The 268,934-nt window shown below is 42.3% G+C and overlaps 5 protein-coding genes and 1 long non-coding RNA gene across 6 annotated transcripts; 3 read left to right on the plus strand and 3 right to left on the minus strand.

The window, feature by feature from the left end:
- Positions 1–18,475: 18,475 nt before the first annotated feature.
- Positions 18,476–22,307, minus strand: LOC132881933 (uncharacterized). The gene is made up of 3 exons (XR_009654086.1): positions 22,256–22,307; positions 20,380–22,070; positions 18,476–19,723 (listed from the first exon to the last, which is right to left on the minus strand). It is a non-coding gene; the product is annotated as an uncharacterized LOC132881933 (long non-coding RNA).
- Positions 22,308–45,446: 23,139 nt separating this feature from the next.
- Positions 45,447–46,154, minus strand: LOC132869957 (protein TsetseEP-like). The gene has a single exon (XM_060903525.1). It carries the CDS (start codon positions 46,152–46,154, stop codon positions 45,447–45,449), a length of 708 nt encoding a protein of 235 aa, XP_060759508.1.
- A 190-nt stretch (positions 46,155–46,344) lies between these two features.
- furinb (furin (paired basic amino acid cleaving enzyme) b) lies at positions 46,345–137,437 on the plus strand. The gene is made up of 14 exons (XM_060903532.1): positions 46,345–46,485; positions 52,450–52,545; positions 56,972–57,100; positions 57,383–57,459; positions 81,073–81,161; positions 87,700–87,872; positions 97,749–97,961; positions 111,466–111,566; positions 129,879–129,982; positions 130,092–130,209; positions 131,415–131,594; positions 131,817–131,941; positions 132,146–132,274; positions 136,179–137,437. Exons 1-14 carry the CDS (start codon positions 46,345–46,347, stop codon positions 136,853–136,855), a joined length of 2,352 nt encoding a protein of 783 aa, XP_060759515.1. The 3' UTR covers positions 136,856–137,437.
- On the minus strand, positions 132,522–190,465 carry man2a2 (mannosidase, alpha, class 2A, member 2). The gene is made up of 23 exons (XM_060915007.1): positions 190,333–190,465; positions 185,403–186,717; positions 168,499–168,756; positions 167,764–167,908; positions 164,719–164,890; positions 164,508–164,635; positions 164,207–164,380; positions 163,559–163,745; positions 163,253–163,430; positions 162,768–162,970; positions 162,014–162,196; positions 161,744–161,858; positions 161,574–161,644; positions 161,033–161,198; positions 160,312–160,548; positions 155,652–155,774; positions 153,196–153,310; positions 152,976–153,109; positions 150,066–150,207; positions 149,805–149,938; positions 148,821–149,015; positions 145,927–146,037; positions 132,522–145,444 (listed from the first exon to the last, which is right to left on the minus strand). Exons 2-23 carry the CDS (start codon positions 185,532–185,534, stop codon positions 145,292–145,294), a joined length of 3,456 nt encoding a protein of 1,151 aa, XP_060770990.1. The 5' UTR covers positions 185,535–186,717; positions 190,333–190,465; the 3' UTR covers positions 132,522–145,291.
- Positions 190,466–204,338: 13,873 nt separating this feature from the next.
- On the plus strand, positions 204,339–244,952 carry unc45a (unc-45 myosin chaperone A). Its single transcript, XM_060915008.1, has 19 exons — positions 204,339–204,511; positions 204,908–205,109; positions 208,778–208,953; positions 218,181–218,270; positions 218,371–218,538; positions 218,670–218,838; positions 222,637–222,807; positions 222,987–223,158; positions 223,377–223,677; positions 231,134–231,228; positions 231,708–231,849; positions 233,396–233,536; positions 233,636–233,763; positions 233,938–234,004; positions 234,125–234,238; positions 234,684–234,799; positions 234,935–235,052; positions 235,181–235,336; positions 243,514–244,952. Exons 2-19 carry the CDS (start codon positions 204,908–204,910, stop codon positions 243,796–243,798), a joined length of 2,811 nt encoding a protein of 936 aa, XP_060770991.1. The 5' UTR covers positions 204,339–204,511; the 3' UTR covers positions 243,799–244,952.
- Positions 244,953–250,806: 5,854 nt separating this feature from the next.
- gdpgp1 (GDP-D-glucose phosphorylase 1) lies at positions 250,807–254,391 on the plus strand. Its single transcript, XM_060909845.1, has one exon. It carries the CDS (start codon positions 250,986–250,988, stop codon positions 252,075–252,077), a length of 1,092 nt encoding a protein of 363 aa, XP_060765828.1. The 5' UTR covers positions 250,807–250,985; the 3' UTR covers positions 252,078–254,391.
- The last annotated feature ends 14,543 nt before the right edge of the window (positions 254,392–268,934 follow it).

Consider the following 268,934-nt stretch of genomic DNA (forward strand, 5'->3'; position numbering starts at 1 on the left):
GCCCTCGCCACAGACCTGTGACAACTCCACGTCTCTGCTGAATCAGTTGAATGACCTCTTCGCTCGCTTTGAGGCAGACAACAGCACCACGGCACAGAAGACCCCACCACCTCCCGGCGACCAGATGTTGACGCTGTCCCCAGACAGCGTGAGGAGAGCTCTCAGGACGACAAATGCACGAAAAGCCCTGGGTCCCGATAACATTCCTGGTCGTGTCCTGAGAGACTGTGCCGAGGAGCTCACAGATGTCTTTACAGACATCTTCAACATCTCGTTGAGCCAGGCTGTTGTCCCCATGTGCCTCAAAACCACCACCATCATCCCGGTCCCGAAGAAGCCATCTCCCTCCTGCTTCAATGACTACCGCCCTGTCGCACTCACTCCCATCCTCATGAAGTGCTTCGAGTGGCTAGTCATGAGGCATATCAAGTCTGCCCTCCCCCCCACCCTGGATCCTTTCCAGTTTGCATATCAGTCCAACCGTTCGACCGATGACGCCATCTCCACTGCCCTCCACTCAGCCCTCACCCACCTGGAGACAAAAGACTCGTATGTCAGAATGCTGTTCATAGACTTTAGCTCAGCATTCAACACAATCATTCCTCAGCAGCTCATTCACAAACTGGACCAGCTGGGACTCAACACCTCCCTGTGCAACTGGCTGCTGGACTTCCTGACGAGGAGACCACAGACTGTACAGGTCGGCAGCAACTCCTCCAGCACCATCACACTGAACACGGGGGCCCCCCAAGGATGTGTGCTAAGCCCCCTCCTCTTCACTCTGCTGACCCACGACTGCACACCAACATCCAGCTCAAATCTCTTCATTAAGTTTGCGGATGACACGACTGTGGTGGGTCTCATCAACAATGGCGATGAGACAATCTACAGGAGTGAGGTGAGCCGCTTGGCCACATGGTGCAAGGACAATAATCTCCGTCTGAACATGGAGAAGACGAAGGAGATTGTTGTGGACTTCAGGAGAGAGCACACCCAGCATGCTCCACTATCTATCGACGGTGCTGCAGTGGAGAGGGTGAGCAGCACCAAGTTTCTGGGTGTGCACATCTCTGAAGACCTGTCCTGGAGCAATAACACCGCATCACTGGCCAAAAAAGCCCAATAGCGTCTGTACTTCCTCCGCAAACTGAGGAGAGCAAGAGCCCCGGCCCCCATCATGCACACTTTCTACAGAGGCACCATCAAGAACATTCTGACCAGCTGCATCACCGTGTGGTACGGCGCCTGCACCGTGTCCTGCTGCAAGACTCCTGCAGCGCATCGTGAGAGCAGCTGAGAGGATCATTGGTGACTCCCTCCCTTCTCTAATGGATATTTATAACTCCCGCCTCACCCGCAAAGCCATCAGGATTGCAGGTGACCCCACCCACCCATCTCACAGCCTCTTCAGCCTGCTGCCATTGGGGAGGAGACTGCGGAGTCTCCGGGCCAAAACCAGCAGGCTCAAGAACAGTTTCTTTCACCAGGCAGTCAGGAGGCTCAACTCCCTCCCTGTTCTGCTCCTCCTCCCCCCTCTGCCCCCTGCCACAGATTCTGCTCGCACACCCCCCTTCAGCATCTGACATGTCATCCTCACAGTTCCCCCCCCCCCCCCCCCAAACACACACACACATACATACCAGTGGCGGCTGGTGAAAAAAATTCTTGGTGGGGCTGGTATGTGCCAGTAGAGTTCCCTGCCTAGTCCAGTATAAGCATTCAAATGAACAGTCAGAAAATGACAACAATTCCACAATAATAATTTAATTTCATTCTCAAAATCAGCAGTTTCAATGATAAAGTAAATTAACAATTTACAGCTATATTAGGCTCCATTTATGCTTTGGAAAGGAATGGTATCAAATACAATACTCAAGTTCTTGAGAGAAGTTTACAGCAAGGGTATGATTTCAGCTGAATCTATATATCAACAATGTGAACAGTGTGTGTGTGTGTGTGTGTGTGTGTGTGTGTGTGTGAGAGAGAGAGAGAGTGTGTGTGTGTGAGAGAGAGAGAGAGAGAGAGGCAGAGAGAGAGAGAGAGATGCGTTTTCTGTAGCGGGGCGAAATTTCCAGTGCCCCAAAACCATTAAATTCGGCGATGCTGATTGGCCAAATATTTATGATTTTTCCCGAGCAACCATACACGATTGGCTATTTGGCTGCACTTCTGGGGCGCTTTGCCGAGCGCCCAAGAAGAGAAATGATATGAGTCTGTTGGTGGAAATTCACCGTTGAATGAGAGTCAGTTGGTGGAAATGTTGTTTAAATAATTCAGATCGCATGTAGGCACACACTATTAAGTAAAACTGACATTGATAATAAAATTTGTAAAATATATATATATCGATATATTTTATATTTTTTCCCCCTCCACATCTGGGAGGGCGGCGCCCGAGCGCCCCCTATGGGCCAGCCGCCACTGATATATACATCTCATCGTTCATTAACACAGTGAACTCAGGGACCGCACATCTCACTTTACCTTGCTCATTTACACTATTCCGCACTACCTCATCTTAACAGCTGCTAGTTTGTTTATACTGCTTATTTCATGTTTCATGTTTACCTGCTATACCTCAAGTGCCCTTGACTGTTTGGTTATTTGAACCAATTTGTGTGTGTGTGTGTGTGTGTGTGTTTAGTCTACGTCTAGTTCATATCTAGAGTGTTTATACTGTTTATATTGTCTGTTTGAGTGTTTAGTCTGTGTGTAGTTCTTATCTAGTGTTTACACTGTTTATATTGTCTTTGTGTTTAGTCTATGTCTTGTTCTTATCTAGTGTTTATACTGTTTATTTATACTGTTTATATTGTTTGAGTGTTTAGTCTATGTCTAGTTCCTATCTAGAGTGTTTATACTGTTTATATTGTTTTTTCAATTATTCTATTTTTATTTATTGCATTGCCTGTTTGCACCGTGGGTCAGAGAGGACTGATATTTCATCTATGCTGTATGTCGAGCATGTATAGCATATTTGACAATAAAGTTGACTTGACTTGACTTGACTGGACTTACCACATCTTTGAATATAATTTTCATAGCTTTAATAGTAAGAATGTGCTGCCTGTTTTAAAAATGACTTTCTCGACCAGTGGGGATTACACCATGGTGGCCTAAGGGTCTGCTTCAAATGGAAATACACACACACACACACACACACACAATATTCAATTATCACAATTTTTACAATCCATATTATCCACTCCCTGTTCTTTCTTCTTCTTTCTCCTTCTGCCAGAGAGTGCAATTCTGGCAAATGCAATTCATAAGATGAACATTCTGATGGTAGTGTTATTGAATCCATATTCCAAGCGGTAAAATGTCCAGATGCTATTTCTTTTCATTTATATAAGACTGATAAAAAAGAAGACTTGCTCGGAAAAAAAAGTGTTTTCTTCTGGCTCAGCACTGCAAAAGATCAGTCATGCAGTAGTGATTTTTTTAGTCTTTTAGCAAATGAGACAATGAATTATACATTCAGTCAGCAGACCAGAAGCACTAATGTTGTTGTTTTGTACTTAATGGGGAGCTGAACATTATCCATTTCCTGCTCTTTCTTTTCATTCTCACTTTTTTATGTCTCTCTCCTTCTTATATCTGTCTGTTGTCATCAAGCTGGAAGGAAAAGGTATGTAAACCTTTTGTAATTATGTGGCTTCTTAAATGTGATAAGACCTTTATCTATAGCTTAATAATGAAAATTAGCATTTTACCTGTTCATATTTTAATGAACAGGTAAAATGCTAATGGTTCAGAGAAATCAAACAGTTCAAACATTTCAGATCACAGACAATAAAAGAATGGAGCAATGACTTCTTAAAAAGGAGGCAGATTGAGTCAGTAATCTCTCTCTCTAACAATCTCTCTCTCTCTCTCTCTCTCTCTCTCTCTCTCTCTCACACACACACACACACACACACACACACACTGATTCACATAAAAGAGAATGTAAGGTTCTGGATGTACCATAGACAGGATAAAAGCTAGATTATTTTTCTTGGTTAGTTTCTTTGGTGACTTATGTCAATTGCAGTGGGATATACAGTGTGGATGTGTCTCAGCCTTTATAATGTAATAAGGATGTGGTGAGTTTAGAAGCTCGAGGCTACTCTTAGCCTTCCACTGACCTTAAAGTTCACTGAGTCACCTAAACCTGTGACTCTTCAGAATATGCTGTGAAATGGAAAAGTGGCAGTTTGCAGTCCTTGAATACCCAGCACTGCAGATTATAGTCCTCATTTAATACACTTTACTAAGCTAATTGTCAAGGTCTTCATAAGCTGAATTTGGTTTGTTAGATGAAGGAAGACACAAGTCTCTGTAGGACTGTGGACGGCCACATGACTCTAGCTCTGTTTTTTTACTGAAACATTTTCATCGGCTGAAATTCACTCTGCCTTTCCTTGTACATTCTCATCACCTATATACACCAATCGACCATAACATTCAAACCACCTGCCTAATATTGTGAAGGTCCTCCTTGTGCCACCAAAACAGCTGTGACCCATCAAGTCATGGATTCCACAAGACCTCTGAAGGTGTGTTATCTTTCACCAAAACATTAGCAGCAGACACTTTAAGTCTTGTAAGTCATGAGGTGGGGCCTCCATGGATCAGACTGGTTTGTCCAGCACATCCCACAGATGTTCAATTGGATTGAGATCTGGGGAAATCGGAGGCCAAGTCAACACCTTGAACTCTTTGTCATGTTCCTCAAACCATTCTTGAACAATTTTTTGCAGTATGACAGGGCGCATCATCCTGCTGAATGAGTACACTGCCAACAGGGAATACTGTTGCTATGAAGGGTTTTACTTGGTCTGCAATAATAGCCCCTTTTAAACAGAGATTCTGCAATGTTGCCATTAAGAAGACCCCTCATTATGCAGGCACTGGCTGTTTACATTGAACTAAATAAAGCCACTCTAGTGTTTTTACATTGCATGCTGGCATTCTGGAGCCAGAGGTGTGACATGTAACGCAACAGAGCTTCAGTGTCTAGGGTGATGTATAACATATCATGCATCAGAAATACAAATACCCAGAGCATACCAGCTTTCCTTTCAAAACAATAATGGCTTTCAAAACAATAATAGCATGTGAACTGAGTGTTGAGGAACTTTTGCTCGCCATGCACATTTGTACTATTCATCCATCCATCCATTATCTGTAGCCGCTTATCCTGTTCTACAGGGTCGCAGGCAAGCTGTAGCTTATCCCAGCTGACTATGGGCGAGAGGCGGGGTACACCCTGGACAAGTTGCCAGGTTATCGCAAGGCTGACACAGAGACAAACAACCATTCACACTCACATTCAGACCTACAGTCAATTTAGAGCCACCAATTAGCCTAACCTGCATGTCTTTGGACTGTGGGGGAAACCGGAGCACCCAGAGGAAACCCACACTGATGCGGGGAGAACATGCAAACTCCACACAAAAAGGCCCTCGCCGGCCGCTGGGCTCGAACCCAGGACCTTCTTGCTGTGAGTTGACAGTGCTAACCACTACACCACCGTGCTGCCCAATTTGTACTATTACATACATTATATCATACATTATGCACATTTATAAGTTAAGTTTCTGTTGAACATGTTTGTATGATCAGAAATGTGTTGGAAGAGAAATTGGGAAGTGGGAAGAAATTTGAAGAAGAAAAGAACGTGGACCTTCAATGCCATCGATGGAGACATTTGAATTCGCACTGGTCTCAGAGAGAAGAATGTAATTGTCAAAAACATCACACCCGTTTTGCCGTGCCGGTCTGATTTTGGGACTGATTTAGAAAGTTTCCCTCAGTCAAAGCTAGATCGAACCAAAAAGCAAATAAACAGAGAGATCACGTGACGCGCTGATGGAGCTGCACGCGTGTTGAAGGAGCTCCTGACATCAGGCCCTATTTTCAGTATTTATCCGGCTTATATCCGAATACACCACTTAATTTTCGTCTGTTAACGTTTCTAAATGTCAGTGGCGCGCAAGCAGTTGACTTTAACTCCGTCTTCCACCTCTCAAAAGAGGAAAGCAAAGCCAGCGGACGGTCGGGCTAAGCCAGCAAGTGCTAGCATTGGTATGGAGGACGCTATGGAAAGACTGGAGTGTATTCTGAAATCCGAAATGGCTACGATGAGAAGTGAACTATCGACACATATGGCGACTATGTGCTCGAAAATCGACACGCTGTCTGGTGAGCAAAGAGACCAGAAAAAAATTCTGCACAGTCATAATAAGCGTATAGATACTGTTGAGCAACAACTTGTTGAGCTGCAAGACCATAGCCGACTCAACAATCTTCGTTTAATTGGTCTACCCGAAGGCTTGGAAAAAGACGATCCAGTGGGCTTTCTCAAGGGGTCGTTGCCAGTCTGGTTTCCTTCTTTGAAGGACAAAAACATTGAAATTGAAAGAGCCCATCACATTTATTCAAATCCTCCTAAACGCAACTCGCAGATTAAGAGACCTGAGAGACCCCGAGTGTTCATCTTCAAACTTCTCCGCTACACTGATCGAGACATGATTCTCCGAGCAGCTAGGGACCAAGGGACCATTCAGATGGACGATGGTGAGACGACCCTCAGTATTTTCCCTGACTACTCGCCCGCTACTGCGAAGCAACGGTCTGCATTCACCACAGTGAAGAGGGAGCTTAAGAGAAAGGGGTGCCAAATTTTCCTCCAGTATCCGGCAACTCTCAAGGTGACTTTAAAAGGAGGGGAAACAAAATTTTTCCAAACACCAGAGGAGGCCAGTGCTTTTTGCGACTCACTGGCAGAATTCCAACCCATTGTTGAGAGCGACACGGAATGATGCGAGTTTGTCTTATATGGGACACTGTAAGTTACATGCACGCATCTGTGTGTATATCGACATACTACCCTGGCTTACAGTCAAAATGATTGACTCATTGGTTATGGCGATGTTGTAGGATGTAACACACCAACAGATCCTAATTATATCTGGGACAGAATGTTTTTTTTTTCTCGTCCTCTTTTCTTTATCACTTCCTCCAGTAAAATAGGAGAATAGGCGAATTTTGTTTACATTCTTATGAACCCTCATTTAATTCTACTATGCACAATATATGCTTAAGACTTTGCTATTAAGCTATTTAGTTTTTGGTTTTCATTATAAGGGCTTGTGTCAGCACCTAGCATGCGATCCATTACTGATGTCACGGATTTATGTAAGGGAACATGGCAGACGTGGGCTTGTTCTATACCCAGTCTGCGTTGGGTTGAGGGACCCTGTTAAATATGGGGTTATGTTCTTTGACCCAGGGGTGGGAGGGGGGTGGGATAGTGGTGAGCATCATGAAGGAAATTTACATGGTTTGTCTTTATTTTTTGCTTCATTGTAAGTATTTGACAGTTATGACTAACCTAAATATTTTGAGTTGGAATGTGAATGGTTTGAATGGACCTCATAAACGTGCATGTTGTCTAGAACTGTTAAAAAGGAGAAAGATAGATTTAGCTTTGATTCAGGAAACCCATCTCAGAAAAGAAGATGTTCATAGATGTAACAATAAATTTTACAAAGTAATTTCTGCTTCTAGTGCCACTGATAAAACTAAAGGTGTTATGATACTACTACGAAGGAATTTAGGTATCGATATTATTGAGCATGACAATGATACTGATGGCAGAGTGACTCATGTTAAGGCTTTGGTGGGAAACAGGAAGTTGGCCTTTCTATCTGTTTACGCTCCTTCCACATACGATCCTGTATTCTTCTCAAAGCTCACAAACTATCTTCTCAATATGGCGGGCTATGAGATTGTGATGGGGGCAGATATGAATGCGGTCATGTCTCATGATGAGGACAGGTCAGGAGAAAGTGAAACTCATTTACAAGCAGCATGCACTGATAAACTCAGAAGCTGTATTTCTGCACTGTCTCTGGTAGATTCATGGCGTTTTCTTAATGCCACTGCCAAGGCATATATATTCTATTCTTCAAGGCACAAATCGTATTCCAGGATCGACTTCATATTTGTGTCCTGTTCTCTTTCCTCATCCTGTCTTTGCGCAGATATTTGCCCCATGTCTCTATCTGACCATGATAGCAATGTCATCAACCTCAAATTAGTCAATCAACCTCTACGTGCTTCACGATGGCGGTTTAATTCGACGCTACTTCATGATGAAAACTTTTGTAAGTCTTTTAAAAATGGGCTATTGGAGTTTATTAGCATTAATCAAGGGACAGTGGCGGATCCCCGCATACTCTGGGATGCAGTCAAGGGCTTCATCCGTAGTTTCTCTATTTCCTTTGCGTCACATCTTAAAAAATCCAGAATGAAGAGAATAGCTGATCTAGAATCTCAGCTTATAATACTAGAGGCAGCAAATCAGGCTTCATTCTCCGACCAAACAGCCACTAAAATTAAAATATTAAAAACTGAATTAAACCAATTACTTAAAGTGAAAGCAGAGTTTCTTATTCAAAGGACCAGACAAAATTACTACTTTAACGGGAGCAGGCCAAGCCATCTTCTAGCCCTGCAATTGTGTAATAATGAAAAGTTTGCAAATATACCTGCGATACGGCTGTCTTCTGGTGAGCTTACTACTGACCCACAAAATATCAATGACACTTTCCAATCTTTCTATTCTACTCTATATACTTCTGAATCTACATGTGACAATGCAACTCTGTCTTCTTTTCTTTCTTCCCTTAATTTACCTACTCTATCTACCGAGGAGTCAGAGTCCTTAGGTCAACCAATTACTCTTCAAGAACTGAAAGAATCACTGAAATGTATGAAAAAAGGTAAATCGCCAGGACTGGATGGCATTCCAACAGAATTATATTCAACCTTCTGGACAGAGCTTGGTCCTCTATTATTAGACATGATAAATCATTCAATTAAACATGGATCTTTCAGACAGGACATTAACACATCTATTATATCTCTGCTGTTGAAAAAAGATAAGGACCCAACCTCTTGTGCTAATTATTGCCCAATCTCTCTGATTGGAGCAGATATTAAACTCTATGCCAAAGTATTGTCACGACGCTTGGAGTCGGTGATTACCAAGTTGGTTCATGAAAATCAGACCGGTTTTATTAGATCACGTTCAGCATCTGACAACATCCGCCGTCTTTTACACATCATTTATTCTGCTGATCAATCAGTTAGTCCTTTTGCAGTGTTCTCTCTAGATGCAATGACCGTTTGGAATTTAATTATTTATGTTCTGTTCTTGAGCATATGGGCTTAGGCCCTGACTTCATTAACATGATCAAAGTACTATATTGTAATCCTAAAGCATCTGTGTTAACTGGACAACTATGCTCACGTTCTTTTTCTTTGGGAAGGGGTACGCGTCAGGGCTGCCCACTTTCACCATTGTTATTTGCTTTGTCATTAGAACCTCTAGCTCAGGCTGTCCGTCAATCAGAGCAAATTCTACCGATTAATGTAAGAAATACATCTCATCACATCTCTTTGTATGCTGATGATATTATTTTGTTTGTAAATGACCCTGTTTTGTCAGTGCCTCATATTCTGTCATTGTTTAATCATTTCAGTGATCTTTCAGGTTATAAGATGAATTGGGACAAATCTTGTTTTCTTCCCTTAAATTTTGACCCTGTCTCCTTGCTTCTTCCTAGCACCGCACCTACCGTAACATCATTTAAATATTTAGGGATAGACATATACCCCTCATTGCATGATATTGCAAGCAAAAACTTCAAAAAAATTCTTTCTGAAGTCAGTACAGATTTATCAAACTGGTCATGTTTGCCCAAGTCATTATATGCACGAATTTCTGGAGTTAAAATGAACGTTTTGCCACGGGTTAATTTTTATAGTGCAATGATACCCTTACCACCCCCTGCACACTTTTGGGACCACCTCAACTCCATTCTAAGGAAATATATCTGGAATGGGAAACGTGCTAGGATTAGGCTGTCCACTATGCAACGCTCTAGGCAGGATGGAGGTTTATCTTTTCCTGACTTTAAAGTTTATGCCCAAGCATTTGTGTTGCACCCCATATCAGTCTGGTTTAATTCAAATAAAAATGTGGCATGGAGAGCTATTGAAGAGTCAATGGTCACCCCCTATAATTTAAGAGATTTGGTTTTTTGCAGTGTTCCTACTCGGCAATGCGCCCTTCGTTTTGGTCCAATCATTACCCATTTGTTATCCACTTGGAAGGCTGTAGAAAGACAAACAGGCTCTATATCAAAATGGCATCATCACTTTCCACTTTTTAATAATAATGGGTTTCTATCTGGGAGTACCCCATTTAGATCTTCTCAATGGGCAGAGTGCAACATCACAATTCTTGGAGACCTGTATGATGACAAAGGCTTGAGAACGTTTCAGGACCTGAAGTTGAAATACAATATACCGGCCTCTACTTTCTACTTATACTTACGCATCAGATCAGCTCTTAATGCTCTTGGTGTTCCTCTTGACACAAAATTACCAGTGCATAGTATTCGCAATGTTATATATTTCAATGATTTCATCCCTTCTTCTGCTTCATCTATTTACTCCTTTCTGATGAAGAAGCTATAAAAGCCTCTTGGAGTTGTAGCAGTTTGGTCAAAAGATTTAGAATGTGACCTGAAAGATACCTTTTCTGATCAGACATGGGAGACAATCATTATGTCATCTAAGAATCATAATCATCAAATGATTCATTGGAAACTAGCACACAGAGTATATTTAACACCACTTAAGCGATTTCATATGCGTCTCACTACCTCACCTAATTGTACTTTGTGTTCAGATGGAAAAACTGGAACGTTTTTACATTTCTTTTGGGAATGCTCAGCACCGGTACCTTTCTGGCAATGGCTATCTGTTGATATTTCAACTCTGATAGACACAGATATTGTTATAACTCCAAGTCTATTTTTTCTAAGTGATTATTCCAACCTCTCACTGACGCTTTTCCAGAGCAGCCTACTTTTGGCTGCTTTTACCGCAGCCAAAAAACTGTTAGTCAGCCGATGGAACCCCCCACATGTTATGTGTAGACGTCTATGGGCTCTAAGTTTACTTGATATTATATCTATGGAACTCTCAACAGCCCGTATACATGGTGCCAGATCGCAAACTCTAAGGAGGTGGAACCGTGCTTTTGATGAGGTCAAAACCTTTATTGCTGATACTCTTGTCTAAGGTGCTGTGTACAGTTGTTCTGTAACTTTTTTTTCTTTCTCTTTTTTTTTAATTTATTTACTTTTTTGCTGGAAAATGTTTCGTTTCTATACACTTGTATACCAATGTACTATAAATGTTTATATAACGTAAGATTACAGATGCTCACCACTGGGTTGGGGTGTGTGTGTGTGTGAAGTGTTATACCTTTGTATTTGTGTTGATTATGAATATGTGCATCATTATAAAATAAAAAACAATTGGTCACAAAAAAAGCAAATAAACAGTTTCAGCTCCGTTTATACAGATGTTGATTCCGCCTCTGTTATTACCAATCATTCCAGCTCAGAGGCAAAAAAACACAAGCCCCATATTCCACATTCAGACGTTTAATACAGAACAGTGAGATAGAATAAAGGTGTAAGATTTCTGCCTTGAACGGGCTGTGTCAAAGGGGCTTCTGTGTCTTCAGGAATTTAAGACCATAAACCTGATTTGTCTTTCTTGGAGCAACGACACGAATTCAATCTGTCTCACTGTAGCTACTAATTCTCTGTGCATTTTGTGACTGATTTAGAAACTTTCCCACAGTCAAAGCCAGATCGAACCGAAAAGCAAATAAACAGTTTCAGCTCCGCTTGATTGCCTCAGCTGCTGGGGCTGTTGCACAGTCATGCATGCTGGTTTCACCATCAGATTCTGAGTTCTGACTATGTTTGCCTGCAGCCTAATAACATTAAACATTCATTTGACAGCTCAGTGAGAGAAAAAATCTTTAATGTAAACAACAAAATCATGTAGTGATTACAACAGTGTAAATCTCATGAGGCTAATACAAATTATTTTTTGTGTCTAACTGAATAATGCGTGTAATTATCTGTTAAATAGAACAATACTTGCCATTTAAACTTGCCACATACTTTCATAAAAACAGTATTGTAAGAATGCAAAGTTTATGCTACAAAACTGAAGAAAATGAAAATTGTGTTTTGATGGGATTAGCATCTACTGAATATTTCCAAGCAGAATGTTGCAGAATACAAATTCTTTCACTTGTCTTCTATCCAATTATGACATTTGGAGGACATTTTGCTAACACTGAGGACTTGATAAACCTATCAGTGAGATTATAATTCCAGCTACCCTGCTGAACTAATTTAAGCTACATGTAACACTGCCAGGAAATGCACTTGTGGGACCAGAGGTGTGGTCGCATGCTGTTTGTGAAGTTCAGCAAAAGGAGTGAGTAATTCCAGGAATGAGCGTGCACCTGTGGGATAATTAACGTGGTTCTTTTTGCTTGGGGAGTGTGTGTGTGTGTTACAAGAAGAGACAGAAAGGAGCAAGCACATGAAATAAGTTGAGCTGTAAAGATGTGTGCATGTGCATTTGTTTTTGTGATTTCCTGATCAAGGCACTGAAAAGCACCCTGGTACACAGGGAGTGAAAATAAATATATTTCAAGTCACGCTCTCCAAAGCCCATGCCCTTCAGACACGCATTCACATCGAAGGGCAGTTTAGAATCACTAATCTTACTGCAGACATGCTTTTTGGGAGTGGGAGAAACTGGAGAACCCAGAGGAACTCTATTTAGATATGGAGAGAACCTGCAAAACTCCACGCAAACAGTAACCTGAGCTCAGGATTAAAAAATAAGGACCATGGACCTGTGAGGTGTCAAGGTTACTCGTACAATTGTGCCTGCCATGAGATTTTCAGTTTTACAAAAATCTTTGCATGTAAATACAGTTTTAAATTACACTACAATATTGCACTATGGGAAACAGAGATGTGCGTTTTTGGTTCCAAGCGGTTATGTGGCATCAGAAAGAGAGAGAAGTGATGTGTCAATCTCTTGGAGAAGTAGCAGCAGGGGTTCGGAAGTAATGTGTCTCATGTTACAAGCAGTTGCACTTACATCCAACAGAAAGAAAAAGAGAGACAGACTAAAGCTGTTATGTAGGCAGTCAGAGAAAAGATGAGGCAGGGAGAGGGACAGAAAATAAGAAAGAACCTAGTAACAAGGGGACTAAAGGAAGTATGAAGGAAATAGCAGGGGGTGGGGATGAAAAAGACTGTACCGCTATCTTATGACCTTCCATTTGTGCTCATCTTTGACAGGTGTGTATGGACACATAGGTGGGTGAGTGTAGGGTGTAGGATTCTGTGTCTGTGTCTGATAAGGGGTGTGTGTGTGTGTGTGTGTGTGTGTGTGTGTGTGTGAGAGAGAGAGAGAGAGAGAGAGCATGTGTGACCTTGTACTAAAGGCACAAAGAAGAGACAGGATGAGTAATGACAAAAGTATGAGTAATGCCATTTCTCTCCCTCTCTCTCTCTCTCTCACTCACACACACTTTCTGTAATTTTCTAAAAATTTGCCACAGAAGCCTATCTTCACTTCTGTAAACCCAGAGTCCAGCAGAATTTGGTGATTTTCCTGCTGGACTCTGGCCCTCCATTCTGACTGGAATTATGCATTCCTATTTTGCAAACAAAGACATTCATTTGTACATGAAACACCATTTGCATCAATACAAAAATGCTACTTTGCCATATAAGTTTCATGTATGTTCATGCTATGATATGATATGTCCATATGTGAAATTTGGAAAAGCCCACACAGCAAAAACATGTAAATTACACAGTTTGTGATATGCATAACAGAATTAATTTTTATGCTCGACAAACATGAATTACACAACAACATGGGTTTTGAACAATTTTTCTTTTAAATTGCATAATTATATTTTTACTGCTGAAAATTTTTTTTTTCTGCAAACAGGCTATAGACAACCAAATTTGCAAACGATTTTAGAGGCATTTTCCATTTATTGCACATATTGAACACATGGTAATTATATTACAAAATGTTCATGAGGTTCATGTAGCTTCCATATCAGATGCTCTAGAAGACTTTTCAAAATCAAATTTCCCAGTGATTACAAAATACTACTATTGACCTACAAAGCACTGAATGGTCTCATGCCACAGTACCTGAGTAAACTTCTGGTCCTTTATGACTACTTAGATCAAAAGGTGCAGGCTACGTTAGGGGACAGAGCCTTTTCTTACAAAGCCCCACAATTATGGAACAGCCTTCCAAGTAATGTTCAGGACTCAGACAGTCTCAGTGTTTAAGTCTAGGCTGAAAACATATCCATTTAGTCAAGTCTTTTGTTAATAGCTTTTTATTAGGGAAAGGAGAAGATCTGGAAGGTCCTTAGGCATAGAGTGTTTTGGTAAACTGGGATGTATGGATGCTGTGCCCCCCACTCTCACATGTCCATTTGGGTTTGTTGACAGTGGAATGGCTGGCTGCTTTATGTCCCAGGGCTCCCTCATGTCTGTGTTACCTTCTGGCTCTCCCTTTTAGTTATGCTGTCATAGTTAGTCCTGCTGGTGTCCCTGCTTGCAATCAGCGCACAATGTATACCATTACAGTGGTGCTTGAAAGTTTGTGAACCCTTTAGAATTTTCTATATTTCTGCATAAATATGACCTAAAACATCATCAGATTTTCACACAAGTCCTAAAAGTAGATAAAGAGAACCTAGTTAAACAAATGAGACAAAAATATTATACTTGCTCATTTATTTATTGAGGAAAATGATCCAATATTACATATCTGTGAGTGGCAAAAGTATTTGAACCTCTAGGATTAGCAGTTAATTTGAAGGTGAAATTAGAGTCAGGTGTTTTCAATCAATGGGATGACAATCAGGTGTGAGTGGGCACCCTGTTTTATTTAAAGAACAGGGATCTATTAAAGTCTGATCTTCACAACACATGTTTGTGGAAGTGTATCATGGCACGAACAAAGGAGATTTCTGAGGGCCTCATAAAAAGCATTGTTGATGCTCATCAGGCTGGAAAAGGTTACAAAACCATCTCTAAAGAGTTTGGACTCCACCAATCCACAGTCAGACAGATTGTGTACAAATGGAGGAAATTCAAGACCATTGTTACCCTCCCCAGGAGTGGTCGACCAACAAAGATCACTCCAAGAGCAAGGCGTGTAATAGTCGGTGAGGTCACAAAGGACCCCAGGGTAACTTCTAAGCAACTGAAGGCCTCTCTCACATTGGCTAATTTTAAAGGAATAGAAAATGCAAAATAAATACATGCATGGCTTGGTATCTTGTAATATTGAGAGCCCATAAGAAAAGTTTCAGGCATGACCATTTATAAGAAAGGTGTGAGCGTTTTTGTATCGCTGCTCTAATGCCACCAGTAGGCTGCCATGTTGCCTGTTGGAAGGGCGATGCATGATGTCATTTGGGCACAAGGCTGAGTGTATACTTTAGTACTTAAGGGGCAAAGCGAAAGGTCTACTAAGGTGACAATGTCGATTTTTTTCACTATACATCTGAAATAGTGTATTAATGAGCTGCAACCCTGACTTATGGGCAAATCTGTACTCTTTACCTGTAAAACGAGGCTGAAACTATGTGTTATACTGCTCATTAGCATGCTCTTGACTCATTCATGAAAAACTTCCTCATCAGAATGTCCCTAGGCTAGTCTACCGTAATTACCATAGTAGACAGTCCAACCCCCGCGGCAACGCAGAAAGACGGTAAACAAACACTGTTTTCCATACAGGATTCATGTGAACATTACAGGAAGATGCACTTGTACGGAAAAAGGCAGAAATATTGCCAGAAACACCCGAGCTGCCCGGTATGGTATGGATTTATTTGGTAAAATTCATACATGTAAAAGATACAGTATAAATAGCACTGAGGACAACACAAAGTATAAAATACACTCATTTCCAATGTGGTCCTCTTGATTACAGCAGGAAACAATAAAATATAAGAGACAATAATAAATTGACAAAATTGTATCAACAATGATGAAAGTCATAAACAAAAAATATATGCTAACTGTAATTATCACAGAGTACAACTAGATTACAGAAATGGCACCAAAATGATTAAAAATTAGTTATATACATATCATAAAACTGGGTTTGGAATTTCCTCCATAAAAACTGTTTCACCTGTTTTCTTAAAATTATCACGTTTGACTCGATTGCAGTGATCGAGGTCAGCTATTCCACAAACAAATTCCTGTATACCTAAAAGAACTCCGAATGGTTTCCTGAAAGTGTGATGTCACTTACAATACATGGCCATATTCGACAAAATGGACCATAGCGCCAGTGGCATTTCTTCACTGATTTCCTCGAGTATTTTGAACAATGACACGAATAACGATGGTGATCATGAAAAACAAGCATATCAATTAGTTACACACAAGTGAACAATATTTATAGAGTTGTTTTAGTTAGTCATTACCGAGGCTTTTCTGACAACACTGAATCAAAGCAAGACACCCATCATAGAACAAACATCAAGCCGCTTAGCTGCATCAGCAATTATTACATTTATGCCCAGAGGAACTCAAAATAACATATCTCACTTAATAAAAAGTTAGGGAAGGCATAAAAAGTATTTTCTTACCCTTTGAACTTCTCTTTTGCAGACTACTGACCATGTTGTTTCATTTGTCTTGTCCGCTTTTTGGCCAAAGATTGTGGGAACTGCATCTGGATTCAGTGCTGGCTTGTACAGTATTCCTAATGCCGGTGCATCCAAGTTGTTTGAGTGAAACAATTTTCTTCAAAATGTTCCGAGCACACGAGCTGTGTGAAGCAGTGTTTGTTTACTCTCTTTCTGCGTTGCTGCAGGGATTGGACACTCTACTATGATAATTACAGTAGGCTAGCCTGGTGACGTCTTGACGAGGAAGGTTTTCATGAATGAGTAGAGAGCATGCTAAGTGTGCTAACAAGTGCTTATGCTGCCAGGAACGTGTAAAAACTCAAGCACTTGTCTCTTCAACAGATTTAGGTAAGTCAGGTTGTATGCAGAAGTCAGGTTGTATGCAGATCTGTTTGTAGGTTGTCTAGCAAGGTTACAGTCCGCAGAACAAGGCTGTCATGGCAGCACTACTTATACTGGGAATATAAATATGAAAAGTTACCTCCCTGCATTCAGCCACATAGAAATACATCAGCTGTTCACTATTCCCTTGCTGTTTATCAGTGACATCAGTATTATCTTTCCCCCTCCACTTTTTTATTAGAGAAATGGAATTTCTTTTTTTTTTCATATAAAATTTTAATGAAATAATCTCCAGCCAGGGGCAGCTTCAAGTCTTACTCGCTATGCAGAGCTTCTGTCTCTTGTGCTCAAATTATGTCAGAGCACTGCCGGAAACAATTGGGGGAATTTTTCTGATTGGTTAAAATATTTGCAATGGCGGCCTCCATGAAATCGTCCATTTTGCATAGAACCTTGACTTTTGGAGATGGATATCTTAGGTGTGTAAGCTCCTTATTTTCAATTATTCACATGAATCGTTAGTTTATATCATAATCTATCTTCATAACTGTATTTTTAAAATGGGTTTTCTTTTCTTTTAAATGTTCATAAGTCCACCATCAGGAGAACACTGAACAACAATGGTGTGCATGGCAGGGTTGCAAGGAGAAAGCCACTGCTCTCCAAAAAGAACATTGCTGCTCGTCTGCAGTTTGCTAAAGATCATGTGGACAAGCCAGAAGGCTATTGGAAAAATGCTTTGTGGATGGATGAAACCAAAATAGAACTTTTTGGCTTAAATGAGAAGTGTTATGTTTGGAGAAAGGAAAACACTGCATTCCAGCATAAGAACCTTATCCCATCTGTGAAACATGGTGGTGGTAGCATCATGGTTTGGGCCTGTTTTGCTGCATCTGGGCCAGGATGGCTTGCCATCATTGATGGAACAATGAATTCTGAATTATACCAGCGAATTCTAAAGGAAAATGTCAGGACATCTGTCCATGAACTGAATCTCAAGAGAAGGTGGGTCATGCAGCAAGACAGTGACCCTAAGCACACAAGTCGTTCTACCAAAGAATGGTTAAAGAAGAATAAAGTTAATGTTTTGGAATGGCCAAGTCAAAGTCCTGACCTTAATCCAATCAAAATGTTGTGGAAGGACCTGAAGCGAGTAGTTCATGTGAGGAAACCCACCAACATCCCAGAGCTGAAGCTGTTCTGTATGGAGGAACGGGCTAAAATTCTTCCAAGTTGGTGTGCAGGACTGATCAACAGTTACCAGAAACATTTAGTTGCAGTTGTTGCTGCACAAGGGGGTCACACCAGATACTGAAAGCAAATGTTCACATACTTTTGCCACTCACAGATATGTAATATTGGATCATTTTCCTCAATCAATAAATGCGCAAGTATAATCTTTTTGTCTCGTTTGTTTAACTGGGTTTAATATTGGATCATTTTCCTCAATAAATAAATGAGCAAGTGTAATATTTTTGTCTCATTTGTTTAACTGGGTTCTCTTTATCTACTTTTAGGACTTGTGTGAAAATCTGATGATGTTCTTGGTCATATTTATGCAGAAATATAGAAAATTCTAAAGGGTTCACAAACTTTCAAGCGCCACTGTAGGTGTACATTAACCATTAGGTAACAACAGGCATACCTAACAATCTGTGATCTCTCTCTCTCTCTCTCTCTCTCCCTCTGTCTGTCTCTCTCTGTTGAGTTACACATCAATCCTGAGATACCAGTGATGCTGCCTTCTCTTGCTGTTTGGACCTACCTGATCCATCCTAATGCCCTACTTCTGGCTGGACTCTCATCACATTGCTCCTGTGGAGGACAGCCCCATATGGACATTCGAAAGATACACTTAGAAGATGGATCTGGACACTTACAGTTTTGCTATGATGGTTTAGGACTACAGTTGCCATGATAACTTGAGGACTGCCATAGTCATGAACAATTTTGCACTTAAGTCTCCATTAATGAACAGTTGATAACTTCAACAAAATAGACTTCATGCTAAAATTATAATGAATTTCCTGGTTACATGATAATACTTTGTGACTATATCAGACACAGTTATAGAAGCAAGTTATTTATAATCACGCTATCTGTTATCACCCAAATGAGGATGGGTTCCCTTTTGAGTCTGGTTCCTCTCAAGGTTTCTTCCTCGTGTCATCTGAGGGAGTTTTTCCTTGCCACCGTAGCCTCAGGCTTGCTCATGAGGGATAAATAAATGTATTAGAGATAAAATTAGTTCATATGTTTAGTCTCTATGTTTCTGTAAAGCTACTTTGTGACAATGTCTGTTGTTAAAAGCGCTACACAAATAAACTGACTTGGCTTCTGAAACTATAGTAAGCCACATTGTTTCCACACTGATGCACACGAGCACAGTTTTAACAGCCTCAGCCTTCACATTACACAAAAACAATGATCTATGGTAATTGGCTTCAATGTTAGTAAGGCAGCTTCGTTACATGTAGGTACAGGTGAGAAGAAAAAATAGATGGATAGCTGTATGACAGTAGTATTTTTTGCAAATTCTGCATCATACATCACACCATGACTTTGGTGGAAAGTCTGCATATACATGAACACACACACACAGAGGTAAAATAAGAGTTGTGCTATGTAAGCAGATTTGTTATAGGCCTACATATACACAAACACACACAGAGCCATCCATCTTCTGCTAAGGCGTTTGTCAGAGTTAGGTTATTCCTGATGTAGACTGCAGGGTCGTCCGGTGAGGAGCTGCAAATGTAAATGAGATGTTTGGTTTTAATCATCCGTTTTTCTCCATTTAGCCTGAATATTGCACTCCATATCCTTCTTGCTCTTTCTCATACCAAAACCTGTGTGTGTGTGTGTGTGTGTGTGTTTATAAAGCACATATGTACACCATTACCGCACGGACCAAAGATAAAAATGAATTAGCTGCTTCATTACTCGTAGCAACAACAGCAGGACATGCACCTTCTGTTCCTTAGTGACTCTTTGTGACTGTGTGTTTCTGTGTGTGTCTCATTTGTGCCACACAACCTGCAAACAGATGCCGCTTATTATGTTTTAGTAACTAAAGATTGTGTGTGTGTGTGTGTGTGTGTGTGTGTGTGTGTGTGTGTGTGTGTGTGTGGGTGTGTGTGTTCCAGTGAATACAGTGAGTGTGTCCATATCTCAGCAAATCACACAGCAGATGAGAGAGAGAGAGAGAAATAGTCCTGCTTCTGGGCACAGGTGTTAAAGTTAATGAGGGTTTTTTTCCCTCAGGTGTGTTTTAGATCATCTTACCATCTTGTGGAATGAAGGATACAGAGTCTCTGGATCTAATATTGTGTGTGTGTGTGTGTGTGTGTGTGTGTGTGTGTGTGTGTGTGTGTGTGTGTGTGTGTGTGTGTGTGTGTGTTTACAGGTGTTTGGGGACTATTATCACTTTCAGCACAGGGGTGTTGTGAAGAGGTCTCTGTTTAGCCACCATGGAGTTCATGTCCGTTTGCTCAGCGAACCACAGGTACACATACACACACAGAAGAGAAAAAAGAGATAAAGAAAAGGGGATTAATGGCTGTGGAGGACAGATGCAGCTTAAAAGTGGTGGATGAGAACAGGCAGGGAGATTGCACACATTCAGAATTCAAGGGAGTTTCCAGAAAGTAAGTGTGTGTGCATGTGTGTGTGTGCGTGTGTGTGTGTGTGTGTGTGTATACGCGCATGCCTACTCTGGAGATAAGCTATCAGTGCTTACAGGCAGGAAAAGGGCTGCATATTTGCCCCTCAGTGCCTGGACACCCATAGATCTCTGAGACGACACCTTGTCAATCTGCCTCTCTGAAGGCACCTTTATTGGTTTCTAATCACTGATAGCGCCTCTGCTCCCCTTAAAAAGCCTAAAGCTCTAACACTCTCTACATCTGACTTCAATCATTATAAACCCTTGTGGTCAACATACCACATTCATTAAAGTTGTCATAAAGAGAACATAATAAGCAAAACCATTTATCCATGTATCATCATTGTATCCACCCCCTATAAAATTGTGAAATGTGCCCCTGCTGCTGCATATTTCTCTTACAGAAAAAGTGTTTCTACAAGCTGTTTGTTTATGCTTTTCAAATTGTTGTAGCATGAACCAAACTCCCCACCTACCGATATAAACACTCCTGCTCACAGCAACTTAAAATTATATATTTTTCTCATCCCAGCGTAGGCGAATACTCAGCAGAAAGTACATAAGTGCTGTAATTTGATCTCAAATGACTCTAAATATTGTACAGTGTTTGCTCCCTTGACAAAATATTAGCAATATTTGGGCAATACCTCATTTGTCGTTTCAGCTTTGCTGCCACCACACATATGCTTAATGAATTCTCATGAGCCAAATAAAGTACAGTAAGTGAAGATTGCCCAACTTGAATAATGTCCAATGTTTGGCCAGTTTGGATAAAAATACACGTTACCATGTGTGTGTGTATGTTTGGATAAACACACACACACATACACACACACAAAGTGTTAATCCATATAATTCATTTGATATTCAGATTTTGTGCCAACCAACTGAAACAGCAAGATAGAATATCCAGCTGTGACCATGGTATTAGTTTGTTTCTGCAAATTTTGTTGAGCTCTCCATCACTACCACAATATCCATCAATAAAAAAAGAACTTATTATGATGCAAAATTTGCTCTGCCAATATGACCCATCCATCCCAAGGAGAACAGAGAACACTCCAGTGGCAGATTTAGGGATGGGTGACATGGGCAGCCACCCAGGTCAGCATCATGTTGAGGGTGGCACAGGGCGCCTGCACAAAAAAAAAAATCAGAACAGTGCCATGTGCTCAAGCAGGTTTCTATTACTCATTTAAGTGTCATGTCAGTGATATCATATCACCGTGTGGGTCAATTATCTTGTCAGAATAGCGCCCTGATTCTAGTTTGTGAGCTGGGCAGGTTTCTTCCTGGTCTCATATTCAGAAGTACGAGATAGGGAGGGCAGGCGGGGGTAGGTTGACTCTCCCCACCAGAAGCCTTATGGTGATGATACACGGGGCAACTTTTTGGGCAATGTTGCCGAGCAAAGTTGCTGGCAACGGGCAACTAGGTGAGACACAGGGCAACTTTTCAGGGCAACAACAGTTAGCAATGGCAGTTTACAGTTAGCTAAAAAAAAAAAAAATCGATGTCTTAATTTTTGCTGTGACCATTTAATCAAGCTGTCTGTTGTTTTTTAGAGCTTTGGTGAGGTAAATTCCTCCATATAGAATATTAAAATAACAACTTACTGGCGTAAAAACAGATGAGGAGTCTCTTCACTCCACTGACGCTGCAGCCGCCATATTTGTTTGAAATTTCTGATCCGAACCTCACCGGAGGTCACATGACTCGATACTCGCGTTCTGATTGGCTTATCTCAAAAAGTTGCCAGAGATTATCAAAACCATTCAGAAAGAAGCAATGTTGCCCAATCTCAATAGAAAAGAGTCAAAACGCAATTGCCCAGCAACATTGCTCGGCAACATTGCCCAAAAAGTTGCCCCGTGTATCATCACCATTAGATGAAAGAGGAGGAATCTATTACCTCTAACTTTGTACAGTACTAATACAATTAGTAAAATCAGAGGAGGAATCTGCAAAAGATAAAGGTATGCAGCTATATCATCTCTTTATGAGTATAGTATTATGCATGTAATGAAATACGCTACTAGAACACTTACATTTGATATCCTGTGTTGCTTGCTATGCTATTACACATAAGGTTAAAATATTCTGTTTTCTGGCCAACTCACTTACATAACACTAGATACAATTTCACACAGTTCCATTATAATAATGTGTGTAGCCTGCAACAAAATTGTGGGAGCCATTTGGTCTCATGTTTTAATTGTTTTTAATTGGTCCACTAGGTGTCACTCTACCCTAATTGGGTTCACACAATATAGACGGGAACTTTCATGCAGGTGCCAGGTGTTGCTTGATGGAGGGGGAGTGCACACAGTTTTTTGACCACTTCACTGTGTGGTTGTAGGTCACGTTGTGTTATATTGTGTAGTTGTCAAATTAATATCGTTTGTTTATGGATGTATGGACATTCAATGGATTGCTGTGGATGTATGGACATTTTATGGATTATTGAAACATTGTGGTAAGAAATAAATGTCATAACCATGAACAAATTTTACTAATTTTATTTCATTAAACGCATGTAACAAGTGGCTATAAAGTGCGGCAAGTAGGTGCCAAGTCCAGCAACCTCTCAGGGGTTTAAGTGTGGACTTAGCCTCTACATTAAAGTAAAAAAAAAAACTGTGCTTCAAGTTACCGACACTGAAGAAGTTTAATCGCATGCAGCAGTATCAACCATGTTTGAATGGAAGTTGATGGAATATTTAAACGTAGGGTTTTTGTTAGCCAAGTCTGACTACAGCTAGGCCTAGGACATCGTATGCAGTAGCCGACTGTTCTGACCGTGTTTGAATGGAAGCTCATGGAACATCCAAACTTCAGGCTTGTGCTCACCGAGTCTGACTACAACTAGACCAAAGATGGCGCCTGCAGTGCTACTTCGTGTTTTCTTGGATTAAAAGCCACCTGCAAGCACAACCAAGGACAACATTGCTCTTTGAAAGCCAACAGGAATTATTTCATAGCACCCAACGCGCGGTGTGTAGCACTACTAAAATGAATGGCCATTCAGGTTTTGTGTGTATACACACCGCGGGGCTAAAAAGCCAATGTATTGGTGACAGTCAGGGTGGATAATTTTGCTATTTTGTTGCGAATTTGTTATGAACATTCGAGCTGAGCTATGGAGACACATGAAACTGTAAAAAGGCCTGCTGAGCCGTCAGCTGATTCAAACAGTGTTGCAAATGGCGTTGATACACAAAAGGACAAAGAAAAACATGCTGTTAAATTAACTGGAAAACTTGAACGATTGCAGAAGGATATGAAGGCTAAGTTAAATAAGGCAAGCAATTTAAAATTAAAGATGCAAGAGCTTATACAAAAGGGAGATAAATGACTGGTTCAATGTGCTTTTAATGATCTTGTCAAATTATGTGATGAAGCAAAGGGTGTTCATGATTTTGTGATGGGTATGTTACCTGAGGTTGAACAAGAGAAACATGATATGTGGTTCAAAGCCACAATGTTGAACAATAATGAATTTATCTCTAAGGTGCAATCGTGGGTATCAGATGCTGAACAAAATGCAATTAATGGTGCTGATGACCATAATATCGATGATGGTATTAACCCAGAGGACAGTATTTCAAATGTAGCCAGTAAACATTCAAGCAGGAAGACTACTTGCAGTGGGAGATCAAGCACTACTTCCTCTGCAAGAATTAAAGCAGAGGCAGACAAGGCGGCGCTGCTTGCCCATGTAGCAACTTTAAGGGAAAAGCATGCATTGGAGGAACAAGAGCAGCAGATAAGGAGAAAAAAGGAACAGCAGGAACTGGAAAACATGTTTGATGAGTCTGCAGCTAAACTTGTAGTGTTAGAGGCCTCTGTTTTGGCCCTTTTCCACTACCCTTTTTCAGCTCACTTCAGCTCGCTTCAGCTCACTTCAGCCCGACACGGCTCGCGTTTCGACTATCTAAGAACAGCACGACTCAGCTCGCTTCAGCCCTGCTCAGCCCCCAAAACTCGCACGGTTTTGGAGTGGGGCTGAAGCGAGCCAAACCGAGCTGAGTGAGGCTAGGGGCGTGAGCAGACACTCCCCTGTGCACTGATTGGTGAGAAGGAGTGGGTAACGCTTCATATTAAGGTCCTTGTAATAAGCGTTAATAATCAATAGTTAGTAGCTAATAAGGCCCTTATAAGATATGAAGGTCCTTGTAATAAGCGTTAATAATCAATAGTCCTCACACGCCCACGCACGCCCCGCGAGCATGCTGGGATCTGTAAACACCGTAAACCCGGAAGAAGGAGAATTACGAGAATTATGAAGCCTTATGCGCCTCGCCTCATCTATACGCTCTTGCCAGTATCTGTTGGTGTTGTCGGCGACAACAAGCCACAGCACCAAGACCAGCAACACTAACGACTCCATGTCCTCCATGTTTATTGTTTACTCTCCGGGTCGTGAGACTACCGCTTAAAAGGTCACTGATGTCACTGTTTGCGCCGCCTAACGACATCACCTGATGTCCACCCACTTTCGCTAACTCCACCCAATGTGTCCACCCACTTCCAGCCAGCACGGTTCAGCGCGGTTGTAGTCGAAATGCAACTCCAACAGCCCCACTCAGCTCGACTCAGCACGGCACGGCTCAGCCCAACTCAGCCGCGTTGGTAGTGGAAAAGCGGCAATAGTTGGTCAAAGGCGTCTAATGCAATGAATTCTTATTTAGAAAGAGAAATGAGAAAATTGGCATTTATAAATAAATTAGACCCAATGGCAAAGGAGTTCAGTCCTGTACCTCAGAGCAAACCCCAGCAGTCCCAGGAGTTGTCAGTGCAAGCCAGTAACCCATTATCAACTGGAATGCTGCCTCAGGGAGCTAGCCAACACCTTGTAACTAAACCAAAGGAGAGGACTAATTCAAATAGACAGAGCTACGGTGCATTGGAACAGGAAACATTGACACTGACTCTGGAATTTTCCCAGCCTAACACTCGATCAGTCGATCAAAGGCAATTTGAAGACCTTTTCACAGTAATGCATAGACAAAATGAAATAACATCAGCCCTCGTCCAACAACAATGCTTATCATCATTGCCAGCAAGAGAGATCTCTTTGTTTGATGGAGATCCTCTCCAGTATATCTCCTTCATGAGATCTTTCAAACAAGGGGTGGAGGAAAAGGCCAGTCAGGGTGACTGCCTATACTATCTTGAACAGTTCACCAGAGGTCAGCCAAGGGAGTTGGTCCGTAGCTGTTTACGAATGATGCCTGAGTTTGGCTGTGCCAAAACAAAGCAGCTACTGCAGGAACATTTTGGCAGTAAGTACAAGATAGCTGTGGCCTACATAGAAAGAGCCTTGTCCTGGCCTGTGATAAAGACCAAGGATGTCAATGCCCTGCAGGCTTACTCTCTCTTTCTGCGTGGCTGTTGTAACATGATGGGGGAGCTATAGTACATGCAAGAGTTCTACATGCCAAGGAATATGAGGGCAATCATGTCTAAACTGCCATTCAAGCTCAGAGAGCGGTGGAGAACCATTGCATTTGACATACTGGAAACAATTGAACATAGAGCCCTGTTTAAAGACCTGGTGAAGTTAATTGAAAGAGATGTTAGAATACTATTAGATCCTTTGTACGGCGACATAAGTGACTTAACATCTGGAATGACTAGATCAACGACTACCAATAGGCCAAAGTCATATTTAGGAAATAGAATCAAAGGAAACAGCTTTGCTACAACAATTGCACCCATGGAATCAGCGGACAATGCCAGTGAATGGAGGAATGTGTCATTAGAACATGACTCTGTAGCGATGCCAGCTTGTGTCTATTGCACTCAAGATCATTCACTGGAGTAGTGTCAACAGTTTAAACTGATGAAACACAGAGACAAAATGAGTTTTCTAAAGGCGAAAGAACTTTGCTTTAGCTACTTATGTGCTGGGCACAGGAGTCGGAACTGTGAGAGACGTTCAACCTCTAGGACCTGTGGGTAAAAGCATCCCACTGTACTTCACATCGACAGGAGAGATACAGCCAATGCATCTACAGAACTGGTTAAGGAGTCAGGGGTCCAAGTGCTAATAGCATCTCCAAAAACTTGTGGTCATACAGGGGCCAGAAGGGATCGCTGTTTGCTTCCTATCCTGCCAGTCCAAGTCAAGTCCATTAAGGGAGACCAAGTAATTCAAACATGCTTTCTTAGATCCTGGAAGCTCAGCCATATTTTGCTCAGAGCAGCTTATGCGAAGGCTCAGCCTTGCTAGGAGACAAACTCATTTTCTCTTGCAAACCATGGGGCAGGAAAAGGTGGTTCCAGTATACTCAGTCTCAGGCTTGGAGGTGTCCGGAATTGATGACAACCTCTTCTATAAGCTTCCAGAAACCCTCACACAGAAGAAAATGCCTGTAAGTGCCGACAACATATTGACCAAAGAATATTTGGCAAAGTGGCCATACTTAGCAAAGATTAAAATCCCTAGCATAAAGGCTAACATGGACCTGTTGATTGGAAGCAATGCACCCAAGATGTTGGAGCTTTGGGAGGTTGCCAACAGCTGTGGGAATGGCCCATATGCTATGAGAACAGTGCAAGGGTGGGTCATTAATGGTCCTTTGCATGGAAACAACAGCACCTTTGGAGCAGACTGTATGTCAGCCATGGTTAATAGGATTTCTGTGTGCAAGTTGGAAGAAATGTTGAATAATCAGTATAATCACAATTTCAATGAGAGAGATACAGAAGAGAAAGGGTTATCAAGAGAAGACAATAAGTTCATGGAAGTTATGGAGAGGTCTGCAACACTTGAACTTGAACACTACTGCCTAAAATTGACTTTTAGGAAAGATGAATTGTCTCTACTGAACAACTTCTCCATGGCAAAGTGGAGGCTTCTTGGCTTGAAAAGGAAGTTCCTGAAAAATGAGCACTTCTTTAAGGAGTGCAATACATACATCAATGAAATGATTGCTAAAGGATATGCAGAGGAAGTACTTAACCAGCAGCTGAGTGGTGGCAATGGCAATGTGTGGTATAGCCCACACCACGGGGTATATCTTCCCAGGAAGAAAAGTCTGCGAGTTGTGTTTCACTGTAAAATATAATAAGTTGACTTTACTTAAAAAAAATCTGCAAAGTCGTTGCCTCAAAAAAAGTCATTTATGTTGATTTAGATAAATTAGATTGGGTTAACTTATTTTTTGTGAGTTTGCAGTACTCAAATTAACTTAGATTAGTTTGATTACATTAACTTATTTATTTTGAGTTTGCAGTACTCACATAAACTTATATTAATTTGATTACATTAACTTATTTATTGTGAGTTTGCAGTACTCATCTTATATAATTTTGATTACATTAACTTATTTATTTTAAGTTTACAGTACTCAAATCAATGGAATTCATGAATATTAAGTTAAATTTATGAAAAAAGATATCTGAAAGCCATTGATTTGAGTACTGTAAACTTAAAATAAATAAGTTAATGTAATCAAAATTATATAAAATGAGTACTGCAAACTCACAATAAATAAGTTAATGTAATCAAATTAATATAAGTTTATGTGAGTACTGCAAACTCAAAATAAATAAGTTAATGTAATCAAACTAATCTAAGTTAATTTGAGTACTGCAAACTCACAAAAAATAAGTTAACCCAATCTAATTTATCTAAATCAACATAAATGACTTTTTTTGAGGCAACGACTTTGCATATATTTTTTAAGTAAAGTCAACTTATTATATTTTACAGTGTTGACTGTGCTGCAACATTTAAGGAAACATCACTGAACCGAGAGCTCTTGAAAGGTCCTAACCTCAACATTACTCTGCTAGGAGTTCTCTTGAGATTTAGGCAGGAACTGGTGGCAGTCATGGGTGACATACAAGCAATGTTTCATCAAGTCAAGGTCCCAGAAGAGGACAGAGACTTCCTGCGGTTTCTGTGGTGGCCAGAGGGAGATCTGACCAAGGGTGTGGCTGAGTTCCGTATGACTGTCCATCTGTTCGGTGCCATGTCATCTCCGAGTTGTGCCATCTACGCTTTGATAGAAACAGCTGATGATAATTAGGCTGATTTTCCAGTAGAGGTGATCTAAACAGTCGAGGAAAACTTTTATGTGGATGACTGTCTGAAGAGTATTGCATCTGAGGAGGAAGCTGTCCTGATGGTCAAGCATTTGACTGACCTCTGTCAGAGAGGAGGGTTTACTCTGACAAAATGGATCAGCAACAATTGCACCGTATTGCAAACTTTGCCTGAGAAACATAGAGCAAAAGATCTGAAGGAATTCAATCTAGACAGGGATAAGCTTCCTGTTGGGAGAGCCCTTGGCTTGCAGTGGTGTGCTGAGACCAATTCATTCAACTTCAAGCTGGAAGTCCATCAGACATCTTGCACTAGACATAGAATGTTGTCAGTGTCAAGTTCAGTGTATGATCCACTTGGCTTTCTCGCACCTGTTCTTCTGCTCGCTAAGATCATGCTCCAGGAGCTTTGCAGAAGAAATTTTGGATGGGATGAGACTGTACCTCCAGACGTCTTGCATCATTGGACAAGGTGGCTAGGGGAACTGGATATGCTGTCTGGGTTCAAGATTGAAAGGTGCATTAAACCTAAAGGTTTTGTAAACATCATACATGCCCAACTTCATCACTTTTCTGATGCTAGTGAGTCAGGTTATGGGGCAGTTACTTATCTCCGGATGCAAAACAACAGGAATGACATTTACATGGCATTCCTTATGGGCAAGGCCAGAGTTACACCTCCAAAGGCTGTTACCATTCCTCATTTAGAGTTTATTGCTGCTGTTCTTGCTGTTAGCATTGACTTGATGCTGAAGGCAGAGGTGTGGATTTTGTTGCAAGAATCAGTTTTTTGGATGGATAGCATATCTGTGCTTAAATATATAAAGAATGAGGACAAGCGCTTCCATACCTTTGTGACAAACAGGGTCTCACTTATAAGAGGAGCAATTAAAACTCCACAATGGCAGTATGTCACTTCCCAGGAAAATCCAGCAGATGATGCTTCCAGAGGAGTGATGGTTGGTGATTTTATTGATAACAACAGATAGACTGATGATCCAAAGTTTCTGTGTAAGTTAGAAGAAGACTGGCCAGCCAACATGGTGGATACTGAGATCGGAGCAGATGACCTGGAGGTCAAGAAGGAGGCTGCTGTGAATGCAGTCAATGTGAAAGACTCCCCTAACAGTACTAACCGTCTTATTGCCTACTTCTCAGACTGGAGGAGACTGAAGGTAGCGGTAGCTTGGTTCCTTAACTGTGAAGATTCTCAATCATCCAGGTCATAGTAAACTGTGGGTGGTAAAAGAGAGCAACTGGACTTGCTTGAAGATTCTTGAAGACGTTTCACCTCTCATCCGAAAGGCTTCTTCAGTTCTGTCTGACTGGTAGGGAGTATCAGGTATTTATCCTCTCATGGATGAAAAGCTTATCTAAGGTGTCATTTGCCCCTTTTCCACCAAAGCAGTTCCAGGGCTGGTTCGGGGCCAGTGCTTAGTTTGGAACCGGGTTTTCTGTTTCCACTGACAAAGAACTGGCTCTGGGGCCAGAAAAACCGGTTCCAGGCTAGCATCAACTCTCTACTGGGCCAGAGGAAAGAACCGCTTACGTCAGCGGGGGGGGCGGAGTTGTTAAGACCGACAACAATAACAAGACCGCGAAAGATCGCCATTTTTAAGCGACGAGAAGCAGCAGCTGTACAAACGCGAAGTCATCCATTATTATTATTATTGTTGCTGCTGCTTCTTCCGCGTTGTTTTTGCTTCGATATTCGCGCCAAGGTTTATGCAAACGTAGCGACGTAACTGACGTATACAGCGACGTAATGACGTATACAACAACGTAATGACGTATACAATGACGTAACTGACGTATACAGCGACGTAATGACGTGTCTTCTCTTAGCACCGCGAGCGATGGAAAAGCAAGCTGGTTCTCAGCTGGCTCGCAAGTTAAACGAGTTGTGAACCAGCACCAGCACTGGCTCCGAACCAGCCCTGGAACTGATTTGGTGGAAAAGGGGTAATTGAGTCATCCTGTTGGTGTGGGTCACTGGGGGCTGGTTGTGAACGGCCTCGAGAGTCGTTAGGATAATCAATGGATTGCCCGTTAGGGTGATCAATGGAATGCTGATTCTCTCTGTCCTCCTGTGAGTCACTGAAAACAGCTGGGTTTTGGTGTGCATTCAGTTGTCTGGGAAGTGTGCCAAGGACTGCATTGTAGGTGGCTGATAAATGATGTCTTAAGGCCAATTTATGCTGACAACCCAGTCCTCGCAGATAGCGTCGCAGACAGTGTCTGCGTAGCCCCCCCACCTTCGCAGACGCTCTGCGCACACCTCCCAAAATTTGTGACCACCACAGAAGCCTCACAGACAGCGTTGCAGACAAGAGGGCTCTGATTGGTCCACTCTACATCCGCTGTACACACACTTCCGCTTCCCTACTTTCCCGGTTTGGTTTGTTTTCACGACCGCCATTTTTAAAAACACGAGCGAAGATGGAGCAGCATGAAGAGCGGTTGATCGAGGAAGTGAGGAAGTACGTACATCTATACGACTCCAGTTCTAGTCATTATAAGTAACCGGAGGATAAACACTCCACTAACCATACCCACCAACTACTCCTAGCGATTTCGTGACTTCGCACCCCCTTGCATTGTGGCGGTGAATAACATCGCGCACGCCTATTACTCCCCGCTCAACGATAAATTACAACTGTCTGCGAAAAGCTATCTGCGAAAGCCTTGTCGCAAGAGCATGCAGAGGCCTTTAGACCCCCACCTCTGTTCAGTGATGGCCGTTCCAGGTTGACAAAAATGGTTTCTTTAACTCCTCGCTCATACCAACGATCCTCTCTGGCTAAAATGCGTACGTTGCAATTCTGAAATGAGTGTCCTTTGTTGTTAAGATGAAGGTAGACAGCAGAGTCCTGGCCTGAGGAACTGGCTCTCCTGTGTTGAGCCATGCGCCTGTGAAGCGGTTGTTTTGTTTCCCCAGTATATGAGTCTGTGCATTCCTCACTGCACTGAATTGCATACACTATGTTGTCCTGTTTGTGTCTGGGTATTCTGTCCTTAGGGTGGACCAGTTTCTGCTTCAAGGTGTTACTGGGTCTGAAATGTACCAGAATGTTGTGTTTGTAGAAGATCCTCCTGAGTTTCTCAGATAGACCAGAAATGTAGGGAATGACAATGTTCTTGCATTTGTTCCTGTTATCCTCCTTGTCCATTCTGTTCCTTTTTCTGCTCTTGAGGAAAGACCAGTTGGGATACCTGCAGTTCTGAAGTGCTTTCTTGATGTGATTCTGCTCCTTCTCTTTTCCCTCTATCATTGTAGGGATGTTCTGAGCCCTGTATTGCAAGGTCCTAATGACCCCCAATTTGTGTTCCAGTGGGTGGTGAGAGTCAAAGAGTAGGTACTGGTCTGTGTGTGGGGGTTTCCGGTAGACCTCGATGCTCAGGCTTCTGTCTTGTCTAATGTGTACATCACAATCCAAGAAGGCTAGATTATTCCCACTGACGTCCTCCCGAGTGAAGTTGATGTTAATATCCACTGCATTGATGTGCTTAGAGAAGGCTTCCACCTCATGGGTTTTGATTTTAACCCAGGTGTCATCCACATATCTGAACCAGTGGCTGGGAGCAACTCCTGAAAAAGTAGTCAAAGCTTTATGTTCTACTTCCTCCATGTAAAGATTGGCCACAATAGGGGATACCGGTGAGCCCATGGCGCATCCATGCTTCTGTCTGTAGAAACTTTCATTAAACTGGAAATAAGTGGTAGTCAGGCAGAGGTCAAGCAGGGTGCAAATCTGGTCCGTGGTGAGGTTCGTTCTATCCAATAAGGTGCTGTCTCGAAGGAGTCGTTTTCTAACAGATTCAACTGCTTCTGTGGTGGGAATGCAGGTGAACAGAGAAGTGACATCGTAGGAAACCATGGTTTCATCTGAGTCTAGTTTGAGGTCTGCAACTTTAGTAGCAAAATCTTGGGAGTTTTTGACATGATGTGGCGTATTCCCAATGAGAGGAGCCAGGATGGTGGCTAGGTGTTTGTTGTAAGTAACAGAGTTTATACTGCTGATGATAGGTCTGAGTGGAGCTCCTTCCTTGTGAATCTTGGGGAGTCCGTATATGAGAGGAATGGCTTCCCCAGGGTACAATCTGTAGTACAGAGATCGGTTGATGGCTTGGTCCTTTTCTGGTTGTTGCAGGCAGCTAACAACTTTCTTTTTGTAACAACTTGTGGGGTCCCACCTCAAGGTTTCATAGGTGGTAGTGTTGCTGAGGAGACTGGTCATCCTGGAGTGGTAGTCTGCTGTGTTTAGCAACACTGTGCATCTCCCTTTGTCAGCAGGAAGGATGGTGATGTTCCGGTCTCTTTGAAGCAATGTAAGAGCCCTCCTTTCTTGGATGGTGAGGTTGGAGGAGAAAGCCCTCCTTTCTTGGATGGTGGGGTCTAAGACATCATTTGTCTTGTGATATTTATCACTTATGTCTGTGAAGATTCTCAACATTAGAGGGAAAAGAGAAGGAGCAGAATCATATCAAGAAAGCACTTCAGAATTGTGGTTATCCCAACTGGGCTTTCCTAAAGAGCATAAAAAGGAACATAACTGACAAGGATGATAACAGGATCAAACGCAAGAACATTGTCATTCCCTACATTTCTGGTCTATCTGAGAAACTCAGGAGGATCTTCTACAAACACAACATTCCGGTACATTTCAGACCCAGTAACACCCTGAAGCAGAAACTGGTCCACCCTAAGGACAGAATACCCAGACACAAACAGGACAACGTAGTGTATGCAATTCAGTGCAGTGATGATTGCACGGATTCATATATTGGGGAGACGAAACAACCGCTATACAGGCGCTTGGCCCAACACAGGAGAGCCAGCTCCTCAGGCCAGGACTCGGCTGTCTACATTCATCTTAACAACAAAGGACACTCATTTCAGAATTGCAACGTACGCATTTTAGCCAGAGAGGATCGTTGGTATGAGCGAGGAGTTAAAGAAGCCATTTTTGTCAACCTGGAACGGCCATCACTGAACAGAGGTGGGGGTCTAAGACATCATTTGTCAAACATCTACAAGGCGGTTTTGGACACTCTTCCCAGACGGCTGGGTGTACGCCAGGACCCAGCTGTTTTTGGTGACTCACAGGAGGACAGAGAGAGTCAGATTGCCATTAATCACCCTAACGGGCAATCCTTTGATCACCCTAATGACTCACCGTTCACACCCAGCCTCCAGTGACCCACACCAACATGATGCCTCAATGACACCTTAGATGAGCTGGTCATCAGAATTCTGATTCTGATTCTGATCCAGGAGAAGATAAATATCTGATACTCCCTATTAGTCAGACAGAACTGAGGAAGCCTTTTGGATGAGAGGTGAAACGTTTTCAAGAATATTCAAGCAAGTCCAGTTGCCCATTTCTACCACCCACAATTTATCACTTATCTTCTACAAACACAACATTCCGGTACATTTTAGACCCAGTAACACCCTGAAGCAGAAACTGGTCCACCCTAAGGACAGAATACCCAGACACAAACAGGACAAAGTAGTGTATGCAATTCAGTGCAGTGAGGAATGCACAGACTCGTATATTGGGGAAAGAAAACAACCGCTTCACAGGTGCATGGCTCAACATAGGAGAGCCAGTTCCTCAGGCCAGGACTCTGCTGTCTACCTTCATCTTAACAACAAAGGACACTAATTTCAGAATTGCAACGTACGCATTTTAGCCAGAGAGGATCGTTGGTATGAGCGAGGAGTTAAAGAAACCATTTTTGTCAACTTGGAATGGCCATCACTGAACAGAGGTGGGGGTCTAAGACATCATTTATCAGCCACCTACGATGCAGTCCTTGGCACACTTCCCAGACAACTGAATGCACACCAAAACCCAGCTGTTTTCAGTGACTCACAGGAGGACAGAGAGAATCAGCATTCCATTGATCATCCTAACGACTCTCGAGGCCATTCACAACCAGCCCCCAGTGACCCACACCAACAGGATGACTCAATGACACCTTAGATGAGCTTTTCATCCATGAGAGGATAAATACCTGATACTCCCTACCAGTCAGACAGAACTGAAGAAGCCTTTCGGATGAGAGGTGAAACGTCTTCAAGAATCTTCAAGCAAGTCCAGTTGCTCTCTTTTACCACCCACAGTTTACTTGGTTCCTTAAGTTGAAAAGGATATTTTTGAAAAACATTTACAGATGGAGGGCATCTGATGCCTCTAATGTCAACAAGCAGAGTGTTATTGTGCCAGAAAGAGAAGCTCTGTTGGCTGAAGATCTATGGGAGGCTGAACTTGCCATAATTCAGTATTGTCAGCAGCAAAGATTCAGTGAAGAGATTGCGATTTTGTCAACTGAGAACGGTGCTGTGAGCAGACGGAGCATTTTTCTACAAGTTGGCTCCATGTTTGGATAATGGGCTCCTGAGAGTTGGAGGGTGCTTTGCCAGAGGAAACAAACATCCACTGATTTTATCCAAAGATCAACATGTCGCTATGCTGATTCTGAAACACATTCACCAACAGCTTGGCCACAGTGGCTGTAACCACACATTGTCAACACTGAGGAGAAGGTACTGGATAACAGGTGCCAATTCAGCTGTGAGGAAAACCATAGCTGAATACTGTTTCTGTAGAAGACATAATAGTAAGACAATGGAGCAGAAAATGACAGATTTGCCAAAGTAAAGGGTTTTTCCTGACCATCCACCATTTACCAATGTGGGAGTTGACTATGTTGGACTGATAGAGGTGAGAAAGGGTTGAGGTACGGTCAAGCATCATGGCGTGATATTCACCTGTTTGTCCAGTAGAGCGGTCCACCTAGAAGTAGCCAACTCATTGGACACAGATGCGTGCATTAATGTGTGACGACAACTCATCTGCAGAAGGGGACAGGCTGCTCATATTCAGTTCGATAATGGGATCAACTTTATAGGAACAAAGAGGGAGCTTAGGGAGGCGCTCTCATCTCTGAACCAGGCATAGATTGAATGAGTGTTACATCAAAGGGGAATCAAGTGGAGCTTCAGTCCTCCAGCAGGGTCACATTATGGTGGTGTTTGGGAGCATGTAATTTGCATGGTGAGGAGGCTCCTCAGTGCAGTGCTTTGACAGCAAAGACTGGACGACAATGGATTTCATACCGTCATGTGTGGCTGAGGCCATTTTAAATGATCAACCAATCATCAAACTGTCTGATGACCCAAATGACCTTGAACCCCTTACTCCTAAGCATATCCTGCTAATGAAAGGAAAACCAACTTTACCACCAGGACTGTTTGAGCCACATGACTTGTACGTCAGACGGAGGTGGAGACAAGTCCAGTACATCTCTGACCTCTTGTGGAAAAGATGAATACGTGAATACCTACCTTTATTGCAGGAGTGGCAGAAATGGAATCAAAAGTGGAACAATCTTAAACCTGGAGATATTGTAATCATCATGAACCCTACTGCCCCCCATGGCTCCTGGCCACTCAGAAGTCTTGGAGGCTTTTCATGATAAAAAGGGGCTTGTGCAATCAGTTCGTCTGCAGACAAAGGCAAGTATCATTGAAAGGCCTGTGACCAAGCTTTGCTTGCTGCATGAGCCATAGGTTAGCTTCTTACCTGAGATCATCACTTAAAGCACCCTGTTAATGTTTTGAACATGTGGAGTATCTGCATATGTGTGGTAAACTCTGCCCACTATGATCATTTCTTTATGGCTCCTTCATTTTTAGGTATTGGAATTATGTCTGTTAGCCATAATTAGGGGCCGGTGTGTGGGAGCCATTTGGTCTCATGTTTTAATTGCTTTTAATTGGTCCACTAGGTATCACTCTACCCTAATTGGGTTCACACAATATAGATGGGAAATTTCATGCAGGTGCCAGGTGTTGCTTGATGGAGGGGGAGTACACATAGTTTTTTGACCGCTTCACTGTGTCGCTGTAGGTCACGTTGTGTTACATTGTGTAGTTGTCAAATTAATATAACTTGTTTGTAGACGTATGGACATTCAATGGATTACTGTGGATGTATGGACATTTTAGGGATTATTGAAACATTGTGATAAGAAATAAACGTCATAACCGTGAACAAATTTTATGAATTTTATTTCATTAAACACATGTAACAAGGGCAGCACGGTAGTGTAGTGGTTAGTGCTGTCGCCTCACAGCAAGAAGGTCCTGGTTCGAGCCCCGTGGCCAGAGGGCCTTTCTGTATGGAGTTTGTATGTTCTCCCTGTGTCCACGTGGGTTTCCTCCGGGTGCTCCAGTTTCCCCCACAGTCCAAAGACATGCAGGTTAGGTTAACTGGTGACTCTAAATTGACCGTAGATGTGAATGTGAATGGTTGTCTGTGTCTATGTGTCAGCCCTGTGATGACCTGGCGACTTGTCCAGGGTGTACCCCGCCTTTTGCCCATAGTCAGCTGGTATAGGCTCCAGCTTGCCTGCGACCCTGTAGAACAGGATAAGGCGCCTAGAGATAATGAGATGAGACATGTAACAAGTGGCTATAAAGCGCGTCAATTAGGTGCCAAGTCCAGCAGCCCCTCAGGGGCTTTAAGTGTAGACTTAGCCTCTACAAAAATGATTATGACCTAACTTGCACATTATTGATTATTAATTTCATTGAGAGGACATCATAAAGGTATTCTTTGATTGTACTGACCTAGTCAATACTGTAACGCTAATTTAAAAGACATCTTATTATGCTGATATACATTCACCGGCCACTTTATTAGGTACACCCATACACCTGCTCTTTTATGCAGTTATCTAATCAGCCCTTGTCAGCAGCACAATACATAAAATCATGCAGATACAAATCAAGCACTTTAGTTAATGTTCACTTCAAACATCAGAATGGGAAAAAATGTGATTTCTGTGACTTTCACTGTGGCATGGGTGTTGGTGCCAGATGGACTGGTTTGAGTATTTCAGAAACTACTGGTCTCCTGGGGTTTTCATACACAACAGTCTGTCGAGTTTACACAGAATGGTGCAAAAAACATTGAGTGAGCGACAGTTCTATGAGTGGAAACATCTTGTCGATAAGAGAGGTCAGAGGAAAATGGTCAGATTGGTTCGAGCTGCTAGGAAGGATATAGTAACTCATAGAAACTCTTTACAACCATGGTGAGCAGAAAGGCATCTCAGCATGCAACAGCAGAAGACCACATTGGGTTCCACTCCTGCCAGCCAAGAACAGGAATCTTAGAATCAAGAACAAGTTCCTATTAAAGTGGCTGGTGAGTGTATTGTATCTTTTGTGATATATTGATTTTTGCCTAGAACTAGCCAAGGAGGTTATAGTTCCTTTGGTTCCTATGGTCTTTTGAACATTTGGTTCCTATTCTGAAAGTTTGGTAAATTGTGCATAATAACATTTATATTTAATTGTGCAACAAATGTATTTAGGGTGTTAGGCTCATATTCAGGCTACTGTTAGGAATCCTGAATCGTATTCAGGAACTGCCACTGTACTGAGGTCTAAGTGAAATATCTGTGATATGCAAGGATAAAGCACCACAGCTCCCTTCTCCTCCTATCTAAGGGTGTACTCATATTAGGAACGATTGCTTTGTCTCACTCCCGAGAGAGATTTCCCCCTGCTCCTCACTCCCCCTGCTGGTCTGTGCTCAAACTGCACTTTATGTGCTGGTCCTGAGGGTGCTTACATCATCACGATGCAGCTTTACTCGTTGACTACAATTTGCATTCATTAATTGAGAACCAGACCCGTTATTCACCAAATATTCTCCAATCAATTGAAAAATGCACACTATAGCATTCAAGTTCTGTGCGTTTCGCGATCACACTGCACAAGCTCAACGGAACCACACCCAAGCGCACCTATTCCAAGCAGTCCAAGCGAATTGCAACCGAGCGCGGAATGCAGCGATCACAGAAGTCAAATGAATCGGACTTTGGGGGTCAAATGTGCTCGGGTGCAGTAAGAATCGCTTAGTGTGAGTACATCCTGAAAGGTCCTGTTGAAAACAGTTAATTTGAGTGGCTGTTCCTTTAAATGATAATAAGCTGCTGCTCATCTCACCCCCTCTTCCGCTGGCCAATCAGGTAGTACTTTCCTCATGAATATTCATTCGCAATAGCATTTTTCACGCCATGAGTGGAGATACTCAGATGAGGGGCAGCATAATTCTAATGAGCTCCTTGTAATATAGAAAGGAGAGTCAAATCTGAATGACTTGTTGAAGCACATGTTTTCTGAAATTGGCAGCCCAAAATGAAACTGACTGGATTGCTTAATTTCAGAGCTTGTGGATTGGTTAATACTCCAAACACCCAAAGGTATGTACACAAGCGCTGAAAAAGTGAGTTTTTCATATCACTTTTAAGGTCTCATCTCATCTCATTATCTGTAGCCGCTTGTCTTGTAGTTCAAATTTCTTTCAGATATGGAAACACACACAAATGGACATGATTCCAGCAGGCAGCAGGGTTTTACTAATTAGAGACATTTTTTTAATGAATTCCTGGAATAAGTCATCCACAGCCAATATCTCATACTCCCCCCCCCCCCCCAAGTCCAAGTATGCATGGTGAGTAGGAGTATGTCTGTCATCTCAAGAAATGTACAGCACCAGCGAGCAGAATTTATTTTCCATAGAAAGTTGAAATGAGGTTAAACCCTATGCTTTCTGCTGAGGAAAGTGGATAGAAGTCATTGCAGCTAAAAATATATCAAAGCAAGCACGATCTGACCTTGTTCCACATCTGCTAATATTTGGGATAAATGTGTCTAGTGGATATATATATATATATATATATATATATATATATATATATATATATATATATATATATATATATGAAAAAGAGGGAAAAGACTGAGAATGTGTGTGTGTGTGTGTGTGTGTGTGTGTGTGTGTGTGTGCGCATTCCATACAGACATTTTCATATTCATACTTTGATACAGATGGAAGTTGTCATGGTAGGCAAGTCATGACAGCAGTGGCACTGTTTGCTTCCACTGTTTGATAGTAAGATTTCAATTTTATTATCTCAGGATGTACCTAACTTAAATATCTGAATATCTGTAAGAGTAAGGTTAATTGTTAGCAGAAATGAAAACTGACAAACATCTTTAATGTGCCATTGTCAAGTATTATCAATTCAACTTTCCTCTTGTTGGTGGAGTCGTGTGTTCTTATGTGGTTCACAGAGGCAATAAAGAGAAATAATGATGATAAATATTAAATGCACAGCTCCGTTTTAGCCTGTAGTCCTCTTGTTGCAGTGCACACTCTGGCATTATTTAAAATTTTGTTGGTGAAAATTCTAACCTCCAGAGAACTTAGGAGGAAATATCTCACTGGATTGATTAACTTTCCAAGATCACTGACAACATACTGTATATCAAACTGTCATTACAGATGTTTGCATATAATATTTACTAAACCAGTGAATGAAAAAGAAATAAAAGCTCAATGTGAAAGCAGCAGCCTGTGTAAATTTTAAAATGTTGCTGAGTAGATTTCATGTGCAGTGTCACCTCCAGTGTAATACTGGTCTAACTGGCAAATACAAGAAGAAGAAGAAGCAGCAGCCTTGATTTGTCACATGCACACTTAAGCAGAGTGAAATTCATCATCTGCATTTAACCCATCTGAAGCAGTGAACCGACACACACACACCCAGAGCAGTGGGAAGCCACACTACAGTGCCTGGGGAGCAGTTAGGGGTTAGTTACCTTGCTCAAGGGCACTTCAGCCCAAGGCCGCCCCGTGTTAACCTCACCACATGTCTTTGAACTGTGGGGGAAACTGGAGCAAACCCATGCAGACACGGGGAGAACATGCAGACTCCACACAGAAAGGCCCCCCTGTCGGCCACTGGGCTCAAACCCAGAACCTTCTTGCTGTGAGGCGACAGTGCTAACCACTACACCACTGTGCCATGTATGTGATCTGTGTCCATTGTGTATTGAGAATTTAAAAATGAGATTTACTAAACATTACTGTAAGTGTATTATTATTATAACTGTATTATTATCCATTACCCTGGAAATGTATCATCTCCTGTTATTATCTATTACCATGGGAGAAAACAAAGTGCTTTCAACACAAAAGAGACAGATGATCGTTGACCAGAACAGATCCAGTAATGGATATAAAAATACTTAAGCCCTTAAAAATGCAAAAGGTTTCCTATGTCAGAAACCATAGCAAGGAACTGGACCTGATGGCATGTCATCCCACAGTGAGGACGATGGTGAAGGAGGTAAAAAAGAGCCCAATGATTGCAGTTTTTGAATTTTACAATCATTGCATTTCAAAATCAGCTGTTAACAATGTATGTTGTGGTAAGACTTAAAACAAACTTTTTGGTCATGCACACCATTGGTGTATATTTGAAGACTTGAGGCTGTTTTTGTGATTATGGTTCAGTAGGTTTTGTGAAGGCTTATGGCATTTTGAAGTACTATGATATTTAATTCCCAAGACTGGTTGCCTCTTCCAGGGGGTTCAGACTTGGTCATAGGTAGAACCTTCAACAAAAGGATAAGCAAAATATGCTTCCAAATGTTTAAAGAAACACAAAATCAGTATTTTACAACGATATCATGCGACCATATCAGTTTACCAAATTGAAGCTGACTGAAAACCTGTGGTGCGATGAGAAGTCTACATGAGTAAACCAAAGCATATAAGCTTTAAATGTTCCGCATTGAGGAGCAGACCAATATCCCTCCAAAAGTTTCCTCTACCTTGTTAGACATAGCAGGAAGAGTGTGCCAATAATTTTGAAAATGTTTCAAAAAGTTTGAAAAACCTGATGTTTTGTAGAAAAAAAGGAATACTTAAAACATTTTGTTTGAAAACTAATTTTAAAATATCAGTGTTTTTCTTTTGATGTGTGATGTATGCGCAATTGAAATGTAAATGTGATATTGGAACACATGTATAACATCTCATCTCATCATCTCTAGCCGCTTTATCCTGTTCTACAGGGTCACAGGCAAGCTGGAGCCTATCCCAGCTGACTACGGGCGAAAGGCGGGGTACACCCTGGGCAAGTCACCAGGTCATCACAGGGCTGACACATAGACACAGACAACCATTCACACTCACTTTCACACCTACGGTCAATTTAGAGTCACCAGTTAACCTAACCTGCATGTCTTTGGACTGTGGGGGAAACCGGAGCACCCGGAGGAAACCCACGCGGACACGGGGAGAACATGCAAACTCCGCACAGAAAGGCCCTTGCCGGCCACGGGGCTCGAACCCGGACCTTCTTGCTGTGAGGTGACAGCGCTAACCACTACACCACCGTGCCGCCCCATGTATAACATATGAAAATCAAACATGTGCTTGTGTTATGCACTATTTTCAACTGTAATCTGAATATAAATGGTTTTGGCTCTTTAATTATGATTCCAACAGCAAAGAATGATGAACTGTGAACAGGGTTAAACATAATCACTGTTTATATTAACCTATGTTGAAAGATATCCATAACAGTATCTTTGTCATATTAACACGCATTCAAATTCACAGATAAACTCTTCCTTTTCATCAGCCTCCAGATGTGTTGTAGACCACTGACCTACAAATTTCCACTGATCTTTGCAGAACCATTTGTTTGTTAGAACTTGAGTAATCACACACAAAAACACAGCCATTAATGTCAGGAGGATTTTATGGATGTGTATGCCCACTAAGACCACAAATTTATTTCTTTCTTTCTTTCTTTCTTTCTTTCTTTCTTTCTTTCTTTCTGTACATTATTTACTTTCTTTAAACACACACACACACATCAATTATCACTTTTGTAAGATGAAGACACTGGCAGCTCAGTGTACCCTACCATTTCTATAGTTATAGTTGGTGTGCTACCACCTCTGACTAATAAATTGCTACCTCAAAGTCAACATTATACACCATGTAATTATGCATCTAAAGCACATGTAATTATGACCGCATTGTCTCTGTCCAATCTGTCCTTTAATATTTGGGCTTACAAGAAATCACATTTTCTGAGATTTATGTGCAGTTCTCTGTACAGTGCATTACATAAGTATTCACCCTCTTGAACTTCTCATCATTTTATAGTGTTACTTCATGTAACTGAAGCAGACTTCATTTGTATTATGCTTTATATAATTAATCTACACAAAAGCCCATAATATTAGCAATTAAAAATCAATATAATTTACTATATACAGTGGGGCAAAAAAGTATTTAGTCAGTCACCAATTGTGCAAGTTCTCTCACTTAAAAAGATGAGAGAGGCCTATAATTTTCATCATAGGTATACCTCAACTATGAGAGACAAAATGAGGAAAAAAAATCCAGAAAATCACATTGTCTGATTTTTAAAGAATGTATTTGCAAATTATGGTGGAAAATAAGTATTTGGTCAATAACGAAAGTTCATCTCAATACTTTGTTATATACCCTTTGTTGGCAATGACAGAGGTCAAACGTTTTCTGTAAGTCTTCACAAGGTTTTCACACACTGTTGCTGGTGTTTTGGCCCATTCCTCCATACAGATCTCCTCTAGAGCAGTGATGTTTTGGGGCTGTCGCTGGGCAACACGGACTTTCAACTCCCTCCAAAGATTTTCTATGGGGTTGAGATCTGGAGACTGGCTAGGCTACTCCAGGACCTTGAAATGCTTCTTATGAAGCCACTCCTTCATTGCCCGGGGATCACTGTCATGCTGAAAGACCCAGCCACGTTTCATCTTCAATGCCTTTGCTGATGGAAGGAGGTTTTCACTCAAAATCTCACGATACATGGCCCCATTCATTCTTTCCTTTACACGGATCAGTCATCCTGGTCCCTTTACAGAAAAACAGCCCCAAAGCATGATGTTTCCACCCCCATGCTTCACAGTAGGTATGGTGTTCTTTGGATGCAGCTCAGCATTCTTTCTCCTCCAAACATGACAAGTTGAGTTTTTACCAAAAAATTCTATTTTGGTTTCATCTGACCATATGACATTCTCCCTATCCTCTTCTGGATCATCCAAATGCTCTCTAGCAAACTTCAGACGGGCCTGGACATGTACTGGCTTAAGCAGGGGGACACGTCTGGCACTGCAGGATTTGAGTCCCTGGCGGCATAGTGTGTTACTGATGATAGCCTTTGATACTTTGGTCCCAGCTCTCTGCAGGTCATTCACTAGGTCCCCCCGTGTGGTTCTGGGATTTTTGCTCACCGTTCTTGTGATTATTTTGACCCCACGGGGTGAGATCTTGTGTGGCGCCCCAGATCGAGGGAGATTATCAGTGGTCTTGTATGTCTTCCATTTTCTAATAATTGCTCCCACAGTTGATTTCTTCACACCAAACTGCTTACCTATTGCAGATTCAGTCTTCCCAGCCTGGTGCAGGTCTACAATTTTGTTTCTGGTGTCCTTTGACAGCTCTTTGGTCTTGGCCATAGTGGAGTTTGGAGTGTGACTGTTTGAGGTTGTGGACAGGTGTCTTTTATACTGATAACGAGTTCAAACAGGTGCCATTAATACAGGTAACAAGTGGATGACAGAGGAGCCTCTTAAAGAAGAAGTTACAGGTCTGTGAGAGCCAGAAATCTTGCTTGTTTGTAGGTGACCAAATACTTATTTTACCAAGGAATTTACCAATTAATTCATTAAAAATCCTACAATGTGATTTCCTGGATTCTTTCCCCCCATTCTGTCTCTCATAGTTGAAGTGTACCTATGATAAAAATTACAGGCCTCTCTCATCTTTTTAAGTGGGAGAACTTGCACAATTGGTGGCTGACTAAATACTTTTTTGCCCCACTGTAGTTCAATATCAATATTGGCTCAATGTAGTCTGGAAAATTAGTTACAAAAAATGTGCAAATTGTGATCACATATGTATTCATCCTAGTAGCTATGAAATCCTGCTATGTTCTGGTACAACTAGTTGCCATCAAACATCACCAGGCAGCACAGTGATGTAGTGATTAACACTGTCGCCTCCCAACAAGGTTCTGGGTTTGAGCCTAGTGGCCGATGGGAGTGGAGTCTTTCTGTGTGGAGTTTGTATGTTCTCCCCATGTCTGTGTGGGTTTCTTCTGGGTGCTTCGGTTACCCCCACAGTCCAAAGACATGCGGTTAAGTTAACATGGGGAAGCCATGGTCTGAAAGTTGGCCTGAAGTGCACCAATTGCTCCACGGGCACTGTAGCATACAGTGGTGTTTGAAAGTTTGTGAACCCTTTAGAATTTTATTTATTTATGCATAAATATGACCTAAAACATCATCAGATTTTCACACAAGTACTAAAATTAGAGAAAGAGAACCCAGTTAAACAAATGAGACAAAAATATTATACTTGGTCATTTATTTATTGAGGAAAATGATCCAATATTACATATTTGTGAGCGGCAAAAGTATGTGAACCTTTGCTTTCAGTGTCTGGTGTGACCCCCTTGTGCAGCAATAACTGCAACTAAACGTTTCTGGTAACTGTTGATCAGTCCTGCACACCGGCTTGGAGGAATTTTAGCCCATTCCTCCATACAGAACAGCTTCAACTCTGGGATGTTGGTGGGTTTCCTCACATGAACTGCTTGCTTCAGGTCCTTCCACAACATTTCAATTAGATTAAGGTCAGGACTTTGACTTGGCCATTCCAAAACATTAACTTTATTCTTCTTTAACCATTCTTTGGTAGAACGACTTGTGTGCTTAGGGTCATTGTCTTGCTGCATGACCCACCTTCTCTTGAGATTTAGTTCATGGACAGATGTCCTGTGTCAGATGTGCGAGAGAGGCGGATGTATGTACAGAAGTGTTTAATTGAACAAAGTGCTGGAGCTCACTCGGCGCGCGCGCAGCCCAAGGCACACCTTTTGGTGCACGCACCACAGTGTGCAGGACTGACAGAACCCCCTCCCAAAGAGCTCTTTCTGGGAGCGAAAATCCATCATACAGGGCCCTGGTGGGAGTTCGGGCTCAGGCTCTGGACACAACTTGGATTCTTGGCTAGGAGTAGGCTTGATCACGAGACATGACATGGACTCTGGACTGGACTCGAGCTCTGAAGGCGACTCTGGACTGGATTTGGGCTCGAGCTCTGGAGACAGCTCTGGACTGGGCTCGGGCTCTGGAGACGACGCTGGACTGGGCTCGAGCTCTGTAGAGGGCTCGGGACTGGGCTCGGGCTCTGTAGAGGGCTCGGGACTGGGCTCGGGCTCTGTAGAGGACTCTGGACTGAGCTCGGGCTCTGTAGATGGCTCTGGACTGGGCTTGGGCTCTGTAGACGGCTCTGGACTGGGCTTGGGCTCTGTAGACGAATCTGGACTGGACTCGAGCTCTGTAGACGACTTGGGCTCTGGACTGGACTCGGGTACAAACTCTGTAGATGACGATGACTCTGGACTAGGCTCAGGCTCGAGCTCTGACTCCGGCACTGGCTCTGGAGTGGACTCTGACACTGGCTCCGGCACTGCCTCTGGAGTAGACTCTAACGCAGGCTCAGATGCTGGCTCCACCTCTGGCATGGGAGCAGATGCTGGCACTGACTCTGGCTCCACCTCTGGAGCAGACACTAGCACTGACTCTGGCTCTGCCTCTGGAGCAGATGCTGGCTCCGCCTCTGACACGGGAGCAGGAGCAGGAACAGGTGCTGGCTCTGGCTGAGAAACCAGCTCAAAAGAGACAGCCTCCTCTGCTATCTCTAGTTCAGCCACTATGGAGAACTCTGGAGTGATGGCCTCCTCATCTGAGTCGGTCACTGGAGTGGTTGCCTTTAGGAGTAATACCCTCCTCGACTGCGTCGACCACAGGAGGCAGCTCGGGAGTGCCGCCCCTCCTCAGCTGGGTCAGCCTCTGGCATGATTGCCCCTCCCCAAAAATTTTCATGGGGTTCCTTCCTAAGGATTCGAAAATAAACTTTAGCATGGCAAAGAAAGTCTTAGAGTTACGAAAGCACAGGTGTTCAAACCGAATCAGATAGTCCACCCATCTGCATGCTTATCCAGCAATGAATGTCAGTACAAAGCTTACCCAGATGGGTTCAGGTGGCTTGGGCTCTTGGAGGTTCTCGTAGAAGAGATCACACTACAGCTTGAATCCCATAGGGTGATATATCCCGTAATAGACTGCCGGGGGACTCCAGTCAGTCTTCAGATGAAAATACGAGGTGAGTGGCAGGGACAGAGGAACCTGGAAGTGGCGTGGGATCGCATAGTGAAACACGTCCGCTACATCCATTTTGGCAAAGTATTCTGTCAGATGCACGAGAGAGGCGGATGTATGTGCAGAAGTGTTTTATTGAACAAAGTGCAATCTATACAAAAAGTGCATGAAACACACAAAAGCAAACAGTCCAAATCGGCAGGCAAGGTCATAAATGAGAAAACAGGCAAAGGGTCGATCGAGGTGCAAACAGAATGTCGGAGGCAAAAACGAGGACAAGAACTAGAATTGGGAACAGGAGTCAAGAAACCAGGTAAACCACAAAGACGGGAAACAAGGCTTGGTAATGCACACTGAACATGGTGTAATACTTCGCATCGTCCTTGCATCAGCGCAATCCCAAACTTAGTTCATTAATTGAGAACAGGTGCACCTTGTTCATGGCGCGCAGGACTGACATCCTGAGATTTTCCTTTAAAATTTGCTGGTATAATTCAGAATTCATTGTTCCATCACTGGTGGCAAGCGGTTCTGGCCCAGATGCAGCAAAATAGGCCCAAACCGTGATACTACCACCACCATGTTTCACAGATGGGATAAGGTTCTTATGCTGGAATGCAGCGTTTTTTCTTTATCCAAACATAATGCTTCTCATTTAAACCAAAAAGTTCTATTTTGGTCTCATCCGTCCACAAAACATTTTTCCAATAGCCTTCTGGCTTGTCCATGTGACCTTTAGCAAATTGCAGATGAGCAGCAATGTTCTTTTTGGAGAGCAGTGGCTTTCTCCTTGCAACCCTGCCATGCACACCATTGTTGTTCAGTGTTCTCCTGATGGTGGACTCATGAACATTAACATTAGCCAATGTGAGAGAGGCTTTCAGTTGCTGCGAAGTTACTCTGGGGTCCTTTGTGACTTCACCGACTATTACACATCTTGTTCTTGGAGTGATCTTTGTTGGTCGACCACTCCTGGGGAGGGTAACAATGGTCTTGAATTTCCTCCAATCTGTCTGACTGTGGATTGGTGGAGTCCAAACTCTTTAGAGATGGTTTTGTAACCTTTTCCAGCCTGATGAGCATCAACAACGCTTTTTCTGAGGTCCTCAGAAATCTCCTTTGTTTGTGCCATGATACACTTCCACAAACATATGTTGTGAAGATCAGACTTTGATAGATCCCTGTTCTTTAAATAAAACAGGGTGCCCACTCACACCTGATTGTCATCCCATTGATTGAAAACACCTGACTCCAATTTCACTTTCAAATTAACTGCTAATCCTAGAGGTTCACATACTTTTGCCACTCACAGATATGTAACATTTGGATAATTTTCCTCAATAAATAAACGACCAAGTATAATATTTTTTGTCTCATTTATTTAACTGGGTTCTCTTTATCTACTTTTAGGACTTGTCTGAAAATCTGATGATTTTTTAGGTCATATTTATGCAGAAATATAGAAAATTCTAAAGGGTTAACAAACTTTCAAGTGCCACTGTTGTTGCCCACTGCTCTGTGTATGTCTATGTGCTCATTGCTCACTTGTGTGTGCATGTGCATGTGTGAATGCTCACTGCTTCAGATGATTTAAATGCAGAGGAGGAATTTCACTGTGTTTAAGTATGTGCTTGAGTGTATGTGTGATAAATAAAGGCTTCTTCTTGTCATTATTTATCAAGTGTCACATGATCTCAATTTAAATACACTTGTTTCTGGAAGGCCCCAGAGTTTGTTACATACCAACAGAGAACACCAAAAATTATTGTGAAGACCAAGGAATTGTAAAAAAAAAAGTTTAAAAAATCTGGGAAGAGTTCTAGAAAAGTATCATTCAGGATTTGGTTATTAAAAAAAAATCTTCCAGAGTACCAACACATCAAATGCATTATCAAACATTTTAAGAACATGGCACAACTATGGAGCACTTGCATGTGACGTCACAGCTGATCCAGATTGTGACAGACGCCATCTTGTCGGTCAAACGCCATATTTCCGCCTTCTACTTCTACTTCTGCTTCTACTTCTGCTATTACTTCTACCTTTTCTTCTGGAAAACCCTACTATATACAGTTCTACTACAACGGCTGTGGCTACAAGCTCTCCCTACCTATGCGCGTTTTTTATGTTTTTTGTGTGTATTTTTGCATGTTGTTCGTCTGTACCGGACTTCAATATCCACTACAACTGTATGGACTTATTGGACATGGGTTTCCAGCAGAAAATGACGGTTTGTAGTGATTTCCATCGCATACACAACATTCCGGACGAGATAGCAAGACCAGCGGAGTCTCCGTGGATTGTTATCGGAAGCAAAGCGAAGGAGGTGGCGCCGGGAGCGGAAGCAAAAGCGAGGCTGCAGGCAGAGCCGGCCTGTTGACTAAGCTCAGAAAACAGCCACTCAAACCTTCACTGCTAAGCCTCTACCTCTCCAACGCCAGATCCATGGTAAACAAAACAGATGATTTGGAATTACAGCTGGAATTACCTTATTCTATTCTATAATCGGCTGGTCAGTGCTATACTCAATACTTAAGTGACTTACCCGTCCAATGAGGATTCTTGTTTACAAGATGCCACATCTGAGTCGCTGACAAATCCTGAATTTCTGTAGAGATAACTGTCCAGAGATTTATAAGCATGCAGTGCTTCACCACTGAACAGCGAGGCAAAGTTAATGAGGTAATTATACTGTACACGTCTGGGTATTCCGCTGGCAGTTCAAAATCCGGTCGTGAAAACTCCATCCAGTAAGCCATAAGGGTCACTAATCTGTAGATTGTTTATTTTAGACATATATCTAGTTATCTGTTCATTAGAAAAATGAGCCATGTAGTCCATCGGTTGAAATTGATCCATTCTGTACACGAGTGCACCAGTATTCAGCGGTGTTTTTTACCGACAAGATGGCAGCTGTGTACTTTCCGGTCACGTGACTGCAAGATCTCTATAGAATAGGCTGTCCACCAAAACTCAGTGACTAAATGAGGATGACATTAGTCAGAGAAGCAACCAAGAGGACATGTGTATCTCTTAAGGAGCTTGAGAGCTCCACAATTTAGATGGGAGAAGCTGTTCACAGGACAGTCATAGCCTGGCTTTAGGGAAGTGCAGCAAAAACAAAACCATTATTGAAAAAAGGCATATGAAATCCTGTGTTGGAGACTCATATGGAAAAATGTTTGTGAAGCATGTTAATGATAACATCATGTTGTGGGGATGATTTTTATGAGCAGGGCCTGGTAGACGAGTCAAGTTTGAGGAGAACATGGATGGAGCCAAATACAGCCAAAAAAAACTGTTAGTCTGGAAGATGAGACTGGGGCACCTTCAAACAGGACAATGACCCTAATCATACTGCCAAAGCTATTCTGGAGTGTTTGAAACCTGCATGGATTAAAATTCAGTCAAAATCTAGTGACCTCAATCTGATTGAGAATCTACTGCAAGAAGAGAAAACTGCTTTCCACCAACATTCTTTATAGAATCTGACAAAACGCAAACTTGTCAAGTGATTCTACTAAATATCGACCCATTTAATTAAGCTTTGTCACAATAAAAATGTTCATTTTGCACATTCTAACATAAGACATATTGTGTAAATAAAAAAATCTCAATTAAGTCTATCCAAGTATTTTTTTAATAATGCTATAAAAATATGGAAAAAGCAGAGAAAGGGTGAGAAATGTGTGGAGAAGAGTGAAACATGGAAAGCCAAGACTTAAAACAAGATGCAAAGTCGCAGAGAAAAGGCCAAGAAAGATAAAGCACCTTGCAAAAGGGAAAGTGCTAAGACTTCATGTCTCTTTGCTCTTTGTGCTCAAACAGAAGCTCGGATTAAAGAGCAGCAGGACTGGGAAATGTGTCCTGCTGGAGATATTTGTGGTTCTTCATGTTTGTTGTGTGTTTGTAGATGTAGGAGGGCCTGTGTGTACTTTTAAAGACATCGTTTCTGATATTTTAAAATCTCTGGTTAACACTAATTGTCTCTGTACTACCCACAAGACTCTCAGGGTGTTTTCATACCTGCACATTTTAGTTCATTTTAATTGGACTCTGGTTCATTTATCCCCCTTGGTGCATTTCTTTTGGACAGTAATCACACTCACACACAGTAACCACACTCGGGTGCAGACCAAAACAACCGCAATGAGTCTCTTTAAACAAGGTGGTCTCAGTCCAGACCCAAATGAAGTCTGAAGCAGTTTATTTGTGGTGGGAATGTGATCCGTTCTTGATCAGATCCAACTACCAGGTGTACTCTACAAGTTTGAGCTATACAGCTCCTGTACCCAGGTGTGCTTTGCATTCTGGGATGAAGCAGAGGACACGAACTGTAACAGCTTGTGTAGTAGTAATAGCAGCTAGCTGGAGAATGAATTTGTTGATGGTTAGCATGTTGCTGTACATGTAGCAACATGTAGCATGTTGTTGGGAGGCACAGTGGTGTAGTGGTTAACACTGTCGCCTCACAGCAAGAAGGTTCTGGGTTTGAGCCCAGCGGCTGATAGGGCCTTTCTGTGTGGAGTTTGCATGTTCTCCCCGTGTCTGCATGGGTTTCCTCCGGGTGCTCTGGTTTCCCCCACAATTCAAAGACATGCAGTTAGGTTAACATGGGGCAGCCATGGCCTGAGGTTGGGCTGAAGTGCCCTTGAGCAAGGCACCTAACCCCCAGTTGCTCCCTGGGCACTGTAGCATAGCTGCCCACTGCCTCTGGCTACGGTATGTGTGTGTGCTCATTGCTCACGTGTGTGTGTGTGTTCACTGCTTCATATGGATTAAATGTAGAGGATGAATTTCATTGTGCTTGCGTGTGCATGTGACAAATAAAGGCTTCTTCTCTTCTTCTTCTTCTTCTTCTTCTTCTACATGCTCAGTATAAGCTCCCTTGTTCTGTTTAGCCATCTGAATGCAGTAAGTCTCTTTGCAAAATATGAAGCAATGTAGTATTTTCAAGACTTTTCTTCAAAGTGTATTCAGCATTCTGCTGGTATAGTTTTACCTGGTATATTGCCCAGATATTTATCACGGTTATGAGCCAACTCTGTTGTTTCTCCATGTTAAATTGCATCACAATGTTTCACTCACAGAAATATGCGTTAGACCAGAACACCGGGCCTTTTTCCTGTATTTACTTTCTTGCTCCCAACCCAGACACATCTGTCCAATAAACGGAGTGGAAGTTCTCACATGCTTTCGGATTTTTCTCTTTGTGAAAAGTACCTGAACCAAGATGAAAACACTCCGAGTTCACAATCTCATCAACTGATTCCAGAGCAAATGAACTAGAGACGTGAAAACACCCTCATTTATTGGAAAGTTCCCAGAGCAGGACCATGATAAAGAATGGGTCAAACTAGTCTCTCTGTCACACACACACACACACACACACAGGGGCTGTCAGATTAAATCAAGTGTGTCAAATGAGTCTAAAACTCTACTGCAGAAAGAGGACATTTAAAATTCTGATTTAATGGTCTGGAGAAAATTACATGCTTGAGATGTAAATGCAGATGTAAAGGATAATGTAGGTTTCAAAGCACTGCAGGTGTATAGTGTGTGAACTTTTCAGTGTGTTGGTTTCTTAGTGTTTGAACCAGCAGGTGTTTGAATCTTTTGGTGTGTGTGTGTGTGTGTGTGTCTTTCATCTCTTTTTAGGTGGTTTGGGCAGAACAGCAGGTTGCCAAGCGGAGGAGAAAGAGGGATATTTACAGCGAGCCTACAGACCCAAAGTTCCCCCAGCAGTGGTACTTGGTAAGTACATCCAGCTTTACTCAGGAGTCTGTTCTTCAGCCATATGCAATCAATCAGTGCTAATGAATCCTGTTTGTTAAATTGTTGTCACGCAAATGAACAAGACTGCCAATGGCTTTTGTTTTAGAATTTTCAATTAACATACAGTGGTTTGTCTGCATTTTAATTGAATTTGTCAATGGAACGCCACCATCTGTATTAATCTCTTTTTGCATTTAAACAAGCGCCTACAATTATAGTTTGATCGGTACAATGCAGTCATATTCACTCCTGAAAATATAATGAATGAATAGAGCAATAGAGATTGTCGAACAATTTTAGCACTGTACTTAAAAAAAATCATAATTGAAAGATGCTAATCATTAATTAGTATTTAGTCAATTAACAGGAAAAAAGAGTGATGGGCAGGCAAATGTACAGAGAGAAATAGGGAAAATTAAATAACTGGATACAGTTTCTCAATGAGAAGTACAATTTAGGGGCGGCACGGTGGTGTAGTGGTTAGCACTGTCGCCTCACAGCAAGAAGATCCTGGGTTCGAGCCCAGCGGCCGGTGAGGGCTCCACAAACTGTGTGGAGTTTGCATGTTCTCCCTGTGTCTGTGTGGGTTTCCTCTGGGTGTTCCGGTTTCCCCCACAGTCCAAAGACATGCAGGTTAGGCTAACTGGTGACTCTAAATTGACAGTAGGTGTGAATGGTTGTTTGTCTCTATGTGTCAGCCCTGTGATAACCTGGCGACTTGTCCAGGGTGTACCCTGCCTCTCACCCATAGTGAGCTGGGATAGGCTCCAGCTTGCCTGCGACCCTGTAGGATAGGATAAGCGGCTACAGATAATCATACATGTCAACCTATACGGAATGTCCGTATTTTATACAGATTTGATTCAATAAACGTAGTATACAGGCGTACAAATAAAGTTATACGGATTCTTTAAAAAAACTTCAATATTTATTTAGAGCTATAATCAATTCCCACGATGATAAAAGAGCGCATAACATTTACAAACGTACTGTACACCACAGAAAGCACAAACGGCCAATAAAGAGTCTTATGAAATCGCACGTTATCTTGTGGTAGCGAGACTTCGTTCCACTTTTGATCATGCGCACACCACATTGCGAGAATCCCGCCAGCCGTGAAGTAACATTTTGTTTGAAATGCGTATTTCCACCTGAGCGACTTTCACTAGCAACTGAAAAGATTCTGAATGGGCACTCCGGCAAGATCAACACAGACACTTGCTGTGACATGCAGCCTCGTGAGGTATTGGTGCAGACTGCTAAAAAAAGCTGTCATGGAGTACAATTCAGAACATTAGAGTGACACTTTGTGTTTTTGTCAAACATTGGAGCTTTGTATTCATTCTGAAGGTTTATTGTTATTAATATTGAATAAAAAGTAACTTGGATACATCATTGTTAATTATCATTCAAATTTTAGGTAAATTATTTTAATTTGCATCTTATACGGATTTTATAAGGGAAATACGGATTTTGGAGGTTGGTTATACAGGTTTGATTGACCAAAGGTTGACATGTATGGATAATGGATGGATGTATGGAAGTACAATTTATTCAAATATTTCAGTTGTTTCAACCCAAATCAATTTGCATTCAAAAACATATGCAGAGCTACTTTCAAAGATCCTGTGTGGTGATAATGGAATGAGTGCTTTTGTAGGTGATTTATTTCCAGAGAGGAGAGCAGTCTTTTTCAGTTATGGAAGTTGGCTTCTTTACAGTGATTGTTTTTTTCAATAAAAGTGGCCAGTTAACTAAAATCGTGTCAGCAGTTGCCTCTCTATTGTATATGCAACCAGTTCTCTATCATTTTAATAAGAGTGGATTCAGCAGTGCTGTTACAGTGGTGCTTGAAAGTTTGTGAACCCTTTAGAATTTTCTATATTTCTGCATAAATATGACCTAAAACATCACCAGATTTTCAGACAAGTCCTAAAAGTAGATAAAGAGAACCCAGTTAAATAAATGAGACAAAAATATTATGCTTGGTCATTTATTTATTGAGGAAAATTATCCAATATTCCAGATCTGTGAGTGGCAAAAGTATGTGAACCTCTAGGATTAGCAGTTAATTTGAAGGTGAAATTAGAGTCAAGTGTTTTCAATCAATGGGATGACAATCAGGTGTGAGTGGGCACCCTGTTTTATTTAAAGAACAGGGATCGATCAAAGTCTGATCTTCACAACACATGTTTGTGGAAGTGTGTCATGGTACGAACAAAGGAGATTTCTGAGGACCTCAGAAAAAGCATTGTTGATGCTCATGAGGCTGGAAAAGGTTACAAAACCATCTCTAAAGAGTTTGGATTCCACCAATCCACAGTCAGACAGATTGTGTACAAATGGAGGAAATTCAAGACCATTGTTACCCTCCCCAGGAGTGGTCGACCAACAAAGATCACTACAAGAGCAAGGCGTGTAATAGTCAACAAGGTCACAAAGGACCCTAGGGTAACTTCTAAGCAACTGAAGGCCTCTCTCACATTGGCTAATGTTAATGTTCATGAGTCCACCATCAGGAGAACACTGAATAACAATGGTGTGCATGGCAGGGTTGCAAGGAGAAAGCCACTGCTCTCCAAAAAGAACATTGCTGCTCGGCTGCAGTTTGCTAAAGATCACGTGGGCAAGCCAGAAGGCTATTGGAAAAATGTTTTGTGGACAGATGAGACCAAAATAGAACTTTTTGGTTTAAATGAGAAGTGTTATGTTTGGAGAAAAGAAAACACTGCGTTCCAGTATAAGAACCTTATCCCATTTGTGAATGAGTGGAGTCCAACCAGGTTTGCCCACTCTGACTTGTTTTGGCTAAAATTAGTTCAAACACGCCCCATGGTGGTCATGTGATATTGTTGCTCACTTGCTTCAGCAATCTCCGGAATTGTAAAATGCAGGACGCATTTTATCTTGGCAAAATATTCACACATTGGATACACGGTGTGTGCAGCAGCGAAACTACTTAATTTCAATTCAAATCAACTTCACATAATCGCAAAAAATCTCTAAACTCCAACAGCAATAGAAATAGAACATTTTTGCCCACAATTCAACTCTGCAGTCAGAACCTTCAATGAAAAAAGGACAAAGAAAGAAAGAGAGAGAAGCAAATAGAAGTTTATGGTCTCCTATCAGGTTTGCTATATATTTGCATGTGTGTGTTTGGCTGAATCAGTATACTGTTTCCCCAGTTGATGATGTACATATGCCTTCCTGCACCAGTGTAGCTGTTCCTGCTGACAGCTGCTATGTGGGGAAATGGGCTGCAGAAACTCAGTGTGTGTCTCTGGCACTTTAGAAATTTATATTTCTGTTGTTATTTGTCACTTTCTGTACTGCATTTCAACCTAGTATTGCTAGTGTGTGTGTGTGTGTGTGTGTGTGTGTGTGTGTGTGTGTGTGTGTGTGTGTATTTAAGGAAGGTTATGGCAGTTTGAGACATTAAAAATGTATTAAGAATCATGACACGATACATTGACAAGAGATATTTTAATCACAAAAAATAAAAGGTCTTTCAAGCATTTTAAATGCAATTATGCATGAACAATTTCAGACTCCAGTATTAGATTGGGCAGCCATGGCCTGAAGGTTAGAGAAGCAGCCTTGGGCCCAAAGAATTGCCGGTTTACTTCCCGGAACCGGCAGGAAAAACATGAGGGGAATTGAGTGAATGAACAGCACTTTCCCCTTCCTCTGTATCATGGCTGAAGTAAGGCACCTAACCCCCCAACTGCTCCCCAGGTGCTGTAGCATAGCTGCCCAATGCTCTGTGTGTGTGTGTGTGTGTGTGTGTGTGTGTGTGTGTGTGTGTGTGTGTGTGTGTGTGTGTGTGCGCGTGCTCGTTGCTCACTTGTGTGGGCATGCGTGTGTTCACTGCTTCAGATGGGTTAAATGCAGAGGAGGAATTTTGCTGTGCTTGAATGTACATGTGACAAAAATAAAGGCTTCTTCTTCTAGATGGGATTATATTCTTATTTCAGTTATATTTAGTTGCAGTGTGATCTTGTTTGAAAACAAGTAGTGTAATAATAAATTTTTTGTCTGCCAAATAATGAATAGCTGTGCAATATTGTGACAGAATACAAGAGAGCATGTTGTAGAAAATTGCACCCAAGCTATTGAAAAAAAGAATCACTTAACCAACATCACAATAGGTAGTATCTTTTAATTTAATGCAAACTACTGAATTTACTGCTCATACTTTATGTTCATTAACTAGACTCATTTCTGTCACTCGTTTTATTTAATTTTCCATCTGGACTTGCATCTGTTTGAGATGTATTTCCAGTGTGCTACCCCAAAGAGAAGCAATATTATAGTTTAATCTTTCATGTTGAGTAAACTGAGTACCCAGTCTTTATTATCACCAGTCTGAGATGTATTCTGAAGTCTAGCTTTATTTTCGCAGTACAACCCCAGTCGGCAAGACCTACAGGTAAAAGAAGCCTGGGCTCAGGGCTTCACAGGCAGAGGAGTCGTCATTACCATCCTGGATGATGGCATTGAGAAAGATCACCCAGACCTAGTACAGAATTATGTGAGTATTTTCCTCACATCTCAGAAGTCTCAAAGTCAGTATTGTCCCTTCAAAGTTTAGTGAACACATGTAAATGGTAGAAAATATAAAATAAAAATATTTTACAGGCCTTATGCCATAAAGGGAACTGTTTCTCCAGAAAGATACTGCATTTCTGTCTTTTTTAGCCAGCCTTTCTTTCAATTCCTAAGTTTTGGGGTTATATCTGTGAAATGACAGAATGGCAGTCTTATAATGAGAACTACAGCACTCCTATTCACTGGATTGTACTTTTCTCCTCAGGATCCAGATGCAAGTTACGATGTAAATGACAGAGATTCTGACCCACAGCCCAGATACACACAACTGAATGACAACAGGTATGGCTCACTTTATTTTTCTCTTCCTTTCCTGAGCAGTTGGAGTATATTTGTGAGGGTTGCAAAGCCAAACATATTGCACACAATATGATGCCATACACTATCCCCTGACTTTCTTGTACTCTTCTTGTATTCTTGTGTTCTTGTAAAGAGTAAATCAATCAGTTTCTGTTTGGCATGTGAAACGACAAAAACCTAGATGTTTTTTTTTTTCACTATGTGCTTTTTTATAGTCTGTGAAACACATAAAGCACCTCCATCCATATGCTGCCATCAAGCTTTCATGAAAAATTCAGAAGGAAATCTTCCAACCCTGATTCAGAGACATGCTGTTACCTCCCCTAAGGAGAGAATGTCCTTTTCTCTGTTTGACTCACCTTCCGACTTTCTCATCATTTTCTCCAACTGTTTCTCTCATTCACTCCTTTCTCCATGCTGTGAGAGTCAGTAACCTCTCTCTCTCTCTCTCTCTCTCTCTCTCTCATACTGTATTATCGCCCCCTCCTTCTCCAACATCCTGCTTGACCTGCTGAGATACTTGCAAATTTTCCACATACCTTTTATGCACTTATGTTTCAAAACAGTTTCTGCTGAGCTATAAAGATCTTATCTATTCTAACGTCAAATATTCTAGCTATTTCCTTATGGATATTACTGGATTCATTGCTTTCACATTTCCCCTTGACTGTTTTTTTCTCATCTTCCTTTTCTCTCTCTAACATATCCTTTCTCCATGTCTTTCAGCAAATCCATTGGTTAAATTAGAGGTGCTAAAGAATTTTAGTTGTTTACACTATCACATTGTTTATATTTCTCATTATCATAGAAAGTATAAATTAAAAATCACTAGTTAAACTGTGATAAAATGCTGGTGGACCCTAAGAAACACTCCTCTCCCAATGTTCAGCTCAGCTATAAGTTTGTGTCAGGCCCAGACCCTGACAGAAATGTTGGGGGATTTTCCTCAAGTTACAGGCTTTCTGCCAAAGCTGTTTTTCAGGCATTGCCTCACGCTTTTTATTCTTGATTTAAATTCAACACTGGACTGAAGTAGAAAAGAAGCCAAGCAAGCCAATAATGAGTTTGTTATAAATAAATAAATAAATAAATAAATAAGTTTTTAAAAACACTCCCATGATTTCTTGGGTCTCCAGCCCACCTGTTATGCCTGGTTTCTATGTGTGCATGTGTCTGTATAAGAGAGAGAAAATGACAGAGAGACAAAGAGTGAATTTTGTATGTTTGCTTTTCATATGATTGCTCTGTTTTCACCAGATGGACAGTAGAATAGTGAAAGGTGGTTTAAAGCTCCCTATGTCAGGAAGACACATTCTTTTCACTCAGTGATGCAAGAGGAGAAACACAGAGGGGAATAAACAAGTCTCTGCAATGCCTATGTCTGTATCACAGCTCACCCGCTTTGAAAAAGCTTTCAGGAAACAATGCACCACTCACACATGTGAGCTGTCAAGATGATTATACTCTAGTGAATCGATTCAAGCCATGAAATGAGAGGAAAAATTGTGTTTCTGTCAATACCAGTGAAGTTGCACAGCTCTTCAACATAGTTGCATCGCCAAAACAGAGAACAAATGAAAGAGTGCTATTACTTCCCACTGAGCCACCACTCCACTCCCACTGTGACAAATGTGCTCCCCTTTAAATAAGAATAAAGAATAAATGAATATATATATATATATATATATATATATATATATATATATATATATAAAGTGTGTGTGTGTGTGTGTGTGTGTAAGGAGCTTATATATTAAAGACAGTAGAGCCACCTGTTCTGTGACAATCAGCTCATTTTCTCACACATCTGTATCCGTCTACTGTTCATCTGTCCTTTTCTCTCAATCCCTCCACCTCCCAAAGAGAAGTTAATATTATGTCTGGTCCTGCCTGCATTTTCTCTATCTTGTTTCTTTGTCCATGATGCAAGGTGAATACCAAAGCCCTAAGAAATGAGAGTGTTTTAGAGATAGACTGTGTCTCTATATCTGCATTCATCAGTCATATAACTTCCTAGTTCTGTATCAAGACAGCCTTAAGATTTCTTCACTGGAGTCTGTCTATTAGGCAAGCCATCCCCACTTTGGATTGTATCAGTGTTGTATAGATCAATGTGTACTCTTCATTAGTCAATCCCTCAGGGCAGGCCAGGCAAAAGGACAGGGTTTTTTTTACAGGTCCCATTCAGAAGTTCATTTAAAAACAAAACAAAACACTTCATTAAACTGAAGAGTTGTATCACTCCACTTATACTCTGCATCACGTGAAACAAACCCATTCTTCCAGTCTGCCATGACAGTTGCCATAGGCAGCACTGAAGTGAATCGGGGAAAGTTGCCTCTTCATCCAGAAGCCCTTGTACTCAGAAAAGGGAAGTATGAATTAGGAATTAAACCTTGACCATTTTTGTAGTGGAAGGTGTTCTCAATTTTGGAAAACACTAACCATGAGTAACCATCTGCCATAGCTGAAGGCTTGGAGGCAGGATTTTTTTCCCCCTCTTTCTTTCCCTCTTTGTCTCACTGACACTTTCACTTTCCTTCATGTACTGTAGAGTACGTGGGATTTTAAAGCTTGAGGGTTGAGTTTACTTGGCTAGAAAATGCACTAATCCCTTTAGTCAACACATAATCCAGTTCTATTGAATAGCTGAGCAAAGATACCATGCTGTTCTAAACACATGGCAGACTGTAACATTCACATTCATACCAAGTACGGTATCTTTTGACAGTAGATCAGTCTTTTATGGAATAAATTTATGCAGTTATTTATCTATAGAAAACTTGGATGCACACAAAATGAAACACGAAGAATAAACCTTTGTGCTGTTGCTGATGTGTATTACCATTGATTTGTTACTATTCCTTTTTGTTGTCTGACTCAAGGACAGTCTTACATGGCCACTCCAGGCAGGCATCTCTCATCGTTATTGTTCAGATACATTTTTACACCTGAAATTGATGTAGGATAAAGAAAGAGAGGGATGATTGATTTGGTCTAGCTTTACTATTCTTCCAGTATGGCCTTAAGGTACTGACTTTAACAGATGAACATCACATCTTTCATGATCCTTGTTCCACTTTTTGTCCATGACTGATTGTGTTTATTGTTAATAAGTGTCAGTGAGGCATGTCATTTCACTGCCCGCTAGTACTATTTGACACCTCATAGAACAAAGCTGCAAGCTGAATGCGTAGGAGACTTGCTAGCTTTATCTGTTATGTGATAGGAGGATATGTCAGGGGTACTGCAATTCTGCATTTATCAGCTGCAGTGTGTGAAATGATACAAAGGATACTTGAAAGTGGCAGTGAGCTGCCAGAGCAGTAGATTTAGTTATGGCAACAAAAAAAACCTGAAAGCATCACCAGAGTCCTAACTTCATGGTGATTAAATAGCGTTAGTGAGTAAGCCCTCGCCATCTATCATGCTTAAAATGAAAGCAGTGAAGCTGTTAGAAATTGACATAACACAGAGCTTGCTGTCCATACCCAGGAGTAAACGATGGTTTGATAACTTTGATGTTTGAAATGCTTCCGGTGGGCTGGCCTTGATATGTTCTCTTCTTTCAAGTAGAGAGGTTTTTTTTGTGTGTTATTGTCTGGAACATGGTACAATATTTCAGCCGTTAGTATTGCTGCTTGCAGAAAAAAAGCATAAACCCTTGAGCAAAAAGCAGTTTATTTTGTGCCTTAGTTGTTAGATTTGAATCCTCAGGGGTGACATCAGTCACTTGCAGCAATACAGAATTGTGAGAAATAAAGTCATTGCTCACTGGCTGAAACATAATAAATGTTTGTTTATTTTCTGTAGGCTTTCCAGTGTGTGTCTCCAGATACAGTGCCCACCAGAATTATTAGTACCCGATTAAGAGTATAACCTGATATGGTCTTCTGCTGTTGTAGTTCATCCACCTCAAGGTTTGATGTATTGGGTTTGCACCACACATGGTGTTTCCCTTGATGGATAAAAATTTTAATTTTAGTCTCATCTTCCATGTGGGGCGGCACGGTGGTGTAGTGGTTAGCGCTGTCGCCTCACAGCAAGAAGGTCCGGGTTCGAGCCCCGTGGCCGGCAAGGGCCTTTCTGTGCGGAGTTTGCATGTTCTCCCCGTGTCCGTGTGGGTTTCCTCCGGGTGCTCCGTTTTCCCCCCACAGTCCAAAGACATGCAGGTTAGGTTAACTGGTGACTCTAAATTGACCGTGAATGTGAGTGTGAATGGTTGTCTGTGTCTATGTGTCAGCCCTGTGATGACCTGGCAACTTGTCCAGGGTGTACCCCGCCTTTCGCCCGTAGTCAGCTGGGATAGGCTCCAGCTTGCCTGCGACCCTGTAGAACAGGATAAAGCGGCTAGAGATAATGAGATGAGATCTTCCATGTGTTTGGGGAGTCTGCCACATGGTGTTGGGCAAACTTCAAATATGTTTTCTTTTTTTTTCTTTAAACAATGGCTTTTTTCTGGCCATTCTTCCATAAAGTTCCACTCTGTGGAATGTACGGCTTAAAGTTGCGCTATGGATGGATACTCCCATCACCGCTGTGGATCTTTGCAGCTCCTTCTTTGTTATCTTTGGTGTCTTTGTTGCATCTCTGATTAATGCCCTCCTTGCCCAGTCTGTGAGTTTTGGTGGGTGGCCTTCTCTTGTCCGGCTTGTAGTGGTACCTTATTCTTTTCATTTTGATATAATGGATTTAATGGTGGTGATACAGTGGTGTAGTGGTTAGTACTGTCGCCTCACAGCAAGAAGGTTCTGGGATCGAATCCAGTGGCTAACGGGGGCTTTTCTGTGTGGAGTTTGCATGTTTTCCCCATGTTTCCTCTGGGTGCTCTGGTTTCCCCCACAATCCAAGGACTTGCACGTTAGGCTAATTGGTGGCTCTAAATCGACTGTAGGTGTGAATGTGAGTGTGAATGGTTGTTTGTCTCGATGTGTTGGTCTTGTGATGACCTGGAGACTTGTCCAGGGTGTACTCTGCCTCTCGCCCATAGTCAGCTGGGATAGGCTCCAGCTTGCCCACGACCCTACGCAGGAAAAGTGGTTATGGATAATGAATGGATGGATTTAATGGTGCTCCATGGGATATTCAAAGTTTGAGATTTTTTTTATAACTCAACCCTGATCTGTACTTCTCCACAACTTTGTCTCTGACCTGTTTGGAGTGCTTCTTGGTTTACATGTTGCTTGCTTAGTAGTGTTGCAGAGTTAGTGTCCTTCCAGAACAGGTTGATTTATACAGACATCATGTGACAGATCATGTGACACTTTGATTGCACACAGGTGGATCAACTAATTATGTGACTTATGAGGTGAATTGGTTGGACCAGCTCTTACTTAGGGGTTTCATATGAAAGGGGGTGAATACCTATGCACACTCCAGATGTCTATTTTTCATCTTAATTATTGTTTGTGTCACAATAAAAAACAATTTGCATCTTTTAAAGTGATCGGCATGTCGTGTAACTCAAACAGTGCTACCCCCCCCCAAAATCCCATAGGTGCTAAAGAAGGCAACTGGACTTGCTTGAAATTCTTGATGACGTTTCACCTCTCATCCAAAAGGCTTCTTCAGTTCTGTCTGACTAGTGGGGAGGTCCAGGTATTTAGCACCTATAGTTTACGATGATCTGGATGACTGAGAACCTTCACAGACATACCCCCAAAAATCCATTTTCATTCCAGCTTGTAGTGCAACAAAATGGGACAAACACTAAGGGAGATGAATACTTTTGCAAGACACTGTACATGGCTTGTTTCATATGTCCTTCACAAACAAAAATCTGACCCATTCCAGCCTTGCTGAAGAGTGTCATCGATCTTCCACCAAATTTCATAATGGGTGCAAGACACTGTGGCTTGTAGGCCTTTCCAGGTCTCCATCTAACTATCAGATGACCTATATTGGCTCTTTGTGTCTTGACAGATGGTCTTAACAGCTTTGGTGATGCGTGAGTAGGTCTCTTTGTAATACACCTTTGCTCATGGCTGATTCTGCCAATGTTTGATCTGCAGAGGCGGCCACACAAGCAGCATGGAAAGTTAACATCCCCAGGTGCTGTATAGGCACTCTGCTTTCTACAATGGTGCTTCTCTTCCCAGTCTGAGCGCAGGCGTTCTTCCTGCAGAGTAGTTCCTGTCTTCAACGCACTTTGCCATGCAGACCGGACTGCCATGATACATTCCCAGGAGGAGTGGTCAATTCCAAAATGCTTCATGGTGTCCTTGCACACATCTTTGAAGCGTAGCTTGGGCCTTCTGTGAGAACGTTGTGCATTTGTAAGCTCACCAAACAGGAGTTGCTTTGAAATTTGGAATTTCCATCTTCTTCACATGTCCAAGCCATCTCAGTCTTCTCTTGCTCATGATGGAGGTTATGGTCATTTGGTCTGCCATCTTGAGGACCCTTAAGTTTGGTACCTTGTCCTGCCAGCTGATGCCTAGAATTTTATGGAGGCAGTGAAAAGTTGAAATGAGTTGAGTTTTCTCTCCTGCCACTTGTAGATAGCCAATGTCTCAGAGGCATAGAGTAGTGTGCTGAGTACACAGGCTTTGTAGATGCACATGCATGTCTTGGTGGTCAAGTACTTGTACATTTTGAGGACATGATATAATCCTGATCTGCTGACAGCTCATTTTATCAGCCTGCCAAAAGTTGTGGCAGCTTTTCCGATTCTGCAGCTGAGTTCTTCATCGAGGGAGACAACAGATGTCACTGTTCATCCCAGGTAGCAGAATTTCAGGAAGATTTCAAGTGGTCTTCCATCAAGTCTAAGTGCATCAGTGCTGGAGGGTATTCCTTGGGTTAGAACAACCATCTTCTTGACACTGACAACCAGAGAAAATGCTTTACACGTCTTGTTCAGACTACCTATAATCTCTTGCAAGGTGGTCTGACTGTAGGTAACAAGTGCCGCATCATCAGCAAAAAAGCAGTTACCTTAGTGTTGCTTGCTTCACTTTGGTCTTTGCCTTGAGTCTTGCCAGATTGAATAGTGAACCATGTGCTCTCCAATGAAGAAGAATGTCTCCAGGTGAGTCCTTGAAGGCAGTTTCAAGCAATACTGCAATAGTATATATTAAAAAGTGTCGGAGCAAGAACACACCCTTGCTTAACGCCACTTCTTATTGGAAAGCTGTTAGATATGGATCCATCAAATTGAACAGTGGCTTGCATCATCATGGAAGGATGCTATGAGACTCAGTAACAGGAGGACAGCCAATCATTTTGAGGACATGATATAATCCTGATCTGCTGACAGTGTTATAGGCTTTTGTTAAGTCCACAAAAAGCAATGAATAGAGGTTTCTGTTGCTCACAGCACTTCTCTTGCAGTTGGTGAGGCAAGAAAATCATATCTATGGTAGACCTGTTGGAGTGGAACCTGCACTGACTTTCTAGGAGCACTCTCTCTGCCAGCCTTTGTAGTCACTGCAGGATGACGCAAGTGAATACCTTGCCTGTAGTGTTGAGGAGTGATATACCTCTGTAATGACTTATTGTTTGTAGATGCGCTAAATGATTATTCCTTGATACAGCTGAACTGCAATCCTATGCGTGGCAAAAGTATTCTCGACCTAGTTATCATGAGCGCTCCTGAACACATCATTGTGAATGATGTATTGTCCGTAGAACAATCGGGGCTCTTCACAGATCATTGCACAGTTCTCTTGGAATACAATACCTTTTTAAAGGCACCTGCTAAAGTTTATAGATCTGTTTTTGACTACGATAAGGCCGATTTTGAAGGTCTTCATGCAGCATTGTTAGCAATTAATCTTTCTTCATATATAAACAATGATGATATAAATTCTGACTGGAAGCAGTGGAAAGACACTTTCCTTGCTGCTGTGTCTGATTTCATTCCGTCTAAGATGCTTAAGGGTCATAATCCTGTGCCATGGATCAATGGAACTATTCTGAACTTGATCAGAAAGAAGAATTCTGTTAGGCAAAAGCTGAAGAAGTCACCTACAAATTACCTCAAGGAGAAGTTCAAGGTACTACGACCTGAGATAAAGCGCATGCTCCGAGAGCATCGCAAACAGTTTTTTGCCTCTCTCGAGTCAAACAGTATTGCTAATCCTAAGCGTCTTTGGTCTATCTTGAAGCACAGCTCCAAATCTCATACTCTCCCGAATTTTGTTTCTGCACCAGCTGGATCAAATACAATCAATGACCTCGGTCTACAACAGTCATCCAGACCAACAGCTGAGGACCCGCGAGGAATTGCTAACCTGTTTAACTCGTATTTTGCATCTGTCTTTACTAATGAGGACCAGTCAGATGACTATCCAGTTCCACCAGGACCTTCCATTATGTCTGAGTTAAGTCTTACAACCAGCGAAGTGCAGTTAATATTAAAGAGTCTCGATGTTACCAAAGCTACAGGGCCAGATGGCATTCCAGCTAGGCTGCTTAGGGAAACAGCCACTGAGATTGCGCCATCTCTCTGTAAACTGTTTAATAAGTCTCTGGGATATGGAACCATTCCACAGGAATGGAAGGAGGCTAATTGTGGTTCCAGTGTTCAAGAGAGGTGAGGCTGAGCAGGTTGAAAACTATCGCCCAATATCCTTGCTGTCATTGGTTTCTAAAGTGTTGGAGAGATGTGTGCTTAACAGCTTAAGGACCATCTGCACGAGATCATCAAGTCATGCCAACATGGGTTTATAAAGGGTAAATCTTGCACTTCTAACCTTTTAGAAGTGCTTGACTATATTGGTTCAATGCTGGATAATGGGAGGCAGATTGATGTTGATGTATGGATATGTCGAAGGCGTTTGATAAGGTCTGTCATTGCCATTTGCTACTCAAGCTACGCCAGTTCGGGTTTGGTGGAAGTCTTTTTCAGTGGTTTCAATCTTACCTGTCCGACCGTTGTCAGCATGTTACTGTGCTTGGTGCCATGTCAGATCCTCTTCAAGTCTCTTCCGGAGTGCCTCAGGGTTCTATTCTAGGCCCGGCTCTGTTTCTGATTTACGTAAATGATCTTCCAGATGCAGTTACAACAAGCCATGTAGCCATGTTTGCCGACGACATGAAGCTTTACCGGGAAATCAAAGGTCTTGCGGATGTCGATGCTCTCCAATTAGATCTGGATCGCCTAGGCGCATGGTCGAACGAATCTGGCCTCATGTTCAATGAGAGCAAGTGCAAGCATCAAACTATCACCAGGAAGATCAAGCCCATCAAGTCATCATACTATGTTAAGAACAATCCCTTAGAGACAGTGACCACCGAGAGGGATCTGGGGGTAACTGTGTCAAGTAACATCACATGGAACCAGCAAGTTTTAGAGCAGACCTCTCGTGCTAATAGGCTGTTGGGCTATATTAAGAGAAATACAAGATTTATTCAGTCAATTCATATTAGGAAGATTGTATACCTTACATTAGTTAGACCTCTCTTTGGTTATGCTACCCAAATCTGGGCACCACAATTTGGTAGATCTTATCATTAGAATAGAAACCACTCAAAGGCGTGCAACTAAATATATTCTTAAGTTACCATTTAAATGTACAGAGACATATAGTGATAGGTTAAAAGTGTTACATCTTATTCCCATTACCTATTGGCATGAGTATTTAGATATGTTTGTTTGTTTGTTTGTTTGTTTGTTTGTTTGTTTGTTTTTAAGATGACACATGGTCTTACAAATGTATCTTCCTTTGTTCTGCCTGCTTTTCGGTTTACTAGACCTACAAGGTCCTCAAATAGTAATATAATAAAGTATAATGCTCGGAAATGTAAAACATCTACTTATCAAAAATCATTTGTAGTCAGGGCTACTAGAATTTGGAACACTCTTGCTGAGGAACTCAACTTGAATATGGACAATCTTAGCTCTTTTAAATGCGTAATGCTTAATTATTATTTTTGTGCTTTAAATAACTATGATTGTGACAATCCTCGCACCTTTAAATCGATATGCCTTAAATGTAACCTAGCGTGTAGCCTTGCATGCCCTGTATCATGCTGCCAGTAATTTGAATATTATATGTTTTTTTTTTTTTAATATTATGGGTCCACAGTAGTTGGCTTTGTCGTGGCTCAGGTGGATAAGGCGCCATTCCATAAATCCAGGGACCTGGGTTTGATTCCGACACGAGGTCATTTCCCAATCCCTCTCCTGCTCATTTCCTGTCTCTACACTGTCCTATCTAATAAAAGTGAAAAAAGCCCCTCCCCCCAAAAAAAAATTTAAGGTACTACTAGCACTGATTTTGCCGTCCAAACTTGTCTGACTGCAAGAGGATAGTAATGACCACCGCAGTGGTTTTTATAGTCAAGTTTATTTTTATAGTGCTTTTAACGATAGACATTGTCGCAAAGCAGCTTTACAGAATTTTAGTGACTTTAAACATGAGCTAATTTTATCCCTATCCTGTCGCTAATCTATCCCCAAGGAGCAAGCTTGTGGTGATGGTGGCAAGGAAAAACTCCCTCAGACGACATGAGGAAGAAACCTCGAGAGGAACCAGACTCAAAAGGGAACCCATCCTCATTTGGGTGATAACAGATAGTGTGATTATAACATTTTAACAGTTTTAACATGAAGTCTGTTTTGTTGACGTTACAAACTGTTCACTGATGGAAACTTAAGTGCAAAACTGTTCATGAAAACTGCAGTCCTAAAGTTAGCAAGTCAACTGTAGTCCTCAGCTATAAACGCATTATTGTTAGTGTCCAGAGCGTCTTCCAAGTGCGACTTTCAACTGTCCATATGGGTCCATCCTCCACAGGAGCGATGTGAGACTCCAGCCATACATCGGGCATCAGGATGGGTCAGACAGGTCCGAGGAGCAGAAGAGGTCAGCATCTCAATCTCAGGATTGACATGTAACTCAGAGGGACAGACAGAGTTGGGGGGAGAGAAAGAGAGAGAGAGAGAGAGAGAGAGAGAGAAAATACAGGTTGTTAGGTATGCCCAGTGTAACCTGATGAGTAAGAACAGTATACATTTTGTGCTGAGTGCAAGCAGGGACTCTGACAAAACTAACTATGACAGCATAACTTAAGGGGGAGAGCCAGAAGGTAACACAGGCATGAGGGAGCCCCGGGACATAAAGCAGCCAGCCACTACACCGTCAACAAACTCGAGTGAGCAAGTGAGTGGGGGCTGACAGCATCCATACATCCCAGTTTACCAAAACACTATGCCTGAGGACCCTCTAGATCTACTCCTTTACCTAATAAAATTAGCAAAAGGCTTGACTAAACAGATATGTTTTCAGCCTAGACTTAAACGCTGAGACTGTGTCTGAGTCCCGAACACTACTTGGAAGGCTGTTCCATAACTGTGGGGCTTTGTAAGAAAAGGCTCTGCCCCCTGATGTAGCCTTCACTATATGAGGTACCAGCAGATAGCCTGCACCTTTTAATCTAAGTAGGCACGGTGGGTCAATAAGGACCAGAAGTCCGCTCAGGTACTGTGGCACAAGGTCATTCAATGCGTTAAAGGTCAATAGTAGTATTTTATAAACAATACAAAATTTAATTGGGAGCCAATGCAGTGTGGATAAGACAGGGGTGATGTGGTCATATTTTCTAGTTCTAGTAAGGATTCTTGCTGCTGCATTTTGAACTAACTGGAGCTTGTTCATGCACTTATTGGAACATCCAGACAGTAAGGCATTACAATACTCCAACCTAGAGGTAACAAAAGCATGAACTAGTTTTTCTGCGTCATGTAGTGACCATTACATTTCTTATCTTAGCAATATTTCTGAGATGAAAGAAAGCTATCTGGGTAATATTATCGATATGAGTTTCAAATGAAAGACTGGGGTCAACAATCATCCCGAGGTCTTTTACGGCTGTACATGAAGAAACAGAAAGGCCATCCAGAGTTACTGTGTAATCAGAAACCTTACTTCTAGCTGCATGTGGTCCTAGTACAAGTACTTCAGTCTTGTCAGAGTTATACTTTTTCAAGATTTGGTTCAGGTGATCACCTAATCAGTACCTCATTAAGTAAAATGAGGTGTGCATGTGTTGGAATTCCAGCACTGACACTGGAATGAAATGGCTGCCATACACAGAGATGCTGACTTAAGAAAAAAATTGAAGTGGTCTCTTAATTTTTTCCAGAGAGGTGATTATTCATTGATAGTTACTGGATCAGCCAGCGAAAATGGTGCAAAATATAATGTGCTTTTCAATGCCGTTTCTACGCATTCTGTAAACAGAGCATCTAGTACAAAAATCCCGTGGCGCCACACACACACACACAAAAAAAAAAAAAATCCTGGAAGGATATTGGTGAGCCATCAACTTCACAGAAGAAATGTGGTTGGAAAAAAATCTTGACAGACTTCATTTAAAAGCTTGGTGAAGTTGAATCGTAAAAAATCAACAGTGGAACTCATGGCTATGTTTCATAGTGAATGTAAAAACATTTCTACTCGTACATGCTCAATGTGACAAGAACTCACAGGATTGGGACTAAACACCTGTGTGCCCATAAGAAAATCACTTGTTAATGAGGCTAATCAGAAGAAAAGACTTCAATTTGCTAGGGAGCATCAAGATTGTACTCTGGAGCAATGGAATAAGGTCATGTGTCCATCCATCCATCCATCCATCCATCCATCCATCCATCCATCCATCCATCCATCCATCCATCCATTTTCTACTGCTTATCTGGATCCAGGTTGCAGGGGTAGCAGCCTAAGCAGAGCAGCCCAGACTTCCCTCTCCCCGGCCCCCTCCACCAGCTCTTCCGGGGGAATACCGAGGCATTCCCAGGCCAGCCAAGAGATGTAATCTCTCCAGTGTGTCCTGGGTCTGCCCCAGGGTCTCCTCCTGGTGGGGCATGCCCAGAGAACCTCCCTTGGGAGGCATCCAGGGGACATCCTAACAAGGTGCCCAAACCACCTCAACTGACTGCTTTCAATGTGGAAGAACAGCGGTTCTACTCCTAGTCTCTCCTGAATGACCAAGTTTCTCACCCTGTCTCTAAGGGAGAGCCCAGCCACCCTGCAGAGAAAACTCATTTCTACTGCTTGTATCCACGATCTCATTCTTTCAGTCACTACCCACAGCTCATGACCATAGGTGAGAGTGGAAACGTAGATGGACCAGTAAATTGAGAGCTTTGCTCTCTCTTTACCACAACAGACCGGTTTAGCATCTGCATCACTGCTAACGCTGCCCCGATCCGTCTGTCCAACTCCTGCTCCCCCTTACCCTCACTCGTGAACAAAACCCCGAGATACTTAAACTCCTCCAATTTAGGTAGCAACTCCCCCCTGACCTGAAGTAGGCACTCCACCCATTTCTGGCTGAGCGCCATGGCCAAGGACTTGGAGGTGTTGATCCTCATCCCAGCCACTCTGCACTTGGCTGCAAACCATCCCAGCACATGCTGTAAGTCACAGATTGATGAAGCCAACAGGACCACATCATCTGCAAAAAGCAGAGATGTGATCCTGATGCCACCAAACCAGACACCCTCCACCCCTTGGCTGCACCTATAAATTCTGTCCATAAAAGTTATGAACAGAACCGGTGACAAAGGGCAGCCCTGGTGGAGTCCCACATGCACCGGGAACGAATCTGACTTACTGCCAGCAATGCGAACCAAACTCCTGCTCTGGTCATACAGGGTCCGAATGGTCCACAGTAGTGGGCCCTGAACCCCATACTCACGAAGCACCCCCCACAGGGCACCATGAGGAACATGGTCGTAAGCCTTCTCCAGGTCCACAAAACACATGTAGACCTGTTGGGCAAACTCCCATGCACCCTCCAGTACCCTTGCAAGGGTGAAGAGCTGGTCCAGTGTTCCACGACCAGGACAAAAACCGCATTGTTCCTTCTGAATCCGAGGTTCGACTATCAACCGGACTCTCCTCTCCAGCACCCCAGCATAGGCTTTCCCAGGGAGGCTGAGAAGTGTGATCCACCTATAGTTGGAACACACTCTCCGGTCCCCCTTTTTAAAAAGGGGGACTACCACCCCAGTCTGCCAATCCAGAGGCACTGTCCCCAACCTACACGCAATGTTGAAGAGGCATGTCAGCCAAGACAACCCAACAACATCCAGTGCCTTCAGGAACTTAGGATGAATCTCGTCCATCCCCAGAGCCCAGCCACCGAGAAGCTTTTTAACCACCTCAGCAACCTCAGCCCCTGTGATGGGCGAGTCCTCCCAAGCACCCTCAGACTCTGCATCCTCCTCAGACAACATGAAGGTGGGATTGAGAAGATCCTCGAAGTATCCCTTCTACCGCTGGACAATGTCCCCAGTTGAGGTCAATAGCACTCCATCTCTACTGTAAACAGTAGGGACAGAGCACTGCTTCCCCCTCCTGAGCCACCGGACAGTTTGCCAGAATCTCTTCGAGGCCGACCGAAAATCACTTTCCATGACCTCACCAAACTCCTCCCACATGCAAGTTTTTGCTTCAGGGACCACCAGAGCCACGTTCTGCTTGGCCCATCGGTATCTGTCAGCTGCCTCTGGAGACCAGCAGGCTAATCAAGCCCAATAGGACTCCTTCTTCAGCTTGATGGCTCCCCTCACCACAGGTGTCCACCACCAGGTTCAGGGATTTCTGCCACGATAGGCACCAACAACCTTGCAGCCACAGCTCTGCATGGCCGCCTCAGCAATGGTCCACTCGGACTCAATGTCCCCATCCTCCCCCGGTATGCAGTTGAAGTTCTGCCAGAGGTGGCAGTTGAAGATCCGATGGACAGGAACCTCCGCCAGACATTCCCAGCATACCTTCACTACATGTTTGGGCCTACCAGGTCTGTCCAGCCTCCTCCCCCATCATCTGATCCAGCTTGCCACCAGGTAGTGATCAGTTGACAGCTCTGCTCCTCTCTTCACCCAAGTGTCCAAGACATACAGTCGTAGATCAGATGAAATGGCTACAAAGTCAATCATCAATCTACGGCCTAGGGTGTCCTCATGCCACATGCACTTATGGACACCCTTATGCTCGAATATGGTGTTCATTATGGCCAAACCATGCATGGCACAGAAGTCCAACAACAGAACACTGCTCAGGTTCAGATTGGGCAGGCCGTTCCTCCCAATCACACCCCTCCAGGTCTCACAGTCATTGCCCACATGAGCGTTGAAGTCCCCCAGTAAAACAATGGAGTCCCCTCGTGGTGCACTGTCTAGCACCCCACTCAAGGACTCCAAGAAGGCCGGGTACTCTGAACTACCATTTGGTGCATAAGCGCAAATGACATTCAGAGACATCTGTGAAGATTCTCAGTCATCCAGGTCATAGTAAACTGTGGGTGGTAAAAGAGAGCAACTGGACTTGCTTGAAGAGTCTTGAAGATGTTTCACCTCTCATCCAAAAGGCTTCTTCAGTTCTGTCTGACTAATAGGGAGTATCAGGTATTTATCCTCTCATAGATGAAAAGTAATCCTAAGGTGTTGTTAAGTCATCCTGTTGGTGTGGGTCACTGGGGGCTGGGTGTGAACAGCCTAGAGAGTCATTGGGGTGATCAAAGGATCATTGGTTCTCTCTGTCCTCCTGTGAGTCACTAAAAACAGCTGGGTTTTGGTGAGCATTCAGTTGTCTGGGAAGTGTGCCAAGGACTGCATTGTAGGTGGCTGATAAATGATGTCTTAGACCACCACCTCTGTTCAGTGATGGCTGTTCCAGGTTGACAAAAATGGCTTCTTTAAAGGTCCCATGGCATGGTGGTTTGTTGATGCTTTAAACGGACTCGTGGAGGCTTCCGGATGTTATATCCGCAGCCTTTCTCAAAATGAACCCTCGGCACGTAAATATAGCCTCCTGGGAGAAAGCCCCATTTCAGCGCTTTTCCCAGTGCGTCGTTTTGCTAATGAGAAGCAGGAGGCGGGGAAGGGTAGAGGGTGGGGGCGGGCCATGGGGGGAGGGGCTTGACCAAGCTGCGGCCATGCTAGCTGTGTGTGAACAGTAGCAATGGCAATACTGATACTGATCTACATACTGACAGAAAATTATGGACACAAAAATAAATATGAGAAATACATAACATAAGAAGAAATGACCACTAATCAGGTTCCTTCACAAGTCTAAATAAGGGAGTGGGAAAATGTGTGTACAACACTAGTAGTATAGTATAGTAGTATAGTGTTTGCGTGCACACACATACTCGCTGCTATCAGCGCCTGTAGCCACGCTGCTAAGACAAAACCCCGTTCTCCCTCGGACTCCTTTCGTAAACTCAATGTGACACAGAGAACAGAGAGTGAGAGTGTTCGGAGTGGTAGTTTACGAACGTATAATACCCTAGACTTGAACACGCACTCCATAACCAAAGAGGATAGAAGCAGCAACTACAGCAACATATCGCTTATCCAACAGAAGACATGCATTGCGGAGCAATAGTCAAACATAAGCTCATAAGTTACAGTCAATTTCCAGACTAAACTCAGTTTAACAGAGCATGCTGCATGCTCTTTAGTTTTGTAGCGCAGATTACCTGGCTAACTCCAGGAAGCGGTTAGCTGCACAGCTAATGTAGCCATTGCTAGGCTAACGCACCGATTTTAAAACATGGCAAAACGACCAGTTATACACTTACTTGTTCGGTGTTTGTTGCTGATGCGGCAGGGATGCTTGGTACGGACCCAGGCTTCAGTGACAGTTGATGTGCAAAACCTGCCCTGTACTGTCCCACGTTGTGGAAACATTCCTCAGGAAAATGCTTCCGACAAACATACACCGTCTTAGGTAGACTCGACAGTGTATTATTGAAGTAAATAAAATTAAGCCACTGCGTCTTCAGGGGCTCTCCCGTCGGCAGTAAAAACAGACTCTTTTCTGTGTTGTTACATCCATGTACAGCGCAATTTCCATGTTTCGCTCACTTAGGTGATGCCATGTTGTTGTGTCCTCTATGGTCTCCTCACTACAACTGGGCGGGCAATCCATACAGTGGGTGGGAATCCAGAGGGGGGGCGTGGGGATCATCTCCCTTGCTGACATAGTAAAGGGAAGAGCTTATCAATGCGCCGTTTTGACGCGCCATTCTCAAATGTTGGGCATAGTTTGGTTTACACATTATGAAATTTCTAGCCACTGGGGTGACTTAAGAAGGTCAGAGGAACTCATTTTAACGTTAAAACACCTCAGAAAGTGAAAATTTCATGCCATGGGACCTTTAACTCCTCGCTCATACCAACGATCCTCTCTGGCTAGAATGTGTACGTTGCAATCCTGAAATGAGTGTCCTTTGTTGTTAAGATGAAGACAGACAGCAAAGTCCTGGCCTGAGGAACTAGCTCTCCTGTGTTGAACCATGCGCCTGTGAAGTGGTTGTTTTGTTGCCCCAATATATGAGTCCGTGCATCCCTCACTGCACTGAATTGCATACACTACGTTGTCTTGTTTGTGTCTGGGTATACTGTCCTTAGGGTGGACCAGTTTCTACTTCAGGGTGTTACTGGGTCTGAAATGTACCGGAATGTCGTGTTTGTAGAAGATCTTCCTGAGTTTCTCAGATAGACCAGAAATGTAGGGAATGACAATGTTCTTGTGTTTGTTCCTGTTATCCTCCTTGTCCGTTATGTTCCTTTTTCGGCTCTTGAAGAAGGCCCAGTTGGGATTCCCGCAGTTCTGAAGTGCTTTCTTGATGTGATTCTGCTCCTTCTCTTTTCCCTCTACCGTTGTAAGAATGTTCTGAGCCCTGTGTTGCAAGGTCCTAATGACCCCCAATTTGTGTTCCAGTGGGTGGTGTGAGTCGAAGAGTAGGTACTGGTCTGTGTGGGGGGGTTCCGGTAGACCTCGATGCTCAGGCATCTGTCTTGTCTAATGTGTACATCACAATCCAAGAAGGCTAGATTATTCCCACTGACGTCCTCCCGAGTGAAACTGATGTTGATATCCAATGCCTTGATGTGCTTAAAGAAGGCTTACATTTTAAACAATATCTCAATGAACACAAACAATTTCCAGAATGTTGACAAGACAAAGTTTAATAAAACATCTGTTTAACTTATAACATGAAAGTAAGGTTAATAATATAAACTTAGATTACACATTTTTCAATTTTACTCAAATTAGAGTGGTGCAAAAATGAGTACACCCCACAACAAAAACTACTACGGTACATCTATTACTTCATATGGCCTCCATGATTTTTAATGACAGCACCAAGTCTTCTAGGCATGGAATGAACAAGTTGGCAACATTTTGCAACATCAATCTTTTTCCATTCTTCAACAATGACCTCTTTTAGTGACTGGATGCTGGATGGAGAGTGATGCTCAACTTGTCTCTTCAGAATTCCCCAAAGAAAATAATTTCTTTACACCACAAAGGTGAAGGCTACAAGATCAGCAAAGCTTTACTTACTGTATCAGTCAGAATACTGTAGCAAAAGTGGTACAAAAATTTAAGAAAGATGGAACTTCAACCATCTCACAGAGACTTCCAGGTCATCCACGGAAGTTAACACCTCGACAGGAACGCCTTTTGATGAGAAGGGTTGAAGAAAATCGGTATGCAAGTTCACTGCAGTTATGTAAAGAAATAGAAAGCCAAACTGGGGTGACTATTTCCTGTGACACAATATGGTGTACACTGCAGAGGAATGGCATGCATGGATGCCGTCCACGAAAGAAGCCTCTCCTAAAGCCCAGGCACAAAAAAGCCCGCCTAGAGTTTTCTAGGGCCCATGCTGACAAAGATGAAGACTACTGGGACTCTATACTCTGGAGTGATGAGACCGAGATAAATGTTTTTGGAACTGATGGCTTCAAAACTGTATGGCGTCGCAAAGGTGAGGAATACAAAGAAAAATGCATGGTGCCTACAGTGAAACATGGTAGTGGCAGTGTCCTTATGTGGGGCTGCATGAGTGCTGCTGGTGTCGGGGAGCTGCATTTCATTGATGGCATCATGAATTCACAGACGTATTGCTCTATACTGGAAGAGAAGATGCTACCATCACTCCATGCCCTTGGTCATCGTGCACTTTTCCAACATGACTAAACACACATCTAAGGCCACTGTTGGATTTCTGAAGAAGAACAGGGTGAAAGTGATTCAGTGGCCAAGTATGTCTCCTGATCTGAACCCAATCGAACACCTATGGAGAATTCTGAAGAGACAAGTTGAGCATCACTCTCCATCCAGCATCCAGTCACTAAAAGAGGTCATTGTTGAAGAATGGAAAAAGATTGATGTTGCAAAATGTCACCAACTTGTTCATTCCATGCCTAGAAGACTTGGTGCTGTCATTAAAAATCATGGAGGCCATACGAAGTACTAGATGTAGTAGTTTTTGTTGTGGGGTGTACTCATTTTTGCACCACCTTAATTTGAGTAAAATTAAAAAATGTGTAATCTAAGTTTATATTATTAACCTTACTTTCACGTTATAAGTTAAACAGATGTTATATTAAACTTTGTCTTGTCAACATTTTGGAAATTGTTTGTGTTCAATGAGATATTGTTTAAAGTGTTACTTTTCAAAGGGGGTGTACCCATTTACGCTGAGCACTGTATATCTAGTCGGTACCACTCAACCTCACGCACAAGCTCAGGCACCTTTCCCACCAGAGAGGTGACAAGTCCCAAAAGCCAATTTATCAGCCGGGAATCAGTATACCAGGGCCTCCGCCTTTGGCTGCTACCCAATCCACAGTGCACCAGACCCTTATGGCACCTCCTGTGGGTGGTGGGTCCACAGGAGAGTGGTTCTGTGTTGCTTATTCAGGCTGGGCCCAGCTGGGCCCCACAGACATAGGCCCAGCCACCAGGTGCTCACCGACGAGCCCCTCCCCCAGGCCTGGCTCCAGGGTGGGGACCCGGTATCCCTGGTCTGGGCGAGGGCACTCGGATACCTGCTTTTCCTCTCATAAGGGTCATTCTGAACCACTATTTGTCTGACCTCTCATCTAGGACCTGTTTGCCTTGGGAGACACTACCAGGGAAAAATGCCCCCGACAACATAGCTCCTAGAATCCTTGAGGCACTCAAACCCTTCCACCACATTAAGGTGGTGATTCAAGGAGGGGGTCATGTGTCCAGATTTACCCTATTCCAGAGCAATGGCTGAGTCAGGGTAAGAAGGGAATTGCATGAAGTGATGCACCATCATGCATACTGGCTAATGTACAAGCCTCTGGAGGCAGTGTTATGATCTGGGGTTGCCTCAATTGGTCAGGTCTAGGCTCAGCAACATTATGTGGCAATAAAATGAAGTCAACTGACTACCTGAATGTACTGAATGACCAGGTTATCAAATCAGTCGATTTTTTTTCTTCCCTGATAGCACAGACATAAAATTAGGGCTCAACTTGTGAAAGAGTGGATCAGGAAGAATGAGGAATCATTTTTACACATGAATTGGCCACCAGAGACCCCTGAAATTAACCTCACTGAAAGTCTTTGGGATGTGCTGGAGAAGACTTTACAGAGTGGTTCGATTCTCCAGTCGTCAAGACAAGTTCACAGTGAAAAATTAATGCCACTCTGGGTGGAAATAAATGTTGTGACATTGCATAAGGTTGTCGAAACAATGCCATGGTGAATGCACATCGTAATTAATGAAAGCTAAAGGTGGTCCATTCTTTTTTGGTCAGGTAGTGTATATTTCATAAATAAGTATTTTCTATCCAGTTAAAAAACAATAACTAAAAACTGTTTAGAAGCTTTGCAGAAAAAAACCCTTCCGAAGAGCATCTCACAAAATGTAACACTTTCACGTTACCAAGCATCATTAGAACTAAAGCTGGCATCATATGGTGTGATCAGATGAGACCAGAATCAAACGGTCATACACCCCATCAGCAAAAGAGGCAAAAGGGTACCGCTTATAAGGAATGCACCTGATTCCCCACTGTAAAATATGAAGGAAGATCAGTGATGCTTTTGGGTTGCAAAAACCTAACGATATAAAGGAGCTTAAAATTATCTGCATGGAGCAATCCCTCCACAACATAACAGGAAGAGACTCAATACTGCTAATTTCTCCAGGGCAGGCATCAGAACATATTAATTGTAAGGGTGGCAACAATTTTGAAACCATTGTTTTTGTAGAAAAAGAAATGTACTACTTGTTTCTTGTGTTTGAAGAACATGTTTAAATTGAACAAATATTCCCCTGTGTCTCTGTAGGTTTGAAGTCAATATATCACTCATTGTGTGTGTGTGTGTGTGTGTGTGTGTGTGTGTGTGTGTGTGTGTGTGTGTATACTGTGTATATATATAAACTTTTGTTCATTGTCATGAAGAGTGCCAATAATTTTGGATGGCACTGTAAAAAGCCTTTGATGAAATCTTATTTTTCTGAATGTGATGGACAGACCTCACAATAGATGAAGGCCTATGCTATAAAAGATGGGTGATATGAGCTGACATGAGCATAGCATTTCTTATTCATGAGCCGTTTTACAGCATTGGCCATTTGTCATGATAACTGTCATCTATTACACCATGAAAGACCCACAGCTTTGTTTCATGAGGCCTGACAATTTTCTTCAGCAATGAAAGATTTGATACAACATTATCCTAGAACAGTATTGCTAAGATATATGTACTTTTGTGTGAGAACTTGCCCTAATAAAAACCAGTGTCAGTGATGAAAGTGCTAGTATCATTCATAGCTTCAGAGAAATGGATCCATAAAATGTGAATTTAGTGGAATAAATATTTGAATTGAAGTTCCACGTTGTCATTAATTAAGTAAATGCAGCATGTAGCAGCTTTTAAGTTTGCTGCTAATATACATTCATTGATTAAAATTGATTGAGCCATAGATACAAAAGCTCATTTCTTTGGAAGGAGACCTTGGTTTTTTTTTTATGATTAAACTGAAATATTGAAACTCTTCACATGGATTATTTCCTTGGTTCCTTTTTCTTTATTTAAATTAACTTATCTAAGTCACCTTGTCAAATCATTCACTGTTGCTTGATTTTGGAAGGAAAAGCCCTTTCCTTATTTGTGACATGTTCAGTCTGTGGCTGCATTCCAGTAGTCTTTTTTGCTTTCGAAGGTTCTGAAGTGAGGGCGGCACGGTGGTGTAGTGGTTAGCGCTGTCGCCTCACAGCAAGAAGGTCCGAGTTCGAGCCCCGTGGCCTACTAGGGCCTTTCTGTGCGGAGTTTGCATGTTCTCCCTGTGTCTGTGTGGGTTTCCTCCGGGTGCTCCGGTTTTCCCCACAGTCCAAAGACATGCAGGTTAGGTTAACTGGTGACTCTAAACTGACCGTAGGTGTGAATGTGAGTGTGAATGGTTGTCTGTGTCTATGTGTCAGCCCTGTGATGACCTGGCAACTTGTCCAGGGTGTACCCCGCCTTTCGCCCGTAGTCAGCTGGGATAGGCTCCAGCTTGCCTGCGACCCTGTAGAACAGGATAAAGCGGCTAGAGATAATGAGATGAGATGAGATGAGATGAGATGAGATGAGATGAGATGAGATGAGGTTCTGAAGTGAGTGAAATGACCAGGAAGTATCTCAGTGGCAGCCGAGCTGTTTGAATTCTCTAAATCCTAAGGAAAGGTGCTTCAGTGCTCCCTTTTCAATCTCCTTGAGCACAGGGTACACTGAACCATCCTTTACAAAAGGAAAGGAGATAATGCCATCCCACAGTTCCTTGTGGCAGCAACATTTAAAATGGCACACCATTCACAAACAAATAATTATATAAATAATGAAATATTAAATAATTATTCATACAGTAATTGAAACTCATGTCAAAAACCATTCTCAATGTGACAATCATTTGTTTCAGTTTTGTGACTGGTAGTCTATAGGCTTTTTTTAATTTCAGTTCCAAGTTTGGTAATGAAGTAATATTTTTCATTGTGTTGTCCACATCTATCTAACCCTCATGAAACAACACAGTAAGAACGCACGGCGCAAAGATGGAATGTTTTATCTCCTATTCTGTTTTTTGATACTTTCATGCCAATATTAGAGGACCTTCTTCTCATTTCTGTGAAACTGAAAGATCATTTGGATGTGCTAGAGAAAGATACATTCCATGTGTGTGCATGCACATGTGTGGGCAAGTGTGATAGCACACAGAATGAAATCTTTGTGGAAGTGGGGTGGGAAGCAGCTGGTTTGGGCAATCTCATGGAACCCACACTTGCAGAAAAACCTTTTATTTTCAGCTCAGCGTTTCTTTTGCAGCATGAGAGCTCTCCAGCCAGACCCAGTTGCTACATTAACAACAACACCCACCCACCCCCCTTGTGCTTTGACCCCGAATTCATAACAATATGTGAAGAAAAAGAATTTCACTGTATTGTTATGTATATGTGACAAATAAAGGCTTCTTCTGCTTCTTCTTCCTCTTCTTCTTCTTCTTAAGCTGTATTGCTATGGGAACAGGGACAAAAAAGCTGTCAAGCACGGTCATGTTTTATGGGGCTTGCAGTCTGACTCAAGCAATCAGATGCTAATGCTGTTTTATTCGATTATGTTTTTTGGCATTTAGTATTTATATTATGGATTGGAATTTGAGTTTAAATTTAATTGAATGTGAACTGAATTTGAATTAGATTGTATTGGGTGTAGATGAAAAACTGTTGGTTCACAAGGTGATGCCACCAAAGATGGATGAATACCTAAGAAGCCTCTCTCTTTCTTTCTCCTTCTCTCACACTTACTCTCACTTTAGACATGGGACTCGCTGTGCTGGAGAGGTGGCTGCTGCAGCGAATAATGGTATCTGTGGAGTAGGTGTGGCCTACAATTCCAAAATTGGAGGTGAGTGATGTGATTTGGGAGTTGAAATGGAAGATTTAAGTTGAATAATGATCTAATCTAATCTACTGTAGGTGCCTGACTGCTTTTATGTCAACTGCTAATCCTCAAATCTGACACAGCAGATCATAGTTATTGATTTCCTTTCTGTGTGTTTGTTCTAGATGATCTATCTCAATTACCCAGAGATACCTATACCATCTCAAATCTGAAATATCATAGTGGTTTATCAATATCATGCGTGGATATGTAGTTTTGTATTCCAGGCATAGACAACACAGGCAGCTGCTAGTCCTGAATTATCTGCCTTTCATTTTAATGGCATCATTTTGGACGTTTATAAATGTGTCTTTAAACACTGACTTAGATGCATTTTAGCAGAGAAGGCAATGCTTGTGTGGCCAGGTATCTGCATATATAAGGGGAGAGAGTAGATGCTGCTATATTAGTCTATCACAGTGCATTTGTGTTTAAAAAATGCGTGACTGGGGAGCTGAGTGCATTAGTGCCTCAACCTTGGTGACACCAGAGCGATACAAAAGCCGATTTCCATTCACTCTCACTTCTCTTCATTACTGTGATTTTGTCTGAAAAGTTACTGCCCGCATACTTATTTCAGCTGAGGGGAAAATCTCTGTGTGATCCTGACAGACATCTATTCATCAGTTCTTTCTTCCCTTCTATCTTTTGTTCTCTCTCTCTCTCTCTCTCTCTCTCTCTCCAATCTCTTCTTCTGACCTTGTTATCCTAGAATTACCTCCATTCTTTCATTGATTCACTCTTTGTGTGTGTGTGTGTGTGTGTGTGTGTGTGTGTGTGTGTGTGTGTGTGTGTGTGTGTGTGCTTTGACTTCATTTTCTCAGCAATTTTAAGCATTGCCAGTTCCCTCTATTGTGTCCTTCCCTTTGACACAGCAGCTACCAACAGGGGAGGGTGAGGGCTAGCACAAGGTTCCTCCAAGTCACATAAAGCCAACCACTGCATCTTTTCAAACTGTTATGTTCCTGCAGTGTCAGAGGGGAGCTGAACAGTCAGAGGAGAAAGCATGAACGTTCCTCTTCTGTATACATTAGCTCACATACACCTACAAATGGCTCATGTCGACAAGGGAGACCGTACATTTACATGTACTCATTAGGCAGATGCTTTTATGCAAAGTGATTTAAAATTAAGTTGAGCAGATGGAGGTTAAAGGTCTTGCTCAAGGGCCCAACAGTGGCAGTGCGGCAGTGCCGTGATTTTTAACTTTGATCAGTGGACTGAAACCTTAATCACTGAGCCACCAGTGCCTCAGAGCAAGAGCCATCATACCCACCCACAGAGCAGGGCAGAAATGTACTTCATTTCTATGTTTTATTCAGCATTTTCTAAAATAAAAAAGGGTGTTGCTATAACTGAAGATAATTGTAGTAAAGTGTTAATCAAATACAGCTGTGGTCAGAACTTTAAATACACTCATCACAGACATGAATGCCATGGCAATATTGGGCCTTCAGTGGCTTCTTTGAACTGTTCTTTTGGAATGGTCTTCAAACAAAGTGACTTCAACCAAATCAAAAATATATGAACTGTGCTTAAAAGTCAGGTCCATACCAGGAAGCCAAGAATTTAATTGAACTCTACTCATTCTTCCAAGAGAAGTGGTCAAATATCCAACCAGAATTCTGCCAGAAGCTTGTCGATGGTTACCAAAAGCATCTGGTCAAGGTGAAACTTGCTGAGGGACATGTCACCGAATTTTCAGTCCACTGTATGTATATTTTTGACCCCGTATGTATAATTTTGACACACTCTTGATTTCAGAAAACCCAAAATAAATTAAAACTTCTGCACCAAATTATATATATATATATATATATATATATATATATATATATATATATATATATATATATATATATATATATGAGTGATTCCACGCTTACGGGTACTGAAATGGGGACATGAACTTATTTTTAAAAATTCACCTAAAACCATTTCTTTTTTTACCATCAGGTCACAAAACATGTAATCTTTAATGAATGATATGTTAAAAGATAACTTTAATTTTCTGAGATATAATAACATATTTATATGCCAAAGTCAGAACATAAAAGAAGTGTTGTGGACATATATATTCTCAATTTTAACAATGTAGAATTACTTTTTGAAACATAGGAAGGTGATGTTTTAGCAAATATAATTAATAAACGTGCAGTAGAATAAACATACACATTCTTTCAATAAGATTAACATGGTATATAGCTAGATTGTAATTAATTTGTAACAGACGCGAGATGGACAATCGTAACAGAAGTAATGTAACAGACATCATTTTGGAACTCATAGGCTTGACTTTGGCATATAAATATGTTTTTATTACATCTCAGAAAATTAAAGTTATCTTTTAACATATCATTCATTAAAGATTACATGTTTTGTGACCTGATGGTAAAAAAAGAAACGGTTTTAGGTGAATAAGTTCATGTTCCCATTTCAGTACCCATAAGCGTGGAATCACTCATATATATATATCCCGATTCCAAAAAAGTTGGGACAAAGTACAAATTGTAAATAAAAACGGAATGCAATGATGTGGAAGTTTCAAAATTCCATATTTTATTCAGAATAGAACATAGATGACATATCAAATGTTTAAACTGAGAAAATGTATCATTTAAAGAGAAAAATTAGGTGATTTTAAATTTCATGACAACAGCACCTCAAAAAAGTTGGGACAAGGCCATGTTTACCACTGTGAGACATCCCCTTTTCTCTTTACAACAGTCTGTAAACGTCTGGGGACTGAGGAGACAAGTTGCTCAAGTTTAGGGATAGGAATGTTAACCCATTCTTGTCTAATGTAGGATTCTAGTTGCTCAACTATCTTAGGTCTTTTTTGTCATATCTTCCGTTTTATGATGCGCCAAATGTTTTCTATGGGTGAAAGATCTGGACTGCAGGCTGGCCAGTTCAGTACCCGGACCCTTCTTCTACGCAGCCATGATGCTGTAATTGATGCAGTATGTGGTTTGGCATTGTCATGTTGGAAAATGCAAGGTCTTCCCTGAAAGAGACGTCGTTTGAATGGGAGCATATGTTGCTCTAGAGCCTGGATATACCTTTCAGCATTGATGGTGTCTTTCCAGATGTGTAAGCTGCCCATGCCACACACACTAATGCAACCCCATATCATCAGAGATGCAGGCTTCTGAACTGAGCGCTGATAACAACTTGGGTCGTCCTTCTCCTCTTTAGTCCGAATGACACGGCATCCCTGATTTCCATAAAGAACTTCAAATTTTGATTCGTCTGACCACAGAACAGTTTTCCACTTTGCCACAGTCCATTTTAAATTAGCCTTGGCCCAGAGAAGACGCCTGCGCTTCTGGATCATGTTTAGATCACGGGCGATTGCTCTAAGACAACGAGGGAGGCTCAGCCTCCTCTAAAAATGCCCTTATAACTTTAATGTGTGCGTGAGTTTCTCCCCCTCGTGACAGCGTGATGCAGCGCAGCCTCAGTGGACTTCAATGGCATTTGGGAGCTATGCGCTTTTCAATCTCAAAATGCAAGATGATTATTGGACAAATACTGCAAAAATGCCCGCCTACGGAGTCTCATGGACTCCCAGCCTCAGTGGACTTCAATGGCATTTGGGAGCTATGCGCTTTTCAATCTCAAAATGCAAGACGGTTATTGGACAAATACTGCGAAAACGCCCGCCTACGGACTCCGAGCCTCACATGGGAGGGACATGGCAGTTTCCGCAAGGAGACTGGTGATTGGTGAAAGCGGCCGGATATTTTCTTTGATTGACAGCTCGTTTCAACTATAGACAGGCAGCGGTGAATTTCAGTTCAGTCCCATGAGGATTCGCAAGTGCTGTGGTGTATTGTAAGAGATCAGCTTACATTTCGATTTCATTCATTACATACAGTTTCTACCAGCTTTTTTAGTTTGTATATATTTTCATTGTAAATAAAGTGTTATCATTGTAAATATAGTGTTGTCAAGTTTGCTATCTTAGTTCCAGAAATTTCGTTTATTTGAGTGACTGAACTTGAGGGGGCTAGTCAGCTAGCAAGAAAGCTGCGCACGGATGCCAAGCATTACTGATTTAATTTTGGCAAAGCCATTTGCCAGTCTTCCTTTCGAGGAAAAAATTAAAATTAAAGAGACCAACGCCTCAAATTGACTTGGTGAAAAAGGTAGGGAATAATACTTGTTCCTTTCAGCTCTCATGGTACGAGAAAGTGAATTGGCTAACAGCAAGTGACCCACATCAACAACAGTAAATAGGCTACTTTAGTAATATGTCATGGATGGACCAAAAATATAGAATCTATTTAAAATGTTTATGTTGAGTATATTATATTGGAATATATATTTTTCTGGATATGAATTAAACACAGCTACAATTTGGAAAACATTTTTAAACAAAAACACAGCCAAGAACATTTCACACTACAGACCTGGATTAAAAGTGGAGGGTTATCAAAATTGTCAATAAAACATTTCTCAGTCAAAATAAGTAAAATATAGGGAAAGTGTCATTGAATGAAATGTGTGGCACCCAGCTCTACTGCTGAGGTTCCTGACAAAGAGCTGCTTTCAATAATGATCAATTTTTAAACAACATGCCACAATTTTAAAATATAAAATGTTAAAATATACCCGCCACACACACCACCATCATGTATATTGGACAGTAGATGGGCCAAAAGAACCTGTTATTTCACAGTTTGTGATGCTGCCAACAATCAGCCAGATCAGAGGCAAGAGTATGGGCAAAATTGATGTTTTTTCTTTTAAAATCTGGAAATATCGTAACCGACCAGCCTCCCGTTTGAAAGACTACCAGCCGCCACTGGTTTAGATACGGCTTCTTCTTTGAACTATAGAGTTTTAGCTGGCAACGGCGGATGGCACAGTGAATTGTGTTCACAGATAATGTTCTCTGGAAATATTCCTGAGCCCATTTTGTGATTTCCAATACAGAAGCATGCCTGTATGTGATGCAGTGCCGTCTAAGGGCCCGAAGATCACGGGCACCCAGTATGGTTTTCCGGCCTTGACCCTTACGCACAGAGATTCTTCCAGATTCTCTGAATCTTTTGATGATATTATGTACTGTAGATGATGATATGTTCAAACTCTTTGCAATTTTACACTGTCGAACTCCTTTCTGATATTGCTCCACTATTTGTCGGCGCAGAATTAGGGGGATTGGTGATCCTCTTCCCTTCTTTACTTCTGAGAGCCGCTGCCACTCCAAGATGCTCTTTTTATACCCAGTCATGTTAATGACCTATTGCCAATTGACCTAATGAGTTGCAATTTGGTCCTCCAGCTGTTCCTTTTTTGTACCTTTAACTTTTCCAGCCTCTTAATGTCCGTGTCCCAACTTTTTTGAGATGTGTTGCTGTCATGAAATTTCAAATGAGCCAATATTTGGCATGAAATTTCAAAATGTCTCACTTTCGACATTTGATATGTTGTCTCTGTTCTATTGTGAATACAATATCAGTTTTTGAGATTTGTAAATTATTGCATTCCGTTTTTATTTAAAATTTGTACTTTGTCCCAACTTTTTTGGAATCGGGGTTGTGTATATCTCATCTCATTATCTCTAGCCGCTTCATCCTGTTCTACAGGGTCGCAAGCAAGCTGGAGCCTATCCCAGCTGACTACAGGCGAAAGGTACACCCTGGACAAGTCGCCAGGTCATCACAGGGCTGACACATAGACACAGACAACCATTCACACTCACATTCACACCTACGGTCAATTTAGAGTCACCAGTTAACCTAACCTGCATGTCTTTGGACTGTGGGGGAAACCGGAGCACCCGGAGGAAACCCACGCGGACATGGGGAGAACATGCAAACTCCGCACAGAAAGGCCCTCGTCGGCCACGGGGCTCGAACCCGGACCTTCTTGCTGTGAGGCGACAGTGCTAACCACTACACCACCGTGCCGCCCTGGGTTGTGTGTACATACAGTATATACAGTATATAGATAGAGAGATAGATGTGTGTTTGAAAGAGAGAAAGATAATATTACACAGTCATGCAAAAATATGAAGTTTATCTTCAAGTGGTGAATATAAATTTCATATCTTCGTGTGACCATATAATGTTCTTTATATTATGTAGACATATCCACAAGAAATAAGCAAGTTAATCAAAAGAATTTTAATTTTGACCTGATTTGCCATTTTGACAACGTGCATGAGGTCAGCGGGACAACACTGGAAGTGACGTCATTGGAGTGAAATATTTATTGTGACACTATAGCTTGTGTCACAATAAAACAACGATTTTCACCTTTAAAGTGGTAGGCATGTTGTGTAAATCAAATGATGCTAATCCCCCAAAAACCAATTTTAATTCCAGCTTGTAATGCGACAGAACAGGACAAACACAAAGGGGGCTGAATACTTTTGCAAGACACTATATATATAAAAAATGTGTGTGTGTGTGTGTGTGTGTGTGTGTGTGTGTGTGTGTGTGTGTGTGTGTGTGCTGTTTAGTAATTGTGAGCTCTTCTTTCTTGGCAGGTGTGCGCATGTTGGATGGTGAGGTGACAGATGTGGTGGAGGCTCAGTCTCTAAGCATCAACAACCAACACATCCATATTTACAGTGCCAGCTGGGGCCCAGAGGATGATGGAAAGACTGTGGATGGCCCTGCCAAGCTGGCTCGGGAGGCTTTTCTACAAGGAGTCACTGAGGTCAGTCTGTAGAATTGCAAGTCAAGCTGCTTGAGTTACATTCAAATCATACAGAATTCTCCTTGCCTCTGCTGCCTCACATTTTAGTGGTCTGTCATGATCTGAGTGAGTGTGGTGACACTCAGCTGTTACAACTCAGTTAAATGTTTTGATGCAGCTCAGGACAACAGCATTCAAAGAGAAGCCCATTATCACAGAGTTCAGCAGGTCTGTCATGTATAGACAGATTTCCCAGATCTCTGATGATGGAAAATGTGCTTTGTAAATATTTCTGTTCATTGTGGGAGGGAGGTTGTTTGTTATCAAAGAGCAAGCACAGCTTCACTCGTCACATTGCTGCAGTTAATTCACATTTCTGTAAACAGCACAGTACTCTGTTGAAATAGACCCCTTCGCAGTAAACGTCATTCATACGTAAGCGGAAATTGCGCATGCAGCCTGGACCCAAAAAAGACTCAGAAATGCCTAGTTGTTGTGTTTTCGGGTGTCAGAATCGTAGCAGTGATGGGGTTAAAATGCTCAGAATTCCAGCAGGATCTCACCCATTCCAAAAAAATCGCCGACGTCTATGGCTACAAGCCATCAAACGTGTAGACTGGGATGAAAGCACCATCAAAAATGCGCGGGTTTGCAGCGCCCACTTCATCACAGGTAAGATCAGGCTATTTATTAAATCTTTCTTTTTTATTCTTTCTAGTCTTCGTTTATTGATGTAGCAAAATACTTTGGTAACGTTTGTCTGATTAGCTGGGTCATAGTTACACAATGTAATGAATATTGTTAGCATGTTAACTTAGCTTTGCATGCAATTTTGTTTGTAGGAGAGGTCTCGCTTGACTCAAGCAGTCCAGATTTTGTGCCATCATTATTTGTGTATGCCAAAAATTACAATTTTAAAGCAAGGATGGAAAGGTAAAATTGTGTGCCCTCACTCTAAATGCCAACTTACATTGACTGCTCTAACCTAGCTCCCACCCCGTTCAGTTTCATTTCTGGTCTCTGCCTCTTGCTTTTTACGCAGCTCTGATTTCTCTTAGCTGCACTCTTTACACTATCATTCCTTTCATGCCATTACCTCCTGCAAATTGCTGTTTAGTGTTGGTATTTGCTGTTGTAGCTAAAGCCACATTGCCATCACATGACTGGCATAATTTGATTAAAACAAAATGAATATGAATGTCCCATTGTTAATCAAGTTGTACATGCCCGCACATAACATAATCATATGCGTCTAAAGACTTGTAGGCACAAAGTTTTTCGTGGGTGTACACTGAAGTCTTGTCAATAAGGTATGAGTATATATCTGGCCATTGTATACCAGGGAACTTACTAACATCGTCCGTCCACTCTTTTATTAAATACGGATCCGGTAGGCGATGTCCACTTGTTAGAGTTAACTTATTTATGTAGCATTCTCGATCTTGTAACGACAATTGTTTGGCATAATCTGACAGCTCATAATGCCGGTCTATGGGCAGCGCCATTGTTTCTGGGTCCAGGCTGCGCGCGCATCCTGGCAACGGTCGGTTTGTTTACAAACATGCGAAGGGGTCTATAGGTGCCCATGGCTCAATTTTTCATTTATTTCCTTTTTTCTTGTTTTAAAGGAATAGTTCAGTTCAAAATTAAATGACTAAGTTGAAGTTGTTCAACCAAGATGTGACCTCTATACTTTTTCACTGGAGCTATAATGCTAATGTGGTCAACAATAAGGGAACTATCTTCATGCACACTACATGATGAGTGACATGACTTCAACTCCCATTGTAAGTGGCAATTTGATAGTCAGAATGGTTGTGTGAAGTAGGAGTTGATCAGTGAGCCTCAACCAGAATATATTTGAAAATGACAGTTATATAATTTAGTTTATGGCTCAAGAAACATTGAAAAATTGGTTAAATGTTTTTTGCCAAACTCTCATGAAGAGGGTGCTGAAACAATGTACTGTACTGCAGGCAAAGCACCCCCCCCCCCCCCAAATATACAGTGGTGCTTGAAAGTTTGTGAACCCTTTAGAATTTTCTATATTTCTGCATAAATATGACCAAGAACATCATCAGATTTTCACACAAGTCCTAAAAGTAGATAAAGAGAACCCAGTTAAACAAATGAGATAAAAATATTATACTCGGTCATTTATTTATTGAGGAAAATCATCCAATATTACATATCTGTGAGTGGTCAAAGTATGTGAACCTTTGCTTTCAGTATCTGGTGTGACCCCCTTGTGCAGCAATAACTGCAACTAAACGTTTCTGGTAACTGTTGATCAGTCCTGCACACTGGCTTGGAGGAATTTTAGCCCATTCCTCCGTACAAAACAGCTTCAACTCTGGGATGTTGGTGGGTTTCCTCACATGAACTGCTCGCTTCAGGTCCTTCCACAACATTTCATTTGGATTAAGATCAGGACTTTGACTTGGCCATTCAAAAACATTAACTTTATTCTTCTTTAACCATTCTTTGGTAGAACGACTTGTATGCTTAGGGTCATTGTCTTGCTGCATGACCCACCTTCTCTTGAGATTCAGTTCATGGACAGATGTTCTGACATTTGCCTTTAGAATTCACTGGTATAATTCAGAATTCATTGTTCCATCAATGATGGCAAGCCGTCCTGGCCCAGATGCAGCAAAATAGGCCCAAAACCATGATAATACCACCACCATGTTTCACAAATGGGATAAGGTTCTTATACTGGAATGCAGTGTTTTCCTTTCTCCAAACATAACACTTCTCATTTAAACCAAAAAGTTATATTTTGGATTCATCTGTCCACAAAACATTTTTCCAATAGCCTTCTGGCTTGTCCACATGATCTGCAGATGAGCAGAAAATGTTCTTTTTGGAGAGCAGTGGCTTTCTCCTTGCAACCCTGCCATGCACACCATTGTTGTTCAGTGTTCTCCTGATGGTGGACTCATGAACATTAACATTAGTCAATGCGAGATAGGCCTTCAGTTGCTTAGAAGTTACCCTGGGGTCCTTTGTGACCTCATCGACTATTACATGCCTTGCTCTTGGAGTGATCTTTGTTGGTCGACCACTCCTGGGGAGTATAACAATGGTCTTGAATTTCCTCCATTTGTACACAATCTGTCTGACTGTGGATTGATGGAGGCCAAACTCTTTAGAGATAGTTTTATAACGTTTTCCAGCCTCATGAGCATCAACAATGGTTTTTCTGAGGTCCTCAGAAATCTCCTTTGTTCGTGCCATGATACACTTCCACAAACATATGTTGTGAAGATCAGACTTTGATAGATCCCTGTCCTTTAAATTAAGCAGGGTGCCCACTCACATCTGATTGGGCACCCTGGAAAAGGAAAAGGGGGGGAAGAAGTGGGGTTAGGGTAAGTGTGTGTGTGTGAGGGGGAAGCAGGAAAGATATTGCACTTTATATTGCACATTATATTGCAAATTGTCCGGTATTGCTTATTGTTAGGCTAGGCTACTGCTCCTTCCTGTCCTCATGGATTAAAGTTTTCCATCGCTACGACGGATTTCCGTCAACTGGGAGCGCTAAAGGTCAGTAATGAGATTGATGCAGATCCGAGGGAAAAAAAATGGCGTGGGGGGTAGGCCCATAGGTCTGACACTGATGTGATTTAGAACTTCACCAAGCTGCTGTGATTGCCTATTGTTGAACCCTTTCTTGTGCTGTGTTTGAGTATATGTAAAGGAATAAGTTGTTGCGCTAGATAGGCCTAAATAAATAAATAAATGAATACAGCCTCCGCTACTGTCTAGTCCCGGGGAGGCTCGGCGTAGGCCACTGATGAAACTATTTGGCTGGCCTACTACTAGGCCACTAGGTTACTTGTCTACTACTAATACTAGGCCTTTTGTAGTAGTAGTAATAATGATACTTGCCTACTGAAAGGTGATCAGGTGAAAAAGTTGAAGCCGCAGCAAGACCTTTGCTATTAAGCCTTTTGTCGGTTAAACAGGCTTCGGCAGACAATGTTCTGGAAAGGCTGTGTTTTTCTTTGGTTTGTTTAGCCTACGATTTAATCTTTAAACATTATGGTTTCAGCAGTTCGCTTAAACATTGGAGGCTGCAGAGTCGGGCTGCAAGATTTCCCGACACTTGTTTGAGATGCCAAACTTCATAGTAAGGAGAAAATAATTCCACAGTATTTAGTGCCTCGTCAGTCTCAAAAATTAATAGTGAAGAACCAATGCGAATTAAGTCCCAAAAAAACATCTCGTAGGCCTATATTTTACATTTTCAAAAAAGTCCGGAATTGGAAGTCGGTCAGTGGAGTGTAATGAAGTGTCTCATTCACTAAGCACAAAAGGTCGGAAAACAGTGGAGAAAACAGCGATTGCTTAAATTGGCTACTAATGTTTTGCATTAGTAATTTAATGTATGTGACAAATTCATTGATTAAATAGATAAAGAAGCGAATACTCCGAAGCTCAAAATTCAGGAAAGTGGCTCCGGTGTCGCAAGTGCACAAGAACAGTTATTTGAAAGTTAACCTAATGAATTTGTGCGTGCGCGTGCGATTTCATGAAGAACCGGGACAATTGGCATTCGGTGAAAGATTCACACCTATGACTCATTATATTCGCGCGCGCCCTCTCGCCCACTGTTGCTTCGTTTTCCCGATTTACACGAGTGTCTGAAGATGGAGTTTTCAGAAATCTCCACTCTGCCCCGAGTTTGCAAAAGTAGCTGTTTTCAGTGACTGAAACCTCCATATAGGTGTGAATGAGAGGTGCAACCGAATAAATAAATGTGTCTTTTTTATCCGGCTACATGTAGGCTATCACTGCGCAAAGCTTCTAATGTTGAAATGGTAGTAATATTTGTTAAAATAATAGGCTAATTTCCACATTAATTGGTAAAATGGCACAAGGGATGTGATGGGGGGATGACTGTTTTATAAGGGGGATGATTTGAGATTTTTATTTCAGAAGGGGGATGCCTCCCCCCACATCCCCCCCTCAACTCGAGTACTGCGTATAAGGCCACCTGACATAGGCCCTTCGATTTCCATCACTAGAGCGCGTCAAATTACTTTCGGTTTTGCCAGCATGGACACGCTTCTTTTAAATGAAGGCACAGATGTGTCAGACATCGACAAAACGGTAAAGAATAAGTGGAGATGGGCTTGGCTAAATGAAATGGGCGATAATGGCAAGCCATTTATGCCGCTTTTCCACTACCAACGCGGCTGAGTTGGGCTGAGCCGTGCCGTGCTGAGTTGGGCTGAGTCGAGCTGAGTGGGGCTGTTGGAGTTGCATTTCGACTACAACCGCGCTGAACCGTGGTGGCTGGAAGTGGGTGGACACGTTGAGTGGAGTTAGCTGGCTGGAAGTGGGTGGACGTCACGTGATGTCGTTAGGTGGCGCAAACAGTGACATCAGTGACCTTTTAAGCGGTAATCTCACGACCCGGATAGTAAACAATAAACATGGAGGACATGGAGTCGTTAGTGTTGCTGTGGCTTGTTGTCACCGATAACGCCAACAGATACTGGCAAGAGCGTATAGATGAGGTGAGGTGCATAAGGCTTCAGAAATTCTCGTAATTCGTAATTCTTCTTCTTCCGGGTTTACGGTGTTTACAGATCCCAGCATGCTCGCGGGGCATGTGTGGGCATGTGAGGACACTCCTCCTCACCAATCAGTGCACAGGGAAGTGTCTCCTCACGCCCCTAGCCCCACTCAGCTCGGTTTGTCTCGCTTCAGCCCCACTCCAAAACCGTGCGAGTTTTGGGTGCTAAGTAGGGCTGAAGCGAGCTGAGGCGTGCTGTTCTGAGGTAGTCGAAACGCGAGCCGTGTCGGGCTGAAGTGAGCTGAAGCGAGCTGAAGTGAGCTGAAAAAGGGTAGTGGAAAAGGGCCATTTGTTCATGGTGCAAAAAGATGAAAATGGCAGGTGTGTGCTTTTGTGTAGTTTGCCATAAAAAAAAGTCTATGGAAGCAATGGCAAAAAACTAGATGCCTTTGGCTTCACTGCTAAGAAGCAGAAAAAGTGAACTTTCACTTTACTTTTCTTGTTTCCTGGTTTTATGTCAACAGATTTTCTTATTTTTCTTTCTGTTCCACTCTTTTGAAAGCATGGTTCAAGTTCGACTGCACTTGCACTTTTCTCTTAACCACTGTTGTGCATTACTAAAGTATTGTTGAAATAAATTTGCACTTTGCGCTGAAAACTTGATGTTTCATCATTTATAGCCAGTAATAACAATGGTAAAGTCTTGCCTTAGCTTTAGTCATTGTTAAAATTATGTAAATGTACTATAAGTAGGGGCCGAGGGGGTAATGGACAACACGGCGTTTAAAATTTGACGCATCGCTGACGTGGTAGGGGCCAACGACATGGAGCTTTTTTTTCAGTCAGATTATTTTTTTTTTTGCTTTAATCCATGTGTCCTCTGTCCTCCTGTTACCCCTCCTCCCCCCCAGAGAGGAGTTGTACAGTCTGATGGCGTGAGGGACAAAGGAATTTTTGAGTCTGTTCATCCTGCACTTGGGAAGGAGCATTCTGTCACTGAACGGCTCCTCTGGTTGCTGATGACGGTGTGCAGAGGGTGACTGGCATCGTCCATGATGTTCAATAGTTTGTCCATAGACCTCTTCTCTGCCACCGTCACCAGAGAGTCCAGCTTCATGCCGACCACAGAGCCGGCCTGCCTGATCAGTTTGTCCAGCCTGGATGTGTCCTTCTTGGATGTGCTGCCCCCCAGTACACCACGGTGTAAAACAGGACACTGGTGACCACAGACTGATAGAACATCCACAGGAGTTTCCTGCAGATGTTAAAGGACCGCAGCCTCCTAAGGAAGTATAGCCTGCTCTGTCCCTTCCTGTATAAGTGATTGGTGTTGCAAGTCCAGTCCAGCTTGCTGTCCAGCCACAGCCCGAGGTACTTGTAGGAATCCACAGCCTCCACCTCGACTCCCTCGATCAGAACTGGTCGTGACCTTGGTCTGGACCTCCCAAAGTCAATGACCAGCTCCTTGGTCTTCGAGGTGTTGAGCTGCAGATGGTTCCTGTTGCACCACACAGCAAAGTCCCTCACCAGGCTCCTATACTCCTCCTGTCTGTCATCACTGATACACCCAACGATGGCTGTGTCATCGGCAAACTTCTGAATGTGACACAGCTTCGAGTTGTAGCAGAAGTCCACGGTGTACAGGGTGAAGAGAAGAGGGGCCAGCACTGTGCCTTGTGGTGCTCCAGTGCTGCTAATTACAGTGTCAGACGTGATGTCCTTCAGCCTGACGTACTGCGGCCTGTCAGTGAGGTAGCTGGAGATCCAGGTGACCAGGCAGGGGTCCACTCACATCCTGTTCAGTTTGTCCTGAAGCAGTAGGGGCTGGATGGTGTTGAAGGCACTCGAGAAGTCCAAGAAGAGGATCCTCACTGTGCCATTTCCCTTATCCAGATGCGAGTGGGCTCGGTGTAGCAGGTAGAGGATGGCTTCTTCCACACCAACACCTGCCCGGTACACAAACTGCAGACAGTCCTGGGCATGTTGTACCTGGGGTCTGAGGAGGCTGAGGAAGAGCCGCTCCAACGTCTTCATCAGATGTGAAGTGAGTGCCACCGGTTGGAAGTCGTTCAGCTCGCTGGGCCAATTCTTTTTGGGAACTGGAATGATACATGATGTCTTCCAGAGGGTTGGCACTCTCCCCAGCTGCAGGCTGAGGTTGAAGATGCATTGGAGTGGTTCACCCAGTTCAGCAGCACAGGTCTTCAGTAGTCATGGACACACCTTGTCCGGGCCTGCTGCTTTCCTGGGGTGAAGCTTCCTCAGTTGACCTCTGACCTGGTCTGCAGTAATGCATAGAGGAGTCCGTGTTGAGGTGGGGGAGGAGGGGGCTGCTGTGATGACTGGGGGGAGGTGTGTTGAGGGAAGAAGGAGAGATGGCTGCAGTGAGGGAGAGGGTGGGGGGGACGTGGGCTGGTTGAACCGATTGAAGAAGTCATTCAACTCGTTCGCCTTCTCCACTGTCCCCTCAACGACTCTGGTCTTTGTATTGTGGCCTGTGATGGTTTTCACACCTTCTCAGACCTCCCTCATGCTGTTCTCCTTCAGCTTCTGCTCCTCCTTTCTCCTGTAGCTGTCCTTAGCTTCCCTCATGCAGCGTTTCACCTCCTGCTGTGCTGCTTTCATCGCCTCCCTATCCCTGCTCCTGAAGGCGGCCTTCTTCCTGTTGAGGACAGCTTCGACTTCCTGTATTACCCATGGCTTGTTTTTAGGGTAACACCGTACAGTCTTAGTGGGGGAGACCACGTCTGCACAGAAGTTGTAATCTGTCAGACAGTGTGTCAGCCCCTCTATGTCCTCACAGTGTGGGCTAAGCAGCACATCCCAGTCCGTGATGTCATAGCAGTCTCTGAGGGCATCTTCCATTTCAGGGGACTGCACCTCCTGATGGAGCTAGTTGTTACAGGCTGCCTTTGAACCAGGGGGGTGTACTTCGGCTGTAGAAGAACCAGGTTGTGGTCAGACTTCCCTAGTGGGGGGAGGGGTGTGACTCTGTATGCATCCCTCACATTAGCATACAGCAAGTCAATTGTCCTGTTGTTCCTTGTTGGATAATCCACAGCCTGGTAAAAAGCAGCCAAAGTAGAGTCCAAAGTAGCATGATTCAAGTCCCCAGAAATGATGATAAATGCCTCAGGGTGCTGTGTCTGCAGCCTTGCTGTGACAGAGTGAATCCTCTCACATGCAGCGGCTGCGTCTGCCCTCGGAGGGATGTAAACACAGATGGTGATCACGTGACTGAACTCCCTCGGCAGATAATATGGCCGCAGGCTAACGGCTAGCAGCTCCAAGTCTGGGCAACATAAGACTGTCTTTATGGAGATATGTCCCGGGTTACACCAGCGGTTGTTAACATAAATGATGAATCCCCCACCTTTGCTTTTCCCGCATGTGTTAGTGTCTCTGTCGGCTCTCACAGCAGTGAATCCCCGCAGGTCCGCGTTAGCATCCGTTACAAGGTGTGTTAGCCATGTCTCCGTAAAGATAAATAAGCTGCTCTCCCAATAAATTCGCTGGTTGTTCAGAGCAGAAAGTTCGTTGACTTTATTCGGCAGCGAGTTCACATTCCCCATGATAACGGAGGGAATGGATGGTTTGTAGTGCCGCTGGTTGTCCGCTAGCCTAGCCTTTAGCTTAGCTCCAGCTTTGCAGCCCCTGGGTTTCCTCCTCAGCTCCGCCGGGATGAGGTGTCCTATCCCGGCTCGTCCCATTGTTTTCAGGGCCAGCAGCTCCTCTCTCGAACAAGTGAGAAAACTGGCTCCTGGTTGCATGTTAAAGTTAAATATATAATATGTAATATTGGATCATTTTCCTCAATAAATAAATGACCAAGTATAATATTTTTGTCTCATTTGTTTAATTGGGTTCTCTTTATCTACTTTTACGTAGGACTTGTGTGAAAATCTGATGATGTTCTAGGTCATGAAATGTTAATGCTATTATAGTGTGGAGAACATTTTGCTAACATAGTTTGAGTCCTCTTTGAGGGAAGCATCACAGCAAGTTATTCTCACTGATCACCTTTATGAAACCTATGATGAAACATTTCTATCCTGATGGGAATGGTCTCTTCCAGGTGACAACGCCCCCACCCACAGGGCATGAGGGCTCAGTGAATGCTTTCATGAGTATCATGTATCAAAACACCAATTTCCCTTCAGTACAGTTAAAGAGACTTGTAGAACCTGTGACAAGCAGTTTTGGTGGCTTGTGGTGGCCCAACATCTTATTAAGACGGTTGTTTGTTTGTTTGTTTGTTTGTTTGTTTGTTTGTTTGTTACACATCTATATGTGGAGAATGGAGGATTTATGTGCATATGTATTTAATCCATTATGGTATGCAAAGTAAAACAAGTATCTGTGCCATATAGGGTAGAGGCGGTCTGGGTTCTATTTTCGTGTGGGCGTCAGGTAACGGTGGCCGGGAGAAGGACAGCTGTAACTGTGATGGCTACACCAACAGCATCTATACACTGTCCATTAGCAGCACAACTCAGTATGGCAATGTGCCGTGGTACAGTGAGGCCTGCTCCTCCACACTCGCTACCACCTACAGCAGTGGCAACGTCAACGAGAAACAAATTGTGAGTATTGCACACACTCATGCTACATTTTGGCTGAAACTGAGATTCAACCCACACTTGGCTAAAAACCAAAGACTAAAATCTAAATGTCACATTTTATTATCATTATCAATTTGCTTTTATCTAATGTCATCCATACTAACAAGGATTACAACCATAAGCAAAGCAAAAATTTTCAGTCCTTTAATCAAGTTTATGCGTCTTATTTTATTTTATCTTTGTTAAGATTGCGCTGCGTGCTGTTCAGATGCGTTACCAGGAGATCTCCGAGGACAAGAAGAGAGCGAACCACATGAGTTAAATCGATCTGGTTTATTCTCTGCGTGTCCTGACACATAGCTGCGTCAGGGCGTATATATACACACTTCTGCATAGGGAGTATCAGCAGTAGAAAGTTATGGAATGTGTTTTGCACACTCAGTATCAAGGTCACACAGGAGTTATGCACAGTTCAATAACCGAGAGAACATACTCTTTTGCTTTTCTCTGTACCTTCTAGTTTCACTGAAACCACATTCCTGGTTCCTCCTGTTCTAGGGGGTGTATGGTCTGCTCTTTCATGTATAATAAAACAACTCCTTATATGGTGAGTTGACCAGGATATGAAATAGGAACAGAACATACGAAAGTACAAAATGTACAGAGCAGCACGTATTATCTCTGGCCTAAAGTTAACCCTAAACTGCTACACTACACGACAGTCACCCTTGGGCCGCGCATTTACAAGAGTAGGTTTAGGAGTATTCAGGATTATATTCTTACAATCCCCTCTTTAATACTCTGACGCAAGCCCAGAGTATTATTCACACCCCAGTCTTGGCCGACAACCTTACCTCTGGGTCTGTATTGTCTGTCAGGAAAACCTTAATTTGAGTATACGAGGGCCACAGGCTGAGCCATGTCATATTAACCTTAGAGTAGTTAGACGGGGCTATTCGGACCGGAAAAGGATCGCTGCTGTCATGGGGTAACAAAGAACACACATAACAAGGTATACTCATATTCATTGATGTTTTTACAGTGAAGTTTATATATTTCCAAAACTCGTTATCCCTTGGGTCCCGGTGTATTGCTTGTGCGGGTAACCCTGCCCCAAGCGTTGAGATCAGCACGATGATGAAGAAAGTCATACTGGTCACTGACTTTGTTCTCTAATGCTCACAGGGTGCAGACGGCGAAAAATATCACAGGCTCCCGTGCTTTTCAGACTCTTCAGCCCAGAACTTTGCAAGACTCACCAACCATCCCCTCTTTGTAGATCAGCCGAAACTGGATTGCTCCAGATGCTGGAAGGGGATCCCTGAAAAGGCCGTCAGCTATTGTCACAGCAACTTTCTGAAACACAAAAGTCTGTTAAGCATCAACAATATAGATTTCTATTACATTGGAGCCTTCTTTATTCTGCTGGCATGGATCCACTGTGGAAAAAGGTCCGTTAGTACAGCCGTGCGAGTTACAGCGAGTACATCGGTGGGCCCACTGTAGGGTGACTCCTCCATGGGAGCGTTTAGTTTAGCGAATCTCTTTACTAAAACTCTGTCCCCTACCTCAAAGGGGTGAGTGTGTGCCTCTGGAATGGGAGGCTTTTTGGAATTTACTCTCGCCCAATACTCATCCAGCACCCGCATGAGACCCACCGCGTACTCGCTGAGATGTACTTCAAGATCACCCGTTCCTATAACCTGCATGCCTCTACGCCAAGGGACAGGAAAGGGGCGTCCCATGACGAGCTCGTACGGAGATAAATTGTCGAGAGCGACCTGAGCAGTCATGCGCATATCAGCGAGGACCAACGGTAAAACTTGGACCCAATTTTTCGTGCCTGCGTCTTGCATAGCCTTACGCAACTTACCCTTAATTGTTCTATTCGCGCGCTCCACAATGCCAGAGGACTGTGGATGGTATGGGATATGAAAACGCCAATTGATCTTGAGGTCTTTACATAGCTCCTGCGTTACCTTAGAGGTGAACGGCGTTCCCTTATCAGAGTCAATTCCTACCGGAAGACCGTAACGTGGGATAATTTCCTGTGTAAGTTTGTTCACTGCTGTTCGGGCGTTCTCTTTGCTGCACGGGAAAGCCTCAATCCACCGTGAAAATTTGTCAATCATGACCAAAAGGTATTTGAACGGGCCCTGCTTTGGCATGTGAGTGAAGTCGATCTGCCATTCTTGGAAAGGCGTGTCGGGTATGGGAAGGTGCTGATGTACCGCGCCTGGTTTAGATAGATTATTCTGGGCGCACGTTAAACACTTGTCCAGAATGTTGTGTGCGTCTGTGTGCAAATTATTGATGCAGAATGTTCTGTTCATATCCTCCACTACCCCTCTTCGGCCGCGATGAGTGGGACCATGGAACTCGCGGACGAGAAAGGGAGTACAGTGACGAGGTAAACAAAGACGGCCCTGTGCGTCAAGCAAAACGCCACTCTTCTCTGTCGCGCCCTGGGCGTCCCAGAACTGTGTATCTGCCACAGAGGCCGAGGCCTGGATAGAAATGAGATCTATGTCAGGTAAGACAGCGCTAACCATGCGATCAGTAGAAACTAAAGCGCAATTAAAGCCTGGAGGCAGGACACCGGATGCGGCTGCAGCTTTAGCGACTCGATCAGCGAATGAATTGCCCTTTACTTCAAATGAGTCCCCTCTTGTGTGCGCGCGTGTCTTAACAATGGCCAACGTGCACGGAAGGAGACAGGCGGTGATTAAATCAGTAACAAGTGAAGAATGAGAAATGGGCTTACCGTCGGCTGTCGTAAACCCCCGAGACGCCCAAATGCGGCCGAAGTCGTGCGCCACGCCGAAAGCGTAGCGTGAGTCGGTGTAAATAGTAACGTCTGTGTCTTGAGCCAAAATACATGCGCGAGTCAAAGCATAGAGCTCCGCAGCCTGAGCAGAAGAAAAAGGCAAAGAATGAGCTTCAACAATTTCATCAGGGAGGCGACAGACAGAGTAACCACACAGGAACACACCATCCGCAGGGCGGGAACAGGAACCATCTACAAAAAGAGAATCGTCTGTGGAAAGAGGGGTGGTGTGTAAGTCTGGGCGGATGCTAGTTTCAAAAACGATATTAGAAAGACAGTCATGTGAGTCAAACGCAACATCGTCATCCTGTGAGTTAAGAAGACGCTGAAGAGCGTGGGCGACAGAATCAAACGACGAGGAGGGCTTAACAGTGAGATGCTCTGTGGCCAAAAGAATAAACTCATAGCCAGAGCGACGCTGAGCAGACAAATGCTGAGTGCTAAGATTCCGCAGAATGTACACGACGTCATGTGAAGTGTGTAAAATGAGCGGATGCGACAAAACAAGTTTTTCAGCGTCCGTGACCATGAGAGCACACGCAGCAACAGCCCTAAGACAGCCAGGAAGCCCTTGTGCCACAGCGTCAAGAGTTTTAGACAGAAACGCGCAAGGTCGCATGCCCCCCCCGTGCTCCTGAGCCAGCACCCCAGAGGCGGTCCCCTTCTGTTTGCACACATACAGGTGAAACGGCAAACGATAGTTCGGCAGCCCGAGAGCAGGGGCGGAGCACAAAGCTTGCTTCAGAGCCTTTAAGGCCGTTAGCATGTCCTCAGTCCAGACCAGGGGCTGAGTCAAAGGATCTGAGTGACTTATAGCTGAACGCAAACACTTGTCATAGATTGAACAGTCAGGGATCCATTGACGACAGTAATTGATGAGGCCCAGAAATGCCATGAGAGCGTGCTTGGTTGCAGGTACCTGAGTGTCCATAATGACTTGAACGCGTTCCGGGCTAAGCCTCCTGGAACCCTGGGAGAGGTCATGTCCCAAGTAGCGAACAGTTGTGAGGCAAAACTGCAACTTCGTGCGGGAGACCTTGAAACCCTTCTGCGCCAGGAGTGTGAGGAGAGACAATGTGGCGGCAGCACAAGCGTCTTGATCCTCCGCCGTTACCAGAAGATCATCCGCGTACTGGAGCACCGTGGAGTCCCGGGGAAGACAGAGATCAGCCAGCGCGTCCCGCAATACGGCAGTGAAGACCGCCGGTGAGTCAATGAAACCCTGTGGCAACCGCGTCCACGTGTATTGTCTTCCCCTGTGTGTGAAAGCAAACAGGGGCTGAGTCTCATGGCCCACAGGAACACTGAAAAAGGCAGAGCACAAATCAATCACAGAGAAATAAGCATGGTCACACGGAATAGAAGACATAAGAGAAGGAACGTCAGGGACCACTGGAGCCACGGGAACGATGAGTTCATTTATTTTACGTAGATCTTGAGTGAGGCGCCATGTGCCATCCGGTTTTGGGACCGGGTTCACTGGGGTGTTATACGGGCTGACACAAGGAACCACGACACCTTGCTGCAAAAGAGATTGTAGAACATTGTCAATACCATCGAGCTTACTAGGAGACAGAGGGTATTGTTTAACATAAACAGGTGTAGAGTGTTTAATAACAGCTTCATACGGAGAGCAGCTCACAGAGCCCACATCGTCCTTATGATCCGCCCACAGGGTGTTAGGAAGAGCAGAGAGAACAGGGGAAAGAGCTTGGGACGTACAAGCAGCGTTCAGAATGTTATGTGGCAGCACAGAACTGGATAGAGCAAAAACATCAGGCGGAGCACCGTCCGGGGTATCAACAATCATGTGTGAGCCGCTAAAGGAGATCGAGAGTCCGAGAAGACTCATGAGGTCGCGACCTAAAAGATTAAAAGGGCACTCTGGCATAAAAATGAAAGAGTGTGAAAAACGCAATGAAGGGTCCAGAGTGCAGATGACAGGTAAGGGTGGTGTACAACTAGAGTCAAAAGGAACCCCTTCTATCCCCACAGAGCTAACAAACCGTGTAGATAAAGGACCCTCATAATCCCTCCCTACTGAGGACATAGTGGCCCCAGTATCAAGTATAAACGGATACTCCCTTCCTGCCAAACACAGAGGCACAAGAGGGAGCTCCGCGTTACGAGGAGAGCTAAAAGAGAGATTTAACATGGCAACGGCTGTGGATTCCGTACCCTGGGGGCAGCCCTATAGCGGGGCGTGATAGCGCTGGTCCTGTCCGTTATTCTGCCGATAGCCCTTAGGTCCGGGATTCTGGCCTTGCAACACATCCCCTAATTCTCCCGTCCTACTCTGCTCATCCCTCCGCCGCGCATAGCATTCCCTCATCCAGTGGCCCTCCTTTCCACAATAGTGGCACCTGCCTGTTTTCTTCCGGTTCCCACCCGGCCATGTGCGAGGCCCGGTGCGTGTTTTGTCATTATTATGACGATACGACCCGGGGCCCTGTGGGGCCACAGATAAACATGCTTTATTAGTCTTACAATCTAACAACCCATCACTTTCCATTGTCCTCAACCGTTCACCCGCTTGGCGAAGGACCAAATGAGTCCTATCGCTCAAGTGATGTTTCAAAACGTTCTGAACCTCAGGGCGGCAGTTAGATAAAAAGGTGGACAGGAACATTGGATTGGGTTGAGTCATGTCCAATTCTAACCCACCCAGGTGCTGCCAAACTTCACCAAAACGTTTCCAAAAGGCCGACGTCACTTCTGACTTTTCCTGTTTACAGTTAGTAACCTGCGACAGATCACGGTTCGCTTGTTTCATAGCCAGTAAATACCTAGTTAACTGCTCACGCAGGAGCTGCAAAGCATTCGGTGTGTCCCTCCAAAAAAATGTCGACACGGTGCGCTGACGCGGACGGCCACCTTCCTGAGCCGGAGCTATTTCTTCCTTTATATTCATAGCGACGTCATTTCTAGGTTGCAACACATCGACTATTTCGAGCAAACGCTCCTCATCATATAATCTGTGTCAACTGATGAGGTGTTCAAGTGTGCGAGCTGTACAAGGTGTTTTGGAGTTTGTGTGAGCTGATCTGAACAGAGCTGCCAGACATACACATACAGAGGGCTTCCAAACCCATACTGCACACTACACATTTCACTTACTTCAATAGTTAGTCCATCTGGAGTGGATGTGAGATTTACTTCTAATTTGCACATTAAATCATGTGCTAACAAATTTACTGGACATGTATATGAGATGAGGAATGAGTGGGACGTAACTATTCCTCCCTCGCTTTACATGGGAGGTTAACTGAGAAAGTTTTGGTTTTAGAATAGCCTTTAAAACAGGTCTCGGGGTGTAAACACCCTTTGATTTATCCCATACCTTCTTCATGTCAAACCATTTATCATACCCTGCGCGCATATAAGGGCGGTCCCAATCCGGATCGCCTAAGCTTTCATAAATCATACGGTGCGCTGAAGCAAGAAAGCCTGGATTAAACGTCCCATCACGGGGATACGATGGAATCTGAGGATTTGCCTCCGTCCACCCAGCCAAATTGTCCAGCCACGGCGTAACGTAATAGCCTAAACCACACTTATTCATCCATTCCGCCGGGGTGTCTGTGACCTCAGGTTTAGGATACGAGCCCCCCATCGTACATTAAAGCAAACGGATCTGAACAGAAACAAACAGCAGATATTTATCTAAATTTCTATAGCACGCTCTTCCTGGACTCGAACCAGGGAAAACAAAGCCCTCCTTAGGGCACTACACAAATTTCTATAGCGCGCTCTTCCTGGACTCGAACCAGGGAAAACAAAGCCCTCCTTAGGGCACTACGGAACTACTTCCAACCAGGTAGTCAATCAAACATGTCTTACCTGATTGAGAGTATCACGTCGGGGTCACCAAATTGTTAAGATTGCGCTGCGTGCTGTTCAGATGCGTTACCAGGAGATCTCCGAGGACAAGAAGAGAGCGAACCACATGAGTTAAATCGATCTGGTTTATTCTCTGCGTGTCCTGACACATAGCTGCGTCAGGGCGTATATATACACACTTCTGCATAGGGAGTATCAGCAGTAGAAAGTTATGGAATGTGTTTTGCACACTCAGTATCAAGGTCACACAGGAGTTATGCACAGTTCAATAACCGAGAGAACATACTCTTTTGCTTTTCTCTGTACCTTCTAGTTTCACTGAAACCACATTCCTGGTTCCTCCTGTTCTAGGGGGTGTATGGTCTGCTCTTTCATGTATAATAAAACAACTCCTTATATGGTGAGTTGACCAGGATATGAAATAGGAACAGAACATACGAAAGTACAAAATGTACAGAGCAGCACGTATTATCTCTGGCCTAAAGTTAACCCTAAACTGCTACACTACACGACAGTCACCCTTGGGCCGCGCATTTACAAGAGTAGGTTTAGGAGTATTCAGGATTATATTCTTACAATCTTAAACATAAAAATAGTACTATTTGTAGACTTAAACATTCAGATTAAATAAAATTAGAAAATGCTTATGACTTTTTATTTTATTGCAAAAATATAACTAGATATAACAGCAATATGTCTTACTGGATCAGTCTTATTAGGCACTTAACATATTTTAGAGTGCCATTAGAATCTGTGAATGGATAATTAACTCCTGAAATGCAAAGAATGTTATACAAGGAACAACTGTTTATATTTTTATTATTTAATTACCAGTAATGTGTAAACTATAGTTTATACTAAATATGTTTCTTTATTTAATTAGCAATAGTGTATATGCTTACACTTTTCAACCATAGTAATAGGGACACCTGTACACCAGCATATTTATGATGTTGCAGCGGCTCAATGCATAAAATCCTATAGGTGAGGAGCTTCCATTAATGTGCATATCAAACATCAAAATGGGTTAAAAATGTGATCTCAGCGCCTTTGACCATAGCATGGTTGTTGGTGCCAAATAGGATCTCAGAAGATTTTTACATGCAACAGTATCTAGAATTTACACAAAATCACATGAAAAAAAAAATCAGTGAGCATCAGTTTTGCCAGCAGAAATGCTTTGCTGAATAGAGATAAGAGCAGAATGGCCAGACTGCTTCATGCCAACAGGAGGGCTACAGTAATCCATCAAACCTTGAGGTGGATGGGCTACAACAGCAGAAGATCACATCAGGTTCCATTCTTGTCTGTCAAGTTCAGGAATCTGAGAATACAGTAGGCACAAAATCACCCAAAACTGGATAGCTGAAGATGGGAAAAAGACCAGAGGAGTGATTGAGTTACTACAGGGTTTCTGTCAGGTTTAACCAATCTGTCCATGCTCAACTGACGTCTCTCATCAACAAAGCATTTCCGCCCTCAGAACTGATGCTTTAAAAATATAAAAATCCTGTAAGATCCTGTCTGGCACCAACAACCATGTCACATTCAGTGTCAGTGAGATCACATTTTCTCCCATTCTGATGTCTCATGTGAACATTAACTCTTGAGCCACATGGTTGTCTGATTGGATAATTAAGCAGGTGGACCAATGTTCCTATTAAAGTGGCATGGTGTGTGTGTGTTTATAAATGTCAATTCATATAGATACCCTATATTATATAAAATTATATCCATCCATAGCTGCTTATCCTGTCCTACAGGGTCGCAGGCAAGCTGGAGCCTATCCCAGCTGACTATGGGCAAGAGGCAGGGTACACCCTGGACAAGTCACCAGCTCATTGCAGGGCTAACACATAGACACAGACAACCATTCACACCTATGGTCAATTTAGAGCCACCAATTAGCCTAAGCTGCATGCCTTTGGAGGAAACCAGAGCAAACCCACGTGGGCAGCATGCAAACTCCACACAGAAAGGCCCCACGTTGGCCGCTGGGCTTGAACCCAGGACCTTCTTGCTGTGAGGCGACAGTGCTAACCACTACACCACCGTGCCGCCCTTATAAAATGATATATGAATCCCTATTTTAATGATTTTTATATTATTAAATACTTTCCAATACCAGCCCAACACACATATTCATAGTTCTAGTATCAGCTGACCTTTAGAAAATCTGTTTAATAGCCTGCACACAGCAGGCCAACTTAATCTCATACATATAAATGAGTACAGACAGCTTTCATTCTTGTAAACAGTGCTCTGTTTCTGTTAAGCATGTCTCTCCACAGCATTGTGTCCATTGAATACTTGTGCATCTCATCACATTGCTGCCATCGCACTAATTTGTTCTCTCAGACACACATGTTTCTATTAAAACAGCAAATTTGATTACAGGTAAATTGCACTTGAAGAATTTAACCATTGATTCTTTAGCCTATTATATGTCTGTATATGCAGAGTGTGTAGACCAACACGTACGTGTGCAAACACACGCCTGCATGCTCATTAACACCTGTTCTCAAAGAGGATCTGTGCATGTCTGGAAAAGGAACGGATGCTAGCTTTCTTGCACATTTACCATGGGTGTTTCATTGTTCTACATAAGGAGTAAGGATAGCACCTATTACACCTTGTGGTGAAAAATAATTTTGGACAAGGCGAGAGAAATTATTCCTGGATCTGCATTCTTGCATGCTTTCGCAAGCTGTATAGTGAAATATCTTATGGCCTTCCCACTGGTCAGGTGCTCAAAAACATTCAGATTTTAACTAGGAAAACTATGTATTTGCCTTCTATGCCAAAAAATTAACAGAGAAGATATGTTAACGGACAAATGAGAATTAATGTACGAAGAGAGATTAGGGTAGTGAATGATATTCAATGTATCACTGTATCTAATAGTGTTAATGACAAGAAATAGGGCCAAGATCTGCACACAAGATCTGTGTGCAATACAAGCATATACAGTGGGGCAAAAAAGTATTTAGTCAGCCACCAATTGTGCAAGTTCTCCCACTTAAAAAGATGAGAGAGGCCTGTAATTTTCATCATAGGTACACTTCAACTATGAGAGACAGAATGGGGGGAAAGAATCCAGGAAATCACACTGTAGGATTTTTAATGAATTAATTGGTAAATTCCTTGGTAAAATAAGTATTTGGTCACCTACAAACAAGCAAGATTTCTGGCTCTCACAGACCTGTAACTTCTTCTTTAAGAGGCTCCTCTGTCCTCCACTTGTTACCTGTATTAATGGCACCTGTTTGAACTCGTTATCAGTATAAAAGACACCTGTCCACAACCTCAAACAGTCACACTCCAAACTCCACTATGGCCAAGACCAAAGAGCTGTCAAAGGACACCAGAAACAAAATTGTAGACCTGTACCAGGCTGGGATGACTGAATCTGCAATAGGTAAGCAGCTTGGTGTGAAGAAATCAACTGTGGGAGCAATTATTAGAAAATGGAAGACATACAAGACCACTGATAATCTCCCTCGATCTGGGGCTCCACGCAAGATCTCACCCCGTGGGGTCAAAATAATCACAAGAACGGTGAGCAAAAATCCCAGAACCACATGGGGGGACCTAGTGAATGACCTGCAGAGAGCTGGGACCAAAGTATCAAAGGCTACCATCAGTAACACACTACGCCGCCAGGGACTCAAATCTTGCAGTGCCAGACGTGTCCCCCTGCTTAAGCCAGTACATGTCCAGGCCCGTCTGAAGTTTGCTAGAGAGCATTTGGATGATCCAGAAGAGGATTGGGAGAATGTCATATGGTCAGATGAAACCAAAATAGAACTTTTTGGTAAAAACTCAACTTGTCGTGTTTGGAGGAGAAAGAATGCTGAGTTGCATCCAAAGAACACCATACCTACTGTGAAGCATGGGGGTGGAAACATCATGCTTTGGGGCTGTTTTTCTGCAAAGGGACTAGGACGACTGATCCGTGTAAAGGAAAGAATGAATGGGGCCATGTATCGTGAGATTTTGAGTGAAAACTTCCTTCCATCAGCAAGGGCATTGAAGATGAAATGTGGCTGGGTCTTTCAGCATGACAATGATCCCAAACACACCGCCCGGGCAATGAAGGAGTGGCTTCGTAAGAAGCATTTCAAGGTCCTGGAGTGGCCTAGCCAGTCTCCAGATCTCAACCCCATAGAAAATCTTTGGAGGGAGTTGAAAGTCCGTGTTGCCCAACGACAGCCCCAAAACATCACTGCTCTAGAGGAGATCTGTATGGAGGAATGGGCCAAAATACCAGCAACAGTGTGTGAAAACCTTGTGAAGACTTGCAGAAAACGTTTGACCTCTGTCATTGCCAACAAAGGGTATATAACAAAGTATTGAGATGAACTTTTGTTATTGACCAAATACTTATTTTCCACCATAATTTGCAAATAAATTCTTTAAAAATCAGACAGACAATGTGATTTTCTGGATTTTTTTTCTCATTTTGTCTCTCTTAGTTGAGGTATACCTATGATGAAAATTACAGGCCTCTCTCATCTTTTTAAGTGGGAGAACTTGCACAATTGGTGACTGACTAAATACTTTTTTGCCCCACTGTATGTTATATACTGTATATTTGGTAGGGTGCTCTTTTTTCTTCCAGAAATGTCTGGTGTTGTCAGTCACACCACACCGACTTACAACTAATTTAGACACAGCCTTTAAAGTTAATTGAATCCTTTAAGCCTAAGCTGAAAGCACATTACATTTGTGGATAGTCTTTTCAGTTTCAACAATGTAGTCTAATAAGCCATTTAAACCTTTCATGCTACTTGTTGAGGTGCTCACCATATTCTTTTGCCTGATGGACAATCGCCTAATTCTCTATGATTTGTCAGTAATTATATGTGCCAGTGAGAGTGATTGTAGATTCTGGAGATGAGCATTTATCTCCCTCTCTCTCTCATATTCTCTCTTTTCGCCTCATTTGTTACCAGCACAGTAGAAGCAGCCAGCTGCAAACAGCTCATTTGAAATTGTGGAATGTGTCCCTATGTGCACGCTTTTGACATTGATAGCATTTTGCTCTTTCCCTTGGCCCTTCCATTTTGTTAAGGTGTCAGGGGTAATTCCGATTCTGGCTGATAGGTTTAGAGGGGATGGAGTTCTATAAACACTATTTATTTAGTGGTGTGTGTGTGTGTGTGTGTGTGTGTGTGTGTGTGTGTGTGAGTGAGTGAGCAAGTGCCCATGCATGGCTGTGTATGTGTACAAGCAAAGAGTAAGTACTACACATTTATTTGGTAGACCCACCCAGTGTTTTTACTTATCTGCCTTTTTATAATGTATACCTACCATATAAGTGCATTTTGTAGGTACATAATAATTAACTATAGCCCATCTGTTGCTACTGTATGCATAATTTGTCTGCCTTATCCATCAATGGAAGGGAACCACCAAAGGAGCAATAGGGTCATTCTCAGTGCAGAGTGACAGTGACACTGTAGTGGCTTTGTTAGTTTGTGTGGTGCTAATAAAAGTATGTCAATTGCAGCAACAGTACTGGAATTTTTAAACACTGTATATGTTAGACACATCTACTTTGTCACTGCATATTTTAGGTGTACAGTTATAAACTGTAGCTTATCTTTTTCCATGCTCCATGCGTGTCGGAGTCTAACCATTCCTGTGTCAGTACCACACACTGTCTTCTCACTACTATGCTTGCTGTACTGAGAGTGATCCACCACACATGTAATATTTTGTCAGTGGTTGTAAGATTATTAGGGAGCTATTACTGTAATTATTCAAGGCAAGTGTTAGTGACAGCTGATTAGATGTGAGGGCTAATATCTAATCTATCTATCAACATGACCAACATATGAATGCATTATGTCACACACACATTTAAAGGCAGATAGGCAGCTCTATTTGTGATTTCCATTTTTTTCTTTAAGTCTTTAAACGTGAAAAAAGCACTCAACTTTTTGTTTCCATCTGTCTTTTTGCATAATTTGTACTTTCTTTGTAGTGTGTGCTTAATCTATCTACTTGTAGTTTCTCCTTCAAAAGGCATTTTGTTGAAAAAGGATAGTGCACCTTCTCAGTTATTGCTGATGACATATTGTGCACATCAAATTGATTCAGGATTAAAATAGAGCCAATGATATCAAATTAGTGGGGGGGATCACTCCATGTAGTCACTGGACACAACTGTCACTGATAGGCTGCATGATTCTACAGTCTGGGCTACAAAGAAATTAGCACTGTTTTTTTTTGTTTGTTTGTTTGCTTTTACCATTTTATATATTTTTGTTTTTCTTATGATGATTGGTGGTGCTGTTGCTCTTGATTGCACAAAAGCCCAAAATAATCTGTCTTAATGGCATTTGTGAACCGCAAATAATCTGACATGGAAGCCAACCATGAAATTATATTGATTTCTGAAATACAGGGGACTTAGATTTGTTATTCAGTTTATAGCCACTCCTGATAGGTGTACTTGATAAACTGGTAATTGAGTGTATATGTGTAGCTCTCTTACTGTATATGAATCCTGATGGTAGTATTGCCTGGGGCTTGACCATGTTCTGTCCTAGACTGTAAGAGAATGCCAGTACTGACCCAGGTCTCAGAGGCCCTAATTAAACTCATATCCAGTCAGCCATGATGATGATGGTGCCATCTTATTAATCTTCGGGACAGCCGGAAGTCCCAGGAGCAGTGAACGAATGAGCGATAGAGGTTGCTCCGGACGCCAGCTTTGTCAAATATGTCGACGAGCTGAGGTGTCGCCTACGGCTATAATTCTATCAATTTTTCATTTTTGTATGTTTTCAGTGACTTTCATAATATCTAATTTCTCACTGTGTGTGTGTGTGTGTGTGTGTGTGTGTGTAGGTGACAACAGATCTGAGGAAAAAGTGTACCGACTCACATACTGGCACATCTGCATCAGCCCCTCTGGCTGCAGGCATTATTGCTCTCACCTTGGAAGCTAAGTGAGTGACAAAACCTGCCAACACACGCACGCTCACACCCACACACCTACTTCGGGGACACACATTGGCTGATAAGTGTCCCATATCTACAACAAACACCCTATCACCTGAGTCCAACTCTTAACCAACCTGCATTATGCATTACCTCACATGCCTCAGTTTTAACACTCACTTTTAAAACTCAGTTTCAACAACACCCCACCCCCCCAAAAAAAAATTATATATATATACACTGTATATATATACGTCATCATTTAATACTGTCAGTGACAGTCATCACTTGTCTACAATACGGTCTGTCACCCATAGACCCGGTCTGTCTATCTCTCTTTCACTATTTTGTAATTGAACCACACATGTTTATTCAATTCATTTTGGTATTCTTTGATTACTCTCCCAAACAGAATAGACGTTTCAGATATACACAGTGCCCTCCATAAAAAAAAATAGGAAAAAAATAGTAAAAATTATTTACTTTAAATGCAATAATTAGATTTTTTTCACTCAAACAATAGGAGAGAATATTTGTCTTTGTACTAAGTCATTCTCATTAGAACAGCTTTTTTTAAGTGCAAGTGTTTTCTCTCAAAAACATGGTATCAAAGCCAAAAATAGACCGGTGTCTGCTTCATTAAAGCACTTATCAAACTTTGTACTGCATCATGCTCCCTCCAAACCTCTATCAGGGCCTGACTGGATCCACTATATCTCAAGGTACGTGAAAGACATGCATCATGACTCTTCTTTGTCCTGACATACTGTACTAACTTCCCCAACATGGTTTTTAGCCTCATTGTACTCTTAGTCCCTCAGCTAGCATGAGGATTTTTTTTTTTGATGGAGCTTGCAAAGCATTTCTGTAAGTTATAAAGGCATCGTTTACTTGTAGTTCCCAGGAAATGTGATATACATATTCTCTAGGGTGTAAATATAAGGAAATGCATATACAAAATCCTTTTGTCATCTATTCCCATAGAAAGACTTTAATGCAAAAGAGACAGATGGTTATTGACCTGCACATATTGGATATAAAAATAAATGAGCCCTTAAATTTCCCTTAAGCAAGAACAAAAAGGATACTAACAAAAGTTTCACAAAAATGAGCTCAAAGATCATAGTTTCAGAAATGTACAGTTACTTGATTCTTGTGGTTGTCAAGATTCAAAAACACCAATTTTATAACAAGGTGGTTGGAAGCATTGCAAGGAAGATTCGATTCGATTCAGCTTTGTCAGTGAACAAGTGCAAGTACTTAAACAACAAAATGCAGTTGGTATCGAACCAGAAGTGCAAGTTAGTGTAAAAATGCAATGCACATAAAAGTTAACAGGCCAATTGTAGTATGAATATGTAATTAGCATATTAGGATAAATAAACATATGTGGCAGCACAGTGGTGCAGTGGTTAGCACTGTTGCCTCACAGCAAGAAAGTTCTGGATTCAAAGCTCATGGCCAAGGTGGGGGCTTTCTATGTGGAGTTTTCATGTTTTCCCATGTCTGCGTGGGTATCCTCTGGGTGCTTTGGTCTCCTCCCACAGTTCAAAGACATGCAGATTAGGTAAAAATACCCAGCCAGTGGGGTTGTACAAGCCAGTGTATATTTAGGATATAGAAGGATAGATTGGGGAGGGTTGCAATGGAAGGGCATCCAGTGTGTTAAAAAAAAAAAACACACACCAATTTAGATATGTGGATATGAACAATCTGATGTGGTGACCCCTAATGGGAGCATCCAGAAGAAGAAGAAATAAATATATGCACAGATAGATAATTAAGAGTTATTCCACGAATCGTACATGAGCCGATAAACAACGAAGCTTGTAGTGCCAAGTTGGCTATAAGCCATGTACAATGAAATTGAGTGGAATAACTGTTTTATTATATCCACATTAACTAGATTTTGAGAAACATATAATTTTTATTTTTATTTTTTTGCAAATTCAATAAATAAAAACTTTGTTGGCTCTTTCAATCTTAAGTGGTTACAAATGCCATATGCCAGGTTTGTGGTTGTGTAGCATGATTGAGAATAAATAGAAATAAAAACCAAATATATTTTTGTGGTCAATGTATGTCTGTTAGATAGCTTTGATAAAATAAGCAAGGTATTTTGTTGGAATTCAGTGTCTTCAAATAATGTACTGTTTTGGAGACCCGTTTTGTGACAAAACTGGTGCTCGTATTTCAATCCACTGTCAAAGATAAAATAAAAATTTTACTCTAGTGTACTGATAGAAAGGCTTCAACTTGAAGTTAAACACAGAAAAATATTTTCATTGTAATTCTTCCCAAATCCATATGAGCGCCAATCAAAAATCGCGTCATGCGCATAACATCATCTGTCCATCTAAGTTATGACCGTTCAGATCATGTTTAAAAGGCTATTTTTAAAATTAAATAAAAGCCAGGCATATGTGTGTTAAATAGATATAAATCTGACTGCTATCAGTTTTTTTGGCAAAAAACTCTGATAAATGTCTTTTATTTGGATTTACCGGTAAATGTACGGCCGTACCCCCCCACACCCCGCCCAACTCTTATGCGCGAAGCAGGTGCCCACTAATTCCTACCATAACTAGGTCATGGGGATCTCCAGACACACTCATGTGATGTCACTGTGCGAGATATCCAATGGGGCAAGGTAGGTGAAAGTCGTTGTCTGTCCAACAAAATTACGACCATGTTATATGTGTTACACACCAGTGAATCCTGTAGTGTCAATTCATAAATATTTTATGAATAAAGTTCTTTTTTATTTCTCAGGTTAAATAACAACGTTACAAAATACAATTTTGTATGTTATCACTACTCTGGCTCCAATAGTTTTTCCTGGGTAAAATCGACATGAAATGTTATTAAAACGGTTGGAGCCAACTTATGCATTTTAATTTTTTTTTCTGCATGATATTTGAAATTATTTTCTTTCTCTATTATGAAGAGTTCCTATATTATTATTATTATTATTTCCCTATGAGAAATCATGACTATGACTATTTTTGTAAATCTTTTGGCTCAAAAATTAGTGTCCAGGTTACACATGTGACGCCAGATTTTCACGGTTTTCAATGTGGTCTCCTGCACAGCACAGTGGGAGAGTTATCTCCCCCTTATGATGTATACACCAGGGTACTATAACTATTAATTATAACCAATATTTAAAGCTCTCCTTGCAGTTTGCTTTTGAAAAGTATGTTCATTTATACAGTACACTCAATACTTGGTTGGGGCTCCTTTACCACAAATTGTGGTGTGGCATGAAGGCAATCAGCCTGTGGCACTGCCACAGTGTTATTGAATCCAAGGTTGCTTTGATAGCGGCCTTCAGCTCATCTATATTTTTAAGTTGGGTGTTTGGGTCATCTTCCTCTTGACAATACCCATTTCCATGGGGTTCAGTTCAGGCAAGTTGGCTGGCCAATCAAGCACAATAATATCATGGTCAGTAAACTATTTGGTAGTAGTTTTGGCACTGTGGGCAAGTGCTAAGTCCTGCTGGAAAAGGAAATCTGCATCTCCATAAAGCTTGTCAGCAGATGGCAGCATGAAGTGCTGTAAAATCTCTTAGTAGATGGCTGCATTGACTTTGGACTTGATAAAACACAGTGGACCAATACCAGCAGATGACATGGCACCCCAAATCATCACAGACCACGGAAACTTCACACTGGACTTCAAACACCTTGGATTCTGTGCCTCACCATTCTTCCTCCAGACTCTAGAACTTTGATTTCCAAATGATATGCATAATCTACTTTCATCTGAAAAGAGAACTTTGGACCACTGAGCAACAGTCCAGTTCTTTCTCTCCTTATCCCAGGTAAGATACTTCTGATATTGTTTCTGGTTCAGGAGTGGCTTGCAGTCTTCCCCATGATTGTGGTTGCATGTACTGAACTAGACCGAGAGGTACATGGTATTTATACTGTTTTACTCAAACTCGAAATGAAATACTCTAATATTTTGAGATTTCTTTTTTACTGTTTGTGCTGTAGGCCATAATTATCACGTTTGTGCCTCAGTGCCCTTCGTCGACTTTGTTCCTGAGGGCACTGAGGAACAAAGTCGACGAACTACACGCTGCCACACAACACCTGTTTGAATACAGGGAAAGTTATATTTTATGTTTCAGCGAAACGTGGCTGAATAACACGGTAAATGATGATAGTATTTCCCTTCCAGGGTTTGGGACACCGCTAAGACTCGACAGAGACCAGCGAGCCACTGGGAAATCGATTGGTGGTGGTCTCTGTATGTATATTAACACACAGTGGTGTAAACACTATGTCATCAGACACATTGTCAGTTCCCCAAACTTAGAACTTCTCTCCATTTCCCTTCGACCCACGTACTTGCCACGGGAGTTTGGGCAGCTCTTTGTGTGCTTGGTTTATATCCCCCCCAGTGCAAATTACAAAGCAGCTGCAGAGGTTATACATCAACACGTACAAGATCTGGAGACAGCCTTCCCAGATACACCCAAGTTAATTCTGGGCGATTTTAATGGCTGCTCCATGTCAACTGCATTGCCCTATTATCAGCAATATGTTAAATGCACCACGCACGGTTCAAAAACCATTGATCTGTGTTATGGCAACATAAGAAATGCCGACCAAGCCATCAATAAGCCACCAGTAGGTGGGTCAGATCATAATACTGTCTACTTACTGCCCTCATACTGCCAGAGACTTAAAAAAGAGAAGCCCAAAGTAAGATCAGTGCCTGTATGGGACCCTGACAGTTTGACAGCTCTGCAAGGCTGTTTTGACTGTACGGACTGGGAGGTCTTTGACTGTGAGGACTTGGACAATCACGTTGAGACAGTTACAGCCTACATCAACTTCTGCATGGATAGTCTGATCCCTACGAAAAAAATAAAAATGTTTGCCAACTCAAAACCATGGATCACAAGTGATATTAAGAAACTGTTGGTGGAAAAAGAGCGGGCGTTTAAAGCAAATGATCGGCGCAGGGGGAAGTTGATTCAAAGGGAGATACAGGCGGAAATTAATCATAGCAAGGGAATATATAAATCAAACGTGGAACAACTGTTGATGAATAACGACTCACGGATGGCATGGAGAGGAATTAAAACTATGACTGGACAAAGTAATCAGCTAAAAATTCCTGAGCACTCAGTCGAAGAGGCAAATGCCTTGAATAAACATTTCACTAGGTGAGAGAGCGGTCTGCGGCCTTTTCCAAACTGGCCGGACAACATAACAGAAAGCGCATCAATCAGTGTTTGTAGCAGGGAAGTCGAGTGGGTGTTCTCGCAAGTCAAACCCCGTAAAGCGGCTGGCCCTGACAAGCTGCTAAGTATGGTTCTCAGGACATGTCATGAACAACTTAGCCATGTTTTCTGTGACTTGTTCCAAAAGTCATTGGACACACACATGGTACCTAAAATTTGGAAAACAGCTGAAATTCTGCTTCTGCCGAAAAAAACGAAAGCATCCATTTTAAATGATTTTAGGCCTGTAGCTCTTACCTCCGTAGCAATGAAGTGTTTGGAGCAGATCGTTTTGACCCACTTAAAAAAACAAACAAACAGTAACTCAAATGGACACACTTCAGTTTGCATATAGACAGAAAAGGGGTGTGGAAGATGCAATTACTACCATGTTAAATGGAATACACAAGCACTTGGAATTACCTTCATCATATGTACGCATCCTGTTTGCTGATTTTTCATCAGCTTTTAACACTATTCAGTCACACACCCTTATTGAGAAGTTGAGAACAATGGGAGTTAACCATTCACTTTTGAAATGGATTTTTGACTTTTTAACTGACAGAGTCCAATATGTTAAGGCAGGTAATGGTCAGTCATCTGTCATTAGTATAAATAGGGGCGTCCCCCAGGGGAGTGTCCCATCACCCCTATTATATATGCTGTACACAAATGACTGTGTGAGCCACACCCCTGAATGTTCTCTTTTAAGTTTGTTGATGATACACCCATAATGGGTTTCTTAACAGGTGATGAGACTGGCTACAAACAGGAAATAGACCAGTTCTATAAATGGTGTAATGAAAATTCCTTGATTTGAAATATTTTGAAAACCAAAGAAATGGTTATCAATTTTAGGAAAAGGCCCCCTCTTAAAGGGCTGATGACATGAACATGACTCTATGCAATTTCTTAAATAAACTATACAACACGGCAAACATGTTAGATTTCAGTTATAATTACGTGAAAAGAAGCTGTTGTTACGCGAATATCCAACTTTTAATTGCACAGCGCAAGAAAACTGGGTCCGTGGCTCGCGGCCATGTTGTGACGTCAGCGGAAGAACACGCTGCGGTTCACTGGCTGTTCTACTCTGGTTCTACTCAATGGAAATGGCGCATGAAAACGCCGGTGAACTCTCTAGTGCTAGCTCTTCCTCTTCTGGGAGTCTAGAATTGTGTTGATCTCTTCCGAATAGAATCTATGATAGCCTACCCTCTTTACCCTTTGCCTCTCGTTGCTAGGCGGCAGTTACATGAAAGCTGCAAGCTTTCACAAGCAAATACATGACTGATATCACGCCGACTTTATGATTACATTTATGATTATCATGTAGAATCTATAGCTCTACGTACCTTTATCTTATGTCGTTTCACAACACGTTCTGACAGGAGGACTGTCTTTGGATCCGGCATAGCTACGAGTAGACCCCCTCTGGAATACTGGCAGTGTTGCCAGATTGGGAGGTTTCCCGCCCAGTTGGGCGGTTTCAAGTGCATTTTGGTGTGTTTTGAACATATTTTGGGCTGGAAAACGTCAGCAGAAACTGACATTTTCCAGCCCAAAATATGTTCAAAACCCACCAAAATGCACTTGAAACCGCCCAACTGGGCAGGAAACCTCCCAATCTGGCAACACTGTGTAGGCACTGCTGATGGTAGCAGCACACGTTTGTGCTGAACTGAACACCCAAGAGATTCTTTTAAGCTGGGAAGGGTGTCAAAACAATCCAAATCGAAGTGTTCAGAGCACAGGACGGATGTTGGTGAGGGCTCCCACTTGTCACGAGTGCGCCTGACTTGCTTCACCCACTTCGCATGCAGCTCGGGATCTCTGGGAAACTTGAATAAACTTACCCCATCCTTGTGGGTTTTGGAGCAAAAGCCGGCAACACAACACGAAGGCATAATAACTAATATATATATATATATATATATATATATATATATATATATATATATATATATATAATACTAATAATGATAAACTGAACACCTGTCGCATCAACAACAATCTGGTAAGTCAGGAGAAAGGTTCTTTCGCTGACGTCATATAGTTCCTCCTCCTTCTTCGTCTCCTGGGTGCTGCAGCCCTGTCAAATTTGCCCAAATAGCCGCGTTTTTTATCATAACTTGTAAAATAGGCGCCTTCGTGAATTAATATATGGATCATCGGGAATTACTTTTTATGTTATAAAACATCGCCAAAGATGTCAAAAACGTGTCATCAGCACTTTAAACCAGTTTCTGTACATGGGAGTGATATTGACATAGTGGAAGAGTATAAGTACTTAGGTACTATTATAGACAATAAGCTCACATGGAGGGCAAATACTCTTGCAAGATATACAAAGGCACAACAAAGACTTTATTTTTTAAGGAAACTGCGTAGCTTTAAGGCTGATACAGTGATTTTGAGATTGTTTTATTTAACTTTTATACAGAGTGTTGTGACCTTTGTAATTCAGTGTTGGGGGGGGTTATCTGTTCAAAACAGGAATATGCTGGATAAGATTACAAAACTTGGTAGGAAAATAACTGGATCAGAAGTGAAAAGTATCATGCAGATTTCTGATGAATACACCATTAATTTGGCCTTGAAGATACTGGATGATCCATCCCACCCCCTCTTCCCTGAGTACTCCCCTCAGGACTCCGTTATAGAATGCCACATGTAAAAGCAAACAGAGCTATAACATCTTTTGTGCCAAGGAGCATTCAGCTGCTAAACAGGCTGAATTCAGGCAGGTTGACACCATTCTAAAGTATGCACCTTTTATTTTGTAAAGCTCTGTGAAGTGTGGGTGGAGCACAGAGGACGGCAGGACAAAGCTTCAGGTACTAATAGGCTTTTTATTGCCAGATTTTTCAATATAACAGCCTAGTTTTTATTCTGTAGAGAAACACACACACACACGCTGTGTTCTTGTCCCGGGATGAGCTCTCCTCTGCTCTCCCTCTGCCTCCTTAAATAGGGTGCGGTTACTGGGAAGACACACAAAACACAGGTTAATTACCGTCAGGTGTAGTGATTCTGCCACTCACCTTCCCTGGCTCCGCCCTCCTGTCACAGACCGGCGCTTGACCACGCCCCCGCTGCCACATACCCCCACCGCCCGACTCAGGCCGGGCGCCCGTCTGGCCCGCAGCCGACTCCCCCCCCCCCCCCCCCCCTTGACGGGAGAGGAAGTCCGCCACGACCATCTGCGCCCCCAGCCTGTGGATCACCTTGAAATTGAAGGGTTGGAGTGCCAGATACCAACGGGTGATCCGCACGTTGGCATCTTTCATGCGGTGGAGCCACTGGAGGGGCGCGTGGTCCGAACAGAGGGTGAAAGGGCGCCCCAGCAGGTAGTAACGGAGGGCGAGGACCGCCCACTTGATCACCAGGCATTCCTTCTCAATAGTGCTGTAGCGCCCCTCACGCACCGACAGCTTCCTACTAATGTACAGGATGGGGCGGTCCTCCCCCTCCACCTCCTGGGACAACACCGCCCCCAGCCCTCTGTCCGACGTGTCGGTCTGCAACACAAAAGGGAGAGGGAAGTCAGGGGAGTGTAAAAGTGGCCCCCCACACAGTGCAGCCTTTACCTCAGAGAAAGCCCGCTGGCACTGCTCCGTCCACTGGACCGGATCTGGCGCCCCCTTTTTAGTGAGGTCAGTCAGCGGGCTGGTGACGTCCGAATAATTAGGTATAAACCTACGATAGTAGCCAGCCAGCCCCAGGAACTGTCTCACCCCCTTTTTGGTCTTGGGCCTCGGGCAGGCTGCAATCGCTGCTGTCTTATTAATTTGGGGACGCACCTGCCCGTTGCCCAAGTGGAAGCCCAGATACCGTACTTCCACCCACCCAATCGCACACTTCTTCGGGTTGGCAGTGAGACCCGCCCACCTCAGCGACCTAAGGACGGCCCTCAGGTGTTGCAGGTGCCGCTGCCAGTCGTTACTATAAATGATAATGTCATCCAGATATGCGGCCGCATAGGTGGCGTGAGGCCGGAGGACCCTGTCCATCAGCCGCTGAAATGTAGCGGGCGCCCCAAACAGCCCAAACGGAAATGTGACGAATTGGTGCAAGCCGAACGGTGTGGAAAAGGCCGTTTTCTCCCGGGATAATGGAGTCAAGGGGATCTGCCAATATCTCTTCGTCAAATCCAGTGTCGAGTAAAAGCGAGCCGTGCCTAGTCGATCGAGCAGCTCGTCAATATGAGGCATTGGGTACGCGTCGAATTTAGACACCACGTTGACTTTTCTGTAGTCCACACAGAACCAGACCGACCCGTCGGCCTTGGGTACCAAGACCACCGGGCTGCTCCAGTCACTGTGGGACTCCTCGATGATGCCCATTTCGAGCATGGTCTGAAGTTCTTCCCGAACCACCTTTTTTTGTGTTCGGGTAGCCTGTAAGGGCGGCTACGCACTACCACCCCCGGGGGTGTCTCTATGTGGTGTTCTATGAGGTTAGTGCGACCGGGCAGGGGCGAGAACACATCCGAAAACTCGGCCTGCAACTGGGCGACCTCCGTGAGTTGGGTCGGGGAGAGGTGGTCTCCACAGGGAACCAGAGAGGTACGTGATGCCAATGTCCCTTTTTGAACCTCCGGCCCCAGCTCCGCCTTCTCCGGAACTACCGACACCAACGCCACGGGGACCTCCTCGTTCCAGAGTTTAAGCAGATTGAGGTGGTAGATCTGTAGCGCCCCCTCCCTGTCCGTTCGCCTTACCTCATAGTCGACGTCCCCGACTCGCCGTGTGACCTCAAAGGGTCCTTGCCACTTGGCGATCAATTTGGAGCTCGACGTGGGCAACAGTACGAGTACCTTATCTCCCGGAGTGAACTCTCTAAGGCGCGTGCCCTTGTTGTACAGGCGGGCTTGCCGTTCCTGGGCCTGCCGCAAATTCTCCTGAGTTAGGTGGGTGAGCATGTGGAGTTTTGCGCGCAGGTCCATAACGTACTGAATTTCGTTTTTACTCTGTGAAGGTCCCTCCTCCCAATTTTCCCGCAGCACATCTAAAATGCTTATGCCCATATAACAATTCAAACGGGGAGAACCCCGTGGAGGCTTGGGGGACCTCTCGCACTGCAAATAACAAGGGTTCGAGCCATTTATCCCAGTTACGTGCGTCCTCACTTATGAATTTTTTAATTATATTCTTGAGGGTGCGATTGAACCGTTCAACTAAACCGTCCGTTTGTGGGTGATAAACGCTGGTGCGGATCGGCTTAATACCCAATAGCCCATACAGTTCGCTCAGTGTTCGTGACATAAACGAGGTGCCTTGGTCAGTCAGAATCTCTTTCGGGATTCCAACCCGGGAGATGACGTGGAAGAGGGCCTCCGCAATACTGCGTGCTGAGATATTGCGAAGAGGCACCGCTTCCGGGTATCGCATTGCATAGTCCACCAGAACCAATATAAAGCGGTACCCTCGTGTTGACCGATCTAATGGCCCGACGAGATCCATCCCAATTCTTTCGAACGGGGTCTCGATTAATGGTAGGGGGCGCAAAGGGGCTTTTGGAATGGCCGCTGGATTTACTAACTGGCATTCACGGCACGCCGTACACCACTTACGGACATCGCCGCGAATCCCCGGCCAATAGAATCGGGCCATTATCCGGGCTAGTGTCTTATCCTGCCCTAGGTGTCCAGCCATGGGATTAAAGTGAGCTGCCTGAAATGCCAATTCCCGGCGGCTCTTTGGAATTAACAGCTGTGTGACTCGCTCTTTCGTCTGAGTGTCCTGCGTCACTCGGTATAATCTATCCTTCATAATAGAAAAATAGGGGAAGGACGGGGTGGCGTTCGGCTGGAGCGTTTGACCATCGATTAATCTCACTTGGTCAAACGCATGTCGCAGAGTCTCGTCTCGCGATTGTTCTAATGGGAAATCCGCGAGGGATTCCCCAACAGAAAGAGGAGGAGCCGGCGGCTCCTCACTCTGTCGCGGAGATGACGTAGACGGCTCTGCGACAGCAGCTCCAGCCAAAGCGACACCGAGACCTCCCCCTGTCAAATGGCAGGACCCACTCTTTACTAGGCGCGTCATTAAACCCCGAAATCCCGGCCAATCAGTCCCCAAAATTAAAGAGTGGGTAAGGCGAGGATTAACCGCCGCCTTCACTATAGATTTTTCCCCTCTGAAAAATATGTGGACCGACACCAAAGGGTAGCTGTGAACATCCCCGTGCACACACAACACCTTCACCCCCTGTGCTCCCCCCAATGCCTCGTCTTGCACCAGGCTTTGGCGGATCGAGGTCTGATTGCAACCAGAATCCACCAACACCTGATATGTAGCCCCTTGTACACTCACCGGTATGCGATACGCTCCGGCCCGATCGAGGGCAGCTTCTGGCGCGTCGGGGATCCCACCACCGCGCCCACCTCCATTGCTGCGCACTGTTGCTGCAGGTGGCCCGGTTCCCCGCAGCACCAGCAAACCGGCCTGGGCTTTCCCTCTGCACCGGTGCTCTGGGGCTCACTCACCTGAGGGGGGGGAGAGACAGACACAGAAGGGAGAAACGGGAGGGCACCACGGGTGCGGCGGGCCGGCTGGGGTGGAGCCGGCCCCCACCTCCATGGTGGGGGAATGGGGCGAGGACGGGACACAGAAGGGAGGGGAGAAAGAGAGAGAGAAGAGGAGAGAAGACATCGTCGGTTGTCCTGCCGCCGGAACAGCCGCCAAATGATCCTCCGCCAGTCCTACTGCCTGATCCAGCGACGCCGGGCAGTGGCACTGGACCCACTCCGCGGTTCCGGCTGGTAAGCGGGCGATGAACTGCTCCAGCACCACCTGATCGATGATTCCCTCGGCGTCGCGATCGTCGGCCCTCAGCCACCGCCAGCAGGCGTCCCGGAGCTGCTGGCCGAACGCGAACGGCCGGCCGACTTCCTCCAACCACAGCGCGCGGAAGCGCTGGCGCTGTTGTTCTGGTGTGCGCCCCATGCGCTGGAGGACGGCCCGACGAAGGTCCGCGTAGGCCAGCCGGCGGTCGGCGGGGAGCTGTAGCGCGGCCAGCTGTGCCTCTCCCGTCAGGAGGGGGAGGAGGCGCGCCATGCGCTGCTCCATCGGCCACCCCGAGGCTTCGGCGACCTGCTCGAACAGTGTGAGAAACGCCTCGGGGTCGTCCTGCGGGCCCATCTTGGTCACGGTGAGGGGAGACGGGCCCGCGGCCGGAGTGCTGGTGGACCCCGCCGACGCGAGGAGATGCCGGAACGCCTCGCGATCTTCCTGCTGGGCCAGCACCAGGGCTTCGAAGCGCCGCTCTTGCTCCTTTCGGAGCGTGACGAGTGCCTGGTGCTGGCTTTGCTGAGCTGTGGCGAGGGCGTGGACCAGGTCCGCGAATGGGGAGGATTCCATGGGGCTGCGAGGTTGGTGCTCCACCTTGTCCCGGGTTTCGGCACCACTGTAAAGCTCTCTGAAGTGTGGGTGGAGCACAGAGGACGGCAGGACAAAGCTTCAGGTACTAATAGGCTTTTTATTGCCAGACTTTTCAATATAACAGCCTAGTTTTTATTCTGTAGAGAAACACACACACACACACACACATGCTGTGTTCTTGTCCCGGGATGAGCTCTCCTCTGCTCTCCCTCTGCCTCCTTAAATAGGGCACGGTTACTGGGAAGACACACAAAACACAGGTTAATTACCGTCAGGTGTAGTGATTCTGCCACTCACCTTCCCTGGCTCCGCCCTCCTGTCACAGACCGGCGCTTGACCATGCCCCCGCTGCCACATATTTATATATATATATTTTTTAGATTTGTTTGTTATTCTATGTACAACCCCGATTCCAAAAAAGTTGGGACAGAGTACAAATTGGAAATAAAAACGGAATGCAATAATTTACAAATCTCAAAAACTGATATTGTATTCACAATAGAACATAGACAACATATCAAATGTCGAAAGTGAGACATTTTGAAATTTCATGCCAAATATTGGGTCATTTGAAATTTCATGACAGCAACACATCTCAAAAAAGTTGGGACAGGGGCAATAAGAGGCTGGAAAAGTTAAAGGTACAAAAAAGGAACAGCTGGAGGACCGAATTGCAACTCATTAGGTCAATTGGCAATAGGTCATGAACATGACTGGGTATAAAAAAGAGCATCTTGGAGTGGCAGCGGCTCTCAGAAGTAAAGATGGGAAGAGGATCACCAATCCCCCTAATTCTGCGCCGAAAAATAGTGGAGCAATATCAGAAAGGAGTTCGACAGTGTAAAATTGCAAAGAGTTTGAACATATCATCATCTACAGTGCATAATATCATCAAAAGATTCAGAGAATCTGGAAGAATCTCTGTGCGTAAGGGTCAAGGCCGGAAAACCATACTGGGTGCCCGTGATCTTCGGGCCCTTAGACGGCACTGCATCACATACAGGCATGCTTCTGTATTGGAAATCACAAAATGGGCTCAGGAATATTTCCAGAGAACATTATCTGTGAACACAATTCACCGTGCCATCCGCCGTTGCCAGCTAAAACTCTATAGTTCAAAGAAGAAGCCGTATCTAAACATGATCCAGAAGCGCAGACGTCTTCTCTGGGCCAAGGCTCATTTAAAATGGACTGTGGAAAACTGTTCTGTGGTCAGACGAATCAAAATTTGAAGTTCTTTATGGAAATCAGGGACGCCGTGTCATTCGGACTAAAGAGGAGAAGGACGACCCAAGTTGTTATCAGCGCTCAGTTCAGAAGCCTGCATCTCTGATGGTATGGGGTTGCATTAGTGCGTGTGGCATGGGCAGCTTACACATCTGGAAAGACACCATCAATGCTGAAAGGTATATCCAGGTTCTAGAGCAACATATGCTACCATCCAGACGACGTCTCTTTCAGGGAAGACCTTGCGTTTTCCAACATGGCAATGCCAAACCACATACTGCATCAATTACAGCATCATGGCTGCGTAGAAGAAGGGTCCGGGTACTGAACTGGCCAGCCTGCAGTCCAGATCTTTCACCCATAGAAAACATTTGGCGCATCATAAAACGGAAGATACGACAAACAAGACCTAAGACAGTTGAGCAACTAGAATCCTACCTTAGACAAGAATGGGTTAACATTCCTATCCCTAAACTTGAGCAACTTGTCTCCTCAGTCCCCAGACGTTTACAGACTGTTGTAAAGAGAAAAGGGGATGTCTCACAGTGGTAAACATGGCCTTGTCCCAACTTTTTTGAGATGCGTTGTTGTCATGAAATTTAAAATCACCTAATTTTTCTCTTTAAATGATATATTTCCTCAGTTTAAACATTTGAAATGTCATCTATGTTCTATTCTGAATAAAATATGGAATTTTGAACCTTCCACATCATTGCATTCCATTTTTATTTACAATTTGTACTTTGTCCCAACTTTTTTGGAATCGGGGTTGTGTATATATATATATATATATATATATATATATATATACTGTACATACAAACACATACATGTGCAGATACAATGCAATGTACATATGCAAATACAGTACAACATATATTGGAAGTCCAGGAGCCAGGTACATGTGGAGAGACTAAAACCAAGGTCACAGAGTTTAGTAACCTTAGTTCTGGTGAGACACCAAGCTTTGCCATGCAACCACAACACCATCATGGTCCATCTCAGAAACACTTCCTGAGAGCATTTCACAAAATGCAGAACCTGTACCTAGAATTACAATTGACATCATATTCTGTAATAATCTGAACTCACAATTGAACTTTTTGGTCATATCCACCATCAGCATGTTTGCTGACAAAATGGGACTGCATATAAGGAAAAGCACCTGATACCCCACTCTTAAATATGGAGGTTAGTTATGCTTTGGGGCTGAAATGTGGCTCATGGTTAGGGGCTCTTTTGAAGATTGATGACATCATGTGTTCTGCTAAGTACCAGGATATTTCAGCCCAAAACCTGGTTATCTCTTCCAGGACATTCAGAATTGATGATAACATGATGAGCTGAATATACTTCCAGATCAACACATACTGTAAGTGGTTAAAAGAATACAAAATCAGTGTTTTACAATGATCACTCTCTAGATTTGAACCCTCCTGAAAAACTGTGGTCTAAATTGAAGAGGGAAGTCCTCATGTATTGGGTGTCACAGAATTTTAATTCTAAGGGATCATTTTGAAACTAGTATCCTGTGGGAAAAAAAATGTTTTCATGGAGGGTGCCAGTTTATGAGATGTTTTACAAAAAACAAGTTTTCTTTCACTTTGTACCTTATAATTAATGTATATTGTCGATTACTTCCAATTGATACATCCTTGAATCAAATTAATAAATGATTTAAAGCACCAGATATTATTCCATAAAATATTATATTTAGCATTAGTTAATTAGCTAGTCAGTATGCCAGTTATTTGATTAATTCATTGTTGAAACAAGAGAACATGATTATGATTCAAATATAATCAGCAGCCCTAACACAAATGTACATTCAATACCTGTAATTCACTTTTACAAATCTGATGTGTCCTCCATGAAATGTGATGGAGAGTGGATCACAGAAGAATGGAGTTGTTTGCCAGTTTTAGCTGAGTAAGGAATCTTAGAAGAGCTCAGTGGCATCCTCATAATACTAGTCATCATCCTCAATCATGAGCCTTCACAGAGTCATGCAATAGTCTTCCTTTCCACACTGAAGTTCGCCAATAAGACCGTGAATTATTACTGATCAGCAAATAGTTTTTTTTGTTGTTGTTCCCCAATGAAGGAGATGTGGGTGTGTCCACAGAAGCACAGCATCATTTAAGGGCTGGAGATCACTGACAGGCCTGTTCCATTCAGACAATGTGAAACAATGGAGCATTGTGTAGAAAGCAGAATGGAGCTTTTCTGTTTCAGTCCCTGCCTTTTGGGGCAGTAAACCCCTCAGATGCATGCTTTAATTATATTTGCCCGAGGTGCCTTGCATTCTCTCTCTCTCTCCTTATGGCACTTTTTCTCCCTATTAAATCTCCGGGTGGTGTTTATGATGTTGTTTTGTTGAAGGTGACTTCAGAGCCTATTTCTGTGTGGAGAGGTTGAGGCTGTTTATTTTCTCTGAGAGTCACCTGTATGCTGCATTGCCCAGTCTTTTCTTTGCACTGTCCTAATTATAAATTACATATATGGCAAATTCAATGGCAAGGTAATTTACCAAGGCAGTTAATAAGTGACACAAAAAGATTAACTTGACTTTCATTTTAGATTTATGAACACCAAAGCATATAAGATAAGAAGACCTTTTCTTGTCTCACAATGGGGAAATTTCCTGTTTGCAGCAGCACAGTGGATAACAGCAGAAGAGGACATATCAAGCCACACACGTAAAAACTATATATATTATACCTAAGATAAATACTAAATTAGAGGAATTATGAAGTAGATGAAACACACTTATTGCACATATCAGGTGGTTGTAACTGCAAAAGATAAAACAGAAAAAAGAACAGAAAACAATGCAACAATGATTGACAGACATACAGATGTGAGTCTGCTGTGAGCAGTGCTGGTTGTACAGTCTAACAGCTGCAGGAAGGAATGATCTGTGGTAACGCTCCTTCACACACTTAGGGTGGAGCAACCTCCCACTCACTACGTTTACATGCACATAGAGAGAATCGAATTTCTGCCGTTGCTCGACTGAAATCGAAGTTCAAAATGCCATGTATACACCTTAATTCGGCTGAAATTGAACCGAACTTGATTTCTCGGAATCGAGCTACACGACCTAGTTTATGCGATTTCTGCCGAGCTACTTTGTGCATGTATACCCTATCGAGCTACTTCCGGAAGTGACGAGTGACGAGACCACAAGCGGGAAACACAACAGCCTCGGTCGGGATGACAACGAATCATGACAACGGCATGAATCTTTTCTTTTTGTGGCATTGTTTGCACTGTTAAAATTTAGCTCACTTACTGTATCACCAAATACATCTGTACAGCTGTTGCATAGCTGTGAATTGTGTACATAAACAAGTCATTGTATTTGTGTGTGTATATGTCCAACATCTGAAGAATGTCAATAAAAACAAAACAATTGAACTTTTTGTGTGTTTATTCAGACATAAGTTAAATTGTAAGCAAAAAAATATATTTTTTTTGTAAGCAAAAAATGGACTTTAGAAAAATATTATTGTGCAAAATAAGTTGTCTTACAAAACAGTGGTCTGCGCCGGACAGTTTGTAGCCATACAGTCTGTTAGAGCAAGCCTAACAGCTTGAACACGGAACTGCTAGTGTTGCCAGATTGGGGGTTTTAAGTGCATTTTAGCGGATTTGAACATGTTTTGGGCTGGAAAACGTCAGCAGTATCTGGCAACACTATAGCTCTTCTTCATGACGACAACCGGAAGTGTATCAACACGATGGGGCGTGTAGCGCCCCGTGTGGCTCGGGTGCACAATGCACCTTGCACAATAGCCCGATTTCACTTGTGCATGTAGGATTGGATTTCTCTGGCACCCCTGCTGGGACCCTTTGCTCGATTACCAACAGCAGCTCGATTTGGACGTGCATGTAAATGCACTGAAGGAGCTCTGCAGTCCAGTAAGTCCTGTAGGGCTGGGAGTCGTTCTGACATTCTGTTTTCATATTAAAGTATTAGAGTAAATAAATTTCACTTTTTTTTAACCTACTCGGACACTTAGGGTGAATTACATTTTTTGTGGAAAATTCTTAAGCAACATTTAATGTTAGCAGCACTGTTGGATGTTTATGTGCCTCTGTGAGGCTGCTCTTGCTTACACAGCCATGTGTTGTGCCATGCAGTGTAACAGCTATTCAAATTAACAAATGCATACAATGAGCCAAGCACATTCTTCAGAGGCAAAATCTTCAAACAAGTAGGTGTTACATTGCTCTTTGGAGATTTTGCCACAATAAATTAATGTAGCTCCCTTTTTGGGAGTAATCATTTGTTAATTTTGATTTAAGTTTGAAATATAGAGTTGCATCTATCAGGGCTTAGGTGATTAACAGTTTGACATATTTAGTATAAAAGTGAATTGTTAATTAGTACATTATTCTGCTGTATTACAATAATTTGTGACTTTTCTGCCTTCCTCCTTCCTTCTCTCTTTGTCTTAATACAGTATGAATTTGACCTGGAGGGACATGCAGCACCTGGTGATTAGAGCAGCACATCCCGCCCACCTCATCACAAATGACTGGAGAACCAATGGTGTGGGCCGCTTAGGTAATAAACAGATGTTGCCATCCAGTTGGGAACTAGAAAGAGTTGCATGGCTCAAATGAACTTGGCTGAATTCACCTCTCTCTCTCTCTCTCTCTCATTTTTCTGGCAGTGAGCCACTCATATGGCTATGGTCTGCTAGACGCAAGTGCCATGGTGGCATTGGCCCAGAACTGGACCAGCGTGGGGCCACAACATAAGTGTGTTATCGACATGCTTTCTGAACCCAGGTACAAAAGGTCAAAGAAATGCACACACATGGCAAGCTGCCTTAGACACCTGTGTCTGTGATTCCAGAAATGCAGAAAATTACAACTTTGTAATGTCTCATCTCATTATCTCTAGCCGCTTTATCCTGTTCTACAGGGTCGCAGGCAAGCTGGAGCCTATCTCAGCTGACTACGGGCGAAAGTACACCCTGGACAAGTCGCCAGGTTTTCACAGGGCACTTTGTAATGTATTTTTTAAAATCATACCTCCAAAATTGTCCACAACAGATGACTACATTCATTACAGCTGACAGATGGGTGGACATTTCAGGATTATTATTATTATCCATCCATCCATTATCTGTAGCCGCTTATCCTGTCCTACAGGGTCGCAGGCAAGCTGGAGCCTATTTCAGCTGACTATAAGCGAGAGGCAGGGTACACCCTGGACAAGTCGCCAGGTCATCGCAGGGCTGACACAGAGACACAGACAACCATTCACACTCTCATTCACACCTACGGTCAATTTAGAGCCACCAATTAGCCTAACCTGCATGTCTTTGGACTGTGGGGGAAACCGGAGCACCCGGAGGAAACCCACGGGGACACGGGGAGAACATGCAAACTCCACACAGAAAGGCCCTCGTCGGCTGCTGGGCTCGAACCCAGGACCTTCTTGCTGTGAGGCAATAGTGTTAACCACTACACCACCGTGCCGCCCATTATTATTTATTATTATTATTTAAACTATTTGTATTTGAATCCTACCTGATATTGTCTAGACATTATGTTAACATCATGCAGAAACTTCAGCTCTTTACCACACTATTACAAAGATTGTTTTAGGTGGGGATAAAGTTTAAAAGAAATTGTGCTTTGGATTGTGCCCTTCTATTTTTGAGAGGTAGACATTCTCAAAAGCTGATATCACAGTGATTTAAAAAAAAAAAGAAAGATTGCACATAGTGAATAAAAAGGTCTGACTTTTTTTCAGCATTTTTGTTAGTATATTTTTGGAATCAAGTCAATAAAAGGCCTTCCTGTTTGAAGAGCTCAGTCTACTACACAAATTTTAGTGACAGTACAGCTAAAAGAGGATGGGCAGAATTGGATTTCATTATTATTAAACCCTTTTTTCTCTTGAGTGATTTGGTTTATTGAATATGCCTATGCCATATCTTGTAGAATGTACTGACTCATGCAGATATCATGCTGCTGTGTTGTAGGGATGTGAAGAACCATCTGGTGTTCAGTAAAAGTGTGGATGCCTGTTTAGGCCAACCTGATTTTGTGAGCTCACTGGAGCATGTGCAGGCCAGACTCACACTATCATATACACACAGAGGAAACCTGGCCATCCATCTCTTCAGCCCTCTGGGGACCCGCTCCACACTGCTTGCTCCCAGGTAGACCCACACATACCATACACAATAACTTAGAATTAAACAAGGCCACACACATTTCAACTGTTTATGCATTTCATCAGGTCTCTGATTACTCTTGCTTGATTACTCTCCCAGGTAGAATAGTGTAATAAATGTTGGATCACATTAGTACAAGATTGTTTGCATACTTCTCCCTCTCTCTCTCTCTCTCTCTCTCTCTCTCTGTGTGTGTGTGTGTCTCAGGCCCCAGGACAACTCACCAGAGGGTTTCAATGACTGGGCGTTCATGACCACACATGCATGGGATGAGAACCCACAAGGAGAGTGGACACTGGAAATAGAGAATGTGGCTGGGCTTAATGATTATGGTAAAATTCTGAATTTCAAATTACCGTTATTTTAAAGATTGAAATGTCATGTCAGAAATAATAACTTATTAAGTCATGGTCAGGATTTGGCCAGACCTCTTCTGTTATCATTTCTTCCATTTGGGCTAAAACTATTACTTTTATTTTCTGTCATTCAAACATATACATAGTCTATAATTCCCTTTCTCTCTGTTACACACTCAGGTGTTCTTTCACAGTTCACACTAATCCTATATGGAACAGGCTCCAGTACTGTGGACCTGTCTGCTTCAGAGTTTAGTCGGCCTTCCAACAACAGCTGTAAAACTTTTGATGTCCAGCAGATCTGCATTGGTGAGAACAAGCTTATACACACACCCACAAAAATGGTGAGAAATTAGATATTGTAAGTCACTGCAACATCCAGAAATGGAAAGTAACAGAAGAACAGCCACAGGTGACAGCCTGAGTCACTGACATATCTGACAGAGCTGGCATCTTTCCCTCACACAAAATATGCTGTTACTTAAAAGTTACCACAATTTTCACGAGTATTCATTACATCACAGGAATTGCAATTGTGCCAATTATCACTACTATGTCAAGTCAAATCAGTTTTATTTGTAAAACGCTTAACAATAGACATTGTCACAAAGCAGCTTTACAGAAATATATACGTTCCGGATATACATTTTAAACATATGAATTTATAATTTTATCCCAAATGAGCAAGCCTGAGGCAGTGGTGGCAAGGAAAAACTCCCTGAGACGACATGAGGAAGAAATCTTGAGAGGAACCAGACTCAAAAAGGAACCCATCCTTATTTGGGTGATAACAGATAGCTGGATTATAAATAAATAGCTTCTATAACTGTGTCCTATATGGTCAAAAAGTACAAATGTGTAATTCATTATAGTTTTTACATGAAGTCTTTTTGTTGAAGTTACAGCTGTTACTGATAAAGAATTGAGTACAAAACTGTTCATGCTAACTGCAGTCCTAAAGTTGTCATGGCAATTGTAGTCCTAAGCCATCATAGCAAAACTGTTTGTTTGTATTAATTGTCCAAAGCCATTTTGGAAGTGTATTTTTAGGCTGCCTATTTGGAGCCATCCTCCACAGGAGCAAAGTGATCCAACTAGAAGTAGGGCATCAGGATGGATGAGGCAGGTCTGAAGAGCAGGAGAGGTCAGCATCACAAGCAGGGACTCCAGCAAGACTAAGTATGACAGCATAACTAAATGGGAGAGCCAGAAGGTAACAGACATGAGGACGCCCTGGGACATAAATTGGCCAGCCACTCCACAGTCAACAAACCTGAGTGAACGTGTCAGAGTGGGAGGGTGACAGCATCCAAACATGCCAATTTACCAAAACACCTCTCTGCCCAAGAACCCTCCAGATCTGCTCCTTTACATAATACAAATCTATTAACAAAAAGCTTCACTAAACAAATGTTTTCAGCCTAGACTTAAACACTGAGACTGTGTCTGAGTCCCGAACATGAATTGGAAGGCTGTTCCATAACTGTAGGCTTTGTAAGAGAAGGCTCTACCCCCTATAGAACTGTAGCCTTCACTATTTGAGGTACCAACAAACAGCCTGCACCTTTAGCCTGCACTAAGTAGGCATGGCAAGTCATAAAAGACTAGAAGTTCACTCAGGTACTGTGGTGTAAGACATTCAGTACTTTATAGGTCAATAGTAGTATTTTATAATCAATGTGAAATTTGATTGGGAACCAATGCAGTGTGAATAAGCTAGGGGTGATGTGGTCATATCTTCTGATTCTCGTAAGGGCTCTCACTGCTGCATTCTGGACGAACTGAAGCTTTTTTTTTAATGCGCCTACTAGAACATCCAGACAGTAAGTAAGGCATTACAATAAACCAAGCTAGAGGTAACAAAAACATGAACTAGTTTTTCTGCATTGTATAGTGACATTATATTTCTTAGCAATATTTCTGAGATGAAACAAGGCTGTCCTAGTAATATTATCTACATGAGCTTCAAATGAGAGTGGTGTCAATAATCACCCCAAGGTCTTTTACTGCTGCACATGATAAAAAAGAAAGGCCATCCAGAGTTACTACATAATCAGTAAACTTACTTCTAACTGCATGTGGTCCTAGTACAAGTACTTCTGTCTTGTCAGAATTAAGAAGTAAATTAAGAAGCATCCAGTGTCTGATGTTCTTTACACATTCCTCAATTTTATTAAGCTGGTGTCTCTCATCAGGCTTTGCTGAAACATCATGCATACAAATAACATTACTTAGAGGTAGCAAATATAAAGAAAAAAGCAGTGGGCCTAAAACAGAACCTTGTGCAACACCTAACTTTATCTTAGTATGAATAGAGAAGTCAACATTTACATCTACAAACTGATAATGATCAGTTAAATAAGACCTGGGCCAGGAGAAGGCTATTCCTTTGACTCCAACAACATTTTCTAATCGATCAAGGAGAACAGTATGATCATTGGTGTCAAAAGCTGCACTAAGGTCAAGCAACACAAGCAAGGAGACACAACCCTGATCAGAGGCCAATAGTAGGTCATTTACGACTTTAACCAGTGCTGTCTCTGTGCTATGATTGAACCTAAATCCTGACTGATACATTTCATGAATGTGATTCCTATGAGCATAACTGGCATAAGAAACCAAAAATTTTTGTGTTCTTTGAGAATTCTGTTATCAGCTCCTTCAGATAAGGTTTCTGTGTGTGTTTTGATAAGAACTGTGGAATTGGTGTGGTCAAAAATATAGGCCAAGCGTTTACTATGACAAATTACAATCACATATCACAGGCTCATGACTTCCTTTTAATTTAGGCATTATCTCAATGTGTAGCAGTAAAAGTGCATATTTTTGTTTCTATCTTGCCACACCCACATACACCACTTCCTCAGCCATGTCTTGATAAGTCTCTCTTTTGAATATTCATTTGTCTTTATCAGTAATGGAAAACACTATAGAGAGAGCCAATGCCAGGAGGAACTGAATTGCTGATAAAGCACATTTTTATCAGGAGGAAAATAACTTGTGAAAGGTTGGTTCTTTTCTGGTTTTGATGAGGAGGTCCTTTGTAACTACCTTCTCCTGAGACAAATAATTACAGTAATACTGATGTATCTTTAACTTTCCATCTGTAATGTTAATGAATGTACAAGTTTGACTCTCAGTATTGATATTACGCTCTGTAGTCAATATTACTGCAGTTACAAATACAGCAGTTAGATATGTATAGTTGCACAATAACTATAGTGCATTATATATGCCTTCTCTGTGAGTGCCTGTTAAATGTGGTTCTTATTTTGTCTTAACTGTTTCATTTCTTTTGAAGTAATTTAAGTGTGTAAGTGCCCTTATGGAGGTACATTTTACTCATTACAAGGAGCAATGACAATCCTAATGGCTACTCTCACTAACAAGCGTGAATGTATTGTGATCATTTGATCATTTTGTAGTTTGAATCATGCAACACCATAGTATTTTGCTCCTTAAGCTGTCCTCCTGTGAAATATAGGGGAAAATATTGTGGGAAGTTATAAGAGCTTATTTATACCAAAATATAAAATTCAGTTTAGTTTTAGTGTGCATTTCTTACAATTGCTACAATTACAATCGAATATAATCCAAATAATTGAGGATTAAGGGCCTTTTGTTCAAGGGTCCAACGGTGGCAATCATGGAATTCAAACTTGCAACCTCCTGCTTCCAAAGGAGTTCAATTCAAAATCTTCTACAAATGCACCTAATTTACTAGTTTCAAAGTCAATAGTTGTAATTTCATTTAATTTTAGGATATTGTTTTTTAAATGTATTTACATTTTTTCTATACTTTTAGTTGTACATTTTGTTAGCTATGATAACTACAGGGTGTCCTATAATTCCAGAATCATAAGATCATTCTACCATCACAGAACTTGATCAATATAGCCAAAATTTTCACCGTACGCAAATTCAGACATAATATCCAGTCAGTAAACGCATGATTAATGATGGCAGGAATGGAGTTACATGCCACAATAATGCACTGACCCAAATGTTCAACATTCCTAATTTTCTCTGTGTATACCTGCTCTTTCAAATTGACTTCAAATTCCTAAGTTCTTGTTTTTCCTTGCTCAGATACATCATGGTCTGTAAAAACAAAAATATACATTATCCCTATGGTGCTGGACTCATGGGACTCCTTTATAATTAGGGTGCATATAGTTGGTGTGATAAACATTCTTCATTTTCTGGTTTGCAGAGTGTAGTACTGGTTTGTGGCTCTTTCTGCAAGGCTGTGTGAAGTCCTGTCCTCCGGGTTTTACGCCTGGCCTGCAGCTCCTTAACCTCTCTCTAGAGAACTGGGTGGAGCAGTCCTCGGTGCAAGCGTGCCTGGTCTGCCATCCTGCATGTCTGACGTGCTCTGGGCCTGGTGAGGATGAGTGCCAGTCCTGTCCACTCTACAGCCACCTCGTGGGCACATCATGTCTGCATCAGAACCAGGTGCAACACAAATCTCCCATCAGCCCAGTGCTCCACAGTGAGGGAGTGGAGGAGGCAGACTCAGAGATGCCCAAAGTGGAAACATCCTCACATTTGCCTGTACTTATGGCTGTGCTGAGCTGTGCCTTCATTCTAGCTACATTCGCCGCTGTTTTTGTGCTACTCCAGCTGTATGCAGGTGCAGCCAGTGCCCCCTTCTGTAGGAGAACCAAACTGCAGGTGACAGACTCAAGTGGCAGAGGTGTGCGGGTTGGATTTGGGTTTGGTTTTGGCTTGGGTCGGGATTTGACTAACAGCAGGGTGTTGTACCGAGGGATTCCCACTGTGTGGGGGGACGAGGACACTGCAGGTGGGGTGAACTCAGAATCAGAGAACGAAGAACTGGACTGTCACAGTGAAAAGACAGCTTTTATACACACGCAAAGTGGTCTCTAGTGCGCCCGCTGTCCCATGTCTTGCGTTTCACATGCCTCAGCCTTCCTCTTGCAGGGCAAGTGAGCTGATCCACTTCTTTTCTCTCCATCTCACTCACCTGCATTGAAGTCAGGCTACCGGACTAGAATTGAGAAACAAGTCTGCCACACTTTAGGCTCTGCTATGTTCAGGACTCTTCCAAGACAGCATGTGCGTGTGCGCGCACACAGCTATGTATGGGTGTTCAGGAGGGAGGTAGGGAGATACAGAGCTGTGGCATGAGTCATTCTTGTGATTGGATTTTGAATTCACAGTGGTGGTTTGAGTTGTAAGATTTAAACTGCAAATTAAGATCAGTGTTTGTGAGTATGAATGCTAATGTTTCATTTAGAGCTGAAAAGGGCTAAATTTACTCCGGTTGGCCTATCATCAGCAGCCTAGACTGAATTTATGCAAAATAATGTTTTGATTAACCACTGTATAAAGCCCATACATACAGTGCCCTCCATGATTATTGACACCCCTTGTAAAGATTAGTAAAATGAGTTAGAAAAAAATCCAGCCTTTTTAATTGAAATAAATTTATTCAGAAAAAACAAATCCCTCGTCAAGAAGTAATTATTTTCAACAAAAACATGTGCCGCTACTATTGGTACCCCTGGAAATTATAGTGAACACAATGGAACTGAAGCATGTTTTCCATTTAAATTGTACATTTTTGAGTTGACCAGGGTGTGTAGGAACTTTCAAGCTGTAATCCATGATTTTCTGATCAGCTGGAGAACAACTATGAGGTGTGACAGGCTAAATTCCCTTCGTCATCCATCATCATGGGAAAGATAAGAAAGAACACAAACCAAATGAGGGAGAAGTGTGTTGACCTTCATAAGTCAGGGAATGCTTATTGAGGGGTGCAGGGCACTACTTGCCTGAAAATGCCCATTTCTAGTACTAGGGCAATCATAAAAAAAAGTGGACACCAACTGGAACTGTTACAAACTTGCCTGGGAAAGGACCCAAGTTTATTTTGCCCACACACACAGTGAGGAGGCGAGTAAAAGAGACAAACAAAATTCCCCAAGGATCACTGTTCGTGAATTACAAGAAAAAGTAAAACCTTGGGGTCTCCAAAACCGCCATCAGACACCACCTCTATGCCAACAGATTATTTGGAACTTATACCAAAAAAAGCCATATCTGTCAGTTTACCACAAACGTAAGCACCTGAAGCTTGCGAAATGCTACTACAACTCTGACTGGAATCATGTTCTATGGTCTGATGTAATGAAAATGGAGCTTTTTGGTAATAAACACTCAAGGTGAGTTTGGTGTAAAAAGAAGGATGGCTATAATGAAAATAACCCGATCCTAACTGTTAAATATGGTGACGGTCCTATGATGTTTTGGGGCTGTTTCTCCTCTGCAGGCCCTGGAAACATTGTTAGTGTACATGGCATCATTGACTCCATGAAATACCAGGACATTTTAAATCAAAATCTGGCTGTTTCTGCCAGGAAACTAAAACTGGGTCATAACTGGATCTTCCAGCAGGACAATGATCTGAAGTCCAAATCAACACAAAAATGGTTTGCTGACCATGGAATCAAGCTTCTGCCATGGCCATCTCAGTCCCCTGACCTGAACCCCATTGAAAATCTGTGAGGTGAGCTGAAGAGGAGAGCGCACAAGAGAGGGACGAGGACCCTGCATGATCTGGAGAGATTGTGTAAAGAGGAATGGTCTCAGATATCCTGCTGTGTATCTCCAACCTTATGAAATGTTACAGGAAAAGACTGAGTGCAGTTTTACTGGAAAAGGGAGGTTTTACAAAAGTATTAAATACAGGGTGCCAATAATAGTGGCACATGTTTTTGTTGAAACTTATTTCTTGATGAGGGAATATTTGTTTTTCTCTGAATAAATTTATTTCAATTAAAAGGTTTGGTTTTTCTCTCTTTTTTTCCCTCTCAGTGTGAGGTAAAGCTATTTCACCAAAAGTTGGATATTTTTGAACCCTTTTTCATAACCTTTACAGCGGGTGTCAGTAATCGTGGAGGACACTGTACATAGTTTTATCATCAATGCATCATATGCTAAAAGTTGCTAATTGGTCTCTCTCACTTTGTCAGTTTGTTATATTCCTATATTTGTGATTGTTATTGCTTAATGAGATCAATATATTTCACACCAAAATATTTCAGAAGATTGCTTGGATCATTCTGAAAACAGTGGAGGTAGACAATAGTGGCATTTGAGAACAACAGACTCGCAGTCTGAGTAAGCCTTTAAGCAATCTGCAAGAAACTCAATTCACAAGGAGAGCCAAATATTGTTGTAATACTAGCCATGCAGTCGCCTGTCGGCTGAAAGCCTTTAGTTTATGGAATAAAAGCAGGCTGAACATTCAAATTCAGCATCCATGTGACTGCTGCAAGTACTCTTCATATTATAATGAAGCTGGTTGAATATGGCTTTAGTTTGGATAAGCCTGTGGAAATTATTACAAAAGAGGAAAGCCTGGATGCGTTTGTAGTTCAATCCGTTATTTGGGCTTCAAAAACGCAAACCAATCACAGTGAAATAGAAACCTAATGATTATCAAAAACAATAGATTGCATATACAGTGAAACACCATGGGGAAAAAAGGTATAGCTCAGTTTTCACATAGTTTCACAAATATCACTTACATTCACTGTCTGAGGAATAAATTCTAGCTATGTGCAGTTTAAGGTATCTATACAGGGATAGACCGAATAAAATTATAGTGTTATCATCCATGAAATGCACATTTTTTATCTTGTAGATCAAGGCTGGCCAGGTCCACTCCTGGGGTCTAGCACAGTTTCCTACTCATAGGCACCTGGTTTATTTAAAATTCAGAAAATAATTGCCAAAAGTATAGAAATGTGAGCGCAGGGAGATCAAACTGTGCTGGACTCCAGACTGCACTGGAGCTCTGCTGGTCTAGATCAGCATTTCACAACTGCTGAGGACCCAACCCCTGGCTATTTCAAGCTGAATAATCTGGGTAAAACACACCCAGCATGACTCCTTGGCTAACTATTAGGCCAGTTATGAGTTGGGTCAAGTGTGTTCATTGTTAGTTAATCTGAACACTGTGCAGGGCAAGGTTGCCCAAAACCAGATTTGAGAAACTCTGATCTAGATCAACCCCTGAGCAAGAGATGCGTTATGTATAAATTGGCTTGGAACGTCTGGGAGTTGAAATAACCTTGTATAATGAGTTCTCTTTTCTCATGTGGTAGGCAGAGTAATTTTCTTCACCCCAAAGGAAATTTTATTGATTTTGAGGTTTGATGCACTAAAAGCTGTCAGAACCAGTGTGGTAAACGACTCAAGAGAGCATTTGGCATGTTTCACAGATGATCAATGTAAGCCCTGTGATTGGCTCTCTTTGTGTTCCAAGCTTTGGATTTTTTTTAATAGTGTAGTTGTAGTAAACACTACAAACCCCTATGGTGGAAATGCCACTAATGTACAGCACTAATAAGTTCTTTGTTTCAGAAATAATAGGTATGATGAGCAATGGGTTCCATCCTTCGATCATGTGTTCATAATTTAAAAGATGTCAATCTTAAGGTCACTCTGGTTTTGAAATTCATTATAAAAAAGGTTAATGCTTATTTATTCAAAAGGTTCAGCTCACTGATAGCGCTTCTAAATAGTGGTCAATATACACTTACTAACTGGGAACATATGTACACCTGGTCAACCATCCAATTATTTAATCATGTAGCAGCAGTGTAATGCACGGACCAAGACAGGGTTGTTGGTGCACCATAGGCTGGGCTGAGTATATACACACTGAGTGCAAGTGTGGACGTCATTTTTCTTTACTTAGTTGAGTGGTTCTTGACATAATATGGATTATTAGAGTTGTGGAATAGGGCCATTTATTTTTATTATTTACCATTTGATCGCAACCACATTAAGAAAGCAATTGCACTAATTAACTTTTGACGAGGCACCGGTTAATTCAAAAGCATTCCAAGTGATGACCTCATGAAGCTGGTTAAGATAATGTCAATAGTATGCAAAGCATCATCAAGGTAAATGCTGGATACTTTGAAAAATCTAAAATATGATTTATTAAACACTTTTTGTTTACCACATAATTTCACGTTATTTCATAGCTTTGATGTCTTCAGTATTGTTCTACACTGTAGAAAATAGTGGAAATACAGAAAAACCTATGAAGGAGTAGGTGTGTACAAACTTTTGACTGGTACTATATGCATGTGCCAGTCGCTTACCTAATGTACAGTTCTACATTTAGTGTACTTTTAGCAATAAATTTGGGCTTTCAGAATGATGTATTTGCTGGACTTAAGGCTGTGTAGGGCAGAACAGAAAATGACGGTGGAAAGGTTGCATATTTATACTAGGAAATATAAAACATGCAGATAAATTGCTAATCCTCATCTGAAAGTCACCACCCACTTTACATTTATAACCCACTGTTATTCATTCGCTGTGTGGAGAATACACTAGGAGAGCAGTAAGAGCTTTAGGAGTCAAGTCTTCGATTGATCAGTGACTGATGAGAGAATTTCCATGCTCCCTAAAGCACAGCAAGATGTAGTTTATGGAAATAGTCCACAGAAAATGATCTCTAAAATTAACTCCGCTAGGAGACAGGTCCAACTCTAATTCACACCGAGAGCAACTGCATGCCTGGCATTATAACTAGGATACAACGTGTGGGCTTTTGGGGCATGGAAGGGCCGATTCCCTTGACTTCCCTTGTGCTAGAATGTTCACTGTTCATCACTAATGTTTATGCTAAAAATACATTCACCTGTTCCTCTGCCCAGCTCTTTCCTCTCAAGCCTGAAGCACTAGCTGATTATTAAAGGTATCACTACAGCTGAAGTTGCCACTTTTGTCATATTTAAACCCAATCTTAGTAACGACACTCGATTATTTCTGCCAGATGTTTCCTCCAGCCTCAAATTAATCTCATTAGTCTGGTGGAGGAACACTTGCAAGCAGTGCTGTGAAACCTCAAACTCCGAGCTCAGTGTGCGGTTCAGTAACCCAGTAAAATGCTGACTGAATGTCATTTAAGGGAAAGGTGTGAATTCTGGAGTTAAATAAAGCACACAAGAAGTAGGCTAGTCAAATTTAACCAAACTGCAAATGCAGCCTGTGGAGAGTGCAGTCAAACAAATGTTTAGTGTGAATGCATTAGAAGTTAACACCATTTTGAACGTTCCATCCTATTGCTAATAAATACACTTACAACCTACCTTCCTAGCATGCTATCTTCAGAAGTGCTGTTTGAAAGTGTGTTACATGTAAGTAAAGGGTAGGAAATCTATATTGATCGTCAGTCAGGCCAAACTGAAGCTCAGTGTCCATTTATGTACCGTTAACTAAAATAAGCAGATTATTTTAGTCATTGGGCAAACCGTGTGGACCTGCTTCAAGATAAACCATTTATTATTTAGAGCTCCAACAGGCCCACTTTGTGCTTTCTTTGTAGAAAGCAAGCGCAAACAAAAGCATCGATGCTGACATGCCCTAAAATGGTTACACCTACGCCCATCTGACCTCCCTTGAAGCGCACACATTCAAATTTTGGGCTTAGTCAGCAACATTTACTCTTCCTGACTGACTCATTCTTCCATACAAAACCTACATTTATGAATCTCTCTCTATTCAATCCTGCCTCCACTTCTCATTTCTCCTTCATGACCCTGCCATTTACCCAAACTGCACAGCTGTCTTACTTCATGAAACAAAACCCTGAAACGAAATTTCAATTCTCTGTTGTTTCTCTTCCTTGTACTGGTAGGCAGATTGATCAGTAATGGAGAGGGCTCTCTCTAAAGTCTTCTGCACGCCAGGGCAGCTTCAGAATCAGTTTGCTTCACCTAAACGATGACCTTCATTGGATGAAAAGCCTTGATTTCACTTCATATTCTCAGACAGGCAATTTTCCACTTGTATATCTGTATGTGATACAAGGGGGGGGGGACGACAGTTTTGTCTTCCATGGACCTGGCGTCTTGGCAGGGATCAAAGGTCTCTCCATTCCTCTACAGAAACAGAAGTGTCCACATCAGACAGAAACTGTTTTTCCAGCACTTGGGACTCTTCAGTGAATGAGCTCCAATCCCCATTGTACACCATGTAGTTTCTTACTGCCCCCCTGCCTGTGCAGTTAGGATTGACACCCAGGGACACTTGTGTACATAAACTCGCACAGACATGCCTATAGCGATGTTTTGACTTCCATAAGAGTAATGTTTTCTCACGGATTTATTCTGTATTCAGTTTGCTTGCGTATATGGCACAAAGTAATGGTCAGTCAGAATGACATTACATAAATGCCATGGCTGATGTTTATTAAATATCAACTTTAGCTACTTTGCATTTTCTCTTTTGCATTTCTTCATTTCACATTAACATCCTTCAGGAAGAAACAGACACAAAAAGGAGAAACAAAATATTTGTCTCAAGACAAAAAAAAAAAAAAAACAGCTCGTTTACATCATACTACACAAATGAGTAGTAATTAGACGCAATTGTCCAAAGTAAGAATGTATTGTGTAGGGTAAGTAGGCAAGGAGGTACAGTGGTGCAGCATGGCAAGAGTTGTAAATGCAAATTATGTACGTTATGGTGTAATGTCAATGTCTCAGAAAGTTTATCGAATATAGAATAGAGCTAAAGCTCTCCAGGAATTAAATATCACCAGCCTCTTCGTACTTCTGTTCTTTTAGACTAGCTGACCAAGTCAGAAGCCATAATATTTCTTTATAGTGTAGATAAAGGCAACAGTGATAACTCTCGCTCAGAGGTTTCATGACTGCTACTAACCTCTTCTCCACCTGCATCGTACTTTTCAGAGCAATCATTTCTCACAGTAAATCATAGGTGCGAGTCTCTACGAGATTGAGCCATTTCAGGGAACATGGTAGGGAGAAGATGAGTAGGAACAAAAACAGCAAACAGCTTCGGCTTTTACAGACACTTTCCTCCTGGCAGTTGTGATACATTCACACCATGTGATACAGTTAGAGTCAAGTGGATGACTGTATCAGGACAAGAGAGACATGAGGAACAAAGACCACTGGAGTTGAACTTTACAATACATTAGTGTGCCCAGACTTCTCCTCAGCACAGTGCAATTACTGTGAACATCTCCACTCTTCAAAATCACACAGCCATATGGGTTGAAGGCCTTAGGCTAAACTTAGATCATTTAAAATACTGATCTAAAATCAGTCATGAACATCACTAGTTCGCTCCTGTACATGCATGATGGTAAACAGTGCCATAATTTCTCAATGTCACCTTGTTACCTAATCACTGCACCACACACAATCAATCATCTCAGTCACCACAGTAATATATTGCACATCTCAAATGTTCATCTGTAAAATATAAGAGGTATCGTATACTGCATATTTTATAGTACACCACACCATCCTCAGCAGACATCAACACATTGTGCCCAGGGGGGAAATAAATGGTATGTAACACAGCAAGGTAATTTGGAGAGAGCAGCATTTTCAGGAACAAACAAAAAAAGCCCTCAAAAAAAGAAAAAAAATTGGACAAAGTTGTTGTCATCACTCGCTACACTCATGATAAACTTGGAAGAGGGAGAACCCAAAACAGGCCACTGACTAACAGATGAGGGAGAGCAAGCTTTTGTGTAAAGCTGCCAGAGCGAGCAGGCAAGTGAGCAGACATTTCACAGAAACATGCGGCTACAGCAGGCAGCACAGTCAACTGAATTACAAAACATGGGTCAGCAACAAAGTTTCAAGCACAGCTTCTGCAGAATGGAAATTTAAAAAAAATAAGAAAAAGGAAAGGCAAGGGGAAAAAAAAAAAAAAGCAAAGCATTACGCCTAGAGAAGCTTCACATATTGCACTCAGTCCCACTAGTTCATGAAGAGCCAAAGACAATTACGTACAATAGGCTACACTGCCCAAGAAGTTCCACAAGATGGACAAAAAGGGGAAAAGAAGAAGAAAAAAGATGTCAGTGGTTCCAGCCAGGACAACAAAAAGAAATGCACAAGAATTTCCAATGATGATCAAGTGCATCCATATCTAATAAAATCCATACAATCACTAGTCATTCTGTTGATTCAAATTTAAGCAAACTTGGGGGGGGGGGGGGATGTAATTCAAAACATCATTTGTCCAGTCGCTCAGTCCTGGGACAGTAACAGGAATCATAACTGGTGCTGGAATCTCCCTTTATAAAAGTATTTTAGAGGGACATCAACATCCATGTTGGTATATCATATCATGTGTTCATAATCCTCATCCCCCTTTGTGTGTGTGTGTGTGTGTGTGAGTGAGAGAGCATGAGTGAGACAGAGAGAGAGAGAGAGAGAGAGCACGCGCGCACACACGGCATGTGCTGTCTCTCTGCACTGGCTGCTGTGTGCAGGTGGCACTGTGTCACAAAGTCTAATGCAGTTTGAGCTTAAAGGCAGAAAGCTCCATGGGCTCCAGGCTGATAACAGAGGTGTTGGAGAGTGGAGGCTCTGAGTACATCAGTGTCAGTGACATAGGCTGCAATAACTGCAGGTCCAGACCGTGGAACAGCCCCGAAACGGCCAGCTAGAGACACCAAAGCACAGAACACTTATCAGACACAAACAGGCACAGAAGATGAAGAATCCAAGAAATAACTCATGTTGGTATTGAGGGGGGGAGAGCATTCTTAAAGTTTACTGAAAATGGAAAAGCAGGCTTTGAGACAAGTGTATACATTAAAAAGCTCCAGCATTTTTAAACCCAATGTCAAGCTATCCTTTCTCCAACACGTGTGATTACCACAGACAGTAACAGACAGTTCTCTGTACTGACGTATGAATGGATAAGCATTTACTTGAAACTCACATATAATGGAAGTCTAAGGCCAGTTCTTTTAAGCCTAATCTCTCCCTCTCTTTCACTCTCTCACACACACACTACAGATTTGGCTGTAAAACCTTGTAACAGTCTTTCTAAATCATAAAATGTTTCCTAGCATAAAGTGTCTTCTCCTCACATTTCTCTTGCACTTTTGAACCAGCTGTGTTTTTCCTGTTGGGACTAACCTTGCCCTGTGTGGTGGTGCAGTTGAATGCAGGATTTTGGAGCTCGAGGCCACAGTCTAGACCCAGTCGATGCAGCAGGAGAGCCGTGTGTGCAGAGGGATAGTTAACATCCTAGAAAAACACCCATAAAATTGCTAACAGACACAAACATCCACAAAATGATATTAAGCTGTGAACTGCCTTATATCATCTAAACAAAATTTGTGACCATTTCAAATGGGAAAATCACAGTTGTTTCATGGATTGAAACAGCTACAGAGCCTAATCTAGGAATTTGAAAATAGGGGACAGATCCCTCACTAGTTGTAGAAACAGGGGACAGAAAATATTAACATGGGTAAAAATATCCCTCATTTGTTCCAGTTAGTGGGGACAGAAAAATAAGTAATACATTGGTAGATATTTTCAAGAGTACATCTATAAACAGAACAGTTTTATTAATCTTTACTTTTAGAATATCATTAACATAATACTAAATTGAACTTTCAACAAGAAAAATTAAACAAATTACTAAAAAAAAAAAACCCTAGCAATCATGTAGAATGTATAAGATTACCAGGACTACAAAAATGCAGAAAAATAGGCTTTACTTATCCAAATGCACCTGTTGGTTCAAAAGTTAAAGTGCAGAGAACCTCACAGCACAACATGAAGTCACCTTAAAATATAATATAATATAAATGCCTCAGCTTTCATGTAAGAAAAAAAAAAAACTATTAATACTAGTACTGTGTGCAGGCAGTCTCTCCTGAAGACTAAATTAAACAATAATTATAAACTAATAAAATAAATGGCTCAGGCTTCAGAAGAAAAAAAAAACAATTTGAACAGAGTCTCACAGTATGATGCTGAAGCTGCCTAAACAATGGAAAATAAAATACCATTTTGGCAAAAATGTTGGCATCCATTAATTTTTAAGTAAAAAAAAAATAAAGTGCACACAGTGCTTCACTGTAAAACATAACACACTTTCAGTAACAGAATTTAAGCCTATTCATACAATGTTGCCAGATACTGCTGACGTTTTCCAGCCTAAATATGTTCAAAACCCACCAAAATGCACTTAAAACCGCCCAATCTGGCAACACTGCGCACATGCTGCTTCTCTTGAACGTATACACGGAAGTAAGGCGGAAGGTAGTTTGTCGACGTCGCCCCAAGACGACGCCAACGATTGGTCAAATTTGCGGGAAAGTTGCGGTGATTGGACAGAATTGCAACACCGCCCTGAATTCAGGGGGATTGGTTGAATTTGCGTTGAAGTTGCAAATCGCGAAATCCTGGAGGCTCTGAATGTTATGTTTGGATGAGACACAACGATATGCCATGTGCTTTTGGGTATTTTTAAAACACTTTACACGATTGGTTGAGATACACTGTCTTCCGGTTCAGTGACCAATGATATAATAGTTCACAAAACTGTTTTACCCGCTAAATAAACCATTCGGAATACTTCGGTCCTTTCCGATAGGTGTGTAAACAACGCTGTATTTACCGCAGTGCTTGCTAGCGGTTGCTGACAAATTGATACGCACAAGATTCAGTAAAACGCGACTACACGCTCTACTTATAAATGCGCGACAAAATGAATAGATACGCGATATCACTCTCGCGCCCAAAAAGTGGATGTGCGACAGACAGATAAAAAACACGTATTATCGCGTATTACGCGCCCTAGATTAGGCTCTGAGCTAGTTATTCAGTAAATGCACAATTTACCTGGTTCTATGGGTGCTGAAATTAATCGTTTCTACGATGTATCGTGATGCAGACCTGGACAATTCTGCATTGATGGCCCATAACTAATTAAAGCCTAAAGACATTGCTTGTTGATTCCGGCCACGGCTTGACACTAAAATTCTACAGTTCAAAATAACTTCCAGGTAGTAGTAATGCCTCATCTGACTGACGTCATTCGTTGCATATGCGCTAGTGCAAAATGGAGGGAGGACAAAAGCAAGAGCGAGTGATTAAAAATGCACCTAGTATTTTAAAAGCAGACATCTGGGCACATTTCGGGTTTTACAAACATATCGGGAAGCACAAACTGGACAAGACATACGCCGTGTGTAAAGCCTGTCACACAAGAATCAAATACGTAGGGAATACCACTAATTTGAGAAACCACGTTTGCCATTTTCACCCTGAGATGCTAATGCCTGCCAAGGAAATAGCGGACCCAGCTCAGCCAAGAACTGATGAGACGCCGTCAACTTTGCCGCCCCACTACGAGAAAGGGAAGCGAATAACCCAATCTGTGGCAGCTTTCATAGCTAAGTATCTCCAGCCTTATTCTGTCATGGAAAACCCTGGGTTTCGCCACCTGTTGAAGACGCTGGAGCTGCGATATAAGCTCCCGTCACGCAGCCACTTGAAAGAAAAGGTTATACCTGCACTCTACCATGAAACCACAGCCCAGGTAATGGGGTCAATGAGCCAAGCTAGTCGAGTAGCAATAACATGTGAGTCTTGGATTTTGGTCACAACAGAGACTTATGTAACAGTAACAGCACATTACGTTAGCGAGGACTGGCAGAGTCTGTCGCATGTGCTGCAAACGAGAAGTACAGTGCACTATATAAACTAAAGTTTGATGCCATTTTAGTATTTACTGTTGTAAATACTCTTGTCTGCTGTGTTCAGACTGATAAACGAGTTTCGTTTGTGACGTTTGCTACATTCAAGAAGTGTCCTTTCTGACAGCAGATAAAAATAAAATAAAATAAGGGAGTTCATATATATATTTGAGTGCTTGTATTCATTGATGAAAACATAGCCATGTGCAGTAATATAGAAAATTGAGGATGCAACACATCGTGATATTGAATTGAATTGTTGACAGGACAATCATAACCGAATGAAATCGTGAGACCAGTGAAGATTCACACCCCTACCTGGCTCTGAATGCTCCTGAGGTTGAGCAGATGAAAATCGCAGGGCAGTGCTGTGGCCAGTGGGGAAAAGGTGCGGAGAGGGGGAATGCCACGTTTCTTTGGAATGACCGGCAGTGCCAGCACTTCATGGTTCAAGATGGCAGAGGTCATGTGACTCAGCAAAGAGGGGAAGCTGACTGGTCCACTGTCAACAGCCTGTAAAAACATGCAGATTACAGTAACCTTACAGCATGCAAAGTATAAGCTCTTTAAAAACTACAGCCAACTAGATCATACCACAGAAACACAGACAATTATAACATTACTAATGTTTGTCTCAGTAGTAGAAAAAGTCTCAATTGTAGCAGTATACTTGCTTTCTGCCACAGTTTATATACAGAAAAACAATAATATAGGAGATTGGAAGTAGCCACAATAATAAAATCACACACAGAACAGAAAGCAGCTAAGGTAATGGACAGGAAAGAAGTGCAACCTATTCACCTAAAGCTATAAACATCACAGCCCCTCTACTGCTTTGGTAACATTACCTCGTTCACGCTGTCTCCTAAAACATGAGCGATGATTTTACTTATCATGTGGCTGACTTTGGCATAAAAGCCCATAGGCTGCATGAAATAAGAAGGAAGTGATTGAGAAAGAAAATGAGAGGAGAGTGATCAGGAGAAAACGATGAGAATGACACAAAATGAGAGCCACTTGCAGCATAAAGAGACACATAAAATACCAGGTACAAGTGAACCACAGAGTCACAAACACGACCATTTACATTTAAATTTCCAGCTCAAACCCACCAGGCGAAACAGCCATCAGATCAGCGTGTGACCGTTTCAGTGGAAACACTCAAGTGCAAAGAATTCAATAAATGAAGCACTAATTTCACCTAAGCATACCCGTCAGCCTGCCTCAGAACAAATGTCCTCACGACAGCTACAGGAACATGAAGAGAGTGCCACCTAATGGCTGAGAACTCATTTCACTCACCCTGCTGTTGCTGGATCTCCTCTCTAACAGGAGCCGGAAGCGGTTAGCTGTCCTCTTGTTATCCTTCAGACCTTGTCCCAGACCCCTGTTATCGTCCTGCATCAGTCTACGGTCCAGAATCACCTCCAGCTGACCTGTGAGGGAAGTGCAAGAGGGACAATGTGAAATCTAGTAGTGAGACATTCAAATTAACACCATTATCCTATACACAGTACAATCTACCGTAAACAAACTCTACATTGAGAAAGCCAGCATACTGACCGCTGGCAAGGCTGCTGACTCCCAGGCCCTGGGCCGTGTACAGGGTCAGGCGGTACTGGCTGTCCTGGATGTAGGCCATGGTGGGCATAGGGTAGAAGTTAGCCTGCAGTGGTATCTTCTGGAAGTACCTGCGTGGCTGGATCTAAGAGGGAACACCCACAAAATTCCATGTCATGGAAGTAGGAATGTATGTAGTTTGAAGACAAATTCATGATGATCTGATGAAATAAAAATCAGGGCTTTGAACCAGAATTTTTTTCCAATTGGTTCGTTCCGAACAGAAACGGAATTTTAACGTTTCCGGTTTTGGGTTCCACCATTAAATAGACGTTCCCGAACCGGTTAGAACAAAAAAATTTCGTTCCCGGAACGGTTAATTACGTTCCCTGTCAGCTGTTTAACAAATGGCTATAAAATTATGTCTCTGTCTCATCCAGCTTAAGCCAAATGTAGGCTAATTTTATTACAACCTTCATTAAATAAGACAAGAAATAATTCAAAACAATTATTATTTCAAATGTTGGCGATTTGGATTCTCAGTATGTCTTCCCATCTACACAAACAGAAAAAGTGCCAAAAATGAAAGATAATTCGTTTAGTGTGTTACCAAAGGCTAGTCAGGCCCTATGCATTGATAGGCTAACAGAGGTTAACGTCATTTAATGTTCGCGAGCCTCTCATTAACGTGGACAAATATATTGATATCGTGTTTGAAATTGACGTTTTTGAATAACGACATACTGCAATATTTACCTCTTATTTAAGATGTGGAGACGTGATAGTAGTCCACCCTCCCGCTCTCTACATTCAGTCAGCGAACATCACACAGGAAGTGAACCCCAGCGGGTCATAGAAACTTGCGCAGGAGAAGAATGACTTTATTTGTAGGCTACGGAAACTTTGAGGAACGAAATAAAAACCGATATTAACCGGTTACCATTATTTTTAAAAAGCGTTTCTGTTCCGGAACATAAAAAATAATAAAGTTTCTGGTTTCGTTTCTGTTCCATGTGAAATAGAAAAAGTTCCTGGTTTTCGTTTTCGTTCCTTGAACCGGATCAAAGCCCTGATAAAAATTGAATCATTATTATCAGGCCACGTAATCGCTCAGGGTTTTTCCTAGCTGTAACGTGTTGTTCAGAAAGTAAAGGGCACAATAATGGGAACATGCATGACTGCACTGTAGGCAAAAGTAAGACAGCTCTAATGCTGCAAAAGCAGATCTAAAACGGGAAAGCTTCCAAAAATTGAAGAAAAGAGAAGGAAAAAAAGTGGTAAAATGTTCATACAAGTTTATTTAGAAAAAAAAGGCCATTTGTTATTACCTTTTTCATTTAAAAAAAAGGAATAATATTCTACTTAATAGGCAATTATATTTTACTCCAACCTTTACAAGTGTGGGTAAATAATTACTGTTGGCTATTAATAAAATGATTTATTTTTTAATTTAACAAAAGGAATGTTCAAGTTGATAAAGAATAGAAAAATAAATGTTGCATTTTTATAATAAAATTTTATTTAATATTTTTTTCCAAAAATGTCATGGGAAAAATCAAAATGTGAACCAAATATCATGAATCGAATCGAGAATTGGGTGAATTGTTACATGCCCAGGGCGGCACGGTGGTGTAGTGGTTAGCGCTGTCGCCTCACAGCAAGAAGGTCCGGGTTCGAGCCCCGTGGCCGGCGAGGGCCTTTCTGTGCGGAGTTTGCATGTTCTCCCCATGTCTGCGTGGGTTTCCTCCGGGTGCTCCGGTTTCCCCCACAGTCCAAAGACATGCAGGTTAGGTTAACTGGTGACTCTAAATTGACCGTAGGTGTGAATGCGAGTGTGAATGGTTGTCTGTGTCTATGTGTCAGCCCTGTGATGACCTGGCGACTTGTCCAGGGTGTACCCCGCCTTTCGCCCGTAGTCAGCTGGGATAGGCTCCAGCTTGCCTACGACCCTGTAGAACAGGATAAAGCGGCTAGAGATAATGAGATGAGAATGAATGTTACATGCCCACATGTCCACTAGCCCTCTTTCACAGACAAGGAGCCCCGTTTAATCTCCAAGTCTTCTACGCATCTGCACCATAAAATGATCACTTCTTGGCTGCTTCTTTTCTAGATGGTCATGCTGATACTGGATTTGAATCAGGAACCAGTCATATCATGGCCATGGAAATAGGATCACTGTTGCCATAACAATAACTCTGGGAGCTTAAGTTATGTGCATGCATGACAATCATAAAATTAAAGTATTGCAATACCAAATCTGTGGACATCAGAGGAGAAAAGGACACATTTATAAAAACTATTGATGGTTGTAATGGTGTGTTCCCTGTGAATATTAAAAAAAATTAAAAATAATTAAAAAATAAATAAATTCTATTAGGAATGTCCGATTATTAATTTGCTATAGAAGCTCAGCCCATAAATCAGTCAAAATGTGGGACAGTTGTTAAAAAGGTTCGTTAGTTCCCTGAACCAGGTCCAACCACTGTGTGGAAAACAAGCCATTGTTAAATCATGGGCTAAAAACGTTTAATAAATTGACCAGTCAGTGAAAAATCTCCTGGGGTTTAAAAACCGCTTATAAGAGTACAATCAGATTGGCTTTTTAATTAAACAAATTTATATGTGTAGGCTTAATACCTTGTTGTTCACTATAAAGTCTACTTATGGAATAATTTCAACTTACAAGGGAGGACAATAAAACTAAACATACTTTATGCTAAAAGGAGGTTTAATTAATGTACGGAATGTGATTAGCCAAAGTTTGCCCAAAATTTATTGGCAAGGTGGAAGGCAGCATTACTTCTATTATTTCAGGGACAGTGAATTTCTTTTGCAGAAGTTGAAGACAATCAGGGGGTAGATGTCTAGTGAACACAGGAGCAACTGAATGCACTTTGAATGAATGCTAACCTGGAAACCATTGAGGTCTGTGTAGAACGTGTCCTCACTCTGGATGTCCGTGACCAAACGCATGGCCAGCTCTTTATTATTCTGGTCCCTGATGTCCACCAAGGTGGTGATGTCCAGAGACAGACCATCTATACCTGAGGGGTGCAAGAGACATGTAAAAAGACATTGAAAAATGCTGGTATGTGCATGCATGTAGGATGAACATTGTGTGTGTGGTTACCTGGTATATTATGTATGCGGACCATTTGCTGGAAGTGCTGGTAGTAAGCAACCACCTCAGAAAAGAGAGGACCCTCTACAACACGTACGGTTGGAGGCTCTTTCGGCACGTATGGCTGAGAGATAGAACAAAATTTTCATACATCATGCAATAAATTGTTTGCCACTTGTGCTTTTGAGTCTACCATTTGAAAGGTCAGAATTTGCATAACTTAAAAAAAAAAATTAAAATACAGAGAGATTACTCAAAAGCAGGAAACACCAGTGCAGACAAATTTAAAGCCAAAAATACCACATTCTCTATTCATTCCTGCATTGAGACTGTCAATGATCTCACACACACAAGCGCACAATCAAATGTCAGCTAGCTATATATGGTGACATAACCACCATACAGTGGTGCTTGAAAGTTTGTGAACCCTTTAGAAATTTATATATTTCTGCATAAATATGACCTAAAACATCATCAGATTTTCACACAAGTCCTAAAAGTAGATAAAGAGAACCCAGTTAAACAAATGAGACAAAAATATTATACTTGGTCATTTATTTACTGAGGAAAATGATCCAATATTACATATCTGTGAGTGGCAAAAGTATGTGAACCTTTGCTTTGAGTATCTGGTGTGACCCCCTTGTGCAGCAATAACTGCAACTAAACGTTTCCAGTAACTGTTGATCAGTCCTGCACACCGGCTTGGAGGAATTTTAGCCCATTCCTCCACACAGAACAGCTTCAACTCTGGGATGTTGGTGGGTTTCCTCACATGAACTGCTCGCTTCAGGTCCTTCCACAACATTTCCATTGGATTAAGGTCAGGACTTTGACTTGGCCATTCCAAAACATTAACTTTATTCTTCTTTAACCATTCTTTGGTAGAATGACTTGTGTGCTTAGGGTCGTTGTCTTGCTGCATGACCCACCTTCTCTTGAGATTCAGTTCATGGACAGATGTCCTGACATTTTCCTTTAGAATTCGCTGGTATAATTTAGAATTCATTGTTCCATCAATGATGGCAAGCCATCCTGGTCCAGATACAGCAAAACAGGCCCAAACCATGATACTACCACCACCATGTCTCACAGACAGGATAAGGTACTTATGCTGGAATGCAGTGTTTTCCTTTCTCCAAACATAATGCTTCTCATTTAAACCAAAAAATTCTGTTTTGGTCTCATCCATCCACAAAACATTTTTCCAATAGCCTTCTGGCTTGTCCATGTGATCTTTAGCAAACTGCAGACGAGCAGAAATGTTCTTTTTGGAGAGCAGTGGCTTTCTCCTTGCAACCCTACCATGCACACTATTGTTGTTCAGTGTTCTCCTGATGGTGGACTCATGAACATTAACATTAGCCAATGTGAGAGAGGCCTTCAGTTGCTTAGAAGTTACCCTGGGGTCCTTTGTGACCTCACTGACTATTACACGCCTTGCTCTTGGAGTGATCTTTGTTGGTCGACCACTCCTGGGGAGGGTAACAATGGTCTTGAATTTCCTCCATTTGTACACAATCTGTCTGACTGGGGATTAGTGGAGTCCAAACTCTTTAGAGATGGTTTTGTAACCTTTTCCAGCCTGATGAGCATCAACAACGCTTTTTCTGAGGTCCTCAGAAATCTCCTTTGTTCGTGCCATGATACACTTCCACAAACGTGTTGTGAAGATCAGACTTTGATAGATCCCTGTTCTTTAAATAAAACAGGGTGCCCACTCACACCTGATTGTCATCCCATTGATTGAAAACACCTGACTCTAATTTCACCTTTAAATGAACTGCTAATCTTAGAGGTTCACATACTTTTGCTGCTCACAAATATGTAATATTGGATCATTTTCCTCAATAAATAAATGACCAAGTGTAATATTTTTGTCTCATTTGTTTAACTGGGTTCTCTTGATCTACTTTTTGGACTTGTGTGAAAATCTGATGTTGTTTTAGGTCATATTTATGCAGAAATATAGAAAATTCTAAAGGGTTCACAAACTTTCAAGCACCACTGTATACCCTCATTTTCACAGTTTCTGCCCAAAGTTCTCCAAAATTAGCAACCTATTTGTAGCGGTTTCCTTGAACTGAATTAGATAGCTTTGAAAGTGAAAGTATCTATATTTCTTATTCATTGAAAGGATTATACAGCTTGGGAAACTCCGCCACTGACAGAATGAGGCATGTCTGTTTTCTTTCAGCAAAAACTGCACATTAATTAACCAGCACACATCTAAATTGAGGACTTTGCAACTTTGAGGTGGGAGGCAAAGTTCTCATGGTCCAGAATGCTTGCTGCTGAACCTGTGCTTCTTTGCTTGCCTGTCTCTTAAATTTAAAAAAACAAAAAAAACAAACAAACAAACAAAAAAAAACAGTAGACAAGCAATCGTCACCTCTAATGTAAACAGTCCTTTATTCTAGCCTCCTAAGCTCTGTAATAAATCAATTCTTAGTAAGACTGATTACCATGGCAATGCCATCCGGTAAGAAGAGGTATGCTCCGCTCTTGTCCTTGGAAGCCCGTGTTCCGTAGACGAGGAACTGGATTTGTACCCTCACCTCCCGAGGGTCATCTTTACGCCGGATACTCTGATATACACAGAGCAAAGACCAGACACAAACAAGAGGAGGGGGGGAGGGGGGGAATCATATTTCATCAATAATTTCATTTTGCCTACAATCCCATATTTTCACAGCTTATTGATTTTATTCAGTTGCTGTGAAGCAGGAACACACGCAGTACTAGTAATCTGAAGCGATTACTTAGATACCCTTAGGCTACGTTCACACTGCAGGCTGAAGTGACTCAAATCCGATCTTTTCGCCCATATGTGACCTGTATCCGATCTTTTATTGACAATATGAACGACACAGATCCGATTTTTTCAAATCCGACCCAGGCCGTTTGGATATGTGGTCCTAATTCCGATTCCTATCCGCTCTTTTCATATGCGACTTCAGTCTGAACCGCCAGGTCGCATTCATCCGACTTACACGTCATCAACAAGCCACAAACGTCACTATTCTGCGCTGAAGTAGGCGGCGGGTCTCTCAAAAAAAGTTACAACAACATGGCGCATATGACATCAATGCGAGGGACGCTTCGGGCTGTGAAGGTTCTGAATCTTCTCAATGGAAGGACGCAGAGGTTAGGGAGCTGATTTCCATTTGGGGGGATGCAGCTATTCAAGCTAGATTGGATGGGTCATACCGCAACCGGGCGGTTTTACTTCCGTAAACACTGGCCATGCTCACTGCGTGTGACGTCGTCGTATCCTGCAATGCGCATGCGGAACACTTTTAGGTCGCTTTTCGTTCATACTGAGGATCACATACAAGTCGCATATATTTGTTAATGTGAACGACCTCACAAAAAAAATCGGAATTGAGCCTTAAGCCTTGCAGTGTGAACGTAGCGTTAGAGACACAGATGTCTGAAAGCAGAAGCTGAAGTATAAATGTGTTTCATAAAATAGGACAACTAGGTTACCAACACACTCACATGACCCAGTAATACTTATGATCTTACAAAACAAAGACAAACCAAAGATAAAACTTGCGTTATAGTGGCAGAAAGGCCTTAAATCACCAAAGCAGAGAAGTGAAATGCAAAAAACACACAACCATCCTGTGTATGTACGTTGTAGTAATCCATTACCAAAACTGAGTAACTCGACAAACAAGGACATTGTCACTGGTGCAAAGTACTACTGCTGTATAGATTCCCTGACTGTAGTCAAGCACAAACACGTGGCCTGAATATTTCTAGATAAGACAGGTTACCACATCCTTTTTCAAACATGGAAGTTGTCCTGCTTTTAACAGTCGAGTTGTAATTTAAATGCTTGCAGGCTAGAAAGATGCATGCAAAAATAGACCCCAAATGTGAATTTTCCACTCACTACAAATGAGCGAGTTTTAAAGCCAGAGCTATGCGAGACATGGCGTCTAAAAAGAGAAATCATACCAGTTCAGGGCTCATATTCACAAAGAATCTTAAAGTATTTAACTCTTGACAAATATTAATATTAAGCCAATCCATTTATCATCAAAGAGTAATTTTCAAAGTAGTTTAATACGAAAACAGGTCCGTATTAAACCTTGGAAAAGGTGGTCAAAGAGGACTCCTAAATAACCAAGACTGAATCCCAAATAATCCTAAACAGCTGCTGCCAGAAATTTACCACAGCAGTCAAGTTCATATCTTTGATAATCTTAATGATGACATGAGCTTTTTAAAAAAAAATAAAATAAAAAAAGTATTACATTTACTAAAGGAGTACTTCAAAAGACAGTTTAAAGGACCGTCAGAATACCTATTGCACAAGTAATGCAGTAAAGCTCAAAAGCTACATCTAGATCAAAACACTCCACTACTTAATCACGAGAAGTGCAGCAAAGAACTGCAAACTTTATCCCCAAGCCATATTTTACATTAAATAATATTTGCCTTCTCCATACTACAAGTGACAAATCAGCAGGAATATATCATAGCTACTAATGATCTAATGATACCATTTTTCAGAACTGAATGTCAACAGCTCTTGCAATTTTATATTATATATGGACATGTGTGTTTTGCTGGAAAATACACCACTTGTATTTTTTTTTTTTTTTTTTTTTTAATGCGAGCTACATCCGAGACATGGAGAACCAAAACTGTGACAAATCTCTGTCACTTGTGAGGAAATCAATGAATTATTTTGATAAATGTGGGTACTTTGTTTGTGAATATGTCTATATTCACAAAATACTGGGAGGAAGGGGCTTGAGGGGGAATCTGGATGTTCTCAGGATGGGGCTTGCCGCTCCGTGTTATTTATTATTATTAATTGTTATTTTGGTTGTTATTTGTACTATCATCATCATCATCAATTAGTATACTGATGTTATTTTAGTGGTTATTTTTATTAGTAGTAGTAGTAGTAGTATTGATGTGGGCGGCATGGTGGTGTAGTGGTTAGCGCTGTCGCCTCACAGCAAGAAGGTCCGGGTTCAAGCCCCGTGGCCGGCGAGGACCTTTCTGTGCGGAGTTTGCATGTTCTCCCCGTGTCCGCGTGAGTTTCCTCCGGGTGCTCCGGTTTCCCCCACAGTCCAAAGACATGCAGGTTAGGTTAACTGGTGACTCTAAATTGACTGTAGGTGTGAATGTGAGTGTGAATGGTTGTCTGTGTCTATGTGTCAGCCCTGTGATGACCTGGCGACTTGTCCAGGGTGTACCCCGCCTTTCGCCCGTAGTCAGCTGGGATAGGCTCCAGCTTGCCTGAGACCCTGTAGAACAGGATAAAGCGGCTACAGATAATGAGATGAGATTTACTGATGTGTTGTTTTGTTGTTATTTTTATTAGTAGTATCATACGGATATTCACATGAAATAATAATTGGTATCATACAAGATCATCGGGAAATAGAGTGTGGGGGTAGGAGTTAATACGTTTTTACTTCTTCCTACTCCTTTTCGAACATGTTTAAGTTCATTTTAATTATTATTATTAGTCAATTAGTTGAAATAAAGATTTCAATTTCTATATAATAAAAAGAATATCACACTTTAGCTTGAAGGCATGAAGTTTATCTTCTCCAGTTGAAAAACTTGCATTTTCCCATACGCAGGGGTGATAGCGTTCCGGCGCCGCACCGGATTTCCGGCGTACCGCGGCGCCGGAAAAAAAAAAAAAAAAAATCTAGTTCGCCCATTATCCTGTGTCATTCTGAGATGCGCAGATAGACAGTAAAGGGAATTCGGAATTCCCTTTACTGTCTATCTGCGCATCTCAGAATGACACAGGATAATGGGCGAACTAGATTTTTTTTTTTCCGGCGCCGCGGTACGCCGGAAATCCGGCGCGGCGCCGGAATGCTATCACCCCTGCATACGAAATTCATGCTGATCCCGCTGACTGGATGCACGTTGTCAAAATGGCAAACCAGGTCGAAATTAATTTTTTTTTTATTAAATTGCACATTTTTGTGGATGTGTCCATACAATTTAAAAAAATATATGGTCACGCGAAGATATGAAGTTTATCTTTTCATGTTGAAAATATTTTCAACATGAAAAGATAAACTTCATATCTTCACGCAACCATGCAATATCCTCTCTCTCATATTACATATAAAATGTTTGTTTGGTTTTTTAAATGAGGTGAACTCATGAAATGAAGTACGTTGTATATTATCATACTAATACATACATACTGTAACTCGATACTCTAAAATGTACAATAAAATACAAATCCTGTCATTAATATACACGTGTTGCCTATGCTGACCATTTGCCAAAAATGTTTTGGTTTTTTTTTTTTTACATGAAAATGTTTAGATGTCCGTTTTCATGTATGAAATCAGCCATTTAATTTTCCATTTCATTTGTCTATCACAGTGACATTTTATATGGCTGTGCGTTTGGATTTCCTTCATTAGTTTACCTTGCAGACTGCTACAGCACTAGCTAATCACTGTCAATGTCCCTTGATGAAGCATGCCATTATCTGCAGCAAAAGGGTCAAAGCTGACCTTCTTTTTCAGTTAAGAAAACCCTCAGTAAAAAAATAAATAAATAAAATTTTAAATTCCTTTGAAACTTTTAAACAGTGTTAAAATAGGAGTGTGTATGGCCCCAGAATTATTTGTCGTTTCCCCCCCAAAACTGAAAAGATCCGACTACTTCTGGTACTTGTATACACTTCCTGGCAACTTTAATAGGAACACATGTCCACATGCTCACTCATAAAATTATCCAAATCAGCCAATGACGTGGCAGCAGCCAAATGCATAAACTCATACAGACACAGGTCAAGAGCTTCAGTTAATGTTCACATCAAATATCAGAATGGGGGAAAATGTGATGTGAGCTCAGTAAGCGTGACACCAACTTCCACGTAGTTGGTGACGTATGGCTGGTCCAGTAGGGGTACAGGTGTTCCAATTAAAGTGGACAGCAAGTTTACATTCTCAAGGAAAAACTTGTATCCTAAGCATTTAAATTTATAGCAGTCTGCAATATAACCTAAGCACTCCAAGTTAAGATCTGGCATTAAACTAAGGTCTATAGCATCATTTTTATACCAGTGTTAACACTGTACTAGACATTTATGACTCTAGCCTCACTGGATTGCTGGCTCACCTCCAACAGGCCTGTGGTGCCAGAGAAGCCCAACGTGAGCAACTGTGTCTGTATGTAGAAGGGCTGAGAGTCAGCTGCCTGAGAGCGTACAGGAAGGGGATCCAAACTATGCACGCTCTGACTCCGCCCTGGAACCCTCAGCAGTGTATCAGAGCGCAAGGTCATGGGGGAGTCAACTGAGTCATACAGATGAAATACAGCCAATCCCAGCGCAGGGAGGCGGGCCATGAAGGAAGCCTAGAAACAACAGGAACACAGAACAGCAGAAGACAATCAGACAAGTCTGAATATCTCGAGTCACACATGCTCACGTAAATCGTTCAAGTTGAGGAGTTTCTGTTAAATACATTTATTTAAAAGTTTTTGCAATTATTTAAATATATGATTTTTAAATTGTTTAAAATATAATCATTAAAACAATTAAACAGCAGCCAGAGGTAAAGTTGGTTTTAGTTCATTTCGAAAAGCAGCACAAAGTAAGACTCATACTACTACTTTAACTGAAGTTGCAATAATCCCAATCTCGTTTTTACTGCCTTTTTTTTTTTTAATCAGTAACAACTGTATCTGCCACCAGGCTTGCTCTGACTGAATGCATCTGTCTAAATTCAACTGCCTTTCAGGGATAATGCCTGCATTCTCAGTAATAGGGTACTGAGTAAAGTGTTCCTCAGCAATAGGGTCATTTATTTTATAGACATTCACACAGACACACACACACCTGGTATACTTCTCCATCCATTTGCACAGCTGAGCTCCACTGTGCACTGAGCTGCACTGGTAGGGTCTGGCCATCCTCTGTGAGCACTCTGACCCGTGCAGAGTTCACCAGTACGGTGACTACACACAGACGCTCTTGTTCCAAAGGGTTAAACAGCACCAGGTACCTAAACAAGAGAGATAATAAAAGGTTATCGGCTGGTGAATAAGTGCACAAGTTCAGGAAATGAGTGTGTTTGCAGTACTTCATGAGGTCCTTTCAGTTAAAGCTGGCTATTTATTAATCTGTCAATGGGAAAAGTAGTGCAGACTGCTTTTGCTTTGCACTGGCTCACTGAACTCCACAATGCTGTACTGACTAAAATGGAATACCAGAAAAGCATTTATTTATTTTTTATTTTTTAAACCAAACTATTTGATAATTTTTCCATCAGTGAAATATGCAAAAAAAAAAAAAAAAAACATGCACACATGCACACAGAACAAGCACTCATGTCTTTGCTAGCACACACGATACCATCAATACTATCAGGTTGGCATACCTGGGAGAAGAGGAGTCCAATTCAATAAGAGTGCGCTGGGGTAAAGAGTCCTGTGTGGCACGCCTGTCATCCTACACTCACAAACACCCCAGACATCAAGAGGAGATTTCATTTTAAAAGGACTGCTGCTGAATTGTTTACATAAAAAGCATTACACCTGCTCTCTTTACCGTTTCCAGGAAGGGTTCAGTCTGGTAGAAGCGATACACATCTTTATTTTTCATGATGAGGAAGTGCGCTGCATTAATGATCACTCTTTTCAAGCCAATAAGTGAGCGCAATAACCTGCATGAACAGAGCCCAACAAAGACAAAAATAGAAAACCGGCAACATTTTGGCTATATGGTCATTAACACCACTTGTATTTATTCACTCTTTTTGGCAAGCACTGTCCTATTTTTAGTGTGATGTAATTTTTTTATAGTCTCACTGATTCTGACCTGGTACCATAGTCAATGACTACAGCCTCCTTCGCAGTGCCGGTGATGGCATCATGATGCTGGAAGAGACCAACGTTGCGCCTGGCGTCCGTCAAAAGGGAGTAGTCCGAGATGGGGTAGCGTCCTTCCATACCTGCATGGCGTGCATGTGCAACAGCCAAACTGTAGAGAATCTCTGCTCCCCTGAAACATACAAGACAATTCAATAACCTGCTACACCTGTTGTCTGCTAATCTGGCTTGGTAATCCTCGTTACTAAATGTTGCTACAGCAATTTTGTGCCTTCAGCAGGGACCAGCATTTATTGCCTACGTTAAATGAAAAAAATCCTAGCAAACATTGTGGTGCTCATGGTACTGTGAAACACCAGCTCTAGCCTTGGCTTAGGAAGCTATAGCCAGCCTAAGCAAAAGCAGTGGGCCAAAACCACTACAATCCATCATTAACAATACCCAATAACAGCTTTAAAAGACGTGATAATTATGGGCAAAGGTTCACAACGCATTATGCCAGACAAGTAGGCAGGAGAATAAATAACAAATGCTTTAGGCCACCTGGCAATACAAATTCCTTCCTGCCAAATATGAAAGCTTTGGCCAAAGCAGTAATTAAATCACTAATTTCAATAACCATTAGTTGATTCTTGCCGTTATGTGCAGATTTGGCAGCATCTAGACAAAGAGTTGGGGGTGGGCACACACTCCATACACAGGGTGCAAAAAAAGGTTTTTTTTTTTTTAAATTGTGGACTAACCTAAGGTGGGACTCAAGTACACGGTCTAGGTTTTTGTAGAATGGTCTAGAGGTGTAGTAGCCAGTCCAGTAATGATCCTCTCGGTCAGCATAAGCAAAGAAATCTCCACTCAGTACAGGGTAACCAGGTGGTTTCATTCCCTGGCCCACCCCAGTAGCCTTATATACAGCATTGAAGTAGTCCGTCAGTGTGCCAAACTGGGCCTTAATACAGAAAATTACACTGTTAACAAATTCGACGGTTTTGTCAACAACCTTCAAATTCAGTGTTCATCATCCAAAAGTAGGGAGGGAGGGGGAGAGAGAGGAAAAATGGAGGGGTGAAAAAAAAACACCACAACTAACCAAGTCTACACTCAGTCATTTCCATTTCATATCAAAAACATACAATCTGTTTCAGGCAAGTATACACTCATGTACTATATAGCTGGATCAGCATTCTGTTAAAAGCTTGTTATAGTAGTATACCAGAGTACTATACTTTACCTGAACATGCAATTCTGGGTGAGAGTTCATGTAATCGAAAAGCTTCTGGTAATTGGTATACTGTTGGTCCCACTCTTGGGCTTTATCATAGCGGAAATCGTCTCCCAACGGTATCAGCAGAACTTTGCTACGGAAAAGCTTAGACTTCTTGCGATACTGGTCCAAAAGGGCTTGAACCCTGACATACAAAAGGAAACAAGTGTGCTCTTTCAGCTGACAGCAATGAGGACCGAGAGTAATATAAAATGGACCATGATTTAATTAAATACACTAAACTGCGCTTCAGAGACCATGGTAGGATATTACCTCTCGGCTACATTAGCCTCAGAGATAGCCCGTGGAGGCACCTTCCAGGGGCAGTTGATTCTGCTGCCTGGCAGCCTCTTAAAGTCAAACTGGCAACAGATCTTTGGGTCAGGCCCACATGTGTGAGGCACATCATAGCTGTAGAAGGGCATCATGTGACAGAACAGGTCTGTGCCTGACTCAGGATCTGTTACAGAAAACAACAAGAAGCTTTTCCACATTTTCAGTACAGCAAGAGTGTCAGATTTCTCAGTGAAAAACTCTACAAGAAACTCTTTGGGTCCTGACCTTCTTGCATGGATTACCGAGTGAAATGGACTGGACTGTTAATCATTAACAATAATCCTGTATTTGCATGCGACTAATAAATCAAGGTCATGAAACCAGAATGAGCACCCTTTGCATTCTTATCTTGAGTTGAAGTAATCTAAAATTTCCAAGTGTCCACTTGTACTCTTTTCATAAAAAACAAAAACAAACCCAAGCCCCATCCATCTCAGCTATAGGAGTCCGTTATAGTGTTCTATGTTCTACGACCAGCGTTAGAAGGATTAGATTTTTTTTTTAAAGTTCTGATTGATTAATTACTGGGGGTTCACAAACATTAGTCTAAAGATAAATTCTACAATATGGTTTTAATCCTCTCACCCCAAGCCTGTCTCCACATGAACTCCAGGTTCTGTGTGGAGGCAAAATGCTTCTTAATGGAGTAGTGGACTCTCTGAATGAGCATGCTGGTTATGTTGGCTTTCTTCAGTAAGTAAGGCATGGTGGCACTGTGCCCAAAAGGGTCAATAGCCCACCCTGAGTGAGGAATCACACCTGAACACACACACACACACACACACACACACACACACACACACACACACACAAAAACACAGGACAGAAACACCATGAAAGATAGAATAAAAATCATCAGCTATTGTACGTTATTCTATGAGCATACCCAAGTTTTTTTCCAGCCACTGATGCCCTTCAATAAGCTGGTCGATCATGGCAAAGTAGTGACTATTGGCTTCATCGGTCATTACCCATCCTCCTGTCACAATCTCCAGCTGCCCTCCCAGGATCAATCTGGCAAAGAAATTTTAAAACAAATTAGAATAGCAGGTGAGGGTAGGGAAAAAAACCCACTCCATTTATATGGAGTCACTTACTTGCGCATTGCCTCCCGTTTTTGAGTGTCTACACTCTCCCACCACTTAACAAAGAAGGACATCTCGGACCAAATAAACTTCCTGCGTGGGTCCTCTGGAAGCTTGACCACCATGTTGTTAAGAATATGTTGCGTCTGGTCATTATAATATTTGTCAAATGTTTTGATCCAACCTGCCAGTGCAAAAGGGACAGTAGTGATCATCAGTGTAGTTCAATGTCTTCAACCCATAGGGTACTTGCTCTTGAACATTTTCATACTACTTGAAGCAACAACAAGAGTGCTCTGAGAGCACAATATCCCCCACTGGCAACTCTGCCATAACTCTGGTAAAATGCAACTGAACTGAATGAAACTGCAATATGCGTATTACCGACATATAACAAAGAATCCTGCCAAGTTTTGTGAAATTCCTCCAAAAACTATGAAAGGAGTTGATTTCAAAAAGGTGAGTACCCTTCCCGGGACGGACGGATGGACAGACATCGCCACGGCATAATACCCCTTCGGGTCTTTTGGCCAGCGGGGGATAAACACAGGACAGTCGATTTCTAAGAGCAGTGTTTGACTAGCCTGGGCCCGCCCATCCTAAGCGTGACGCAACACGAGGGCCTGTTGCGAGCTTAGTCTGGCCAGACTAAGCTATCTATAGCTCTTCCAAGCTCCCGAAAAATCGGGAGCCAATCAACTTTGAGCATCTCCAACGACCCTGGGTAGAGGCGTGTTCAAGGCAGTGACGTAGTAGAACTGCGACCGGAAGCCATAGATTGTTTACAGAATCTATGCCGGAAGCGCTTCATTCACTAGAAACATTACGAACATGGAGCAAGTTCTCATTGAAAACGGAGCAAAGAGCAGCCCTGGAGGTATTTATTGAAAGGAAGGACGTTTTCGCCTTGCTCCCGACCGGCTTCGGTAAGAGTTTAATCTACCAGTTAGCCCCGTCGCGTCACATACGTCAGAGGAAAGAGTGATGTGATTGGTTTAAGCTTCGTCACAGCCTTTTCTGGCTTCGACCAGTAGCAAACTGAGGCATTTCAGGGAGGCAGGTCAACCACGCACTTTGGGAAACGGTTGGGCTTAATATCTTTGCCAGACCAAATGCTCGCAGAGCTTTGAATTCGCGTTAGCCAGACTAGTGTTTGACCACCTTGTTGGACATTGCTCTAAGTAAGTAACGAAGTACACAAATGAGCACTCAGCAGCCAGCTGCACCAGTTGAACACTAGTTTGACTGTAATTAAGGGTGTCAATTTGGTTCAAAACCCTAGGTGGAGAGTAATTTGTTTAAAGCTAGTGCGGTGTAGAATTTCTGATGCACCACAGACAACAATGGTACACTATATGGTCAAAAGTTTATGGACACCTGACCAATCACACCTGTATGTGCTTATTGAAAATCCCATTCTTCCCTTAGTAGTTATAACTTCCATTCTTCTCGGAAGGTTTTTCACTAGATTTTTGGCTATGGGGATGTTTTTCCATTTGGCCACAAGAGCATTAGTGAGGCCAGGCACTGATGTCAGGCAAGGAGACCTGGCATGCAGTTAATGTGCCAGTTTATCCCAAAGGTGTTCAGTAGGGTTGAGGTCAAGGCGCTCTGCAGGCTACTCAAGTTTTTTCCACACCAACCTTGGTAAACCATGTAGTTCTGGACCTCACGCTCATGGTCATGCTGGAACAGGTCTGGGCCCCTTAGTTCCAGAGAGGGGAAATCTTAATGCTTCAGCATACAAAGACATTCTAGAGAACTCTGTGCTTCCAAATTTGTTGCAACAATTCATGGAAGGACAACAGACAGTTAGGATGGTCAGGTATCCATTTACTGATGCATATACCGGATGAAGCAACATATGCTGCCATTCAGATGACATCTTTTTCAGGGACATCCCTGTTTATTCCAGCAAGACAATGCCAAGCCACATTCTACATATATTACAACAGCGTGGCTTCATAGTAAAAGCATGTGGGTGCTAAACTGGCCTGCCTGCCTCCCACTGAAAATGTGTGGCACATTACGAAGTGCAAAATACGACAGTGGAGACCCCAAACTGCTGAGCAACTGAAGTTCACATTCAAAACTTCAACAGTCAGTGTCTTCAGTTCCCAAACTCTTACTGAGTGTTCAAAGCAAAGATGATGCAACACAGTGGTAAACATGCCCGTACCGCAGCTTTTTTGGAACGTGTTACAGGCATCAAAAACAAAGCTTCAATTTAAAACATGAAACATCTTGTCCTTGTATTGCATTCAGCTGAATATAGATCAAAAATAATTTGCAAATCATTACATTGTTTTTAATTGACGTTTTACACAGCGTACCAACTTTTTTGGAGTCAGGGTTGTCCAATTCCAAAGGTGAACACGGTCAGCTATATTTAAAAAGGTTTAAACCTCAGTGTCAGCACAAACAACAAAAAATACCAGGCCGTTTGTGCGACACAAACCATTGCAGCTTTGCTCATTCAAATTGCATCAACAAAGCATTCAGCGAGCAGACAAAAAATATTTAATAAAGAGAACTAAATGGACAAAATTTCAATACAGAAATCAATGCAACCCCTCCAGAAGTGTTAACTTGTAGGTTGGAAAGATTAAAATGAGTATTGAAATTTTTTAATAAGCTACAAGAGGATTTGCATTCCAGGCTTCTAGAAGAAGTGATATTCTGAATTCATTCCACAATAACCAGAGGACAAAAAGAGCAACTCATTATGTGCCCGGTGTAGATACAGTATTCCTCACAGCTTACAATTCTACTCCAACTTGCACAATGCCACTGTGTGCCCTACTTTACCTACAGCACACCTGTATGGTGAATAGGCTGCAGAGTGTCTGATTTACACAAAGGGAGAAGAAATAAAGCAAAAAGTTTGCTTAACAGCAGACACTGAAAAGAGAATTAACGAAAGGCATTGATTCATGGTTGCAATTTATCATTAATTTACGTATCAGGACAATAGCACTAAAGTTTTTCATTAAATATGTATCTAACTTAAAAAAGGCTTTCCTACTGATTAAATAATTTTTTTTTTTTTAAACCAACCTGGATCATTGTGAGAGTGGGGCACCACAAACACTTGCAGGGGTTCATTGTCCCACTCAGTGGGGTCATACGTGATATCAAAGCCCTGCTTCCACACACCTCCGTCCACATTATCAAAGCTCAGAAGAGAGTACACATCCAGCATCTACACACACACACACAAAGAGAGAGACATATTACAAAAACTAAAGCTTTAATATTAAACATTTTCTCCCTGCGTCGTGTCTTAGGGGATGACACGTTCCGTCAGGCATATCATTTTAATAGCTGAAGAGATTCACTCATATTTCCTCAACCTTGCTATGCTACATGTTGCACAAACCCTCTGCTTGCTGTTGTTGGGTGTTCATGATCTTGAACTGGTTAAAGCAAATAAACGGCTTCCTTTTCATGATGTCCTTGCCAATATTTACTGAACACAAGGCAATACAGGTTTTGCCACACAGCAGCTATTGAAATGAATTACATGTAGTGTGCCAAAGTTGCAAGTTGACACGTAGCCCTAATTCAAAACATCTCTTAATATTAAAAGTCATAGGACATAATGTTAAGATGTGCAATTAAAATGCCTCTTAGTGCAGTTCCAATTCATACCCATGTTTACTCAGGTTAAAAATGCATGACATGCATGGTGCATCAGAAGCTGCTAAAGTAATTTCCACAGTTGTTGTTGAAGAGAAGCCTCTCTCAGCACACAGGCACTGAGCTTACTGAGTCCCACTTTAGTGCACTTGCCTGCAGATCACTTTGGCCATGGCGGCCCTGTGCAAACTGGCAGTCCTGGGGTTTTATGGTGAAGAAGGTAGGCCTGCTATCAAAAGGCAGCACCCAGGAGCCATTAGCATTGCGAAATGGAAGTTGTCCACTGGGTGAGATGGCACCTGTGTCTGTAAGCTCCAGCACAGAGTCTTTAATGTGGCTGATGATCTGGTGGTTCTCCTCCAGAAGCTGCTCCAGCTGCTCAATGCGGTTCTGCAACACCGAAATCTGGCTCTAAAATTGAACCAAAAAACATTTTTTTTAATGTCTAACCTATCATCACAGTACACAAACGCATTTTCTAGAGGAAAAAGATGGGGTCAAAAGTTCTGGCAAGTCAACTACATCACAATACCTAGGGACGTACTGCTCTTGTTTAGAGCTGATAATAATCTCAGATTTCTAAATACATCACTTGATGCTGAACACTAATCTACAGACATCACAGCTAAACAGCAAACATGTTTGAGAAACTATTAGGGGTGTTTAGTTCATGATCAAATTTCATTCGTCATCACTTCCTGCATCACATTTAGATGTCAGCACAAAGCATTTAATAGAACACATTAGTAGTAGTGATATGACAAAGATATCCCAATCCTCAAGGGATTCTCTGCAAATACACAACATGGATCACAATATACAGATTTCTCACAAACAGCCACCGTGATTTATAAAAATAATGAATACATTTTCTTTCTATTTTAAAAATATGCAGTATTTCTATTTATAAAGAAATTGATTTTACAAATTTAGAGTACAAAATCTCAGCCCTGTGATAAATTGGAGACCTGCCCAGGATGTTTCCCACCTCTTGCCCAAAGTTAGCTAGGATTGTCTCCAGCTTCCCCCGCAACCCTGACGGAGAAGTAGTATAGATAATGGATGGAAGTACAAAATTATAACATCAAATCAGTCATGCTGCCAGAAATTTAAAAAAAAAAACCTATTGTGAAATTTTTCACAATATGCCATTATATCATCGAGCCCTAATTGGTAGGCTGTATAAAGTAAACTTAATAAAGTGTGTTTGTTATTTTATGTATTGTGTCTATTGTACATAATGCGTTTGTAGATTAGTGTTCAGGCACATGTACGTAAAGTCAGATACGACAGAGAAAGGCATTGTTATATTAGCTGTCTACCACAGTATACTTAAGTTGAACTTAAAAGTTAAATATTTAGCTTTAATTTTAAGCTGAATTTAATGTAATCCAAGTCAGGTGAACAGCGTAGGAATTATAGAACTTTGTATAGAATGTCCCGTTTTTAAGGGATCAAAATTAATTGGACAAACTAACCATTACAGTAAATTGTCATTTTTAATACTTGGTTGCAAATCTTTTGGAAACGATGACTGCCTGAAGGTCACAGACATCAGACACTGGGTTTCTTCCTCGGTGATACTCTACCAGGCTTTCACCCTGGTGAAAAATAAATGTGCTAAGTGTACTAAAATTTAGCATACTTTTGTGTACTTGAAGCCATACTAATCATCAATATACTTCAAGTGTGTTCATGATTAGTTAACTTGAGGCATGCTATTTTGGAACAACTAATTTTGTACTAAATATATTTTAATTGTAATTAAATTGTAGAAAAGTGCAACTTGAAGTGCATTTAGTGTACTTTTATGTGCTAAATTACACAACTTTCACTTAAAGTATATTTTAGTATAATATATTTCTATAAAGTGTAATATAGTATAATTATTTTAAAGTGTGTTAAAAGTGTTAGCGTGAAAGCATGATGTTAGTATACTTTTTATTAGGGGTGTAACGGTATACAAAAATCACGGTTCGGTACGTACCTCGGTTTTGAGGTCACGGTTCGGTTCATTTTCGGTACAGTATGGGAACAAAATGCAAAACCATTTTCTTCCTCAGCACGTTGTTTATTAAACCACAAAATTGTCAATATATAAAAAGAAACAGTAAATAAATTCAAAGTGCTGCTTGGTACCAGTAAATTAAATGAAATATTCTCAAATGATTAACCAAATGTTTGAAATTAAAAATAATGAATTCCTTTTAAACAGTAAACAAAAGTTTTCAACATGTAAAGTGCAGCACTCAGTTCCAGTATTCCAGTAAGCAATTTTACTCCATCTACTCAACAACTGAATACGGTCTTAGATCCGATGCTATAAAGACGCCAATGGATGCTGTTATGGCTTTAGCCCGATCTGAATTGCCAGGGAGAGGGTGCTTGAATGCAGAAGTCAGCTGCGTTTGCACTACGGTGTTTTTTTTCCTTGTCGCGGTAATCTTAACACTTGGGTGGTGCCGTTTCAGGTGAGTTAGCATGTTTGACGTGTTGCCCGAAAAATAGCCAACCCCAGTAAAACAGTGTCGACATACCGCCTTCGTTTTGTCCACTTGTCTTTCTCCGTTGAAGTATTTCACTGGGAAACCGAAGTGTTCCCAAACGGGAGATTTTAACGACAGGGGAGGATCTTCTAGCTCCGGTTGGTCGCTAGCAGTAGCCATAATGTCAAATCAGATACACCATTCTCTGATAAAACACAAGCCGGCACCTCGCTAAAATTTTTTGAAGAGTGGTTGGGAAAGGCTCGTCTGATTGGTTCGCCGTGCGAAGTGACCTCCACATGGTCACAAGAGCACGAATCACGAACGAGTTTCTTTATAAATATTAAAGAGTCTTCCCTTTACTACTCCAATCACGTACAGGTATCCTCATGAATATTAAAGAGCCAGATGTAGTGGCAGCATATAAAAACCACATATAAACTGACTGTACTCGTTCGGTACAGCACTGTACCGTACCGAAGGTCTGTTTTCCAACGGTCCGGTACGAATACATGTACCGTTACGGGCCTACTTTTTATATATTTACAAAAAGTACAATTTGTGCAAGTACATTTTCAATATACTATTGAAAATATGAATATACTTTAAATACAATAAAGTACATTTATTTTTCACCAGGGCAGGTCACTGTGAAGTATTGTCCAGCGAGTTTTGAAAATTCATCCTGCTGCTTTTGTCAACAGGCACATAATCAATAAATACAAGGGAACAAGTTTCATTGGCAGCACTACTTGCCCACACAAGATGAGGCAGTATGCTTTGGATCATGAGCAGTTCCTTCCCTTCTCCATATTCTCCTCTTCCTATGCAAGTTGATCTCTGCCTAATCAGTCCATGGAATGTTGTTCCAGAACTGAACAGGCTTTTTTTTTTGGCAAACTATAATCTGGTCTTCCTGCTTTTGAGGCTTACCAGTGGTATACAGTTTACTACAAACACTCAGGAGAAGGGTTCTCTTGATTTTGACACACATCTGGCTACCTCCTGGAGACTGTTCTTGATCTGGTAGTTTGTTGTTAAGGGTCCCCCACTCACCAGAGAAAGAATTCTTGTCATGCATCAGTGTCCCCTCATGGTCTTTCAGGCATTTTGGTGTTTGAGCATGTCCCAAATCGCTGTTTGGCTACATACAAATGTTTTTGCTCCCTCTCATGGATTTGTTTTTCATTTTTCAGCCTAATGATGGCTTGATTCACTGACAGGACAGACTTCATATTGAGGGTTAATGGCAATAGATTCTAAATGACCAAGTCTTGCATTCCTACACCTTTTTATCTGACCTTTCATTTTGTAGCAGGTGTATGAAGGACTCCTTGGCAAGTGACGTAAAAGCAAAATAGAGACCTGGATGTTGGCGGATATACAAATGCAGGGTCAAGCGACATTCCATACAAAACAGTCACACGTGCAGGATTCTCTTTGGTTTTCCACTGCTTTAAGCGTTCTTTTAGCTTTGCCATGTCTTTGTGCTGTATATGGTTGTGGTCGCTACAGTACTTATAACCGTGGCACATTCCGATTTTTTAGAATTCTGCCCGTGATTTGGAAAGAGGGCAAGGAAACTAAGGAGACAGTACAGAGAGGAGATGAGGGGATCAGGACACTCTGTCCAATGACCATTTCGTCCAATAGTCAAGACATTCCGTCCAAAGCCTTTTTCATACGCACCATTTTATATTTCAGGTATTCTGGTTTTCGGGAACAAAAGCCTCGCAAGAGTGCTGCTCTGTGCCTAAAGATTTAACATGATTCAGCTGGCTTTAAAAATTAATAACTCAGCCAGAGGAGCTCGCAGCAAAGTCAAATTTTACAGGCACCTCCCTTTAAGCCTCTCCCTTTGAAAGAGCATGGTCTCGGGTCGGTAGGACCACACCTTGGCCTGAGATTCGCAAATGAAAGCCTCGTGAGAGCACTGCTCGGCACCTAAAGATTTAATATGATCTATGGCACTCATTTGCTTTACAAAAACGTTTTTTGCTTCGGTCAAATTCCATTGAGAATTCCTCCTTTTTTCGGACAAATAAATACCTGAAATATAAAATAACTGATAGTCCGTATGAAAAAGGCTTTGGACGAAATGACCTGTATTCATACTCAATGATCGGTAGAAGCGTCTTGTCTTCAGAAAAGCCTGACTTTTTTTTGTAAATAACATGGGTCAAAACCACACACATCCATCTTCACTCGATCGTTCAAATCATGGTAATACTGAGAAAATTCAGCATTGTTTACAGACACGCTTTCAACGGCTGCCATCCTAGTTGCTTTGTATATCCACCATCATGGCGGACGCTCATGATGTAGCACATTTTTATCATGTGGTTGCAAGTCATCTATAGCACAAGCCTGGCCATGAAACAGCTGTGGAGCCAATTATGCAACGGACTTTTGTGCCCCCCCCTTTTTTTTTTTTTTTTACCTTTTCATAAAACTAAATATCCTGTTGTAGACAGCTCAAACAATAACTTTGTCAAATATTGATGGACCTGACTGTACATGCAGATGTACGTGCATATGAATAAAAATACATTTCCTCTCTGACTGCCTCAGAAGCATTTTGCTTGCACAGCTGGCAAAACACATTTGTCCAAAACATCCCATTTCTCTGGAAACATTGCACAACCTAAAACTTTGTGCTTAACTTTACTAGCATATACATCTCCATATACTATATATCCAGTGAAGTACACTGCAGTTACTCTCCAGAATCACACATTTTATGCTATTGTTATACATTAAATTGTACATTTACATGGACAAGTTTCTTTTTCTTCCATGTATTATTTTCTGTTTTGCAAAAAAAATTGTAATTGTTTGCCAATGAACGGGAGCATAATATTTCTTCATTTCTTTCCTCCCCCCCTTACTTTTTTTTTATTTAAATGTTTCATTTTTAAATCTTTTTTTAAATCATTTCTTATCTCCTTCGCTCAAGGACTCCCTAAAACAGTCCATAAAAAGAAGACAGTCATCTATATCCCCCATCCTATATACCAAGTTTCAAGATATTATTTGTCACATTTTTCAAGTTCTGCTGCAGGAAACTCACCCTACCTCTTTACACTGACCTCAGCAGCCCATGGCATAAACCCACCGGACCTTTGGTCCAGGTGAGCTAAAAATTAAAATTTCTCACATTTATTTGGATCAAAATATACATTACTTAACACATATGCCAACTTTCAAGACCATACCACTCAGTTTTCAAGTTCTGCTCTGGAAACAAAACCTACTCCTAAGACTAACCTGAGAGACTAAGTCTGAAACTTTTTCCATGGAAACATGAAAAATTAAAATTTCTCAGTATGAAAAGGCACATCTACATCACCTTGTTAACATGTATACCAAGTTTCAAATCATGAATAGTTTTGGCTATATGCTCCGGAAACAAACATTGCTCTTAGAGACCAAGTCAAAATAAATATATATATATATATATTTTTTTTTTTTATTTTATTTTATTTTTTTTTAAATGTAAAAATTAGAATTTTTTTTTTTTTCAAAAATCTAAAATAGCAAAAGGCACCATTTCACATGTTGCTTGATATGTATACAAAGTTTCATGAAGATATCTTGAGTGGTTTTAAAAATACGGCCTGGAAACAAAAACGCGACCAGACGGACGGAACCCATTTCTATATCCCCCACCAAATTTCGTTTGGGCGGGGTGCAAAAATCCTTATTGTCCTGCGAAGAGGGTTTTTTTTTTTAAGACAACTTATTAATTTGGATTTGACTGAATAATTGGTCTTCATTTCAAATTTGCTTATGGGCAGCTTCTACAAGGCAACTGATCCCACCATTAAGAAAGTTCAGGTTTATTCCATCTCTACTCAGCTTCAAACAAAAACCTTAGCTCAGGTTGTGCTGTGAAAGAAAGCAGCGTTCAAGTAACATGTAAATTTTCATGCTCATGCCTCTGAATGTTATACTTACCCTTCACCAGTGTTCTGAGTTAATGCAAATCATGAAAAGTTATGACAGAACACTTAAAATGCATGTCCTGTTTTACATGCAAAATGAGTGTCCTGCCACTCCTTACACATCAGAAGTTTAATTTAACTGAGATGAGGACAACCATGTGAACGAATTAGCCGTTTTAATTGTTACATTTACATGAACAAAATATAAAATACAGTGGTGCTTGAAAGTTTGTGAACCCTTTAGAATTTTCTATATTTTTGCATAAATATGACCCAAAACGTCATCGGATTTTCACACAAGTCCTAAAAGTAGATAAAGAGAACCCAGTTAAACAAATGAGACAAAAATATTATACTTGGTCATTTAATTATTGAGGAAACTGATCCAATATTACATATCTGTGAGTGGCAAAAGTATGTGACCCTCGAGGATTAGCAGTTAATTTGAAGGTGAAATTAGAGTCAGGTGTTTTCAATCAATGGGATGACAATCAGGTGTGAGTGGGCACCCTGTTTTATTTAAAGAACAGGGATCTATCAAAGTCTGATCTTCACAACACATGTTTGTGGAAGTGTATCATGGCACAAACAAAGGAGATTTCTGAGGACCTCAGAAAAAATGTTGTTAATGCTCATCAGGCTGGAAAAGGTTACAAAACCATCTCTAAAGAGTTTGGACTCCACCAATCCACAGTCAGACAAATTGTGTACAAATGGAGGAAGTTCAAGACCATTGTTACCCTCCCCAGGAGTGGTCGACCAACAAAGATCACTCCAAGAGCAAGGCGTGTAATAGTCGGCGAGGTCACAAAGGACCCCAGGGTAACTTCTAAGCAACTGAAGGCCTCTCTCACATTGGCTAATGTTAATGTTCATGAGTCCACCATCAGGAGAACGCTGAACAACAATGGTGTGCATGGCAGGGTTGCAAGGAGAAAGCCACTGCTCTCCAAAAAGAACATTGCTGCTCGTCTGCACTTTGCTAAAGATCACGTGGACAAGCCAGAAGACTATTGGAAAGATGTTTTGTGGACGGATGAGATCAAAATAGATCTTTTTGGTTTAAATGAGAAGCATTATGTTTGGAGGAAGGAAAACACTGCATTCCAGCATAAGACCCTTATCCCATCTGTGAAACATGGTGGTGGTAGGATCATGGTTTTGGGCCTGTTTTGCTGCATCTGGGCCAGGATGGCTTGTCATCATAGAACAATGAATTCTGAATTGTACCAGATACAGAAAGCAAAGGCTCACATACTTTTGCCACTCACAGATGTAAGGGGGGCTGCCATACCATAGCAACCAATTCCCTGCTTCACTTTATGAACCATCTTCTCCCTTCCACTGTACAGCATTGAACACAAAAATCCCTGTACTCGATGCCATGTTCTATCTCCACCCATTCTTCTGACTCCCTGTAATGGTATTGGATACAGAGATGATACCAGATGCCAAATACAGTAACGTCACGGCTGTGCTTTAAACCCATGGCGGAATCGAAATTCCTTCTCTCTGGCGGTTGATCCCACGCGTGAAAGGGACGTCGTTGCATCTGTGCTACAGGAGAACAAAGGACAAAGAATGAGCTATTGATACCGGACCTTTAGCCAAAGTTCAACGTATTTGATCTTTGCATAGTTGCAATAATAACTGAACCGGTTAGTTACTGCAGCCTACGCAGTATTTTTAAAGAGAATAGGCGACCGGATTCCTTTTCCCTTTCGCAACGTCAATGAACTACAAACAAGATTCCTTCCAGATCATCGGATGACTGACAGGACACCAAAGATCTTCAGCCAACAAGCTATAAAAGCAAAAGGAACAGAACGGTTTTCTCCCTGGATCTACGCTCCGGCTGTCTTCAGATAACAGACGGCGCACTTTCAGTCGCCAAGCAAGAGTAATCTCAAGTAAGGTTGGCATCTGGGCAATTGTTAGTCTTAGTTGTGGCTAGTTAATGTGAAGAGTGTTATTTGAATTCATTCATGGTTTAAATGTACGCATTTTGATTCACATGAAAGTCGGTCTTAGACCGCTTGTTGTTTGATTTGCTTTGTCTACTATCTGCATTTAATTAGATTGTGCATGTGTTCTCTCTCTCTCTTTTTAACTCCCTCTGTCGCACTACATCCCTCAACATTGGGATTTCAGGAGTAGCTAAGGGCTGAGTAGAAGTTTGGGGTTTAAGGCCTAGCACAAAGGCTTGCGTATTACATTCACATATCACACCCATTTCGCTAGCACGCACATAGCCTCGTTCCTCACTCCCCTCCTCCTTGTCATGCGCCTGCGCACACCCTCTGTCCCTAGCTCCTCATCTCCTTAGTGCGCAGCTGCGCACACCTACACTCACACGTGATTTCCCTCTCACATTTTAACATTCACTCGCCCCTACACTGAACACTTGCATATAGCCTATTACATCTGATCACCATTAGTGCCTTAGTTATCATCATATTCACTGCTGATTTCTTACTCTGTTTACTACTGGTTATTATTCTACTTACTACTGCTCTATACACTACTGATTATTACTTGTATACATTGCATCACCGTTTATATTGAATTATTCCTTGGCTGCTATTGTTACTATATCTGATCAGTATTAGTTTGCTAATTTGTGTCAGCTATTTCAATAAATGGTATCTTTGGAATAAACTGTGTCCTGTCAATTGCGACAACATTCACTGAGTGCCAACCTCTGCCAAACAAGTACTCTAATTGCCTTCGCCCATTTGGTTGTTATACGAAACATTATAGATCTAGAGTAAACGTATTACATTAGAGCTACAATACTCACTAAAACTATAGCAATATCAAGTTATTCCATTGATTTTAATAGTTTAGCTATAAACTATTAGACACTTGAATTAATGAATTTATGAGACTGATCCCTTTTTACATGAGACTGATTTGATAAGCCTATTGCACCTACACATATGTAATATTGGATCATTTTCCTCAATAAATAAATGACCAAGTATAATATTTTTGTCTCATTTGTTTAACTGGGTTCTCTTTTGGCCCTTTTCCACTACCCTTCTTCAGCTCACTTCAGCCCGACAAGGCTCGCATTTGGACTACCTCAGAGCAGCACGACTCAGCTCGCTTCAGCCCTACTCAGCACCCAAAACTCGCACGGTTTTGGAGTAGGGCTGAAGCGAGCCAAACCGAGCCGAGTGGGGCTAGGGGCGTGAGGAGACACTCCCCTGTGCACTGATTGGTGAGGAGGAGTGTCCTCATACGCCCACACACGCCCCGCGAGCACGCTGGGATCTGTAAACACCGTAAACCTGGAAGAAGAAGAATTACGAGAATTTCTGAAGCCTTATGTGCCTCGCCTCATCTATACGCTCTTGCCAGTATCTGTTGGCATTGTCGGTGACAACAAGCCACAGCACCAAGACCAGCAACACTAACGACTCCATGTCCTCCATGTTTATTGTTTACTATCCGGGTCGTGAGACTACCGCTTAAAAGGTCACTGATGTCACTGTTTGCGCCGCCTAACGACATCACGTGACGTCCACCCACTTTCGCTAACTCCACCCAATGTGTTCACCCACTTCCAGCCAGCACGGTTCAGCGCGGCTGTAGTCGAAATGCAACCCCAACAGCCCCACTCAGCTCGACTCAGCCCAACTCAGCACGGCACGGCTCAGCCCGACTCAGCCGCGTTGGTAGTGGAAAAGCAGCATTTATCTACTTTTAGGACTTGTGTGAAAGTCTGATGTTTTAGGTCATATTTATGCAGAAGTATAGAAAATTCTAAAGGGTTCACAAACTTTCAAGCACCACTGTATGTCTACTTGATAAATTGACAAAATATCTACAACATAGCTCTAGACACTAAATTTGGCTCTGTCAAACATTTTGTATTGCAAATTGATGCATGGTTTTAATCATTTAACCAGGTGTGCCTGAGGTTTTGGATGATAGGTTAATAGTGTACCTCATTATCAACCACAATAAGGTACTTATGGCCTGAACTTCACAGGGATTTAGTGAGAAGAGGAAAAACGCAAATATTTAGACGGACGTGACATGCCTGCTCTACACAGTAAGGTCTCGGACCTTGTTTGCATGCATGTGAAATGTTCAAACGCTGGAAAAGAAAGAAAACATTGCACACTGGGAAAACAGATTTCACATACAAAGGTCACGGTCAGTAGTTTACACACATGAACATCATGGCAATATTGAGCTTTCAATTTTTTTTTTGAACTGTTCTTTTTCTGTGGTATGATGACATAGAACATGCATCTCTGATAGGAAAAAATAAGCAGAAACTTGGTGCAGGGCAATTCCATGTAAATGTCAACCTCACCATGCAAAAATAAAGCAACATGTAATACATCAAAACCACTCCCAGAGATATCACCTAGGCCTGTATTTTACAGATGTGAATAAGTTGAACCAATTTGTCACAAGAATTGTTCCCTTCACCTTAATATGTCAGTCTTTCTTTCTTATAATGTAAAACCCAAGCTAAAATCAACTTTGATCATGTACAATTCTATATTATTGCCACAAGCCACAGAAATGTACGCCAAAATCCACAAAACAGCAAAACAATAGCCATCCTAAATATTATTTAAGAACTTTGATAGTTTTAGCTGATATTTAGAGAGTTTTTCAAAGGGTTATGGTGGTTAAATTGCTGATTTTCTAAACATATGCCATGTCTATTTCAGACGCATCACATCCATAACGGAATTTCGTCACATCCATAACGCTGACTTTTCCTTCCGAAACTCTGCATGAAATACAAAATATTTTAAACAAAGATTTTTTAATATTCACCTTGGACCCCTCTATCAAATGGATATCTCCATTTCGACATTAGGTTTACAATTTCACAGAGTTTGATAAAAATGTACAGTCACCCAAGAAAAGTGATACTTTTTCTGTCACATCCATAACGCATCTTTTATTGGCATTTTCTGGCATGCCCTAGATGTACTATGGGAATTGTTCTTGCTCTATCACTTCTCCAGTATGGTACAGCCTCAAAATATGCAACACCTGTTTAAATACTGGGAGACAATAAAACATGCACTGGGTCATTTGTTGCCATTTTGAGTTCAAGTGTCACGTCCATAACGCTGGAATTGCTCTGCAGTTTGAATTTATTTTGGGTTTTCTGAAAATCAACACAGGGTCACACACATTAGGTAGGTAGGTAGGTCACCCAATATTTGGTTAAATGTCCCTAGTAAAATTTCATCTTGACCAGATGTTTTTGGTAGCCATCAACAAGCTTCTGGCTGAATTCTGGACATTTGAGAAAGTTGGATATTTGACCACTCTTCTTGGCAGAATTATTAGAGTGCAATTAAATGTGCATTTCCTGGCACAGTCCCACACATTTACGACAGGGTTGAGGTCAGGACTTATTTTAAGCTTAATGCAACCCTTTATCCATTCCACAGCCAGTATTGATGTGTGTTGGGGGTCATTGTCCTGTTGGAACTCCCAATTGTACCCAAGTTTCTGATTCTGAGGTAGTCCTCCTCTTTCATAACCCCATCCACTCTGCGCAATGCACCTGTTTCACAGGCAGCAAAAACAGCCCCAGTGAATGATGCTACCACCACCATGCTTAACAGTTAGTACAGTGTTCCTCTGTACCTTGAGTTATTGTGGCCAAACAACTCAATCTTTGTCTCATCTGACCATAAAACATTCTACCAGAAGGCTTTTTCTTTGTCCCTGTAGTCAGTTACAAACTTTACTCAAGATTGAAGGTGGTGATTTTGGAGCAAGGGCTTCTTTCTTGGACGGCAGCCTCTCAGTCTACGTCAATGCAAAACTCACTTGACTGTAGACAGTGTTCTGGCAGGTTACAGTTCATGGCAGGCTCATGCTTTAGTGGTTCCAGGGCTGTTCATGACCATCTGAACCAATTTCCTCTCTGCTGAGGTAAAAAGACTCAAACTGTCACCAACAAAGCAGCTACACCTCCCAACAACTTGTACTTACAAACAACTGATGATCATGGAACCTGCAGTCATTTGAAATGGCTACAAGAGACATTCCTGAGTTTTATAAAATTTATGATCCTCTTTCTCAGATCTGCACTGGAGCAATTCCAGCGTTATGGACGTGACACTTGAACTCAAAATGGCAACAAATGACCCAGTGCATGTTTTATTGTCTCCCAGTATTTAAACAGGTGTTGCATATTTTGAGGCTGTACCATACTGGAGAAGTGATAGAGCAAGAACAATTCCCATAGTACATCTAGGGCATGCCAGAAAATGCCAATAAAAGATGCGTTATGGATGTGACAGAAAAAGTATCACTTTTCTTGGGTGACTGTACATTTTTATCAAACTCTGTGAAATTGTAAACCTAATGTCGAAATGGAGATATCCATTTGATAGAGGGGTCCAAGGTGAATATTAAAAAATCTTTGTTTAAAATATTTTGTATTTCATGCAGAGTTTCGGAAGGAAAAAAAGTCAGCGTTATGGATGTGATGAAATTCCGTTATGGATGTGACGCGTCTGAAATAGACATGGCATATGTTTAGAAAATCAGCAATTTAACCACCATAACCCTTTGAAAAACTCTCTAAATATCAGCTAAAACTATCAAAGTTCTTAAATAATATTTAGGATGGCTATTGTTTTGCTGTTTTGTGGATTTTAGCGTACATTTCTGTGGCTTGTGGCAATAATATAGAATTGTACATGATCAAAGTTGATTTTAGCTTGGGTTTTACATTATAAGAAAGAAAGACTGACAGTGACATATTAGGTTGGTTACAAATTGGTTCAACTTATTCACATCTGTAAAATACAGGCCTAGGTGATATCTCTGGGAGTGGTTTTGATGTATTACATGTTGCTTTATTTTTGCATGGTGAGGTTGACATTTACATGGAATTGCCCACTGGGTTCCTTGGACTTTGCCCATTGTACTGTGTGCTGGTCAAGCTAATGAGTGTTGTCAAACAAACATGCTGGCGCAGATTCGTAACAGGAAGTTAAGGGCCGTGGCAAGTGAAGACATTTTGGAACTTTCAGCACCACTGAATTAATTTTTTGCCACTGTATGAATAATTGTGACCCTGTGTTCATTTCAGAAAACCTAAAATAAAAATACATGCACACATACAAAAGTGGCTGGTCAAGGTGAAACTTGCCAAACGACATTTTACCAACCATCAGGTGTGCTGTATGTATATTTTTTACTGAAAGTTTAATTTTGACCCTGTGATGATTTCAGAAAACTCAAAATAAATTCAGGTTTTCGCCAAAGTGGCTTCTTCGAGGAAGAAGGCCCCCCACACACACTTAAAGTTGTACAAACCCCATTTCCAGAAAAGTTGTCATATTTTCCAAAACACAATAAAGTTTTTCAATAGTTTTACTGACCAACTTAATTTTATAAATATAAAAACGAAGTTGGTCAGTAAAACTCCTGAAAAGCTTTTCTTTGTACTTTTGCCAGTTAAATAAAAGTTTGCATGAATTATCAAAATCAGATTTTTGTTTTTATTGCATTTTGGAAAATATCCCTTTTCTAGAAATGAGGTTTGCATGTTGTACAATCATTCTGCCACAGAAAAAGAACAGTTCAAAGAACCACTGAAAGTCTAATATTCCCATGACATTCTTGTCCATGTATTTTTCGTACTGTGCAAAAGTCTTAAGCACCCTATTTTTTTTAATACAAACTTCATAGATTTCTTTCTGTTTTACGACTTCTACTAGAGATGAAAGTGAAGCAAAGAAAAAAACCCTGAATTTTTGAAAGTCAAACTAAGATGGGGGGGGCAACGTCCCCCGCAAATATTTTAATAACATAACACGCAAAACCCTGCATTCTAGTGCATTTTAGTACTTGTTTTCACTAAAACAAGTTATAACTTTTAAGTCTTTTTCTTTCATGTACATTAATGATTAACATGTCAAAAATATCAAATTTAATTCCCCTAGTTAATGAGTAATTTTCAGGAGTGCATTTAGAAAATGCGGTGATTTTCCTGGCTACACAGTTAATTACTTTGAAAAAAAATTAGTCAGTTGAAGGTAAACTCAGCAAAATCCCAAAACAGTACTGTTAAAAAGTAAAGGTCAAGTCAAGTTTATTTGTATAGCGCTTTTAACAATAAACATTGTCGCAAAGCAGCTTTACAGAATTTGAATGACTTAAAACATGAGCTAACTTTGTCCCTAATCTATCCCCAATGAGCAAGCCTGTGGCGACGGTGGCAAGGAAAAACTCCCTCAGATGACATGAGGAAGAAACCTCGAGAGGAACCGGACTCAAAAGGGAACCCATCCTCATCTGGGCAACAACAGACAACATGACTATAACATTAACAGTTTTAACATGAAGTCAGTTTCGTTGATGTTATAAACTCTTCATTGATGGAAACTTGAGTGCAAAACTGTTCATGAAAACTGCAATCCTAAAGTTAGCAAGTCAACTGTAGTCCTCAGCCATAAAGGTCTGTTAGCTGCTTTGCGACAATGTTTATTGTTAAAAGCGCTATACAAATAAACTTGATTTGAGCTTGATTTGATGTTAGAGTTTCTAAAGCTTTCAGGTTTCAATGCTGGGGACATTGATAAACGAGGCTCAATCTTTTAGTAGAGTTGTGCGTTTGCAGAAGCTAAAGTGAACTAAAAATTTCCAATTCATATTTATGCGAGTTGAAGCCAATTGTTTACATTAGTTCGTATTGTCTGTAAATTTAAACACACCAATGAATACCAAATTTCTCATATAAATCAGGGGCGTAGCTAGGATTTTTCAGGGGGGGGGGGTCACACACTGACTGGCAGCCTGAGTACATTATGTAACAAAAAATAAATTACCATTGCTAGTTTTAGGCAGCTTAGAAACCAGCTCTTCCATTATTGCTGTTTCTTCCACGTTTTCTTGATGTTGCGTTCTAGAAACGGCACTAAAACTTAGCTTCGAAACCACAAAATGCAACTTTGATGGAAAAAATATATATATATAATAAATTGCTTACCTCTCTTCACGTCGAAAGAAGGAGGAAAGTTTTGCTTGTTTTGACATGGCGAATTATTAACACGAGGAAATGCTTGTAATTTGCAACTAAAAAGACTGCAGCTACACTGACAGCTTGAACACACTTTCTAGTGCGATTATGTTGCGCTTGCGCAGAACGGTGTCAGTCCTGCGCGCCTTAGCACGTGCATCTGAAGGCACGCCTTGGGCGCGCGTGCCTAAAGAGCTCTGGCACGCGCGCCGTTAACAAAGAACACCTGTCTTTAATCAACGAACTATGTTTGCGCTATTTAAGGACTGCGCCCATGCAAGGACGATGTGAAGTATTACGCCGCGTCTAGGAACGTGAAAAATCCGAAAAATAAATTTCTCCATTCGGAAAACCGGAGATTTTCAAGAGTTTTGTCAAATATCCAGATTTCCGGGTAAATACGGAAGACTTTCATCCCTGTTCTACATTATCGAGTCAGTACAAAAAAATTTTTTAGAGGTCCAAACGTTTGTTTCCCAGCACAAAATTAAATGTTACAGAAAAAAAAAAGCAGCATATTATATCTGTATCTGAGCAGCATATTACACAAGAAAGCACTTTTCAGATCAAAAAAAGAAAAAACATAATGAAGGCTGCTGGGTTTTGCTGAAAAATTAAGACGCAAGTGTGACAGTCAAAGTGTCCAGAAGAACCGTGGCTGCTTCTGCAAGATGTTCAGTAAAACCTACAGCTCATTTCCTTATAAAACTGCACTCACTGTGCCTGAGACTACTACTTTTTTTTAAAAGCAAAGCGTCATCTCACAAAATATATTGACTCATTTATTACAGCTCACTGCGGTTTATAGGTTCCCTTTTTTTATGTTGAAACATTTCATTATTTTTAAGCCATTTTTGGTCAACAGCATGTGTCTAAAGCCTAGGTCACAACCGGACGTACGATTTTTTGGCCGTGCGATTTTTGGCGTTTCCCAAATCGCTGCGTTTTTTTTGTTCATGGAGAAAGACCCGCGTTGGCCGCAAGTTTGTCTTGCAACCTGAAAAAAACGTAAGCGCCCGTAGAGTTTGTTTGACATGACAAAGAACCTCTGCGGCCGGTCTGCGGCCAGTCTACGGCTCGAAAATCAGCACGTCACACGCGCGCCCTCCGTGCGTTTTTTGCACGGCGACCGGCCGTAGGAGCACATACGGCCGGTTGTGACCGAGGCTTAAGACTTCTGCACGGTACTGTACACCTCCAACAGAAACTGTCTGTATCAGACAGGTTTGTCTGCACTTGTGAAATGACTGATAGTTCCAGATCACAACAACTGACACACGTTACAGGTTGCACAACTCAAAACCATTTTACAACTGTTAACAAGAGCTCTTCAGTAGCCTTCAGATGACACCAGCACCATGCTGCTGCAATCTGCAGTGTATGAAAAAGAGCCCACAAAACCAACATTTTAGCCTACTTTGGTGCTCGGTTTACTGTTCGTTTTGGGCGAATTTTATAAATTTCTCTTTTTTTTTAGCATATGGTGAACCTGTAATACATTTTGTTTATTTTGTCAAACCGATTTTTATCTATTTAGTTTCATACAGATAAAAATGCATTGTTTTGCACCTCTCTCTCACACACACACACACACACCATTCTTACCCTTGGGAAGTTTCCCCCATTCTGTCTCCTGGCTGGGTCATGCTGGACACGATCCAACATCAGATAGAGAGAGAAGACAGCCACACAGAAGATGGCCCCACCGCAAACAGTCACCTGCTTTTTCAATTTCATCCTGTCCTTTTAGCCAAAACAGTGCTGCAGTAAGGGTAGATGTATAGATTTTTTTTTAACCTATTCACAACTTAGATATGGGGGGGGGGGGGGGGGGGGGGTCCTTTAACATGCAGGGTGCTCCAGAAGGTCAGGCTTTGTCAGCAAGACTTCATGTCTGTTCCTCAGCATATCCATAGAGCTCAAGTCTCAAGAGCAGGGGTCAGGAGGGTGGTCAGCAACAATGGCCAAGCGCTAAGTCAAATACAAACGAACTACTGCCAAGGCCGTGGCCCTCGTCCTTGATCATTCAAACCCACAGGAACTGGGAGGGGAGGAGGGAACGAACAGCACAAAGCCCAAACAGTGGCAGCCCAAACAGGGAGACTAGTGTTGCTGCACAGTGTGTACACGTATGCATGTGCAATCCTTTTGACTCAAAGGGCTAAGATCAATCCTTCATACTCTCAAGATTGCTTATCTCTCAGTGGGCTGTGGAGACAAAGTAATCACAGTGAATAGAGGTTTCCACAAAGCAGTTCAGAGAGGACAGTTGAGTGGGGGGAGGCTTAGCTCATCACGTTCCTCCTTTCTTTAGCTTTTTTTTTTTTTAACCCAGCGGAAGGGGAATGGTGACTGTGATGAATATAGTCATGCTTCCAAGGCCACAGAATAGGGAAAGAAATGCTAAACGCACCCCTACACTAAAGACGATGATAAGCAATGACTGACTCTTTTCACGCACAGTGGAAGTGGAGGGAGGAGACAGACCCTGTCTTATACACAAAAGAGAAGTCAAAATCAATGAAAGCAGAGTGGTCTGGATTTGGCAGCTCAGTCAAACAGGTGTTCCTCTTTCCTTCACTTATAAATCTAATATGATTTTAATCTTCTTGGCTCAGACTTGGGCACTCACTTAGCCATCCCCAGGAGGGATTTGAGATTATTCCAGCATTCAAACTGGCTTGGCTAAAAGCTAAACAAGCTTCTGTCTCGCATCAAAAATATCACTCTGGCCAGGTATGTAAAACTTAAGAGGCAAGACAGATCAAGTTCTGCAGCATCTACAATTATAAATCTAAATTGCTGTCGGCCTGACTTAAATCAGTCTCTTTGGGCACATTAATTCAGAGTTCTTTCCTCCATGATCGGCACGGTCACGCTCCAGCTCCGACATCAGGAACCCTCATAGCAGGGGAAACACCTGTGAAAACAAAAGCTGCATGTGTCAAGTGAGTTTCCTGTAGCTTTCCTGTCTAATACATTATGTAGTTACCTAAAGAGGTTTAGGAACACAATTAGCTCATAAAATATTGTAAAAGGTGGTTCAAGAGTGGGTAATATAAGCATATTGTTTGACAGTATCGTTTACATTAACATCTGCTCCTACAGCTTTGACCAACTTATTTCTCATATTAACAAGAGGCTGAGTGGAACTTTATCTCGTTATATACACACACACTTATGCATTAGCACCATTGTTGTTCTTTTAGGGCATGTTCACACTTCGTCTCTTTCAGCCCTCAAAGCGATTAGTCAGCATTTTTTTTTGGCTCATATGTGAAGACTCCAAACTAACTTACACCCCTCTGAAATTAAATGAGCCGGGACCGCCTCAGGAGGCAATCTCTGATCAGTTCACTTCAAGTCCGCTTTGCAATGTGAACACAAAGCGCTCCAGGTTCACTTAGGATTTTGCGGTTATAGTTTAGCCCTCGAGGTTTTCCATTGACAGATCGCATGCTATTACGCCGGGACGTTAAAAAAAAACATAGTATGAACAGAAAGGGCGGCACGGTGGTGTAGTGGTTAGCACTGTCACCTCACAGCAAGAAGGTCCTGGGTTCGAGCCCAGCGACTGGCGAGGGCCTTTCTGTGTGGAGTTTGCATGTTCTCCCCGTGTCCGCGTGGGTTTCCTCCAGTTTCCCCCACAGTCTAAAGACATGCAGGTTAGGCTAATTGGTGGCTCTAAATTGACCGTAGGCGTGAATGTGAGCGTGAATGGTTGTCTGTGTCTATGTGTCAGCCCTGTGATGACCTGGCGACTTGTCCAGGGTGTACCCCGCCTTTCACCCGTAGTCAGCTGGGATAGGCTCCAGCTTGCCCTGTAGGACAGGATAAGCGGCTACAGATAACGGATGGATGAACAGAAAGGACCGAGACCCCATTGGAGCTGAACTGGACTAGAAAGAGAACCAAGCCCTCTTTCACATGAACTCACAATGTGAGCACAAAAAGAGCAGTCTCCCTTTTCTGTCAGTCCCCTCAAAGAGGACCAAGTTTGATTCATTTAAAAATGTGTGAAAAATACCCTTATTCTACGTTGCTCAAACCCCGACTCTCAAACTCATTCATTCATCTTCCATAAGCGCTTTATCTCATCAGGGTTGCAGTGGCTCTGGAGCCTATCATAGAAACACTGGGTGCAAAGCAGTCGAATGTACTTTGCATTGGATGGCAGCCCACTGCACGCATACACACACACACGTGCAATTTAGGAGTTGCCAAACCATTTACTTGACATGGTTCTGGAGAAAGAAATCAGAAAAACATGCAAAATTCCACAGCATCTTTCTTAAAACTAATCATCTCATTATCTCTAGCCACTTTATCCTGTTCTACAGGGTCGCAGGCAAGCTGGAGCCTATCCCAGCTGACTACGGGCGAGAGGCGGGGTACACCCTGGACAAGTCGCCAGGTCATCACAGGGCTGACACATAGGCCCTGTCCACACGGCAATGGATTCAGGTGAATCCGATAAAATTGTTTATCGTTTCGGCCTGGCGTCCACACGGCACCGGTGTTTTAGGTGCCCCAAAACGAAATCTTTTGAGAACGAGTTCCAGAGTGGAAAGATCTGGCAACGGCGCCGTTGCGAAGTCATCTGGATGAGTAGAACGGATTTGTTTACGATGACATCACAACCACATGTGCTTCACGCCGGGTAGAAGTGTAACAAACTCGATGCGAGTTGTCAACAAATCCTATAACTTGGTTCATGAAACGCGCTTACAAAATATTTTCACTGTGAATATTTATTGTGTAATGGTGCAAAGTGAGAGAGAGAGAGAGAGAGAGAGAGAGAGAGAGAGAGAAAATAGTCCTTAGGGCAGAGTCAATCCCGCCAGCAAAAATAGGGAAGAAAAGGAGCGATCTCACCTCTTCAGATGTTGGTTTAAGTCCTACAATACATTCCTCAAAAAGGGCGTAGAAGAACAAATTAATCCATCAATGTGTAGCATTCAATTTATTCCAGACCATTAAAGACGCCGCCTTCCGCGTAGAATCATACGTCATCCTCGCCACCGTATTGGATAGGTCAAAGCGGAGAATAAAGATGCCTCATTCATGTGCTGCGTTTAACTGTACCAACAGGTTTGCCGTTCAAACGAGATCACATGGGATTACCTTTCACAGGTGAGACTGGAAAAATACTTTTCATTGTATTTGGTCATTATAATGTAATTTTACAAACAGATTTTTCTGACTTTGTGGCTAATATGAAGTCTCGCGCATAATAGTTTATGCGCATGCGTCCTTACTTCTATTGTTCTGGTGTCTCCGAAGGGACCGTCTTACAGCGCCCCTAGAGGTGTAGCATGTGTATTGCATCGTTTTCAGCAAGCGTTGCGTTGCCATATGTAATTTACCTGATATTTTACTGATCCGTTGCCCATGTGGACGCGATATTTTTTTTAATAACATCTTGTTGCCGTTATCGTGTGGATGTAGCCATAGATACAGACAACCATTTACACTCACACCTACGGTCAATTTAGAGTCACCAGTTAACCTAACCTGCATGTCTTTGGACTGTGGGGGAAACCGGAGCACCCGGAGGAAACCCACGCGGACACGGGGAGAACATGCAAACTCCGCACAGAAAGGCCCTCACCGGCCACAGGGCTCGAACCAGGACCTTCTTGCTGTGAGGCGACAGCGCTAACCACTACACCACCGTGCTGCCTAAAACTAATCATTATTATTAAAAAGGTATATAAAATCACACACCATGAGAACATGCTTAAGTTTTGTGAAATGATATTTATACCACAATCACACACCATTAATAACAGCATTGTATGCGTATTTACTTTGATCCTGACTAACAGATGCAGAGAGTACAGTTATACACTTTTCTGTACTGTGTTTATCATAGCTTTAACACTTCATTATGCAGTCCTCACCCATTTTCCATACAGTATTATGAACGCAATTGAATAATGAAATATTAAAAAGGCACCTCAAAAATGTAGGAGTTCAATAAGTCAGTAACTAGTAATACAACTACATTTCATACTTTTTTAAAAAGAAAAAAAAATGCTCAAGATCCTGAATATAGTTTAGTTTACGCTGATCTTAAACGTGAGGGAAATAACGGAGACAAAACAGCTACAGAGCCTGACTTTGGTCGGTGTTTACTCCCGAAATATAACCAAGTGACGGTCCTGTTTCCTGATTTACACAAGAGAACGAAGGTTTAACTGTTATCGAGGTTGATTCAAAAATAAATTTATTTTTAAAAAATTAAAAAGAACAGATAACGATATAATAATAATAAAGTATATACTAAAACGATGTGAGGAAGTACAGCCAAAACATCTCTGTTAATTCAAAATATCCCTTCTTAACATACTACAGCCGACTTTCCGATATCGGCTCATCATCATCGATATATCGAATAAGCGTCAGGTAGATTCCTCTTACTCCAGGACACCGTCGCCTGCTAGCTGGCTAATGAACACAGCTTCAACGACTCGGACTTCCTTCCTATTTCACACTACTCGAGCTTTTTGTAATCCAGCACAGCTATCGTTACCTGGTGTTAGCTATGATGAGACGTTATCGTCATGGCCACACGTTTTCACACATCCATACACCGATAAATACCGGAACCAGGTGTTTAACAGTCTGTGTAATCCAAGTAAAACCAACTCTCAACCGTAAACCCTTCATCTGGTGGTGTTATACACTGCGCATGCGCAAGAGCGTCATCACACGAGTTTCGAAAGGAATTCTGGGATGACGAGGCGCCTTGGGATTGGTCAGAATCAGCGGTTGAGTGTCTAAGCGGGCGCCATGTGTCTTCGATAAACCGAAACTGCTGAACCATCATTTTCACATCACTTTATGTAGTGAACTTACTGAATATGTAGTACATGAAATATACTATAAAGTACTGATGGAGATGTACGGAAGCCGAGAGAGGCCCTTCATATAATCTTTTTTTATTCACCTTGTTATCCCGAGATAACGACATAATTAATTCAGGATCTCGAGAAAACAACACAACTAATTCGAGATCTCGAGAAAACAAAACCGTTATTTCGAGATCTCGAGAAAACAAAACAATTATTTCATGATCTCAGCTGGATCACTGTATCTCCGTCGGTAGAGACGAAGCCGGGCCAGTCTTCTGCGGAGGTGCCGCGGACTAATTTTGAAATTATCCCTTATTAAAAGACTTAATGCAATCTCTCCCTGTGTCAACCCCTGATCAAAATATTGCCTTATTAGGTGATCGATTATTCCAGACATTCTAATGACCAAGTTGCGTCTATACAGAATGAGAAATAGCCCCAAAGTCAGCATATCACAAGTCTCTTGGCGCACCTGAATGAACCATTTCTCAGCTGTTTACTCGAGATCATGAAATAATTGTTTTGTTTTCTCGAGATCACGGAATAATTGTTTTGTTTTCTCGAGATCTCGAAATAATTGTTTTGTTTTCTCGAGATCTCAAATTAGTCGTGTTGTTTTCTCGAGATCCTGAATTAATTAATTATGTCGTTATCTCGGAATAACGGTTTTGTTTTCTCGAGATCTCGAATTAGTTGTGTTGTTTTCTCGAGATCCTGAATTAATTATGTCGTTATCTCGGGATAACAAGGTGAATTAAAAAAAGGATTATATGAAGGGCCTCTCTCTGCTTCCATACTCTCGGCTTCCGTAGGAGATGTTTGTTTGGCATGCTTGCTTCTTGTTTTGGCTAGTTTCAGTGAAATTCTTGAAACTTCTCTTGACTCACACATCTGCTCTGTTTGTCATAAGGCTATCCTGGATTGAATTCTAACAATGAATTCTGAATTATACCAGCAAATTCTAAAGGAAAATATCAGGACATCTGTCCATGAACTGAATCTCAAGAGAAGGTGGGTCATGCAGCAAGGCAACGACCCTAAGCACACAAGTTGTTCTACCAAAGTCTGATCTTCACAACACATGTTTGTGGAAGTGTATCATGTCATGAACAAAGGAGATTTCTGAGCACCTCAGAAAAAGCGTTGTTGATGCTCATCAGACTGGAAACCATCTCTAAAGAGTTTGGACTCCACCAATCCACAGTCAGATAGATTGTGTACAAATGGAGGAAATTCAAGACCATTGTTACCCTCCCCAGGAGTGGTCGACCAACAAAGATCACTCCAAGAGCAAGGCGTGTAATAGTCGGCAAGGTCACAAAGGACCCCAGGGTAACTTCTAAGCAACTGAAGGCCTCTCTCACATTGGCTAATGTTAATGTTCATGAGTCCACCATCAGGAGAACGCTGAACAACAATGGTGTGCATGGCAGGGTTGCAAGGAGAAAGCCACTGCTCTTCAAAAAGAACATTGCTGCTCGTCTGCACTTTGCTAAAGATCACGTGGACAAGCCAGAAGGCTATTGGAAAAATGTTTTGTGGACGGATGAGACCAAAACAGAACTTTTTGGTTTAAATGAGAAGCGTTATGTTTGCAGAAAGGAAAACACTGCATTCCAGCTTAAGAACCTTATCCCATCTGTGAAACATGGTGGTGGTAGTATCATGGTTTGGGCCTCTTTTGCTGTATCTGGGCCAGCACAGCTTGCCATCATTGATGGAAACAATGAATTCTGAATTATACAAGCGAATTCTAAAGGAAAATGTCAGGACATCTGTCCATGAACTGAATCTCAAGAGAAGGTGGGTCATGCAGCAAGACAATGGAATGTTATGGAACAGTTATGGAACAGCCTTCCAAGTAATGTTCGGGAATCAGACACAGTCTCCGCATTGAAGTCTAGGCTGAAAACATATCTGTTTAGTCAAGCCTTTTGTTAATGGTGTTTATGAGGTAAAGGTGTAGATATGGAGGGGACTCAGACATAGAGTGTTTTGGTAAACTGGGATGTATGGATGCTGTCAGTCCCCCACTCGCTTGCTCACTCGAGTTTGTTGACGGTGTCGTGGCTGGCTGCTTTATGTCCCAGGGCTCCCTCATGCCTATGTTACCTTCTGGCTCTCCCCTTTTAGTTATGCTGTCATAGTTAGCTTTGCCGGAGCCCCTGCTTGTACTCAGTGCAATATGTAAACCATTCCTACTTATTCAGGTGACACTGGGCATACCTAACAACCTGTGTCCCCCCCCCCAATCTGTCCCTCTGAGTTACATGTTACACTCATACCCCTTTTCCACCAAATCAGTTCCAGGGCTGGTTCGGAGCCAGTGCTGGTGCTGGTTCACAACTCGTTCAACTTGCAAGCCAGCTGAGAACCAGCTTGCTTTTCCATAGCTCGCGGTGCTAAGAGAAGACACGTCATTACGTCACTGTATACGCATACATGTCAACTTTTGGTCAATCAAACCTGTATAACCTCCAAAATCCGTACTTCCCTTATAAAATCCGTATAAGATGCAAATTAAAATAATTTACCTAAAATTTGAATGATAATTAACAATGATATATCCCAGTTACTTTTTATTCAATATTAATAACAATAAACCTTCAGAATGAATACAAAGCTCCAATGTTTGACAAAAAAACAAAGTGTTATCAGCATAGATACGAAGGAAATACTTCGTTGTTTGGAGACAGGTTTCACCGAGCGGCTATTATGCGCGAGACTTCATATTAGCCACAAAGTCAGAAAAATATGTTCGTAAAATTACGTTATAATGACCAAATACAATGAAAAGTATTTTTCCAGTCTCACCTATGAAAGGTAATCCCATGTGATCTCGTTTGGATGGTAAACCTGTTGGTACAGTTAAACGCAGCACATGAATGAGGCATCTTTACTCTCGGGCGAGGATGACGTATGATTCAATGCAGAAGCCGGCGTCTATGACTTCACGGTTGGCGGGATTCTCGCAATGTGGTGTGCGCATGATCAAAAGTGGAACGAAGTCTCGCTACCACAAGATAACGCGCGATTTCATAAGACTCTTTACTGGCTGTCTGTGGTGTATAGTACGTTTGTAAATGTTATGCGTTCTTTTATCATCGTGGGAATTGATTATAGCTCTAAATAAATATTGAAGGTTTTTTTTAAAGAATCCGTATAACTTTATTTATACGCCCGTATACTACGTTTATTGAATCAAATCCGTATGAAATATGGACATTCCGTATAGGTTGACATGTATGTATACGTCAGTTACGTCGTTGTATACGTCATTACGTCACTGTATACGTCAGTTACGTCGCTACATTTGCATAAACCTTGGTGCAAATATCGAAGCAAAAACAACGCGGAAGAAGCAGCAACAACAACAACAATAATAATAATGGATGACTTCGCGTTTGTACAGCTGCTGCTTCTCGTCGCTTAAAAATGGCGACCTTTCGCGGTCTTGTTATTGTTGTTGGTCTTAACAACTCCGCCCCCCCGCTGACGTAAGCAGTTCTTTCCTCTGGCCCAGCAGAGAGTTGGTGCTAGCCTGGAACCGGTTTTTCTGGCCCCAGAACCAGTTCTTTGTCAGTGGAAACAGAAAACCCGGTTCCAAACTAAGCACTGGCCTCGAACCAGCCCTTGAACTGCTTTGGTGGAAAAGGGGCATCAGACATCCTGGTGCCCTGTGTCTGGTTGGAGTCTCATCGCATCGCTCCTGTGGAGGATGGCCCCATATGGACAGTTGAAAGTCACACTTGGAAGACACTCTGGACACTTACAGTAATGCTTTTATGGCTGAGGACTACAGTTGACTTGCTAACTTTAGGACTGCAGTTGTCATGAACAGTTTTGCACTCAAGTTGCCATCAGTGAAGAGTTTATAACATCAACAAAACTGACTTCATGTTAAAACTGTTAACGTTATAGTCATGTTGTCTGTTGTTACCCAAATGAGGATGGGTTCCCTTTTGAGTCTGGTTCCTCTCGAGGTTTCTTCCTCATGTCGTCTGAGGGAGTTTTTCCTTGCCACCGTCACCACAGGCTTGCTCATTGGGGATAGATTAGGGATAAAATTAGCTCATGTTTTAAGTTGTTCAAATTCTGTAAAGCTGCTTTATGACAATGTTTATTGTTAAAAGCGCTATACAAATAAACTTGACTTGACTTGACAATGACCCTAAGCACACAAGTCGTTCTACCAAAGAATGGTTAAAGAAGAATAAAGTTAATGTTTTGGAATGGCCAAGTCAAAGTCCTGACCTTAATCCAATTGAAATGTTGTGGAAGGACCTGAAGCGAGCAGTTCATGTGAGGAAACCCACCAACATCCCAGAGTTGAAGCTGTTCTGTACGGAGAAACGGGCTAAAGTTCCTCCAAGCTGGTGTGCAGGACTGATCAACAGTTACCGGAAATGTTTAGTTGCAGTTATTGCTGCAGAGATCACACCAGATACTGAAAGCAAAGGTTCGCATACTTTTGCCACTCACAGATATGTAATATTGGATCATTTTCCTCAATAAATAAATGACCAAGTATAATATTTTTGTCTCATTTGTTTAACTGGGTTCTCTTTATCTACTTTTAGGACTTGTGTGAAAATCTGATGATGTTTTATTTATGGAAAAATATAGAAAATTCTCAAGGGTTCACAAACTTTCAAGCACCACTGTACACACACTCTTGAATGGTACATATACTCATGTTTGTCTTTCAGTAAACTGAGAAACATCTCTGAACAGTTGCGTTTGAGTCAGTGACTGTCTCTCCTCCATTGATCCATGAAGGAATTGGTGCCTCTCTCTGAGGCACCAGAGCTCTACAGTCCTAAATCATGCTAAGTTAACTCAACTTTTTCAGTCCAGACAAATCAAAACCTATCATGTACCTAAGTGAAGTAAAGATAATGCCTCAAAACTCAGCCAACTCAAATAACAGTAGATGTGTCCAGCAAGAAACAAAGATGTTCTTCTTTTAAGTGTATCTAGTAATAAAAAGGTAAATGTTTTTAACTGATATTTAGTACTGAAATTAAGTAGGTCATGATAGTTGTTCTTCTTCTAAACTGATGAATTTAATGAGTTGTTTTAAAGTGAAATGGAAATAAAATGCACAGCAGCTCATTTGTAGAATCATTGCCTGAATGAGAGAAGAGACCTATTAGATTTTTTAACAAGTGCTTTGATGGTCTAAATAAAGACATAAGGAATAAAATCTTTTTTAAAAATTCCCTTGGAAGTTAATTCAATAAATTTCAATGAGACTCAAAGTATAAATATACCAAAACAATATCAAAATAGTAACAAAGTACAGTTATTCATGTATTTTCCACCAACATGCACAAGTTTTCTTGTACAATGAAATTAACCAGGGTTAAGGGCAGTCTCAAAAGGTCTTGTGGTCATTTTTAACATAACCCTAAACTGAAACTGTACAGACTTATGTGTGATATTTGTAAAACATTGTGCAACACTGCAACAAAATAACATTTTCACTGATTCACTGACTGGTCAGGGTTGGTAGTGGAGTCTATCCTGGGAACACTGGGAGCAAGACTGGGGAAGTCACCCAAAATTGGACGCCAGTCTGTCATAGGACACCGTGCACCCATTCATTCACACCCAAGGTTAGTTTTGCCCTAGTTCAACACGTAAACACCAACTTCCAACACGCACACTCTCAAACAGGCTGGAAAACAAGACATAACGTGACAAACAAGAAAAAAGAACTTTGCCTATGGAAAACAGATTTAAGATCTGTAGCAGGGATTTTTGCATAGACTGTAGTAAACCATGTCTGAGAAGGAAATACAGAGCACAAGAAGTTTTAGCCAATGGAAAGTAGTTACACTGACCTTGGAGGAAAAAAACAAACAAACTCAGGTTAACAGAATGACCAGAGATAAAAGAAAATATAGTGGGAATATTGTTAATGGAGGCAAATTGCAATCCATCCCAAATAAATTAAATTTCTAAAATGAAAACATAGATAGATAGATAGATAGATAGATAGATAGATAGATAGATAGATAGATAGATAGATAGATAGAAACTGAATTACATTATTATTATTATTATTATTATTATTATTATTATTATTGCATCCAGTAATTTACATTTCAATCAATGCTAAAACCTTTTGCTGTTCGCATAAAGCAAAGGTGTTTCAGCTCAGCTCTTATGCACTCCTGCTAGTTTAAACCCTGCCCCTGGCTATGTAAAAGCAGTAAAATGTGTTGCATGAGGAAAAGCATCTTTTGACTGCATTTTCGTTCTAACTTGCTGCAGATTCTTGCAAACCTTGTAACTAGTAATGCATTGATTTTAGTCCACTGGCTTTTTCTTATTGTTTAATCCTAATCCATTCCTCGAAAAATGTACAATCATCACAAAAATAAAAGACTATACCTCTGTGTTAAAGATTTAACAACACATTCATGATTTGTACCTTTATACTAGTTTAGTGTATGCTCATAATATATTTCCGAATATTGATCAACTCAGCAAACTAAATTATCAAATTGTTGAATTATGGAGAAACAAAGTTTATGCTTTAGATTTATTTTAGGTTTACCTCTCTGCTGCTGCAGATAGAGTCGATGTAAGCACATATCTAAATATGCTGGATGGAGGAATATTCTATTACAGAGGCTCTCGTTTTCTTATTTGGGGACATAACTTGCTTTTGCACCGAAGTAAAAAGGAATTAATAACATCTGTCTTACAGACCCAGTTCTGTGTTGCAAGTGGGTCAGAATGATACACGGAGAATATTTTTTATGTTGATTCAGCCAAGCAAGGACACATTTTTTTGCCTGGGCTTGTTTCAGCTAAGGAGTCTGATAGCATCAGCCCAGTGACGCAAACATGCTACCTAGTCCATGTTCAATACTGCACAACAATTACCAGCTTAGAAATGGGACTCCAGATCTCTCAGACATTGCAGAAGCATCACTTTAAATAGTGATAAATAATTGTCCCATATATAAAAAAGAAAACTTAAAGGACAACTTTATCTTTGACTGTTACAAAACACTGACACTGGAGACTCCTTTAAAATGTGAAATTATGTAATGTCTCTACACATTTTTTTTTTTTTAATTTACAAGTACAGGTATAAATTGCTACTATAGAAACAATAACATATTGCAAATTGGAATAATAACACACACACACACACACACACACACACACACACTATATATATATATATATATATATATATAATATATATATATATATATATGAATGAGATAATATGGGTAAATCATACATTTTCTGAATCCTTAGAGTCATGCCAGTATTGCAGTGTTTGCATTTTGTATCTCTGATGCTCCCTGATGCCACAGGATTAAAAGAAAAAAGATGATTTAGGGCGGCACGGTGGTGTAGTGGTTAGCGCTGTCGCCTCACAGCAAGAAGGTCCAGGTTCGAGCCCCGTGGCCGGCGAGGGCCTTTCTGTGTAGAGTTTGCATGTTCTCCCCGTGTCCGCGTGGGTTTCCTCCGGGTGCTCCGGTTTCCCCCACAGTCCAAAGTCATGCAGGTTAGGTTAACTGGTGACTCTAAATTGACCGTAGGTGTGAATGTGAGTGTGAATGGTTGTCTGTGTCTATGTGTCAGCTCTGTGATGACCTGGCGACTTGTCCAGGGTGTACCCCACCTTTCGCCCGTAGTCAGCTGGGATAGGCTTCAGCTTGCCTGCGACGCTGTAGAACAGGATAAAGCAACTAGAGATAATGAGATGAGATGAGAGAAGATGATTTAGGCGAAAATGGCAGGAAAATGTGTGTTATTAAAAGTTTGAAGAGCTCCAGGGTTGGCTGTACTTATCCAAAGTGTTTACAAAAAGACTTGAATGAAAGCTCAGATTGTCCCCTTTAAAATGCTACCAAACATAAAATAAAATATTTAAATATGTCTTTAACAAAGGCCAATAGCAAGATATGCACCTGTGTCAAAAACGTGTTTTTTCAACGGGGGAGTGTAACTTTAACAGCTGATAACACTAATTTAGCTGTGACTCCAGAAGGGTTATCATACAAAAATGTTAACGACAGACATGTATCTTTTCAAAAAGTATAAGCAACCTTTGCCACCTTGAGTGGTACTGACATCTTGTCTGGCCCATGGACTAAAATTAGAGTCAGGTGTTTTCAATCAATGGGATGACAATCAGGTGTGAGTGGGCACCCTGTTTTATTTAAAGAACAGGGATCGATCAAAGTCTGATCTTCGCAACACATGTTTGTGGAAGTGTATCATGGCACAAACAAAGGAGATTTCTGAGGACCTCAGAAAAAGCGCTGCTGATGCTCATCAGGCTGGAAAAGGTTACAAAACCATCTCTAAAGAGTTTGGACTCCACCAATCTACAGTCAGACAGATTGTGTACAAATGGAGGAAATTCAAGACCATTGTTACCCTCCCCAGGAGTGGTCGACCAACAAAGATCACTCCAAGAGCAAGGCGTGTAATAGTCGGCGAGGTCACAAAGGACCCCAGGGTAACTTCTCAGCAACTGAAGGCCTCTCTCACATTGGCTAATGTTAATGTTCATGAGTCCACCATCAGGAGAACACTGAACAACAATGGTGTGCATGGCAGGGTTGCAAGGAGAAAGCCACTGCTCTCCAAAAAGAACATTGCTGCTCATCTGCAGTTTGCTAAAGATCACGTGGACAAGCCAGAAGGCTATTGGAAAAATGTTTTGTGGACGGATGAGACCAAAATAGAACTTTTTGGTTTAAATGAGAAGTGTTACATTTGGAGAAAGGAAAACACTGCATTCCAGCATAAGAACCTTATCCCATCTGTGAAACATGGTAGTGGTAGTATCATGGTTTGGGCCTGTTTTGCTGCATCTGGGCCAGGACAGCTTGCCATCATTGATGGAACAATGAATTCTGAATTATACCAGCGAATTCTAAAGGAAAATATCAGGACATCTGTCCATGAACTGAATCTCAAGAAAAGATGGGTCATGCAGCAAGACAACGACCCTAAGCACACAAGTCGTTCTACCAAAGAATGGTTAAAGAAGAATAAAGTTAATGTTTTGGAATGGCCAAGTCAAAGTCCTGACCTTAATCCAATCCAAATGTTGTGGAAGGACCTGAAGTGAGCAGTTCATGTGAGGAAACCCACCAACATCCCAGAGTTGAAGCTGTTCTGTACGGAGGAATGGGCTAAAATTCCTCCAAGCCGGTGTGTAGGACTGATCAACAGTTACCGGAAACCTTTAGTTGCAGTTATTGCTGCACAAGGGGGTCACACCAGATACTGAAAGCAAAGGTTCACATACTTTTGCCACTCACAGATATGTAATATTGGATCATTTTCCTCAATAAATAAATGACCAACTATAATATTTTTGTCTCATTTGTTTAACTGGGTTCTCTTTATCTACTTTTAGGACTTGTGTGAAAATCTGATGATGTTTTAGGTCATATTTATGCAGAAATATAGAAAATTCTAAAGGGTTCACAAACATTCAAGCACCACTGTATATATTTTCTTCTTCTTTTGGCTGCTCCCGATTAGGGGTCGCCACAGCGGATCTTTCGTCTTCATTGCTCCCTGGCTTCCACATCCTTCTCTACCACACCTGCCACTTTCATGTCCTCTCTCACCACATCCATGTATCTCCTCTTTGGCCTTCCTCGTTTTCATTTGCCTGGCAGCTCCATCCTCAACATTCTTCTTCCCACATACTCTGCATTTCTTCTCAGGATGTGCCCATACCATCTCAGTCTCATCTCTCTTAGCTTAATTCCCAAGCTCTCTACATGTGCTGTCCCTCTGATGTGCTCATTCCTTATCCTGTTCAACCTTGTCACTCCCATCGCAAACCTTAACATCCTCAACTCCACCACCTCCAACTTTGCCTCCTGTCTCTTCGTTAAGGGTACGGTCTCCAATCCATACATCACAGCTGGTCTCACTACTGTCTTATACATCTTACCTTTCACTTTTGCTGGGACTTTCCTATCACAAATGACTCCCGAAATCCTTCTCCAACTGCTCCACCCTGCCTGCACTCTCTTTCTCACCATTTTTCTGCACAGTTGACCCCAGGTACTTGAATTCACCAACTTTCTTTACGTCTGCTCCTTGTATCTTCACTACACTCTCATCCCCATTCTCATTGATGCACATGTATTCTGTTTGGCTCCTGCTCACCTTCATTCCTCTTCATTCCAATGCATCCCTCCATCTCTCCAAACCCAACTCAACCTCCTTTCTACTTTCACCACATATCACAATATCATCCACAAACATCATGTTCCATGGTGACTCTTGCCTCACTTCGTCCGTCAAGCTATCCATCACTATGGCAAACAAAAAAGGACTCAAAGCAGATCCTTGATGGAGTCCCACCTTCACTTTGAACCATTCAGTCATTCCAACTGCACACCTCACTGCTGTTTCACTGTTCTCATACATGTCTTGCACCACTCTGATATACTTCTCATTCACTCCACTCTTTCTCATACAATACCATAACTCATCTCTCGGCACTCTATCGTATGCCTTCTCCAGGTCTACAAACACACAATGTAGCTTTCTCTGGCCTTCTCTGTACTTCTCCATTAACATTCTTAAAACAAAAATTGCATCCGACGTGCTCTTCCTTGGCATAAACCCGTACTGCTGTTCACAGATTGCTACCTCTCTTCTCAATCTCGCCTCCAATACCTTTTCCCATAGCTTCATGGTGTGGCTCATCAATTTTATTCCTCTGTAATTACTGCAGCTCTGTACATCTCCCTTATTCTTGTATATTGGGACTAGCACACTCTTTCTCCATTCATTTGGCATTTTCTCATTCTCTAGGATCTTATTAAACAATCTCATTAGGAAATCCACAGCCATCTCACCCAAACATCTCCAAGCCTCAATCGGGATACCATCTGGTCCGACTGCTTTCCCAGTCTTCATTCTTTTCATGGCTGCCCTCACCTCATCCTTACTAACCAACTCTGCTTCCTGATTTGCTGTCTCCAATGAATCTGACCTTTTCTCTCTTGGATTCTCCTCATTTAAAAAATCCTCAAAGTACTCTTTCCAGCTTCTTAATACACTCTCTTTGTTTGTCAGCACATTTCCATTTACATCTTTCATCACTCTTACCTGCTGTACATCCCTCACTTCCCTGTTTCTCTGCCTAGCTAGTCTGTACAGGTCTTTCTCTCCTTCTTTTGTCTCCAGTTTTTCGTACAACTCCTGGTATGCATCTGCTTTCGCCTTCGCTACCGCTCTTTTTGCCTTCTGTCTCGTCTCTCTGTATAACTGCCTGCTTTCCTTGTCTCTCTGATCATCCCAGTTCTTCTTTGCTAGCCTCTTCTCTTTTATAATTTCCTGCACTTCTTTGTTCCACCACCATGTCTCCTTGTCTTCCTTCCTCCTTCCCGATGACCACCCTAGCACCTTCCTTGCTGCCTCTCTTACTAGTGCAGCAGTAGTATTCCAATCTTCTGGCAGACTTCCATGACCACTCAATGCTTGTCTCATTTCTTCCCTAAACTCCTTCTGATGTTCAACCTCTTTTAGTTTCCACCACTTAATCTTCGGCTCCACTATGTCACACTTCCTCTTTTTCACTTTCAGGTTCTTCCTGCACACGACCACTTGATGTTGTCTAGCTACACTCTCCCCTGCCATCACTGTACAGTCTCCAATCTCCTTCAGGTTGCCCCTTCTGCAGAGTATGTAGTCCACCTGTGTAGATCTTCCTCCACTCTTAAACATCACCCTGTGTTGCTCTTTCTTCTCGAAGTATGTTTTGACTATTGTTAAATTCATCCTCTTTGAAAAATCAACCACCATTTGCCCTTCCACATTTCTCTCTCTTACACCATATCTGCCCATCACATCCTCATCTCCTCTGTTTCCCTTGCCAACATGTCCGTTGAAATCTGCTCCTATCAGCACACGCTCCTCCCTCAGTATACTTTCTACCACTTCATCCATCTTTTCCCAGAAAGACTCTTTCTCTTCATTCTCACATCCAACCTGTGGGGCGTACACACACACACACACACAACATTGATTACCACTCCTTGAATCTCCAACTTCATTCCTATCACTCTATCTGACACCCTCTTCACATCAATCACACTGTTGACCAACTCTCCCCTCAAAACAATACCAACACCATTTCTCTCTCCATCAACTCCATAATAAAACAACTTGCATCCATCTCCAATGTTCTTGGCCTTGCTTCCTTTCCACCCTGTCTCCTGCACACACAAAATGTCCAACTTCCTTCTTTCCATCATACCTGCTAACTCTCTCGCTCTGCCAGTCAATGTTCCCACATTCAGTGTTCCTACCCTCAATTCTAAGCTCCTTCTCTTCCATCTTTCACGCTCTCTCCTAACATGCTTCCCCCCTCTCTTTCTCCTTCTCTGTTTTGGCGCAACAGTAACACACTTTCCACCGGCACCCTGTTGACCAACAGTACCAGAGGTGGTTGTTGTTAACCCGGACCCCGACCAATCCGGTATGGTATTTCTCTTTTCATTCCGCATGTTAGATTTGGCAGTTTTACGCCGGATGCCACTGACAATTAATCAATACATGCTGATGAATTAAAATAGAGAAATCTTCAGTTCATAAATTTCAATTATTCTTTCACTGTTAATGTTTCTTAATATGCACTTATTGAACATTTCTATTAGTTGTAATACTGTAAGGACGTCTCTAAAATCTAACTTTTCTTTATTAAATATTTTGTTGGTTTATTATTTCATAATAAGTGTACCCATACGAAAAAGAACAGTAAAGAACTTATAAGAATTTACCACTGTCTTAGTAGTAAATCCTTATAAATATAAGGATAAATCCTTATAAGGATTTATAAATAAATATATATGCCATGTATGATTTACTCCTGAAAGTGGCCCATTTTGCATTTTCCTCATACAAATTTTTTATGAAAATCTAGTATGAAGTGAACATTGTGCATGGTTTTTACAGATAATGTGTATGATGAATTACACCGTCTTTGTATGCTTCATGTAATGTTTGTAGTTTTAAATTATATTTTACAATTTAAAATGTATATGCCTTTTATATGTAAATCCACATATGTTTGTGTTGGATTTACATATAAAAGGCATGTACATTTTAAACTGTAAAATATAAATGGGCCACTTTCAGGAGTAAATCATACATGGCATATATATTTATTTATAAATCCTTATAAGGATTTATCCTTATATTTATAAGGATTTACTACTAAGGCAGTGGTAAATTCTTATAAGTTCTTTACTGTTCTTTTTCGTATGGGTATGTTGTACTCCTCTGTGTGTGTGCAAATAAAACTGACACTTTCATTTCCATTTCAAGAGGACCGTGTATAAATCCCAGCATTTATTAAAACACAGCACTTGTTTCTACAAATGCCGTACATAACAGTGCAGAGTTCCTCCAAACTGCCTGTGTGCACTCCGCCTTTTATGGTAATATTATACAGGAAAAAGAGGGCGGGTCTGAATCAAACGTCATCAACATGCACCCTCAGAAAGAATCCAGGAAGTCAAAATTTCCCACCCGTATTCATACAATCCCGCCTTCTACAGGCCTATTGGCGAATGTCATCCAATGTCTGTACAATGATTGGTTAGTAGTTCACTTATTCATTACTTGTAGCCAATACTGGCGCAAAATAGAAGTGTTTGTAGCAATGCGGGTATGGAAAACAGAAAGCATCACTGAATGCTCCAGAAGACCAACAGTATAAAGAATAGTTGTGTTAAATGATAATAAGATAAATTAGTGATTATTTAGAGGGTAAAACTGGGCTTACGGTGGTAGACTGCTGAATGTAAGACCGTCTAAAGCAGTACACAAACGCAGAGAAAGGTAAGGTGAATTAATACATTATAGACAGATTGATAAGGACCGAGGTTACATGCGCCGTTATTTGCAGTGATTCTGTATAAACTGGTGATGAGTGCTTATTGCATTATATGACATTATTATCACATTTCATAGTGTGTAATGCAAAAAAAAAGAAGACACAACCAGCCTTAAGTACACTCTCAGAAAAAGGCTGCAGAACTGTATTGTTCTTATTTGAGTTTTAAAGGTATAACATTACATTTCATAGAGAAAGATAAGCAAGAAGAAAAGGTACTTTGCTGAGAATGTAGGTAGACTATTATACTTGTACACTTACAGTACAAGTACCTACCCCAGCTTTATACATTATTAGCTACTTCATCAGTGAATGTTGTGCCCTGTTTTCCCCTTTTATAGATGAGTCAAGACTCCTTAGCCCTGAAAGAAGAGGGAAACAACTTGTTTAAAAGTGGTGATGTCCAGGGAGCTCTGAGCTGCTACACCAAAGCTCTGAAGCTGAGTGAGAGTGAATCTGAGAGCGCTGTGCTGTACCGAAACCGATGTGCCTGCTACCTCAAACTAAATGACTTCAACAAGGCCAAGGTGGATGCCAGTAAAGGTACACTAGTCTAGGCAAAAAGATATGGAGCCCCACAAGTGACATCCCTTATTAATAAAAATAATGCCTGGCCACAGCTTGTTAAAGGGTACCCGTAGTGAAAAATAAATATAGGCTAGAAATATTACACATTTTGCACAAATGCATTTTGACTACCCTGTATTGTCGCACTGTGTCACATAAAGCAGTGCTTTAAAATTCTTTTGTGTTCCCACTCACTTAAGTTCCACTCAAGGCTGCAGCCATATTGCCATTTTATGGCTAGAGTCAGAGGTCAGTCAGTGCGTTTACATGCACATAGAGAAAATCGAATTTCTGCTGTTGCTCGACTGAAATCGAAGTTCTAAATGCCATGGAAACACCTTAGCTAGGCTGAAATTGAACCGAACTTGATTTCTCGTAATCGAGCTACACGACCTAGATTATGCGATTTTTGCCAAGCTACTTAGTGCATGTAAACCCTATCGAGCTACGTAGTCGAGCTACTTACTTCAGCACTGCCCCTTCCGGGAGTGACGAGACCACAAGCGGGAAACACAACAGCCTCGGTCGGCATGACAACAGTAGTAGCGAGCAGCAGAAGAGGTCAGGAGGAACAAACGAAGAAGAGAAAATGGCGAGCAGAAACGTGCACTTCTGGAGCAATGAGGAGACAGAGTTCATGCTCATTCAGCTTAAGGACTTGAATATATTAAAATTCATGGACGGGAGAAAAACTTGCAATGGAGAACACGGAACTGATAACTTTGTTTACACTCTTGAATAGCTCTTCTTCATGACGACAACCGGAAGTGTACCAACACGATGGGGCGTGTAGCGCCACCTGTGGCTCGGGTGCACAATGTACCTCACACAATAGCTCGATTTCCTTGTGTGCATGTAGGATTGGATTTCTCTGGCACCCCTGCTGGGACCCTTTGCTTGATTACCGACAGCAGCTCGATTTGGATGTGCATGTAAACGTACTGACTGAGTGTGATGTAGAATTGTTGATAGGTTTCCTGTACCTTGATTGGCTCGCTGTTCCTGACACCACGATGTAGCCAGATGTACAAAACATTGTTGAAAAATGGCAACATGCAAAGCCTATGGTTACAGGAATAATAAACATGATGATAAGGGAAAGCATTTTTTTCTGTGTGTGTATACACACAGTGGTGCTTGAAAGTTTGTGAACCCTTTAGAATTTTCTATATTTCTGCATAAATATGACCTAAAACAAGATCAGATTTTCACACAAGTCCAAGAGAACCCAGTTAAACAAATAGGACAAAAATATTATACTTGGTCATTTATTTATTAAGGAAAATGATCCAATATTACATATCTGTGAGTGGCAAAGGTATGTGAACCTTTGCTTTCAGTATCTGGTGTGACCCCCTTGTGCAGCAATAACTGCAACTAAATGTTTCCAGTAACTGTTGATCAGTCCTGCACATCGGCTTGGAGGAATTTCAGCCCATTCCTCTGTACAGAACAGCTTCAATTCTGGGATGTTGGTGGGTTTCCTCACATGAACTGCTCACTTCAGGTCCTTCCACAACATTTGGATTGGATTAAGGTCAGGACTTTGACTTGGCCATTCCAAAACATTAACTTTATTCTTTTTTAACCATTCTTTGGTAGAACCACTTGTGTGCTTACGGTCGTTGTCTTGCTACATGACCCACCTTCTCTTGAGATTCAGTTCATGGACAGATGTCCTGATATTTTCCTTTAGAATTCACTGGTACAATTCAGAATTCATTGTTCCATCAATGATGGCAAGCCGTCCTGGCCCAGATGCAGCAAAACAGGCCCAAACCATGATACTACCACCACCATGTTTCACAGATGGGATAAGGTTCTTATGCTGGAATGCAGTGTTTTCCTTTCTCCAAACATAACGTGTGTCATTTAAACCAAAAATTTCTATTTTGGTCTCATCCATCCACAAAACATTTTTCAAGTAGCTTTCTGGCTTGTCCACGTGATCTTTAGCAAAGTGCAGACGAGCAGCAATGTTCTTTTTGGAGAGCAGTGGCTTTCTCCTTGCAACCCTGCCATGCACATCATTGTTGTTCAGTGTTCTCCTGATGGTGGACTCATGAACATTAACATTAGCCAATGTGAAAGAGGCCTTCAGTTGCTTAGAAGTTACCCTGGGGTCCTTTGTGACCTCGCCGACTATTACAAGCCTTGCTCTTGGAGTGATCTTTGTTGGTCGACCACTCCTGGGGAGGGTAACAGTGGTCTCGAATTTCCTCCATTTGTACACAATCTGTCTGACTGTGGATTGGTGGAGTCCAAACTCTTTAGAGATGGTTTTGTAACCTTTTCCAGCCTGATGAGCATCAACAACGCTTTTTCTGAGGTCCTCAGAAATCTCCTTTGTTCGTGCCATGATACACTTCCACAAACATGTGTTGTGAAGATCAGACTTTGATAGATCCCTGTTCTTTAAATAAAACAGGGTGCCCACTCACACCTGATTGTCATCCCATTGATTGAAAACACCTGACTCTAATTTCACCTTCAAATTAACTGCTAATCCTAGAGGTTCACATACTTTTGCCACTCACAGATATGTAATATTGGATCATTTTTCTCAATAAATAAATGACCAAGTATAATATTTTTGTCTCATTTGTTTAACTGGGTTCTCTTTATCTACTTTTAGGACTTGTGTGAAAATCTGATGTTGTTTTCGGTCATATTTATGCAGAAATCTAGAAAATTCTAAAGGGTTCACAAACTTTCAAGCACCACTGTGTGTGTGTGTGTGTGTGTTATAAACCAATCAGTGGAGGAAAGCATATTCCCTAGTACATTAAAAATTGCCATTGGAGCTCCTATTCATAAATCAGGTGATAGACAGGAAGTTAGCAACTACAGGCCCATCAGTATACTATTTGCCATTTATAAGCCCATATAATCTCTGAATGTCTTTTAAAAAAATTTTTTTAATCCAATCAGTGTGCACACTGATCATGAACCCTCGCATCATTTAGAACATAGTGGGATGTTGATAGTTTGTTGACAACCCAGTTTACACAAAGATTTGATTTTCTTTTTGCAAAAACAAAACCCTCACTATATAGCTGCATGGACTGAATTTCTCAGGTTTTGAAACTGGATGCCGACAAAGATGCCCCTTTTCCATTTCAGAATGGCAGTTCTGTTTCAGACGAGGGATTCTGTGATTTCTGTGTTTTTTCCGTGATCGCAGAGAATCATCATCCCTGTTGATACAAATTATTTTTGTGGGAACAACACAATAATCATGTATGGCTGTAGCCACACACAATTATCTCATTCCTATGCCTTACTATGTAATGGCCACTCTTTAATTACCACATGTTACTAAGTTGTGGCAACACTCTATTTTTATTAAGTAGATTTGTCACCAGCAGAGCTCTCTTAAAAGTCCAGCTGTCATATGATTTTCAATTTATAGGACAACAGCACTGACAGTAATCTATGATGTATGCACACATAAGATTACAATAGAATCACCTTTTATCCTTCAGAATCAATATTGCACATATCTAACATAATCACTACATTAAAGCAGCACAAGCATAATTGCCAGAATAATCACAGATGGATTTCAAAGCAAATTTAGAAACAAAAAAAAAATAGCATAACTCCTGAAATTTGTGAGCCTAAACTGTGGTGTTTTTGACCAGCACTTGAAACAGACCCAGGTGATCTCAAGGCCCGGTTCCGGCGTGCACAGGCTTTACATAAGCTCGGGCAGCTGGATCAGGCCTTCCTTGATTCACAGAAATGTGCACAGCTGGAGCCCAAGAATAAGGCATTTCAAGAGTTGCTCAGGCAACTCAGTGCTGAGATCCAGCAGAAGGTGAGATCATTTATATTCATCTGATACATGCTGGGCTTGTTGCTAACTGTAATATTTACCTAGGATTGGTTCCTTCTGCATATATACAGTGAATTGCCAGTTTCGTAGGTACACCATTCTTTTATCTGCATTTATATCCCAATGCTGTTGATTGGTCAGAAAGTAAAAAAAAAGTAATTTTTTTTTTAAATAATGAAAATAGTTTTAAGAGTAGTGAAGACTAATATTTTATAATTTCTAGAGTGATAACTCATTCGGGGCGGCACGGTGGTGTAGTGGTTAGCGCTGTCGCCTCACAGCAAGAAGGTCCTGGGTTCGAGCCCCGGGGCCGGCGAGGGCCTTTCTGTGTGGAGTTTGCATGTTCTCCCCGTGTCCACATGGGTTTCCTCCGGGTGCTCCGGTTTCCCCCACAGTCCAAAGACATGCAGGTTAGGTTAACTGGTGACTCTAAATTGACCATAGGTGTGAATGTGAGTGTGAATGGTTGTCTGTGTCTATGTGTTGGCCCTGTGATGACCTGGCGACTTGTCCAGGGTGTACCCCGCCTTTCGCCCGTAGTCAGCTGGGATAGGCTCCAGCTTGCCTGCGACCCTGTAGAAGGATAAAGCGGCTAGAGATAATGAGATGAGATGAGATAACTCATTCACAGGAACTTCTATGGCAAATGCTCTGCATAATCTAAACCCGATAAACAGATTAAAAATGTTTTGTTATTTAACAGTGAAAAGTGTACTCATTGTTTTGGTGAACTTTCTGGAAGGAGATTTTTAGTTAACTGTTATGGAAGGAGTCTTCAGTGTCAGCACTTTGTAACAGTCAGTGCTATTGAAGCTATTATAAAGCTATTCCTTTAAGTGTTCTGCTACAATAACATGTTATAAGGAGAAGTCCAATAACCCCCCAAGAGGCTTTTATGTATATTTTGTGGAACCAAAAGCGACACCAGTACTGATGGTGTGATACTCTGACCGCTAATCCCAGGCCAGTTGTGCGGGCTCTGTGGAAGTCCCTAATGAGCTCTGGGTCCAAAATGTGCTGTACTGGGACCCAAGAGCATTCCTTGGGCCCATACCTTCCCAGTCCACTACATGCTGGGTACAGACACGGTGCGAGTGTAGTATGCACCTAACTGTATAGGCCAGAACCCCGTCAATGATGCGCAGCAGGGGTGGTACTGGTCAAGCTGGGGTTGCCATTGGACTGTAAAGGACTGGCTTCAAGTATGAGACATGGAAGGTGGAATTGATCCTCAATGAGTGGGGAAGAGCCAAGCAGTATGACACTGGGTTGATCTTCCAAAGGGTCTCAAAGGGCCTAGTGTACCGTGTGGCCAACTTCTTGGACTCTAGCCACAAGGGAAGATCCTTGGTGGCTACCCAAACCCACTGGCCAGGTCAGAAGCTTGGGGCCAGGTGCTGTCTGTGATTGGCCAAGCGAACCATTCTCTGAGTGGTAGTTTGCAGGGACAACCTGGCCCTTTGCCAGGCTTGACAACAGCGGAGTACAATGTGCTCCGCTGCCGGGACACCTATCTCCTGCTCATGGTCTACAAATATGAGTGGGGGTAACGGAACTGGCACTCAAAAGGTGACATACCTAATGACGAGTGCCAAAGAGTGCTGTGGGCATATATTTTAACCAGATCAAATACCGTACCCATGATGCAGGGTTGTCAAATACCAGGCACATGAGAGTGTGTTTCAGGTAATGATTCACAGACTCTGTTTGGCTGTTGAATTCAGGGTGGAACCCTGAAGAGAGGCTCACAGTGGCCCCCAGGAGTTGGCAAAAGGCCTTCCAGAATCGGGCTTGTGACCTGCAGACCCCAGTCTGAAACCACATCGACCGGAAAGCCATGCATCCTGACCACATGCTGTAGGTGTTCTGCCATCTCTTTGGCTGACAAGAGCTTGGGCAGTGGGACGATCCTACAGGTTTTGGAAAACCAATCTATGAGTATCAGTGTGGGAAATAAGGAATTTTAAGCAGACTGTCACAGGACAGACAAGTCTGAAATGTCTGTCCGTCCAAATTTCAGCCTGTCCGAATGACGGGCCAAAGGCCCAGAACACTGCGGCTGGGGGTCCGGGACCCACCTTAGGGCCCTGGAAGCTGAAGGGCTTTAGATGCCTGGAGATGGTTTCTCAGCTATTTCCAGGCACATTTTTGTGATTTTTTTTTTCTTTTTCAAAGGCCAAATTACACTAGACATTAGTTGCTAATTACACTACAAATTGAATATAATTTACAAGAAAATGTCTCAAGATTCAAGAAAAACATGCTGAAAGTTATATCCAAGAAAACAGTAGTACGCACAGGTCAGTTCCATGTCTAGAAAAAAGTATGGGGGGCAAGGATGTTCCAGTTGGTTACAACTTACTGGTACTCGTATATAGATATTATAATAACTCATGAAACATTGTCAACAATAACTTTCTTTCTACTATGTTTATAATAAGTATATAAGAAATTTAGTAATTAACAATACAAGTATTCTGATATAATAGAGTTAAAATTTTGAGTATGAGATTCAAAGTAACTTTGTAATAAAATGACTCAAAACTAGACATGGTAATATCATTTGCCATTCAGACTAAAATCTCCTGGACTTAGAAAATAGAAGAAAGTAAAAACTCCATTAAAATATAAATCTACATCCTACAAAGCATATGACTATGACTGTTCTTATTATGAATGAAAAAATGCACATCATAACATAACCATTGATTGGCAATTTGGCACTTAATACTCTTCTGCAAAGTTTCATGTAAACTGAACTCTTAATCAATTGACTGGATCAATCAGATACTGTCAATCATAAAACACTAGTTCAACTGCATCGTACAATAAAAACAACAGTGAATACTGAGTATTTATTATTATTATTATTATTGCCTTACAGTGGTGCTTGAAAGTTTGTGAACCCTTTAGAATTTTCTATGTTTCTGCATAAATATGACCTAAAACAACATCAGATTTTCACACAAGTCCTAAAAGTAGATAAAGAGAACCCAGTTAAACAGTTTGGACTAAAGAGTTTGGACTCCACCAATCCATGGCTTGCCATCATTGATGGAACAGTGAATTCTGAACTATACCAGCGAATTCTAAAGGAAAATGTCAGGACATCTGTCCATGAACTGAATCTCAAGAGAAGGTGGGTCATGCAGCAAGACAGCAACCCTAAGCACACAAATCGTTCTACCAAAGAATGGTTAAAGAAGAATAAAGTTAATGTTTTGGAATGACCAAGTCAAAGTCCTGACCTTAATCCAATCGAAATGTTGTGGAAGGACCTGAAGCGAGCGGTTCATGTGAGGAAACCCACCAACATCCCAGACTTGAAGCTGTTCTGTACAGAGGAATGGACTAAAATTCCTCCAAGCTGGTGCGCAGGACTGATCAACAGTTACCGGAAACATTTAGTTATTGCTGCACAAGGGGGATCACACTAGATGCTGAAAGCAAAGGTTCACATACTTTGGCCACTCACAGATATGTAATATTGGATCGTTTTCCTTAATAAATAAATGACCAAGTATAATATTTTTGTCTCATTTGTTTAACTGGGTTTTCTTTATTTACTTTTAGGACTTGTGTGAAAATCTGATGATGTTTTAGTTCATATTTATAGAGAAATATAGAAAATTCTAAAGGGTTCACAAACTTTCAAGCACCACTGTATTTAGTGTGCCACTCAAGTAGAAGGAGGTGCCTGTACATTTTGGCAGGACTAGGACTTTTGGTGGCCGAGTTATGGATTTTTAAATCCCTGCGCACGAGCGGCTGGAGCCAGGGCTCTTGCTAAAGCTTTCTGCAATCTGCGCTCACTCCTGACATTGGATTGGGCCATGCCTGGACTTATTCAAAAGGTGTCGGGGAGAGGGAGGTGCCTGTAAAGTTTGGCAGGGCTAGGACTTTGGGTGGCCGAGTTATGAATTTTTAAAGGCTGGCTTGAGCCAGGGCTCATTTTAAAGTTTTTTCATGGTTTCCAGGGCAAATAGCAGGCTGAGCCGCAGTCGGAGCAGGTCATGCCTGGGCTGGTTCGAAAGGGCTTGGGGAGAGGGAGGTGCCTATAATGTTTGGGGCTAGGAACATCGGTGGCCGAGTTATGAATTTTTAAATTCGGGTCCGCAGAGGCCCCTGTTTCACAGGTTGTGTTACGACATAATGTATTCACCCAGTGTAATTATTTGGAAGAAAATTAGAAGTAGATTAGACCCATACATTTACAATTTTTCATGGGCCATCTGGTTTGATGCTTTTGAAATGCAGACGGACAAATGCGAAAATTACAGATAAATGTCCGCCTGTCTAGGTTTATTTCCCACAGTGAGTATAATGGACATTCCCTGCGATGCTGGCAGTGAATCCACCGAAATGTGGGACCAAGAGCGGGAAGGCATGGGCAGAAGGTGCAGCAAGCCAGATGGCTCCTTATTCTGGTTACATACCTGACAAGCCGCCACATAGGCCTGGACATCCCTATCCATACTAGGCCACCAGAAATGTTGGCGCAAAAATTCCAACATCCTGGCTGACCCCATGTGTGCTGAGAGAGAGGATGTGTGGCCCCAGGCCAGTGCTTGGGGAGGTACAGCTTCTTTGGCAGGTCCCCACCTGTGTCCTGCTCATGCTGGAGTGCATCATAAGTAGCCTGCTTCAACCCCCAGTGTAGAGGGGCAGTTATCTGTGGAGGGACAATGATGGGCTGGGAGGAGAGTTCCCAAGCTTCCGGGTCCCACACCCTTGAGAGGGCTTTGTACCCAGTCTGTACAACAAAACAAATTTTAACCAAGAAAAGAACAGTGACCACCAGGCCTACCATAGGTTTAAGTGCTTGACTTGTGAAATGTAGGCTAGGTTCTCATGGTCTGTCCAGACTGTTACCTGATGCTTAGCCCCCTCTGCTTCTCCGAGGCTAGTTTCACAGCCAGGAGCTCCTTGTCCCCAACATTATAGTTTCTCTCTGGTGGGGTAAGGTGGTGGGCGTGGTATGCACATGGGTGCAGCCTCTGGTCAGAACCCCCATGCTGGGAGAGGATGGTCCCCATACCAACATCCATGGCATCCAACACGTGATTGGAGCAAAGGGTCAAAGGTCGTCGATAACTGGAACCTCCCCCCATTTTTGTTTAGAGTAGGTTGAAGGGCCCTGATGTAGATGGCTTCTTTTACTCCTCTAGTGAAGAAATCTAGTTCACTGTCTAGTATTTCCACTGTGTTAAGCATGACTGTATGTCCCAGTGATTCTAGATGGATGTGTTGTGATACCTCTAATGTTGTCAAGGTGGGTCGTTTGTGTTCTGAGAACCTGGTTTTCAATGAGAGTTCTGTTTCTCCTATGTAACTTTCTCTGCACTGGCCTTTGGAAGTTTTTCCCTGGCCAGGAATCCGGTATACAATCCCAAGAAGGAAAAGTACGGTAACCCAGATGGGTTACCACTCCTCATCCATAAAATTGCCTTTGGACCCTGAATCGATTAAGGCATAAAGGTCAACGGTCTGATACCCCTTTTCCACCAGATCAGTTCCAGGGCTGGTTCGGGGCCGGTGCTGGTTCACAACTCGTTCAACTTGCGAGCCAGCTGAGAACCAGTTTGCTTTTCCATAGCTCGCGGTGCTAAGGGGAGCCATGTCATTACATCACTGTATACATCAGTTACGTCGCTGTATACGTCAGTTACGTCGCTACGTTTGCATAAACCTTGGTGCGAATATCGAAGCAAAAACAACACGGAAGCAGCAGCAGCAACAACACCACCACCAATAATAATGGATGACTTCGCGTTTGTACAGCTGCTGCTTCTCGTCGCTTAAAAATGGTGATCTTTCGTGGTCTTGTTATTGTTGTTGGTCTTGACAACTCCGCCCCCCCCGCTGACATAAGCGGTTCTTTCCTCTGGCCCAGCAGAGAGTTGGTGCTAGCCTGGAACCGGTTTTTCTGGCCCCAGAGCCAGTTCTTTGTCAGTGGAAACAGAAAACCCGGTTCCAAACTAAGCACTGGCCCCGAACTGCTTTGGTGGAAAAGGGGCATGACACTCCCCCTTTTTTTTTTCAAATAGCCTATTTTTTTTCTTTTTCTCTCTCTCTAACAAACCTCAGCAGAGCATGGTTTTGCAACCCCAATTCCAAAAATGTTGGGACACTGTGCAAAACAGAATATGAAGATTTGCAAATCATGGAAACCCTATATTTCTTTGGAAATAGTACAAAGACAACATAGTTGCTGCTGTGATCTGAGCCCTCAAATGGTTTTGTTGTATAGTAATGTGCAATGACAATAAAGAATCTATCTATCTAGTTGAAACTGAGAAATTTTGTTTTTCGAAAAATATATGCGCATTTTGAATTTGACGTCGGCAACACGTTTCAGACAAGTGGGGACGGGGCAACAAAGACTGAAAAAGTTGTCTGTCGTGTGTCCGTCTGTCAAACCCCCCCCCCCCCCCCCCCAATTTGGTTAATTGACAATAGGTCAGTAACAGGTCAGAGAGGCTGAGTCTCTCAGAAGTGAAGATGGGGAGAGGTTCACCACTCTGTGAAAGACTGAGTGGGCAAACAATGCAACAATTTTAAGAATAACGTTCTTCAATGTAAAATTACAAAGAATTTGGGGATCACATCGTCTTGGGTATATAATAGATTCAGAGAATCTGGAGAAATCTCTGTATGCAAGAGACAAGGCTGAAAACTGGATGCCTGTGATCTTCAGGCCCTCAGGCGACACTGCATTAAAAGCAGACACGTGTCTGTAGTGGAAATCACTGTATAAGCTCAGGTGGGGTTTACATTAGACCGTATCAGCGGATCATCAGATTAACGTTTTTAAAACGATTAGCGTGCACACAGCAACGCCAATACACGATTCGCCTGCACACAGCAACGCCAATACACAGATGCGCTCGGCTCCGCAGGCATCCTGCGCTCCAAATCACTCCGCCCTGAACAGCGAGTGCCCTCTGGAGGGTGCGCACTCCGGCCCTGCGCAGCTCACAGAGCGCGCGAGTGAAGTGCACGAGCAGTGATTCGGGACTGAGCCTCTGTGTGTGTGATCTCAGTGCATATCGGGCATGCGCGTCACTTACCACTTGCAAGTGGAAGGATGGCAAGCCTAAAGACAATCATAACTACACAATGGGCAGTATTTGCATCAGTATTTGCAGTATTTTCATACTTTTATACTCTTTTTAATGAAAGGTGATACAAGGCGGAAGTCCGCGCCGTTTTTCAGCAGTCGCGTCACATGACCAACGCCAGCGAATCAGGAAGGTGGATGTCACAGTGACGTTGTCCAATGACGACGCCAGCTAGAGCTCAACACAGCGTATCCGCGGATTCTCAATGTTTACACAGCACCGGACCAGACACGATCTGGATTGAATACGTGGACCCTAGCGGATTCCCGTTTCCCGGCGTTTCCAGGCATTTTAATGTAAACGGACAGTGCATCCGCGAAGAAAACGAGACAGATACAGTCTAATGTAAACTTGGCCTCAGAAACACTTCAGAAAACCATCATCTGTGAAAGCAGTTCATTACTGGATCCACAAATGCAAGTTAAAACCATATAGAAACAATATCCAGAAACACTGGCACCTTCTCTGGGCCCGAGCTCTTTTATGATGGATTGAGGCAAATTGGAAAATTGTCCTGAAGTCTGATGAATCAAAGGTAGAAATTCTTTTTAGAAATCATGGACACCACATCCTCCATGCTAAAGGGAGAGAGGGACCATCCAGCTTGTTATCAGTGTGTAGTTCAAAAGCCAGCATCTGTGATGGTATGATGGTGCATTAGTGCACATGACATGGGTAGCTTGTGCATCTGGGAAGGCATCATTAATGCTGAATGGTATATTCACATTTCAGAGCAATATGCTGTCATCCAGACAAAATCTTTTTCAGGGAAGGCCTTCCTTCTTTCAGCAAGACGATCCCAAACCACTTTTTGCACATATTAAAACTGCATGGCTCTGTAGTAAAAGAGTCCGGGTGCTAAACTGGTCTGCCTGCAGTCCAGACCTGTCTCCCATTTCAATCATTTGGCGCATTATGAAGCAGAAAATACGACGAAGGAGACCCCAAACTGTTGAGCAACTGAAATTGTATATCAGGCAAGAATGGGACAACGCATCTCTTTCAAAACTACAGCAATTAGTCTCCTCAGTTTCCAAACGTTTACAGAGTGTTGTTAAAAGTAGTGGTGATGCAACACACTGGTATAAACATGCCCCTGTCTCAACTTTTTGAAACGTATTGCTGACATCAAATTCAAAATGAGCACATATTTTTAAAAAAACAAGAAAATTTGTTTCAACATACGATTTTATATGGTGTCTTTGTACTATTTTCAATTAAATATAGGGTTTCCATGATTTGAAAATTATCCCATTCTGTTTTTATTTACAGTTTACACAGCATCCCAACTATTTTGGAATTGGGGTTGTACTCTTACTGACATGGATGTCTGCATGTGGAGTGAGGAATGCAAAAGGCTTATAAAGAGGCACGGGCAGGCATTGCGCATCTCTCCTAATTGCGCACATGTGACTGTTACGTGGCAACCGGGGCCACACCTGCTTTAAAAGCCCTTGTAGGTGACTGTGGCTCTACCTGCAGAGAAGCCTGCAGCATTACAGAAAGTCTAAGGGCTTTGTTTTTCAGTAATAAGCTGTTTTGTGTGTGTGTGTGTGTGTGTGTGTGTCTTAAGAGAAAGTGAGGGCATGACTGTTATAGCTGCTATGATATAAGTGATAACAGGAACTAACTTGTTCTGAGGAAGTTTCAGAACATTAAGTGTAACTATAAACGAATAAAAGGTATGATGTGTCATTCATTAATGAATTAAAAATGCTAATTGTTGGCAAAACTCTGTGGTGTAAGAGTATTGAAACACTTTGGGATGTGCTATTATAAGAAAATATCCAACTTCAGTGTGGTAACAGCACGAAATCAACTGTTGTATTTTCCTATGATAACATGCTTCACTATGCTTTTATTCCTTGCTTATTTGGCATTTTATCAGGTAAACTTTCCATACCATTGTGCATGATTATTGACAGTAGGCTTTCTGCTGCCACCTAAATAATTGACGTAATTAATTGAAGGAGCAGAAAGACACATGCACTATAGCCTACAAAGAGTCCTATGTAACTGGCTTTCTGCACTGTTTAAGGTTTGGTCACATGGCACCAACACTGTTTACATGTGCTTTCATTCCTCAAGGCTGTGCAGCTCTCTTCCACAGACTCCCGTGTTCAGCAGATGTTCAAACTTCTCTTGGACAACTCTGCACAGGCCTCAGACAGACAGAAGGTTCTCATATTGCAATTATTATTTGTCACTCATAAGTCATTTATCATACAGATTGACATTTCCTTGACTTCCATGGTGTGAAATTCTCTGTTTTGCCCAGGCTGCTCAGAATCTGGTGGTGATCTCACGTGAAGATGCTGGAGCAGAGCAAATATTCAGGAATGATGGTGTGAAGCTCCTCCAGAAATTGCTGGAATCTCAGCAGGAGGACATTGTCCTCTCAGCACTCAGAACTCTGGTTGGCCTGTGTACAGGACATCAGTCAAGGGTGTGGTCCTTGATAAAAAAAAAAAAGTTGCCAGAACTGACATCACATTACTTCATTCATATCTATTCATGCCCTAGATGACCTGTAGAGAAGTACAGGAGTTGCTTATGCAAATTCTGCTTTGCTTACAGACAGTGGCCATTGTGAATGAAGTAGGCATGGACAGGCTGTGTGGCGTCATGGGCACCGCAGTTTCAGCTGTGTCTCTGTCGGCCTGTCACCTGCTTCAGGTCATGTTTGAGGCTCTCACCCAGGGTATGAATAAGCATGTCAGAGGGAAGGATGAGGCTATACTGCCAGGTGAGGGTCCTAAACTGAGCAATAGATATGCACAATGATTAAACATTTCCTCAATACACGCTGTGTTTTCCAAATAATTCCATCCTATCTATAGTGTATAGGTAATTTCTAATAATAAGAAACCATTTTTTCATTCAATAAACTTTTAAAATACGTGACTATGTAACATGACTACAAAACTTCAACCTTTACACTCTCGCAGTACAGGCCAAAAATATGATTAGACATGCACGAGAGGATTATCTTAACAATAAGATGTTCTCATGTAATTTTATCCAAATTTCCAACTCTAAAAGAATGAAAGACAATAGACCTATCCATTTTATTCTAAAATCATTCTTGCACTTAATGATACAATCTAGTAATAATAAAAAAAAAAGGGTGTTTATTTATTTGTTTGTTTGTGCAGTTACAGACGTGGACAAATTTCTTGGTACCCTTCCACAAAAAAAAAAAAAAGAACCCACAACTGTCTCTGAAATAACTTGAAACTGACAATTAATGGCGCCCATCATTTGTTTATTCCATGTTTAACACAAATCAGACTTTGCTTTTGATTTTTGATTCAACTGAATATTTTACAGAACAAATTAAATGAAAATGGCCTGGACAAAAATGATGGTACCTTTAACTTAATATTTTGTTGCACAACCTTTAGCAGCAGTCACTGCTAACAAACAACCTCTGTAGCTCTCAATGAGATTTCTGCATCTGCCAGTAGGTAGTTTGACTGACTCTTCCTGAGCAAACTGCTCTAGCCGTCTCAGGTTTGAAGGGTGCCTTCTCCACACTGCATGTTTCAGCTCTTTCCAGAGATATTCAACAGGATTCAGATGAGGGCTCATAGAAGACCACTTAAGAATAGTCCAACGTTTTGTTCTTTGCCATTCTTGGGTGCTTTTAGTTGTGTGTTTTGGGTCTTTATTTTGTTGGAGGACCCATGACCTGCGACTGAGACAGAGCTTTCTGACATTGGGTGGTACTTTTCACTCCAGAATGCCTTGATAGTCTTGAGATTTCATTGTGCTCTGCGCAGATTCCAGGCACCTGGTGCCCAATGTAGCAAAGCAGCTCTAAATCATAACCAAGCCTCCTCCGTGTTTCATATGGCCCTTTTCCACTACCCTTTTTCAGCTCACTTCAGCTCACTTCAGCCCGACACGGCTCGCGTTTCGACTACCAAAAACCAGCACGACTCAGCTCGCTTCAGCCCTGCTTAGCCCCTAAAACTCGCACCGTTTTGGAGTGGGGCTGAAGCGAGCCAAACCGTGCCGAGTGAGGCTGGGGGCGTGAGCAGACACTCCCCTGTGCACTGATTGGTGAGGAGGCGTGTCCTCACATGCCCACACACGCCCCGCGAGCGCGCTGGGATCTGTAAACACCGCAAACCCGGAAGAAGAATAATTACGAATTACGAGAATTTCTGAAGCCTTATGCGCCTCGCCTCATCTATACGCTCTTGCCAGTATCTGTTGGCGTTGTCGGTGACAACAAGCCACAGCACCAAGACCAGCAACACTAACGACTCCATGTCCTCCATGTTTATTGTTTACTATCCGGGTCGTGAGACTACTGCTTAAAAGATCACTGAATCAGTGACACAGAGCATCGTGCACGAGTTCGCGGAGCGCAAGGCTCGTCGTATGCCCTTCAAATAATGCGCCGCAGTAGGCTATTGATGTTTTATTATGAGCCATGTACAGTATGTCGCCTAATGTTTTTTTTGTTTGAGTTACATGTTCGTTTGAAGGACTTAATGTACAAAATAACATAGTTGCACCCCGTAGTGTTGAAATTGGTAAACACAGTGCATTCAGTGAGGTTTGCACCGCCCTCCTTTTATTTCTGACTCTTCCTGTCACCGTTGCAACCTCTGAGCGCTCATTCGTATGCCCTTCAAATAATGTGCGCAGTATAGGCTATTGATGTTTTATTATGAGCCATGTACAGTATCCTAATGTTTTTTGTTTCTGAGTTACATGTTCGTTTGAAGGACTTGATGTACTAAATAACATAGTTGCACCCGGTAGTGTTGAAATTGGTAAACACCGCAGTTGCGGACATTTTGTAGCCTAAAATGATGTTATGATAAGCTTTAATAAAGGGCCCGGTCATTTGCCCCGCCCCCGGCCCGGCTCTGACTTGTTCCGCCACTGTCACTGATGTCACTGTTTGCGCTGCTTAACGACATCACATGACGTCCACCCACTTTCGCTAACTCCACCCAATGTGTCCACCCACTTCCAGCCAGCACGGTTCAGCGCGGTTGTAGTCGAAATGCAACTCCAACAGCCCCGCTCAGCTCGACTCAGCTCGACTCAGCACGGCACGGCTCAGCCGCGTTTGTAGTGGAAAAGCGGCAATAGTAGGTATGGTATTCTTTGGAAGTTTCAGTTTTTCTTCTGTGGACATACAGCTGATGTGACTTGCCAATAAGCTTGAGTTTTGTCACACCTGTCCAAAGGACATGCTCTCAGAAGCATTGTGGCCTGTCCATAATTCCAGTCTGGCATTTATTTATTTATTGTTTTTCTTCCAACAATGGAGTCCTCCTGATTCTTTTTTTGAGCCCACTGTTACTCAAAAAGTGATGGATGGAACAAACAGACATTGATGTACCTTGACCTTGAAGTTCAACTTTTATCTTTTTGGAAGTTATCCTTGGCTCTTTGTCTACCATTGGCACTATCGTTCTGTTCAATCTGTGATGGATTTTCCTCTTGTAGTCACATCCAGGAAGGTTGGCTACAGTCCCATGAAACAATATTTGCAGCTGTAGTCACAGGAACATCAAACTGCTTTAGAGATGGTCTTATAACCTTTAACATGCTTGTCTATAATTTTCTTTCTGATCCCCTCAAACAACTCCTGTCCTTTGCTTTCTCTGGTCCATGTTCAATGTGGTGCACATGACAATACCAAACAGCAGAGTGACGACTTTTCTCCATTTAAATAAACTGAATGACTGATTACAAGTTTGAAGATGTGTGATACTAATTAAGGTTAAAATTTGAAATATCTCTATAATCCAATTATTTATAATCTTTTCAATAACTCATTTTTTCACACTTTTTTTGCTTTATTCTATTACATACCAAAAGCATGCAAGTATACTTGAGAAAATTGCTTGTAATTTCATTACTTTTCAGGAGGAATAAAGCATTGTTTCAACGAGCTGTAAAGGTACCAACAAATTTGTCCACGTCTGTATGTAATTCATGCAATTATTATCCTACAATTTAAATCTTAGCAAAAAATGCAATGCATTATTTTTTTTTCTTTATACTTCAAGCATTCTCACATTGTATATCTTGGCATATGTGTGATATAGAACAATGAGATACTGATCTGTGCCTGGTGTTGGACTCTGTAGTGATAGATCAAGTATAAATCCATTATCTTAAACTCATATTTATTCTGCAATATCATCAACATACATAGGCCAAATTCCGTGAGTTGGCCTAGTGGATAGCATGTCCGCCTCTCGATCGGGAGATCGTGAGTTCTACTCGCAGTCGGGTCATACCAAAGACCATTATAAAAATGGTACTTACTGCCATCTGGTAAGGCACGCTGCAATGCAGATGCGAGTGGGGAGTCAAACTCTTGCGGTTACCCGAGGACTAGCCCCCCACTGTAACCCTAGCTATGTAATAGGCGAAAGGCCGAGGGCTACAGAAACGGAGATCGGTGCCGCCATATGGTGCAGGAAAGGACTTTAGATTTTTTATCATCAACATATAGTATATGAGTAAGTGCCTATGTAGAAATGTGTTTTAATCTGTTTCTGTGAGATAGAACCATCCCGTGAGCTACGTTCCATGCTACGCCATCTTATTGACATGCTACCTGCATCGAATGTGTCTGGACCTGGACGTGACAGTGCTGTCAACCTCCTGGTCAAACAGGTGCCCCGAAAATCTCAGAAAAACCCAGACAACTCCCTCAGCCTGTGGGTCATTGATCAAGGTGCGGAGGCACACAACATCTGGTTTACATTTAGCCAACCTGTGTCCGAGGACAGAATGTACAAATCTGTGCAATATCTGTTTTATCTGTTATCAGAATCAGTAACATTTTCCACGATAAGCTTCCAAGCATGATGGAGTAGTTTCTTGTGTATCTATTCTCAACTGTCTTCCCCACAGGCCTGAAAAAGATTCTGGAAGTTGCAGGGACAGTTCCTGAGATAACGGATGGGCCACCTCTCACTGACAATACTCCTATGAACTGCTCTGTCCTGCTTAATAAGTTATATGATGATCTGAAGAGTGACAAAGAGAGAGAGAACTTCAACAAGTTGTGTGAGGAGTATATCCAGTGAGTATATCCAGTAAATGTGATTTGACAAAGAGAATAATTGTATGTATGTATGTATGTATGTATGTATGTATGTATGTATGTATGTATGTATGTATGTATGTATGTATGTATGTATGTATGTATGTATGTATGTATGTATGTATGTATGTATGTAATTTTTTTTTGCTTCTAATCATCACAAAATGGTCATTTCTAGCAATGTGGTTTCTGTGCAGGTACCATTTTAGAGGCCCAGGCTTGGAAAGCAAACTGCGTGCAATACAAACTGTGTCAGTGTTGCTGCAGGGCCCCAGTGACGTGGGCAACCGTACACTGGAGATGTCAGGCATGATGGATGCTGTCATTTCTTTATGTGCTTCTGAGAACGTCACCCATCAGCAGGTAGCAGTAGAGACACTCATTCATGCTGCAGGCAAGGCCAAGAGAGCGTCCTTCATCACAGCAAATGGAGTGGCACTGCTGAAGGACCTTTATAAGAAGAGTGAAAATGAACAGATACGGGTGCGAGCGCTTGTGGTGAGTATTCACTAACACCACATTGGTTATGATTTCTTAATATAATAAAAATGCAATAATAATTCATTGTCCATGAACATGAATGCCATGGCAATATTGGGCTTTCACTGATTTTATTTTGAACTGTTCTTTTTTTTTTTCTGAGGCAGAATGATTGTACTACATACATAGGAAAAAACAAGAATTTGGTGCACAAGTTTTAATTTATTTTGGGTTTTCTGAAACCAACACAGGGTCAAAATTGTACATAGACAATCACAAATGTTCATACAGCATACTTAATATTTGGTTAAATGTCATTTAGCAGGTTTCACCTTGAACAGACATTTTGGTAGCCACAAACAAGCATCTGTCAGAATTCTGGTTGGATATTTGACCACTCTTCTTTGCAGACTTAGTAAAGTTAAATTAAATTTGTGTGTTTTAAGCACAATCAACATCTGACCACAAAACTTTCCTCCAGAAGGCTTTTTCTTTGTCCGTGTGGTCAGCTGAAAACTTTAGTTGCACTTGAAGGTATCGATTTTGGAGCAGCGGCTTCTTTCTTGGAGACTATGATGATGGAAAAACTCGCTTGAATATAGATGTGTTCCAGTAGCTTCTAGTTCATGGCAGGCCTGTGTCTTGGTGGTTCCTGGGTTGCTCCTGACTAGCTGAACCAATTTCCTTTCAGCTTAGGATGACAGTTTGGGTCTTCTTCCAGTAAAGTAGCTGGGCAAAGTTGTTACAGCTCCTGGTAACTTGTATTTGTTTACAGTTGTTTGAACTGATGAGCTTGGAATCTTCAGTTGTTCAGAAATGGGTCTAAGAAACATTTCTGAGTTATGTAAATCTGTGGTCCTCTTTCTCAGTTCTGCACTGAGCTCCTTGAATTTTCCCATTCTACTGTGTGTTGGTCAATCCAGTGAGTGCTCTCAAACAAACCCTTTTTATGTTGGCACAGGAAGCTAACCGCTGTAGTCAGTCATGGTCACTAACTGGAAGTTAAGAGGCCTTGGCAGACATTTTGCAACTTTCAGCACCACTGAATTAATAATCTAAGTGGACATATGTAAATTTGACACTGTATGCATAATTTTGACCCTGTGTTGACTTCAGAAAACCCAAAATAAATTTAAAAAATTGTGCCCCAATTTTTTTTTTTTTTAAATTACAGATGTATTCTGCCACAGAAAAAGAACAGCTTAAAGACATCATTGAAGGCCCAGTATTGCCATGATATTCAGTAATTCTCTAGTTGACTATATGCTATTGGTTAAAAGTTTGGAATCTCTCAGAAAATTTCACATTTTCTATGAAAAGTCATGCTTTTATTCATCATATTTGCAAAAGTTGTAAACTTAATATAAAAATAAAGTAAAAACATTAACAAGGTTATAAACGATTTTTGCTTGAAATAACAGTTTTCTGTTTCAAAATTTGCGTTCATCAAAGAACACAGCATCTGTAGCACTTACTGTATAACCTTGCAGACCTTTGGCATTCAAACTGTCAGCTGTCAGGTAATCTGCAGAAATTTCACCCCATGCTTACTGAAGCACCTCCCATCATGACATTGGCAACAATCAGTGACGTCACTAACAACCTCCATAGGGCATGTGTGTAGTTATCACAATCCACCATTCCAAGAAGACTTTTAGAGCAGAAATATAGAGACCATACCACAAGATGCAAACCTCTCATCAGCAGCAAGTATTGGAAGGCCAGATTGGAAATGCAGAGATGAGCCACAAAAGTTTTGGAACCAACACTAACCTCTACCAAAGGGATGGAAAGGCCAAACCGTGGAGAAAGAAAGGATCCATGATCCAAAACATACAAGCTCATCAGTCAAGAATGGTAGAGGTAGTGTCATGGTTTAGACTGTGTTTCCAGAATAGGTTCACTAATCTTTTATTGATGATGGAACTTGTGACAGGAGAATCCCCCAAAACAAGCAACAGTTAAAAGAAGGTGCAAGCCTGGAAAAGCATTATAAAAGAAGAATGCAACAGTTGGATGATCTCAGTGGGTCGCTGGCTGGATGCACTTATTGCAAGCAAGGCATGTGCAACCAACCATATATTAAGTGTTATTTACTTTAAGACTATCTGTTCCTATACTTTTGCTCACTTAAAGACTGGTTGGCATGCAAAGGTGGCATATTTTAAGTTGTTTAACACATCTTGGTGTAAATATTAGGAAATAAAAACTGAAATCCAGCACTGTTGCCTCATATTCATCTTTTGATCTCAAATCCAAATTTCTTTCTTGTATAGCAAAAACAAAAGAACTAGCATTATTCCGATACCTTCAGAGGGAAATGTATACAGGTGATCCAACTCTGTAGAAATTCGGATGGGTGGGTGGAGCACAGAAGGACGGCAGGCCAGAACTGAGTTCAAAAAAACCTCTTTATTGGCACTTTTCAGTGATTTTATTTATTTATTTATTTTTTTTACACTCTCCCAGCCACGCACACACACAGCTCGTCTGGTTGGGGAGAGAGCTCTCTTCCTCTGCTCTCTCTCTCTCTCTCTCTCCTTATATAGGGCGCGGTCACTGGGGAAGACACACAAAAACACGTTAACTGACATCAGGTGTAGTGATTCTGCCACTTACCTTCCCTGACTCCACCCTCCGGTCACAGACCGACGCTTGACCACGGCCCTGCTGCCACATACCCCCACCACCCGACTCAGGCTGGGCAGCTGTCTGGCCTGCAGCCGACCCCCCCCGACAGGAGAGGAAGTCCGCCACGACCATCTGCGCCCCCGGCCTGCGGATCACCTTGAAGTTAAAGGGCTGGAGTGCCAGATACCAACGGGTGATCTGCGCGTTGGCATCCTTCATGCGGTGGAGCCACTGGCGGGGCGCGTGGTCCGAACAGAGGGTGAAAGGGCATCCCAGCAGGTAGTAGCGGAGGGCGAGGACTGCCCACTTGATGGCCAAGCACTCTTTCTCTATTGTGCTGTAGCGCCCCTCACGCACCAACAGCTTTCTGCTGATGTACAGCACGGGGCGATCCTCCCCCTCCACCTCCTGGGACAGAACAGCCCCCAGCCCTCTGTCTGTTGCGTCCGTCTGCAACATAAAGGGGAGAGAAAAGTCAGGGGAGTGTAACAGTGGCCCCCCACACAGTGCAGCCTTCACCTCAGAGAAAGCCCGCTGGCATTGCTTCGTCCACGGGACCGGATCTGGTGCCCCCTTTTTAGTGAGATCAATCAGTAGGCTGGTGACGTCCGAATAATTAGGTATGACCCTACGATAGTAGCCAGCCAGCCCCAGGAACTGTCTCACCCCCTTTTTGGTCTTGGGCCTCGGGCAGTCCGCTATCGCTGCTGTCTTATTAATTTGGGGACACACCTGCCCATTTGCCCAAGTGGAAGCCCAGATACCATACTTCCACCCGCCCAATCGCACACTTCTTCGGGTTGGCTGTAAGACCCGCTCGCCTCAGTGACCCAAGGACGGCCCTCAGGTGTTGTAGATGCCGCAGCCAGTCGTTACTATAGATTATAATATTGTCTAAGTATGCGGCCACATAGGTGGCGTGGGGGCGGAGGACCCTGTCCATAAGCCACTGGAACGTAGCGGGCGCCCCAAACAGCCCAAAAGGAAGTGTGACAAATTGGTGTAAGCCAAACGGTGTGGAAAAGGCCGTTTTTTCCCGGGATAGTGGAGTCAAGGGGATCTGCCAATATCAAGTCAAGTTTATTTGTATAGCGCTTTTAACAATAAACATTGTCGCAAAGCAGCTTTACAGAATTTGAACGACCTAAAACATGAGCTAATTTTGTCCCTAATCTATCCCCAATGAGCAATATCCCTTTGTTAAATCCAGTGTCGAATAAAAGCGAGCCGTGCCTAGTCGATCCAGCAACTTGTCAATATGAGGCATTGGATACGCATCGAATTTAGACACCGCATTGACTTTTCTATAGTCCACACAGAACCGGCCCGACCCGTTGGCCTTGGGAACCAAGACCACCGGGCTGCTCCAGCCACTGTGGGACTCCTCGACGATGCCCATTTCGAGCATGGCCTCGAGTTCTTCCCGATCCACTTTTTTCTTGTGTTCAGGTAGCCTGTAAGGGCGGCTGTGCACTACCACCCCCGGGGGCGTCTCAATGTGGTGTTCTATGAGGCGGATGCGGCCGGGCAGGGGCGAGAACACATCCGAAAATTCGGTCTGCAACTGGGCAACCTCCGTAAGTTGGGTCAGGGAGAGGTGGTCTCCACAGGGGACCGGAGAGGTAAGCGATGTCAATGTCCCTTTTTGAACCTCCGGCCCCAGCTCCGCCTTCTCCGGAGCCAACGACACCAACGCCACGGGGACCTCCTCATTCCAGAGTTTGAGCAGATTGAGGTGGTAAATCTGTAGCACCCCACCCCTGTCCGTTCGCCTCACCTCATAGTCAACGTCCCCGACTCGCCATGTGACCTCAAAGGGTCCTTGCCACTTGGTGACCAATTTGGAGCTCGACGTGGGCAACAGTACGAGTACTTTTATCTCCCAGTGCGAACTCCCGAAGGCGCGTACCCCTGTCGTACAGGCGGGTTTGCCGTTCTTGGGCCTGCCGCAAATTCTCCTGGGTTAGGTGTGTGAGTGTGTGGAGTTTTGTGCGCAGGTCAATAACGTATTGGATTTAATTTTTGCTCAGTGAAGGTCCCTCCTCCCAATTTTCCCGCAGTACATCTAGGATGCCGCGCGGCTTACGCCCATATAATAATTTGAACAGGGAGAACCCCGTGGAGGCTTGTGGGACCTCTTGCACTGCAAGTAACAGGGGTTCGAGCCATTTATCCCAATTGCGTGCATCCTCGCGAACAAACTTTTTAATTATATTCTTGAGCGTGCGATTGAACCGTTCGACTAAACCATCCGTTTGTGGGAGATGAACGCTGGTGCGGATCAGCTTAATTCCCAATAACCTATACAGTTCGCTCAGTGTGCATGACATAAACGAGGTGCCTTGATCAGTCAGAATCTCTTTGGGGATTCTGACTCGGGAGATGACGTGGAAGAGCGCTTCTGCAATACTGCGTGCTGAGATATTACGAAGAGGCACTGCTTTCGGGTATCGCGTTGCATAGTCCACCAGAACTAAAATAAAGCGATACCCTCGTGTTGACCGATCTAATGGCCCGACGAGATCCATCCCAATTCTTTCAAACGGGGTCTCGATTAATGGTAGAGGGCGCAAAGGCGCTTTTGGAATGGCCGCTGGATTTACTAACTGGTATTCGCAGCACACCGTACACCACCTACGGACATCGTCGCCAATCCCTGGCCAGTAGAACCAGGCCATTATTCGGGCTAGTGTCTTATCCTGCCCCAAGTGTCCAGCCATGGGATTAAAGTGAGCCGCCTGGAATACCAATTCCCGGCGGCTCTTTGGAATCAAAAGTTGTGTAATCGGCTCCTTAGTCTGAGTGTCCTGCGTCACTCGGTATAACCTATCCCTCATAATGGAGAAATAGGGGAAGGATGGGGTGGCGTTTGGCTGGAGCGTTTGACCATTGATTGCCCTCACTTGGTCAAACGTATGCCGCAGAGTCTCGTCCCGCGACTGTTCTAACGGGAAATCCGCGAGGGATTCCCCGAGAGAAGGAGGAGGAGCCTGTGGCTCCTCGCTCTGACGCGGTGATGACATAGACGGCTCTGTGACAGCTGCTCCTGCCAATGCCACACCGGGACCTCCCCCTGCTGAACTACGGCAGGCCCCACTCTTCAATAAATGAGTCATTAATTCCCGAAATCCCAGCCAATCAGTCCCCAAAATTAGCGAGTGGGTAAGGCGAGGATTAACAGCCGCCTTTACACTAAATTTTTCCCCTCGAAAAAGAATGTGGACCGACACTAAAGGGTAGTTGTGAACATCCCCGTGCACACACAACACTTTCACCAATTGTGCTCTCCCCAATGCCTCGTCTTGCACCAGGCTTTGGTGGATTGAGGTCTGATTACAGCCAGAGTCCACCAGAGCCTGATACGTATCCCCTTGGACACTCACTGGTATGTGATACGCTCTGGCCCGATTGAGGGCGGTTCCCGGCGCGTCGGGGATCTGGACCACTGTGCCCACCTCCGTTGCCGAGCACTGCTGCTGGAGGTGGCCCGGCTCCCCGCAGCGCCAGCAAACCAGCCCGGGCTTTCTCTCTGCACCGGCACTCTGGGGCTCACTCACGTGAGGGGGGGGGAAGAGACAGACACAGAAGTGGGAAACGGGAGGGCACCGCGGGTGCGGCGGGCCGTCTGGGGTGGAGCCGGCCCCCACCTCCGCGGTGGGGGAACGGGGCGAGGACGAGACACAGAAGGGGAGGGGGGGAGAGAGGGGGAGAAGAGGAGCTCTGCTGTCCTGCTGTTGGAACAGCCGCCAAATGGTCCTCCGCCAGCTCGATAGCCTGATCCAGCGATGCCGGGCAATGGCACTGGACCCACTCCGCGGTCGCTTTGGGTAGTTGGGCGATGAACTGTTCCAGTACCACCAGATCAACGATTCCCTCGGCGTTGCGGTTGTCAGCCATGGCCGGCAGGCGTCCCAGAGTTGCTGGCCAAATGCGAATGGCTGGCCGACCTCCTCCAGGCGCAGAGCGCAGAAGCGCTGTCGATTGTTGTTCTGGGGTGCACCCCACACCCTGGAGGACGGCCCGGCGGAGGTCTGCGTAGACCAGCCGGCTGTCGGCGGGGAGCTGTAGTGCGGTCAGCTGCGCCTCACCCGTTAGCAGGGGGAGGCGCGCTGTTCCACCGGCCAGCCCGAGGCCTCTGCTGCTTGTTCAAAGAGCATGAGGAAGGCCTCGGGGTTGTTGTGCGGGCCCATCTTTGTTAGGGTGAGGTGGGGAGGGCCCGTGGAGGTGGTGGACCCCGCCGACACGAGGAGGTGCCGGAATGCCTGACGATCTTCCTGCTGCGCCAGCACCAGGGCCTCGAACCTTTGCTCCTGCTCCTTCCGGAGGGTGACTAGCGCCTGGTGCTGGCTCTGCTGGGCCGTGGCGAGGGCGCGGACCAGGTCCACGAAGGGGGAGGACTCCATGGGGCTGTTCTTCTCCGTGCTCCGACCCCCGGGTTTCGGCACCACTGTAGAAATTCTGACGGGTGGGTGGAGCACAGAAGGACGGCAGACCAGAACTGAGTTTAAAAAAAAAAACCTCTTTATTGGCACTTTTAAGTGATTTTTACACTCTCCCAGCCACACACGCATGCGCGCGCACACACAGCTCATCTGGTTGGGGAGAGAGCTCTCTTCCCCTGCCCTCTCTCTCCTTATATAGGGTGCGGTCACTGGGGAAGACACACAAACGCACGTTAACTGACATCAGGTGTAGTGATTCTGCCACTTACCTTCCCTGACTCCGCCCTCCGGTCACAGACCGACGCTTGACCACGCCCCCACTGCCACACCAACCAAAGTACATGCAGTGATTCATGGAGTACCTAAATGTAATCTGACACCAGGTATGTGTTGTTTTACAGGGATTGTGCAAACTTGGCTCAGCTGGAGGCACAGATTTCAGCATGAAGCAGTTTGCAGAAGGGTCAACTCTCAAACTTGCCAAACAGTGCAGGAAGTATGTTTCTCATTTCCAGGCATATCACAACTGATAAGAACAGGCATAGAGATGTTTGCCTAGCCTTTTGCAAGTTTTACAATATTGAAGTATATTCCAGGGTTTCAAACTAAAACAGAAGTGTCAAATCAGCAATATAACTCCGCTTATGTAAGAGTGAAGCTGTGAGATGTTGTTTTGATCCATGGGAGAGATGAAAGGAGTTTTGACCTTGTTTGAGTGATATTGCTCATAACTATTGGAGAAGATTGCCTTCCTCAATAATATTTCCAGTTACAGAAATTCATACTCTGCTTATGTTAGCAATTAGTCCATAGATGATTTGTTTGGATATGGGCAATAAGATAAATAGTACAGACCACAAATGAGCACTACATTTTATCATTGGTATAATACTCATTAAATTATGCATAAAGATGGAAGTGCATACAACAGATAACCAGTTCCATACTCTTCTGTAATGTGTGTTATTTTGGCAGGTGGCTGTGCAATGATTCTCTTCCTCTGACCTCTCGGCGCTGGGCTGTCGAAGGCCTGGCCTACCTCACCTTTGATGCTGATGTGAAGGAGGATTTGGTGGAAGATAAGAACGCACTTCAGGCCATGTTTCAACTGGCTAAGGTACTGTAAATGCAAAACAGCAGACAAATGTAATTCAAACAGAACTGACAGAGGACACCACTGTAAATAAGAACTTGTTTTTAGTGACTCGCCTAGTTAAATAAAGGTTAAATAAAAATAAAAGATTTGTACTATGCAAAGGAAGATAGTCCTGAATTTATAAGGGCCCAAAGGGTTGTATGTTGTATGCCAGCTGGCACTAATGCTTTATGGATATTTCCATGTGAAATCACTTAATGAAACTTTTCCTATGTAACCAAAGTGATGATATACAAGATGTGCCATTTCAGGATGTTTTATATTCACAGGATATAAAACGCCATATGAGAAACTAAACTTGTGGAGATGTATCTTTTTAAAAAAAAAAAAACCCTAGCAGCTCCATGCAATACATGTAAACTCTGAACTGCCGTTTTATCTGGTACCCATACCCTATGGGTATATACAGCCGTGGTCAGAAGTTTACATACACTCATCATGGACATGAATGTCATGTTAATGTTAGGCTTTCAGAAATTTCTTTGAACTGTTCTTCATTTAGATTACTAATTCAGTGATGCTGAAAGTTCTAAAGTGTCTTTTAACTTGCCAAGGCCAAAGCCTCTTAACTTCCTGTTTGTGATCATGATTGACTACAGCTGGTAGCTTCTCTGTACCAATATAAAACCAGTTTGTTTGACAGTACCCAACACACAGTACAATGGGAAAGTCTAAGGAGCTCAGTGCAGATCTGAGAAAGAGGACTGTAGATTTACACAACTCGGGAACGTCTCTTGGATCCATTCCTAAACAAGTGCATATTCCAAGATCATCCGTTCAGTTCAAGCTATTGGGAGGTGTAACCACTTTGCCAAAGTCTGAAAGAAGACCCAAACTGTCACCCCCAGCAGAGAGGAAATTGGTTTGGATGGAAAGGAACAACCCAAAAACCACCAAGGCACAAGCCTGCCATGAACTGGAAACAGCTGCAATACTGTCTACAGCCAGGCGAGTTTTACATCACCTGAGAGCCTGACCTTAACTCTATCGAAAATATGTGGTGTGCTTAAATGTCAGGTCTGTGCCAGGAAACCAACAAATTTAATTGAACTCTGCCAAGAAGAGTGGTCAAATATCCAACCAGAATTCTGCCAGAAACTTGATGTCTACTAAAAGTGTCTAGTCAAGGTGAAATTTGCTAAGGGACATTTTAACCAAATGTTAGATGTGCTGTATGTATATTTTTGAGCCTGTGTTGATTTCAGAAAACCTAAAATGAATTACAACTTGTGCACTGAATTATGTTTTTCTCTTAAAGATGTATGTTGTACGATCATCCTGCCACAGATAAAGAACAGTTTAAAGAAATCATTGAAAGCCCAATATTGCCATGAAATTCATGTCCATGATGAGTGTATGTAAACTTCTGACCGCAACTGTAATTTCTGACTGTAGGCCATCTGTTGTTATGCATGTTTTTGCCAGGCACCTGTTCATCAGTGAAAGAGGAATGTTATATTATGAAGCCTTTATAACTTCCCAGCCCGTTTTCTCTCTCTCACTGTAGTCTGAAGACAAAACAGTATTGTTTGCCATCGGCTCTACATTGGTAAACTGCACCAATAGTTATGACATTGAGAAGCCGGATCCTCAGTTGGTAGAATTGGCCAAATATGCCAAACAGCACATACCAGAGGAGCATCCAAAGGTATCAGCATACAACACGTTAGCCCAATACAAACTATACCAGTAATCCTTCTCATTGAGGAATGCAGATGAGAAATTACTACTTATTCTTGGTCTTCAGGATGCTCAGCCTTTTGTGGAGAAGCGTTTGGTTAAGCTTTTGGAGGCTGGGGTGGTTTCAGCTTTGGTGTGCATGGTTAAACAGGAAAGTCCTGCTCTCACTGATACATGCAGAGAATGTATTGCCAGGTATGTATATTTATACTGAATATTTACTTACCAAAATGATTTGATGAGAAAACACAGATAATATATAGCATGTGTACCTCAGATACAGTGTGGCCGCTAAAGCAGTTTATTTCTCTCTCACACAGCATTCTCTTTAGCATTTCCTGATAACATGTCTCTTCTCCTCCTTGTCAGGGTGTTCCTGGCTCTAGTGGAACGCCAAGAAGACCGGGGAATGGTCGTGGCACAGGGTGGTGGTAAAGTAAGAAGATCCCCCACTTCAAGCAAAACCAAAATACGGAAGTCCTTCTAAAATGAATAGACAATACCATTTAATATTATTTATTTATACATTGATCAAAACATCTTTATTATCATACAGGCATTGTTACCGCTGGCATCAGAAAGCACAGATGTAGGTAAAATCAAAGCAGCACAAGCACTAGCCAAAATCGCCATCACCTCAAATCCTGAGATTGCCTTTCCCGGGGAGAGGGTAAGAAAAAGATGCATTTTTCTGACCCTAGTCTTTCTTTCTTTCCTTGTCTGTGTGACTTCTGATTCTCATTAAAAATTATTATATAACTTACAAAATCATTTTATTAAGTATATAATCTAGACTACAAAAGCAGTTGTAATGGTGTGATTTTATATATAAGGCATTAACTGAAATGGATGTGTATTTACTGAATAAATAACGCATTTGCAATAAATCCTAACTTCCCCTGAATAATTACCATTTTAGTACTGCTACTTTTTGGCTTTCTGTACAGGTAACTCAGCATTTGGCCATCAGCTGAAACAAAAGAATTGAAGAGTTGGAACTTGGCCAATACTATTTTTCATATGCATTTTCACAATAATTTGATTTGTTGCTTATGTTTTGGAGGAACACTCCTAGAAGTTTGACACATTTTAGTGATTGCTGTTTGTGTGTGCAGGTTTATGAGGTGGTGCGTCCACTTGTGAATCTCTTGGCCCTGGATTGCTCTCTCCTGCAGAACTTTGAGGCTCTGATGGCCCTCACTAACCTAGCTGGCATTAGTGACAGACTGCGGTTAGTCCAGTCGATATATCAAAGCACTAACAGGCCATGAAAGTTATAATCTTACAATCATAGGTTAAAATATGTCATTTTAAATGTAGCTGAAAGAGAAAGAATTGATATAGTTAAACCTGTTTTGGTTTACAGACAGAAGATTATTAAAGAGAAAGCTGTGCCTAAAGTGGAGGGCTACATGTTTGAGGAGCATGACCTGGTACGAGCAGCAGCCACTGAGTGCATGTGTAACTTGATCTTAAGCCCTGAGGTATGTCCCAGTTTTATAGGAGAACTAAACAGTGTAGTGTTCAAATCCCAAGTGCTTTCTCATTTTTCTGTATTAGTTTTCTAATTTTATGTTGAAGTGCGTGGTTTTATGTTTGCCTGATTCCTCAGGTGCAGAAACTTTACCTGGCCACAGACAGCGACCGACTGAAACTCTTGGTACTGTACAGTGGTGAGGATGATGAGAGACTGAGGAAGGCTGCTGCAGGAACCCTCGCAGTGCTCACTGGGGAAATGCCAGAGCTGTGTGCACGGATCCCCAGCACAGTAAGTTGTTTCAGAGTACTGGTCTTCAAAACTGTCTAAGTTTTGCAATAGAAATATACTGAACAAGCCAACTGGGACAAAAACACATATCAGTATAATTTAGGATATGTAGCCTTTACTCTAGTTACATAGATTTGTTAACACATTAACTTTTATCCATTTAAATATATTTCAACATTTATTTAATTTTTTTGTGGACTGTTTTAGTTATACAGGGGGCTGCAAAAGTAGGTATACAGTAAGGATTATTCCAGTATTATAATAGTGGTGCTAGATTTCATTTAATACTAGAATTTGTTTTTCATTCTTGTATACCTACTTTTGCAGCCGCCTGTATATTTGTGATATATCCGTTTTGTGACAACAAAACAGACTCCATGACTTTGAACCTATCATGTCTGATATGCAAATTATTAGAGGATGATGTAGTACCCTGAAAACTAGCTACATATTAGAGATGAGGACAGTGTAATTTGAAACTCAGTTACTGAAGCTTCATGTATTCATATGACAAATGAGCTTTATTAGTGGTCACCTAGGCATCTAGTGAACAGTATTAATAATATGCCGATAACTGAAGTCACCAGTCTGATATATCAGCAATTTAAATATGAAATATTAATGTGAAGTTTTGTTGGACTGACATGTAAAGCCTAGGTCACAACCGGACGTATGATTTTTTTGGCCGTGCGATTTTTGGCGTTTCCCAAATCGCTGCGGTTTTTTTTGTTCGTGGAGAAAGACACACGTTGGCTGTAAGTTTGTGTTGCAACCTGAAAAAAATGTAAGCGCCCGTAGAGTTTGTTTGACATGACAAAGAACCTCTGCGGCCGGTCTGCGGCCAGTCTACGGCTCGAAAATCAGCACATCACACGCGCGCCCTCCATGCGTTTCACGAGCGCCCTCCGTGCGTTTCTTGCGTTTTTTGCACGTAGACCGGCCGTAGGAGCACGTACGGCCGGTTGTGACCGAGGCATAACAGATAAGACCTCTGTTTTGAACCTGAAGTGGATAAATGCATCTGTCCAAAAGTCCAAACATTTTCGTTTGTCACTGACTCTTTGTTGCATGTCACCACAATACTGATCAAACCAAAGAAGGCAAATGGAATAAAAATCTATGAAAGTTTCCTTACTCAATGGGTTGCCTGCCTTAAGGTAAATAGTTCATTTAAAAGCATGTGATTAGCCACAGCAGAGGATCTGCTAGGATCTGCTGTAATGAATTGAGTTTTAAAAAACAGGGAGTTTTTCTTCAGATGTTGATCAGTTCTGCTGCATTACTTTGAGCACTTGCTTCAGGCTGCTGAAATACAACCCCGCTTCCAAAAAAATTGGGATGCTGTGTCAAATATAAATAAAAACAGAATGCAATAATTTGCAAATCATAGACGCCCCATATTTCATTGACAATAATACAAAGACAACATATCAAATTATGAAACTGAGAAATTTTATTGTTTGAAAAATTTATGCGCATTTTGAATTTGATGTCCGCAACACATTTTAAAAAAGTTTGGGACGGGCATGTTTACCACTGTGTTGCATCACATCTTCTTTTAACAACACTCTGTAAATATTTGGGAACCGAGGAGACCAATTAATACTGTAGTTTTAAATGAGAAATGTTGTCCCATTCTTGCCTGATATGGGATGTCATACAGTTAGGTCCATATATATTTGGACACTGACACAAATTTTTTGTTTTTTTTACCTGTTTACTGAAACATATATTCAAGTTATAGTTATATAATGGACATGGACATAAAGTCCAGACTTTCAGCTTTCATTTGAGGGTATCCACATTAAAATTAGATGAAGGGTTTAAGAGTTTCAGCTCCTTAACATGTGCCACCCTGTTTTTAAAGGGACCAAAAGTAATTGGACAATTGACTCAAATGCTATTTCATGGGCAGGTGTGGGCAATTCCTTCGTTATGTCATTCTCAATTAAGCAGATAAAAGGCCTGGAGTTGAATTGAGGTGTGGTGCTTGCATTTGGAAGATTTTGCTGTGAAGAAAACATGCGGTCAAAGGAGCTCTCCATGCAGGTGAAACAAGCCATCCTTAAGCTGTGAAAACAGAAAAAAACCCATCCGAGAAATTGCTACAATATTAGGAGTGGCAAAATCTACAGTTTGGTACATCCTGAGAAAGAAAGAAAGCACTGGTGAACTCATCAATGCAAAAAGACCTGGACACCAACAGAAGTCAACAGTGGTGGAAGATCGCAGAATAATTTCCATGGTGAAGAGAAACCCCTTCTCAACAGCCAACCAAGTGAACAACACTCTCCAGGAGGTAGGCGTATCAATATTCAAATCTACCATAAAGAGAAGACTGCATGAAAGTAAATACAGAGGGTTCACTGCATGGTGCAAGCCACTGATAAGCCTCAAGAATAAAAAGGCTAGATTGGACTTTGCTAAAAAACATCTAAACAAGCCAGCACAGTTCTGGAAGAACATTCTTTAGACAGATGAAACCAAGATCAACCTCTACCAGAATGATGGAAAGAAAAAAGTATGGTGAAGGTGTGGTACAGCTCATGATCCAAAGCATACCACATCATCTGTAAAACATGGCGGAGGCAGTGTGATGGCTTAGGCATGCATGGCTGCCAGTGGCACTGGGTCACTGGTGTTTACTGATGATGTGACACAGGACAGAAGCAGCCGGATGAATTCTGAGGTATTCAGAGACATACTGTGTGCTCAAATCCAGCCAAATGCAGCCAAACTGATTGGTCAGCGTTTCATAATACAGATGGACAATGACCCAGAACATGAAGCCAAAGCAACCCAGGAGTTTATTAAAGCAAAGAAGTGGAATATTCTTGAATGGCCAAGTCAGTCACCTGATCTCAACCCAATTGAGCATGCATTTCACTTGTTAAAGACTAAACTTCAGACAGAAAGGCCCACAAACAAACGGCAACTGAAAACCGCTGCAGTAAAGGCCTGGCAGAGCATTAAAAAGGAGGAAACATAGCGTCTGGTGATGTCCATGAGTTCAAGACTTCAGGCAGTCATTGCCAACAAAGGGTTTTCAACCAAGTATAAGAAATGAACATTTTATTTACAATTATTTAATTTGTCCAATTACTTTTGAACCTCTGAAATGAAGGGATTGTGTTTAAAAAATGCTTTAGTTCCTCACATTGTTATGCAGTCATTTTGTTCAACCCACTGAATTAAAGCTGAAAGTCTGAACTTCAACTGCATCTGAATTGTTTTGTTCAAAATTCATTGTGGTAATGTACAGAACCAAAATTAGAAAAATGTTGTCTCTGTCCAAATATTTATGGACCTAACTGTATGCTCAACAGTATTTTGTATTTTATAATGCGCCAAATGTTTTAAATGGGAGACAGGTCTGGACTGCAGGCAGGCCAGTTTAGCACCTGGACTCTTACTACAAAGCCATGCAGTTTTAATATGTGCAAAATGCAGTTGGCATTGCCTTGCTGAAATAAGCAAGGCCTTCCCTGAAAAAGATATCATCTGGATGGCAGCATATTTGCTATAAAACCTGTATATATCGTTGAGCTTTAATGCTGCCTTCCCAGATGTGCAAGCTATCCATGCCATGTGCACTAATGTACCCTCATACCATCATGGATGTTGGCTTTTGAACTGTACACTGATCTTTAGCCTGGAGAAAATGGTGTCCAATGATTTCCAAAAAGAATTTCAAATTTCGATTTGTCAGACCAGAGGACAGTTTTCCATTTCACCTCAGCCCATCGTAAATGATCTCAGGCCCAGTGCTTCTGGATATTGTTTATATGGTTTATTCTTTGATGGTAGAATTTTAACTTGCCTTTGTCGAACACTGACAAACTGTGTTCACAGACAATGGTTTTCTGAAGTGTTCCTGAGCCCATGCAACAATTTCCACTACAGAATCATGTCTGTTTTAATGCAGTGTTGCCTGAGGGCCCGAAAATCACCAGCATCCAGTATTGGTTTTCGATCTTGTCCCTTGTGTACAAAGATTTCTCTGGGTTCTCTGAATCTTTCTTTGCAATTTTTACATTACAAGTATTTAGCAGATGTGCTTCTCCAGAGTGACATACAACCTACCCAGAGCAACCTGGGGAGCAGTTGGGGATTAGGTGTCTTGCTCAAGGGCACTTCAACCATTCCTGCTGGTCCAGAGAATCAAACCAGCGTCCTTTTGGTCCCAAAGCCACTTATTTCACCATTAGACCGTGGTTGTTTGAATGAGGAACATTATTCTTAAATAGCCCCCAAGCATAATTACATCATCACTTGTTTACCGCAGTGCATTATGGGGTATCGCCGGGGTCGGCGCTTGAGTGATATAGCAGATGTCCATTTAATTTTACGTGAGAGGAGCAATTTTGCCGTGCCCACGTTCCCCCCCACCCTCTCCCTCACTGCAGCCATCTCTCCTTCTTCCCTCAACACACCTCCCCCCAGTCATCACAGCAGCCCCCTCCTCCCCCACCTCAACACCGAGTCCTCCATGCATTACTGCAGACCAGGTCAGAGGTCAACTGAGGAAGCTTCACCCCAGGAAAGCAGCAGGCCCGGAAAAGGTGTGCCCACGACTACTGAAGACCTGCGCTGCTGAACTGGGTGAACCACTCCAACGCATCTTCAACCTCAGCCTGCAGCTGGGGAGAGTGTCAACCCTCTGGAAGACATCATGTATCATTCCAGTTCCCAAAAAGAATCGGCCCAGCGAGCTGAACGACTTCCGACCGGTGGCACTCACTTCACATCTGATGAAGAAGTTGGAGCGGCTCTTCCTCAGCCTCCTCAGACCCCAGGTACAACATGCCCAGGACTGTCTGCAGTTTGCATACCGGGCGGGTGTTGGTGTGGAAGACGCCATCCTCTACCTGCTACACCAAGCCCACTCGCATCTGGATAAGGGAAATGGCACAGTGAGGATCCTCTTCTTGGACTTCTCGAGTGCTTTCAACACCATCCAGCCCCTATTGCTTCAGGACAAACTGAATAGGATGCGAGTGGACCCCTGCCTGGTCACCTGGATCTCCAGCTACCTCACTGACAGGCCACAGTACATCAGGCTGAAGGACATCATGTCTGACACTGATTAGCAGCACCAGACCACCCCAGGGCATGGTGCTGGCCCCTCTTCTCTTCACCCTGTACACCACGGACTTCTGCTACAACTTGGAGCTGTGTCACATTCAGAAGTTTGCCGATGACACAGCCATCATTGGGTGTATCAGTGATGACAGAGAGGAGGAGTATAGGAGCCTGGTGAGGGACTTTGCTGTGTGGTGCAACAGGAACCATCTGCAGCTCAACACCTCAAAGACCAAGGAGCTGGTCATTGACTTTGGGATGTCCAGACCAAGGTCATGACCAGTTCTGATCGAGGGAGTCGAAGTGGAGGCTGTGGATTCCTACAAGTACCTCGGGCTGTGGCTGGACAGCAAGCTGGACTGGACTTGCAACACCAATCACTTATACAGGAAGGGACAGAGCAGGCTATACTTCCTGAGGAGGCTGCGGCAGGAAACTCCTGTGGATGTTCTATCAGTCTGTGGTCGCCAGTATCCTGTTTTACACCGTGGTGTGCTGGGGGAGCAGCACATTCAAGAAGGACACATCCAGGCTGGACAAACTGATCAGGCGGGCCGGCTCTGTGGTCGGCATGAAGCTGGACTCTCTGGTGACGGTGGCAGAGAAGAGGTCTATGGACAAACTATTGAACATCATGGACGATGCCAGTCACCCTCTGCACACCGTCATCAGCAACCAGAGGAGCCTGTTCAGTGACAGAATGCTCCTTCCCACGTGCAGGACGAACAGACTCAAAAACTCCTTTGTCCCTCATGCCATCAGACTGTACAACTCCTCTCGGGGGGGTAACAGGAGGACAGAGGACGGGAAGGAGCAGTAGCCTAGCCTAACAATAAGCAATACTGGACAATGTGCAATATAAAGTGCAATATCTCTCCTGCTGCCCCCTCCCACTTCCCCCCCTCCCCCTTCCTCTCTTCCCCATATCTTATTCTTTTTATATTTGTATATGTAAATACTTTATTTATTTTAATTTATCTAGAAGTTTTCTCTATTTCTTTTCTGTTTATCTGTAATGATGCTGCTGGAATCTTAATCTCCCTGAGGGAACCCTCCCAAAGGGATCAATAAAGTTTTATCTAATCTAATCTAATGGAAGACAATGAAATTGGTGATTTAAAAAGGTGATTAACATGTCAAGGGTTTACAGCAGGAAAATCGGAATTCAAATCAAGCTTGGTGAGAAGGTAAGAAGGGGTTGGTTTTTGTTTTGTTTTAAACACAACCCTGGATTACAAGCCCTGGGATCACGAAGCAACCTTAGACTTAAGTCTAAATTTCATCTTCAGTCATTCCTTACCATTTTCTAAGGAGCTTTGTTCTAATGAAATCTTAGCCTTGTACTTAATCTTGATCCAGCACAATGAAAGTTACAGATGCAGTAAGGGAAACTATTATGAAAAATCAACTTTTGACTTAAATCTTAGATTGCTTCGTGATCCCGGGCCCAGATGAACAGCATCAAAACATTTATAAATGAGTGATTAGTTAAATAAAACTTGATATCAGGAAACATTACAAAAAAAAGTCTTTGGAAACCCACTGATCTGCCGTGTCATATTCAGTATAAATGCATTTACATCAGTAAATGCCACTAGTGAGGTACGCTGAACATTATACATACCCGAAAGAGAACCCTTCATGGTTTGGGAGTTTTATTGGTCCAACAGGCTCGTTCGGCTGCCGAGTGCTTCGGCACGTTGAGAGGCAAAGGCCGAAGAATGATTCTTTGTTTTACAGGCTTTGGAATATCGCTAGTTTCAGACAATGAACAGTGTTGACTGTTTTATAATCTTCTATAACCGAAGGCCATTCCACAGACCATGGAAATATTGCTGGGTTACAGTTTAAGTACATCTTTTTCCCACCAGAGAAATGTAAGCTACAAACACTTGTCCATTTCAATTCAGTACAAAGGTTTTCATTGTGGATTAAACTTGTCCATTTCTTGCTTCTCCTCAGCTGGCAACTGATAAAAAGCTCAAATTAGGTGTTCTCTTTGTTGTGGAGACACAGTAAGGCACACAGCAGTTCACTTTAGGTAGCACAGTTAAAACCGGTTAGACAGAACAATGCAGTGTTTAACAAAGACGAAAGTAAACAATATGGCAGCGCTGACCCCGGATATCGCGCATAATGCATTGTAGTAAACAAGCGATGACATAGTTATAGGTTAGGTCATTGTTGCACTATTTGCCTATGCAGTCTTTCACAGTGGTGAACTCCTCCCCAGCTTTATTTCTGAGAGACTCAGCTTCTCTGGGGTGCTCTTTTTATACCCAATCATTAGTTGTGAGATGTTCCACCATGATGTGGTGGTGGGGTTTTTTTTTTGTTTTTGTTTTTCCCCATTTGTTTTTTTAAATCATTCCACAACTTTTCCACTCTTTTGTTGCCCCATCCCACTTTTTTTTAAACATGTTGTTGGTATTAAATTCAAAATGAGCATATATTTTTCAAAAAGCAATAAACTTTCTGTTTCAACATTTGACATGTCTTTGTACTGTTTTTTTCAATGAAATAATAGGATTTTTATGATTTGCAAATCATCACTTTCTGTTTTTATTGACCTATAACAGTGTCCCAACTTTTTGGAAACGGGCTTGTACTTTACTGTGTCTGCATCTGTACTGCAGTCTGCCATTTGGCCTTTGTCATACATAATAGCATAGCATGATCAGTGTAGTGGGAGTGAAAGACAGGTGAGGATTTATACCATGCCATATTTGTAGATAATGGCATTTATAATGGGAGTATAATAGTGGTAAAGGTGTAGAAGTCATGTTTGTTATGCCATTTTATTAGTTTATTTAGTGTTAAAATTGATATGATTAATAACCAATTTTATGTTCAATGATTTCAAACTATTACATTTAAGCTGTACAGTAGATATTTTATATGCACTTTCTGTTTTAGTTTATGCACTTTTACTTCCCCAGGGCAGATGACACATTTATTTAAGCTATTAATCTACTCACTTCCTGTAAGTCCGGTTTGAGACATTTTGCCCTTTTCGTATCCAGTGGTCCTGTAGAAATGGTTTACTTTACAATCTCCAGTTCATTAATTCTCCTCATGTCTGTTCTTCACTTTAGACCAGTCACTGGTTGGAGATCCTGCAGGCTCTGCTGCTGAGTGACATTCAGGATCTGTGTCACCGTGGTGTAGTCATCACACTGAACCTGATGCAGGCAGAAAGGAGTTTAGCTGAAAAACTAATGGAGAGTGAGGCACTGGAGATCCTTTCTGTCCTGGCTAAAGCAACTGAAGCTAACAAGGCTCCTGTGATTAGAACAGCCCAGCGCTGCCTCGCCTTAGCTCTGGAGTACGGTCTTATCAGGAGCAATGATGGCAAAACCAGTGGAACATCTGAACCGTGATTGGACAGATTATCCATACACAGAAAGCTCACTACAAGTCTTAAGTTTGCATACCTTATTTTATAAATGTAATATGTGATTATAGTACACAGTTAAGTTTTTCGAGCTCTGCTAGTAGACGCACCCTCAAACGGAAGACTTGTTAACAGATATCAGGACTGAAATAAGGATGGACAGCAGAAAAGAGATGGTTGTTCTTTGCACCAGACAATCGTTTAATTGCACGTTTTAATTCTTGATTTATAATGAGATAAAAACAGTGTCATTGCAGCGGAGTTGCTACCACCTGTTTCTTAGAGGTGTATTTATCCCCTGTTGAAAAATCCATCTTACTCTGAGCAGCTACAGCTGCCAAAATTCAGGCCAAGCTGGTTGAGCTGGCAGGCCATTTTGCCAGCTGGTAATTGCTGGTAATATTTCCTGAATTACTGCTACTAATGCCATATTGTAGTTATTTTAAAGAAAATAACACTGTGGGTAGCATGGTCCCTACATAATGTTAAATACAAAGTGTGTGTGTGTGTGTGTGTGTGTGTTGCCCTGAAATGGATGGGGGTGCCATCCAGCGTGTATTCCTGCACCCCACCCAGTGTTCTCAGGATATGCTCCGGATCCATTACCAGCATGATTTACATGAATAAGTAAAAACCAGCCTGACGAGCTCAGCCTTTTTTGTTTGTTTGTTTGTTTGTTTTTGTTTCTTCTTGCTGTGAATAGTTGACCAAACCAAGCTGGATTTTTCAGCAGGGTCCTCATGCTTAAAAACAGTACAAAAATAGATTCTAAATATATATTTCACTACAATTTACTTGCACTGTGTATTTTTTTTTTGTTTTGTTTTCATTCTTAGATTTACTGTCCTTCTGCATTCCAGTGAACCATTGTATTATTTTGTCATGTAGTTTTTCGATATAATACTTTGAATGTATGAAATTTTACAGTGATTTAGTCATGAACCACCACATTCACCATATTGTTTTTAATGAGTGTTGATCACAGTCTTTCCCCAGGCTACACTATTACCATTCCAGCTCACCACCTTTTGAAGTGGTTTTATGTTGCAGCTTTTATATAATAATGGACCACAGCATGACTGAAAATAAATAAACGTTAAAAAAAAAATACAAAAATAAATATGCTATGTGTGAAGCAGACGTCCTGTTTACCTTATGATTTTTTTTTAAGCTGCAGCACGCGTCATATTGCTGAACAAATCCACGTGACAATCCAGATTCAGCGGACCAATCGAGACGTACCGTAGTTAGAATGACATGAGAAAGGAGCGGAAACCTCTCCTTGTTGCCAGGTCTCTGATTATTCCCACCATACTGGAGTTTTTCTGAAATGTTTCTTTGGGTTTATGTTCCCACTGCTAACTCATCTCATCTCATTATCTGTAGCCGCTTTATCCTGTTCTACAGGGTCGCAGGCAAGCTGGAGCCTATCCCAGCTGACTACGGGCGAAAGGCGGGGTACACCCTGGACAAGTCACCAGGTCATCACAGGGCTGACACATAGACACAGACAACCATTCACACTCACATTCACACCTACGGTCAATTTAGAGTCACCAGTTAACCTAACCTGCATGTCTTTGGACTGTGGGGGAAACCGGAGCACCCGGAGGAAACCCACGCGGACACGGGGAGAACATGCAAACTCTGCACAGAAAGGCCCTCGCCGGCTACGGGGCTCGAACCCGGACCTTCTTGCTGTGAGGCGACAGCGCTAACCACTACACCACCGTGCCGCCCCCCACTGCTAACTAATTGGGACAAATATGTTTTCGAAAATACAAACGGCAAAAAAGATTTTATACATGCAGATGTGCTTATAAAAAAAAATTTAATTGAAGCTTGGTATTCATGTACTTATGTTAATAAATGCCAAGCAACTATAAATGACCAAGCTTAATCGTGGCACAGGTGATTGGCATTGGCACCAACAACACTATAAAATACCAAACTGAGCTGAATAATACAAATGACATTTGGGTTGTTTTACAATCAGGGTACGCAAGCTAAAAATCACATTTAATACTTATTATCTTCAATATCAAAAGGCTTGACTAAATAAACTTGGTTGTTTATCGTAGTCCTGTGATAGCTCTATTTACCATGCAAAAAAAAATTTGGTGATAACGTTATTTTTGGTGAATGTATGGCAATATATGTCATATTTAGCAAAATTACTCGTGTCATTTAGAAAAAGTGCTTTTTTGACCACAGGTAGCTCCAAAAGGGATGCACTTAAATCATTCTTTATACCATAAAACACATATTTGGTTCCATATCATTGGAAACATAGTTAAGTTTTAATGTTGAATGCCGGTAAGTTTTCAGACTATTTTGATCAAATTAGTATGTAATTGTGTCAAAAAAAAAAAGTCCTCTCCCAGACAGCTAATTTTTCAATATAAAATAACATATCTAAAATGATTATTTTCATCCTAAAATGTGGTCAAGATATTGGGACATAAATATTAGAGACAACTAACACAAAGCTTACAGCCTTATATTTAAAAGCACTATGGAAGTAGTGGATTCTGAATTGTCAAAAAAAAAAAATGTCCTCTCCGAGAATCATTTCATTTGTTTCTCCCATCTTATAGCAGATTACACAAAACTACCATGCACATCTGTCAAAAAATTACCTGAAATCTGTTCTTTAACTTGTCCTTCACTTAAAAACTGGTACAAGAACCAGTTTGAATCAATTTGAATTTTGGACCCCTGTGACACAAACTTTGTACCCTGATTGTAAAACAACCCCTATAAATGATGAAAGACTCTTTCTAAGAGTGATGTGCATTAAATATCCAGTAATGCAGCTCAGCCACTGCAGCATGTCAGCTCCCACAGACACACTCTAATGCTGCATTTGTGGTGATTTGGAAGTTGTAGTAATGTAATTTCCCACCTCAGCATGTTCGATGTGCAAAGTGGCACACAACATGGATGACCCCACGAAAGCATGTTTTTCGGGGGGGGTTTTGCATGGTCTGGGAACGTAAAGCTCATAAAAAGCCAATTTAACAAGACTTTTACAGTTACAAGCCTGAATGACTTTTGGTATTGTTCTACTCTAATGGACTTTAAACATTTGTGCAAAATTATGGGCTGAAATTGCAGTCTAGCAACAACAGCAAATAATAAGTAGCTGAGAAAAAAAAAAATCTAGCCAGTGAACAATAGTGAGTACTGTTAGCAATAAGCTAGCTAATGTTAGTAACTCTAATGTTGATGATTACATCCTCAAAGCAGCTACTAGTGTGGTCAACGTTATAGATTTAACCAAGTACTGTGTCTGTATATTAAATAATACTGCTATAAACCAATTTAAAAGCCGAGATGATGTATTCTACACTGTTCACAGTTTGAGCAGCCATGTTCTTCTTCTTCTTCTGGTTTTATGGCGGTTGGCAAACCAGCGTATTTGGTGCATTACCGCCAAAGAGCAGCCATGTTGGTTTGACATCACTCTGTAAAAGGGGAAGGACCTGGTAGTTGAGAAAACTACCTCAAGTTGACAGATTGAAATTTCAGGTTGAGGGGCGTTTTCTGTGTTTTACTGGCAGTGGCGTGCACAGACATTTTGGGGGGGGAAGTTCTCTGGGGGGGGGGAAAGGGCACTTTTTTGCGCATGTGGAACACCTTATTATAAAAGTCTGAGATTTAACCCTCCTCTTGTGTTCGGGTCGCCACTGACCTGTTTTAGTTTTTAAAGGTGTAAAACAACCACTTAATTTATTACATCAAGGCTTTTTGACTTTGCCAGGAATCTCTAGTTGAACAAAATAGAAAAATAAATTTTTGTTTTCCTAAATCTGAAAATGGTCTAGCAAAAAATATAATACTTATGTGCAGTTGTTTCTGTATGCGACGGGCTACTTCACGACAAAATAATTACAGCTTGGGCTTAGAGGGCAAACAATACATTTTCACTCGATTCATGTGTTACCTGGCTGGTGGGGCAGGGGAAGAGCTGACTGACTGCCCGATGTGTTGTCTGCGCTACGACAAGGCCGTGGCTTCCAGGACGCTATGCTGCTGCAACCTCACATTGAATGCACTGCACGCTTGTTCACGTGACAGAGCAAGAGAGACAGAGGTCCGGTGTGTGTGCGGAGGGGGCACACATCGGGACATTATTTTCACACACGCTTTTAATGCCGCAGCTTTTCTAAAAGATCATGTCGACATTGGCCTCAGTAAACTGTAAAAAAAAAATTCAAAAGGGCACTTTTTTGGACAGAGGGCAGAGGGGCAGGTGCTTGAGCACCACCTCGTGTCTATCTGTGCACGCCACTGTTTACTGGGTGTAGGCAGGGAATTATAAGTTGCACCTTCACCTTGAAGGCAGCATAACACTTCACTCTTTTACAGGGTTCCAGGTTTCAGTCTGTCAATTTGAGGTAGTTTTCTCAACTACCAGGTCCTTCCCCATTTAGAGTGATGTCAAATCAACATGGCTATTCTCCTACAATTTGAAATTTATAACTATTATTGCTAGGCCTAAGTCTCTTGGCTCAGTTAGTCTCAACTACTCCCAAGTGTCTTGTGCTCCTTTTCTATGGAAATCCTCTGTAATTGTACAATTTTCTTTTTCTTGAAAGACTGCTAATAAAGTATCCAACCCACTTGGCTGCTCAAACTGTGAACAGTTTAGAGTATGTCATCTCTGCTTTTAAATTGGCTTAATGGTTAGAGAAGCAGCTTTGGTACCAAAAGGTCAACAGTTTGATCCCTTGGACCAGCAGGAATGGCTGAAGTGCCCTTGAGCAAGGCACGGAATCCTTAATTGCTCCCCAGGCTGCTCTGGGTCTATTGTACGTCGCTCTGGATAAAACATCTGCTAAATGCCTGTAATGTAATGGTTCCATTTTTGTGTCCTAATTGCATGTTAGCCTTAATTTGTGGATGTTTTGGTTTGTTTTCTTTCAGGAATTTATCCTGAAATGACTGACTTTCATACAAGTTTCATTAATTCCATGCATGTAATTAAAGTAAGTAAACGATTTTAAGCTTGGTGTATAGAAATTTGCAGTAACTGATGCTAATTATATAATTTGATCAGCGGAGGTTCCTGGTGAGTGTCATTCATAGGCTACACAAACTCAAGAGCTCTTATAAGATTTTTTTTTTTTCTGAACTACTGGATTTTCACAAATAGACTACCACGTGTTCTGTGTAAATGCTCCTGCGACCATCCATTCATCCATCATCTGTAGCCACTTATCCTGTCCTACAGGGTCACAGGCAAGCTGGAGCCTATCCCAGCTGACTATGGGCGAGAGGCGGGGTACACCCTGGACAAGTCGCCAGGTTATCGCAGAGCTGACACATAGAGACAGGCAACCATTCACATTCACATCCATCCATCCATCCGTTATCTGTAGCCGCTTATCCTGTACTACAGGGTCGCAGGCAAGCTGGAGCCTATCCCAGCTGACTATGGGCAAGAGGCGGGGTACACCCTGGACAAGTCACCAGGTTATCGCAGGGCTAACACATAGAGACAGACAACCACTCACATTCACATCCATCCATCCATTATCTGGAGCCGCTTATCCTGTCCTACAGGGTCGCAGGCAAGCTGGAGCCTATCCCAGCTGACTACGGGCGAAAGGCGGGGTACACCCTGGACAAGTTGCCAGGTCATCACAGGGCAGACACACAACCATTCACATTCATTCACATCTACGGTCAATTTAGAGTCACCAGTTAACCTAACCTGCATGTCTTTGGACTGTGGGGGAAACCAGAGCACCCGGAGGAAACCCACGCAGACACGGGGAGAACATGCAAACTCCGCACAGAAAGGCCCTCGCCGGCCACGCCCATACGAAAAAAAACAGTAAAGAACTTATAAGAATTTACCACTGTCTTAGTAGTAAATCCTTATAAATATAAGGATAAATCCTTATAAGGATAAATCCTTATAAGGATTTATAAATAAATATATATGCCATGTATGATTTACTCCTGAAAGTGGCCCCTTTTGCATTTTCCTCATACAAATTTTTTATGAAAATCTAGTATGTATGAAGTGAACATTGTGCATGGTTTTTACAGATAATGTGTATGATGAATTACAGTACACCGTCTTTGTATGCTTCATGTCATGTTTGTAGTTTTAAATTATATTTTACAGTTTAAAATGTATATGCCTTTTATATGTAAATCCACACAAACATATATGTTTTTGTTTGAATTGTGGATGTATCGTAAAGGTATTCTATGATGGCTCTCTATGTTTTTTATATGTCAACCTACTGAAAAAGACAGGTTTATTGTATGACTTCTTTAGGTTTATAGATGTTTTTATATGTTGATCAATTACTATAAATGTAAAAATAGAAGAGTTTTTTTTGTATGAATTGTTCAAGTTTATCTATGTTTTTAAAATGTCAACCAATTACTGTCAATGTAATGTTGACATATAAAAAACATAGAGAGCCATCATAGAATACCTTTACGATACATCCACAATTCAAACAAAAACATATATGTTTGTGTGGATTTACATATAAAAGGCATATACATTTTAAACTGTAAAATATAATTTAAAACTACAAACATTACATGAAGCATACAAAGACGGTGTAATTCATCATACACATTATCTGTAAAAACCATGCACAATGTTCACTTCATACATACTAGATTTTCATAAAAAATTTGTATGAGGAAAATGCAAAAGGGGCCACTTTCAGGAGTAAATCATACATGGCATATATATTTATTTATAAATCCTTATAAGGATTTATCCTTATATTTATAAGGATTTACTACTAAAACAGTGGTAAATTCTTATAAGTTCTTTACTGTTTTTTTTTCGTATGGGCGGGGCTCGAACCCGGACCTTCTTGCTACGAATGAATAAATGAGACGCACTGTTTAGATTTAGAAGGAGAAACTCTTTATGGTTCAGGTGATTTTCTTCATGAAGATCTGGCAACCCTGAAGGCTGACCTGAATCAGTGACGTCATAAGAAGCGGCTGGGAAACCCGGAAATCTTTTGATGTGGCAGGGTCTCGGTTTAACTCTATGATCCGACAAATGTTCTAATGTCGCATAGCCTAAATGCTGTGTTTTGGGGGTTTTTTCCCCAGCTACTACAATACTGATCAAACCAAAGTCTGAAAAGACATCCGGGTTGCCAGATTGTCACTGCGTGTACAGCCATGGAAAGTCCAAAGCACGTTTTCACTTACACCAACAAGGATTTTGCGCACGATGTGTGCCGGACTGATGGGAAAATGACTGACAGGACGTCCAGGTTTGATGTCGCCCTGAGATGTGGCTGGGCGGAGATGATGAATGCCGGGCTTTTCAGATATCATCTGGCGCATCTGGAGACGCGTGTGTTACCCGGGGAGTGCGGATATATCGCCCAGCTCAACGTTCAGAGAGGCATCGAGAGGAGAAAACCTCAGATCATCCTGAGCGTCCAGCAGCAGCTCGATCCCAAACTCTTTAACTTCAATAAAATCAATTCGGCCGAAATCTTGTTTGAAATGCGCAGAGAGGAGGAGGAGGAGGAGATTTCCGCTCAGAAAGGATGCGCTCAAAACGGAACACGTGCCTCGTGTGTTGTGATCATAAACACGAGTCCGTTAGAGTTTGGTCACTGCTTGCTGGTACCCGAACCTTCCCGGTGCCATCCTCAGATCTTAACGCCCTTCGCGCTCCAAATCGGGCTCGAGTCCTTGTTTCTGAGCGCTGATCCCGGATACCGAGTCGGGTTTAACAGTCTCGGGGCGTTTGCCTCTGTTAATCATCTACACCTTCACGGATATTACTTGAATCACGCTTTAAGGATCGAGTGCGCCGGCACAGAGCTCATCCTTCCCCAAAAGCGCTTGTACCGGCTTGTGGACTTTACGAAAGCATTCATGTTCTACACGGACCGCCACGAGGAAACACGCACCACCGCCGCCACCGTCTGCAGGCTCACAGACCTTCTGGTCGAGAGAAATATCGCCCACAATGTCTTCATGACCCGAGGCTGCCATCCAGACAGTGAAGACAAAGCCCTGTCCTTACTGCGCCACGGCGTGCGCATCTTCATCTGGCCCCGAGTGTCGTGTTTTGGGGCCAAACAGGAGTCAGCCTTTAACGTGGCTCTGTGCGAACTGGCCGGCCATCTTCCCTTTAAAAACAGAAAGGACTTTGAGGGCTTGGATGAGGATGGGGTCAGAGCAATTGTTCAGAAGTACCTTCTCAGTGACCAAGAGTTTGCTGACTTGCAACAACAAATTATTGAAAAATTATAAACAGAGGGGCGTAGTGGTTAGCACTGTCGCCTCACAGCAAGAAGGTTCGAGCCCAGCGGCCTTTCTGTGTGGAGTTTGCGTGTTCTCCCCATGACTGTGTGGGTTTCCTCCGGGTGCTCCGGTTTCCCCCAAAGGCTAATTGGTGGCTCTGAATTGACCGTAGGTGTGAATGTGAGTGTGAATGGTTGTTTCTCTCTGCCCCTTTTCCACCAAAGCAGTTCCAGGGCTGGTTCGGGGCCAGTGCTTGGTTTAGAACCAGGTTTTCTATTTCCACTGACAAAGAACTGGCTCTGGGGCCAGAAAAACCGGTTCCAGGCTAGCACCAACTCTTTGCTGGGCCAGAGGAAAGAACCGCTTACGTCAGCGGGGGGGAGGCGAGTTGTTAAGACCAACAACAATAACAAGACCGCGAAAGATCGCCATTTTTAAGCAACGAGAAGCAGCAGCTGTACAAACGCGAAGTCATCCATTATTATTGTTGTTGTTGTTGTTGCTGCTGCTGCTTCTTCTGTGTTGTTTTTGCTTCGATATTCGTGCCAAGGTTTATGCAAACATAACTGACGTATACAGCGACATAATGACGTGGCTTCCCTTAGCACCGCGAGCTATGGAAAAGCAAACTGGTTCTCAGCTGGCTCGCAAGTTGAATGAGTTGTGAACCAGCCCTGGAACTGATTTGGTGGAAAAGGGGTATATGTGTCAGCCCTGTGATGACCTGGCGACTTGTCCAGGGTGTACCCCGCCTTTCGCCCGTAGTCAGCTGGGATAGGCTCCAGCTTGCCTGTGACCCTGTAGAACAGGATAAGCGGCTACAGATAATGGATGGATGGATGAATTGACTGAGTGTGAATGGTTGGTTTTCTCTGTGTCAGCCCTGCAACTTGATCATGGGCCTCTCGCCCATAGTCAGCTGGGATAGGCTCCTGTGACCCTGTAGAACAGGATAAGCGGCTACAGATAATGGATGGATGGATTCTAAACAGAACTGCTGAGTATTTATGCAAATTAAAGGTGCTGTGTATAAATATGTTTCTAGATGTCACCTATAATAACCATAGGACTTCAAGGATACCTTAGAAAAATTTACTCATTCATTCATTCACTTTCAGTAACCACTTGTCCTGATCAGGGTTGTGTGTGAGGACCTTAGAAATCTTGCCCTGCAATGGATCAGGATATTTTCTGCAGTTTGCCTTCAAGGCAGCAGAGGGCTCTAAAAATTAAATTACTTGAATGACTTGACTTGTTCTCTTATATGTAAGTGACTTGATCATGTATCCATGTTATAGTCAGAGATGTCCAGAAGTGCCGACAACCAGTGTTTTTTTTTCTTTTTTTCTTTCCACCTACACAGACGGTCTGCGCCGGCTACTCAATCCCAGAAAAAAATAAATTAAATAAAAATTTGCCTTTCAATGTTCAAGTGATTTTTACATTGTCTCTGCTGCCCATAATTTGCTGCAAATACAATTATTCCACCACAAAATTGTCTTTGATTCGGGTCTAGCATGACTGGAAGCAACACCATATCTGTTGATTGATTCTCGTGCTCTGATTGGCTGAGCCGGACCATGTGACCACGCCTTAGCAAACAGTAAAGTCACAGTTGGTTGTTGTTGCAGACGATTTTGTTCAGTTTTCACAAAATATTTTGTAATGTAATTTACACGTGCACCAAATAAGCTCACCATGTTACAGAGCCAGGCACAGTGCCGTATTAAGCCAATGCGGTGCCCCTGGGCACTATACCTCAAGTGCCCGCGCGCACGCGTTCAGTAACCTCCTGCACACACTCACAAACCTTGCCCTTTGCTGTCAAAAATAGTAGCATATACATAAACAATAGTACACATAAACAAGGTCATTCTTCCTCATTGAAAATGTATGAAGTAGGCTACATCAGCCCATCAAATTCACTGAAAACAACCAACGATATGCATGTAGGCATATTGAAATGTCTTATTCAAAAATGAGCAGCATTTGTATGTCTCAAGGGGATCCTCGTCGTGTTTTTATTAAAAAAAAAACACGATCTAACACTGGAACATTTTTAATTGCAGCTACATGCCTGGAGTCTTTCTCTTTTTTTATTTTCTCTTCGCACAACCACTCAATTGATGTCTTTCCATTTTTCATTTCTACCGCGGTTTTTAAAAAATTGATACATTTCACCGTAGGTGGACTGGCTCAACTGACAGGTTGAGGAAAGGGGGGTTAATGGTCACATAGGCCACTCTTGCTCAGAATTATGATTATTGTTGTTCTTATGAAATTAGTGTTCATAATGAATTATATATGACTATTTAACAATGTCAAGTGTATAACCATTTTAAGTGTACAAACATTCACGAAAAATATTTTTAAAGTTTCTGTCATGTAGTGCCCCCCCCACTGGCTGTGAGTGGTTAGTGCCCCTGGGCACTGTGCCGCAGGCCCATATAGTTAATCCGGCCTTGGCCAGGCAGCATACTACAGAGGGTAACTGAGAAAGCCAAGCACACATACACCTGGAGGGAAAGTTCATACATATTTTACAAGTATCTCATCTCATCTCATTATCTCTAGCCGCTTTATCCTTCTACAGGGTCGCAGGCAAGCTGGAGCCTATCCCAGCTGACTACGGGCGAAAGGTGGGGTACACCCTGGACAAGTTGCCAGGTCATCACAGGGCTTATTTTACAAGTATTTTACAGGGAAATGTTTAGTAATTTATTTGCTGACAATGCACTAGAAGGCATGCAAATTTCAAAATTTTCTGAGGGGGGCATGCCCTCAGACCCCCTTAGCATTAGTGCACTTCTGGAACGCTGCAAATTCCAGAGATATATACAAATATAAAAATATATACAAATAGCCGAGATAGTCTGATAGCCTAGAACAACTAACTGAATATTGGCAAAAGCTAACATTTTGAAAGAAATTTGACTAGTTAACAAATCCTTGTATAACCCTAGATAATGAATGCACAGCATAACATCAGTTACTCTCATTACCTTTTAAAGCAATGAAATGAAACGTTTACATTAGGGAAACCCAGAATATCAGTGGATCACGTTTTTAAAAATGTCAAATCCATTCTGATACCGGTCCAGCATTTCAGACTAGTAATGATACCCAGTATTGGACTGGTGCATCATTATTTCGCATGAAATCTTACACGCAAAATGTTTTGCCGCAACACATAAATTGTTTAAAATGGCCCCATGATACAATGTCCATAATAACACTATCCAAGTCTACAACATGTACTCAGAACTGAAGGAATGTAACCAGTTTTATTTGCCTCTAAGGGAACTACATTTCTGCTTGAACAAATGTACATGATAATCAGAAAACCATCAATGTACTTGATGGTAATTATTGTACCATTGTTTTTGTTCTTCATTGGTTTATCTGCTTTCAGTAATATATATGTGTGTAATATTAGGGCCGTCAGGGGTGGCACGGTGGTGTAGTGGTTAGCGCTGTCACCTCACAGCAAGAAGGTCCTGGGTTCGAGCCCCGGGGCCGGCGAGGGCCTTTCTGTGTGGAGTTTGCATGTTCTCCCCGTGTCCGCGTGGGTTTCCTCCGGGTGCTCCGGTTTCCCCCACAGTCCAAAGACATGCAGGTTAGGTTAACTGGTGACTCTAAATTGACCGTAGGTGTGAATGTGAGTGTGAATGGTTGTCTGTGTCTATGTGTCAGCCCTGTGATGACCTGGCGACTTGTACAGGGTGTACCCCGCCTTTCGCCCGTAGTCAGCTGGGATAGGCTCCAGCTTGCCTGCGACCCTGTAGAAGGATAAAGCGGCTAGAGATAATGAGATTAGGGCCGTCTTTAATGACTGGTTTAGGAACTAAACAGAAGTCTATATAGTACTGTTCTAATTTAAAAAAAAATCAAGTAAACTTAAATGTAATATAAGCAAGCTCAGACAAATGAATACTGTCTTGTATCAAATTCCAGGAAATAAATTTCACTGTTTATTGCAGACTTAATCATTTAGACATTACGGGATGTGTGCAATCTTTGCCTACTGGTAGCACTTGTACAACAGTAACAGAGATACTGTATTTGTTTGACATGCCTGCAGCTTGTTTTTCTGACCTTGTTTAACCTTTACTCCTTAGACTATTTAAATCCTTGAAAATTTGCTTATACATATCACGTGTACTCCCTGTTTTTCATAAGGCTACCTGCTCAGTAATGAGCCCATCACCCGTTATAGCTACCCTATCAGCCAAATCTGCTTCCTGATATTACATTTTCCAGTCATTTAGCTGCACCCCACTCTTGGATGTGAACATATATACTTATGTTTGTCCTTCAATAAACTGGGAAGCATCTCTGAACCGCTGTGTCTGAGTCAGTGTTGTCACTCCTGGATCCGTGAGGCAGAATCTCCTAGGTGGCAGAGGACTTGTATTTCTAGGTCACTCAAACTTTATCAATTCAACCTTTTTCAGTACAGACAAATCAAAACCTATCGAACAGTAATTTGTTGCCTGATAACTGTTGGCTGATAATCAGTCGGGTTAAACCTAACAATTTATGTTAGGCACTGAATGCACAGCACTGTAAGTTGCTTTTGAAGTATAAGACAAACAGACATGTTAAAACAAAGCAAACACAGTCAAAAGTGTGTGTGTGTGTCTGGTTTGTTGAGGCGGTGTCCATATGAAACATTGAGGAGGTGTTTGTAACCAGTGTTTTTCTAGTGTATTTTAAATAAAAGTTATTATTATTATTAGTAGTAGCAGTAGTAGAAGTAGTAATAAGACCTTGAGTATTTGTTTTCAGTTAAAATGTAAGCTTTGTAAATTAATTAAGTACAGCATGGTGTTATATATCCATCACCACTTTTCCTGTGCAGGGTCGCAGGCAAGCTGGAGTCTATCCCAGCTGACTATGGGCGAGAGGCAGGGTACACCCTGAACAAATCACCAGGTCGTTGCAGGGCTGACACAGACAACCATTCACACTCACATCTACAGTCAATTTAGAGCCACCAATTAGCCTAACCTGCATGTCTTTGGACTGTGGGGGAAACCGGAGCACCCAGAATAAACTCACACAGACATGGGGAGAAGATGCAAACTCCACACAGAAAGGCCCTCACCGACCGCTGGGCTTGAACCCAGAACCTTCTTGCCATGAGGCAACAGTGCTAACCACTACACCACCATGCCACCCTTGGGTATATATAGTAATAATTAAAATACAAGAATGAACTACCTGGTGGCACGGTGGTGTAGTGGTTAGCGCTGTCGCCTCACAGCAAGATGGTCCGGGTTCAAGCCCCGTGGCCGACGAGGGCCTTTCTGTACGGAGTTTGCGTGTTCGCATGGGTTTCCTCCGGGTGCTCCGGTTTCCCCCAAAGACATGCAGGTTAGGTTAACTGGTGACTCTAAATTGACCGTTGGTGTGAATGGTTGTCTGTGTCTATGTGTCAGCCCTGTGATGACCTGGCGACTTGTCCAGGGTGTACCCTGCCTTTCGCCTGTAGTCAGCTGGGATAGGCTCCAGCTTGCCTGCGACCCTGTAGAACAGGATAAAGCAGCTAGAGATAATGAGATGAGAATGAACTACCTATTTTGCCATCTTTGTGATTACAAATTCAGGACAGAATTGCACCAAAGAAAGTGATAGTCCTGATTTTACTCCAGGAATTTATGTCTCAAACGTTTCTAATAAAACAAATCATGATACTGATCTGGCGGCACGGTGGTGTAGTGGTTAGCGCTGTCGCCTCACAGCAAGAAGGTCCGGGTTTGAGCCCTGTGGCCGGCGAGGGCCTTTCTGTGCGGAGTTTGCATGTTCTCCCCGTGTCCGCGTGGGTTTCCTCCGGGTGCTCCGGTTTCCCCCACAGTCCAAAGACATGCAGGTTAGGTTAACTGGTGACTCTAAATTGACCGTAGGTGTGAATGTGAGTGTGAATGGTTGTCTGTGTCTATGTGTCAGCCCTGTGATGACCTGGCGACTTGTCCAGGGTGTACCCCGCCTTTCGCCTGTAGTCAGCTGGGATAGGCTCCAGCTTGCCTGCGACCCTGTAGAAGGATAAAGCGGCTAGAGATAATGAGATGAGATGAGATGAGATACTGATCTGTCCTACTTTATCAGGAGGTCAGTTAAGTTACAATGTTACACTTTGTCTTGCCAAATGAATAAGCTCACTTTCCTTATCTGGTCACAATCCAGATACATGTGATCATTACACTAATCCACTGTCACCCTGCTTGCCTTTATCAACTGCATCACTGGCTACTGGCAAGTACAGCCTTGTATGGGGAAGAAAGTAACTTCAATCCATCCATTATCTATGCTGCTTATTCATCAGGGTCACGGGGAAGCTGCAGCAGGGCACACCTGGTCGCCAGTCTATCACAGAGCTAACACAGAGACAAGCAACCATTCACACTCACACCTATGGACAAGTTAGAGTAGCTGCTTGACCTAATCTGCATGTCTTTGGACTGTGGTGTGGGAGGAAACCAGATCTCCCAGATGGAACACACAGGGAGAATATGCAAACTCCACACAGAAAGGCCCCAGTCAACCGCAAGGTTTGAACCCAGAAACTTCTTGCTGTGAGGTGACTGTGCGAACCACTGCACCACCCTGAAAGTAACTTTTATTGGCTTATAGGGATTTCATTTGTACTTGTTTGATTTGTTGTGTCGAGACCCTTACTGAGAAGTCCATTGCATTTTTGCACACCCTGGTGGGAAACCTACTGAAATAGTGTATGTCTAACACCATCTCATCTTTGGTCCAGGAGATGTTGGACACACTGTAGATGGAGAGAACTCTCTCTGTTGTCAAATCTCAGGCAGAGACATATGTGAGTGGCAAGCAAAAATAATGAGAGTATTTGATGAGTAAATCAGTGGGAATGTCTTGATTATGTGATTTGTCATTATGACGGGCAATACTATGGCGTGATGGTAAATTATTACATTCTATTTCTTGTATAGAGGATGGACAGAATTACTAAAATGGGGTGGGTTTCCCAAAAGCCTCTTAACACTAAGAGCATCTTAACTAGGAGAGAGAGAGAGCATTCATTGTGCTGCTCGTGCTACCATTTAACGATGATCTTTGTGCTACCGTGCTTTTGGGAAACTCAGGCATGTTTAGTTAGTAGGCATTCAGTACCTCTTTTCATCCACAGCAGGGAGCTGTTTTTCAGTTCTCAGGCTTCCTGTCCATCATCGATAGAGGATTTAAGCAACAGCACTGAGAAGTCCTTTGTGGGATCTACTATGACCTAAACTTGCACAAATACAAGTTTTCAAATTTCAGTGGACAGGTCTGTCAGCAGAAATGCATCAGTTTTGCATTATATATCAGAGAGCTGAAATCCTACAGAGACAGTTGTATTGAATGAAAGAAAACACAAAACTGTGCAAATGCTCTCCAGAACAGAACAGAATGGTGAAGATGACCAATCAGTCACCACCCAACTTCTGGAACTGAATTTATTTAAAGACTTGAGATCAGTAATTTGTGGGTATTCATCAAAATGTAGATTCCTTTAGCTTATTCCTGTTTGATTGCTTGTCGCTTGGTAATGAAGTACATTAATGTAGTTTCACTGCAGTATTTCATTTGCTCTCATCTACCTTTTAGGAACAGGTCTACAATCATGTAAACTTTGTGCATACTCATTCATCTTCACATTATCCAGAGCTTATCCTGGGAACAGTGGGTGTGAGGCAGGAATACACCCAGGATGGTATACCAGCCCACATACACACTGGCACACTCATTCACTCCTAGGGGCAATTTATAGCCCATCCATCACCACTTATCCTATGCAGGGTCACGGGTAAGCTGGAGCCTATCCCAGCTGACTACGGGCGAAAGGCGGGGTACACCCTGGACAAGTCGCCAGGTCATCACAGGGCTGACACACAGACACAGACAACCATTCACACTCACATTCACACCTACGGTCAATTTAGAGTCACCAGTTAACCTAACCTGCATGTCTTTGGACTGTGGGGAAAACAGGAGCACCCGGAGGAAACCCATGTGGACACGGGGAGAACATGCAAACCCCGCACAGAAAGGCCCTCGTTGGCCACGGGGCTTGGACCCGGACCATCTTGCTGTGAGGCAACAGCGCTAACCATTACACCACCGTGCCGCCCGAATTAGAAACATCTCATATCATCTCATTATCTCTAGCCGCTTTATCCTTCTACAGGGTCGCAGGCAAGCTGGAGCCTATCCCAGCTGACTACGGGCGAAAGGCGGGGTACACCCTGGACAAGTCGCCAGGTCATCACAGGGCTGACACATAGACACAGACAACCATTCACACTCACACTCACACCTACGGTCAATTTAGAGTCACAAGTTAACCTAACCTGCATGTCTTTGGACTGTGGGGGAAACCGGAGCACCCGGAGGAAACCCACGCGGACACGGGGAGAACATGCAAACTCCGCACAGAAAGGCCCTCGTTGGCCACGGGGCTTGGACCCGGACCATCTTGCTGTGAGGCAACAGCGCTAACCACTACACCACCGTGCCGCCCGAATTAGAAACATATTATTTTAAAATATATATTATTATATTAAGGGGCGGCACGGTGGTGTAGTGGTTAGTGCTGTCGCCTCACAGCAAGAAGGTCCGGGTTCGAGCCCCGTGGCCGGCGAGGGCCTTTCTGTGTGGAGTTTGCATGTTCTCCCCGTGTCCGCGTGGGTTTCCTCCGGGTGCTCCGGTTTCCCCCACAGTCCAAAGACATGCAGGTTAGGTTAACTGGTGACTCTAAATTGACCGTAGGTGTGAATGTGAGTGTGAATGGTTGTCTGTGTCTATGTGTCAGCCCTGTGATGACCTGGTGACTTGTCTAGGGTGTACCTTGCCTTTCGCCCGTAGTCAGCTGGGATAGGCTCCAGCTTGCCTGCGACCCTGTAGAAGGATAAAGCGGTTAGAGATAATGAGATGAGATTATTATATTATATTAATATGCACCCTCCAGATTTCTGTTTTTTTTTTATCTTAATTATTGTTTGTGTCACAATTAAAAAAAAAACACACACACACAATTTACACCTTTAAAGTGGTAGGCATGTTGTGTAAATCAAATGGTGCTAACCCTCCAAAAATCCATTTTAATTCCAGCTTGTAATGTGACAAAACAGGACAAACACAAAGAGGGATGAATACTTTTGTACAACCCCGATTCCAAAAAAGTTGGGACAAAGTACAAATTGTAAATAAAAACAGAATGCAATAATTTACAAATCTCAAAAACTGATATTGTATTCACAATAGAACATAGACAACATATCAAATGTCGAAAGTGAGACATTTTGAAATTTCATGCCAAATATTGGCTCATTTGAAATTTCATGACAGCAACACATCTCAAAAAAGTTGGGACAGGGGCAATAAGAGGCTGGAAAAGTTAAAGGTACAAAAAAGGAACAGCTGGAGGACCAAATTGCAACTCATTAGGTCAATTGGCAATAGGTCATTAACATGACTGGGTATAAAAAGAGCATCTTGGAGTGGCAGCAGCTCTCAGAAGTAAAGATGGGAAGAGGATCACCAATCCCCCTAATTCTGCGCCGACAAATAGTGGAGCAATATCAGAAAGGAGTTCGACAGTGTAAAATTGCAAAGGGTTTGAACATATCATCATCTACAGTGCATAATATCATCAAAAGATTCAGAGAATCTGGAAGAATCTCTGTGCATAAGGGTCAAGGCCGGAAAACCATACTGGGTGCCCGTGATCTTCAGGCCCTTAGACGGCACTGCATCACATACAGGCATGCTTCTGTATTGGAAATCACAAAATGGGCTCAGGAATATTTCCAGAGAACATTATCTGTGAACACAATTCACCGTGCCATCCGCCGTTGCCAGCTAAAACTCTATAATTCAAAGAAGAAGCCGTATCTAAACATGATCCAGAAGCACAGACATCTTCTCTGGGCCAAGGCTCATTTAAAATGGACTGTGGCAAAGTGGAAAACTGTTCTGTGGTCAGACGAATCAAAATTTGCAGTTCTTTATGGAAATCAGGGACGCCGTGTCATTCGGACTAAAGAGGAGAAGGACGACCCAAGTTGTTATCAGCGCTCAGTTCAGAAGCCTGTATCTCTGATGGTATGGGGTTGCATTAGGCTGCTGGGCCATAGAAGGTTCACGCTGCACGCTGCATGCTGCACGCTACACGCTACACGTTCACGTGAAGAACCGGACCCTGGGCCATTAAACTTCATGCTTGGATGTTCACGTGTTGCGTCTGTTCTACTTTGACCGAGTAACCAACAATACGGACTCTTCGGATGACGACGATTGCCTCATTCTGCTTTTACTGAGACAGAGGAAGAGAAAAAGGAACAGAATTTGGAGCCGAGAACACTTCCTTCTGAGAGAAACCCGTGGTGAATTTCACCGAACATTCTATAATCTGCTTGACAATCCCGATGAAGAACTATTTTTCAATTATACCATTCAATTATATTTTTTCTGAAGTTTTCCCCTGAAAGCATAGAGTTATCTCCCTAGACCCGTTCTGATTGGCTGGCGCGGCGGTGACCGCATGCATTGACTGGAATTTCCGTCTTCACGCCTAGAAAAAAGTGTGCATGTTCATTTCACGCTTCACGCGTGAAGTGTGCAGCGTGCAGCGTGCAACGTGAACGCCGTTCTATGGCCCAGAGCAAGTCATGCTACGTTTGTCCACTTTTCTTTACACGCGTGTAGCGTGTAGTGTGCAGCGTGCAGCGTGAACCTTCTATGGCCCAGCTGCCTTAGTGCATGTGGCATGAGCAGCTTACACATCTGGAAAGACACCATCAATGCTGAAAGGTATATCCAGGTTCTAGAGCAACATATGCTCCCATCCAGACGACGTCCCTTTCAGGGAAGACCTTGCATTTTCCAACATGACAATGCCAAACCACATACTGCATCAATTACAGCATCATGGCTGCGTAGAAGAAGGGTCCGGGTACTGAACTGGCCAGCCTGCAGTCCAGATCTTTCACCCATAGAAAACTTTTGGCGCATCATAAAACGGAAGATACGACAAAAAAGACCTAAGACAGTTGAGCAACTAGAATCCTACATTAGACAAGAATGGGTTAACATTCCTATCCCTAAACTTGAGCAACTTGTCTCCTCAGTCCCCAGACGTTTACAGACTGTTGTAAAGAGAAAAGGGGATGTCTCACAGTGGTAAACATGGCCATGTCCCAATTTTTTTGAGATGTGTTGTTGTCATGAAATTTTAAATCACCTAATTTTTCTCTTTAAATGATACATTTTCTCAGTTTAAACATTTGATATGTCATCTATGTTCTATTCTGAATAAAATATGGAATTTTGAAACTTCCACATCATTGCATTCCGTTTTTATTTACAATTTGTACTTTGTCCCAACTTTTTTGAAACTGGGGTTGTAAGACACTGTAAGTCATTATTAGTCATGCGTTAACATTTAGTCTATTATACTGGCAATTCATTCATTCGCATGGAATTCTTGAATCTGGAACTTATCCTGGGAACACTAGGAGCGAGGCAGGAATACAGCCAGTATGGGAGGGGGACTGAAGAATCTGGACAAAACCAGTGCAGACATCCTCTGCATGTTTGTGTGGGGTATAACCTGGACTTATTTATCAGAACATATCAGGACTAAGAACCAGTCCTTATTTATCAGAACATCCATCCATCCATTATCTGTAGCCGCTTATCCTGTTCTACAGGGTCGCAGGCAAGCTGGAGCCTATCCCAGCTGACTACGGGCGAAAGGCGGGGTACACCCTGGACAAGTCGCCAGGTCATCACAGGGCTGACACAGAGACAAACAACCATTCACACTCACATTCACACCTACAGTCAATTTAGAGCCACCAGTTAGCCTAACCTGCATGTCTTTGGACTGTGGGGGAAACCGGAGCACCCGGAGGAAACCCACACGGACACGGGGAGAACATGCAAACTCTACACAGAAAGGTCCTCGCCGGCTACTGGGCTCGAACCCAGGACCTTCTTGCTGTGAGGCGACAGCGCTAACCACTACACCACCGTGCCGCCTATCAGAACATAATATTTTAAACAATCCTACTGTACTCTCACATTCTGGTACAAAACAATGCAATTGATTTGATGATTTAGTCAGGTGGATTTAGTATTTTAAAGTGAAAGTAGCAGCATTACTTATACCTATAAATAAGCACTTAAATGACAGTTGAAATGTGTTCAGTTTATAATTCGCACAATATTTGAAACCAATTCTACTACTTTTATTTCATATAAATAAAATAAAATACTTTAAAAAAGATTTCCTCACAATTTCAGGGCTGGATTTCCCTGTGAATTCCTACTGTGTTTTTTTTTCTGACCTTTTTATCTGAATATTTGGAGGCTGGAGTCTGTGGCGCTTATTTTCCATAACTAACAGCTAAACACCTAAATGCACAAAGTCAGCACTGCTGATCTATACAGAGCTTTACAAGCATCACAAATGTAATGTGTATATTAGAAAGCTAAAGTGGGATAGAATGACCCATAAGGGGGAAAAAACTACCTCAGAATATATTTCAGTCATTCATTTTTTTTCACATATACATCCTCAGTTTTATTTCTCTAAATCTCTATCACACTGGCTTTTCTAACTCTTTATTAAAGGACTAATTTAATTGATCCCATGGCCACGAATGCGTATTATTTCCAGGTGACGGTTTCTGTAACTAAGGCAAGCTTAATCAGAAGAGACCTGTGTCATCAGTTTGCTGTGAAACAGCATACTGATCTTTTAGCTTGTGCTTTTTACCTGATATCTGGCATTGAACACATTACTCTGTTATGTGGTGTAGAAACATTATTTCATATTATTGTAGACTTTCTTACAAACCGCCCACAGACTGTCAAGATCGGCGCTCACAGCTCCTCCACCCTCACGCTTAGCACTGGCTCTCCACAAGGCTGTGTGCTGAGCCCTCTCCTGTATGCCATCTACACCCATGACTGTACTCCCACCCACCCCACCAACACAATAATTAAATTTGCGGATGACACCACCTTGGTGGGGCTCATAATTGGAGGGGATGAGTCGGCCTACAGGGATGAGGTGCAGCAGCTGGCAGAGTGGTGTGCCAAAAACAACCTGGCTCTCAACACCAAGAAAACCAAGGAGGTGGTCAGGGACTTCAGGAGGCACAAAGCTGACCCCGCTCCCCTCTACATCAACGGAGACTGTGTGGAGAGGGTCCGCACCTTTAAATTCCTGGGGGCTCATATCTCTGAGGACCTCTCCTGGTCAGCTAACACAACAGCCATGGTGAGGAAGGCCCAACAGCAAATCCACTTCCTGAGAGTCCTCAGAAGGAACAGACTGGAGGAAAGGCTGTTGGTGACCTTCTACCGCTCCACTATCGAGAGTGTGCTGGCTTTCTCCATCATGGTGTGGTATGCTGGCTGCACAGCAGCTGACAAGAAAAAGCTGCAGAGGGTGATAAGGTCTGCTGAAAAGACAATCAGCTGTCCTCTGCCCTCCCTGGATGACATCGCTAGCTCTCAATGCCTCTCCAGAACTAGGAAGATCATTCGCGACCACCTCCATCCCAGACACCACCTGCTCAGCCTGCTGCCCTCTGGAAAGAGGTACAGGAGCATAAAGAACAGAACAAACAGACTGAAAAACAGCTTCTTTCCATGGGCTGTCGGGACACTTAATACACACATGGATCGCTAAAATGTTCTTTGCTATTTTTCTCATCTCATCTCATTATCTCTAGCCGCTTTATCCTTCTACAGGGTCGCAGGCAAGCTGGAGCCTATCCCAGCTGACTACGGGTGAAAGGCGGGGTACACCCTGGACAAGTCGCCAGGTCATCACAGGGCTGACACATAGACACAGACAACCATTCACACTCACATTCACACCTACTGTCAATTTAGAGTCACCAGTTAACCTAACCTGCATGTCTTTGGACTGTGGGGGAAACCGGAGCACCCGGAGGAAACCCACGCGGACACGGGGAGAACATGCAAACTCCACACAGAAAGGCCCTCGCCGGCCCCAGGGCTCGAACCCAGGACCTTCTTGCTGTGAGGCGACAGCGCTAACCACTACACCACCGTGCCGCCCTTTGCTATTTTTATGAAGTGCAATAACTTTTAAGTACCTCGATTTAATTTATTTATTTGTTCCATTTTCATGACATGACCAATTTTTTGTTTTTATGTGTTCTGGGTTTTATGTATGTTTTTGCTCTTACATGTTTTTAATACACCTTCAGTTGCGGCATGTCAATTTCGTTGTATGTGCAATGACAATAAAGGCTATATTATCTTATCTTATCAGTGTGAATGGTTGTCTATGTCTATGTGTTACCCTGCGATGACCTGGCGACTTGCCCAGGGTGTACCCTGCCTCTCGCCCATAGTCAGCTGGGATAGGCTCCAGCTTGCCTGCAACCCTGTAGGACAGGATAAGCGGCTACAGATAATGGATGGATGGATCTTATCTTATATTACAGGTGCAATAATATGGGACAAAAGAACCAGCTGTTATTGGTGAGCTGAAATAAAGAACCCACCCCCAACTCTGCATTATCCTTCTTGTTATTGAGGATTAGTTCTATGCCCTAAAGGTCCCAAAAACTCGATTCCTTTGATCATTTAATGAGGTCAGCTGTTTGCACATTTTGACTTTTTTGAAATTATCCACCTAATACTGATGAGTGGGAGATATTGGTGCTGCTCAAACACTTCAATGAAGCAAGTTTTGTGAGGACTGAATAATGCAGATTTATAGATGCAGATTTAGTATAAATGGCTAGCACACATGCTGCTATCTTGTATACTTCGATGATGAACACCTTAGTATTTTTCTATAATTACTATTTCTAATTATGCCTTTCTTTTTTCACCCCTGATATTCAACATGTTTTATAGTATAGGAATAATATAAAATTAGGACTCCAGCTCAAATCTCACTCCAACTGTTAAAATGCATTTCGTTGTAACACGACCCTGGACACCGGTATCCAGACAAATAAAGCCTTCATGAACTACAGTGTAAGATCTTTCTCAGTGACCTCACTTTGATCGTGCTGTCCAAGTAGCACTTCACAAAATGAGGTGTGTGTTTGACTCAGGGATTTATCTCTCTATTCATGAATATAACTCAAGAAATCTTTTAACTAAAGTTATCTTAAATCTTTCTGACTCAAATAATTAGTAAGCTATTTTGTAAAAATACAGAATTTTAGAAAAATGAAGAAACTCAAAAATGTAGAAAAATGAGAGGATATAATTCATAGTTATTTAAATGTTACTGATAATTCAAGATTCAAAGATTCTTTATTGTCAATTCACTATATATCCAGGACATATAGGAGAATTGAAATGCCGTTTCTCTCTCACCTTACTTGTAAAAAACAGATAAAGATTACACACAAAAAAAATTATGAAAAACAATCTATATAAATATTTATAAATATAGATAATATCGATAAAACAATTAAGAAAAACAATATATATAAATATAGATAATATAGATAAAAATACACTCTAAAATCAAACAATGTACAAAATAGCAGTAGCGCAATACAGTACAATAATGGAGAAGGTGCTAGAAGAGCAGCTTATGAGGTGTATATGACAGTAGTGCAAATGAGCAATAGCAGCAGATACAGCAGTAATGCTAATGTTTGTGGTGTGATGTGCAAATGGATGAGGTAGTTTTCTTGTGTGAATGAATGTGTTACAGACCAGGGGTAGGGGTTAGGTAGTGGACAGAGTTCAGCATCCTGACAGCCTGGTAGATGAAGCTGTTTAGCAGTCTTGTGGGGTGGGCCCGGAGGCTCCGGTACCTTTTCCCTGAAGGCAGGAGGCTGAAGAGTGAGTGTGAAGGGTGGGAGGTGTCACCAGCGATGCTGATGGCTCTGCGGGTGAGACGGGAGTGATAGATGTCTGTAAGGGAGGGCTGAGGGGTACCAATGATCTTGCTGGCCGTGTTCATGATGCGTTGCAGAGTCTTCCGGCAGGAGGCACTGCAGCCTCCGTACCATGCAGTGATACAGCCAGTGAGGACACTCTCAATGGTGCCCCTGTAGAATGAGCACATGATGGGGGGACTCATGCACTCCTCAGTTTGTGGAGGACGTAGAGGCGAGTTTGAGCCTTCTTGACCAGCGATGCGGTGTTGTTGGATCAGAAGAGGTCCTCAGCGATGTGCACCCCTAGGAATTTGGTGCTGCTCACCCTGACGTGAGTGACGTCTCCTGAAGTCGACTACAATCTCTTTGGTCTTCTCCATGTTCAGGAAAAGATTGTTGTCTTTACTCCACTCGACCAGTTGGCTCACCTCATTCCTGTAGTTGGCTTCATCATTGTTAGTGATGAGGCCCACCACAGTCGTGTCATCCGCAAACTTGATGATGTGGTTGGTGCTGTAGATTGGTACACAGTCAGCAGGGTGAAGAGTAGCAGGCTGAGCACACACCCTTGTGGGGCCCCTGTGCTCAGCATGATGGTCGTAGATAATATAAATTTCTCACAGTCATTTTGACAATAATATCAACCACCCTCTGTAGTACCATCATAGAGCCCTGGTTGAAAACCACTGCTATACAAGAAGGGTCTCTGGGGATTCAGTCAGCTTACAATGTCATTGGCGCAGAGATATACGCCTGAGGTGTTAGTTCACAAACAGCTGTGAGGCATTAAAGTAAATAAGATAACTAACCCACCTTATCTAGTGAGTGACTTGGTCTTAATGAACAGTCTACAATTGTTCTTCAAATTTTAGATTATTATAGTAATTACACTTTAAAAGAACGGGAAGTCAAATTGAATTTTACATTTTCCCTGTATGGAGGGAAATGTATTGTATTATATTAT

This window comes from Neoarius graeffei, chromosome 2 (genome assembly GCF_027579695.1).
Source record: "Neoarius graeffei isolate fNeoGra1 chromosome 2, fNeoGra1.pri, whole genome shotgun sequence".
In the NCBI taxonomy this organism is placed as follows: domain Eukaryota; kingdom Metazoa; phylum Chordata; class Actinopteri; order Siluriformes; family Ariidae; genus Neoarius; species Neoarius graeffei.

Coding starts and splice junctions, on each gene's coding strand:
- LOC132869957 (XM_060903525.1), bottom strand. CDS start 46,154: ATGCCAGAGGTGGAGCCAGCATCTGAGCCTGCGTTAGAGTCTACTCCA.
- furinb (XM_060903532.1), top strand. CDS start 46,345: ATGGAGAACTCTGGAGTGATGGCCTCCTCATCTGAGTCGGTCACTGGA. Junction 46,486..52,449: donor CTCAGCTGGGTCAGCCTCTG/GCATGATTGCCC, acceptor ATCTCTTTTTAG/GTGGTTTGGGCAGAACAGCA. Junction 111,567..129,878: donor GCTCTCACCTTGGAAGCTAA/GTGAGTGACAAA, acceptor GTCTTAATACAG/TATGAATTTGACCTGGAGGG.
- man2a2 (XM_060915007.1), bottom strand. CDS start 185,534: ATGAAATTGAAAAAGCAGGTGACTGTTTGCGGTGGGGCCATCTTCTGT. Junction 164,636..164,718: donor AAACGGGAGGCAATGCGCAA/GTAAGTGACTCC, acceptor TTTCTTTGCCAG/ATTGATCCTGGGAGGGCAGC. Junction 163,431..163,558: donor GAGGCTAATGTAGCCGAGAG/GTAATATCCTAC, acceptor TTTGTATGTCAG/GGTTCAAGCCCTTTTGGACC.
- unc45a (XM_060915008.1), top strand. CDS start 204,908: ATGAGTCAAGACTCCTTAGCCCTGAAAGAAGAGGGAAACAACTTGTTT. Junction 218,271..218,370: donor AGGCCTCAGACAGACAGAAG/GTTCTCATATTG, acceptor TGTTTTGCCCAG/GCTGCTCAGAATCTGGTGGT. Junction 234,239..234,683: donor TTGCCTTTCCCGGGGAGAGG/GTAAGAAAAAGA, acceptor TTGTGTGTGCAG/GTTTATGAGGTGGTGCGTCC.
- gdpgp1 (XM_060909845.1), top strand. CDS start 250,986: ATGGAAAGTCCAAAGCACGTTTTCACTTACACCAACAAGGATTTTGCG.